This window comes from Rhineura floridana, chromosome 20 (assembly GCF_030035675.1).
Source record: "Rhineura floridana isolate rRhiFlo1 chromosome 20, rRhiFlo1.hap2, whole genome shotgun sequence".
NCBI lineage: Eukaryota > Metazoa > Chordata > Lepidosauria > Squamata > Rhineuridae > Rhineura > Rhineura floridana.
In genome coordinates, this window is record NC_084499.1 from 5009388 (window position 1) to 5257348 (window position 247961).

Sequence of the window (247961 nt, forward strand, 5' to 3'; positions counted from 1 at the left end):
ACAACTTCAACAATGATTTTCTTCCTTCATGAGGAATCTTTGACATACCTGCTTAAGGTACTTGAAAGTGTGGCAGAGAAAAATGTCAGTAAAAAGGCTGTAACCCACACCTGAAGAAAATGGCAGTTACAGAAAGTGTGAGAATGAATGAATTTACTCACAATATAACATCTTTTGTAGCAGAACCCAAGCTATCTGTTATGCACTTTGAAGACCAGGGCTGCTATTCAATGTCAGTCCTACTCAGAGTAGAGCCAATTAAACCAATATAGCTGTTACATTGGTTTCAGTGGGTCCACTCTGAGTAGGGCTTAATGGAATACCACCATTTTCATGACTAAAATTCATTTCAGCAGAGGTATCTAGTGAAGTGGGCTTTTAGTCCGCATAATCTTAGACCGTTATTTGTTGGTCTTCACAGTGGCACAAGACAGCTTCAGCATAACCACAGCTTGCTAAGAATGAACGCTAAGAGTAAGTGGTAATAAGCTAGGTGGACAATGGGCCTGATCCACCAAAGCAAAAGTTTATTTAGGCTGCAGGAGCAAGATCCCTTCCAATACTTAGAGGCAAAAATGATAAACACCCTCACAAAAGACACACAACTTGCCTGTTTGTAGAACTTCTCCCCCCCCCCCCATTATTACATGAATAATGTGGTCAATTTCCATTTTTATTTGTTCTGCATAGAGAACCTTCATCTCAGTATACAGAATGGCATTTTGATACAAAAGCAAAGCTCAATTCCGTTCTAGTGCCCTGAATGTTTTCAATCAAGACGTGTCCATTGTTTGCACTGTTTCATCTGTCACTTCAAGATCCAGGAGTGTCACCTTTTCAGAGAGTACACCTGTAGTTCCTCTCTCACACCTATACCGCCCGTGCCTGTTGGGGGGGGGGGGGAGAAACAGAAGCAATCAGAAAACAATGTTTGAAAAACATCACTAAAAGGGGGACATAAGGTAATAGGAGCTGTCCTTTTCCCAGATTGAAAACAGGAGGGCAGTCTACCAAGGCCTGATTCGCATGCAACATTAAACCCTGCAATGGTTTCATGAATTTGGTTGCTTTCTGCTTGTCCCCAACTTCTGACTGCCCACAGAGAAAACAAGGCAGAGTCAAGCAACAGCACAAACGTTTGTCTGGAGGAAACAAGCCAGATTCGAGCCGAACTTCTTCCTCCCCTGGAGAGTACAGTTAGGGATGGTGAGGGAGCAAGGCACTTGTTCACACAAAAACACATCCCAAGACAAAATTAATAGAAAAAGGCACAAATAAAGCCTCAATTTTGGATCAGAGCAAGTCTGAGCTTAACCCTATCACCACCAAGAGAGCTTCACTTTGTGTTAGGAATCACCATCCTCCTTGTATTATACAGCTTTGCAAAAAGCTATATAGTGCAGAGCCACCATTTAGCTCTGTGGAAAGTGATGGGTGGAAACCCCAGCTGACCTTTCCAGGAACAGTTGTACACGATGTTAGGACAGCAACCCAGAATGTTGACTGTAAATGGCCTTTTCTTTTTAGTCTCACTTTTTACAGAAGACTTCCACTGTGTTGCATTCAGAGGGAAGTGCATCCTGCAAGGACTGAGACCAGACCTTTCTTAGCAGTACAATCCCAAATGGTCTGTGTCTAGTTCTTGTAGAAATGGTAAATGTAAGATGATGCAATAGTGACTGTTCATCAATACAGCTTTTTATTAAATACCACTAGGACACACTCTTGTGGAATTCCAAGAACAAGCTGATGTCACAGAATGGTAACACACACATGAAAGTAGCCAATTTCCCTTGTCAACAAAAAATAAAAATTGTTGAGTCTTTGCTAAAGGAACGTGCAATTCCAACGCTGTTTCAGTTTGGGAGGGAATGCTGGCTTCTCCTAGAGGGGCACAACCATAGCCACTGCCTCCTCACACTGGACCACTGGCACCGGCACCCAGCTGTTCTCATCCAGTAAATGCTGGCTCTTTTGCTGAAGAGTTGCACCGTTTTGAATGTCTCTCTGAGAAGCCTTTAGTTCCCATCACAATAAACTCCACTCTTGAAACTAACGGGCCTCCCTTAGATTGACAACTGCTGCTGGACAATTCTTTTGTGCATTTGTTTCTCCAGAGTGCATTTTAATTATCTAAGCTAGAACAGTTTGTACCCTCAACAATTTGGATAGTATTGTGTTAAGTATTACCAATGACAAGTGTTTGCACTCTGCAGACAGGCCCTCGCTGTACCTGGTATGTGTTACCCCAATGAATATGAATGTTCAACACCACTGCCTACGAAAGTAGATCTGAATTGGGAAACACACTCACCTTTCCCCCTTTTTGTTGGGCATATCATAAGGACGGAGGAAGTCCAACTTGTTCTTACTGAGGACACAGAGATCAATGTTGCTGCCAGAGCCCAGATCATTGTATATGCCAGCTGCTATGGCATCTCTCACAAGCTGCTTGGCTTCTTCTTCCTAGGAGAAAAATTCCACGCAAGTATCAGATGTATGATTCCCCACCCCATTTTTCAAGCAACTGCACAGTGCTGGGCCATCAGCCTCAATGTAAGTAATCACCTCCTGAAACAAAGCACAAACAAAACAAATGCAGGAGATTGGGAGACACACAGCCCCTTTCTGCAGAACCTGGGAAACTGGAGATGTTACTCAGTTCAAACGAACAGATATGTATTCATTAATACTAAAACTACTCCAAGGAAGAGAAAACCCACCAGCACATAATCTACCTGGGAAAGGAAGCAACAGAAGGAGGGAATCTTGATAGGAGTCAAGGCTGAGTAATTTGTGGTCCTCCAGAAATTGCCAAGTACAACTCCCATCATCCTTAATTACTGGCTGATGGGAGTTTAGAGTCCAATATCATCTATCTATACATTGTGAAAGGGAATCTCTCTCCCTTTCTCTCCACACACCAAGAGCAAACTCTCCTCCCCTAAATCAATGACTTTCCAGTAGAGAACAGATGCTTTTGACACCAGACAGTACCACAAACCAAAAAAAGTGATTACCATTACATTAGCACCCTCTACAGGCCCACTGAGGGAAGGCTATTTTGATTTCAAAACCTCTGCACAAGGATCTCAAGCCAAAAAAGTGAGAATGCTTACAAATAATGATTTCAATATTTTGGGAGGGTGCCTCCAGGTGTAATAAACTACTATATTACCTAAACATCTCCCAGGATTGCTGAAAATTGACAAATTCTGCTCAATCAACTTCCTACACATACCACCACTTGCCTGGTCAGACAGAGTCAGGATACAGCTGCAGATACTCAGCTGAGGAGGGAAACAACTGCCCTGTCCCAACCAAGACTTTGGTGGTGGCAACTGCCCTTTCAGACAGAGCTGAAAAGGAGCAAGCCACCAGCACACTTTTCACCAAATCTCACTTTGGGGACACAACACACAGAGAGAAGCTTGCTTTGCATTCATGGCTGAATACTAAATTCAGATGGAAATGCATAGTATACGTGCAAGCTATTTCCCCCACTAGGGAAAACCCTTCTCCCTTCCAAGGCCCAACTCCAACAGTACTGTCTGCTAAGATCAATTCAGACTCCACCTCAGCCTTGTTCTGGCAAGCTCGCTCTTGCCTGGGTTTCTCAAGACTTGCAATCTCCCCCTCCTGGCGCGCAATCCACCTACAGACTGCCTAACCCAAGCCAAGGCACTTACAGTGTGATGCAAGCGGCAGCTCCTCCCACTTCCTCTGTCCTCCAGGCAAGGCTTCAGGAATGAAGATGTAGGATTGTGCTCCTTAAGCCCAAGGTGTCCTCAGATTTGAGCAGCAGCTGTGTAAGTATCACTGAAGAGGCCCCCAAAGTGCAACTGCTTGTTCCCAGCACATGTTCAGTACTCTCCAGAGATCTTCCGCTCAAGAGGTGCTTCCTACCAAGGCCCCCAGATTCTCACTGCTCAATTATAACACAGGCAGAGAGGTCTACACTCTGCTGAAGAGCTGGCCTTGCTTCTACTGAATGAAATCAGCTGTTGAAATACACTCATCCTAAGCTTTCTCCTCATTCAGAATGTAAAGCAGAACCCTCACCCTGTGAAAGATTCGCTTCTAGGGTTTTTGTCATCAAATACAAGTTGATGGGACACAGGACAAGCCAACGTTCATGTGAGCCTGTCAGACCAATGCTCAGTTAAATCCCTCAGTTTAGCGCAAAAAAAAAAGTATTGAAACAGGATTTGACAGCCGCATTATCGCTCTCTCTGCCCATTTCAACATTATTTTAGTACGTTTTCAAAGCCATGTTAAGAGTTTAAACTGACAAACCAAACTCCACTTTATCAAGTAAAGACTTGATATAATTCACGTAACTTTCAAAGTACCACCTGCCACGTTCAGGCCCATGTAACGCTTTGTAATATCAATTTTATTAAATCCTATTAATTAAAGGAGCAGTTGCATCTGAGCAGAATGTTACTTTTGTTCAAGATGATTGGAACGTCATTGTGAAACCTTGTTCAGTAAAAATTGGTGCACCATACAAGCCTCGTATGTCAACTACTACTGAATGAGTTTTTTTAAAGCTGCAAAATAAGAGATGTATCTTGAAAATGCTGACAGTCACAGTCTTAATAATGGTAGAACATACGACGCAGTGTAATAATTAATCTAAAAAAGTACCCTAAAAGTTCCGTGTACATAAAAGGAGCACTTCTTCGTTTATGGTTGCAAAGCCCAAGCTAACTGGGAATATCATCCTCTCGGGCCCGTGGCTACTCCTTAAATGAGATTACAGTAAGAGTGATGTACTGTAATACAAGTCAGCTATGACAAGCAGCCCTTTATAGGCCACTCTGCTTGCCTCCATCACTACATCACACAATGTGTCCCAGGGTGCCAATGTGCTCCTCCATTTACCGCCACATGACAAATGGGCAGCACTTGTAAAAGACAGAAAGAGGTCCGGACCGGCCATGTAATGGCCACCACAGATGTGCCAAACTGCTGAAGGGGGCCACAGTAGACCCCCAAGTTCATTAAACTGACCAGTAATGGATCTCTCAAAACGTGTCTGAGGAATTGAACAGTAAAGGCTAAAATAAATAACTCAGCATGGAAGACTCATCCGAAACAGTGTTTGATAAATTATTTATAACGGAGGAGATTGTCTGCATTTAATTTTGGAGCCACTGGTAGGATCTTTAAAAGATGATTTATGTGTTGTAATGCCATTAAACTCTATATTGGCCCACTGCTGGCTATAAAGTCTACTGAGATTTAGAGAATGAGTTTTAAACTTTCACTGCAACATCATAGTAGAGAGAGACGGTATTAAATCTTTACTTTTAACCCATTATCAGGAGAGTTGCATTTTGTAGTTGCTCCAAAACTGATAGATTACCTCTATCCAACTGCAGTGGAAGAGTCCCAAACAGTCAGGTCTGTGTCTCCCCTCACTCCACCCCCAGTACAAAACATTTCTACATTAGTCTTATAAGTGCCTTGGTCACTTCTCTGATTTACAGACTGGGTAGTACAAAGCAACCAAATCCACATTCAAAGGGGAAAAGCAGGCCAGGCGTGTGGCAAACAGGAATACACTTCACTGCATAAAAACTTCCAAGCCAGAACCATGCCACATAGATTTTGGAGTGTCTTATTCCTCAGACAATCTGTGGCTGTTTGGGGAATGCAACTGTGCTGAAATGGGGTGAGAGATTAACACATTTTTACATATTTAGAGACTGCATAAAGTTATTTTAAGCCTTTTATCAGAAGCAACTGCACACTAGTCAAAAGGAGCCTACAAATTCACTAGCTATATTCTGGATTGTCTGTAAACAGCCTCAGCTTGACAGTTTGAAACACATCACCACAGTGCCAGTGTGCAAGGATAGAATATATTCAATGCCCTTACTGTATATAAAAAAGATAAAATGTACAAATTACTTTAACTGAGAATCTGAGAGAGATAACTGGGTTGGGGGAGGGGGGCACTCAGGAGGTCAGAGCAGCAGTAAAAATCTATACAGAAGTGCTGGGAGTTTGGGATTTGGAAAACGATAGCTCTTGAAGGATACCAAGGCCTAGCGAAGGATCATTAGACCATGGAAGAGTAATCGGCAGCCTTGATTGTATAGAAATATGGATAGGCCTGTCTTCTGGGAGAAACTCTGTCAAGATCAATACGTAACTGGAAGCAAAGCTAAATCAGCCGGGAACCTCAGGAAAAGAACTGACCCAATGCAGGCGCACCAAATCAAAAAAAGTTTGATGACTTCATAAGTCCTGGACCCTCCCCTCTTTCTTTTCTTTTTTTTTTTTAAGGAAAAGAAAGGCTGAAAGTCTCTGGAACTGGCCGGGAAGCACAGGCTATGAAGGCTTGAGTTCTAATAGTCTGTACGGTGGGAATTCAGACGTAGCTTTGAAGCACAAGCTCCTAGTGGAGTAAGATGGCAAGACTTTTCCTTTTTTTCCCTCATTTTGTTTTCAAGTGATCACCCAGAAACTGCTGAAGGATTCGTTTTATTTGGGGCAGAGGGATTTCTGCCAGTTCTCTCCATCTATTCCTTTTAATAAAATTTCTAAGTCATCAAGAAACACAGTTTTATAACTAGAGAACCATGCTGGCTGCCACCACAAAGGCTGATGAGGAGGGGCAGAGGAAATCAACATCAGGTCAGTCCACATACCCTCCGCTAAAACAAAGCAGGACATTCGTTAGAACACGGATGGGGAACTTGTGGCCCTCGATGATACTGGGCGACAGCTTCCATCATCCACCACTGTTGCCCCATGCTATCTGTGGCTGGCAGGAGTTGGGAGTCCAACAATATCTGGAGGGCCCCTGGCAGCCCTCCACTCCTGCCCCACAAGAAACATTTGAGTCAGGTGAGATTAGAGAGGTCTGAAAGGTAACTATCATTTAAAGGAGGCAATCCCAAGAACTCCCTTCCCAATCAACATTCATAAGATTGCACTGAAGACTTATTTCGGTCACTCACAGTATTTATTTATTTAGTATCCTGCCCTTCCTCCAAGAAGCAGCCCAGCGCAGCCAGCCAGCAAATGATAAAACACAAAAAAATCTTTTTAATTTTTTGTAAAAAACATCTTGAAAACAACTTGTTGAAAAAAGAAGGTCTTCAGAATGCACCAAAAAGACAACAGAGACGGCACCTGTCTAATACTTAAGGGGAGAGAATTCCAAAGGGTAGGAGCCACACCACTTAAGGTCCAGTTCCTATGTTGTGTGGAACAAACCTCCTGATGAGATGGTATCTGCAGGAGGCCCTCACCTGCAGACTGCAGTGACCGACTAGGTATATAAGGGATAAATCTTTCAGGTAACCTGGTCCCATGGTGTATTCATATACCTTGAACCAACACCTTGAACTCAGCTCAGCAGCAGTTTTCGGATCAGCCCCACATAGACCACATTATTGTAATCCAGCCTGGAGGTTACCAGTGCGTGGACAACAGTGGTAAGGCTAACCTGGTTCGGAAATGGCTGCAGCGGTCTTTAAAAAAAGGCACTCCTAGCCACTGAGGTCACCTACGCCTCTAGTGACAAAGATGCATCCAGGAGCACCCCCGGACTACGAGCCTACTCTTTTAGAGAGTATGACCCCATCAAAAGCAGGCAATTGACCAATTATTTGGATTCGGGAACCACCTACCCACAGCAGAGTCAGTTTATTGGCCCTCATCCAGCCCACCACCAAGTCCAGGCACTGGTATAGGGCTTGCAGGCCTCTCACGATTGGACTACAACCTGGGAGACCAGGGTTCAAATCCCCACGCAGCCATGAAGCTCACTGGGTGACCTTGGGCCAGTCACTAACTCTCAGCCTCAGAGGAAGGCAATGGTAAACCTCCTCTGACTACCGCTTACCATGAAAACCCTCTTCATAGGGTCAACATAAGTTGGGATCGACTTGAAAGCAGTCCATTTCCATTTTTCATCATCAGAGTACTACTGGCACCTCACCCCAAATCTCCTAATGATCATTCCCAACAGCTTCATATAGATGTTAAACAGCATTGGGGACAACAGAGTACCCTGTGACACCCCATGGCACATTTGTTATTCACCCTGTGTGTTATTCTCTGAAACCAGCCCTGGTGATCGGATTGAAACCACTGTAGAACAGTGCCTCTGATGCCCATCTCACCAAGTCAGCTCAGAAGAATACCATTGTCAGTGGTATCAAAAACTGCTAGGAGATACCCTAAGAATAACACTCACACTCCCCTTGTCCTTCTCCCAATAAAGGTCATCCATCAGGGTGACCAGGGCCAATTCAGTCCCATAGCCAGGCCTGAACCCAGACTGGAATGGGTCAAGATAATCCAAGAGTACTTGCAATTGCTGCACCACAACCCTCTTGATCACCTTCCCTAAAAAGGGGGTATTTGCAACCGGGTGGTAGTGGTCGGTTCACTGCCTCTTCCAGGTCGGTTGGGACCACTCCCTTCCACAATGACGCACTGGCTACACCCTGGATCCACTCAGTCAAACCCTTTTGGCTAGCTTTAATAAGCCAAGAAGGGCAAGGCTAGAGAAGACACATCACTGGCCACATCGTCACAAGCACCTTGTCCGTGTCATCAGGCCACATCAACTGAAACCAATCCCAAGAAGTTGCAGCAGACATTGCACTGGACATCTCGCTGGAGACTACAGTAAATATGTCAAGATTGCTACTTTACCCTCAAAGTGCCTTGCAAACGATTCACATTGGGCTTCTGAAGGGTCTAAAATTCCCATGTACATTAACTTCACAGTAAGTAGTGTATGTTACACTTAGTTTTTAAAATATCAATAGAGAAGGAAGGGTTATGCTCTCATATTAGATTAGTGAATGCCAAAGTTGTTCATAAACAGATGTGGAAAAGCAGCCACAACAATTCATGTAGCAGGGACACTTACACTGCCATATAAGTAGATTTTCAAGATGGCCACTAGGTGGAATGACCCTAACCCACCCACCAGCATACAGTGCTACAGCCAGCTGTGTTAATTTGTGAAGCATTTCATCTCACTGGTTATAATGTTATCCACAAACAGCAGAACCAGGCTCTTCTAATTACTGAATTGCTCTCTCCCTCCCTCTTACGTCATCAGTAGCAGACAAAAGAAGCAGCATTGTGAACACAAACATTTCACAAGTTCCTAATTCCACATTAGAAAGTAAAGGGTGGTACACTGCATGTCATGGACTAAATGTCACAGGAGTGTTGCTTCCACAAGGCCGGAAATCAAACAGGTGCCCTGCTCACTCAGTCATCTTCAACACCTCAAGGCAAGAGACATTATAGGGTCATGGGTCCCCCACTCCATCTGAGAATGTAAGCCTTTGGGGGCAGGGGATCTGTCTAGGTTGCCTATATAGCTCTGCCATACATCAAGGACACAGAGGAGTCAGCAATAATAAAAAAACCAATAGAGACTGCCTCACCACACAAGGGTTAAAGTCAGAAAATTCACTGCAGTGAGAAGTCATCCTTCTAGACCTTGTATGTGCACTCATATTTAAAGCACATTTTGCACAGTAGTAAACTTTGCATGCATGGATGACTCTCATGGCAGTAATGTTGTGCCTTGACCTGCACACCTGAGCTTGTGCAACTCATCCTTGGCACATGTTCTGGCACAGCAAGCTTTCAGACTGGTCTGTTAACTGAATTTTACAAGAATGCAGTGCACTGCTGGCAGACATGCTCTACAACTTTTCAGAGACACAATTCAATGCATTTTAGACTCAAGCGCAACAGAAACAACTTAGCAGAAGCAAGGATGCCATCTTCAACCGGCTTCACAAGACCCACAGAGGTCTAAAGGAGCACGCTTTCACCCACATGAAAGCTGACTTGCGATTAAGAGTCTGGATCTGAAGCAGCCCCAGGTTCAGTATTAGAGTCCTTGCCTTTTAAGCATTTTGCAAAGATGCAGCACTGCATGATTTGTTTTGTGCACACTGTAAACAACTACACACAAAAATATTAAACATATTGGGCTTTGTTCTTCAGATCTTCCCTGAAACATTCATCTCCTAAAGCATTTAATTACAGTTGGCTGAACCTATCCTATGTTCACAACACAACAGTACATACACTTGCAAGCCAGGCCTCCCTTTTCTTATATCCTACATCACAAGTATAATAAACCATGTTAATATTTCATACCAGTGTGAAATATGCTGGAGTATCAATTCAACATCTGTTGTCTTTAGGGTTCTGGAGTCCCGCAGTGGCCCTTTCAAATTGTAATTGAGTTCTATACTGAATTAATCAGCAGTTTATCTTTTTTAGCAAAAAAAAACCTTCCCTACTAACCTGAATTTACATTAACAATTTATGTCGAATTACCTGCCAAGACAGAAACGCATGATTCTAGAACTACCATTCAGTATGGCTGGCTTATTTCTACCACCAGCAAAAGTGAAGCCATTCCCCTGGATAAAACCTCACAGTACAGTCAACCTCCTCCAGAATTTTCAAGGGCTCGAGCAGAGGCTGCACCAGGCTTTCAATCACTACACGTCAAACACAAATGCATGGTCATATTGAATTTGTTACTGGAACAAATTCTAGCAAGCTGAACCAGATTTGATTGGAAATGACATTCAGATAAGTGATTACTACAAGAGTAAAAGCCTCATTTATTAAAAACTGATGTTCTTAATCCATTCTCTCCCAGCTGCAAGTGAGGTGTTGGATCTCAGTGACAGCAGGAAGGGGAGAAGGGCAGAGAGCCAAGACAAAAACACAGCTTGCAGCACTGTGAACAGTGTTACGACAGAGGGGCAGCGTCCAACAGCAATCCTCTGCTGGATATTAAGGTGCATTTGTTCATGTTTTAGTGTCAACAGAAAAAAAATCAATTTTAGGGAAAGGCAGGGGAAGAGCCCAAAGACTACATCATTCAAGTATTCTGGGGAATTCCAATAAAACCTCTCTCCAAAGTTTTCAACAAATATTTCCCAACCCCTCCCATTCTTCACGCAGAGAAGCTCCTTGGCCACAGCCCAAGAAATGGACATATTTCTAGGCTGTTTTTTCAGCAAAATCCCACCATGTTCTTCAATTTGAGAAAACAGTAATACAATTTTGGTTTGAACACTTGTGCCTGAGAAATGCATTAGAAACAATTTACCTGGCCGGCATAAGTGCTCTGTGATAAGTGAAAGTAATCACCCGACTTCAACAGTCCATTATGAGTAACCCTGCCCCTATAATACAACACAAGTTTTTAACAGCACCAACTTATTTCTACCAAGCAAGGGGGCTGTCACTGCCCCTCTCTGTTCAAAGGTGTTCCAGTTCAGCCACACAATGAACTAAACTTTTAGCCAAAATATCCTGGTAGGTCATACATTTTCAAATTACACAGAATGACAAAAAGTAACTGCAGGCTTGCTAGAGTTAAAAGAAATCAAACCCTTAGGACAACTCTATGTATAATTTCCTTATGAGAGAACATTGTTGACAACAGCTCAAGACTGTCAATCTCTATAAAATCCATTAAAAAAAAAAAGCAAACCAGATCATTTCATCATTAATTCTACAGGATTTTTGTACAGTGTCTGGACATACAGGTAGAAGGGGTTTTAACTAATTCCACTGATGAAGATACCAAATAAGTATCTCTAATTATGTTTGTATTTAAGACAGAAAAATGGGGGGATGTGTTTGGTGAAATAAGAGTGCACTTGCACTAATCTTTGCAGTTCCCCAACAAAGCAAAGTGGAAGCATCAACACCAAATGCTCACTCACAGCCCAGATACAGAAAGCACTGGGATCTCTCTCTCACTCTCTTTGTGTGCATGTAAAGATGTCTAATTTTTTTTTTAGGCATTTTGCTTAAGCTGTGTGTGCTGCCAGTGGGGATGCAAGGTACTCAGGCAGCTCTCTCACTTAATGCAGACCATCTCCCTTGATCTCCATTGTCTGCTAGCAAACCTCCCAGCAAGCGGCCACCTTCCTATGGAGTCATTAAAACACCAAGTGTCAGCTGGGGGGATTAGCCAGAAGACACCCACACCTGAGCCCCGTAGCAGGGACATGGGCATTTTGATCAGCCCCACTAATGAAGCCAGCATTCATATGCTGTATGTCACCGCTCCTGTGCGTCAGCCACACCGGCAGTCTAAATGAGACTGATGAGGCAACTATGCCTGATCAAGATTAAAGTTTGGGCAGTTGTCAAAAAAGCAAATAAAAAAGTCCCACTCTCAGCACTGTTGTTGGCTATTAATGAGATGCCTGATCACAAAAAAAAAACCTGGCTGCCCATTAGCTACCGGGCCAAGTTCAAGGTTCTGGTGTACAAAGCCTTACACAGTTTGGGACCAGGATACCCAAAAGATTGTCTTATCCCTTATATACCCAATCGATCACTACGGTCTGCAGGTGATGGCCTCTTGCAGATACCATCTTATCAGGAGCTCTGTTCTGCACAACATAGGAAACGGACCTTTAGTGTCACAGCACCGACCCTCTGGAATTCCCTCCCCTTAAATATTAGACAGGCACTATCTCTGTTATCTTTTCAGCACCTACTGAAGACCTTCCTCTTTCAACAAGCCTTTTAAGCAGAGACCTTACGCCAGTCTGCCTCTGTGTTGGAATTGCTTTTTAAGATGTTTTAAAGCTTTTTTTAAAAAAAAGACATTTTGTTTTAATACATTTTTAAAGATGTTTTAATATATTTTAAATGTAAATGTACTGCCTTCAAGTCGATGCCGACTTATGGCAACCCTATGAATAGGGTTTTCATGAGGCTGAGAGGCAGTGACTGGCCCAAAGTCACCCAGTGAGCTTCATGGCTATGTGGGGATTTGAACCCTGGTCTCCCAGGTCATAGTCCAACACCTTAACCGCTACACCACACTGGCTCTCAATATATTTTAAAGTCTGGTTTTTTTGTTTTGTTTTAAAAAAGTCAGTTGAGCACCACTGTTTCACATCCACCCTGAAGTACAGCCACTGAACATGCCACCATGAAAGGCCAGAACAGCATCTCTTGGCCAGTCCATTCCTGCTCTCGAGAGCTGTGGTTTCACCATGCCCTAGGAGGCTGCACCTTCCAGCCCACTTCACAGCACAACACATAGGCCAGCACATAAAATGTGTAACCCACTAAAAGAGAAGACTTTCACATCCTACTGCAGTGGGAATGTGTACAGAATCACACACAATGTATTTATGCCGGTGCCTGTATCGTGGGATCAAACTTCTGGGAAGTAGCCATAGCTTAATGGCTTTGCATGCAGATGGTCCCAGGTTAAATGCCTGGCATCTGCAGCCAAAAAGTCTCTCAGGGGGCTGATAACGGCCATATTTTGCCTAACTACTGCCCATCAAAATAGACCATGTTGGACTACATGGATCAGTTGCCTATCCATCAATTCAACATCCGGTGCTGAATTTGGTGTTCTGGATGCTTTTTTAAAAAAAAAACTCCCACAGCTAAAAACAGGGCAGGCCAGTGCTTACTGCTTCTCACTCGTGGCTCTCATCCGCTCATGCACCAAGCACTTGCCAAGGGTTACAATCACTTTGAATGACAGCCTCTATTTGATGCAGTGATGTACAATAGTACCTCGCCTAAGAGCAGTATGTAGGCTTTCATGGCCCAGAAACCGGATTGCCTACAACCCAGACTTTTCCCATATAAATAATGTTTAAGAAGCACGGAGTCTTGTTAATACATTGCTAGGATAAACAGTTTGCCTGCACACAGGAACAAAGTACTGATTTGTACCCGTAATACACCCATAAACCAGTATAAAAGTACCCATAAACCAGACTGCAGAGTACTTTCCCCCCGTAACACTGCAGGCCAAACTGCCACACACAGAACACCAATGTGCTAGAAAAACTATTTCTAAAGGAAGGCTGGAAAAATATTTCAAACTGGTACAATGCCCACCAAAGGATGGCAAAATGCCTGTAAAGAAGGGCTGCAGCCCAGTGGGCAATTCAACCTCTTCTGAGCTGGCTTTCCCCTCACCTCCTTCCCTTGGCCCACATTCCCTCCTCCTTCCTGCCTCCTCCTTCCTGTCAATCATAAACAGCTGTAGTCCAGCTCTGTGGCCATGTTAGAAAGATGCCCAGCAAACTTCCCAGTGTTATCGAGAATGTGCCCCGTTTTCTTTCATAAGTCCCGCATGTTCACTCAGGGGAGTTTCCAGGCAGAAATGAGCAACAGCCAGCACAGTTTCTGTGGGCTGACATTCTCTGGTCTTTTTGTTTCCAGTACACTTAAGCATGACAATCTTTATTTAACCATTTTAAAAATAAACACTCCTTCTTGTCATGCAAGGTACATGGGCTGCAAGGCATGCAGACAGGTTCAAGATGACTGGGGAGATTGGTACAAGTGCTGCCCATGCCATAACGCCATCAAGCCCTGAAGCAACAGCAAGCAGCAGTATTTCCTCATGCAGCCAGTACGGGGAAGGGGCATTTGGCAGGCTCTCCCCTAGGTTGTCCAAACTAAATTTTATTTTATCCCAGTTAAAATGAATGAGATTCAAATACTTATATATTAGCTAGTGTGAGGGTGGAAAAGCCAAGTCCCTAAGGGCCTGGGATTTCTCCTACTCTAACGTGCTTCAGAAAGCAAAAAGTAGGATTTTGCTCCAAGAATTCAACCAATACCATCAATAGCTGCACCACTTTCACTTGTGTTATTTCTGGTAAATTCAGGCGCACGTGTGAGCAACTGTTCTTGCCCTACAGCAGTCAGATGCTCAACCTCCTGTCTGAACCATCCACAGAGCTTTAATGGTAAAGCAGTTGCCATATTTGGAAATCCACAACAGTTCCTCTCGAGGCCAGCATCCATCCACCCATCTAGCCTCAGGATGTTGGATAGAAGCAGACTCTCTGTGCTGCAGCCTCAGGAAGAGCTGTCACACTTGGCACCAACCATGCCACTTGCTACCTAAACTCAAGACATAGTCTAAGAGGGGGAAGAACAAGCCCTGCTGGTGTGAGGATGCCTGAGGCGGTGGTAGAAGCTTCAACAACTCATCTTCAAACGGCAGAGAGCCAGGGCTGGAGAAACCTACAAAAATTGGCTAAGCCTGCAGTCTTGGTTTTTTCAAGCTCAACATCTTCAAAGCCTGCTATTCTCACTGTAGGGCACAGCAGCTGCCAGAGCAGGTTTGATCCTCTCAGCTTTTGGCAGCTCTCAACTTGGAATTCCAGCAAAAGAAATTTTTCAAGTTGCTATTATTGCCTGTCACGGATTTATAAATATTGTGCACTATGTGTTGTGGCACGGCTCTCTAGGGACACTGGCGCATGCCAAAAGCGTAACAGAATGAAAAAACAGTTCCTCGCCTTCAAATAAATGCTAATTTCTTTAACTGTGCTCACACAATGCTTTTGGTGAACAGCTTCAGTAGTACAGAAAATATATCAGAGGGGGGAAAGGCTGATTGTCTTTTCCAGCAGTATTCAGCTGCTACTTTCATTAAGCTTGTTTAATTAGATTCCAGATGCTAATTTGCAAGTTGATACCAGAGGGTGCAGGACAGTTTGCCTTTGAATCATTTCTCTGTGATGTGATGGTCTTGCAGAACACCACTGCCCTTCCAGAGCTCTATCAAGATATTCTGACAATTAGCAGAGAAAGGAGCTGAATTAATCTTGACAGAAAAATAATAATTTTCTACCCATTTTAATGACAAGGGCCCCAGGAATTTTAAGTTCTTTCCACTGCTTGTGCACCGGCAGTTGAAAAATTCCACATAACATTTTGGTGGTACAGAGAGATTTACCAAACATTATTCAGTTCTTTCACAGAGAAACTGTTATTGTGCAACCTTTCATGCTTTTATGCCACTAAATCTTCCAAGAACCAGCACCAGAAAACACCCATCTAAAAACAGGCAATTTAACTCTGCCCATGATAGAGCCTCCCTTTATATTTAAAAACACACACCCAAATAGGATTCTAACATTTTTGCCCATCTAAAAAATATGCATTTTGTAGTCCATGCTATCCTATCTATAGTAGTTAAGGCAGGATACAATCCCCCCTACAGATTGACCAATAAAATATTTGTCTTTTAAATAGGGAAGGGGGACTGTTCCTTAGCTGAAGGACAAACAGAAGGAATGGAGCAAGGAAAAAGGGTTCCACATATTTTCTCATATAAATCCAAAATTTGGTTGGAAGATGGACACTTGCCTCTTTCTTCCAGTCAGGATTCATTGGGTTGCAAGCACCTGAGGACAGAGCAAGCTGCAAGTCCAAACTGTTGTTAACAAAACAATAAAAATGCCACAAGGGCAAGTACAGGCAGGTGTGATGAAACTGGGCGCCCCTTGCTACAATGATGGGAGTGGGATCAAGTGGGACAGCCCCCTTTTCTGATCCTTCTGCACCTCCATGGATGACGCCACAGGCACACACAGTCTTGCTCTTCTCCCTTGTCTTGACATACCCGTTCACAATCAAGAGTGAAAGTCAGGAACTGCTAGGTCAGCTGCAGTCTGCTAATATGGGCACTGTATCTCGCCGGGAGAGCAACATAGAAGCCTGGTCTATCTTTGGGATTCAAGTTGTCCGTTTCAACTGAGTGAGTTACATTTTGCTCCAAAGATAAAGGAGATTTCCAGAAACAGATGCATCCTTTGGCAAGGGACAGGTAGGGACTCTTCCTCCCACTACTTCGCACAAGGCTTCAGAGGCACTCAGACAGCAGCCACAAGGCTCACTGTTTTCAGGAGGTCAGAGGCAGTGGAATCCACAGATTCTGGCTAACTACCACAACCAGCCAAAATTTGTGGACTACTGGTTATGCTCAATACAATAGTCAATTAAACAGTGACAATCGCTTAATTCAGCTGACCTGTAAATAGAAACCTGCCATTTCTGTTCCCATTTTTAGCCACTCTGCTGTTTCAACGTAGAAACAAGTTTCAAATAAGAATAAGAAATAAGTTTCAAAAGCTCAAGGGCACAGATTTTAGCTTTGAGAATCAGCCATAACTTCCACTTTTGCACTTATTATTCACAAAACATCTGGAGACAAAAGCATTTGAATAAACATCAGGTACGGGTTCAGCACATCCTGCAATACCTGCACAAGGCACAAGTGTCAGACCTGCACTGATTTTTCCACGAGAACAGAGTTACGCATCTTTTACAGTTTTGCATCCAACTCAGTTTTGTGAGTGTTTATGAGGAAAGTACAAAAAGTAGCACTATAATGAACCCTTTAGGCAACAAAAAGCTCCAATATCTCAAGATACCTTCAAATTCTGGCCAGTCACAGACTATCAGGTCTCCAGAAAGCCAACGACTCTTCTGGCTGTCCCAGTTACGCCACCAGAGAAATAACAACAATCACGTATCACCCTGTGCTAGGTCAATCAGAGGTCTGACTACAGCTTAAATAGCTCAAATCACACATGGATGTCCAAATGTACTGTTGGAAAAATCAGCAGGAAAAATGAGTTTTCCTTGGGAAAACTCCAAATGTTACTTATAAAACAACTGATTAGTTACAGGAAGAGGGAGTTTATATATATATATTTAAAAATCACAGTACTGGAAAACACCCTAAGCTCTTTACTCCACCCTATCTCCCTACATTTTGTGACAAGACACTCCATGCATTAAATCATTCCCACCCTTCACCCAATTAAGCCTTGCCATCCAGAGCCTAAGGTGTTCCATAACATGAAGAAGTACGGTATAAAAGAACAGCACACATGAGCAAGGTGCCCTGTGCCAGATATGCCTGCTCGATTCAAACAATGGTTTGTTGATCATCAGTAAAACACACTGCATGCTATAGGAACTGTCAGAAATACAATACTTTGGATCGGGATCACCACCCCAGTGCCTGCAGGTGCCATGGTACCCTCGAAGATCTTCAGTGGCACCCCCAGGCAGCAGCCCCAGACACTGAACTTTCTTTTTTAAAAAGTTTTAGTTCTTCTAGAAAGAAATATGAAGCAAAATGTGCAGCTCCACTCCTAAGCGATGTGTGTGAAATGAGCTAGCCCAGCTTGCTCCCACTTGTGTTTTTAGCCAATGAGTGAAGTCAGAGCTGTGACTGACAAATGAGTTGTTTCAACACCAGGCAATAGAACTCCCTGGGGTTTGAAAGAGGTTGTTTCCTGTTCCCTTTAGTGCACTTTTCCTGTTTCTGCCTTATTTTCTAATCCTTGAAATCTCCATAGTTTTATCCTAGTAGCCAGAATGCAGGTTGTTGGGGAAAAAGCAGCAGCAATGACTCTACTTTCTCAATGTTGTGTTATGACACACCCCATGGCAGCCATTTTGTGATTGGTGCCCCCAGCACTCTCTCAAAATTTGAAATGTGCCCACTGGTTGACAACCCTTGCTTTGGATAGTCTCTACAGAAGGTAACTTTTCATATTGTAACATTGCTGTAACTAAAAACTGACTGTAAAAGACCAAGTAGCAACCCTACCCCATAAACCACACACCATACCATGCCATTATCACAATTATTCAAAGAAATAATGGAAGTGCAGGGAGTGGGGAGAATGTTTACCTCCATCTCAGGCTTGAATTTGTCTTCAAAAACTGCCATGGCTGCCAATGAACCTGAACCTGAAACCAGCAAAGAGAAGCTATCAGCCGTAGTTTTTACTACAATTGCATCTAACACATTTTTATTGTTTTAAAAGAAAGCAAAATGGCAACACTAACACAATAAAAATAATCATCTTTGTTTTGCTACAGACCATTTAAACATCCCTAGCATGACCAGCGTCTCTTCTTCCAACTAGAGTTTGCCAATACAGTCTTATTCTGAAGGGTGGCACAGAAAAAAGCAGCTTAAAAAGTTGTACCCGGTTCCCACTAGCATTTTCCAAGCTACTCTCCAACAGAATTCTTTATTTATTAGGTTTATATTCCGCCATTTCTCCCAGTAGCAGCCCAGGGTAGCAGCATAAGCAGAACTTGGGGGAGGAGGGGAATAGGTTAGGCTTTTGTTTCTTGAACCCCCAAACCTTGGCCACTCCTTCGGAACCTCCAGAACTACCTCTTTAAGCCTTGTGCAGACACAGCCAAAAAAAATCACACTGGCTGACTTTGGGATGTATTTGGACCTCAATGAGATTTCCAATGGAAGGATGGGATCACTCTCCCTGAGACGTACGCACACGCAACAACAAAAAACTTATTCAGAGGAAGTAGAATTTTTCTGAGCAGTATACACTGGCCCCTTCTCCATGCATGTTAACACCACTTCTGGAGGATTTTTTTTTTAGACTTTTAACTTGTTTTGCATACCACTATCTGTTTGGCTGAACCCAGTGGTTTTTTATTTCCGTAAGGAAAATGGTAGGTGGGAACTGGCTGAAGCTTAGCGATGCTGTACAGGTGACAGTTTGCGACAATGACATAGGACAACCGTGTAGGTCTACTCATGTGTAAATTACACAATAAAAAGCGCACTTGGGCCCAAAAAGTGCCTCGTAAGCCTTGTGAGGGTTACATCCTGGCCTGTGTATTTTTATTGGGGCATTTTTAGAATGCCCGTTTTATATATAATGATACTGAACCACTATGGCCCAGCCAGAAGCTTTGAGATGAGGCAGGCTAGAGCATTAAACACATTTACATCAGCTGAAAGAAAGATTGTTTCTATAAGTTTGTTTGGTACATCCCCAGGGAAAAAGATGTTGGAACATGGGTGGTCATTCCATCTCATCTACCCAGTTTATGTTGTATTTATTTATTTATTTTATTGCATTGCATTTCTAAACCACCCTATAGCTAACAGCTCCCAGGGCGGTGTACAACACGATAAAACCACAATATTTAAAATACAAGCAAGTGTGTATTGCGCATACAATTATAAAACATATTTAAAAACAGAGTAAAAGAAAATAAACATAAGATTAAATTTAAAAAAAACTTAAAATGCCTGGGTGAAGAGGTGGGTTTTTACCTGGCGCCGAAAAGATGACAGAGAAGGCGCCAGGCGTATCTCATCTGGGAGGGCATTCCATAATTCAGGGGCCACCACCGAAAAGGCCCTAGATCTAGTTTTGGATTGTTTCTTGTTTGCACGGTAAACAAGTAAGGCACAACAGACAAAAGTGACAAACGTGACTCACACACAAGGGTTTCAATGCACCGCATCTCTGACCATTTCGAGCACTGTTCCACAAAATTAGTAACAGAAACCCTCTTCCCCCAAAATGAGCTACAGGCATTACAAATCCACATGTACAGCCTACAAGTGGACTTTCTAAAGAGCAGCTATGAACCATCTGGCATTCTTGAACTAGTTTTGTTCAGAAAAGAACACAAATCTTCCTTGCATGGAGGCATCATCATCATCATCATGTTTCAGTGCAGCCCAGATGACATTTCAGGCTGCTCTACTTTTGGAGACTGTTGCTAACTTTGTTCAATTTTTTATGCCAATTAAGAGATTTTTTGGCATTTATTACTTTTTAACTTGTTTTGCATACCACTATCTGTTTAGCTGGGTCACCCAGAAAGCCATATCTTCCATTTAAAATGATTTGTGTACATCGCTTGACCACTTCAATGGTTTAGTAAAAGAAAAAGGCAGCGATTAAACAGTTTCAAATGAGGTGTCCTGCTGATTTTATCAAGTCTGCTGAATGTATAATGAAAAGGGAGAAGCTGACAGTGACACTGCTGAGAAAATACAGACTATCTTATCTGAACCATTTAAGGAGGTCCAATTATAGATCAAGTTTAAAGGGTAGAGGCAGCAGATTTACAGACACAAATCAATCAACATGGTAATCCCAGCGAATGTGACAAAGACTCCTCCTGTTATGGAATATTGCTGTGGTTGAGGATCATTACCTTTACAGTACCAAATACATCACATTTATAAGCAGCAGGGTGCGCAAAGCATACTCCAGGCAATGGCTATTCGTTTTAGCCTCGGAGCCACATAGGCTCCATTTTCAAAAAGTAAGGAATGGGAAATAAAAAGGATTTTTGTGTGTGTGTGAGGGGCTGTCAGGAGAAGAGAGCAATAAGCACAAAATATGCCAGTTGCCAAAAATAGCAAACAAGAGGAACTGTGCTGAACCACAAAGAGGTCAAAATGAAGTTGTGCTGCTCTGGATACAGTTTATCGGGCAAGCCCTACTGCAAGATCCCCTCAAACGGAATAAGCAGAATCAGGGGGAAGAGGTCAGGGTTCCTGAAGAGTCCTGAAATTGTCCTGGAGTTTTCACCGGCAAGGCAAGAGCCATAAAATAGCAGAAGAAATATTTTACAGCAATCTCTTTTCATTCACACTCTGGCAAAATTCCTATTATTTAGGGGGGGTGCGCGTGTGTGTACAAGAGAGAGAAAACGTAAGCGTCTGTGTGTGCATCCTTGCAGTACGTTACCACTAGCCCCAGTTACCCAAGCATCTGAGGTAGCTTCTGCTCTCCATCCAAGTCTTTACAACTGCAGAGCCTTTCATGTTTGGCAGCAGCTTGTACTGACTTCCACAGGAGAGCCTTAACGGGCAGAAATAAGGGGCTCTGGGGGCCATCTGATCTCTCACCCCAAACACTGGTGATCTCAACCTTGGAGCAGAGACCACACACGTCATTCACTTCCTGCACAAAATTCACTGGAAGACAGCCCCACCCTGGCTTAAGTTGCTCGGCCATGCTAGTGCATGACAGACACATGAAACTGGCATTCTGCATGGCAAACAGCTTTGCAAAAACACAGTCATGTTAATTATGTCAAAGGCGCTAAACCATAAGATTGTGAGACAATTTCAGCCCGGGCAACAGAACTCCCTCACTTTCCAAAAGCACTACAAATTACTGCTCAGAGAGTCAGGGCTGCTTCAGCAACTACCTCATTCTCTTTAGTGCTATGAAATCCTCAGTGAACAGAGCCCCGTTTGGAGACAGGAGCTGTGTAGAGCTCTTAGGATGCCAAGTAGTCTCCAACACTGCAGAGAATTGGACACAGCTGAATACAAGGCTGCTTGAGCCACAGTGCATGCTCTAAAACTACTAATACCTAACACAGTATCTTTCTCTATAACAGCCTGCCTGTGTCTTAACATCTGCTGGGGGCCAGACTCTTCTTAATGTATGTTGTACATGTTATGTGTCAAGAAGGGAAAGACCTCTTGCCACAGCACCTCAATTGTGGAACATCCACACAGAATTCGGTGGGCAACAACTTTTGTTATCTTTTTCAGCGCCAAGCCAAACATTTTCTGTTTGCCTGAGGCATTTTACTTGTGTAGTCTGCCCTATTGCATTTATTGCCTTGTAAAGCTGTTTTGACTGGATTTTATGTTTTTTATTTCATGGATATATGACCATTTTTGGTCTTATTATGTACACCATTCTGATAGCTGATAAAGGGTGGTTTTAAATTATTTTAAAATAAATAGATCAAGGTACACAAGTGTCTAAGTGCTAATTGTAACTCAATCAAAAACAGCTTAGAAGTAAACTCTGCCCAGATCTCAAATGTTTTCTTGATTAGGTCCAGAAAGAATAATGAGGGGGGATTTCTGAACTATGTTCTAATGACAGTTACATTCCAGAGTTACAGCATGCCTCTTTATATATCTGTTGACCTAGAGATACTTCTTTTATTTTAAAAGGATCTTGCTGTCCCATATTTAACAGATATAGGACTTGTCCCTTTACACACCACAATCAGCAAAACCTATATTTTAAGCATGAAACATTCAGTGAAGTGTGCTTTCTTTTACTAAATCATATCTCCCAATACACAAGAACCTGTTTGCTGCTGCCTCTGCCTGCCGCACTGGCAAATGTGTGCAGTGTGACGAGAGTAACATTTAGATTTCTCTAATCCATCAGTGTCAACAGTCCCTGACAGGGCACTTATTCACAAATGCTCATTGTTATTCAATTTGCTGTTCCTCCTAGGAAGAAATCCAGTGCTCTCCACAGACCCATCGATCGGCATCATTTTTCACTCTGGTTCCTGGCTGAGAGGCCTGGTCTCCTGGTGGCATTGCCTGCACTGCAGACAGACATGGCCAATGCATGAAGAGCTGATTTATGAATATGAAACAATACTGGTGCCAAGAGATCAGGCTCAGCCACAAGAGACCACCAGAATGTATCTTGCTGCTTCCCAAGTCTAAACTACAGACTTCAAGCCCTTTAATTTTATGCACGCATTTCATTATATAGCCATGGCCAGAAGCTTTTCTAGACAAGCCAGCAATCAGACAATCTTGCCTCGTTTGCTGAAATCCACATTTGTCCTTTGTCAGCATAAACACCTTAATTTGATGTTTTCACTCCTGAGTAAGCACTGAGTATATTTTAAACTCTTTCTGATTGTCTGTTTAGGCACAAAATGCTGGATTTCTGTTTCCTTTGCCTATTGTGAGCAATGGTAGATACAAGCAATATATTTTTTTAAAAACCCTACGCAAATCTTGTCTGTCTAGCAACAAAAGATAAGGTGGAGGAAATTAGCATTCAGTTTGTAGATGCATTAGGAAGTCATTAGTAGTAACGGTTTGCATGTGCCTAACATCTTTTCAGGTCTGAGTATTTACACTTCTGTGCTAATATTTTGGCACATAAGAGTTCACTCAGTCTTTGCAGGTCTGCATTCATGTTGCATCATAACTGTCCATCCAAAAGATAAGGCTTTACTGTGCTCCTTTCCGGAAGGGGCCAAAACCAGGTTATTTCAATTTAGAAGCACTGACATACATGCTTGTTTCTAGTTATTCCTGACAAGGACAGAGCTGATGTCTGATTTTATCATCATTTTAAGATTGGTATACTGCACTCTGGGATAAGAAATTCATATTCTTTCTTCAGAGCAACTTCAAACTCTCAGTCTGCCATATTACATTTAAACATGCACCCTATGAGCTTTCCACAAATTATTAAAAAGTACCTTGAAGTTGTCCATATTATATGAGGTTGACCAGATCTGGGATTTGCACAATATACCCTGTGTCATTCCTGTAATGAAGCACTGCTAGATATTTGATAGCCCAGTCCGAAGCACATTCGGTTGGAATTAAGTCCTATGGAGTTCAGTTGGACTTGCTTTCAAGCATGCTGCTGGAATTGCAGCCTTATTTTTATTTTCTTTTTAAAGAAAGAGTAGCATGGTGGATAAAAAAAGGCAGATTAATACCATTAGGCTTCTTAGGCTTAGATGCCTATCCTCATCTAATGAGAGCAGACCTCACCAGTCAGATCTCTTTCACTGTGTTCAGTGAACAATATTCACAAGATAGCCATGCTTTAGAGTATCAAACAAAAAAGAGTCAAATGATGCCTGGTGTAAGGCAGATACAAGCCTTGCAGTTTTGGTTCACTAATCACTAATACACATGCAGCAAGGTAATTTATGGTTCAGTAGTTTAATAATTTATAAGTTTCAGGGCACATTTATAAATATTAATCCAATTTCATATTTTATGTTAATTCATATAAGAGCCTGAATAGAATATTACATCATAAATCCTATAATAGCATTCTTTCAAAAATTGATTTTATGCACAGAATAAATAATTTACTGCTTTGTAGGATACCATGGCACCATCTATTGGTCTAAAAAAACTTCTCCCTGTTCTTCTAAGCATTTTGTACAAATCTGCTTGTATATACCCAGGACTCCTATTTTTCCTAGCACTCGTATGAAACAGCATCAAAACAAATCAAACTGATCTAGTAATCACTGACCACTCCTCTTCCAAAATCCAACTAGGGCTATTAATAAAAGAAATTTTTCTGCAACCAGATATATATTTTCTCTACTTGTCTTACTTGTTCCAAAGAAGAAACAATATTTGGGCCAATAAAAGTAAATGTATTATTTCTGCACATATACGAGACAAGAGTTTTGGAGCAAGCTGCTGTCAGATCAGAAAGCAAACTGCAACTTTGTGAACAATCTGTGCCAAACACAGTCCTCAGCAAATGTCCATACTATCATTTACCTACTAACTATGGCAGCAATTTCAAGAACAAATCGTTAAACGAAAAGCTCTCACTTGCATTCATCACTGACAAAAAAATTTAGTCAGCTGAATTTATTTTTTGTTGCTGTCAACCAGTGTACCTGCTATGTAAGAAATCTTAAATGATCCTTTCAGTGTTATTTCTCTAGAGGTTCCAATGGCATTTCAGATACACTCTCTCTCTCTCTCTCTCTCTCACACACACTCTCTCTCTCACACACACTCTCTCTCTCACACACACTCTCTGTCTCTCTCTCTCTCTGTCTCTCTCTCTCTCTGTCTCTCTCTCTCTCTGTCTCTCTCTCTCTCTGTCTCTCTCTCTCTCTGTCTCTCTCTCTCTCTGTCTCTCTCTCTCTCTGTCTCTCTCTCTCTCTGTCTCTCTCTCTCTGTCTGTGTGTGTTTTAATGTTTTGATGAAGAACCACTACCTTGGGATTTGATTCAGCAAAACATCTGTCATTCAGCATCAAAGCTATGCTCTGGGAGCCACTTCTCTGGCAAGTCCGGGCAAGCTGCATTTCCTACCTCCCCATCCCACAACTCGCCAATGATTTAAATTATTATTAAGAGTCAAGAGAGATGATCAAACAAAGAAACAAGATGCCTGTTTTACTTCCAGTTTCTACACTAGTAATTACATACCAGAATGAAGCACACAAAAAGAGTACCTGGTGACAAGGAAACAAACGCTAAATGCCATGGGTTCCCACTAGTGGGCAGTGCACTTACCTACGTTATAAAAGGAAAAGACTCACCCATAGTGACGTAAGGCAATTTGTCAGTAGATCCATGCGGATAGATGCTGTAGAGATGGGCCCCAGTGACATCTACGCCACCTAGAACTAAGGCAGCACCAATGTAACCTTGATACCTGGGGGCCATAAATGCGCGCATCATAAGAGTGTGCGAATGCATTCACAACACAAAAGTCTCCATTTTTAATGCTGCTTGTACAATTATTTTAACACATAGGTATTTTAGAACATACCACTCAACTGCTCAACCTGCCTAACTACATGTGTCTGTATGCTGTTTACTAAACAAGGAAAGTGGGGGAGGGGGAGAGAGAGAAGTGGCAGCAGCACTGACCAATCCACAGGCTGGTTACCTGAAAAGCATCTGCTTGAGCATCCGGTTGGCTGTGACCACCCTTGGAAGCCGTCCAGTTGAGAGTGAGTGGAGTTCCATGTTAGAAGAAATCAACTGAGTTGTCATTTCAGTATCTGCAGCCGTTCCAGCACCACAACAACTGCAAACATATTTGCTTCATTTAGTAAATATGCAGCTTCAAAACAATTATCTAGAAGCCATGGCTGCGCATGGAACTCATTTGCGACTCTATAGGAATCAAGAGCTAACTAGGCAGCATCAATTAAAGCAGGCAATAATTTTCAGGACACCATAGAGAAATCACTTTGTACAGCATGAACAATTAAACACCCATTCTTTCTCCTACTACTTTTAACTAGTTCCCTCCATTGGAAAGAAAACAGTATGCAACTTTCCATTCCCCAGAATGCTTCCAGAAAATTTGTGGATGTGAAGAGGCCTAGAAAAAAAGTAGAAACGTATCTACTTACTAAATGTTTGGAGAAATAAAGTGAATTTTTGAGCAGTTCTTGTCAGCAACAATCATCCCTTCAGTGGCTCTTGTGTCTGCTCCAAGTACAACCCCATCCTGAAGAAAGAAAGAAAGAAAGAAAGAAAGAAAGAAAGAAAGAAAGAAAGAAAGAAAGAAAGAAAGAAAGAAAGAAGATTGCAATCCTGTACCAATTTTCCTGGGAGCAAATTTCACTGAGCTCAATGGAATTTACGTTTATAGGATAAGCACTAAAAGAGCTAATGTTATGCAAAAAACATGAGGGGGGAAGGCAAGATCTCACCTTATACACTACCCCAGCGATGGTGGTGCCTGTCTTGCGGGCAGTAGGGAGGTGCAAACTCTTCTTGGCCCCTTCTGCTTCCAGCTGTGCATTCCTACAACAGGAAAGAACAGTGAAAATGAAATACCAGTGTTAAAAAACTAAAAACTTCTCCACAAAAAGTATAAGCAGATAGCGAATCCCCTAATCACTGCTGGAAGAGAAAAAACAGATGCAGCAACTTTGGGTGGAGTCGAAGTCGGTAGAAATGTACCGACTCTGACTTCAAAATAAATTTAATATTTTAATATTAATTTATTAATATTAATAAATTAATATACATTTGCCATTTATGAAGGAGTCGAACAGTAGAAAAATAGAGAAATAGGAGTTGAAGGTTTGACGTACCGACTTCACAGCCCTGCCCCTGACTAGTTCATATACCAGCTTTTGGACACATACACCGACCAGAAATTTAGGATTTTTTGTTGTTTGAAGTTGTAGGTTGCAAGCAGATCCAGCTGGATCCAAATCAAACCTGCTTACCTCCCAAGTAAGGCTGGCCAAGGGCTGGGGTACCCGTCAGTGCAACAATGGATTATTATGGGTACCCACGCAAGTCAGGGAGCAGACAGGTGTGTTGCCCTTGATGCCAGCAGGTATCCCCACACACAAGCAATCTCTAGACCACAAATCTTACTCCCCACTCCTCTTCCAGTTACAGAATTACTGGGGGGGCAGTGAGGGAAGGATCCTTGGCAACTACTTCTAGAACCATCATTTGCCTAATAAAGAGTAAATTGTGAATGGTACCCCACTATCGTACCATTTGAGCACTATTCCCACCCCCTTAGAGTCCTTCATCTCATTACGGAGAAGAAAGGAAAACAAATCCAGGTCTGGTTTAGAAAATCACAGATACTTTTAAGGTTACAAATAACAATAATAAAAAATATGCCCCCCACCGCAGTCGGCTCCTTCTCTTCCAAAGGAAAAAGCACCCACCCCAAGGGAAAGTGGGGGGCGGCTGTTGGAGGGAGTTTGCTATTTGGGGGCAGGAAAGGGCTGGTCTCAGACAGCAGCGGGGGTCGCATAGGGGTCTCGCTCGGGGCTGGAGCGGGGCCCCTGATAAGAGCCCCCTTGAGACTCCCTTCTCCTCCTCATCCCTGCAAAAGGTAGGGGTCCAGAGACGGGTTTCAAAGCTCTCCCACCCACCCCCCATTAAAAACACAAAAGTGTCTTGGAAACAACATATTGGCATTTCTCTACTGTTTCCATGGGCCGGGCCAGTCATAGCCGAGTCACACGGGGGGGGGAGGGGAATGAAAACACGAACTCAGCACGCGAAGAGGAATGAACGGGAAAACAGCCTGTTTTAAAAAGATTTCCACCGGAGGGTTTTCCGCCGGCTCTTCCCCGGTGGCCCGCAACGCCAACAGCGCCGCCGCCAGGGCCGGGCAGAGGTAGGCCTCGCCGCCTCCTGAGTCACGGCACGCCTTCCCCACGCGCCGCCGCGCTCTCCCTTCTCCTCGCCCCCTCAGCCCCTCACGCCGGCCGGCCAGTCGGCCGGCTTCCTCCCCTCCGACCCGCCACTGACCGGGCGCAGTTGTGGAAGCTGAATCCTCCCGCGGCGGCGGCGGCTTGCGGGGCCTGCAGCACGGAGAGCGTCGCCATCTTTGCTTTCGCTTTTCCCCTCAGAGGCAGGCGGCGTCGGAAGCGGAACCGGCCTTGGCTGAGGAGGCGGAGAGCGGCCGCGGCAGTCGCTGAATCACTGCTACTGCGCAGAAAGAGTGAGCATGACGCAGCTGGAAATTCTGCGATTGGCTAGAAGAGATCACGAGGGTGGGACGTTTGTCGGAGTACGTAACTTGCGGAAAGGCGGGCAGTGGGGGCGCGTGCTCCGCTCCGGCTTGGCTTTGCTGTGTCTTAAATAATGGAACCTTAAAGCTGTCCGGGCTTCGTTGTTGAGTCCTCCCCACATGAACCATTGGGAGGATTCCACGACCTTTCTTGGTACCGGAAGTGGGGTGCGGGGGGTCTCCCTCCAGGGCCGTGCCGGAGGCCCGGCGGACTGACAGCAGTTTCGAGCTCACTCCTCTAAGGAGGTAAGAGGTCCTCTTTTCCAAAACCTCCTGCTGTCCTCCGTGGGTCTGGGCTGCCTGTCCCGGAGTGGCGATAACGGACATCCCTAGCTCTGCGAAGGCCCGGCCTTGAGGTTGCCACTGCCAGGCCTCCATGATCCTGCTTTGGAAGCTGGTTTCAGGTGATTAGAAACTGTGGACTGCCTTCAAGTCGATCCCGACTTATGGCGACCCTACGAAGAGGGTTTTCGTGGTAAGCGGTGTTCAGAGGGGGTTTGCCATTGCCTCCTTCTGAGGCTGAGAGGCAGTGACTGGCCCAAGGTCTCCCAGTGAGCAACAATAACAACAGATCCTTTATTTGCATTAGCTACTTACCATTGAAACTGAAATGTATACAATAAAAAGCAAATATACAGCTCAGTCAGATTTTCTCCTAGGAGCCTAGCATTTCTATAAGATACCAATCAGTAAAACTGATAAATCCACAATCCAACATAAGACAGATGGATAAGTAGAACTAACAACTAATAAAAAAGGAATTGTAACGGATTAAAACTCAAAGTACCATTAAAGATCTTATTCTAATGGGACCTGCTAAAAATTTTGCAGACATTTCTGTCACCCTCTGTTCTTGGTCTGCAAGAAGAAAAATCACATAGAAGTTGGTTGGTTGCCCTGGAAAGGGTGGGAGCAGTGGGATAATTAGCTCATTCCTCAAATCTCTATGGAAAGAGCAGAATAGCAGTACATGGGCTACTGTTTCAGCACTGCCGTCTCCGCATGGGCATAGACAGTTTTGCAATGGAATTCTTTTGACCCAGTGAGCTTCGTGGCTGTGTGGGGATTCGAACCCTGGCCTCCCAGGTCATAGTCTAACACTCTAACCACTACGCCACAACTGTAACTGGAGGTTTTTTGTTGCCAGCAACTATGTTGTTCTGAGTGGTCCTGTTCTGACTTTCCTGTCTCTGGGGACACCCAGTTTTCTCTTCTCACATCTTCCACCTCTCCGTCTTGATCACTCAGGAAACCAACTATGGGTGGAGGAGCCTTTGGGGTTCATGTGCAAAACTTATGGTACTCTCCTTGATCCTAAGACTAGCGATAAATTGGTTCACTAGTGGAACGGGTATACTTGTGAAGACCCGTCTAGGGAATTTCCCGCCACAGGAACTTTGATTTGAACAAGTTGGCTTACCTCCGGGGGATTTTGGAAAGCTCCAAACCCCATGAAATGAAATACTGGTTTTTGTGGGAAGCAGAAGGAGAACATAGGAAACAACAGTATCATTGAGAGTCTCAGGGACCGTAATGAAAAGTTGAAACGAGAGAAGAGTGGAAAGAAAAACTGCAGACTACATCAGGTTGCAGCGCAAATGCATGCCAACGCCCCATGCAGAATCGGTATCCTTCCCTGCCGGCCAACGCCCCACTGCCGCCTTATCAGAGTCTGGATCCAGATGTGCTGGGTGACTGGATACTGCTATCCCCCACTGCTCCCCCTCCGGTCCAACACCTGCCCCAGCAACAAGACCAAGACACTGCATCTTTACTGGAGATGCCTCGATCCGCAAAGGAGGTGTCAGGACCCTTCCTGTCAGGATCCCACCTCAGGCGCCACCTGCTAGGATCCCGCCTGTGGTCACCGCCTTGTCACAGTCCCACCTCAGGGTCTTGGTCTTTAAACAGTTCTCTCACCAGCTGTAGCAAAGATCTCTCAAGATCCCACTGCTGGGCAGCACCACCAGATACTCCCTGTAAAACAATATTGCCTTGAGACTGTGCCTTAGTCTCCTCCTGGCTTGTTGCTACTTTGTTCACTTGCAGGCCACAACCCCCCTGTATCTTTGTGCCTATAAAGAATACAGCCCTGGGTTGCTCTGGATACCTGATGATGTTACACTATCTCTTCACCGCTGCCACCATTGATACTGTTTCCCAACCTTGGTATATGCCCTGACCACCCTTCTGGTCTGTGTAAACCCAGCCAACGATCAGGCGTTAGGTAAACCAAGAAATATTTATTTATATACACAATATTACTTAAAGGTATAGTCAACAAGCGTGTGGTTTCATAAGTTGCATTACTCTTTATTTATTTATTTTATTTACTTATTTCATTTCATTTATAAACCGCCCATAGCTAGTAGCTCTCTGGGCGGTGTACAACAAAGTTAAAATACAATGTTACAATAAAATCAATAACGAGTATCAGCAAAATTTAAGCTAAAACATTAAACATAAACATTAAAATGCCTGGGAGCATATCCAGGTCTTAACCTGGCGCCTAAAAGAAAGTACTGTAGGCGCCAGGCGGATCTCTTTAGGTAGGCTGTTCCACAATTCGGGGGCCACTACAGAAAAGGCCCTAGATCTAGTAACAGTCCTCCAGGTGTCTAGATGGGTTGGTACCCGGAGGAGGGCCTTAGATACTGAACGAAGCGCACGGGTAGGTTCATAGCGGGAGAGGCGTTCCACAAGATATTGTGGTCCCACGCCGTGTAAGGCTTTATAGGTCAACACCAGCACCTTGAATCTAGCTCGGAAACAAATAGGTAGCCAGTGCAAACGGGCCAGGACAGGTGTTATATGCGTGGACCAATCGGTCCTCGTCAACAACCTGGCTGCCGCGTTTTGCACTAGCTGAAGTTTCCGGACAGTCTTCAAGGGCAGCCCTACGTAGAGCGCATTACAGTAATTGGATTTATGTTTCTAGTCGTCAATAACCTGCCTCACTACCCACCTAATCCAATCCACCCTCCAAAACCCAGAACCAACCAACCAACGAACTCCTAAACCCACCAACTAAAAACCAACCAAAACCCTCTCTCAACTGTCATCCTCAATCTTCAGACCCTCAAGCTCTCCGCCAATCATAATACAACTCGCATCAACATTCCAACCCATGTACTCCCCCCTCTCACTCAGTCCACTTACCTCATTTACTCCAATAAACCCACACTTACCATATTTACAGTATTATAAATACAAAGGCATCACAGGAGGCTCCCAGGAGCTCAGATCTAAATAACCCAAGCCAATTAAAGGAAATTATGTCAAAATATACCCTGAGGCAATTAACTGAAGTAATAAGTCTGACCCTTCAGGATTATGTCGTACGTGAAAAAGGTCAGGATTCCAAGGGTCGGCCTAGGTGCAGTATAGCAACTGTGAGCAATGATGGCACACTGACAACAAACACGTACAGTTTAAATTTTTATTTGGCTAACTTTCCTGGTTGTTTCCAAACACTCATTGGACAGTCTCCCTTGCATCAGTACCTGCCCAGTGCTCCAGGAGCCCAGCCTACCTACGTTCATGTCCCTTGCACAACAACAGACTTTATTAATTGGTCCAACACATTTCTAAAACTCCGTGAGGCTCTGCAGGAATTTAGTGAAAAACTTGAACAGATTTTTAATGTATATAACCCAACTTGGGCAGATGTAAATCAGCTGCTCACTGGTCTCTTGACAGCGGAACAGCGCCAGGCCTTAATAGCTCAAACTGGCTTAGGTGCTCCTGGAAATGCCCAATTAGCCTGGCCAAATGCCGACCCTGGCCACGAAACCCAAGATCAGCGCACCAGACTATTTTGGAATAGGTTTTAATTCTTACGTATATGTTTAAGAAATATACCATGTCCAATTAGATCTTGACTGCACGTGCTCGTCTGTCATTTTTGCTCGGTCAGCACCAGGCTGACGTGAGCAGAGAGGGCCAAGTCTCAGGCCCCTCAGAGGACCCACAAGACTTTGGCTGCAGCAGATCAGAAGCTGCGAGCACTGTGTCCCAAGATGCCCCATTTGGGGGCTTTCCACTGGCTACTGCTGGTGGTAATTTTCCTGCCTGAAGTGCAGAGCTCGTGGCCTCCGCTGTGAGGGACCCAGCTGTGGTACTCTTCTCTGCAAGCTAGCAGAGAGCAACCTACACATCACCTTAACTGCCATCAGGATGGGGTTGGGGTGAGGTAGGATTGTACTTTTAAACCCGCAAACAGCAGGAATCCATTTACCTGAAAGACCACCTGTCTCTGTATAAGTATGCCCATGTCTTAAGAGATCCTCAGAGAAGGCTCTTTTTCTATAAAGCCGTCTCTGTGGAACGCCCTCCTGTAAGGGTATGACTGGTGCCAGTGTTACAATCGTTGCAGCGCTAGGTCAAAACTCATTTATTTGTCCAGGTATTTTAAAGTCCAGAGTTTTGAGTTTGTCAGTATCCAGCCTGTTCTGCTTGCTTTTTAAAAACCCTGTTGTTTTCATCTATGGTGAGACCTGGGAGACTGGGATTCAGATCCCCACTCAGCCATGAAGCTCACCTTGGTCTAGTCACTGCGTCTCAGCCTAACCTACCTCACAGGGTTGTTGTGAGAATAAAGTCAGGAGGGGGAGAACCATGTTTGTACACCATCTTGAGCTCCTTGGAGGAAAGATGGGATATAAATGCAATAATAAATAACTTTTTTTAAATCCTTAAATTGTATTCTGTTTGTTTGTTTGTTGTTTACCTTTGTATGCCACCCTCATATCTCTGGAATCTACAGTGTGGTTGAAGTACAGTCTGAAAGTATTTTGTGTTAAACAAAATATATATCAACCCATTGATAAATTTTCCCTGGACAGCTTCCAAACAAGATCATGTTAAAAATACAATATATAATCATTAAAATAAATAAGCAATAAAACAGCAGCGGCAACAAAAAAACCTCTCCTTGCAATGGGGCAGCATAAACCAGGGTTGGCCATGCTGGCTGGGGCTGATAAGAGCTGTAGTCGAAAACATGGAGGTCCACAGGATCCCCATCCGTTGAATTATTTACAGCCCAGGTTATACTTCATTGGGCCACAAGTGAACAGCTGAAGGTTAGTTTAAAATACGATTTAAAAGCCTAATTGAATAAATAATGCTGTCACAGTCCTTCCTCCTGCTCCTCAGAAGTAAGACCCCTTCAGCCCTCAGTGGAGCCTTACTGACTCCCTTTTGCAAAGGAGGATGACCTTTGCTTCATTCACCGAGGTTGGCTGTAGAAACCCTGTCCAAGTGCCTGGAGTCGGTGAGTGGCTGGATGGGAAGGAATAAGCTGAAGCTGAACCCGGACAAAACCGAGGTACTGTTTGTGGGAGACAAGGGAAGGCTGGGGGATGTGGACCTGGTGCTCAATGGGGTACGATTGCCCCTGAAAGACCAGGTCCACAGCCTGGGGGTCATTCTTGACTCCCAGCTGTCCATGGAGGCTCAGGTCTTGGCTGTGAGCCGGGCGGCGCTGTATCAACTCCATCTGATATGGAACCATCTGCTCCCATCTGTGGTATATGCCCTGGTCTCCTCTCGCCTAGACTACTGTAATGTGCTCTACATGGGGTTACCCTTGAAAATGGTCCGGAAGCTGCAACTGGTACAGAATGCAGCAGCTCACCTGATTAAAGGCAGCCGACGACGAGATCACATCACTCCAGTGCTGAAGGAGTTGCACTGGTTACTGGTTGTTTTCCAGGCCCAATTCAAGGTGTTGGTTCTGACCTTTAAAACCCTATACGGTTTCGGCCCAGTCTATCTGAAGGAGCGCCTCCAACATCATCAGGGATGCTGCTCAACAAGATCAGCCTCAAAAGGCCTTCTCTCTATCCCACCAGTTAAAACAGCTAGACTGGTGAGAACTAGGGAGAAGGCCTTTTTCAATTGTGGCCCCCACTTTGTGGAATTCCCTCCCAAATGATCTCCGCCATGCCCCCTCTATAATGAGCTTCCGCCGGGCCTTGAAGACCTGGCTCTTCAGGCAGGCTTTTGGGGTGGGTTAGGTTTATGGTTGGGATTTCTAATGTTTGAATGTATTTGTATGTTTTTATTTTGTACATCACCCAGAGTGGCTGGACAGCCAGCCAGATGGGTGACTAATAAATTTAATAAATAAATAAATAAAAATACAAGGGCAGTTTTCTTCAGAAGAGATCATGTGGTCAATCCCTGCCGGCGCACGATTCGCTCCTTTTCACTCAGGTTACAATTCTATACCACAGAGGTCACCAACCTGGCACTCACGAAGGCCATTATTGGTACCCGGAGGCCCAGGCTCTAAGCTTTCATTTAAAAAGATGTTGTCTCTAGCCCTCCTAGGAAAAAAAAGTTATGAAGCAAAATGTGTAGGTACCCTTTCAAGTGATTTCTCTGAAACAAGATAATCTGGCTGCTCCCACCTGTCAGTGTTTTTAGCCAATGAAGTCAGAGTTGTGTTTGATAAGTGAGTTATTTGGACACCAGGCAAAAGGAATCGCCAGAGTTCTAAAGACTGGCGGTTTCCCCCTCCCCTTTAGAGCACTTTTCCTGCTTCTGTTTGATATTATAGTAGACCTTGGAACCTTTTTCGTAGCAGCTAGGAGGCATCTTTCTTGTGGGTTTGTCTGAGATCAGGTACTCCCTAGAACAGGGGTCACCAACCTTTTCGGTGCTAGATGTGGCCAGAGTTTCTGTGGCCCCAGGACTTACTTTTGAGTAAACATTTATAGGATAGCACTGTCAGTCATGTGCAACCAACACATTTCATTTGATTTTATTTGTTACATTTACAAAGGAGCTTATGGTTCTCACTTGCCCACTCTCAGAATTAAGTCCCATTGAGCTTAGTAAATTTTCACCCAGTAAATGTGTATAGGAACCCAGCCTCATAGTTACCAAGTTTGGGGAGGAACTCCACAAACCACTACATTCCTACATTTTATTTTCTAAATTTTAGCACCCCCTGAGAAGATTTCGCTAATTTTCATCAAATAAATGACTCACCCTTAAAAAAAATTTTTTTTTAAATACACAAAGTTACACTCAGAGTAGTATACCCATGAAATGTAATGTACTTAAGTCATGTTGATTAATTTAATTGGGTCTATCTACTCTTTGATACAACCCACTATCCACTAGGATTCCTATTATTTGTATGCATGCACATGTAATTCATTTTTCAAAAATACGGCCCCTTCAGAGTTGGCTAAATGAAAAGAAAAACGGGATGTAATGCTACCAGAGCTTACTATTAACAGTTATGTGAAACATCCACTGCTGTACAGAGCAACAGCCCCATTAAATAAACATTGCAAGAATATTATTGTTGTTGTTGTTGTTGTTGTTGCTGCCCACCCTTTGCCATTTGTTTGGTCCCAGGGTGGGTTACAGACATTTAAAATACTGGTATTTGCATCAGTGACATGTTTCAATTCCCCTGCCCCCACCTCCTCCTTCAAGCCTCTGAATCTGCCTTGGAGTTCAGGTTCAAATGCCAGACTGCCTGCCCTGACCTTGCAACATCTGTCATGTGCTTGAATCAAGTCCTTACAAAACTTGTGAATTATTCCATGGAGTTCCCTGGAATCAGCCTTGAGGCTCAAATACATGTGTGCACATAGAGAAAGATCACGCTTTTCAAGTTTGCAGCCTTAAGTGCCAATTTGGTGGTCTGGCTACAATTCAGCAGCCTGATCCCGTGCATATTTATGAGGAAGTGAGGCCCGCTGTCTTCAGTGATGCTTACGCTCTGAGTCAATGTAAATAGGATGGCAGCCTTTGTAACCTGGAACTGGCTACAGAGTAGATTACAAGAAAGATGTAATTCTGGTTTCTGCAGAATGGGTTACTTTTTGCTCGTCATTGGGTGAGGGGATAATTCTATGGCTTCCCAAGCCATTTTCATGCTAGCCCATGCTGGCCTCCAAGAGGTCTTCTGTATCTTTAAAAGTTGTGCAGGGGGAAGGGAGAATTCCACCTTGTAGTTTTTCTCATTACAGTGTTGCAAGAACACCTGCACTTGGCTGACTTCCTCTTCTCCTAAAGATACAGGATCAGTCTCAGGCCAGGAACCTGGCAACCCTAGTCAAGATGCAGTTGCACAGAAGGGAGATTCTTCCAATACCAGATGCAGATTCTTCCAATACTGCCAGCATTATAAATCAAAGCATCATAGAAGAGTAGAGTTGGAAGGGGCCTATAAGACCATAGAGTCCGACCCCCTGCTCAGTGCAGGAATCCAATGAAGTTGTACAATCCTTTCCACAAAACTATCAAAGTGCCAGGGGTAACGGCCCGCTCTATTTCAATTGCTTGTGCATGCAGTTCACCAGAAGCTTTTGTTCTTACTTTGTTTTATTATTCATTCTGTCCTTTCTCTTGCAGGGGTTGCAGGCCTTTCAGAGGCATGCTGCGTCCATTTCTTAGGCTTAGCCAACACTGTTGTTATCATTTAAGTCAGTTCAACGGCACACATTTGCAGAAGCTACACAAGCGCAAAAGGTCTTTGCAGGACCCAGCCCTAGAGACTTTTAAGCAATTAACTTTGGCACATTCACAACTGTTCATCCAATCCACCATCTGCTGGATTTCTGATACTGTTGGTGGTCTAGGAGGGAAGAGCTAGATTCATTAATCCAGCTGGAATACAGGTGGTGAACAAGACCCTCCAGAGATTTTTTTATATATATAAAGGAGCAACTTGTGAATGAAGGCATTTGGGAAGGTTGTGTTGTGCAGATTGTTGAAGGGTATAGCTCTTTATTAAGTGTATATGTTTAACAGGATTAGCTGTCAGATCTTAACTTTTTCTGCCTAAAAACGTATTTCTCGTTTATCTGTTTTCACTTGCTATAAGGAAAGTAGTAGTGTGGTAGCAAATTCAGAAGTACAGGGTCCCTTCATAATAGTCATAGCCACACCCTCTCACAGCCACACCCCCTTCTAAAATGATACAACTTTCTAAGATTATAGAATAATCTGGCCAGGTTTGAATACTGCTTTCTGCTTCTCTATTACGGTCACCATGTGACTATCCTTTCTCACTGTCAGAGATAATGCTTGTAATACTGAATTCGGTGTCTACACATTTATTTCTTGCTGCTCCCAAACTGCCTGATGATGTAGATGGGATGCTATCATCAGGATTCCCTGTCTCTTCTTCTGCATTTACAGAATTCTCACTCTCCACAACTTGACTTTTTAAAGTAGGAACTAATAGGCACTCCTTTCACTCTGATTGGCTCCAATCAGCAGGACCCCTTGAGACCGTGGACAACTACACCCCTGGAGGAAAGTGACTAATTGTTGGAGGCATAGGTAGCCTTAAAATGAGGTCCAAGGTGCTTCATTCTTACACAGGTTATAGCATCTGAAAGTCCCAGGTTCAATCCCTGGCATATCCAGGTAAGGCTGGGAGAGACTCCTGCCTGAACCCCTGGACAGCTGCTGCCAGTCAGTGTAGACAATACTGAGCTAGATGGAAAGCAACTTCCTATGTTCCTCTCTAGAGCATATTGGGCGGGAAATCCTTTAGCTGTAAATCTATCTATCTATCTGAAGATCAGACATAGCCTTAGAGTTTTTGTAACACGCTGTTAATAAATCTTTCAAAAATAAAAATTACAGCATTGTAATCATTAATTGTTGATAAACACGCTTCCCTGATCGTTTCATTTCTCCTTTTTTAAAAAAATAACTACACCTTTAGTGAGGCCCAAATGCTTATAAGAGATCTGGGCCAAAAGAGCTACTATGGCCTCTTATTTGCTGTTCCTCCCTGGAAATGAAAATCATTTTCCTGAGGATTTCCTAATGTTGTGTTGTGTTCGTTTATTTTATTCATAGATTTATTTTCTACATTTGTATACTGCCACATAATATAAAGTTCTCTGGGCAGGTTTCAATAAATAAGTAAAAAAAAAATTAAAACACAAAACAGTAAAGTAAAAAAATACACAAATACAACACAAATCACAACACCACTGCAGATTTTCTGGACTCCCCCAGTGAGTGAGACTGGCTATACTTTTTCTTCTCCCTGTGTCCCCATCCTATCTTCAGTGTTCTTTACTGCACGGTACTGGTATGCAGTATTAATGAGAGACTTTTTTATATTGTTCACAGATGAGGCAGCTGAAGAGTCCCTAACCCTTTAAGGGGGAGAATTGCCAGAGTGGTGGTGTCCACAGAAATGGCCGGAATGCTTGCCTGTCCTAGCCACTGAATGTGGGGCAGAGACCCAGGCCCACCTCATTTCCATCTTGGCTTAACCCTGGATGCCTTCCAAAACATGGAAGGCCATGGGCAGCCAGGACCCACGGACACAGGCAGACACATTGCCTGAGTGAATTGGCAGGTTTGTGGCTGGTGCAGGTGTGTAACTGCTGCTTAATGAGATGTCTAAGTTGGACAAAACTACCTTGACTGTTACATCTCATCAAGTTATGCATAATCTTTAAAGATCTGGCGTGAGTGACAGTTGCTTCTGCAGGCAGAAAATTGAGTATGAATCTTGCATGTGGGCCCAGGCACATTGCTGAGCAGAGCACACTTGAAGTCTTGTCCTGAGGAAGGTCTACAAACAAATGGCCCTGAGCTGGAATGTGGCAAGCAGGGAGCCAGCCTCTAATTGGCTGAATTAGACCTCTAGCGTGTGGGATGTGAGTAACCTGAGCCTCATCTGGTGCTGGACTCTGAGCACCTCCACAGTGACCTCCCCCTCCTGTAGGGATTTGGCTCCTCATATGCAGCTAAAGTTGGGAACAATTTGCAGGCTCCCCTAGAAATCTATTAGAGGCAACCAAGGGAAGAAGGAGAGGGTTAGTCCATGTTGCAAAGCCAGAGGCATGTTGGATTCCTGAGGGAGCACCTGTTTACTAGGATCCAGCGTGGGACAAACAGCAGGGAAAGTTTGTCTGGCTTTTTTCTGGCTGTTATTGTTGTTGTTTTGTTGTTAACAACAACAACAACAATATCCCACCCTTCCTCCAAGAAAGAGCCCAGGACAGCAGAAGTTCTGGCTCGGTATAAGGTAGCTTCCTATATTCATAACTTGTGGCCCTCCAGATGTTGCTGAACTCCTGCATAACCAACAGTGAAGAATGATGGGAGTTGGAGCCTAGCAACATCTAGAGTGCCAAGGGTTCTGCATCCTTTACTAAAGAAAGCCTCTAAAAGAGGCTCTCCGGATGAGAACAGCAGCTTCACGGTGAGGATCTGGCCCTTGATCAAAGGCGAGTCTCATACTTGCTTAATCAGTGGTGGCTTTTGGCCATTGGGCAGAAAGCAGGGAGGCCAACAGTAGGTGGAGCCAGAGAGCCAACAACAAGCACAACCACAGCCAATATAGGCGGAGCTGGTTGATTCTAGTTTTGTCCCATCCTGCTGGAAGGGGTCACGCTGAGCAAAGGAGAAGGAAGCGGATAGGCAGCCCCCCCCCCACTGCTTGTAAGAAAGAAGATTAAGGTTGGGGGACACTGCCCCATTTGCCCTAATGGACCAGCCTCCAGTGTGCTTAATTTCAGCTGTCTCTTGGGAGTGACCAGTATTTCTGTGTCCGTGCTGACAGGTTTCCCTGCTCTCCATATTACAGGAGGAAAGATGGTGGAACATGTGAAACCTTTCCAAATAGGGTTGCCAGGTTCCTTGCCTGAGACTGATCTTGTATCTTTAGGAGAAGAGAAAGTCAGCCAAGTGCAGGTGTTCTTGCAACACTGTAATGGGAAAATCCACAAGGTGAAATTCTCCCTTCCCCCTGCACAACTTTTAAAGATACAGAAGACCTCTTGGAGGCTGGGCCTGGCAACCAAGAGGTCTTCTGTATCTTTAAAAGTTGGGAAGGGGGAAGGGAGAATTCCACGTAGTGGTTTTTCCCATTACAGTGTTGCAAGAACACCTGCACTTGGCTGAATTTTCTCTTCCCTTAAAGATACAGGATCAGTCTCAGGCCCTGAGCCTGGCAACCCTAATTAAAACAGAGGACCCACACTGGACCCAATGGTGTGTAACAACTAATGACCAGTCGGCCACACCCCTTTCTTGGCAATGGCTCTGATCATCCCCCGAGTTGGGAGGCTCATTCAACATCGACACGAAATCGAGCCTTCAGTGCCATCGGCCCAGTTCTCGGGAATGCTCTGCCAACAGAGACTCAGCAGGCGCCTGCTGGTTTATTTTAAGCACCTCCTGGAAACGTTCCTGTTCCGCCAGGCTTAGGCAGGCAATTAAGAAGATGCCTTCTTGACCTTTGTTTTTACTACATTTTTCATGCTTTACTTCACGTTTGTTTTGTTTTGAACTTGTTGTAACCCACTTTGATAGTTTTAAATGAAATAGGGATATACAAATAAAATCATTAAATAAATAAATAAAATTAATGGGCCTCAGTCATGCCCATTACTTTTAATGGGTCTGCTCTGAGTTGGACTAACGTTGGACACAACCCTAAATACTTCAAATGTTTCCTTTTCTTTTTTCTGTTTACTGTTTTTTTGTTACCCTCGGGAGGAAGGGCAGGGTAGAAATTTAATAAATAGCAATAATAGTACCTGGCTGCCAATTAGCTACCGGGCTAAGTTCAAGGTGCTGGTTTAGATGTATAAAGCCCTACGCAGGTTAGGACCAGGACACTTGAAAGATCATCTCACCTCTCTTTTATACGCAGTCGATCACTGCACTCTGCAGGTGAGGGCCTCCTGCAGATACCATCTTATCAGGAAGTCCGTTTCGCACACCGTAGGAAGCGGGCCTTTAGGGTGGTGGCACCAACCTTTGGAACTGTAGTTTGTTAAGGGTGCTGGGAATTGGAGCTCTGTGAGGGGTAGACAACAATTCCCAGGATTATTTGGGGGAAACCAAGAGCTTTAAATGTGCACTGAATGCGTTTTTTAAAATGTATGGCGCGTGTGCAGCCTGAGTCTGAGAGTAAGGAGAAGGAGACTGACCAGATGTGCTATCCCCTAGACTGGCTGAAATTTGAGAAGGCAGACAGGTTTGTGGGATGGTGGTGGCTAAGGGCAAACTGAGGTTAATGGAGCAGAACCCCCTTCAGCCTCATAGATTAGCGATACCACTAGCCATACTGGCTGGCCTGGGCCTGATACTTTCAGAAGAATCTGTTCCCAAGTAAATATGCCTAAAATTCTAGCCTTGAATCGGCTTGATGAAGCCTGCCAGGGATTTGCTGCCTACCTCTGATCTAGAACAGGGGTTGGAAACTTGTGGCCTTTTGGATGTTGTTGGACTCCAAGGATTGATGCAGTCATGGTCTGCTGAAATGGCAAGTTGCAATGTTGGCATTGTTGCCCGTCATATTGTATGAGATGCAGTCGGTGTATGTCAAGACTGCAGCTGACAATGTCCTGGAAGTGGTGAGCTGCAATAACAGAATCACACTCCACTTTCTTACACGAGATGACTGGACTGATCTAAGTGTTAACCTCGACTGCTTAGCAGGGATGGGCAAATCGGTCTGTGTTACTTTTGCATGTCTTCATTCCATCTCTTTTCCACACAAATCCATGCCTTTTTTTCTCAATCTGCACACACACACAAAAAGACTACTGTATTTAAAAATGGATTTCTTAATAATCTGTTGTCTCTCAAAATCAGAGCTTGGAAAAGTTACTTTTTTGAACTACAACTCCCATCAGCCCAATCCAGTGGTCATGCTGGCTGGGGCTGATTGGAGTTGTAGTTTAAAAATGTAACTTTTCCAAGCTCTGCTCAAAATACCCATACATGCCCACACTTTTAAAAACGTGTATTGATGTAGTTTGAGCCAAGACTGTGTCAGAACGTATAGCAAGCGTAAAAACCAGCGGATAGTTGCATTCTGGCAACTAGTCCAGGAGGTGCTTGATCAGATCACTTCAAACTGGAACTCACAAAGATCAAATTTCTCAGTCATCCCTACTATTTTATGCAGTCTTCCCCACCCTGGCATGCTTCAGATGTTTTGGACGCAACCAGCTTGGGCTGATGGGAGTTGTAGTCCAAAACATCTGGGGGATACCAGGGTAGGCAATGCTGGTGGGCAGAGCAATCCAACTCAGGGGAAGCCGCCATAAGTTGTTGCTAGAGCAACAGAAGCTGGCATAAAGTTCCGCCGCATCCAATTTTATTTATTTATTTATTTATTTATTTATTTATATTCCGCTCTTCCTCCCGGCAGGAGCCCAGGGCGGCAAACAAAAGCACTAAAATCTTTAAAACATCATAAACAAACTTCAAAACACATTAAAACAAAACATCTTTAAAAACATTTCTTAAAAAAAGCTTTCAAAACATCGTCTAAGATTAAAAAACATTTTTAAAAAGAAGGTTTAAGAACATATTAAAAAGCAATTCCAACACAGACGCAGACTGGGATAGGTCTCAACTTAAAAGGCTTGTTGAAAGAGGAAGAGGAAGGAAAGAGGAATTGCCATTGGCTGAATGCTGGCTCGGCCAGGAGCTGCACATGGGAACCAAAAAGTAAAAGCCTACTCTTCCAAATAACCCACCTGGGGAGTAAGTCCTCTCCGTTGACTTCATCCTTTGGACATATAATGAGAAGACATGATTCACTAGAAAAGACAATAATGCTGGGGAAAACAGAAGGGAGTAGAAAAAGAGGAAGGCCAAACAAGAGATGGATTGATTCCATAAAGGAAGCCACAAACCTGAACTTACAAGATCTGAACAGGGGGGTTCATGAATCATGACAAATGCTCTTGGAGGTCGCTGATTCATAGGGTCGCCATAAGTCATAGTCGACTTGAAGGCACATAACAACAACAACAACATTGACTTCTACTGCAATTATTTTCTCAGACTGACCTTTTTCCCAGCATAACTTTTGCCTGGATCGGAACCTGCAGAAGTGCTCCAAACACAAGTTGGATGTCTCCTAAGTCCGCTCACCTCAGCTCCTCCCCTGACACGCCTCTTTTTCAGGCCTTATGCGAGATTCCACCGGCTCCACTTGCGCCCGTCTCGGCTCAGCCAGGCTGAGCCCCGGCTGAGCAACTTATGCCAGCGTAGCCCTGCTGAGCCGCATTCATCTCCGTCAGTTGTAAATTGGATTGTGCCCTTGGGCTGAAATCCAGGACATCTCTACTCAGAAGTAATCTCAATTGGGTTCAGTGTGGGACTTATGCCCGTGTAAGTGTGTACTGGAATGCACCTTAGTGCATGTTGTCTGAGACATATGGCTTAGATCAGGAGTTCCCAGACTGTGGTCCGTGAGCTTCCTTCAGGTGGTCTGTGGCATGTCTGCAGATTTGTGATTGAACAGGAAACAGCGCATCCATCGGATTCAATATTCATATGGATGTTCAATTGTATTTTTTCCTGCTGCTTTTATTTCTTATATTGCATTTTATTGCATTACAGTTTAAACTCAAACTGTAGTACAGTAAACTATAATATATAAGAAAAAGAAGAAATACAGTTAAAAACCATACGGCATCTGGCTACAACGGACCGAAAAGTCTGCCAAGACCCTCAACAATTTTCAAGTGGTCCTTGGGGGGGGGGGGAAAGTTTGGGAACCACTGCTCAAAGATCCGCCAGCTCTCCGCTCTGCACGTGCTCCTAGGAAGTGCATGCTTGGGGTTGGCTGGGGCAACTCATGCAGTGGAGAGGAGCAGCCTCTGAACCAAGCCTTTTGTGATTACAGGTGGAAAAGTACAGCTGGAGCATAATGGCTCTAACAAGTGCCTTTCAGCTATTCAGCCCGGAAAAAAGCCGGCATTTTGGCAATAACAGCAGGCTGTCCACTAAATGAGCTGCTTAGCCCAAAGGCTGAGCGCTTTGGATGTGTGGGCCTGATTACAGAGGCCTGCGCCTCAGATGAGCATCGCCTTGGTACTACCAGGCGCCTTTAGGCACTGACCCTTAGCAATGTGCAGCAGTCCTTTGTGGATTCTGGCAAGCTGCTTCCCCCCCCCCCCCACCGCCCCACCGCAATGTGTGATGACTTTTCCAGTTGCGGAACAGGTGGGCCGGGGGTCACTTTTAGGGTCTTGGGCAGAAGCTCTGTTTCAGCTCGGCATGCCCTACCCTGAAGTGGGGTTGTGGGGGAGCCCCTGTGCCGGTGGGCTGCACAGTCAACGGGGGGCCTTTTTCCATTTACCAGTCTCCCTTGTTTCAAAGGGTTAGCAGGTGCAACTCCAGTTTTCTAACCCTTCTCCTTCTCCTCACTCTCAGCCAGGCCCTGATCCAGGCAAGGGCTTCCATGCGCTTCCCCCTCCTCCTGAGTAGACTTGCATGCAGCTAGCCCGACCCTTTGGCAGCGTCCCTGGAGCTCCACCTTGGCTCTCCGTCTCCTCTGCTGAAGAACGTAAGAAGAGTCCTGCTCCTGGATCAGGCCAGAGGTCCATCTAGTCCAGCTTCCTGTTCTCACAGTGGCCAACCAGATGCCGCTTCTGGGAAGCCCGAAATCAGGACCTGGGTGCAATAGCAACTCTCCCCTCCTGCACTTTCCAGCAACTGACATTCAGAGGCAAACTGCCTGCTGTAGCCCTTGAGATGATGTGGGGGCAGTCAGAGAGCCAGCCAGGAACCCTGACAGCTGGTGTGGGGGCTTTCAGTCCTGGGGGCAGGGAAATCAGGATCCATTCGCTCTTCAAGGTCATTGGCAGCGTGGCGATCTGCTGGGGTGGGGTGCTCCTTCTCCTCCTCTGAGGAAACCTCCAGTTCCAAGGCTGGATGAAGCAGAACCCTGTTACCAGGGCACCACTAGGTACAAGGTAGAAACTACCTGCTTTTGATAGACACTACTTAATCTTCATCTGAGAAGCTGAATGTGGTCCTGATGTGTATATGGAATTGCCTGACTACCAGGACTCAGGCAGAAGAGGTCTTTCCCCAAGATCCTTTGAAGTGGAGATGTCTGGGATCAAACCTGGGGTTCTCTGCACGGGGAGGGACTGTAACCCATTGGCGGGGCAGAGCCCCCACTTTGTAGGCAGAAAGCTCCAAGATGTCAAAAGCTCCTGAGGCTCAAATTAAGAGGACTTTTTAGGGTTTGTCTGTGGTTGCCTGATGTGGTGGTAAGCCAAAGCTTTCTTTTGTTGAAAGGGAAGAATAGCAATACAAAGTTACTGGGTGCATGGCGGCATTAATTCTAAATATCCTAACCCCGTTCATAATTCTAAAGAGATAAAAGGTCCTTACTGCTGTAAGAAACGACAAGTCGCAGAGACTTTCCTCTTCTCCCAGGCATTTTAGCATGTGTTTTTAAAATTATTTTAACTTTTTAAATTGTGTTTTAAATTGTGTTTAAAAGAAGTGTTTTTAAATGTGTACATTTGTTTTTAATGTTTTTCGTTTCTGTAAACCGCCCAGAGACCTTCGGCTATTGGGGCGGTATATAAAATAAATAAATAAATATTGCCTCTGCTACGCCCAAAGGAGTGGGCAGTGGGACACAGCTGAAGTGATGTGAAAGAACTCTGACCAAAAAGCAAAAAGGAGTCGCTTTGCCTCCAGGTCTACACGGCGGTTTACTGTGTGTTTAGTGCTACTCATATCTCTTTTTAATTCGCAGGGTTCACATGACATTACTGGCAAACAGAGGCTATCGAGCAGTTTTCCCTCTGTAACCCAATCTGCCAATAATACAAAAAGTTTAGAACAATATAGCTCCACTCCACATGTCTTAGCAGACGGTTTGCTTCTGTGTGGGCGGGTGAATTGTCACTTCCAGCTGTTCTTCTTTCTCCACCCACTAACTCCCATGAATTCCATGTTGTTTCCTGTGATTTATCTAGCAACTGCTCTGTCCTCCCCCCTTCACAGTTTGCTGCAGCCCTTCCTTCTTTCCTCTTTCTCCCTGAGTAAACTTCCTTCACTCCTTTTGTTTCCTAAAAAATCTAAAGTGGATTTTAAAAAAAGTTGCCTCAAAAATATCAATATCAATATTTTCAGAAAATATCAATATTGGTATTGATATTTTCAGAAAATATCAATATTGGTATTAATACTTTGAGAAAATCTTGATATGATGTATTTTTTAAAAATATCGATATTATGTTGATTTGTTTTTCCAGCGGGGAAAACTCAGAAAAAGGGGGCAGTGGAGAAAGGGGGGGCAGATGACCCCACTTCTTTTCAACTGCCAAACTTTAGGAAGCGGTGGGGCAGGAGGGAGTGGAAATACTGCTCGGGTCAAAAATATTTGCACATGCCCAGTAACTGAGCAACCGGTGGGAGTAAAAATATAAAATTAGAGGGCGGGGCTGCAAGAAAATGACACAAATCCTTCCCAGAGGAATGCCTACTTGTGTGAATGGAAAACAACGGATTTGCAGCTACCATTGAGCACCAAGTGTGGTAAAAGCAGTGTATTGGCTACAAAGAAATGCTCCCATGTGGATAAGCCCACAGACTGCCTTCCTTGAGAGCATAGTTATACATGTTGGCGCTCAGATTGCCGTCTTGGGTCTCCAACCCTGCCCTTCCAGTACACTTTCTCTCATACAAACCAACTTAAAAGGAGGGGTCAAGGGTACGAGGTGATCTCATGGTGCGTATGTATTGCTTGCTGACACTCCAAGGGGGGGGAAAAACTATTTTATTTATTTATTTATTATTGGAGTTATATCCCGCCCTTCCTCCCAGCAGGAGCCCAGGGCGGCAAACAGAAATGCTAAAAACACATCATAGAAAGGCCTTAAAATACATTAAAACAAAACAATGTTAAAAACATTTTAAAAAAAAGCTTTAAAAAAAGGGGTTAAAAACATATTATTAAAGAGAACATATTAAAAAGCAATTCCAACACAGACGCAGACTGGGATAGGTCTCAACTTAAAAGGCTTGTTGAAAGAGGAAAGTCTTCAAAAGGCGCTGGAAAGATAGCAGAGATGGCTAGTTCTTTCTCATGCTGTCTTGGAACAATGGGATTGTTCTGCTAGGCTAGGCATAAGGGAAATCTGCCAAACAATAAGAAAACATTTAATGGAGCGTCTGCACGTTCCTCCAAAAGTGCCAAAAGACGGCCCTTGCTGCTTATTCTCATCACGTAGTATTCAGGAAGGCACAACAAATCAGAAAAAGGGTGGGAGGGGGATACCCCACCTGTCTTTTTCATGATAGAAACCCAAGGCAACACATATTGGTCTCCCATCCAGGCACTGACCAAACCTGACCCTGCTTCGCTTCAGCAAGGCACTGGCCTCATCTACCTTCAGACCACAGCCTGGGACAACATAGCTTAGAATCGTCCAAGGCTTTGTCCCCCATTTCAACTCAATGAACCAAAGTAGGGCTTAGCCAGGTCACACCTAATAGCCACAAGCTCCCCATCGCTAATCTTGATCAATATGGTTTCCACTGTCTGGCCGTGGCTGTGCAATGTTTCAAACAGGGGATCTTTCCCGCCCTACCCAGAGATGCTTTGGGGACTGAACCTCAGATCTGCATGCAAAGGAGAGGCTCCCCTGCTGAGCTGTGGCCCTTCCCGAAATGGTTCCTGTATCCTTTGGTTGTCCTCCTGTCCGGACTTGCTTCTTCGTTCTGCCTGCTGCTTTGCTCTATGGTTGTGACTTGCTCTGTCGTCCCGACTCTCCCCTGGTCCGTGGCTCCCGGTGAAGGTGGCCCACCTACAGCTTAGCAAAAAAGAGGGCATACAACCCTAAAACAGAGGGCACCACGCTGCATACAATCTGATAATGTAGATGCAAATGCAGAAATAATTGGTATAATTTAAATGGAAATACAATACAAAGCGGAAGCACCTGCCTTGATCAGGCCCCGGCTAAGAGCCATTCGTAGAGGATAAGGCTATCCATGGCTACTACTAGCCATGAGGGCTATGTTCCCTTGCAGCTATCAGAGGCAGTATACCTATAAATGGCAGTTGCCGGGAATTGCAAGTGGAGAAAAGGCCATTAGACTCAGGTCCTATTTTTGGGCTTCCCACAGGCATCTGGTTGGCCATTATGAGAACAGGATGCTGGACTGGAGGAGCCTCTGGCCTGATTATTATTATTTATTGCATTTATATCCCATTTTTCCCTCCAAAGAGCTCAAGGTGGCATGCATGGTTCTCCCCCTTCTCATTTAATCCTCACAACAACCCCGTAAGGTAGGGTAGGCTGTGAGGCAATGACTGGCCCAAGGTCACTCAGTGAGCTTCATGGCTGGGTGTGGATTTGAACTCTAAGCCTGGAATATTGTGTGCTGGCAAAGACAGAGAGTGATCCATTTTAAATTCACTTGTTTAAAATTTTTCTTGGACATTTTTTCCCCTTAATAATGTTATTTATTTAGTTTAATTTTTGTAAATTGTATTGCTTTTATCGATGTATTTTATACTTGTGTTTATTTTTCTTTGTAAGCCGCTTTGAGGGCCTTTGGCCAAAAGGCGGGGTATAAATAAATTTAATAATAATAATAATAATAAATAACAGTGTTAAAAGTAGACTACAAAATGATGAAAAGCAGCACAAAATTGTGTTCATTTTGACAGACAGGCGATAAAACATGAATCATGATAATCCCTGTTTATAAAAAGGCAAGCTGTTTCAAAGGCCTGTGTGAACAAAAGATCTGCACCTGATGCTGAAAAGACTGTAAGGATGGTGCCAGGTGAACCTCTCTGGGGAGACCATTCCAGGGTGCCACCACCAATAAGGCCCTTTCCCAAGTAGCCCCTCACCTCGCTTCCTTTGGCGAGGGTACTTGGAGCAGGGCGTTCAATAAGGATCTTAAAGATCAAGGTAGGTATATACTATAGAAGGCAATCTTTCAAGAAACCTGGTCCCAATTAGGCCTGGAGCCAGACTGGGAGCCAGTGAAGCTGACAAAGCATTGGGATAATATGGTCAAAATGATTAGTCCCAGTTAATAATCTTGTAGCCCTACAACCGCAGACTAAATCAATGGTATGATTCAGTGTAAGACGGTGTGTGCATAGAGGATCTAGGCCACAGCCTGGGGAAAGAACACATGCTTTGCAAGTGAACGGCCCCACGCATCTCCAGTTTAAAAAAACAGGTAGCATGCAATGGGTGAAAGGCTGTCTCTGTGGAAGACTCTGTCAGTCAGAGTAGACAACACAGCCTCTTGCATTCTTTACACGTGCAAATATTGTGCGGTGGTACCACTCTAGCTAGGGCCCTCGCATAGGGCCCCATCAGTCGGGTTGCAGGCCCCATATATGATGTGGCAGCATGCAGCTACTTTTCCTCAAGTGGCAGATGCTGGAGGGGGGGAGGCAGGCAGGCAGAAGCAGTGAGGTGCTGCACAGATCTGTGTGTGCTAAACTGCCTGCTCTGCACCCCCTAACTAGGCAGCTGCCCTCAGGTGTGTGGTGAAGGATGTTGTCCCACCATCAGTGTAGAAAATTCAACTATATCCAATTTTGGTTTTGGTAAATGAAGGAGTTTGGTGGGTGGGCACTCAGGGATGTAGTTGTCCAGGGTCTCGGGAGGCCTTAGACCCCTTACATTTTTGGAAGCAGGGTCCCTATGTCTGCAGGATCCTGTGAGGCAATCAAATGAAGGGGAGTGTGTTAGCTACTGAGAAGTGTCCTCTACTATGCTTAGTTATCCTTTCCTGGTGACTGGAGCCAATCGGAGTGAAAGGAGGTGAGTCAGCCATCGAGAAGACTCTTCTCATTAGCTAACACTCTCTCCTTTCATGCTGGTTGGCTCCTAGGGACGTCTGTTGCTGAGGGAGAAGGCATTAACAAGAATCTCATTCTCAACCCGCAGTAAAAAGGGGGGGAAGGGGTGGCTGTGACTAACATGAAGGGACCCTGCACTTCTGAATTTGCCACTCCACTACTGGGAGATTTCCCTGCATCATCAACATTGTTATCATTACTTCATTACCAGCCCTTCACCAAAAGGTCCCAGGGTGGGCCGCAATAATATAAAATACAGTATTTAAAACAGATTAAAACAGTGTCGAAGGCCAGGGGGAAGAGGATTCCGTATACTGACTGTGCCCGACGCGCCTCTTCACCCTGGCCTTGGACCGTTGGCTCCCTTCCTCTTCCTTTGCTCACCTTGGCACCACAAACATGGATGACTCTACCAGGAAGTGAGGAAAACCAGTCCCCTTGCTGGTGTGCAAAGGCAGAAGGCTGTGATGTGAGCGGCAGATGCGCTTTTATTCTAATACAGTAGTATTGTTGCTGTTGTTGTTGTTAATTTCTGTGTCTTCCCCCCCCTCCCTTCACTTGATGAAGTTAAACTACAGTCTCTGGGGTGAATTACAGGCATCAGAATTGGATTGGCATCCAAACAAACAGAGCAGTTGCTCTTCAGGAGCCTAGGGAGAAAAAAACAGCAGGTTTTAGCTAGAAGGGACAACAGCTTTATTTCCCTCTTGGTCCTTGACAACGAAGCAGATGTCCTACAATTATTATTTTACCTTCTAGTAATGGTGTTGCCTCTCTTCCTATCCTCCCAGGTATGTGGCTGCCTCTTTTGCAGATGTGCAGGTAAATCTGGCTGAAGTTCAAAGCGGTTCTTGCTGTGGCTTTGGCGCCACCTGCCGCCGCCCTTGTTCATGCAGCTGAAACAGAGACATGTTTTCTTGGTGCGCTGAGAGTGGATTTGTGCAGCATGCACAGAAGCAAGGATGCAGTCATAGGCTGCGTCCGGATAGTCACTATACAAGCACACAGCGGAACAATTAAAGTGGATTAAAGTCCTCTGTTGCCCTGGTGCAACAAAGCCACTTTTAAAAAAGGAATAGTCTATTTGCAGTTAGGAAAGTAATGGGGAAATGCAAGGTGTGGAATTATTAACAGGAAGATGTGTAAACACTTCACAAGCACGTCAGGATGACTGTAAGGCAAACACTGCTTGTTGTATAGCCTCCCCATAAATAAATTAAAACAAATGCTTAATAAAGACCAGATACAATCTAACCTCCGCATAAGCTTCGTGCAAGCAAATCAAGACAAATGTTCAGGGAACAGGTCATCTGGAGGAGCCTGCTATTTTTTGCATTGCTGCAAAGCTGCCCAAAGTGATAGACAGTAATATGTATGTTTGCATCATAGAATCGTAGAGTTGGAAGGGGCCTATAAAGCCATCGAGTACACCCCCCTGCTCAATGCAGGAACCCAAATTAAAACATACCCGACAGGTGGCTGTCCAGCTGCCTCTTGAAGGCCTCCAGTGTTGGAGAGCCCATCACCTCCCTAGGTCATTGGTTCCATTATCATACCGCTCTAACAGTTAGGAAGTTTTTCCTGATGTTCATTCAAAATGTGGCTTCCTGTAACTTGAGCCCATTATTCCATGTCCTGCACTCTGAGATGATCGAGAACAGATCCCGGGCCTCCTCTGTGTGTCAATCTTTCAAGTACGTGAAGAGTGTGATCCTATCTCCCCTCAGTCTTCACAAGGCTGAACATGCCCAGTTCTTTCCATCTCTCCTCACAGGGCTTTTGTGTGAAATATGCAGCACTTGCTTAGCTACTGCATTGTTTATTAATTAGTTATTATTAATTGACAGCATTCTTATTTCATTTTTCAGACAATTATTGTCTCTCAAAATGGATCATATCACTAAAAAGAGAGAAGAAAGTGTTCCTGCTGTCAGAAGAGAAAAGAGAATCTACAGAACGGTGGTTCCCAAGCATTCTTCCCCATGGACCACTTGGAAATTGCTGGTGGTCTTGGCGGGCCATTTTTCTGCCTGTTGTAGCCATTGTGATGAGCTACAACTAGATGCTGTACAAGTTTTTATTATATTTTTATGGCTTCTTTCATTTCTTAGATACTGTGTTTTATTGTATTTCAAACTGTGTTCCACTGACATAATACAGTAAAATACAATATAAGAAATAAATGAATCAAAATACAATTAAAGATCAATATGAATATTTAATGTGGACTTTGCACAGACCACCTGAATGAAGCTTGCAGACCACGGGCGGTCCGCAGGCCACCGTTTGGGAACTCCTGATTGTCGTGAGCCCTGCTGGAGAGGGATGGACAGAACAGAACAAAGCAGAGGAGGACTTAGTGGGATGTTTGAGCTGGTGAAGGGCCGAGCGGGGAGTGGGACTCAGAAGGTGCCCCAGCTCTGGACTTGGACAGTTCAACACCAGCAGCTCCAGATACCCCTGCAGAGAGTTAACCTGACCAGCCATTGTTTCCCACCATGATGATTACCCTCTCCCTGCACCCGCATTGCCCGTAGGCAGCCCTCTTCCCTCGGAGGGGGAAGACAAGACAGTGACAGTGGCTCTGCTTTCACCTCGCACCAGGAGGCGAACGAGGCGGGAGATTCAACAGACACAGTTGCGGCGGAGTCTTTGCACACGCAAGCAGGGTGCCTGCCCAGCCTTCCTTAAGCTAAGTGGGGGGCAGGAGTAGTTCCTGAGTCAAAGTCTTAGTGCAGTGAAGTTGTGCCTAGTTAGACTGAAAGAACTGGGCATGTTTAGCCTGGAGAAGAGAAGACTGAGGGGAGATATGAGAGCACTCTTCAAGTACATGAAAGGTTGTCACATAGAGGAGGGCCAGGATCTCTTCTCAATCGTCCCAGAGTGCAGGACATGGAATAATGGGCTCAAGTTGCAGGAAACCAGATTTTGACTGGACATCAGGAAAAACTTCCTAACTGTTAGAGCCATACGACAATGGAACCAATGACCTAGAGAGGTAGTGGGTTCTCCAACACTGGAGGCCTTCAAGAGGCAGCTGGACAGCCATCTGTCGGGAATGCTTTGATTTGGATTCCTGCATTGAGCAGGGGGTTGGACTCAATGGCCTTGTAGGCCTCTTCCAACTCTACTATTATATGATTCTATGACCTAGAGAGATGCTGAGTAAGCTGTAAGTAGATTCATGAAGCACTCCTAATTGAAACCGTCTCACTTCAATGTCTGAGTCTGAGTTCTTTGAGGACACTGATCTAGATAATACTGAGCTAGATGGATTATTGGCCTGACTTGGGATGAGGCAGCTTCCTAGGGTCATGCTCTAAGGGTGTCCTTCAGAGGAGGCTGACCGTATGAGGACTGGCCTCAGCTTGCTCTTTCTGAGAAAAGAGCACTCCCACTCAGAGCTTGGAAGATTACTTTTAAAAAGTAATAAATTACAGTTACAGTTACATGGCCCAAAAAAGTAGCAATTACAGTTACAATTACAATTTCTCTGAAAGTAACTGATTACTTTACTTTTCCTCCAAAGTAATCACTACAATTACGTTTCAGTTACTTTAAAAATGCCTACAAGGTGCTGGCCTTTGCTGCTGCACATCTAAGTAGCCTAAAACAACATTAAAAATAAACACACACATACAGAGGTAGTAGAATAATTATTTTATTCATAAGATAGCAATGGTGATCTCTTTGCTGGTAAGGGTGGTGGGGAGGGAGGCTGAGGCCACTACTCAGATCACTGCACGTGAATCCAAGTGGAATCCCCCCGACTCAGCCAGCCAGCATAATCTCTCTCACTTAACCACCTCCCAGACCCTGCCTTGCCACCAACTAAGGGACACTCACTCAAGCAAACATTTTCCCCTGAGATGCAAAAAAGTTAAAATACTGCAAATGCAGCACAGTAGCCAGAGAGGGTGGTGGAGGCCACTTTGTGTGCCAAGTGCAAACACAGTATTCACACACACACACACACACACACACACAAGCTTTGTCATCTTTCACCTCCACAGTTCTTTATCTTTATTCTGCTGCTGCCTCCTTCACCTCCTTTATCCATGTTTTTGACCTCCGGCTCCTTTTTCCCTCCACTCCATTCTTCACCACCGCTATCCGTTTTTTTAAATAATTGTTTTCTCCACTCCACCCCATCTCACTCTCCGCCTCCTACCCATCCACAGAGCATGAGGGATGAGCGATGCTGCACAGAAGCCCAGTTTGAGGCACATGATTTTCATCCACAAATCCCCCCCCAAAGTAATGCCCAAAAGTAATGCTGGAAACATTACAATTACTCCACAAAAGTAGTAAAATTACTCCTAGTTCTATTACAATCAAAATGTAAAGGTATTACCCACTCGTTACTCAAAAAAGTAATGAATTACAAGTAATTCGTTACTTGTAACTAGTTACTTCCAAGCTCTGCTCCCACTGTTGCCATTTTTTAAAAAGGAGGTACGCACCATCCAATATTTGCATAATAATTGATAGATGCTTAATCGATCACTGCGCTCTGCAGGTGAGGGTCTCCTGTAGATACCATCTTATCAGGAAGTCTGTTCTGCACAACATAGTTTATGTTGTGGCACCTACCCTTTGGAATTCCCTCCCCTTAAATGTTAGACAGGTGCCATCTCCGTTATCTTTTTGGCACCTATCTCTTCCTCTTTCAAAAAGCCTTTTAAGTAGAGTCCTTATCCCAGTCTGCATCGGTGCTGGAATTGCTTTTTATGAAGTTTTTTTCCCCAAAGATGCTTTGTTTTAATGTGTTTTAAAGTCTTTTGTTCCTAAGATGTTTTAGTGTTTTTGTTTGCCGCCCTGGGCTCCTTCTCAGAGGAGGGGCAGGATATAAATTTAATAAATAAATAAAATAAAATAAACATAATTGAATAATGCTGAACATTAGAACTACTGGAGCAGCCTGGTGTGCTGGCTGGGGCTGATGGGAGTTGTCATCCAAACCATTTGGAGCACACCAGGTTGCCAAAGAAAAGCTGTATTAGAGCATAAGCTAACTCATGTGGGCAAGCTCAAGCAAAAGCACAACAAGCCCATGGTTTGCCCCAATATTTGCTGTGCCACCTCTTATCAACTACTAGCCATGGAGCTCCGATTGGCATAGCTGCAATTGCTGACTAGAGGCAAGGTGGCTAGTATGTCAGGGGTTATCTGTGTTCATTAGAAAAGGTGCTTGCTTTTAAGCTGGCTCCTTTGGTTTCTTCTGGACTCAGTGGCCTTGTTGGGGAGTGGTCACCGAGCCCCAGGTCTTCTGCACTGGGCCCCAAATCTTCTACTCCTTCCCTTTCTTTAACCCTTTGTGTTCAGAGTGGCCGGGCATGCTGCAAAGATCCCAGCCACCAGCCCTTTTAATTTGCCCAGAGGCAGATTTGTGTCCTGGGGAGTCTTTTACGTACCTACGGATGCTCTTTTTCCAGGTCAAAAAGTGGAGATGGAAAAAGTGCACTTCCCAGCGCTCCAGCTGTGGGCAAGTGCAGAAGATTGGATAAGCTGAAGGATTAAAGCCTCAAGAAATCAAGGATATGAAAGAACATCTTGCTAAGTAGGAATGGAGAGTTGATGGAATTGCAGACACGCCTGAAGGGTATATTGGAGTAGGTATTGAGCAAAATGCTAGTTTGGGTGTGTGATGTTATCGATAGCTGCAACGGATTTGGGGGGAAACAGCGACGCAAATTGGCTTGCAAAAATTAGAATGTTCTCCCATTTCAAGCTATGTGGGACGTTTCCAGTTTGGGATGCCTTGGGAATAAGAGCTCCTAAACAAACAGGGCACCAGTATGTCTTGATTAATGATAAACAAGCTCATAACCTGTTTGCCTTGCATTGATCAGCAAGACCTGGTTTTAAGTGCTCCTCAAAATCAAACCCGTAGCAAAGTATTGTGTTTCTGAAATTGCCAAGCTTCAATCTGAAGCAGAGGTTCCCAAACTTTTTTCCCCCTCATGGACCACTTGAAAATTGCTGAGGGTCTTGGCAGACCACTTAAAGATTTTTCTTCCTGTTGTAGCAAATATAATGACTGTGCTTGGTGCTGCATGCTTTTTAATTGAATTTTTACTACATACAATATAAGAAAAGAAAGGACAAAATAAAAATACATTAAAAACTAAGATGAATATTTAATGTGGACATACTATGGACCACCTGAATGAAGCTTGCAGACCACTGGTGGTCCGCGTGATGACTCAGAGCAAGCGTTTATGAGAAAAAACAAAAAAGAGAAACTGAATTTTACAAGGCCTGGAGAAGTCACATGCTTGCTGAAGCTTATCAGTAAAATACGTGCTTGGAAACTGCTGCTGTAATGGCTAACTTGGAATGCAGATAGGGGTGGAGAAATTAATGTGCCGTGTGCATAAGAAGTGGAGGGCATAGTTAGAAGATCAACCAATGGAAAGGTGACAGGTTGGCACTAAGAGGCCAATTAGAATGTGCCATGAATTTTTGCTTGCAATGTATAAAAGTGTAGCACCCTCATAAGGGGTGTGCTTGTTTTGCGAATTATCGCCTTGCACCTCTTTCTGGCCAGAACAAAATAAACTTGTTGGACCCTTTAACCTGGGTGTGGTCATTTGGCTGTACTGTGCACCGGACAACGAACCCATTTGGGAGATAACACACAGACCATGGTTATGATCTAAAGGAACAGCATGTGCATACATTGGAGGGGAAGCTAGGTGCGGCCGCAGTGTTCTCTGCAACTATTACTGCTGCAACTGTCACGGTCAATGAGGCAAGCCACTGTTCAGTTTTTTAAAAGAGGCTTGCCTCTTTGGTTGCAGGAGCTGCGGAAGTGAAATTTACAAGAAGAATCTGCACTGCATGTGCCTTACTCTTGCATGTGTATAAAAACAATTATTTTAAAAAATGTATGCCTTTTGTCGTTGTTTTTAGAATATTTATATATTGCCTTTCAACAGAAAGTTGTCTGCGTGGTTAACACAGTGAAATGGGTCAACAGTTAAATCTAAACCATCTTAATTCTAACGTTTCCACTGCAATTTCATCAATCACTCATGTTGAGTCTTGTAGGCCTCATTGGCCAGATAGTATCACCAGCAACTGGCTGCCAAAATTCACAGTAGAGGAAGCTGTTGGGAGTAGGGTTGCCAGGTTCAATCCCTGAGAATGATTCTGTATCTTTAAGAGAAGGGAAAATCCAGCCAAGTGCAGGTTTTCTTGCAACCCTGTAATGGGAAAAACCACAAGGTGGAATTCTCCCTTCCCCCTGCACAACTTTTAAAGATACAGAAGACCTCTTGGAGGCTGGGCCTGGCAACCAAGAGGTCTTCTGTATCTTTCAAGGTTGTGCAGACTTTTAAAGATACAGAAGACCTCTTGGAGGCTGGGCCTGGCAACCAAGAGGTCTTCTGTATCTTTCAAGGTTGTGCAGGGGGAAGGGAGAATTCCACCTTGTGGTTTTTCTCATTACAATGTTGCAAGAACACCTGCACTTGGCTGACTTTTTCTTCTCCTAAAGATACAGGATCAGTCTCAGGCCAGGAACCTGGCAACCCTAGTTGGGAGGTGCTGAAGGAACAGTGATGTTAAAAGTCCTCTAGTGGCTGCTTTTGCCTGGCTGGGCCTGTACTGGCCACAGGGGAATAGCCACACACACGCACCTTGGAAGTGGGTTACCAAGTTGAATTTTTGCCTCCTTGTGGGTTTGTACCTCTACCCTCTAAATCAATGTTTCCCCAGACATCTGCCAGCTGAAACAGGCTTTACTCAGAACACCTGAAAAAGACTTGCTTTCAGAGCCGGCAAATGCCCCCTTTGTGGAGGATGGATGAGCTTCAGATTCAGAGGGGTTGGTGCCACTGCTGAAAAAGCCCTGCACCACATAGCTACCCACCCTAAGTCTTAATGTACAGTTCTTAACCGGCAGCTCATGTAAAGATTTATTAGAGCCTCACCACACAGTTTAAGCATTGAACATTAAATCCACAGATGCATCAGGCTCCATGGCTGCCGGTTTAGAACAGGAATTCCAGAATTCCATTTGCTGTAAGAGAAAGGAAACGGCCAGCCTGCAGGCAAGATGTGTCTGGCTCCGTATAAGGGCTTCCGAGGGTCTAGATGGTCTGGACTACAACTCCCATAAATCCCAGCCAACACACCTTTCATGGGAGATGTAGCCCAGAACATGTGATATAGTTCTCCACCCAAGCAAAAATACATATATTAGGGGAAAGTGTGCATCAAAATAAAGATATCAGTGCAAATTACATACGGACAAACAAAAACGCATTACATGAGGAGAAATTGCGTGCAAAAACGTGTACGTTGGTCAAAACCAAAGACAAAAATGTATTTATTAGGAGGCATTCCCTCTAAAATGCTGAAGAACTTTCATGAGGATTTTTAAAAAAGCAAATTGCCGCAGAAATGTCGAAAACCGAATTTAAGACTGGAAAAAATGAGAAGCTGAGAGACCCGAAATGAACAGATCCATCGCTCCCTATCAGTATCTTCTGTGAGCTTCTGATCCTGCAAAGTTTGCAGTTCAAAATTGTTCAGTCAGGGGTGAACCTCTCCTTCCATTTCATTTATTGTGGCGTCTTGGCCGCTGCTTTTGTGTTTCTCAGCCTTTAGGAATGGGATGGGGTGGAAATAATCCAACAAACTTGCTTCCTATTCATTCTCTTGCATCTCCTTAAGCACAGAGAAAACCCTTGGGGGAGCAATTGCATTCATGCCAGAGCGTCCATTCCCCTCAGTGTGGACAATGCACAAAGGGTCCGACTTGGTACAAGTCAACGGTGTATGGAGAAGGAGAATGTGAAGCTAGTCCAGAAGGTGGCGCTGTTGCTGCAATTGTGTGTAGTGGGAGGACCAGCGGAAAGGTGGTTTCAGCAGAGAGTGATGTGGAGGGATTGCAAAGGGCGGAGTGGAGGCAAGGTTGAGGTGTAGAGTCATCTGTGTTCTTGGGGGGGCTTAGACCCCTTACTTTTTTGGGAGCAGGGTCCCTATATCTCTAGCATCCTATGAGCCAATCAGCATGAAAGGGGAGAGTGTTAGTCACTGAGAAGAGTCTTCTTATGTACTTCTTTGTCCTTTCCTGCTGATTGGAGCCAATCAGAGTGAAAGGAGGTGAGTCGGCCACTGAGAAGACACTTCTCAGTAGTAAACACTCTCACCTTTCATGGCTCATGTTGTTGTGGGAGGAGGCATTAACAAGGATTTCATTCTCAACCCAGCAGCAAAAAAGGGTGGTGGTGGCTGGGTCTATCATGAAGGGACCCTGCACTTCCGAATTTGCCACCACACTACTGGTGGCTAAGGTGGGGTGGGCACACCAGAGAGAAGGCCAGATTGTCTCTCTTTGTGTGCCCACATCTTCCCAATCTTGTCACTGCTCTGCCCCATAACTGTACTGTTCCAGAAAGCTCTTGGGAGGCTGGCCTTGCCCCACTGACTGCTCCTGTTGCAGTTACGGTTAATAATAATGTAGTTTATTTTTATTGACTATCATTTATTATATTCATTTCCCACTCTTCCTCCCAAAGGAGCCCAGGGCAGCGTACAACATGACAAAAATTACAACCAGCTATTCACAATAATGAAAACATCTGAAAAGCTACAAAACTAAAACAACAAAATACTTGGGATTATTAAGGTGCCTGCCCCACAGGGAAACTAAACTGAATCTACATTTCTGCACAGGGGAAGCAATGCAGGGAAATAGGGGCAGTGGAAAACAGAGAGACAACATGAGGTTGTTTGTTTCATGAATTTAGATTTAGTAAAAGGAGAGCATGGAAACTACTGGGGGGAGGGGATGTTCAGCTGAAGGCATCACGGAAAAGGTGGGATTTGAAGGAGGTAAGAGGTAGCATCAGGCCGGTGTTCTGGAGAGAATGGGAGACCTTGGAACATTATTATTATTGTTGTCGTTGTCATTATTATTATATTTGTATACTGCTTCATACAGAAGAAGCCTCTAAGCGGTTTACAGTGTTATAAAAAATCAAATAAAATCAAACATTTAAAACAATACAAAACGTTTGAAAAGATAGTCTTAATAATAATAATAATAATAATATTTAATTTGTTTGTCGCCTATCTGGCAGTTAGCCACTCTAGGCGACGTACATTAAAAGAGATAAAATACAATAATAACAGATGTAATCACATTAATCACAATAGGTAAAATACTGGACAGTCATCAATACATATAAAAGCAATTATATTAACAACATACGATAAATGACAGGGTCATGGTGATTTACCCAATGACCTTAAACATTACATTAACATTAAGTATCACAGAAACAAAATTGCACATTTAAAACAATACAAAACATTTGAAAAGATCGTCTCAAACATTACATTAACATTAAACATCATAAAAACAAAATTGCACATTTAAAACAATGCAAAACGTTTGAAAAGATCGTCTCAAACATTACATTAACATTAAACATCATAAAAACAAAATTGCACATTTAAAACAATGCAAAACGTTTGAAAAGATCGTCTCAAACATTACATTAACATTAAACATCATAAAAACAAAATTGCACATTTAAAACAATGCAAAACGTTTGAAAAGATCGTCTCAAACATTACATTAACATTAAGCATCACAAAAACAAAATTACACATTTAAAACAATACAAAACGTTTGAAAAGATAGTCTTAAACATTACATTAACATTAAACATCACAAAAACAAAATTGCACATTTAAAACAATACAAAACATTTGAAAAGATCGTCTCAAACATTACATTAACATTAAGCATCACAAAAACAAAATTACACATTTAAAACAATACAAAAAGTTTGAAAAGATAGTCTCAAACATTACATTAACATTAAGCATCACAAAAACAAAATTACACATTTAAAATAATACAAAAAGTTTGAAAAGATCGTCTCAAACATTACATTAACATTAGACATCACAAAAACAAAATTGCACATTTAAAACAATACAAAGCATCTGAGCACAGGGATGTCTTGGCATATATGAGTGGAGAGATAAGGGCAATAGAGATTGGCCCAGTAGGGCAAATGGGGCAGTGCCCCCCCAGCTCACAGCCAGCCACCACCTGCTTATCTTCTTCTGTATAAGAAGGGGTGGCATGGCTGCCAGTGTCCTCCTCCTGAGTCTCATTGTTGCCATTGGAGACCTCAGGAGGGAGGTGTGGCATCATTTGGCTCCACCTACTGTTGGCTTCTCTGACCTCTGCCCTACCAGTCTCCATGGGGACCAGCTACCAATGAATAAAGAAGGGGGGAGGAGCCTGTCCTGCAGGGATGGGGCTCTTTGGCCCTCCAAACATTATTGCGCTGTAACAAGGGGTGTGCTAGAATTCCACCCAGTTCGAATTTGGTACTGAATATTGTATTAAATTGCTTATTCTCTATATCTTTACAGATCACATTTTTGTGCAGTAAATTTTCCACAGCTATTTTCGAAAATTGATTTAAGGACAATAATTTTATTGATATTTCCTTTCAAAATACCCATATTTTTTGCAAGGAGGGAAAACAGATTGCTAAAAGCAATGGCTAGCGAAGAGCAACCTCGAATCCATCTAGGTCAGCAGAATGCTTTTGAACTGGCCAACGGATCCTATCCCTGACTTTAACCTCCATTGTTCTGGCTGGGACTTGTGGTAGTTGGAGTCCAACGACACCTGGATGGCCACAGGTTGTCCCCGTCCCTGTTGTGGTGGATCTAGGAGTGGACATGATTAGCTGGTTTTGCCCCCATCTCTCCTCTCTGCTGTTTTCCACGGACGACACTGAGACTCAGGCAGAGCTTGGAAATGTTACTTTTTTTGAATTACAACTCCCATCAGCCCCAGCCAGTATGACCACTGGATTGGGCTGATGGGAGTTGTAGTTCAAAAAAAGTAACTTTTCCAAGCTCTGGCAGCAAGGTGACAGGCAACCTCCCCTGCACTGGTTATAAGAAGGCAGGCAGGCAGGAAGGCAGGGCACACTGAGGTCGGTGAGCTTTGCTCTAATGGACCACCAGCTGCTTGCCCCAAGCAATCGTAGGGGTCAGGGCATTCCCATGTGGCAGTCTTTGGTAGACCTGGCACTGCTCAGGCATGCAAGTTTTGCACAGCATCCACACAACAGCATCTTCATCAAAAGGGCAGCCCGTATTCCTTCCCCATTTAATCCCGTTTTCTGTAGGAAACCCGCCATGTGAAACCCCGCACAGAAATTGCAAATCTGGATTAAAAGGGGAAGCATATCCACACCATACATTTAAAGCACATCCAGCATACATTCAAGGGACATGACGTCCCCCAAAGAATCCTGGGAATGGTGGTTTTCTCCTCCCAGAGCTACACATTCCCAGCACCTTTAACAAACTACAGTTCCCAGGATTCTGTGGGGACGTCATGTGCTTTAAATGTGCCTTGGATGTGCTTGAAATTATTTTGATTAGGATGATATTGTGTGGGCACTGTGAAAAACTTGCATGCCTAAGCATCACCAAGTCCACAATAAGCTGTTGTGTAGATGCACCTTCAGGTCAGACGTCTGTGGCCACCACTGCGCATGCTCAGTCCTCCTTGGGCTGTTTTGGGGTTTCCTCTCCCCAAGGTTATTGGTTTTCCCCTGAAGCAGGTGTGGGGAACCTTTGACTCCACCAGATGTTGCTGAACTACAACTCCCATCAGCCCCAGCAAGCATGACCAATGGCCAGGAATTATGGGAGTTGTAGTTGAGCAACATATTCGGGGCCAAAGGTTCCCCACACCGACCCCAAAGGCTTTTTGTAGCTCTCCATTCCAAACCTTTGGGTTCCCCAAGCCTGCTGACTCCTTTCTCTTGTGGCTTTTCGATCCACACTCGGAGAATGAGTTTGCTGTTAGTATCTAGGATTCTAGAATACAAACGGTTTTGGAGACCAGGGGAAACAAGTGACTAATCTTTCAGAGATGAAGACAAGATCACCGGCCCCTCTGGGCACAAAATGGAATAAAGATGAGAACTCAGTCCAAGTTTCCCGGCTCCCTGCTGGGGACCAGAAAGGTCTTTTCAGCAAGAGAGCAAGTGACTTTGCCCAGGCAGAAAGGGCAAAAAGCTGCACTTTTGAGGGCTGCCAAAGAACACAAACCCGCAACAACACAGAGGTATCCAAAAGGCCACTAAAAAAGCCACTTGCTGTCTTGCTTGGGATTTATCAAATGGATGGCGATGTGTCTATCCCTCCACGCAAAACAGTGGAGGCAGGGACAAAATTGGCAACCAGAATGTCTTATGCAAATTTGCATATATACGTTCTGCACCATTCATTCTACCTTGCTGCATATGAAGGAGAGGCAAAATGGAATATGGAAAGCTTGATGTCTTTGTGTTCTCCCTCCCTGTCTCTCCCCCTCCCCCCAATTCCATGGCATCTACCTGGTTTCTGGAATTTCACCAATGAGTACCCACAGAGCTGATCTCTACACCCCAAAGAGCCACAACATTTTTTTGGTTGCCATTAGGGATGGAAGGATCTGTCAGTTTGGGTGCTCTCAGTTTCTCATTTTTCCAGTCTTAAAATCAATTATCCACATTTCTGCATTAATTTGCAGGGTGTGTTTATTTAACAAAATCCTCATGGAAATCCTTCAACATTTTACTGGGAATTTCTCCTAACAAATACATTTTTGTATGCACTTTTGATTATACACAGTTTTGCAAACAATTTCTCCTACTATAACACATTTTTGTACGTTATTTTCCCTAATATATTTATTTTTACACACGCTTTCCCCTAATATATGCATTTTTGCAAACATTGATTTCACAACTACATTGTAACATTTGAAAAAGGGTGAATTTCAAAGGATGTTCTCATGTGGTTTTGGACAGTGCAAATTTGATCTATTTGGCTTTAAATCCAAACTGAACTGAATCTCTTCCCTATCCCTAGTTGCAATACTCAGGAAACTGAACTTGTGCACTGATTCTGCCTACAATCGCTATGCTTTGTTCATTCTCCCCTTTTTTAAAAAATGAAGAATCTAGATAGTGCTATTGCCAACCCATTCCATTTCAGTGAATTCTGTGTTATTTTAATTTTATTCTTTATTTCAGAGTTTAAAGACAGCTCTACATTCAGAGAATAGCCGTGGTGTATAGAAATAGAACATTAAGACATGATACAGATCATAGAACAGTTTTAAAATATATAAAAACACAAGAATTAAAAACTGCAGAAACAAAAGTGTTGCCCTTTTCTCATTTAAAATGAAATTGCAGCGCCAACCTGTCCATTGTGGACTGGCAGAACGCCACTGAGGTTTCCAGGACTGCTGTTCATTTAATTAGAAGTTTCCTCCTGTGGTTTCCACCCCTGTAATTGCTTCTGTTCAGAATGATTATAGCATTGCTGAAAGCTGTCCTGTAAAGCAATGTGTTCCTGTTTTCAGCAAGGGGGATGTAATTTGTGGTTTCCTTTCTTTAATTTTTCTTTTCTTTTTGAAAATTGTGAAATAGGAACAGGAAGGAATTAAACACTGCAAGGAAAAAGCTTCTTACTAAAGTTACAAGAGATCTTTGCTGAATGGGATTTACTTCTGAGTCAGCCCTATAGAAATATCTTGGCCATGGGGACAGGCATTGCCAGATACTATATTAAGTGCCACTTAAACCCACACTTTTAATACTGATTTTGGAATGCAATGCCTAAGCAGAGCTTGTACGTGGAAGCAACCCTCATGTAAGCATGCACAGTTGGAATGTCCCTCCTAATAGTGTCCTTTAAGGTGATGCACAGATTTTACATTCAAACAGAGAAAGGGTTTGCATGCACCTCTCCTTACTGCAATAAGACTTGGAAAGTATTGATTTCTTCCAGCTGTTTCTAGGGAAAGGCCATTGCACAAAAATTGCATGCAGAAGGCCTCAACATCAGTCCATGGGAACTGAAAAAAGGATCACAGTTAACAGGTGATGATGAGTAGGACTTCTGCCCTGAGACTCTTGGTGAGCCTGCCAAAGGAGTCTATACTGGGGGAAATGAGCAAATAGTCTGACCTTGTATTGGGCAGTTTCCTGAGTTTATTATTCCTCTCTATGGAGTTGATCCTCACTGTCATCACAAAACTCTCATGGGCTTCAAGTCCATAGAACTAGGCTTCTTTTACCGGCAAATTTTATTTATTTAACAAACTTTGTATACCACTCAAATGTACATGAAACCTCTAAGCGGTTTACAAAGAATATAAAATATACATTTAAAATGATATGCAATAAAAACCAGTGTTGAAAACAAGTCTATAAGAAAGCAAAATGAATAAAATCAGCAGTTAAAAGTGTACATTCTAAGCAGATTAAAGTACAATGCAACTTTACACATCTGGGTAGGCGCAAAAAAAAATGCAAGGAAGGCATCTGTCTCATGTCAATGGGCAGGGGGTTCAGAGTGTGGGAGCTGCTATCTTAAAAAATCAGTTCCTTACAAGGGCAGAACAAAGATTGTGGCATTTGGAAAAGTGCCAGTTCCACAGATCAAAGTGTTTGAGTGGGCATATATGGGGCAACGCAAACCTTCGAGTAATGTGGCCCGAGTTGTATTTGATGCCCTTTCAGCACAAGAATTCTCTTAAATGCTTTATCCGTCCTGTTATGACTCAAAGCAGCCTTTGGATATTGAGGAGCCGGGATTTGGGCTGAGATGGAACAAAGGATGGGGGAGAAATTCAGTTCACATTTCAATGTGTCATTCAGTTCACATTTCAAGCCAAATTTATCAAATTCGCACTTTCCAAAATAATACGACAATCGAAACACAGCCATCCTTCGAAATTTGCACTTATTGGAATATTGCCATGAAGTTCGCCAACCAAACAAAATGAATGTGTTAGGGGAAAGTGTGCATAAAAATGAATATATGAGTGAAAATAACATACACAAATGGATTACGTGATGAGCAATCGCTTGCAAAAATGTGTATATTAGAATTGCCTACAGTAATGTGTGCATTAGGAGAAAATTGCACGGAAATGCTAGAGAATTTTCATGAGGATTTTAAAAAGAATCGCAAGTTGCTGCAGAAATGTGGAGAACTGAATTTAAGACTGGAAAGATGAGAAACCGAGGGAACCAAAGCTGACAGATATTTCCATCCCTAGACAGAACGCACCTGAGCCTTCTGAAATTTGCCACAATGTTATTTGAATCCTGTGGCAGCAGGCTTGATGCCAGAACCAGAGGTCTCCCTTCTCTTCCTCTTGCCCTCCATGTGCAATATGGCCGCCTCCTGGAGCCTTTGCCTCAACTGCTGTCAGCCCTGGCCAGCATGCACAATGGTCAGAGATGATGTGAAATGTAGTCCAACAGCTGGGGATGGACAAATCTGTCAGATTCAGTTTCTCATTTTTCCAATTCTAAATTCAGTTCTTCATATCAGTTTGCAATTCTTTTTCCCCTTTTTTTTAGTCCTCGTGAAATTCAGCAGCATTTTAGTGTAAATTTCTCTTTATATAGACACTGGAGGCAATTTTTCCTAATATACACATTTTTGCAAAACAATTTCCCCCTAAGATAATGCATTTTTGTATGCTGTTTTCACAGATATATGCATTTTTATTCATATTTCACCCCAGCATCTGCATTTTTGTACACGTTACTCGGCTGGAAAACTGCATTGCAAAATTCACAGAAGTGCAAATGTTTAAAGAGTGGCTGTGTTTGGTTCTCATATTGTCCCAGAAAGTGAAAATTTGGTAGGTTTGCCTTTCAATGCAAACTGAATCTAATTTCTCCTCTACCACCATCAGCATTTGGAGGGCCATTTGGAGTGGCAGCCATACCGAAAAGTTAGTCCGTCCAGAGGAAAATGTGGGTGAAGCTATGTGAGCCCATCTCCTCCCCCCTTTTGAAATATTTCTAGGTTACTCTGGCTTGTTAAGGGAAGATGGCACCAAAGTATCCCGCCTTCCCAGCCCCCCCAGCCCCCGGAAGCCTCGGCCATATCAACAGCTGGTGTCCTGCTGCGTAAAGGCACAATGGAGTCTGTTCTCCCAGACAATATACCTGTCATGAGAAAACATAAAACTGGCAATTAATGGAAAGGCCTCAGAGCTGCGCTTTTCAGGCCAGACAATGAGAAGGGTCTGGAAAGGAAAGATTAAGCCCGGCACATCTATGGCAGCTTGTTATACAGCCCCCGGTGAGGTTTGTTTTTGGAAAAATAAAGCTCTCAATAAAACCTCATCCTCAGAGAGAGAAAGACCATGCCAATTCTTCGGAGGAAGCTCTGTGCTGGAAGAGAATATAAGCAGTCTCTGGTGCAGCAAGTGGTGTGTGTGTTCACACACACATGTACCCCACACACACACACACTAGATGTGTCCTAAACTGTCTGGGATGAATTGAGGAGCGGAAGATATCTGGGCTCTTCCCTTTTTTTGCTGCCTCGTTCACCGGCACGCCGAATTATCTATCAGCAAGTAGGGAGGGAAGGATCAGTCCCTTTCAGCTCTCTTCCTTCCTCATTTTTCCAGTCTTAAATTCAGTTCCCATTTTGGCACCTGTTTACCTTTATTTTAAGAAGAAAAGTCCTCATGAAGGTTCTTCAGTGGGAATTTCTCCTAATACATTTTTGCCTGCAGTTTTGACTAATGTAGACATTTTTGGAAGCCATTTATCCTAATAGAATGCATTTTTGTGTGTCATTTTCACTTATATTCATTGTTATGCACATTTCCCCCAATATATGCATTTTTGTAAGCATTGTTTGGTTGGAGAACTGCATTGCAAAGTTTGGACAAGTGCGAATTTTAAAGGACGGCTGTGTTTCAGTTCTCATGTCGTTTTGGAGAGTGCAAATTTGACAGATTTGGCTTTACAAGTGAGCTACCACTCACCACGGTATCCTTCTGCACCAACTCAGTGGGGTGGGTTTCAGAGGCACCATATTATGGGGATTCCAGTCTTACCTTCAGGGCCATGTTAGAGAGTACTACTGTATGCGTACTCTTCAGTCCCTTGGCACTTGTGCTACGGAGTTCCACAGGGCATTATGCTGTCTGCCACGATATTTAACACAAAGCCATTGGGAGTGGCCATTAGGAGTTTTGGAGCAAGGTATCACCAGTACGCTGATGACATTCAGCTGTTTCTCCATAACTTCTGAATCAGGAGTGGCTGTACAAGCTGTAGACCTGTGTTTGAATGCAGGTCAATGAACTGTGTCTGAATCCTGATTTGTTTACGATAGTCAGCATTCATCCTGTCTTCACCACATCTTCCCGTTAAGCGTTCATTCACCCCACACTGCTTTTCTCCATCACTTTCCTGATCAGAAGAGTCTGTTTTTTTTTTTTTTAAGTGGCTTTGTTGCAACAGGGCAACAGAGCACTTTTGTTCACTATTAAATGTGCAAACGCAAACTTCTGGTAGGCGCTTGAATCACTCCTGCAGATCGTGACACTGGGACTGCGCATTCCCAGTGCCTAAAAATCGATATAAAACTCTGCAGGCTTCCCAACTTTTTTTCCTCCATGGAAGTGAAAAACAGTCCATGAGAATCTACCCACAGCCATTAGGCAGGTTGGGAATGGCAGGGAACCTTCCACATCAGGGGGCCTGGAGCTGCTTACGACCCTTGGCTTGTGCAGGCTGCTGCTCTGGGATTTCATCCATACAATGCTCTGGCTTGTTGCTTGCGGCTATAATGGTGCCACAGAGTGATCCCTGGCTCCAATTATCTGCTTTTCCTCTCCAGCAATGAGGCTCAAACTGTGCCCTCTTCATGTGTTGCGGATGCAACACATTTGGGATCTGACTGTAGGGCTGTGTTTGCACTTTGCTTTTCCTTGGTTTTTGGTGCTCTGCTTAGCAGGAAAAAACATTTTCTTGTCCTGGAGGAAATTGTGTCTGTGTGTCTGTCACAGAAAACATCCACACCAAACATTTAAAGCACATTAACGTCATGGCTTCCCCCAAGGAATCCTGGGAACTGTAGTTTATCCCTCACAGAGCTATAATTCCCAGCGCCCTTAACAAATGACAGTTCCCAAGATTCTTTGGGTGATATCATGTGACCTCTCTTCCCCTCTGCAAGATCCACAAACACACCCAAGTTGTTGGCGCAAGAGATTTTCCATTGCACTCCCCAAAGCTACGCACTCAACTTTAAAGACCCATTTAATTTAGTCAGTCCCAGGGGACTTGCTAAACTTCAGATGCAGGCCCATTTTGGGGAGCAGGGTTTTTGCAGGATTCCTATGTCTCCAGCATCCTGCAAGCCAATCAGCATGAAAGGGGAGTGTGTTGGCCACCGAGAAGAGTCTTCTAATGTGCTTCCTTGTCCTTTCCTGCTGATTGGAGCCAACCTGAGTGAAAGGAGGTGGGCCAGCCTCTGCAAAGACTCTTCTCAGTAGCTAACACTCTCCCCTTTCATGCTGATTGGCTCCTAGGGACATCTGCTGTTGTGGAAGAGGGCATCAACAAGGATCTCATTCTCAGCCCAGCAGGAAAAAGGGGGGGGGAGGTGCTGTGGCTGTGATGATTGTGAAGGGACCCTGCACTTCTGCATTTGCCATGAAGGGCAGTAGCCCAGTGGCAGGGCAGATGCTTTGCATGCAGATGGTCCAAGTTTCACTTCCCAGCATCTGTAGGTAGGGTTGGGAGAGAGACTTCTATGTGAAATCCTGGGGAGCTGCTGCCAGTCAGTGTAGAGTCTACAGGTGGGGACACTGGATCTGGTGGATGGAGCATCTGAATTGGTCTGGTGTGGTAGAAGGCAGCTCCTTATGGAATGATCTCTCTGATGAGGCGCGCCTGGCACCAACACTGTCCTCTTTTGGGCGCCAGGTCAAGACTTTCCTCTTCTCCCAGGCATTGTAGCATGTGTTTTAATTGGCTTTTAAATATGTGTTTTTAAAATTTGTATATTTGTTTTTAATGTTTTTAATTGTTGTAAACCGCCCAGAGAGCTTCGGCTATGGGGCGGTATATAAATGCAATAAATAATAATAATAATTCTTATGTTGCACCCACACCTGGAAAACTAGACGAGACCCTGTTTCTAATTAGCAATCGCACGAACGGCTTTAAAAAGAGAAAGAGCAGGAGTGGACCCTCTGATCTGGATCATGGAACAGGGAGAGTTTAACCCTTTGCTCCTCTGCACGGTCCAGATCCAGATGGCACCCCAGACACCTACTCCTTGCATCGGAAGAAAGGCTTCTCCTGGTGTGATCAGCACACACCACTTACTGTCACTTGCTCCGGTGTTCTTGCCCAAACGCACCTGTTCACTTGCCTTCCAGCGCTATCTTAATCTTTGTTCCAAGCGTGCATAGAGAGCAAGAGCAATGGTGTCATCTGCCACAGCACCAGGGTAATTGATGGACTTCCTTAGTCTGGCAAATGAAGTGATTGTGAGGGTTTCAAGTTCGTTTGGGACAGGTTAGCACTGAGGAACTCAGCAAATGAGCAAAACAAAATGATCAAGCCAAAGCTGGATACTTCTTCCCCTTTCTTTGATGGGGTTCCTGCTTCACACTAGCAGTTTAAATAGTAACCCTTTTTTGCAAGATTGTTTGTATTTCTAATTAAAAGCTAATGGCTGGATTTCACTGGGCTGAAGATCTTTGGTAAGAGCCCTATGTATTTTACAGAAGTAGACATAAGTGGACTTCCCAGGAGGATCCCTACGCCTGTGCAGCCTCTGAGACTGGGCTCCCATCTTGGATGAAACTTTTTCAGTTCTAAATCCAGTCAGAAGGGTCTTTTTTGACTGGGGATAATTTCTTCCGGATAAGGAAGAAACGTGAGATTTCCCACACAGCTTTGTTGTGATTGTTGGAGACTGGAATTCGTCAGAATCTTCTGTGAAAAGAAGGTCTTCCAGCAGTTCGGACGGAGCGAGGATTTCTAGCCAAGCTCAGCTGAAAAAAGTGATTTGTTTTTTTTTTCTTTAAAGAAAAACAACCTAACAGGCAAGCATTCTTCTGTCTTATGCTTATTATTTTCTTATCTATACAGCTACAGAGATTTGTCAAAGATCCAGCAATTAAGAAAACCTGGGTGAGCCAAAATTTTCCTTTTTTTTTTATTTACGGAACTAAGGGGGAAGAAAATAAAAATAGCCTATCTTTTTTTTTATTATTGCAGAAAGCTGACATGGAAAATAGTGTTATAAAGATTACAACGGATGAGGGTTTTCTTTTTGATTTATAAGACTTTTGGGTAACATATGTCCAGGACTATTTTTTCTGATCTTTTTTTTTTTTTTTTTGACGAATCTGCTCATGCTTTTTGTTATTAGCTATTTGGACGCTGAGAACTAAGGTTGTTTTTGTACTTCTGGGCATATAAGAGATAAGGGCTGTCCAGAGTGTGACGCTAGCTGGTTTGAAAGATTAACTCATTTGTAACTGGATAAAGAAATAAACTGTTCTTTGCTTGGGACATTGAAGGAGTTTTGTTCCTTTGGCTTTGGGAATGACAATTAAGAAGATCATGGATGTACAAGAAGGGACTTTATCTATAGACATGTTTCAGAAAATAATGAATGGGATTAATTCAATAAAACAAGAACTGAGAAATAATAGTCAAGTGTTGAGAATTGAACTTGATGAAATGAGACAGGAGCTGAAAGAAATTCAGGATTCTATGAGAAAGGAGAATAAAGATAGATCTGGAAAACCAAAAAAGGATGAAAGAGAAACTAAAGGCAAGGTTCAAACTATGGAGATTGGATTAAATATGGACATGGAAAAAGATTTGGATTTTCTGGCGGTGATGGACCCTGGAGACAAATATTACAGTTTGGAACTCAGCGCTGTCCCTGAAGGAATTGAAGAGATTGGAGATAAAGATATTATCGGTTCAAAAAAATTCCTGGACTGGAAGGTCTTGATGGAACTTGAAATGGAGAAAGCTAACAGAATTAATCCCTGTTTTGTGTCAATGGAAAAATCTTTAAGAGATGTGCTAGTGTATCATGTAAAAAAGAGGAACAGAGATGCGGCTTTGCAACAATATTTCAGTGATACGTTTGGAACTGATGGCAAGAAAATATCTATGAAAAAGGAAATTCCTATCAGACTCTTATTATATGACTATGACAGCAAGACTATTGGGCGCGTAAAGATGGAAGATGGAAGATGGAACCAATACGGATAATGGAAGAAGAGCGATTTGAAATTACTGGATCTAGTAGACTTGATGAGTTGGACTAATTGACATGTTTATCTAGAAAAAAAAATTGATGGACATATATCTCAAGGATTGGAAACTTCTCTTTGACTTTTTGTGGAAGAATAAAATGATATGATGTTAATGAGATTTATTTATTTATTATTTTTATTTAGTTTAATTTATATACCGCCCTAAGCCCGAAGGCTCTCTGGGCGGTGTACAAAAAGATAAAAACAAGCACAATATATAAATACAATAAATACAATAAATAATAAAAAACAAACAAACAAACAATAACGAACCAAACAACATCCAAAATACGGAAATGCTGTTTAAAATACACTTTAAAATGCCTGGAAGTATAAAAAGGTTTTCACCTGGCGCCGAAAAGATAGTAGCGTCAGCGCCAGGCGCACCTCATCAGGGAGACTGTTCCACAGTTCGGGGGCCACTACTGAAAAGGCCCTGGTTCTAGTCATCACCCTCCGAGCCTCTCGATGGGATGGTACTCGGAGGAGGGCCTTAGATGTTGAGCGTAGTGTACGGGTAGGTTCATATTGGGAGAGGCGTTCCACCAGGTATTGCGGTCCCATGCCGTGTAGGGCTTTATAGGTCAAAACCAGCACTTTGAATCTAGCCCGGAAACAAATAGGAAGCCAGTGCAGATGGGCCAGAACAGGTGTTATATGAGCGGACCTTCTGGTCCGCGTCAACAATCTGGCCGCTGCATTCTGGACTAGCTGTAGTTTCTGAACAGTCTTCAAGGGCAGCCCCACGTAGAGCGCGTTGCAGTAGTCCAATCTAGAAGTTACCAGAGCATGAACAACTGAAGCGAGGTCGTCACTGTCCAGATAGGGACGTAGCTGGGCTACCAATCAAAGATGGTAAAAAGCATTCCGTGCCACCGAGGCCACCTGGGCCTCAAGAGACAGGGAAGGATCGAAAAGAACTCCCAAGCTACGAACCTGTTCCTTCAAGGGGAGTGTAACCCCATCAAGAACAGGATGAACATCCACCATCTGAGCAGAGAAGGCACTCACCAACAGCGTCTCAGTCTTGTCTGGATTGAGCTTCAGTCTGTTAGCTCCCATCCAGTCCATTATCGCGGTCAGGCAACGGTTTAGTACGTTAACAGCCTCACCTGAGGAGGATGAAAAGGAGAAATAGAGCTGTGTGTCATCAGCATACTGATGACAACGCAGCCCAAAACTCCTGATGACCGCACCCAGCGGCTTCATGTAGATGTTGAAAAGCATGGGGGACAGTACCGATCCCTGCGGGACTCCACAATGGAGAGTCCAGGGTATCGAGCAATGTTCCCCAAGCCCTACCTTCTGGTGGCGACCCACCAAGTAGGAGCAGAGCCACTGCCAAGCAGTACCCCCAACTCCCAACTCCGTGAGTCTTCCCAGAAGGATACCATGGTCGATGGTATCAAAAGCAGCTGAGAGATCAAGGAGAATCAACAGAGTCACACTCCCCCTGTCCCTCTCCCAACAAAGGTCATTGTACAGGGTGACCAAGGCTGTTTCGGTGCCAAAACCGGGCCTAAAACCAGATTGAAATGGATCAAGATAATCAGTGTCATCCAAGAGCCCCTGGAGCTGGCCGGCAACCACCCGTTCCAGTACCTTGCCCAAGAACGGAACATTCGCCACAGGTCTATAGTTGTTCAGGTTATCTGGGTCCAAAGAGGATTTCTTCAGGAGTGGTCTCACTACCGCCTCTTTTAGGCAGTCAGGGACCACTCCCTCTCTCAAAGAGGTGTTTATTATCTCCTTGGCCCAGCCGGCGGTTCCGGTCCTGCCAGCTTTCACCAGCCAAGAGGGGCAAGGGTCCAGAACAGATGTGGTCGCCCGCACCAGTCCAAGGATCTTGTCAACATCCTCAAGCTGTACAGACTGAAACTCATCCAATAAATAAGGACAAGACCGCGTTCTGGATGCTTCGTTGGAACTCACTGTCATAACATTGGAGTCTAAGTCCCGGTGAATGCATGCAATCTTATCCTGGAAGTGCCTCGCGAACTCATCACAGCGGGCTACAGATGAATCCATAATATCCCGAGGGCCAGAATGTAAAAGCCCTCGTACAATTTTAAAGAGCTCCGCCGGGCGGGAGAGAGATGCCTTAATTGTGGCAGCAAAATATCTCTTTTTTGCTGCCCTCACCGCTACTATATACCGCTTAGAAGAAGCACTTACCAAAGCATAATTGCATTCGTCAGGAGTTCGCCTCCATCTGCACTCAAGCCTCCTCCTCTCTTGCTTCATCACTCTCAGCTCCACGGTATACCATGGAGCTATATGAGCTCTACATAGGAGAGGGCACATGGGAGCGATCGTGTCAACTGCCCGGGTCAGCTCCGTATTCCACAATCCAACCAGGGCTTCGACAGGAGCGCCAGTCTTCTCAGTCGGAAAATCCCCCAGAGCCCTTTGGAAACCCTCAGGATCCATTAGTCTCCGGGGGCGGACCAATTTAATAGGTCCCCCACCCTTGCAGAGGGAAAGGGTCGCTGTGAGCCTAAACTTCAGCAAGCGGTGATCTGTCCATGACAATGGGGTAGATGACAAATCCCCAACCACCAGATCACCATCTCCATGCCCAGTGGCGAAGATCAAATCAAGAGTATGTCCCGACACATGCGTTGGGCCGGTAACAACCTGAGACAGCCCCATGGTTGTCATGGAGGCCATGAAGTCCTGAGCCGCCCCAGATAAAGCAATCTCGGCATGGACGTTGAAGTCCCCGAGTACCAAAAGTCTAGGGGACTGCAACAGTACCTCCGAGACTACCTCTGTCAGCTCAGTTAGGGAATTTGTTGGGCAGCAGGGCGGGCGGTACACCAACAAAATTCCCAGTCTGTCTCTCTGGCCCAACACAAGGTGGAGACACTCCAAACCAGTCGTCACCTGGACAGGGTGCTTGGTGAGTGAGAAAGAACTCCTATAGACCACAGCAACCCCACCTCCCCGTCCTTCGGTTCTACCATGATGCTGAACCGCATACCCAGGTGGGCAGAGCTGGGAAAGAGCAACGCCTCCCTGATCGCCCACCCAGGTCTCAGTTATACACGCCAGGTCGGCAGCCTCATCCACAATTAAATCATGAAGAAGGGAGATCTTATGGTGAACCGACCTGGCGTTTAACAACAGCACATGAAGATCTGAAGGCTGACTGATAGAACAACCATCAGTCCTGGGGATGTGAGGAGAACTGGAACAAGTCACAGACACTACTTGTCTGGGACGAGTTCCCCTTATCTGGCACGTTCTCCTCACAACGCCATACCTCCCATTACCCGTCACTACGCTAATTGGGGCCCCCGAAAGTCTCCCCGGTTAATTGTAACCAATTAAGATAATTGCTGGAGGAAGGTGATTTTATAAGCTATTAAGATACAGGCTTGTTATATATTATAGACATAGTTGAACTATGATAAATTGGTAGTCAATTTATATATATATATATATATATATATTTCTTTTTATTGTATTAGTTATGGATTTGTGTTTTTTCTTTTTGTATTGTTTTGGTTTTGAAAATCTGAATATGGATAAATTGACATGTTTACTTAGAGAAAAATTGATAGACACATTTCTTAAGGAATGGAAGCTTCTTTTAGATTTTTTGTTGACAGATCAAAATAAAATGATGATATTGGGATTTGACGATTAATTAAAATAGCCTATGGAGAAAAGTGATCCTGTATGTATATATTAAGGGACAGGTTTGATATATATTATATACTTATAGCTGATCTGCGACAAATCGGAAGTCAACTATTTTACTTTATTTTTTTTCTTTATTTGTTTGTTGTTGTATTTTGTTTTTTTTGTTTTTTTTGAAAAATTTGAATAAAAATTATTTAAAAAAAAAGAAAGAAGTAGACATAAGTAAGCATCATTGAGCAGTTGTTACCAATCCTAATAAATTAGCTTTTTTTGTGTGTTTATGTATATACAGCTACCTGGATTGTGGACAGTTCTTGTGGGGCACAGCTATGGGGGCTATCATGATGAGCTCCTTCAAAATTTACGACCATGCCACTGAAACCATTAACTGCAAGGGTGTAGTTGTCCAGGGTCTCAGGGGGTCTTAGACCCTTTACTTTTTGGGAGCCAGGTTCCAGCAGGGTCCCTATGTCTCCAGCATCCTATGAACCAATCAGCACAAAAGGGTTAGCCACTGAGAAGAGTCTTCCAAAGTGCTACTTTTGTCGTTTCCTGCCGATTAGAGCCAAAGTTAGAAGAGTTCCTATTAGTTTCTACTTCAAAAAGCCAAGTGTGGAGAGTGAGAATTCTGCAACTGCAGAAGAAGAGACAGTGAATCCTGATGATAGCATCCCATCTACCTCATCAAATAGTTTGGTAGCAGCAGGAAATAAATGTGTAGACATTGAATTCAGTAATTTGAGCAATTTCTCTGACAGTGAGAAAGGACAGTCAAATGGTGACAGCGATAGAAAGGCAGAAAGCAGTATTCAAGCCTAGCCAGATTATTCTATAATGTGGCATGGCTGTGACTGTTATGAAGGGACCCTGCACTTCTGAATTGCCACCAAACTGCTGAAAAAACTGTGAGAAAGTAGTTGCCTTCTTCCCATACTGGACTTGGTCAACAGCCTGGCTGTAGCATTCTGAACTAGCTGACGTTCCTGAACAGTCTTCAGGGGCTGCCCCGTGTACAGCCCTTTTCAATAATCCAGCCGAGATGTAACTGGTCATCTTTGACACATTTAGCATCAGCTGTGAAAAGCCATTCCTGGCCACTGTTGAAATCTGGATATGCAGCCTCCAAGATGGATCCCCCAGGGGTTCATCTACTGCATAGGTCAACTGTACAATTTGCTCCCCCAAGACGCAGTGATGGCCACCAACTTGGATGGCTTTAAAAGAAGATTAAATTTGTGGAGGATACAGCTGTCAGTGGCTACTAGCCATGCTGGCTATGCTCTGCCTCCACAGTTGGAGGCAACATGATTCTGAATACCAATTGCTGGGAATTGCAAGTAGGGGGCAGGCTGTTGCGCTCAGGTCCTGCTTGTGGGTTTCCCACAGGGGCATCTGGTGAGACAAGGATGCTAGACTAGATGGGCCCCTTTGGCCTGATCCAGCAGCCACTCTTGTTAGGCTCGTTTGGATCCAGGAGGCACTCAAACTCTGAACCTGAGCCTTCAAGTTGCCTTAATATCCCATGCAAGTAAAGTAATGCTCAAGATTCTACAATAAAGGCTCTTACCATATATGGAGTGAGAATGGATGTGAAAGTTGGACAGTGAAAAAAGTGGATAAGAGAAAAATCAACTCATTTGAACTGTGGTGTTGGAGGAGAGCTTTGTGGATACCATGGACTGCAAAAAAGACAAATAATTGGGTGTTAGAACAAATTAAAGCAGAACTATTGCCAGAAACTAAAATGATGAAACTGAGGTTATCATACTTTGGACACATCATGAGAAGACATGATTCACTAGAAAATACCATAATGCTGGGAAAAAAAGAAGGGAGTAGAAAAAGAGGAAGGCCAAACAAGAGATGGGTTGATTCTATAAAGGAAGCCACAGACCTGAATTTACAAGATCTGAACAGGGCGGTTCACGACAGATGCTCTTAGACGTCACTGATTCATAGGGTCGCCATAAGTTGTAATCAACTTGAAGGCACATAACAACAGATGCAGTAGGTGCTAAAGAGGCAGCATGCTGCCGGTTATCGGGCAAACCGCAGGGATACAACTTTCTCAATGCCGTGCAGTGTGACGTCTTCCAGAGGCCCGCGGATGGCCGTTGCTGAGTTAGAATGCTGGATCAGAGGGCCTGATTCAGTAAAGCAGCCTTCACCAGCTGGTGCCCTCCAGATCTTTGGGGCTGCAACTCCCATCGGCCTCAATCAGCACGGGAGTTGTAGTCCAAAACATCTGGAGGGCACCAGGTTGAAGGCTGCAGCAAGGCAATATTAGGTGGGGAACACTCTCGCTTTCTTTCCCAACGTAAACGAGGAGTTTTAAAAGGCCCCAGTGGGCTAGCTGACTGTGCATCTGCTGCGAGGCAATCCAGGCGCTTCCGCACTTTCCTCCCCACCAGGCTGTAAATTAGAGGTTGCATCCATGATCCAGGAATTCAAAGAGCAAACAGGGACATGACTGCTGACCACCTCCGGTTGGTTGGCTCAGAGGGTGGTTGTCATGGGACCGGAAGCCGGTCATCTGCGGGAGAAGCAGAAGCATCTTGTGTGTGGTAGCTTTAGACTCTCAATGAGCTTTAATTACCAGGAGTCGAGAAGGCAGGAGCTGACCTTACTGAAAAACAACCACCACCAAAAATATTAATTGCAGCAACCAGCTGACTAAACAAGGATTCTGGAGTCACCTATTTTTTAACTGACTAAAATTGAAATAAATTAGCATATTACCAAAGCCCCAGAAGAGTTTTTAGTAATATATGATAAAACAATTAAAACCAATCAACAAACAACAATTACAAAATCAATTAAAACAGTGGAGTGGAAACTTGATTCACTCAAAACACAGTGTCCCTTCAGTACTTAAAATGCAAAACATTAAAATGCCCGAGAGAATAAAAATCTCTAACCTGATTCCTAAAAGATAATAAATTGAGTACCTGGTGAACCTCCTTGGGGGACGCAGCTCCTTCTGAACAGTCTTCAAGGGCAGCCCCATGTACGCTGCATTACAGTAGTCTAACTGGGATGTTACCAGAGCATAGAAGATTGTTACCAGACTAGCTCCTCTGTCCAGGAGAAGTTGCAGCTGGTGTCAATTATTTTTTCAGACCACATATAATGTGATAAATGATTGCTACTACCCCTTATTGGAAAGTAAATCCATCTTAATAATTCATTTCCCAGTACTCTGAAACTCCCCAGTCATGGGGGCAACCTGGCTTTGCAATGCATTCCTGGCTAGCAGCAGAAAGAAGACAACAGGTGCCTTCACACCAGGGACTGAGCAACATGGACTCGTGTTTGAGCAGCTGTCTGACTACTGGACACTCTCTTTTCTTTCCTTTTTTTTTTAAACATGAGGCTTTATTTAGGAATATTGATTACATACTAATAAACGCATATTACCTTTACGCTGTATTTTTTTAAAAAAAAATAAACAGTGCACTTATCCAAGGATCTAGAAAAACAGTCATAATACAATCCTATTCCTTCAGCTGCATTCACAAAACAGACTCAATATTTGTGATAAATAAAGTTCAATGAAAAATCTGAAACCTCAGCTTCCCGTTTCATGTATCTTCTCAGTAGCATCTATAGAGCTATTTAGGGGTAGCCAATGTGATGACTTTCACTCCAATTCCCATCAGCCTCTGCAGTCAGTATTGCCAATGGTCAAGTATGATTGGAGTTGTAGTCCAGCATCAGTGGCCCACAGAATCTCTTTCCCTAAACCATTTTCGGCAAAGCACCGCAGCCTGACTCAGTCTCCCAAGCCAGTGTGCCATGCACGATATCATTCAGGTGGGATTGTTTCCTCATGAAACCATTCACCGACCATGACTAAGAACGCCAACCCAGCTGCCTGAAAAGGCCTTGGATGTTTTCTTTCTTTCGGAGATTTATTGCCTCTTGTGGAGGCCCTGGGATCCGGTAATTGCCTCACTCTGGGACCAAGGCCCAGCAGGACAAAAGGCAGTTGCCCACCAGTCCCAGGGGCAGCACAAGCATCCCGTCCTCAGGGAGGAGCCTCGCTGAATGGGACATTGCTCAAAAGGGGGCATCTCCCTCGAGAGGGGAAGAATGTGGCGTGGCCTTCTGGGAGAGGCGGTGGGGGGAGATGACATAGGTGCAGCATCCATCTTTTTTGAACTGCCTCCCTCCCCTTGGACTGCTCTTGAGGGAACTGCAAAAGAATCACTGGGGGAAAACACACAATGTTGGACTTTACACGTTCAGAGGCCTTTTTGTGTGTGGCCAACGTTTTCATCAGATCTCTCACTTGGCTCCGAAGCTCTCAAGGGATCCCATTTTCACACTTGAATTGAAGACTTGTTAAAATCTCAGCACCTCTCCTTTGTATGGCTGGCACTGAGAAGCTTTTATTACTCGGATATGGTGAAAAAGAATTTCTCTGCAAATGCAACCTTTTGCCTTTCTCTCTTCCTCTTTTTTTTTTGGGGGGGGGAGGTTCTCAAACTTGAGGATTAATCCCCCTGTGTGTTTTTTTCCAGTGTTCATTGATACCCAATAGTGGCACAAAGACTGGCATTTCTAAAGCAGAGCTAGGCCCTCCAGACTGGATCGTGCAAAGGTTTTGGAATCCATACTTTGCTGCAAAGTTGGCGCCTTTGGCAGACATTGTGATGGTTTGACATTTGCCGCCCTGGGCTCCTACTGGGGGGAGGGTGGGATATAAATCTAATAAATAAATAAATCTTCGCTCCACTGTGAATGACTCCAAATAAAAGTCTTTGCCCAAGGGCTGAGCCCACCTCTTGCACCCTGCATGCCATTGCCACTGGAAAGGAAGGGAGATTCCAATGCAGCCACCCCTCCTCCCCTGCAGGCCAGCAACTGCTAGACAGTACTTTCTTCTTTTGGAGAAGAGGTGCTGGTTTTAGAAGAACTCCACCACCCGCTCTGTCCCTGCCCTGCCCTTCTTTTTCTTCTCCATTTTTTATATTTTATTTGTTCAGTGGCGGCAATGCCTCTTGCTTCCCTGGAGTGTGCTTGTGCATGTGTGCATACAGACCTCTGACTTTTGTACCCCACTCTTCAGCCAAAAAGGCTCCCAGAGCAGTTTTGTACTATCAAAACAAGATAGTCCCTGCCTGCAGGCTTGCAATCCAAAGGACAGCGAGGAAGAGCAAAAAAGCAAACTCCGGCACCAGTTCTTAAATAGCAGTTCTAATCACGGAATCATAGAACCATAGAGTTGGAAGGGTCCTATAAGGTCATCCAGCCCAACCCCCTGCTCAACGCAGGCATGCACCTGAAAGCATCCCCGACAGGCGGTTGTCCAGCTGCCTCTTGGATGCCTCCAGGGTTGGACAGCCCACCACCTCCCTAGGTCATGGGCTCCATTGTCGTACTGCTCTAACAGTTAGGAAGTTTTTGTCATGGCCAACTGGCACAGAAAGAGCTAAAGGACAGGAAGTGCCTGATGGAGCTGGTCTTTCAGCAGAGGTGCTTCTCATCTCTCCAGCTGAGGCAGCCTGATGGCCTGGCTGCTGTCAGGTGTCAGCTGAGGGAGAGGGGGGTGTTGCCCCACCCACTTTTGTCTCTGGCCCCACCCACTTCTCCCTTTAGTGTCACTCATTCCTGGCATCCAGCCTCAAAAAGGTTGACCGTGAGGAAAAGGTTCCCACCTGGACATGAAATCTACACGTCACACAAAAGCCAGCCTGTCCTGGCGCATTTTGTGGCAATCGCTTTCTTAGGCCAACTAAAATGACACAAAATAGTGTGCAACACCTTAGTATCGCTCGTAAATGGCATACATTGGCTGGACTCTCCTTAGACTCATGGTACGGTTGAGTATGGACAGCGGCATAGCCTGAGAAGCAGACCACACAGATCAGAAAAGCACAAGGTGGAGCCAAGAAAGACAAATTTGAACTTGCACGCTTTCCCTTCATTCCATTTATGGATGCCCACACTTGAGCCATCTTCCCAGTACACATGGCCATGTGCAGAGGGCCGCTTTGGGACGATATTTCATCTTTTGTTTGCCAGTTTCCGAATGTCTAGTTCTTCTGTGACTGGTTTGGTCTCTTGCCATGTTTCCTGTAAGTTAGATGATGATGATGATGATGATGATGGAATGCCTTCAAGTCGATTCCGACTTATGGATGACCCTATGAATAGGGTTTTCATGGTAAATGGTATTCAGAGGGGGTTCACCATTGCCGTGCTCTGAGAATGAGAGGCGGTGACTGGCCCAAGGTCACCCAGTGAGCTTCACAGCTGTGTTGGGATTCGAACCCTGGTCTCTCAGGTCGTAGTCCAGCACCTTAACCACTACACCACACTGGCTCTCTGTAAGTTATATAAAATGGTAAGAAAAATATTTTTTAAAACATTCTGCTGGTTTCCCAGTATTCCAGAACTCTTCACCCAATGCTTCTTTCGTTTTCCATCAGGAGGGGGGCATTGTGGTGCCTTCTTGAGCACTGACCATGAGGCTGGGCTGTACACCCAACCCCCTCTCCATCACACCTGGCCAAATAGGTTCGGCGGGGTTATCTATCGGGAGCACAGCCACACACGAGAAAACCTAGGCGACCTGTTTGAGCAAACACAAGAGAAGGTGGCAGGCACCTCACAAGGAGGGAGCCCCCTCGCAAGCCCCTTTCACGTCTCTAAAAATATTGACTGTCTCCAGACTTTTTTTCGGGGGGGGGTCAAAAGCAACGCCAAGAAGGGCCCTGAGAACGGGCTGCTCTTCCACTCCCTCCCCCTTGTTGGTGAATCACACTGTTGATACTCCCTCCCCCCCCCGTCTTGGGCCCGTGCCCGGAGACTGGGGGGGGGGGAGCCTTTTGTGCCCTGGCTCGGAGCGTGCTACTATACTGGCCCCTCTTTGGGCAACCTGCCTGGGGAGGGGGCGGCGGCGTAGGAGACGAGATCCTCGCTGGCGCGATTTGCATCCCGGGCGCGGCGCCGTCGCCTTCACCTCCTGCTCGACGGCTGCGATGCGCTGAGCGGAGCCGGCCGTGAGAAGGGCACGGCCGCCGCCTCCCGCCCAGGATAGGTGAGTCGGCGGAGTGGACAGGCTCTTGCGTGCGCTCTGGGCGCGCGCCTCGCCTGGCGCCCTCTCCTTCCAGGCTGACCCGCGGAGTCCGCCGTTGCGCGACGAGGCGGGGCGGTCAGCGTCCAGCGAGAGCCTCTGCGCGTTCCGGAGAGCCGAGATCGCAGGGGAGAAGCCCTCTTTCGCGCCCCTTCCGACGGCCCTCGGGCTTTTGGAGGTTTGCGTAGCGCCTGGCGCCCAGGCCTCGAAGCAGTTGTCCAGGTGGAGGGTAGGGACTGGGACTGGTAGGTTATCTTCCCCCCAGCTACTCCACTCCCACCCCAGCGGCTCTAGAGTTGTGAGGAGGCGCGTGCGCGCTCCGGGACTCGGGAGTCGCAGGAAAGATGGACGGGAGACCGGTCAGTGGAGCAGCCCTTCACTGATTGAGGCAAGGGCTATCCCTGCCCCGGAGGTGCCACCCTGGGCCTAGGAAGAGCGGAGTAAACTAGCCCAGGTGGCTCAAGCAAGTGAGCCAAGCCACATCTAGAGGAAGCAGGATTTCAGCTCCAGGAAGACCTTGTGAAGGGCTTGCGGGGCTGTGTGGATTTTCAGTTGGGAGGGCAAAGCCAGCAGGCAGAAGGAGTTCAAAGCCCAGCTTCCAGATTCTCCTGGGAAACCTAGACACCTTCCAGGGTGCTCTGAAATTGAGCGACGTCTTGAAAACAGAGGAACAGACCCTACTTTGGCAAGAGTGGCAAACAGGTATGTTGCTCTCGGGGAATCTGCCAGATTGTGGGTTTGGGCTGGTTTCTCTTGCCCTTCGATTCCTGGGTTAACCAGCACAGCCCCTGCCTGCTTTCTTGTCTGGAGCCCAGCTCCACAATCACCCGTACAGCCCCAGGGTTTAACTGGGTTCCTCTCGCTCACACACAGAACGGAAGTTGGCAAGCTGGTGACCGGCATGGCCTGCGGACTCTGGGCGCGTGGCTGCTGGCTGTTCCTCGGACTGCTGGTAAATTTGCTGGATTTGGGCAAGGTGGAGTTGTCAGAATCTTTGGAATGAGTGCCTTCCGCTAAATTGTGGCATTATCTTAGGCTACTGTGGGTTGTAGAGGGTTTTTTTTTGGGGGGGGAGGGGGTAACAACAAACCTGAAAAACACTTGAACGGCCAACAAATGTGGGCCATCAGCTTTCGTGGACTTTAGTCTAGGGGTTCCCAAAGTGTGGTCTGTGGGCTTCATTTAGGTGGTCCATGGTGTGTCCATGTTAAACATTCATATTGATTTTTCACTGTATTTTTATTGCTGATTTGATGTTGTTGTAATGGATTTTATTGGGATACAATTTGAATTCTAGGGGATGTAAATTGCAATACAATAGAGGAACCAAAAGAAATAGTAAAAAAATACAATTAAAAACCATACACCATCTAGCACAGCGCGTGACAGTCGCTACAACAGGCAGAAAAATGCTTTTCAGGTGGTCCATGGGGGAAAAAAGTTTGGGAGCTTCTGGTCTAGTCCACAAGTAGTGCAGTTAAGGAATTGTAGACTCTGGACTTAATGGTCTTTTTTGGGGGGGGGGTCTTCTTAGGTGGTAATGTATATTACTTCACTTGCTTCAAAATGTGGTAAACTGCTCCATTGGGGGGGTCCCCATCATTTTAGTGAGTGGGGCCCTGGACTCCCACCCCGATGGTACCACTGGCCCACAAAAGCTGATGACATAATAAATTTGTTCTTCTTTAAGTTGCAACAAAGGACTCTTTGTTTTTGCTGCAGCGGATGGACATGGCTACCCACTTTGTAGGTTTGTGTGGATAGATAGATAGATAGATAGATAGATAGATAGATAGATAGATAGAATGGAAAGTACTGACTTTGATCTGTTAACAGAGCAGCCTGAGGTTTGTGCAGAGAAACATGAGACCGCAGAGTGGGTCAAATGAGGTGATGCTTCACCAACCTCAGTTTGCCCTCAGCCAGCTCCCACCTGCCTGCCTTACTCCTTACATCCAATCCAAGGGGTGGCCCTGCCAGTCAGCTTTCTCTTCTTTAGGCTCAGTAAGGCCCCTTGTAGAACTCAGCAGGGAGGAGGATGGGAACAGAATTAAAACCATTTGGCCCTGCCTGTCAGTGGCTCTGGCGCCACCTAGTGTTGGGCTCCCTGCCTTCCTCCTCACCCGTCCCAACGGGCACTAGACACCACTTGCTTGAGGGCTTAAGTGATGCACCTGAAGTGTGTTTTGTGTTTAATTGCTACAATTAAGCAAGAGAATGGGGGGGGGGACTTGTGAGGTTTTGATGTGGAAAAACAATCTGAGAGTCTTGTGGCACCTTAAAGACTAACGAATTTATTTTGGTTTAAGCTTTCGTGGACTCAAACAACATCAGATGCATGAAGCGAAATCTTAGTTGGCAGGTAGAAAAAGGAGAAGATTGTAAGGTGGAAGTTGACTGGCAATGAAATGCAAGAATTACAGAAAGTGATAATTAAGGCTTAAAATATGTTTTTATTGTTACTATTATTATTATTATTATTTCATTTATCAATCACGTCCCATAAGGCATCCCAAAGTGATTTACAATAAACACACCTCTAAACTTTTACAGTAGAGGATTGGTGATAATTGACTTGCAGGCCATCGAAGGACCCTTTGCATGGACTCAGAGGCACTTTCTTCCCCTCCTTACTGAGTATGACCTAGGGCTGATCTCCTAGTACTCTGCCCAATTAAGGCTGCAAATAATGTTTGAGGGGCTGCTATTCTCCTGCCCCTTTGTTATGCAGATTGCTGGCGAATGGCTGAAGGGAGAAACAGCCCCCCACCCCACCCACTTGTGAGCTAATAATAAAAGGCCTGGTTGGAAAGAGTCGTGGTTTTATTTGTGTGTGTGTGTATGTATGTGTTGTCGTTTGCATAATTGGGAGAATTGGTGATTTTGTCTGGGAGAGATATTCTGAAAACTGCAGTAGTCTGAGTTTCCTTTGCAGGCTTGCATTCCCTCGAAAAGCGCTTTGGGCTTCACCATACCTGCTGAAAACCACACAACAAGAGGTTAGTGCCTTAATCTGTGCTTCTGTGCATTTAATTGGGGGCAGGGAAGGGAGAAAAGGTGCAGGATGAAAAGCTAGAAGGGTGTGTGCAAAGACAGGCAATCCTGTCGTGGTGAAGAAGAAAACTCTGAAAGACTTGTTGCCCCATGGGAGCCCCATGGAAACCTGAGGGCAGGGCTCTGTCAAGGGTTGCATTCCCCTTGTGGGGTACCTAGGGAACCTGCCTTATACTGAGTCAGACCATTGCTCCATTTGGCTCAGTACTGTCGACATTGACTAGGGCTGTGAGCACACCCTTCGCCTACAGCAAAGCGTTTCCATTGGCCACACCTGGAGGGGGAACAGGTTGATCTGCCAATCAGTTAAGTCTGTCTGAAGCAATTTTTTTAAAAATGCACTCGAGTTGCTCCTACCAGGTTTTACAGTAAAAAGGGGCAGGGTTTGGCTAGCGTCAGAAGAGAGAGGTGGAGATGAACTGGAACTGGCAGAACAGTGAGAGTGTCTCTACCCTAAGAATGGGAGGATCTGTCAATTTCAGTTCTTTCAGTTTCTCATTTTTCCAATCTTAAATTCAGTTTTCCACATTTCTGCAGCAATCTGCAATTTTTTAAAAAGTCCTCATGAAAATTCTCCAGCATTTTAGTGAAAATTACTCCTAGTAAACACATTTTTCTATGCAGCTTTGACTAATGTACACATTTTTGCAAGCAATTTCTCCTAATATAATTGTATGTTATTTTATATTACGTTTTGTGCACACTTTCCCCTAATATGTGCATTTTTGCAAAACATTGCTTAGTTGGGAGAACTGCGTCGTAAAATGAGGGTAAGTGCGAATTTTGAAGGACGGCTGCGTTTTGATTCCTGTTTTGGAAAGTGTGAATTTGATACATTCAGCTTTAAATACAAACCGAATCGAATTTCTCCCTCATCCCTAACACTGACTGGCAGTGCCTCCCCAGGGTTTCTGACAGGGGACCTGGGGGCTGAACCTGGGACCTTCCTCATGCAACACAGTTGCTCTACCACTGAGTTATGGTCCTTCCCTGTAGTAACCTGTCAGAGGCCACCTACTGATGGAGGCTAGGCCAGAACCAAATGTGAGAGTGTCCACCGCCTTCTCTCTCTCTCTCTCTCTCTCTCAACACACACACACACACACACACACACACACACACACACAAAATTAAGGCCAACAACTGCTTGTGGCCCTTAAAATGTAAATGTACTGCCTTCAAGTCGATTCCGACTTATGGCGACCCTATGAAGAGGGTTTTCATGAGGCTGAGAGGCCGTGACTGGCCCAAGGTCACCCAGTGAGTCTCATGGCTGTGTGGGGATTTGAACCCTGGTCTCCCAGGTCGTAGTCCAACATCTTAGCTGAGTCAATATGTTGACCACCACTCCTAAATTTGGATGGCACATAGTACGCCCCAGGGGCAAGGTGTGGCTGTGTGAAGAAGCCGGAAACATGTGTTATTGCAAAAAAACACCCTGAAAAGAATGGTCCTGGCTGGCCTTTTCCTGAGGCCAATTTTTTTGCTCCCAAAAGACCAAAGGGTTGAAGATGCTGTGAAATACATGATAGGTGGTGCCACTGTTGGAACATGAAGGTGGAGGGAGAGAGGCCAAAAGGAGGGAGAGGCTCTCTTCCTCCTTCTCCATCAGCTCTGCTGAGAAGCCAGCACTCTTTGGTCCCTCCTCCTCCCCCATCATCTAGCAATGGCCATTGTATTGCATTGCACCAGAAGGAGAGAAGGACCATTTCATGGACTCTGCTGAATGACCAGCTCCTCCTCCTTTCGCTGACCTGTTTCCATCCCAGCTGATCCTTACAAGGGCTCTGTAACCATTAGTGTAGTGCCAAATGCAGACGTGCATGGTCCCTTCATGATAGCCACACCATGCCCCCTCACAGCCACGCCCCCTTCTAAAATTATACAATAAAATGAGCTTTCAGTCTTTTACTCCCTTGGTGATGCATTGCAACGATCAATGCAGATGTCCTTTCAGCTGGAGCCACTATTTTCTGTGCACAAACATGGGCAAATGTGCTAAGATGCTGAAAGGTAAAGAACTTCCTTTGCTGAGTTTCCCTTCTTGGTTAATAAAATAATAAATAATAATAAAATTTTATTTTTGAGTCGCCTATCTGGCCGAATGAACGGCCACTCTAGGCGACGTACATAATACAGTAAAATACAATATAAAAACCAAGAAAAGACCGTAATCAATGATTAATTAAACACCAGTTAATAACAACAGTTAAAAGACTAACCCACCCCAGAAGTCCCATAGGCCTGCCTGAACAGCCAGGTTTTCAAGGTCCGGTGGAAACTTGACAGGGAGGGGGCATGGCGAAGATCGAATGGGAGGGAATTCCAGAGGGTGGGGGCCACAATCGAAAATGCCCTCTCTCTGGTCCGCACCAGCCTAGCCACTTTAACTGGTGGGACCGAGAGAAGGTCTTGTGTGGCTGATCTTGTCAGGCGGCATGATTGGTGATGCTGGAGGTGTTCCTTCAGATAAACTGGGCCGAAACCGTATAGGGTTTTAAAGGTCAACCCAAACACCTTGAATTTGGCCCGGTAAACAACTGGTAGCCAGTGTAGATCTATTAACACCGGAGTAATATGATCACGGCAACGGCTGTTTTTACTCAAACGTGACGCCACATTCTGTACCAGCTGTAGTTTCCGGACCGTTTTCAAGGGTAACCCCACGTAAAGCACATTACAGTAGTCTAAGCAGGAGGAAACCAGGGCATGTATCACCCGTGGGAGCAAATGAGCAGGAAGGTAGGGTTGCAGCCTTCGTATCAGATGCAATTGATACCAAGCTGCCTGGCTCACTGCCGAAACCTGAGCCTCCATGGACAGCTGGGAGTCAAGGATGACCCCGAGGCTGCGGACCTGGTCTTTCAGGGGTAATCTTACTCCATTGAACACCAGGTCTATATCTCCCAACCTTCCCTTGTCTCCCACGAGCAACACCTCGGTCTTATCGGGGTTTAGTTTCAGCCTATTCCTTCCCATCCATCCACTTACGGATTCCAGGCACTTGGACATGGTCTCCACAGCCAACTCTGGTGAGGACTTAAACGAGAGATAGAGCTGAGTGTCATCCGCATATTGGTGACATTTCAGCCCAAATCTCCTGATGATGGCCCCCAGCGGCTTTACGTAGATGTTGAATAGCATGGGGGAGAGGATAGAACCCTGTGGCACTCCACAATTGAGAGGCCAAGGGTCTGACACCTCATCCCCCAATGCTACCCGTTGACGCCTGTCTGAGAGATAGGAACGGAGCCACTGTAAAACAGTGCCCCCTATTCCCAATCTCTCCAGGCGATTTAAAAGGATACCATGGTCGACGGTATCAAAAGCCGCTGAGAGATCCAGGAGGACGAGGAAGGTATATTCCCCCCTATCCAATGCCCTCCTCATATCATCTACCAGAGCGACCAAGGCCATTTCAGTTCCATGTCCCGTCCTGAAGCCCGATTGGAATGGATCTAAATAATCTGCTTCATCCAAGTGTGTCTGTAGCTGTTTGGCCACCACTCGCTCAATCACCTTGCCCAAGAATGGTAGGTTAGAGACTGGGCGGAAGTTATTCAGCTCTTGAGGATCCAAGGAGGACTTTTTCAAGATGGGCTTTATTATTGCCTCCTTAAGGGCTAATGGTTGTCACAGTAACAACTGTTTGGGCAGAACTTTTAGGAGTTTTAGGAGGAAACTTAGGCATGGGAATTCCTGATCCTAACCTCTGGCATTGGCTGCACCACACCCACACTGAGACTCACGCACACACTTACTGAAGCGTAATCATTTGCATTTCACCTTACCGTGCACAGCACATACATCATTAAAAGCTGAAGCACCATCATGCACACAAACACTTTCTCCCTTGGCCTTGAACTTATTTTTTCTCTCTTTCCTCCCCTACCACTCCTGGCTTTGGGCTGAAAAACCCCCATACACATCTTCCCCCTCTCCCCTTTTTTGCTGCTGGGTTGAGAATTGTAAACAAACAAACTGGAGGCCATGCAGCCAAGAGAGAGAGCCCCCCTTACTTCAGCCCAAGTTCTCCCCCCTCCTTTTCCACTGTCCCTTGCTTACTTGCTTGCTCTCCATCGTCATCTCCTCACTCCTTCCCGTATGTGCCTTCTCCCACAGCAACAATCAGCATGAATGGGGGGGAGTGTTAGCTACTGAGTAGAGTCTTCTCAGTGGCTGGCTCGCCTCCTTTCACTTTGATTGGCCCAAATCAACATGAAAGACACTGGAGACATTTGCACCCTGCTTCCCAAAAAGTAAGAGGTCTAAGACCCTCCAGGGCCCTGGATGACTACACCCCTGTCTGTAACTTTAAAAACTTGTGTCTGAGTTTGCATTTTCCCCTCTCCCTTTTTTCCTTTTGTGTTATCTTTTTTTATATATTTTGTAAAAGACAATCTAAAAGGATCTCACAGTCTCAAAAAGGATATGGTAGAGGTGGAAAGTTCAGAAAAGGGCACCCAAAGTAATTGAAGCTGCTGGAGCAACTCTGCAGTGAGGGAAGGTTGCAACATTTGAGGCTTATTTGTTTAGAGAAAAGGCATGTAAGTGCAGGGGGGGAATGTTGCAGACACATCATAGAGTTGAATAAAATTACGTTATATGGAGAAAGTGGATAGGGAGAGGTTTTTCTCATAACGCTAGCAACCAAATGCCGAATGTTGAAAAATTCAGAAAGACAAAACGAAGTTCTTCTTCATGCCGCTCACAGTTAAACTATGGAATTTCATTCCGAAAGAAGGAGCAATGATCACCAACTTGGATGGCTTAAAAAAAAAATATACAAATCCATGGAGGATCAGTGGCTACTAGCCTTGATGGCTGTGATTGCACTCTGCAGTCAGAGAGTTATGGAAATATGTATATATATATATGCAGAGATACTCAGCGGTGTGAACTGTGTGTGCGGTGTGTGCGTTTACCTTGGAAGCAGGCTTTTACCCTGCATTGAGATCACTGAGACTTAAGACTTAGTAAAATAAGAAAAGCTACTTGATTTGTAGAAATACATAGTAGATAGGAAAGGCCTACCTAGTTCTAACTAACTAGCTAAGTTGGAGGAGTGATGCCTAGACATGGGTCTTGCCCTCATGGCTGTGGAGAGAGAGCAAAGACAGAGATGTCTCCTCTCTCCTCGGACAGTCGAAGAAGACGACAAAGGAAGGAGGGGCAGGTCAGCTTCCCTGAGCATAGCAGTTTACAAGGGAAGGAAGTTAGGTAGGGAAGAGCACAGGTAAAGGTAGGCAAGTCTAGCCAGCTGGAGGACCCTTACTCTATCTTCCTTCTGGAATGCAAACACAAGTCCCCAAACAGGAGTTGCTCTTGCCCCACTTCCAACACAGAGCACCAGTTGCCGGGATCTGCAGATGTGGAGAGAGCTGTTGTTGTGCTCACCTCCCACTTGTAGGCTTCCTGGAAGAGGCATCTGGTCTGCGAGAAGAAGATGCCAGCCTATACAGGCCTCTGGCCTGATCCAGCATCCAGGCTTTTCTTATGCAAGCCTGCAGGCAGGGACTGTAAGCCACAAAGGAGGAAAGAGAGCTTTACCTAAAAATAAATAAAAATGTTTTCAGTAAAAACATTGGGAAGAAGGGCAACAGGCCCCATTTTCTAGCTCACTGCAGTGGTACATTTTCCACTTAACAACATTGGAAGAGCCTGCTGGATGAGGCCAGTGGCCCATCTAGTCCAGCATCCTGTTCTCCCAGCGGCCAACCAGAGGCCCCAGCGGGGAGCCTGCAGAGCGCAAAGTGCACTCTCCCCTCCTGTGCTTTCCAGCAACTGCTATAGGGAAACATTCTGACCTTGGAGACAGAGCGTAGCTTGTAATGGCTAGTAGCCACTGATTGCCTTCTCCTCCACATATTTCTCTAATCCTCTTCTAAAGCCATCCAAGTGGGTGGCCATCTCTGCCTCCTGTGGCAGCCAATTCCATCGTTTAATTCTGTGCCTCGTGAAGAAGTCCTTCCTTCTGTCTGTCCTGAATCTTCCAATATTCAGCTGCATTGGATGCCCACGAGTTCTAGTGTGATGAGAGATGGAGAAAGACTTTCCTCTATCTGCTTTCTCCATGCCAGGCATAATTTGATACACTTCTATCGTATCTCCTCTGACTCGCCTTTTCTCTAAACTGCAAAGCCCCAAATGCTGCAACCTTTCCTCTCCATCCCCTTGATCATTCCGGTTGCCCTTTTCTGAACCTGGGGGCTTTGTGTCTGGTACTGTTAGCAAAGGGAGGGGAGGCTTTTTTTGCCCGAGTGGGGCTGCTTGATGTCCAGGGCACTCTGTGTTCTTTCCTGGGCCACTCCATGGGGGCGCTCTGAGAGGCAAAACCAGACCCCAGTTCTAGGGAGGCGATCCTATTTTGGTGGGTGGCTAGCAGCAGCACTGCAATCTCCGTCAGGCATCTGAGAGCACCCGCCGCTGGATTTCCCAAAATGCCCCCTGGTGCTCTCTGTCACCAACCCTTGGACTACACCGCTCCTGTCAGCACCAGCTAGCATGGCCCCAGAATGTTGTGGGGGATTTGCCTTGGGGTACAGCTCCCACAGCCAGACTCCAGAGTGTGGAAGGCCCAGAGCAGGCATCATTGTTGCCCTCCTCCCCGCCAGGGTTTTGGTAGCTGCCCATGAATGCTGGGTGTTGATGCTGGCCCTACTGAGAGAGAGCCGAACAAAGAGGGCAGAGCATAGCCAAATGGGGGTGAAAAGGTGGCGTGGTTTACCCTGTCTTTTTCAAGGGCTTCGTGTGCCTCTCCTCTACCACTCCATGCTATCTCCTTTCTTTCTTTCTTTCTTTCTTTCTTTCTTTCTTTCTTTCTTTCTTTCTTTCTTTCTTTCTTTCTTTCTTTCTTTCTTTCTTCTTTCTTTCTTTCTTTCTTTCTTTCTTCTTTCTTTCTTTCTTTCTTTCTTCTTTCTTTCTTCTTTCTTTCTTTCTTTCTTTCTTCTTTCTTTCTTTCTTTCTTCTTTCTTTCTTTCTTCTTTCTTTCTTTCTTTCTTTCTTTCTTTCTTTCTTTCTTTCTTTCTTTCTTTCTTTCTTTCTTTCTTTCTTTCTTTCTTTCTTTCTTTCTTTCTTTCTTTCTTCTTTCTTTCTTTCTTTCTTTCTTTCTTTCTTTCTTTCTTTCTTTCTTTCTTTCTTTATTTATTTATTTATTTATCTATCTATTACATTTGTATACTGCCCCATAGCCGAAGCTCTCTGGGCAGTTTACAACTGCTAAAACTTTAAAAACAAATATACAAATTTAAAAACACATTTAAAAAAAACAAATTAAAAACACATGCGAAAATGCCTGGGAGAAGTGGAAAGTCTTATTTACCATGTAAACGTCACTTCCAAGACACTTCTCGGGCTGCCAAAGCCTGTTTTTTTTTTAACAAAACAAAACAGTGAGAAGCCTTCCATCCAAGGTAGCCATTATAACCTCCCTGCAACACCAAGGACCTGGTACCTGAGTTTTCCTCTTCCCTCTTCATCCCATTTTCCTTTTGCATCACGTCTTTTTAGATTGGAATCCTAAGAGCAGGGACTGTGTTATTTTTATTGATTTGTTAGCCACTTGGAAAGCTCTTCCAGCTGATGTGCTCCTGGTGAAATAAATAATAAGGTCAGCCAAAGAACATCTGGGCTGAGGAGGTGGAATCGCCGCAGGGGATGCCTCAACAACCACTTCAGCTTCTCTCCGCCTGGTTTCCCTTACAGGTTCTGGCACCGTCCCTCTGATCATTGAGATGCCTGGAGATGTGTACGAATATGTGCCCACCCCTCTGGACTGGTGGCACGCAGATGGGTACTGCCAACAACGTTTCGCTCAGTTGCCCTCTGAGGCCTGGGATGGTGAGCTGGCATCTCTCGGCAAAAAGCTGCAGCTCCACCGAGTCCAGAGCGCCATCTGGTTGAACGATGGGGAGGTGTTCCTGCGGAAGCAGAGGCAAAGGCGTGAGTAGAGGAACCGCATTACAAGAGACAGTTCGAGGCCTGCAAGCAGCATTATCCTGAGTCAGACCACTGGTCCATCTAGCTCAATATTGTCTACTCTGAGTGGCAGTGGCTCTCCGGGGGTTCAGGCAGCAGCTTTCCCCAGCCTTACCTGGAGACACCAGGGATTGAACCTGGGACCTTCTGTGTGCAAAGCAGATGATCTTCCACTGAGCCACTGTGATGCTGGAGTAACAGTGGGCTCCATATGTTGACTATCAGCTCCCTATCAGTTGCAGAATTTTTGCTCCCTGTCACTTGCAGACTATCAGCTGCAGATTTTAAAAAAATTATTAGCACATTTTAATTTTGCCTTTCTTCCAAGGAGCTCAAGGGGGCATACATGGTTGTCATCCTCCACTGTATACCCACAACAACCCTGTGAGGTAGGTTTGTCTGAATAATAGAATGCAAGAGAGTATGGTCCAAGATTGCCCAGTGACTTTTGTGGCTCAGATAGGACGGCATAGTTAGTCCTGGGTTGGCACACTAACCGCTCCACAACACTTGCACTGGGATCCCTTAAGATCTTTTGAATCTGGAGGCTGTTCCCTCATGGCAGGGAGTCACAGTCCTGTGCTAGGTGGCAGACAAACTTTAAAAGCCGGTGAAATGGTTGGCCTGGTGTGGAGCTAGCATCGAATCCTGCCCAATATCTGAGCTTATCAGAACTGGTTGAGGGCGTTCAAAGTCAGGTGGGAAAATAGCTCTAAGGCTGATTGAAAGAACTCAAGGGAGCGGAGATTCTGAACAAGGCAAAATGCTAGCAACATAGTACTTTAGTTTGGAAAAAAAAACACAGCAAAGTTTCCAGCAGAAATTCCAAGCAAGCCAAGTAAATGCATTTTGAAGTCAGACATCTGCAGAAACAGAGTTTAATATGCTTGCACTAGGGTAAGAAATTGAGAACGTGCCTCATCTGATTCCTCCTTCTTTTAAGTGAATTTATTTAAAATAAGTTTGCCGCCTTGGGCTCCTGCTGGGAGGAAGGGCAGGATATAAATAAAGTAATAAATAAATAAATATGTTTCCCATATTTCCTTTTCCTATATAACACCTACTTTTCAGGATAAGGCCAACAAAACAAATAAAATATTAAATGATTGAGTTTTGCTGAAATTTTCAAATACATACTTTGGCTATAGTTTGATCCCAGATTCACCTCCCAGCAACCCCAAGTAGGGCTGGGAAAAGCCCCCTGCCTGAAACCCTACAGAGCTGCTGCCAGTCAGTGAAAACAGTATGGAGCTAGATGGACCAATGGCTCGACTCTGTATTAGGGACCTTCCCATGTTTGTTAAGGAGGTTGCATTTTTTTATCCTTTAAAAAAAAAAATCCACACCCCTCTTCTTTCTTTATTAATATCAGACTCAGGGCAAATCACTCCTTCTCTCTCTAGGAGTCCACTCGGCGCTGATCCTGGTGTTCAAGAACAAAACGGACACAAAGTTTGTGAAGGTCCTCACTGACTTCCCAAAGATGGTGGCTGTGAGTGCCTGTGCCCACGTGCAGTGGGACCCAGGGGCCCTGGAAATCTCAACAGTCTTCTCCTACGCAGTCCCGGCCTTCATCAACGAGTTCCAGGTGCGCGGCTTTGTTGATGAGGATGGATTTGTCCGGTTTGCCATCATCCTCCACGGGCACCACTCCCCGTATCTGCCGGTCTTTCGCACCGACGGGCAGTGGCACCATTTCTGTGTCACGTGGCAACAGCAGAATGGGACGTGGGCCATCCACGCAGACGGGAAGGAGAAGGCATCTGCCACGGGGCTTTCGGCCTCCCAGGCCATTGACGGTCATGGGACCTTCATTATTGGCCAAGACCAGGACTCCCTGGGTGGGGCCTTCAAGGAGAAAGAGTCCTTTAGTGGGAACCTCACTGGCTTGCACGTTTGGTGGAAAGTCCTCAGCAGAGAGCAGATGGAGAAAGTGCGCTCCTGCATCACCATTGAAGAAGGGCTTGTGTTCCGCTGGAGCAGCGACATCCTTGAGGTAGAAGCAAGCGTTCAACAGGCCACGGTGCAGCTGATTTGCCCAGGTAAAGCTCTCCTGGGTTGTGCCTGTGCAAGCTGTTTAAATCTGATCCATGACGGGAGGGTTGATCTGCGTGCCCGTTTTCCCTTGGTGGGCTGGTCTAGTAATCACCTATATTGGGGGTGGCGGAAGGGTCTTGCCTCTGGGACAGAGGTGAGGCAGACCTTGATGGACTCTCCCATCAGCCCCAGCCAGCATGGCCAACACTTAGCAATGACGGGGATTGTCCAGGAACTACTGGAGGGCAACAGGTTCTCCTTCTCTGGTTTAGGAGACATCATGGACTGCAAGAGCTTTGGTGCCTCTTGGCTAACCAGTTCTAGAACTGTGATCTCCACTGGTATTTCCTGCACTCGTGGCTAGCTGTCATTGCTGCAAAATGGGCTTGTTGATACATACATATGCATGTATGTTGATACACATACATCCACACATTGCGCCTTCTTTCTCCATGGGTTGAAAATGACCAGGGCAAACAGGTTGCGTGAGCCGGCTGCCCAGAAGCACGGAAATGGCGGTGTATCTGGGGAATGGACTGTGAGAAGATCCACGGAGCAGTAGCAGGTGGCCTGGAGGGGGGGGCGGTGCTCCCTTGACCAGAGCTTGGAAAAGTTACTTTTTTGAACTACGACTCCCACCAGCCCATCTCTTCTCGATTGTCCCAGAGTGCAGGGCACGGAATAATGGGCTCAAGTTGCAGGAAGCCAGATTTCGACTGGACATCAGGAAAAACTTCCTAACTGTTAGAGCCATACGACAATGGAATCAATTAGCTAGAGAGGTAGTGGGCTCTCCGACACTGGAGGCATTCAAGAGGCAGCTGGACAGCCATCTGTCGGGAATGCTTTGATTTGGATTCCTGCATTGAGTAGGGGGTTAGACTCGATGGCCTTATAGGCCCCTTCCAACTCTACTGTTCTATGATTCTATGAGCCCCAGCCAGCATGGCCACTGGATTGGGCTGATGGAAGTTGTAGTTCAAAAAAGTAACTTTTCCAAGCTCTGCCCTTGACTTCCTCACAGCTGAGTTGCAGCCGCTTACTGGGAAGGAGAGGGGAAGGGGCGGGCTGGCAGGGAGGTTGGCGCGGTGCCAGCACACCAACAGGAATGCTGAAAAGAAGTAAAACTCCAGCATAGGCTCTTCCCTTCTGGTATAAGAAGGTATTGATTGTTGAAAAGTAATGAGTAAACAATTCTCCTTTTAATTTTAATATTTTAATTTTGTTTTAATATACAGTAAGATGGTATCTCACAAGAGTGATTATGTTTAATGCTTCTTTTAAATATTGTTGTGCATTTGTGTATTTGTATATGTTCAGTCTGGTCTATGACCGTAAATAAAAATCAATCAATCAATCAAGAACCTGTGGAAGGTGTTTTTGTGTGCTCCCTGCAGGGCCTGTGGAGGAATGCCGTATGCTTCAGGTCACCCATGGAAGCCTCACTTACGCACCCTGCCTGCAGTTGCTGCCTTTTGTCTGCCACTACAGGAAAGGTACAGCCATTCCAACTAGGACTTCGAACCGAAGGGTCCCCGTCTGGACCATCCCACCTCCAAGTGCAAGCTGTTACATCAAGGGTGGGGAACATTTTTCTGCCCAAGGGCCACATTTCCTTAGAGGCAACCCTTTGGGGACCAAATGTCAGCGGCTGGTGGGGCCAGAGGGAAGAGTGAGCAGAGTAACAGATAGCAGCTCTTACTCTGCACAGTAAGCGACATTTTCGCCACACAAAAGCCAGAGGTCTCTATGACCACACCCCGCATCTCTCTCCATCCTTCATCCTGGCAAGCAAGAGATTGCAATTCAAGAGACATTCCAGCCGGACGAAAGTACTTGAGGAGGCTGTTGAGGGGCATGGCCTGGGGAGAACCCAGCTAGATAGGTCTGCAATTTGGCCGCTGGGCCTCAGGTTCTCCAAACCTGCTTTACTCGTTTGGGAGGGGAGAAATCACATCTTTCCCTTTACCTCTCTTCCTGTACCCTCCTAGCAAAGAGAGACACCAAAACATAGGCTCTGAGTAGGGTTGCCAGGTTCAATCCCTGAGACTGATCTTGTATCTTTAGGAGAAGAGAAAGTCAGCCAAGCGCAGGTGTTCTTGCAACTCTGTAATGGGAAAAACCACAAGGTGGAATTATCCCTTTCCCTTTCACAACTTTTAAAGATACAAAAGACCTCTTGTTTGCCAGGCCCAGCCTCCAAGAGGTCTTCTGTATCTTTAAAAGTTGTGCGGTGGGGGGAGATAATTCCACCTTGTGGTTTTTCTCATTGCAGTGTTGCAAGAACACCTGCACTTGGCTGACTTTCTCTTCTCCTAAAGATACAGGATCAGTCTCAGGCCATGGACCTTGCAACCCTAGCTCTGAGGTACTTGGCAGTCTTGGTCCTTCCATCACCCCACTAGAAGGCCCCCACTAGAAGGTTGTTGACAACAGCGGCTGCTTCCAACTTTCCCTCGTGGTGTTTGAAGGTACCGCCCAGACTCTGCTGAACCAGCTGGTTCCTTCAGCCGAGTTCTTGTGGTTATTCTGTGTGTGGCGTTGTACCCCAGGGTGGTTGTCAGATGGAGGATGGCTACTATTACCATCCCGATTGTGCTTCCGGATGGCCTCAAGTGAATGGCCTCCAGCCCTGCTGGTGTGTAGGGGGTGACTAGGGCTTAATTTGGAGAGTGCCTACGTTGCCATGTATAACTCTCTTGGCTTCCTCCTCCTTCAGAGTAGGGAAGAGAGAGAATTTCGATTCAGTTTGCATGCAAAGCCAAATCTATCAAACATGCAATTTCCAGAACAATATTAGAACTGCAACATAGCCAGCTTTCCAACTTCACGCTGAGATGAATTTTACGATGTAGTTCTCCAACCAGACACTATTTACAAAAATGCATTGTATTGGGATAAAGTGCTTGCAAAAATGTGTTTATTAGGAGAAATTTGCACCAAAATGCTAGAGAATTTTCATGAGGATTTTTTTTTTTAAATGCCAATTGCTTCAGAAATGTGGAGGCCTGAATTTAAGAAAACAGAACCAGGGAGAAGCAAAACGGACAGATCCTTCCGTCCCTACTTCAGAGAAACCTTAAGCAGCATGAAACTGATTTTAAATTAATGTGGAGATAGCCCTGGATCTTTACTTTGGTTATTAATTCATTTTTGTTTAGAGCTCTTTTTCCTCTCTATTTTTTTCCATTTTAATTATTTACATTTAAAACAAAACCCACTTTTAATTATTTAAAATATTTATTAGATAATAGTAATAAAATATTTATTTATTAATTAAGATAGTTATATTCTCCTGTCTCGCCCCAAAGCACTGTGAGTTGACTTACACATGGTCAAAATGACAAAAAAACACAGAATCATAGAATCATAGAGTTGGAAGGGGCCTCTAAGGCCATCAAGTCAATGCAGGAATCCAACTTAAAGCATCCCCAACAGGTGGCTGTCCAGCTGCCTCTTGAATGCCTCCAGGGCTGGAAAACATATTCAAAACGTAATTAATTGGGCAACAACAAGCAAACAAAGACAGACCATTATGAAACAAACCAAAAACCTTCAGACCAGTAGCTCAGAGTGCCCCAGATGTTCTACGAAATAAACTCCCCCCCCCCGCCACTGGAAGGCTAGGATTGAGGGAACAGATTATGCATCCCCTGAATGGGAGTTCCAAAGATTTAGTGCCATCATGGGGAAGGCCCTATCATGCCTCATACAGTGAGGAAACTGGGCCTCTGAAGCAGATCTTAATTATTGGGTAGGTTCTTAAGGAAGAGGGTGGTTATTTAGGCATCCGGAGCACACTCGTCATTCTTGGGACTAGAGCAGGGGTGTAGTTGCCCAGGGTCTCAAGGGGTCTTAGACCCTTTACTTTTTTGGGAGCCAGGTCTCTGTAGGGTCCCTATGTCTCCAGCATCCTACAAGCCAATCAGCATGAAAGGGGAGTGTATTAGCTACTGAGAAGAGTCTTCTCACTTCTCCTTTCCTGCCGATGGGAGCAAATCAAAGGAGTTCCTCTTAGTTTCTACTTCAAAAAGGCAAGCTGTGGAGAGTGAGAATTCTGCAACTGCAGAAGAAGAGTCAGTGAATCCTGATGAGAGCATCCCATCTACATCATCAAGCAGTTTGGTAGCAGCAGGAGATAGACGTGTAGACATTGAATCCAGTAATTCAAGCAATATCTCTTGACAGCGAGAAAGGACAGTCAAACGGTGACAGTGATAGAGAGGAAGAAAGCAGTATTCAAGACTGGGCCGATTATTCTACGATCTTAGAAGGTTATAGCATATTAGAAGGGGCGTGGCTGTGACTCTCATGAAGGGACCTCACACTTCTAAATCTGCCACCACACTACTGGACTACAGAGACACCAGTTCAAATCTCCACTCAGTCACAAAGCTCTCTGGGTGGCTTTGAGTTGGTCACCCCCTTACAACCTCGTCTACTTCACACACAAGGCTGTTGTGAGAATTAAATGGGGAAGGCGATAACCTTGTATGCCACCTTGAGCTCCACGAAGGAAGGGCAGGATATAAATAAACACTTCAACAACCCCAAGTTCTTTGCTGGCGCACCCAAAGGCTTGTGTGAGTCATCATCTGGAGCTCATGGTGTCTGCCTTGCTCAGCGGCTGGTTCTCTCAGGCAAGCATGATATCCACAGTTGAGCCTTGAGAAAACATACGTTTCCGTGTCTGTTGTTTTCCTTCTCAGATCTTTATTTGCAGTTGAAGAAGACGCAATCAACATCCGTCCCGCCGCTTATAGCTCAGGTTAACGCACGAGCAAATACAACGGTGGTGAGTCTGAAATATGGGCCTCATGGCTCCCCTCTTCTGCCAACTCCTTGGGGCTTCCAAATATGGTCCAACACCATCCTGGCACCTTGTGTTCCTGGGCTGGCATCTTGGTGCATGGGCCCTGAAATTTCTTCTCAATGCTCTGAGTGTTCCTAGGTGAATTTTGGGGGAAATCTAACTTCTGGGTGAATATGGAGTGACCTAGGTTACATAGAAACATAGGAACCTGGGACCGTATGCGTACTGCTGCTGAGCCATACCCCTAACATAGCAGGACTATTGTCTAGCCTTCAGTGTGGGCCACACTTGTCTGGAAGACCTGGAGGGAAACTTGGCAAAACCTTCTTGAAGTCAGGCTATGGGACACAGATTTCTGCACATCTCCCTGTCTTGTCCTCCGCATTGCTTCTCTGGCTTGCCCCCTTGGATTTGTGGCTGACTTGGACATTTCCCCTAGATTGCAGGTCGCCTTCCGCTTCAGGGCTTCTACCAGCCAGAAGTTCCAAATTCTGGATTTTGTTGTTGTTATATGCCTTCAAGTCGATGATGACTTATGGCGACCCTAGGGATCTTTTTTTGGATGTATTCATAGGGTTTTCATGGTAAGAGGTATTCAGAGGTGGTTTCCCATTGCTTTCCTCTGAGCCTACAGCACCCGGTATTCCCAGGCGGTCTCCCATCCAAGTACTAACCAGGCCCGACCCTGCTTCGCTTCTGAGATCAGACGAGATTAGGGTAGTATGGCCATTGGCTTCTGGATTTTAGAAGCACTGTTTTATATATATATATATATTTAAAAGTGTGTGCAGATTACACACATCTGCACAGATTTTTCAGGAAGGACTGAACTCCCACCCCGCCATCCCCTGCACCCCCATTTCAATAACCTTGGAAAGGTTGTTTCCTGCTACAGATTCCTGAGAGTGTTTTCCAGGCGGACACCCGAGGAGTGGATGTTTCAGCAGCTGCAGATTACCTGGGAGTGGTGGAGACAGTCCTGACGGATGTCGGACCTCCTTCTCTGGACGCAGCATCTCTCCTGGGTGTCTTCCAGCTCTTGAGGGGAGTCTCGGACATGGAAGTCAACCAGCCGGAGCAACTGCAGGCGTTGGAGCAGCTGGGCCGGCACTACGTGGAGATTGCTGGGATAATTCTGGAGGAGCGAAACGCTGAGGAATGGTCCGAGATAAAGCCGGTAAACGCACAGCGTTGTAGGAGGGCTGGAAGGGGGTCTTCTAAGCCATCTCCTCCAACCTCCTGCATGATGCAGGGAAGCCAGAGAGCTGGGCAATCCCTAGCAGATGGCTGAGCAGCCTCTGCTTGAAAGCTCCCTGGAAGCTGGAGCCCACCACCCCTAGGGATGCGAGAAGGCATCCATTTCCGTTCTGGCCCATCCTCGTTGCCTGCGGCGCTGTTTCCATTTGGCTGCGCTTCGGCTTCTGACAAAAAACTACCTTCCTCGTCTCACTGTCGTCTGTGGAGGAATGTTACATAATGAATCACATAATTACTTAGCATTGTTAATATGTTATTCCACACCATTCATTTCAGTGCAAAAGGAGGGGGGGCGGTCTTCAGTGACATATGGTTTGCAGACTGAAACAGCAACGATGAATACTGGATTTGAACTTGCTGGATTGGTTCTGGTCCTGGACGAATCGGCAAACCCTGGCAATTTCTGCTTGCGTTTCTGTCAGAATTCTCTGATATCCCTCACCACCACTCAAAGTAATTGGTTCCATTGCTAAACTGTCCGTACCGTTAAGAAGCTTCTCCTCATGTTTGACAGAAATCCTCCCCTCCTGTAACTGAAACCCATTAGATCTGGTCCTGTCCTCTGGAGCAGCAAAGAGCATGTCTTTGCTGTCTTCTGTGGGGTAGCCCTTCAGGGCAGTGGTAGCTGGTGGTTCCCTGTCAGCAGGGCAGTGGAATCTGTTCCGGGTTGTAGTCTGAACTTTCAAGCACCTTGGACAGCTCCTTGAAAGTTTGGACTAAAACCTGGAGCGGATTCCACTGCCCTGCTGACATGAAGCCACCAGCTGCCACCACTTCAGGGATTTGAAGGATGCTGTCAGTCATGAGCTGCCTGTGGGAGGCCAGTGGGGCACGTGGGGGAAGGCAGATGCAAGAGCAGCTGCGGGATTTGCAGCTGCACCTGAGACCTCTTCCAAATGCTCCTGTGCTCCCCAGATTCTTGGTGGACCCATGAGAGTTGTGGAAAATGTGGACAAGATGGCCTCCAGCCTCCATCAGCTCCTGAGTGCAGACAGGCTGAAAGTCACCATCCAGAGCAAGAATGTTGGTGAGTCATGGCAAGGCTCTTAGGTGAGAGTGGGTGCCTCAGGTTCAAGCAGTGGTGTAGTCGTCTGAGGTCTCGGGACCTTAGACCCCTTACTTTTTGGGGAACAAGGTCCCAGCAGGGTCCCTATGTCTCCAGCATCCTATGAGCCAATCAGCATGAAAGGGGAGAGTGTTAGCCACTGTGAAGAGTCTTCTAAGGTGCTTCCTTGTCCTTTCCCGCTGATTGGAGCCAATCAGAGTGAAAGGAGGTGAGCCAGCCACTGAGAACACTCTTCTCAGCAGCTATCACTCTCCCCTTTCGTGCTTATTGGTTCCTAGGGACTTCTGCTGTTGTGGGAGAAGGCATTAACAAGGATCTCATTCTCAATCCCGCAGCAAAAAAAAAGGGAAGGGGCGTGGCTGTGACTATCATGAAGGGACTCTGCACTTCTGAATTTGCCACTACACTACTGGGTTCAAGGCAGGGAACCACATTGCCTTATTGCGGGAGTAGGGAAGATTTTTCAGCTCAAGGGCCACGTTCCCTCCTGAAAAACCTCCTGAGGGCCACATGCTTGTGGTGGGAGGGGCCAGAGGCAAAAGCAGGCAGAGGAACAAATGTAAATTCTACCTGTTGTCCAGTAAGCTAGTTTCTACACTCACTTGCAGATCCCCTCTCTGTCTTCCATCCCGGCAAGCAAGAGGCTGATCAGACTCCAAGGCCACCTTCTGTCCAGGCAGGAGCACTCCAGGAGGGTGCAAAGCAGAGGCAGGAGGGGGTGCGCCCTGAGGAGGGTCCCAAAGATTGGGGGGGCTTGGAGAGCTGCATTCAGCCGCTGGGCCTGGGGTTTCCCATGCTGGCTGCGTTGCCTTGGTCTTGTGAAAGAGGCCGTGCTTTTTCAAAGCTGCTGCTCTTTTCTCTATTGCTTTAAACTGCTTTTAGCTGTTTTTATTGCATTTTGTGGAGGAGAGTGAGAAATATATAAATAAATAAACAGATAGGACCTAGGACTGTGTGCAGCTCAAAGAGGCCGTTGAGCTTACCAGGTCAGAGCTGGCTGAGGGCAACATCTGGGAGTTGTAGTCCAGCAATATCTGGAGGGCACCAGGTTGGGAAAGGCTGATCCAGTGGCGGCTGAGCACGGTGACATTTCACACAAGTGCCACAAGAGGGCGCTCTGTGGAGTGCAGCTCCCAGTCTGAGGTTCAATCTCCAGCAACTTCAGGTGGGCCTGGGAGAGACTCTAGCCTCGGACCCTGGAAAGCCGCTGCCAGTCAGTGTAGACAATACTGCCTTTAGAAATTTCTCCTTCGGTGTTTGCATAGCAGTGAAAGGAATCCCACCACAAATCTGCTTCATGGGAATGTCCATCGTTCAGCGGGAGAGCACCTGCTTTGCATGAAGAAGGTCAAGGGTCAATCTCATCGCCCACCCCCAACATTTCCAGTCCCAGTTAAGACTGGGAAAGATCTCCTACTTTAAACACAGGAGAGCTGCTGCCGGTCAGTGTAATACTAGCTAGATGGACTAATGGCCTGACTTGGTATTAGGCAACGGCCTGCGTGGCGCTTCTTTTGGGTCCAAATGTCCATGGAATTCATTTGGGAGCAGATTTTCACGCAATCTCCCTGCCATATTTTTTCACGTGGGTCCAGAATGGTCTTTCATTTCTCATGTGCTTTGAATGAAGGCCTTACCATCTGGACGTAGCCTTTTTGTGTTTTAAGTAGTTTGGCTGTGAGCGTGCGTGTCTGTGATCTGTTTGGCCGCCCGACAGTTGTTGAGGTTAGACGTTTTCATGGGGTAGATCCGTGATTTCCTGAGATGACACTCTTCCCTGCTCTTTGCTAACCCAGGAGTCGAAGTGCGGCGCGTGGAGCTGGACATGCTGGCGTCCGGCAGCGCTGCGTACGTGATGCTGAACCAGCAACGAGACAAGCCTGACCAGATCGAGGTCCCGGCAGAAGAAATGGAGAGGCTGCGACTGAGAGGTGGGAAGGGCACAGGGGAAGCACTGCTGGCTTATGTCCTTTCTTCTCTTCAAATCTCAACACCAGGAAGTGTTGTGATCCCTTGTGAATCTTGGGTTGTGCTCATCACCTACAGTAAAGCTTTTCCATTGGCCACACCTGGAGGGGCAACGGGTTGATCTGCCAATCAGTTGCGAAATCTGACTGAAGCTGAATTAAAAAAAAACAGGAGCAGCTCCCATCAGGCTTTACAGGAAAAAGGGGCGGGGTTTGACATTGTGTGCCTGCTTTTTCAGAAGAAAGAGGTGGAGATGCACTGGAACAGGCAGAACTGGGAGTGTGCCTCTACTCTTGACTTCCTCTGTGTTGCTATGTTGGTGGGATCTGGTGGATAAAGTGGATATTGACAGAGGTTGAGGAGCAGCAGCATTTTGGGGGGTGGGAGCATTTGGCCCCTTCTCTGCCCATGTGAACTGCAGATCACTTGTTGAGGGCAAAGGTGACAACCCCTTTTTGTTGTTGTTTCTTTGTCTTTATGGGCATTGTTGGGAGAGGGGGAATAACTGTGGGTGCTCCCAAAGGTTGTTGTTGCTGTTATGTACCCTCAAGTCAATTATGAATTATGGTGACCCTATGAATCAGGGACCTCCAGTAGCATCTGTCATGAACCACCCTGTTCAGATCTTGTAAGTTCAGCTCTGGCTGCCTTTATGGAATAATTAATAATAATAATAATAATAATAATAATAATAATAATAATAATAATAATAATAATATTTAATTTGTTTGTCGCCTATCTGGCAATTAGCCACTCTAGGCGACGTACATTAAAAAAGATAAAATACAATATCAGATGCAATCACATTAATAACAATAGATAAAAATACAGGACAGTCATCAATACATATAAAAGCAAATTATATTAACAACATACGATAGATGACAGACTCATGACGATTCCCAAGGACCTCAAAGGCTTGCTGGAATAGCCACGTCTTTAGGGCCTTGCGGAATACATCTAGGGAAGGGGCATGTCGAAGATCACATGGGAGGGAGTTCCAGAGAGTGGGGGCCACCACGGAAAAGGCTCTCTCCCTAGTACCCACCAACCTAGCTGTTTTGGTTGGCGGGATTGAGAGAAGGCCTTGTGTGGCTGATCTAGTTGGGCGGCATAATTGGTGGCGGTGGAGGCGCTCTTTCAGGTAAGCTGGGCCGAAACCGTACAGGGTTTTAAAGGTTAAAACCAACACCTTGAATCGGGCCCGGAAAACAACCGGCAGCCAGTGTAGATCAAATAATACTGGCGTGATGTGGTCCCGTCGGCGGCTGTTGGTAAGTAAGCGTGCCGCTGCATTCTGTATAAGTTGTAATTTCCGGGTCGTTTTCAAGGGTAACCCCACGTAGAGCGCATTACAGTAGTCTAATCGAGAGGTGACCAGGGCATGCACCACGAGCGGGAGCTGTTGAACAGGGAGGTACGGTTGCAGCCTACGTATAAGGCGTAATTGATACCAAGCTGCCTGGCTCACAGCCGAAATCTGAGCCTCCATGGACAGCTTGGAATCAAGAACAACCCCGAGGCTGCGGACCTGGTCCTGTAGGGGCAACTTCACCCCACCAAACACCAGGTCAACATCTCCTAACCCTCCCTTGTCTCCCACAAGTAGTACCTCGGTCTTATCAGGGTTCAACCTCAACCTGTTCCTGCCCATCCATCCACTCACGGATTCCAGGCACTTGGACATGGTCTCCACAGCCCTCTCCGGTGAAGATTTGAATGAGAGATAGAGGTGAGTGTCATCCGCATATTGGTGACACTGCAGCCCAAATCTCCTGATGATCTCTCCCAGCGGCTTTACATAGATGTTAAATAGCATGGGAGAGAGGATAGAACCCTGTGGCACACCACAATTGAGAGGCCAAGGGTCTGAAACCTCATCACCCAATGCTACCTGTTGCCGCCTATCAGAGAGAAAGGATTGGAACCACAGTAAAACCGTGCCTCCCAATCCCAAACTCTCTAGGTGATCTAAAAGGATACCGTGGTCAACGGTATCAAAAGCCGCTGAGAGATCCAGGAGGACAAGGAAGGTGAATTCTCCCCTATCCAGTGCCCTCCTCATATCATCAACCAGAGCGACCAAGGCAGTTTCAGTTCCATGTCCAGTCCTGAAACCCGATTGGTATGGATCTAGATAATCCGTTTCATCCAAGTGTGTCTGCAACTGATTTGCCACCACTCTCAATGACCTTGCCCAAGAATGGTAAGTTCGAAATTGGGCAGAAGTTGTTTAAGATCTGGGGATCCAAGGAGGGCTTCTTTAAGATGGGTTTAATAATAGCCTCCTTGAGGGCTAGTGGCATAACACCCTCTTGCAAGGATGCATTAACCATTGCCTTGATCCCCTCACCCAATCTCTCTTTGCAGCTCATAAGGAGCCACGATGGGCAAGGGTCAATCCATCTCTTGCTTGGCCTTCCTCTTTTTCTACTCCCTTCCGTTTTTCCCAGAATTATGGTCTTTTCTAGTGAATCGTTATATGTCCAAAGTATGATAACCTCAGTTTCATAATTTTAGCTTCTAGTGACAGTTCTGGTTTACCTTGTTCACCCAATTATTTGTCTTTTTCGCAGTCCATGGTATGTGCAAAGCTCTCCTCCAACACCACATTTCCAATTGATTGATTTATCCTCTTTTTTCACTGTCTAACTTTCACCTCCATACACAGAGATCGGGAATACCATGGTCTGAATGATCCTGACTTTAGTGTTCAGTGATACATCTTTGCATTTGAGGACCTTTTCTAGTTCTCTAATAGTTGCCCTCCCCAGTCCTAGCCTTCTCCTGATTTCTTGACTATTGTCTCCATTTTGGTTAATGACTGTGGTGAGGTATGGATAATCTTCCATATCCTCCCAAGGATGTGGAAGTGGAAAGCGTCAGAGGAAAGTAGCGAGCTTTGAGTGTGAGCTGGGGAGATCGCGGCACAAGTGAGAGCCCTTTTGCTGTCCATAAAGACATGCTTGCGTTTTTGTTTGGTGGGTGCCGCTCTCTGTCTGTGCTACATTTCTGCATTTCATATGTGCTAGTAGCTGTTATAGTCCCCGTTTGTCGGATGCTTCAGTTTATATCTCTGGTGGCAGAGGGGCCAAATGTGGCCCTCCAGGCGCCTCTATCTGGCCCTTGGAATTCTCCCCAGGCCACACCCCTCAGTGGCCCTGCTTCACCCTCTACTTGAGTGTTTTTGCCTGGCTGACGTGTGTCCTTGAACTCTGATCATGCCTTTGGCTTGTTTGGATGGAGGATAAAGAGAGGGATGTGAGTGTGTGTAGAAACCAGCCAGCTGTACAAGGGTAAAATGTGCATTTGTTGCATTTGTTGCAAGTGGGTGGAGCACTTGTTGCTCCACCCACTTTTGCCTCTGCCCATCCCCCACTTAGCACAAACACGCGTGGCCCTTGGAAGGTTGCCTGGAAGTGGTTGCAGCCCTTGGGCTGAGCAATGTCCCCCATCTCTGATTGATGTTTTAAGAGGGTAAGTTATTTAAGGTCACATCCGCGTCATACATTTAATGCACTCTTTTGCCACTTTTAACAGTCATGGAGAAACCTGGGAACTGTAGTTTGTTCAGGATGCTGGTCATTGTCGATTTGCGAAGTCAGCACCGTTAACAAGTCACAGTTCTTAGGATTCTTTGGGGGAAGCCATGACCATGAAAGTGGCATAACAGTGGTTTCAATATATGGTGTGAATGTGACCTTTGTTCAGAGCTTGGAAAAGTTACTTTTTTTGAACTACAACTCCCGCCAGCCCAATCCAGTGGCCATGCTGTAAAAATGTTGGTTTCTTTACTGGGTTATGTGGGTGAGTGAGTGACCGAGCGTGTGCATGTGTGTGTGTGTATATCTGACATTTATTTGTGATAATCTTAGGATGTTGGAAACCACTTCGAGATTTCTTTTGAAACATGAAGCAGCATATAAAGCCTTTTAAGCAGAGACCTTATCCCAGCCTGCGTCTATATTGGAATTGTTTTTTAAGACGTTCTTGAAGCTTTTTTTAAAAGATGTTTTATAATATGTCTTGTTTCAATATGTTTTAAAAGTTGTTTTGTTTTAATATATTTTAAAGTCTGTTTTTCAGATGTTTTAGAGTGTTTTAGTGTTTTTGCTTGCCACTGGCTAGCATCCGTGAGGAACGGCCTCTGTTTTCCCCTGCCCAGGTCTGCACCAGATCACCATAACTAACACCTGGTACGGTTACAACTCCCTTCAGCGCCTTCTTGCTGGTGGCAATGCTGTGTTTGAGGATGCGGCTGTGTCGGACGGAGGCAGGAGGTGTGTGTCCTGGGCCCTTGCAAATTCCTTGCAGGGGCCACAGGCAAGTAGTGCCTTTCCTATCCGCCCAATCCACTGATTCAGTTTTCAGGGGGGTTTTTTGTGTCTGTGGGGAGGTCAAGGCAAAAGTCCTCATAAGCCTATAGTGGATGCGGGGAGGGTCACTGAAGCACAATGGGGATGCCTTTTGCGGGCTTGTGATCCCATGCAAAGAGACTGCCCAGGATCAGGCCCTTCTAGTGCAAGCTGAGACCTCAGAGGTGTCTGTTTGGCCCAGGCAGAGCTTGGAAAAGTTACTTTTTTGAAGTACAACTCCCATCAGCCCCAGCCAGCACATGCTGGCTGGGGCTGATGGGAGTTGTACTTCAAAAAAGTAACTTTTCCAAGCTCTGCGCCCAGGTCATTGGGTATAGTCTGAAGGCATTTGGGGGAAGGGTCGTAGCTCAGTGGCAGAGGATCTGCTGTGCACGCAGAAGGTCTGGAGTTCAGTCCCCAGCATCTGCAGGTTAGGAGCGGGTGAGGAATTATTTTCAGTTTGCATTTCAAGTCGAATCTATCAAGTTCACACTTTTGGAAACAATATGCAAAGCAAGGACACAGCCATCCTTGCAAAACTCACACTTATTCCAATTTTGCAGTGCAGTTCAACCACCAAACATTGTTTATAAGAAGGCATATGTTAGGGGAAAGTGTGCTTAAAAATGAATGTGTGAGTGGAAATAACATACAAAAATGCGTTATGTGATGGAAAATTGCTTTAAAAATGTGTGCATTAGTCACAATGCTTACAAAAATGTGTTTATTAGGAGAACGTCACACTAAAATGCTGGAGAATGTTCATGAGGATTTTTTTTTTTTACAAAAATTCACAAATTGCTGCAGAAATGTGGAGAACTGAATCTAAGATTGGGAAAATGAGAAATTGAGAGTGCCGAAATTGACAGATCTTTCCATCCCTGCTGCAGGTAGGGGTGGTAGTGGGAGAGTCTGCTGTCTGAAACCCTGGAGACCCATTGCTAGTTGGCATAGACCATAAGTGGGAGACCTTTGGCCCTCCAGATGTTGCTGAACTACAACTCCCATCATCCCTGGCCATTGGCTGAGACTGATGGGAGTTGTAGTCCATCAACGTCGGGAGGGCCACTAGATTCCCCACAGCTGGTGTAGACAGGCCAATGGTCTGACTTCAGTACAAGGCAGCTTCTTAAGATTCATGAGGACAGCATTGTTCTGAAGCTAAGCACTATGGTCTGTTCTAGCCAGTTCCTGGATGTGTATCTGCCTGGGAACCACATGTACGGTGCCCTGGGCTCCATGGTGGACAAAGGAAGGATATAAATGTGAGAAACCAAATAAAAGTGCCTTAAGATGAAAACTGCAGACTCTAATGTACTTTCTAGGATGGCAGCATTAAATAGCTCTAGTGTTTATGTGCAACAAGCCATAGGTTGCGGACCAGCCTTGCATGCTGTTTTTTGTTTGGACACAAGGTGGCGATGGTGCCTTTTATATTGTTGACATGTCCCAGGAAGAACCTTTTCAGGTGGGAGATTTTGTATCACGCAGGGCGGCTTCTGGTGGTGGACAGAAATGGGGGGGGGGGCTGATACACTCTTGATATTAAATAGAATTAGACAGGCTAAAGAAGGGGATCAGGTCTCCCCAAGCAAAAACATGTGCTTATATTAACAATTTCTAGAGGGTTAGTCTGTTGTAGCAAAAAACAGCAAAGAATCTTGTGGTAGGATTGTAGAAATATAGAATAGTAGAGTTGGAAGGGGCCTATAAGGCGATCAAGTCCGACCCTGCTCAATGCATGAATCAAAGTTAAAGCATCCCCGACAGGTGCCTGTCCAGCTGCCTCTTGAATGCCTCCAGTGTTGGAGAGCCCATCACCTCCCTAGGTCATTGGTCCCATTGGCGTGCTGCTCTAACGGTTAGGAGGTTTTTTCTGATGTTCAGCCGAAATCTGGCTTCCTGCAATTTGAGCCTATTATTCTGTGTCCTGCACTCTGGGATGATCGAGAAGAGATCCTGGCCCTCCTCTGTGTGACAACCTTTCAAGTACTTGAAGAATGCTATCATGTCTCCCCTCTTTTTTCTCTTCTCAATGCTAAACATGTCCAGTCTCTCCTCATAGGGCTTTGTTTCCAGTCCCCTGATCATCCTCGTTGCCCTCCTCTGAACCTGTTCCAGTTTATCTGCCTCTTTCTTAAAGTGTGGTTTCCAGAACTGGATGCAGTTCTCAAGATGAGGCCTAACTGGTGCCGAATAGAGGGGAAGTAGTACTTCACGCACTTTGCACTTCCATTAACGCAGCCTAAAATAGCATTTGCCTTTTTTGCAGCCACATTGCACTGTTGGCTTATATTCTGCTTGTGATCAACAACATGATCCCTGTGTGGGTTGCTGAGATTGGCTTGCAGTATTGCTAGTCCTCTCTAAACTCATGATGCTACCACAATGATTTCAGACCCTGAGAATCCCACCCTTGCACTCTGGTACATGCAAGGCTAACAAATTTTATCTTGTTTCTGATGAAGTGGAAACTTATATTAGGCTGCAATCCAATACATACTTACCTGGGAGTAAGAGCCATTGAACTCAATGGAGCTTACTTCTGAATAGACATGTGTTGGATTGCTGCTTTAGTCTTTAAAGGTGCCACAAGGCTCTTCACTAATCATTTTAAGAATGTGTATGCCATCTTCTTTACTTGGAAAAAAAAATATCCAGGGCAGTTTGCAAATTACATTTGAAAATCGCAGCAATACATGACAAAAATTAACCATAAAAATTAACCCCCAAACAGCAAAAATTAACCCAAAGCAGGGGCATAAACCAGCAATTAAGCAGGGTCATAAATACAGTAACCCTATACAAGCAAACTTGTGTGAGATCCAGCAGCCCCAACCTAGTCCAAGCTGTTTACATGGTGGTACCACCAGGCAGGACTTTGGGGCAGACATGCAGGGCCCCACTCAGCAGAATGAGCAGGAGGGTCCCCAAATACAGCAGGGCTGGTTTACTACACTTTGAAAAAAAATATGAATACGCAATACCTTCTTAAAGGTCCCTCCCCCCAGCCACATAATCATAGAATCATAGAATAGTAGAGTTGGAAGGGGCCTGTAAGGTCATCAAGTCCACCTCCCTGCTCAATGCAGGAATCCAAATCAAAGCATTCCCGACAGATGGCTGTCCAGCTGCCTCTTGAATGCCTCCAGTGTCGGAGAGCCCACTACCTCTCTAGGTAATCGGTTCCATTGTTGTATGGCTCTAACAGTCAGGAAGTTTTTCCTGATGTCCAGTCGAAATCTGGCTTCCTGCAACTTGAGCCCATTATTCCTGCACTCTGGGATGATTGAGAAGAGATCCCTCCTCTGTGTGACAACCTTTCATGTACCATTAAGTATAAGACCATTAAGTCCAGAGTGTGGGGGGCCTGTTAGGAGGTGGCCCAGGAGGCAGGACCCAAATCTCCTGCCTCTTCCCTCTCTTTCTTTTAATTAAACTTTCCAAAAAGTTTACCCTGGCCTTTGGCACCTGGTGTGTGTGTGTGTGTGTGTGTGTGTGTGTGTGTGTGTGTGTGTGTGGATACACATATACATACACATACATATATGCCTGGGGCCTCATGGCATCTCTTGGTTTGCTGCCTGCTCTGGCCACCCACCATCTTCATTTGCTTAAAGACCTACATTAGCATCTCTACATATAAATTAGCATTTGCACATTTGCGCCCTGAGCACCCAACGACGCCCCTGCTGGAGCCTCAGCATCCCCGAAGTACACCACTGTGTTTCTGGTAGTGCAAATGAAAGATCAGCCCTGTGTGGGAAGGATTCCTTTTGGGTCACGTGGCTTTGGCTAACGGACCAGTTGTTAGGAGCCAGCTCTGGGCCTCCCTTGATTTTCCAGGCGATGACGCTCTCAGCCCCCAACCCCCGGAGACTCCCTGCTAGGGATGGAAGGATCTGTCAGTTCTGGTTCTCTCAGTTTCTCATTTTTCCAATCTTAAATTCAGTTCTCCCCATTTCTGCAGCAATTTGCATTCTTTAAAAAAAAAATACTCATGAAAATTCTCCAACATTTTAGTGTGAATTTCTCCTAATAAACACATTTTTGTAAGCAGTTTTAACAAAGGCACACATTTTTTGCAAGCCATTTCTCGTTATCTAATGCATTTTGCATTAGATTCATTTTTATCCACGCTTTCCCCTCATATATGCATTTTTGTAAATAGTGTTCAGTTGGCGATCTCCATCACAAAATTCTAATAAATGCGAATTTCGAAGGATGGCTGTGTTTTGGTTCTCATACCGATTCAGAAAGTGCAAATTTGATAAATTCTGCTTAAAATGTGAACTGTATCGAAATTCTCACCCATCCCTAGTCCCTGATGTGGCAAAACTCTGTGCCACTGCATGCTGCAGGGAACAAACACTGTGTTGCTTTCTCCCCAGGTACCTGAGCACCCAGGTGAGCTCCTCTATTATCTCCTCCACTCTGGTCAGTGACTACGAGGAAATCAGCACCTCTGTGCATTACCGCCTCCGGCATCAGGTCCAGGTGAGGCGTTGCAATCCAGATCAGCCTGCTGGGAAGGGGTGTCTTTGTGGGTGGACACATGGGGCCAGCAGGGGACGGGCGGAATGAGAGTGGGACAATGGCCAGGGATAGACCAGTGGTATGAGGAGTGGGGAAGAATGTAGCTTAGGGGCAGAGCATTTGCCTTGTGTGCAGAAGGTCCCCAGATCAATCCCCGGGCTCTCCTGGGATGGGATCTGCCGGCCACTCCCAGTTCGAAAGCATTCCGTCGACCAAACAGGCTAGCATCAATTTGAGTTTGTTCTCTGTCCGCTAGCCACTGCTGTGACTGATCCGTTTATTTATTTATTACATTTATACCCCACCTTTCTTTCCATGATGGAAACCCAAGGCGGCTTACATATGGTTCCCAGGCGGTCTCCCATCCAGGCACTGACCACACCTGACCCTGCTTAGCTTCACCAATTTTTTTTTAAGGAAATATCAATATTTTGAAGGAAATATCGATAAATTATCATTCTTACAATCAATGCTTTAGAGACGGATTTTTGTTTTTTAAAAAGTCAGTTTTCAAAAATAGCCGCAGAATAAAATCCGATCCTCGGCGATTAAGAATACAGTAGGGCCCCGCTTATACGGCGGGTTAGGGACCAAGCCCCCGCTGTAAAGCGGAAATCACCATAAAGTGGAACCCATTGACTATAATGGGCTGCGTCGTGCAAAAATGACGCAAAAATGTCACAAAATGCCATAAAATCACAAAATCGGCTTTAAAATGGGGAATTTCCCCAAATTGAAAGCTGCCGCATCAGCGGAATGCCGCAAAACGGAACGCCGGTAAGCAGGGCCCTACTGTAAGCGAATTAATGGAAAACTTCGGGTACCAAATCCAAATTGGGCAGAATTCTAACACATCCCTACTCCCAAATAGGGCTGGGGAAAGAAACCCTGGAGAGATGCTGCCAGCCAGTGCAGACATTACTGAGCTAGATGAACCAGTTGCCGTGTGTGCGAGGCAGTTTCCTGTGTTATGGTCATATGATGAGACGCTGGTCCAGGGCAGGGCTGGCCCAAGACGTTTTGCTGCCCGAGGCAAAGGATGAGATAGTGCCCCCGCCATCGCCCAACTACAGGCACAGAAGCCAACAGGGCTGGCAGTTGAATCACAGCGTAATGTTGCCAATGGTTACAGAGTCCTCCACCCCATGCCAGAGAAGCAGGCTAGCTTGGGAGGGCCAGGGCTGGCTATGAGGCACCCATAGCTCTGTCCTCCAATGGAGGAGGATGGCCTGTGGGCTCAGGAGGAATAGCTAGCTCCCTCTGGCTAATGCTAGGGCCGGCCCCGGTGCAGATTGGCCGTGGCACGTCTTGCTTTAAGAAGAATGCACTTTCATGCAACTTATGCATGCCACAGAGTTGCCGTAGTGTTAGTCAGACACAAACCTGTAAGGGAAAGAGGAAACTCAGAGGGCTATAAGAAGAGGCTTGCTGGATCAGGCCAAAGACCTATCTAGCCCTGCGTCCTGTTTCCCGCAGTGGCCAACCAGATGCCCACCGTCAGGGCCTGAGGGCAATAGCCCTGTTCCACTGGTGGACCTCCGCAGCTGGCGTTCAGAGACGACTCACTTCTGATCCTGGTTTTCATATCACAGCAGGGGTGTGGAACTGGATCCAGCCCAGAGCTTGGAAAAGTTACTTTTTTGAACTACAACTCCCATCAGCCCAATCCAGTGGCCATGCTGGGTGGGGCTGATGGGAGTTGTAGTTCAAAAAAGTAACTTTTCCAAGCTCTGATCCAGCCAGTAGGCCGGATCCAGCTCTCAGTCTCCCTCCGTGGGCCACTTTGATAGGTGTGAGGGGTAGCCCACCTGCCAATCACCTGGTGTCACCTGATGTCGGGTGTTCCTAAATTTGAACCCATGGGGCTTGCAAAGGAAGAATCGGGAGTCTTCCTTTCCACCTTGGCAGCCCCAGCTTCAATGTGAGCCATAGCCATGGCTGCAAAGCCAGACTTGGTAGTACACCTGAAGCACATCCTTTTCCATTTGGCCCTGTAGGTTTACCTGTCCTGGGTGTGGTTTGTTGAGCAGGTGAGCATGGTGCAATGGGGAGGCCCGCGGGCCATAGGTTACCCCACCACTGGTATACAGCTAGCAGCCACGTGTAGCCTGGCTCCTCTACAAGTTTGTTTAATCTTCTTTTAAAGTTCGCCAGGTTGGTGGCCGTCGCTGCATCTCAAGACAGCCACTTCTCCAGTGTGATCCTTCCCTAAAGGGGTGGCGGCACTCTTGGACAGAGAGGGACACTGGCAGTTATGCTGGTTTCAGCACGTCTCCACCTCTGTGTTGTGAATCTGGGAACACGCAACATTAGTGAAACTCAACCCTTTTTTATCCAAAATCTGGGATTTTAGAGATCGGATGCTTCTTCCCTTTAAACCAGCTTCACACAGACTCCAAAACTGGAGGCGAGCAGCTTCCTCCGGGCGCCAAGGAAAGAACAAAGCGAGAGAAAAGAGGCCGGGCAGGAGACGCCTCACAGTTTCCCCACAACTCTTGCCAAGCAGGAAGGGGGCAGGGAGAGCCATGGGTGGGCACCTGGCTAGTGCACCGCAGGGAGTCTGGTGGCCTGTGTGGCATGGGGCGGGTGAATGACAGCTCCCTTCAGCTGCCTCCTGTCTTGGAAGCTCCTGATTCCCTCAGAGGCTCCAAAAGTGTCTCACCTCCTCAGCTGCCGCCTTTTTTTGCTGTCAAGCCTTTGGCAAAGAGAGCATCTAGTCACAAGGAGCTAGCAACAGCTAGCTCTTCTCCCGTCGCCTGAAAACCGAGAAGCCAGATTTCAGCTGAACATCAGGAAAAATGTCCTAGCTGTTAGAGCGGTATGACAATAGAACCGACAGCCTAGGGAGGTGGTGGGCTCTCCATCCCTGGAGGCATTCAAGAGGCAGCTGTACAGTGACCTGTTGGGGATGCTTTAACTGATTCCTGCACTGAGCAGGGGGTTGGACTGGATGGCCTTATAGGCCCCTTCCAACTCTACTGTTCTATGATTCTATGATTAAGCGACATCGACAAATGACACACGCGAGCAACTGCGAGGGAGCAGGCGAAAAGAGACAAGTTGGTTGCCTTGTTGATTTCAAAACTGTTTGGCCCTCACCGCCCTGTGTGTGCACAGAGTCAACACAATTTTTTAAACAAACCCACTCAAACAGTAAAGATGTGTACAGCCTGGTGCAGGTTCATTTCAAGCCACACCCAGACAAAACACACTTGCTGCTTTCTCAGGATACAAGCGTGCACATAGCCTACCCCAAAGCGGACCATGCAGGTTTTGGGAGCCACCACAGCTGGCTTTGGGTAACTGGCTGTGCTCCTGACGGTGCCGATCCTGCGGGTGCGTTTGAATCGGCAGGGATTGGCACAGGGACGGCCGCCCTTGTTTTGAATTGGCTTTCCTTTGGGCCTCAATCCAGAGCCTCTTCTCCGTGGGGCTCAAGCCCTCTGTGTGTCTCCCTCTCTTTGCAGGCTCAGCCAGACCAGTTCATCGAGCCAGTTTGTGCCTTCTGGAACTTCAGCAGAAGGTAGGCAGCTCTGCCTTGGCTACGTTTTGAAGGGAGTGATGAGAAGCACACAAACTTAGTGGGAAACAGAAGCCCAGGTTGCAGGTGGGAGCGCTGTGGGGTGGAGGGTGTCCGTCCATCTCTTCTCCTACAAATGCAGCAAGCTCTAATTTCTGGGGTCCCCAACGTGGCATCTCTGGGCATCTTGGCACCCTCAGACTAAGCCTGAGGGAAAGGTTTGATTCAGTGCGCAGTTATCCAATTTGCACTTTCCAAAACAGTATGTACTGCCTTCAAGTCGATCCCGACTTATGGCGACCCTACGAATCGGGTTTTCGTGGTAAGCGGTATTCAGAGGGGGTTTCCCATTGCCTCCCTCTGAGGCTGAGAGGCAGTGACTGGCCAAGCTCACCCAGTGAGCTTCATGGCTGTGTGGGGATTTGAACTCTGGTCTCCCAGGTCCTAGTCCAACACCTTAACCACTACACCACACTGTCTCCCAAAACAGTATGCAACCCGAACCGCAGCCATCCTGTGAAATTCGCACCTGTCTGAATGTTGCAATGCGGTTCTCTGGCAAAATAATGTGTGCAGAAATGCATATATGAGTGAATAGGGCTGGGTCATAGCATCTTCTTTGCAGAAGTCCCCACATTTGATCTCCAGCAGCATCTCCAGGTAGGGCTGGGAATGTTCCCGGCCGGAAACCCTGGAAACCTGCTACCAGTCAGTGCAGACAATACTAATCTAGATGGACCAATAGTCTGACAGTATAAGGCAGCTTCCTCTGTTCCTAAAGGAACATACATGAATGCATTATATCAAGGAAAATTGCTTTGCAAACATGTATATTAGGCAAAATTGCCTACAAACTTATTTGGATAAATTCACTCTAAAATGCTGATGAATTTTCATGAGGACTTTTTTTTTAAATGCAAACTGATGTGGAGAGCTGAATTTAAGAAAGAAAAAAATGAGAAACCAAACTGGAAAGATTTGACCATCATCCCTACCTTCGAGGCCCGTGATGCCCACCAACACTTCCTGCCTCTCCGAATTTATTATTTATTTTAAATTGAGTTTTTTTATTTGGGTAGGGTTGGGGTTACTTGTTCTTGGAGATGCCTGCTTTGTCTGTTTTTATTTGTTTTAAGGGGGGATACAGGTGTTTTGCCTGCTGTTTCGGGGTTATTGTGGTGGTTTCTGACCTTGCCAGTTTTTCTTCTGTGAAATGGGTATTTTGTATTTCTTAGATTTCCAAGTGTGCCTTCAGGCCCAAAAAAGTTGGGAACTCAAATGCCTGCTACGATCAGTCAGTCATTCCCTTGTCTGAGATTGATAAGCCTGTTATGTGTTTGTTCTTAACACCCCAACCTGTGAGGAGGAGCCTTCCCTGCTGGGGGAGGTTTCCTTTGGCAAAGTTATTTGCAAGTGAGTGACCTTTACTGGAGGCCCCACTGAATTATGCCTTTTGCCTGGGACAGAGTAGAGTCACTTGGAGAATTATGGCCAGTGAGGAATGCAGGATGCTCAGTCCACCGTAAATATAACCTGATGTGGGATGTTGTATGCTTGTCTGGGTCATCAAGGAGCAGATGATCAGGCTTTGCTGAACTCTGCGAAAGGCTCCTGCATGTGTGTGTCTGTGCATATACCAACCAACCTTCTTTCCGAACCAGAATCCTTTGCAGCTCCAGAACGTTGATGCTAATTTCATGGGATGGAGCATGAAAGCAGGAGAAGGCATATTTTGACTAAGAAATAATATCTATTGGGGGGGTCCAGCAGCAAATGTGATTTCAGGGGAAGATTCAGGAGATCTGAAAAGCTGCATTTTTCAGTGCTGATCATGGGCAGGCCACACGCCATCTTTGTGAGCCATCAGAAGCCGGGTGGGAGATGGGGCCACAAGCCAAACTGGAAGGCGCCAGAGGATGAGAGTGCTGTGGTTAGGTAATGTTGCTCTGGATTTAAGAACATAAGAAGAGCCTTCTGGATGAGGCCAGTGGCCCATCTAGTCCAGCATCCTATTCTCCCAGTGGCCAACTATGGGGAAGCTGGTAAGCAGGATCTGAGCGCAAGGCACTTTGAGGGTAAAGTTGCTCGCCTCCATAGCAGTCTTGATGCCCCATCTACATATACTGTAGTCCCCAATGAGGTGTCCAGTGCAATGTCCACTGCAACTTCTTGGGAACTGTTTCAGTTGATGCCGCCTGATGCCGTGGACAAGGTGCTTGCGATGATGCGGCCAGCAACCTGTCCTCTCGACCCTTGCCCTTCGTGGCTTATTAAAGCTTGCCGAGGGGGTTTGACCGAGTGAATCCAGAGTGTGGTCAACACATCATTGCGGGAGGGAGAGGTTCCAGGCACCTTGAAGGAGGCGGTGATCCGACCACTCCTGAAAAAGCCCACCCTGGACCCATTGGTTTATGACAACTACCGACCGGTTGCAAATACCCCCTTTTTAGGGAAGGTGATTGAGAGGGTTGTGGTGCATCAATTGCAAGTACTCTTGGATGAAACAGATTATCTTGACCCATCCCAGTCTGGGTTCAGGCCTGGTTATGGGACTGAATTGGCCTTGGTTGCCCTGATGAATGACCTTTATCGGGAGAAGGACAGGGGGAGTACGACCCTGGTATTCTTACTTGATCTCTCAGCAGCTTTTGATACCATTGACCATGGTATCCTTCTGGGTCGACTTGGTGAGATGGGTATTGGAGGAACTGTTTTACAGTGGTTCCAATCCTATCTCCAGGGTCGCTCTCAGAGAATAGCATTGGGATGACTGTCTTTCGGCCCCCTGGCAGTTGTGCTGTGGGGTGCCGCAGGGTACCATCTTGTCCCCCATGCTGTTTAACATCTATATGAAACCCTTGGGAGCAGTCATCAGGAGATTTGGGGTGAGGTGTCAGCAGTATGCTGACAACACCCACCTCTATTTCTCCATAACATCTGAATCAGGAGAGGCCGTGCAAGCCCTGGACCTGTGCCTGGACTTGGTGGTGGGCTGGATGAGGGCCAATAAACTGAGTCTGAATCCTAGCAAGACGGAGGCACTGTGGTTGGTGGTTCCCAAGTTTATTTATTTGTTTGTTTGTTTGTTTATTTATATACCGCCCCATAGCCGAAGCTCTTTGGGTGGTTTACAGTAACTAAAAACATTAAAAACAAATATACAAATTTAAAACATATCTTCTCACAGATAATTGGTCAGTTGCCTGCTTTGGATGGGGTTGTACTCCCTCTGAAAGAGCAGGTCCATAGTCTGGAGGTGCTCCTGGATCCATCTTTGTCGCTAGAGGCCTGGGTGACCTCCATGGCTAGGAGTGCCTTTTACTGGCTTTGGCTTGTAAGACAGCTGCGGCCGTTTCTGGACCGGGATAGCCAGACCACTGTTGTCTATGCACTGGTAACCTCTAGGCTGGATTACTGTAATGCGCCCTATGTGGAGCTGCCCTTGAGGTTGGTCCAGAAGCTGCAGCTAGTGCAAAATGCAGCGGCAAGACTGCTCACTGGAGCATGGTATTGCCAACATGTCACCCCGCTGCTGAAAGAACTGCACTGGCTGCCCATTTGCTACCGGGCCATGTCCAAGGTTCTAGTTTTGGTGTACAAAGCCCTATACAGCTCGGAACCAGGATACTTGAAAGACCATCTTACCCCTTATATACCCAGCCAATCACTGCGCTCTGCAGGTGAGGGCCTCCTGCAGATACCATCTTATCAGGAGGTTCGTTCTGTACAATATAGGAAACAGACCTTTAGTGTGGCGGCACCTACCCTGCGGAATTCCCTCCCTTTGAATATTGGGCAGGCGCCATCTCTGTTATCTTTTTGGCGCCTTTTGAAGAATTTCCCAACAAGCCTTTTAAGCTGAGACCTATCCCAGTCTGTGTCTGTGTTAGAATTGCTTTTTAATATGTATTTTAATATCTTTAACCCTTTTTTTAAAAAAAGATGTTTTTAAAGTTTTTTTAAATGTTTTTAACGTTGTTTTGTTTTAATGTATTTTAAGGTCTTTTTATGATGTTTTAAAGTGTTTTTAGTGTTTCTGTTTGCTGCCCTGGGCTCCTGCTGGAAGGAAGGGCAGGATATAAATTAATTAAATAAATAATAAATAAATAAGGGCACTGTCCCTTCCTGTAGTTTCCAGCGAATGGTATTCTGAAGCATAGTGCCTCTGACTGTGGAGGCAGAGTGTAGCCATCGTGGCTAATAGCCATTGATATCCTTCTCCTCCATGGATTTGTCTAATCCTCTTTCAAAGGCATCCAAGATGGTGGCCATCACTGCCTCCTGTGGGTGTGGATCTATAGTTTCTCTGCGCTGCATGAAGAAATTCTCTTGTTTTGTCTGTAGAAGGGGTTAACCCTGCCAAATTTCAATTGGGTAACTCCAGGGGATTTCATGCTAACCGTATTTTAAAACTTTTTCCAAAAAATTAACAAAAAAGACTGCAAGTGCTCAGTCATGCCATACTCCTGTAGTTCTTTTGTTCCTTCCTTCAAGATTTTGAAAAAAGCAAAAAAAGTAGCTTTGCAATACTAAATGTAAATGTGCTGCCTTCAAGCCGATTCCGACTTATGGCGACCCTATGAAGAGGGTTTTCATGAGGCTGAGAGGCAGTGACTGGCCCAAGGTCACCCAGTGAGCTTCATGGCTATTCAAACCCTGGTCTCCCAGGTCGTAGTCCAACGCACATGTAATCTTTTTTCCAAGAAAGATTGTGGTGGGTTTTTTTAAAAAAAAAAGATGCTGTGGTGTAGTGGGTAGATTGCCAACAGCAGTAGTGAGTGAGGGAAAAATAAAAATACTATTTAGTATTAATAATGTTCACTGTGGTTAGCAATTGGAAATGATAATAATCTCAGAATGCTGGCTAGTATGTCCACAAGGTTTGGCTGGCTACCTAATAATAATAATAAGTGTAACCACACAAGCTGGTTACTTCTTATTGTTTGTAGATAGCAACTGGAAAATGCTACTACTACTACTATTAAATAATAGTAATAATACTGAATTCAGAAAGATGTGGATTAATAATAATAAGATGTGGTTTAATAATAATTCTTAGCAATGAGAATAGAATAAAAAAACCACAAACATTAATTTAAATGTAAATAAGGATGAGACTGGGATTGATTGGGAAAGAATAGAAAACATACACAAGCTGAACAAATGCCACCCAACCCACCACCAAACATTTCTAACAGACAGAACTTACAAAAGATTTCTGCATATTAAAACTTCACCCCTTCCAAGCACTGTGATCAGAGAGTGTTGGAGAGTGTTGGGTGGGGTGATAGCATTCCAGCCTTCCTCCTTCTCTCCCCATCCTGGTGTTCTCCTTATATGGTGTTGTAATTGCTCCATTTCAGAGACACCCTGTCTGGGTTCATTATAGACTGTTCTGAGCTACAGATCTGTACAAATCTCTACAAATTGATTCAGGACTAGCCAATCTGCTGTGCAGAGATTTGTAACTGTTTCAGCCTGTTCTGGACAGGATACAAATCAGTCCGGTTCAGCCCTATTTGGTTTGTGATTTGCACAAATCTGGTGCACAGCCCTAGCAAATGCTTGGATAAGGCCTCAAAATTTGTTTTGTTCAGGGCAGAGAGAGAATCTTTATTGTTCAGAGCCATAGTTTGTTTGAAAATGGAAATGGACTGCCTTCAAGTTGATTCCGACTTATGGCGACCCTATGAATAGGGTTTTCATGGTAAGCGGTATTCAGAGGGGGTTTACCATTGCCTTCCTCTGAGAATGAAAGGCAGTGACTGGCCCAAGGTCATCCAGTGAGCTTCATGGCTATGTGGGGATTCGAACTCTGGTCTCCCAGATCAAGTCCAACACCTTAACCGCTACACCACATTGGTTTGTTTAGGGCAGAGTAAATAATAGTCCTCAGCACAGGCGTCACAGGTTTGGGAAATGCATGGTCCCAGTCCTGTGCAGATGTTCCTCCAAATGGTGATTATTGTGTGCTAGGTCGTGGCTCCTGATTCTAGCTCTTGATTGCAAAAGAAGCCTCAGAAATTTATTCACAGTTCCTCCCTGGTTTTCTCTGTCTGGTGGTTTTTCACAGGTGTATTCTGCAACATCATTGATGCAATAATAGTGCATTAGTGGTGGATTTATACTGGGCTGTCCAGACCTCGTTCTGCTTTATTTGTTGTTCTGTGCCGCTTCCCCAGTGTTACCACATTATTGCCATCTGGAAGGGCACTTCATGTGTTACAGCACAACAAAAGCAGAGCAAAAACCAACCAACCAACCTTGGAACATTTTTGGTAAGAATAGTTACACCATTTCTGCAAGAAAATCTGTGCCGTGGAATACTCTTCCAGCAGAGATTTGGCAGGCACCCTTTTGACTTTCATGTGTCTCTTGAAGACCCTTTTATGTCGTCAGGCCCTTGTAGTGGTTTAATTCTCCATTTTTTGATTAGCCATTCACTGTAATGATGATCTGTATTGTTTTGAATGATATTTTATGTTCTAATGTTGTACACCACCCTGATATTTTACGATATGGCGGTATAGAAATACTTTTATAAATAAATAAGTTACTGGTTATGCAAGGTTTGGAAAATAAGCCGTATGCCTGCCTGGAAACCTTTGCAGGAACAAACAGTGTTGAAAGCAGAATCACATATAACTTCAGTAGTGTCATGAGCACAATCATGAATGCAGCATAAGAAGGGCATCTGGAGGGCTCTTGTGTTCTTCCTGTTCTTTATATTCTACTGCCTGATCCTTAGCAAAGAGATTCCAAACATCATCATCGTCATCATCATAATTAATAATACCTGAAGGTCCCAAACTACCTGAAACCTGGAGGTCCAACAAACATGTCTTATCTTGTCTTATGTCATATTCCTAATGGTTGAGGATTTTTCAGTGATGACAGTACTCAGCTGGCCAGCCTGATCCAGAGCGACCCTACTCACTTGAAATCCTGGCAGTCCAAAGATCTGGAAAATCTTTGTCTATATGGGTGGCAGAGCACGTGCGTTGCATACAGAATATCCCAGGTTCAATCTCTGGCATCTTCAGTCTGGGCTGATAAAGACTCCTGAGTAAAATCCTAGAGAGCTGCTGCCAGTTAATGTAGACAGTACTGAGCTAGATGAACCAATGTTCTGACTCAGTATAAGGAAGCTTCCTCTGTTCCTATTTAAATCAACCTGTTCTTCCAAACCATGAGGACTGGAATCTTACTATTATTTTTAAGGGAGGGGCCATAGCTCAGTGATGGAGCGCTTGCTTCACGTGCAAAAAATTCCAGGTTCAGGTGAGCCTCCCATCTGAAATGCTGGAGAGCATGGACAATACTGGGGTAGATGGTCCAATAATTTGACTCAGTATAAGGCAGCTCTCTTGGCGCCTGCTTTTGAGGTGGCTGATGGTCATTGTATTTTCGTTCGTTCTGCAAATCATTGTAGCTGGGTATGGACTTAATGGATTCCATCCCTGTGATTCTTTAGCCCTTGGAGGTTGGAGGGGGGCAGTGTTCCTTTTTGGGTAACTGAACTTCTGTGGTCCACCTTGATTTCAACAGCTGTGGTGGCCAACCTTGTTTTTATTTTATTTATATATTTATTATTTATTAACTGACCTTTAGTGTGGCGGCACCTACCTACCCTGTGGAATTCCCTCCCCTTAAATATTAGACAGGCACCATCTCTGTTATCTTTTCGGCACCTCCTGAAGACCTTCCTCTTTCAACAAGCCTTTTAAGTAGAGACCTTATCCCAGTCTGCCTCTGTGTTGGAATTGCTTTTTAATATGTTCTTAAACTTTCTTTTTTTAAAATGTTTTTAATCTTAGAAGATGTTTTCATAGCTTATTTAAGTAACAATTCTGAAGATGTTTTGTTTTATTGTGTTTTAAAGTTTGTTTTTATGATGTTTTAATGTTTTTAGTGCTTTTGTTTGCTGCCCTGGGCTCCTGCTGGGAGGAAGAGCAGGATATAAATCTTTGATCTACTTTGCCTCTGCTCAGGAGGCACTGGTTAACTTGGAGAGTTGAGTTTTGGTGCCCATCTGTTCTCTTTCTCTCTCTTTCATGCCACACTAGTCCCGAAGGAGGCGGAGGGTGGTCCACCACAGGCTGCTCTGTGGTCACCTCCCATGTGGAGTTCACCGCCTGCTCGTGCAACCACACCACCAACTTTGCGGTGCTGCTGCAGGTCTACGACGTGCAGGTAAGAAAAGCAGAGCCCCAGGCTGAGGGAGGAGGGGATGGGGAGTTTCAGGGTTCAGGGTAGCCACAGGCCTTAGCAGCAGGGCTGGCCCCCAACAAGATGGCACTCCTTCCCCTCCCACCACACCAAAGCCACAGGTCTGGACTAGCAGCTGAAGCTTCAGTCAGTGCTGACGACGGGACAGTGTCCTCCACCACACCTGAGGCTAATTTGGGAAGGACACATGTGTATTGCAGGACATCCTATGCGGCGGCCCCAGCTTTGTCCACCAATAGAAGGGAATGGCTGGGGCAGGGGGAGGCTTGGGGGGAACAGTTGGGGGCTGCCGCTACTGCCCCCCCAGCTTCTGCCGCCTGAGGCAGTCGCCTCGCTTTGCCTAATGTTAGAGCCGGCCCTGCTCAGAGGGTTGTTCCTGTGTTGGAGCAGAGGAGTGCTGAGGAGGAATCGACCCTGAAGACCTTGACCTTCGTTGGCTGTGGCGTCTCGTTCTGTGCCCTGATCGTCACCTTTGTCCTCTTCCTGGCGGTCGGGTAAGGCTGGATGGGGGGCAGAGTCCTCAGTGAGATGGGGAGAGAGGCCGGCGGGGGCAGCCTGATTATTTCATTTTATTGTCTTATTCACTTGGCATTGTTTCATTTTATTGTCTTGTTTATTTGGTGAGAGGGTGTACACTGGCCTTTGCCAACCTGGTGCCCTCCAGATGGTATTTTGGACTACAGCTTCCATCGTGGCCAGCCCATCTGAGGGCACCAGGTTGGCAAAGGCTGATGTAAGACCATTGAGCCACACAAGGTGGCTTATGCAGCAGGCTGAAAACCACGACTGTGACAACAGTTAGTGTGAAACCAAGCAAGTAAGAAAAGGAGACATGGAGGTAGAGTTATTTTTCTTTTTTAAATTTGCAAATTAAAAAGTACATAAAAGGAAACAGAACCAAGCATAACCAAGCAATGGTCAGGCACAGTCCTCATGTATGCAAGTGGCAACGCGAATCTTGTGGCAGAGAGTTCCACAGCAGGGAGTTGCACGATGAAGGCCCTTTCCCTTGGCATTCCAGGCAACTGTGCCTCTCCCGAGGGCAGGACATACCAAAGGGCTATTCTAGATTACCTCACTGGTCATTGTTGATATCCCTTGTGCCAAGCTTAGTGGTAAGAGGCCATAGCTTAGTGGTAGAGCCTCTGCTTTGTGTACAGAAGGTCCCCGGTTCAATCTCCGGCATCTCCAGATAGGCTGGGAGGGAACCCTGCCTAAAACCCTCGAAGGCTGCTGCTGGTCAGGGTACACAACACTGGGCTGGATGGTCCAATGGTCTGACTCAGTATAAGGCCGCTTCCTCTGTCCCAAGCTATTTAGGGACAAAGTGTGTCATTTGACACCTCTGGCATTTGGGGCCTTAATTTAGTAATACTGTATCATTTTTTGGGATGAATTCTGTTTAGTGCTCAGGGAGAACTGGAGATAACCTTGCATGAGTAGCGCAACTGGGCACCCATTTGGTCAGGGCGACCTTTCCAAACATGTCCTTCCATTATGGCATGAGTGGGGTTTTTTTCCTGTTGAGGGCTGCATTCTTTCAGGGGAAATTTGTTGGGTGCCACATGTTGGTAGCGGGCAAGACCACAGCTCAAAGTGGGTGGTGCACCCCTTTTATCGCTCTCGATTTCTGCCATCCTCTCTTCTTCTCTCTCTTTCTCTCTCTGTCCACCACCTTCCCTCTCATTTGTACCCCTCCTGGACACCTTCATGAAATGAGGCTGGGGTCCACAAGTGGTGCTCATGACGCAGGTTGCCCATCCCCACATCACTGAATCAGTTGCACGGTTACAGAGCCAGTCTTGGCAAAAAGGCTGCGCGGTTCAACCCCTCTCTGGAACTCCCCTCTTAATGGGACTCCTCTCTTGAAATGCACTCCAAAAGCAGCCCTCTCTGGGCCTCGCCTGGACGGATGGCTGTTCTTTCTGCAAGAGCTCAGCAGATCCACCTTGCAAAATGCAGGCTTCCACTGCCTGCCACGAGGAAAGGGAGCACTCTGGCCAGCTCAAGCCAAGCGAGAGCACCACAGAATCGTAGAGTTGGAAGGGGCCTATAAGGCCACCTTGCTTCTGTCAGTAGACAGTATGGCCAATGAGTCAGGGATGAAGATAAGAGTTGCGGTCCAGCAACTTCTGGAGGGCTGCAGGTTCCCCATCCCCTCACCTAAGCATGCAACAGGGCTTGGCTGGCTGGGGTTGAAGACCAGGATTTGCAGCCCCAGTTCTGTGTCTTGCCACTTGTCTGTCTGTCTGGTCTTCCTTCTTGCAGCGTCCCCAAGAGCGAGCGGACCACCGTGCACAAGAACCTGATCTTTGCGCTGGCGGCTGCAGAAGCATTGCTCATGTTCAGTGAATTGGCCAAAACGAACCAGGTGGGTGGCTGGAGAGACCTCGTGGGCCCACCTTGCCTTTGCTAGTCAGACAGAGACCAGAAGGGAACAGGCTGGGAAGCCCAACCCTTCTGGTCCTGCTTCCTGCCAGAGGACCTCTGGCACTGACACACACACATGTACACACATGCACACAGTCCTTTCTTCCTTCCTTTGTCGCCTGCAGGGAGTGTGTTTTGCCGTCACGGCCTTCCTGCACCTCTTCTTCATGGCCGCGTTTGCCTGGATGCTGGTGGAGGGTCTCCTCTTGTGGAGCAAAGTGGTGGCTGTAAACATGAGCGAGGATCGGCGGATGCGATTTTACTACGTGACTGGATGGGGTCTGTAGCGAAGCAGGGAGCGGAAGGCTAGAAAGCCACGCTGGCTTTTTTCTTTTTGTGAAGTCCATGTTCAGGCAGATGGCTTGATCCAGTTTAAGAAGCCCTGTTCACACCTTAACCCCTCTATAGTGGGGTGTATCTACTACCATGTGCACTTGGGGATTAGGTGACCGCAGAGCCAGCCATACCATTAGGCAGACCAACCTTTTTGGACCAGTGAGCACGTTTCAAATATTGAGAGTGTGTTGTGGGTGCCATTCAACTGAATGGCTGCTATGAGAGCATGTCATAAGACAACATGGCTGCCTTTGGGGGACATGACATAACACAAAATTAGAAAGTGTACTCGTGGTGAAGCTTTTCCCATAATAATATTTCTGTACAGGGAAAGGCTTAGCCTGTTGAATTTCTGTCTGCCATATAGCAGACCTTATCCCAGTCTGCGTCTGTGTTAGAATTGCTTTTTAAAAGATGTTTTTAAAACTTTTTTTAAAAAAGAGGTTTTTAAAGTTGTTTTGTTGTAATATGTTTTTAAAGAAGTTTTGTTTTAATATATTTAATGTCTGTTTTATGATGTTTTATAGTGTTTTTAGTGTTTTGTTTGCCACCTCGGCTCCTACTGGGAGGAAGAGCAGGATATAAATTTAATAGTAGTAGTAGTAATAATAATTTTAGAAACTGTGAAAGGCACAAGAACTCTGTTTTTCCCAAAGCCTAGGCTGCCATCCCGTATCCACTTACCGGGGAGTAAGTCCTATTAAACACGAAGAGATTTACTTCTGAACAAATATGTATATCATTGTACTGTTAGTTAATTATACAGTAAATTCTTAATGAGTGCCTGGTCTTCAGCTCCTCTGCCGCAGGACACATGCCTCGGCCTCTTTGCAAAGTTTTCACATTGGCTTGTTGTGGGGAGGGGGAATTCTTTAACATCTACCTATCTATTGTGTAGCAGCATTTGTAGAAAATAACTTCTAGGCAGTACCAGATCTCAGGCAAACCCACCACAGGAAAAATGCATCCTGGTTGCCAGGGAAAAGGAAGGGCAAACTATGGTGATTCCAAGGATTAGAAGATAAGACAGGAAAAGTGCACTGAAGGGGAGGAGAAATCAGCCACTCATTAGGACCCCAGGAATTCCTATTGGCGGGTGTCCAAACCGTTCTTACCAGTCACAGGTCTGACTTCCCTCACTGGCTGAAAACACTGACAGGCGGAAGCAGGCTGACCCATCTCACAAAAACCAGCTAGAAGAGTAGCTTCAGATTTTGCTTCATAACTTTCTTTCCAGGAGTGCTAGAGGCTTTGTTTTTAAAAAAAATTAAGCTTAGACTCTGGGACCCCTGCCCCAGGCTTTCATGGGCACCATGGCACCTGCGGGCACCAGGTTGGTGACCCCTCTGAGCCAAAGTGAGGCCACCTCCTCAGGCAGCAGTAGCTAGGAAGGAGGCAGCAGTGGCAGCCCATAGCCAATCCTCCAGAGCCCCCCAGTCTGTTGGAGGTCAGAACTGTGTGCCTAGACAGCCTAGTTCTCTGAGTAGTGCTGTATGACCCTCTCTCATTTCCAGTGTTAAAGTAAGATTGAACTGCCAATATGTCCAAGCTTCTCTATGTGGAGTGTGTGCGTGCCATCTTGTGATTAGCCCCAGGCAGCAAAATGTTTGGGCCAGCCCTGGATGACTATGTGTTTGATAGCCAAGGGCCCAAGTCAGAGAAGCAGGAGTGGGCTGATGACGGCGAGACAAGAAGGTCTCATTGCCTCTGTCTGCCCGCAGGATGTTCAGGTTGCCCTGGAAACAGTTTTATTCGGCTCCCAGCCAGCTGAAACTCTCAGGACCCCTCCAAGCTGGTGGGTTTTGTTTTATTTTGCGGCCGCATTCTGCCGCATGTCACTGATGCAATAATCATGCATTAGTGGTGGATTTGCACTGGAGCATCCACACATCTTTCCGCTTTTTTAGTTGTCCTGCGATACTTCCCCAGTGTTGTTGCATTGTTGCCGCCTGGAGGGGCACTTTTTGCGCTATAGTACAACAAAAGGCAGGACCGAGAATGAACAACACTGCAACATTTGTGGTATGAAAAGTTACAGGATTTCAGCAGGCAACTACAGGGCGTGCACTGATTGGAAACGAAGCAGCGCGTCTGCTCCAAAACATTTGCAGCTACAAACAATATTCAAAGTGGGATTGCGTATAACTGCCCCGATAACATCATGAGCTCAAAGCTTCATGAATGCACAATAAGAAGCACGTGTGGAGGGGCCCTCAGCCGCCTGAAAAAAAAAGAGAAAGAAAAGTGGGCTCTTAGGAGGTCTTTGAGACTGGCCAACTGGGTGTGGCCTCTGCCTCTGGTTCCCCCTCCCCCCGCACCTCCCATTCTCCCCCCGCCCTGTGCCTGACAGCTTAAGTGCCCTTGAGCCGCCCTGGGTCAGATTATACGCTGAAGCACACCTGTTAGTCCATTTGCCTTTGCTGCTTGCCTTTGCAGGGCTCCCTGTGGTTATCGTTGGCGTGACCTTGGCCACATCGTTCAACAAATACGTGGCAGACAATCACTGCTGGCTGAACGTGCAGACGGACATCATCTGGGCTTTCGTTGGGCCTGTCCTCTTTGTCCTGACGGTAAGAGCTAGAGTCCTCAGCCAAACCCCTTGGCCAGTCCCAGGGGGCTTGAAGAAAGGGGAGCAGTCAAAGCAGGAATGGAGCAGGTGTGGCCCTCCAGACCTCTCTGCCTGGCCCTCGGGATTGTTCCTGGGCCACAAGCTCTCAAGTCCCACCCGTCAAAGCCCCTGCTTTGCATTCTCCTGGCTGGGATGCGGCCTTGCATTCTGCTACTGTTTGCGTGCCTGGACGGAGGACGGAGAGGGCTGTGCGCGCTTAAAAAACAAAACAGAAAAGGTAAAATTCATGTTCAGTGCTCCACACACTTTTGCCTCTGGCCTCACCCAGCATTGGCATGTGGCGCCTAGAAGGTTGCCTAGCAGGGAATGTGGCCCTCGGGTTGCAAAAATGACCTGAGTTGGGATGGAAGCATCTGTCAGTTCCGCTACTCTCAGTTTCTCAATTTCTCTTCGCATTGCTGCAGCAGGTTGCAAATTTCTTGGTATAAAAATCCTCATGAAAATTCTTTTTAGTGTGAATTTTTCCTGATAAACGCATTTTATGCAGTTTTGACTAATATACACATTTTTTTGCAAGCAATTTCTCCCAATCTAATGCTTTTGTGTGTGTCACTTTAACTAATAGATTTATTTTTACGCACACTTCCCCCAAACATAACGCATTTTGGTAAACATTGCCTGGTTGGAGAACGGCATCGCGAAATTCGGGTAAGTGTGAATTTTGGGCGACGGCTGTGTTTCGGTTCTCATGTTGTTTCAGAAAGTGCAAACTTGAGAGATTTGGCTTTAAACGCAAATTGAATTGAATTTCTTCCCCATCCGTCGCCCTGAGCTATAGTGATGGGTGGAAGCTTACGCCAGTAAAGAAGGTGTAAGAGGCTTTTTGTGTGAGAAGGAGGCAACCACTTGGAAGAGCTTTCTTGGATCCTTGGGACAGTAACACAGTGGCAAATTCAGAAGTGCAGTGTCCCTTTGAGATAGTCACAGCCACTCCCTCCCCTTTTTTTGCTGCGGGATTGAGAATGAGATCCTTGTTAATGCTTTCTCTGGTAACAACAGACATCCCTAGGAGCCAATAAGCATGAAAGAGGAGCGTGTTAGCTACGGAGAAGAGTCTTCTCAGAGGCTGACTCACCTCTTTTCACTCTGATTTGCTCCAATCAGCAGGAAAGGACAAGGAAGCATGTTAGAAGACTCTTCTCAGTGGCTAACACTCTCTTTCATGCTAATTTGCTTGTAGGATGCTGGAGACAAAAGGAACCCTGTTGGACCCTACTCCCCAAAATGTAAGGGGTCTAAGACCTCCCCAAGACCCCAGATGAATACACCCCTGCCTGGGAAAGGCCATCTTGCCAGCTCTAATGTCCAGCACTTCACCCCTAAGAGTGGGATCAAACTTGTCTGGAGTCTGTGCTACCAATGCCCTAGCAACTTTTCCTCTTAATCTCAGAGATGTGGAACTGGCTGTGTAGCCATGGAAAGGTGCTTTCCACATGCTCAGAGGCACTGTTGCCTTTATTATTATCTGTCACTACTGAATGAAAATTATGTGACATGCTTAAAGCATCATATAAATGCAATATGGAACACAGGAAGGTGCCTTACACCAAGGTGAGGCTTTGGCCCATTTCAGCTCTGTATTTTCCATGCCGGGGTGGAAACCAATGGCCCTCCAGGTAGGTATTGGACTACAGTTGCCATCATCCCTGACCATTGGTCATGCTGGCTAGAGTTGATGGGAGTTGGAGTCCAACACTGACTGAGAGCAGCTCTTCAAGGTTTCAAGCAGGGAGTCTTTCCTAGTGCTGCCTGAAGATGCTGTGGATTGAATTGAGTTTTTGTGGGGGTTCCATACTCCCTGGAGAGGAGGATTCTGGGACACACACCCCACACATACACATCATCTGACACTGAAGGCACATCATCTGACACTTGATGGCCTTATAGGCCCCTTCCAACACTATTATTCTATGATTCTATGATCCTCTGAAAGCCCCTGGATGTTTCAGATCCAGCACTGGTGGAGAGAGCTCTTGCTGACTCCTAGCTTCAATTCCTTTCAGGTGAACACCTTTGTGCTTTTCCGGGTGGTGATGGTGACTGTTTCGAGTGCACGGCGGCGGTCGAGGATGCTAACTCCCAACAGCAGCTTGGAAAAGCAGATCGGCATCCAGATCTGGTTAGTCATAGTAGATGGTGATAACTATTATTATATTACATTTATATCCCACCTTTCCTCCAAGGAGGTCAAAGTTGCAAACAAACATGGTTCTTCACCTCACAACAACCCTGTGATTAGGCTCACACTGACAGACAGCGGACTGGCCCAAGATCACCCAGTGAGCTTCCTGGCTGAGCGGGGTTTGAACCCTGGTCTCCCAGGTCCCAGTACAACACGCAATCCACTACACCACATTTTTGGCTTTCCCTGTGTGACTGGCACAGAAGAATCGAAAGGGCAGATCTCTGAATACCACTTGCTGGGAACCACAAGTGGAAGAGAGTGCTGTTGTGCTCAGGTTGTGCTTGCTGGCTTCCCATAGGCAACTCATTAGCCATTGCGTGAGAACAGGATGCTGGACTCAGGCCTAGCGCCAGTGGGTATCCAGGTTGGGCCCTGGCTGAGGAGCCCTGCAGCAGAGGGGGCCCTCCTTAGGTTGGGAGAGTGGTGCTCCTGCTCAGCGATCTGTGGCAGCTTCAGGAGCTCTGAGGCATACATGCACACTCCAACATAGGCAGCGCGGGCTTCAGAAGGAGCGCCCACCACACCTACCTGTCACATTAGCACGTCAGTGTGGATGCCTCACACACTTCGTGTGCATGCCTGCATCAACCAAGATGGTGGCGGGGGCATCCCTAAGGGGTTGACACTCCCACTGCCACCTTGGCTGATGACAGGTGTGGTGCACAGCACGCACCCTGATGCAAGAGGTAGGTGGGGCAGGTGGGCCTATTTAAGCCCCGCACTTCCTGTATTGGAAGGGGATGTGGATGGTATGGCGCTGTGGTCCTTGGGCAGGCTGGTGCCAAAGGCCCAGTCATGTCTGACACTGGCTGGTCTAGATGGGCCTTTGGCCGATCCAGCAGGACTCTTCTTCAGAACGTAAGAAGAATAACCATTGCTCTCTCTGTCCACTCCACCCGCCCCCAGTCACTTTTCAGAGGAGGGCAACAAGGCTAGTCAGGGGACTGGAAACAAAGTCCTATGAGGAGAGACTGAAAGAACTGGGCATGTTTAGCCCGGAGAAGAGAAGAAAGAGGGGAGATATGGTAGCACTCTTCAAGCACTTGAAAGGTTGCCACAGAGAGGAGGGCCAGGATCTCTTCTCGATCGTCCCAGAGTGCAGGACATAGAATAATGGACTCAAGTTGCAGGAAGCCAGATTTCAACAGAACATCAGAAAAAACATCCTAACTGTTAGAGTGGTACAACAATGGAACCAATGACCTAGGGAGGTGGTGGGCTCTCCAACACTGGAGGCCTTCAAGAGGCAGCTGGACAACCACCTGTCAGGGATGCTTTAAGTTGGATTCCTGCATTGAGCAGGGGGGTGGACTCGATGGCCTTATAGGCCCCTTCCAACTCTACGATTCTGTGATTCCACTTTGATTTGCCCTCTGGGGTGTATAGGGTCTCTTATAGTCCCTATGAGATGATACCCCTCTCCATCCCTGAGTTTTCAGGGGAGGGGTCCCCTGCAGCCATCAAAGTTAGAATGGTAGAAGTCAGCCGTGGCTGGTGCCCATTGAGACTGTTAGGAGAGAAGGCAGGCTGAAGGGGCCAGCTGACTGGAGATAAGTAAGAAGTCAGGCGGGTGGCTGCTGGCTGAGAGTAATCTAAGTTCTGTGGGGCAGGGCCCCATTTGCCCTGAGGGACCCACTTCCATTGATACCGGGCTCCTGGAATGACTTGACCTTTGGAAACTTCAGCAGCAGGAATGCCGTTGCCGTGCAAACCATGGACCATTTCCACAGCTGACTTGGAAAGTTAAAATTGCACACACCCCTCACTTAGCTTTTTGCATTCCAATTCGTACACCTTTTTGAAACATTTACCAAGGGTGTCATATGCTAGAAGATGTCCCACTCCCTGGGAATCTGCCTCTACCACCCCCTGAAGCAAATGCTTCTTGTCACTCCGTGGTAAGGCCGGCCCTGCCTCCCAACTCCTCCTATATTTGGACTCCTTTTGCTCATCTCTGCCCTGTTCAGGCTCACGGGACCTTTCCCCAAACTCTGATAAGGCTGTGGGCTCAGAATCTCTTGTTGCTGTTAAACTGGCGCCAGTTTGCCACCGCCAGATGCACACTGTTCCTCTGGTTTCATAAATAACTGTGGCTAAATTTGCAGACCTGAAGACGTCAGCTGGCACTGGAGGGCAGGGTGACATCTGGGGGGAGGTGGGTATGCGGCATCTTCCCTTGCCTGGTGATGTCACTGACTTTCCTCTGGATCTTACTCCTGTTTGTAAATAGGAAACGGGGGCCCCTTCTGCAGTATACAGCAGCATCATGCCACTTTAAACAGTCAGGACTTCCCCCATAGAATCCTGGGAACTGTAAGGGGTGCTGAGAGTTGTTTGGAGACAACCCCCCCCCCAAATTCTCTCACAGGGCTACACCAGAGTGGTTGCACAATCAATCCCTTTTCCCAGGGAACTCTGGATATTGTAGCTCTATGAGAGGAAGTGGGGTCTCCTAGCAACTCTCAGCCCCCTTAACAAACTACATTTCTCAAGATTCTTTGGGGAAAGCCATGACTGTTGAAAGTGGTATGATATTGCTTCAAATGTATAATGCAGGAATGGTAGAAGCTGCCTTATTTTACTACTGGCCCGTCTAACTACGCTGTCTACACTGGTTGGCAGGGTTTCAGGCAGGAGACATTCCCAGCCCTAGCTGGAGATGTTGGGAATTGAACATGGGATGTTCTACCTTCCTGGCCTAATCTGCAACTGTGTGGTTTATTTCCAGAAAAAGGTAAAGGTGTCCCCGCACTTATAGTGCGAGTCATTTCCGACTCTTTGGGTGACGTCTTGCGACGTTTGCTAGGCAGACCATATATATGGGGTGGGATTGCCAGTTCCTTCCCTGGCCTTTCTTTACCCCCCAGCATATGCCGGGTACTCATTTTACCGACCACGGATGGATGGAAGGCTGAGTGGACCTCGACGCCTTTTACCGGAGATTCGACTTCCGGCCGTGAGCAGAGCTTCGGCTGCGTTACCGCCGCTTACCACTCTGCGCCACGGAGGATCTTTTATTTCCAGAAGGAGCCCCTTATGTGTTAACTTCTCTCTCGTTGCAAAGTCTATGATTTAAATGATGATGATGATGATAGATAGACAGATAGACAGATAGACAGATAGATAGACAGATAGATAGATAGATAGATAGATAGATAGATAGATAGATAGATAGATAGATAGATAGATAGATAGATAGATAGATAGATAGATAGATAGATTTCAGCATGCAAAGCTTTCATTCCCATGGGCTGTACTGCTGGGATAGAGGAGTTGTTCTTGACACCCTGACCAGGCATTCCAGTCTTGGAGCAGAGCAGAATAGGGAGCCGTTGCATGCAAGTCAGCCTGCTTCTGAAGAGGGGTGGCTTTTGGGCAAGGCTGGGTTTGTTTCTATTCAGCCCTGCAAACGTGGCCTTCTGTGCCTGCCCCGCAAAACTTCAGCTTTCACAAAAGAAAGCCTGGCCTCTGAATCCCACATTTTGAGATGAAAGCCGAAGGATATCAGCCTCGGAAGGGAGGATTGCAAGACGAGTGTCTTTGTGCAAGACGAGTAGCTGTGCTTAATTTAGACACAGTGCAAAAACGCACCAAGTGGCAAACAAAACGTTGACCCACGCATTTTGAGCAATGATGTAGGCATTTTAGAGGTCCAAAGACATGTGCCCTGGATATTGGTTTTGGCTAGAGATTTCTCCATTGACCTTTGCCAGGGCGACTGCCAAGCCGGTCCTGGTGCTGTTGCCTGTTCTCGGTCTCACGTGGGTGTGTGGCGTTCTTGTGCACCTCAGCATTACCTGGGCCTACATCTTCATTGTGCTGAACTCCCTTCAGGTGAGTTGGGTTTGATGGAGGCCGTTTCCCCAACACTTAACACTCGCTCTCTCACTCTCTCTCTCTCTCAACCAGAATCCGATGTTAACGCTGGAGGTTCCAAAGTTGTCATTGCCTCTGAACACATGTAGAGTGCTTTTCCCCTTCACCACATTCACTCCCGAAATGCCTGGGAGTTGCTGGGTGGAGAAGAACATCAAAAGGGCAGCTTGAGTGCCCCAGCAGTTCTCTCTTTGGATATGGGCCCCGGAAACATTTGGCCAGGGATTAACCCTTTGCAACACACAGTGCAGCACAGCAGGGGAGCCCTCACATTGTCAGGTGCAGGCTGTTTGACCACCGCTGAGATCACCCCTCTTGCTTGACATCCATTTATTTATGTATTTATTTATTTATTTATTTATTGTACTTGTCTACCGCCCCATAGCCGAAGCTCTCTGGGCTATTTCTCCCCCACTGAGATTGTCCTCAGGTTGGAACATCACAGCAAGAGCTTCTTTTATCAGTGGTTCAATTTCTACTGCCTTGAGAAAATGATGTGTTATGAAAATAATATTTAATGAAAAGGAATAATAATAATTACAATAATAATAATAATAATAATTACAATAATAATAATAATAATAAATGTGTCCAACCTTCCACAATCTCTCTCTCCCTTTTGCCCTATATCCCATAGTTTCCAGAAAAGATAATGTGTAGATAAGATTCAAAAAAGTAATTTGGGCATCCCATAAAGGGCCAGGAACAGGGTGTTCGGAACAGAAATTGAGCTTTATCCAGAGAAGAAATTGCTCCCAGAAAATAGGCAGGCCAATATTGAGATGTCTAAAGGAGCAAACCTCCCCCCACAATAAACTGTCTCTGTCCCATAACAAGATCCAGGTGCACGCATACATGGGTGCCAATAGGAGGGAGGGAGGGGGAGTGTTTGTTCTGACCCACGTTCCCCCCCATCCCTCCCCGCCAATCTGCAGCAAGCGTGATGTCATCACCAGAGTGTGCAGCCCCCTTCCCCCACCTGTGTAGGAGTCTGGCTTGTTTCATGGATGCCAGCCGCAATTAGTGCATCAGCAGCAAAGGTTCGTGATAGCAAAAAGAACGCAGGAAGTGATTCTCTCATGATAAATAACCCAGAGCAAAGTGTAAGAGGAGTACATGAGGAGGGTGTAAATTTGGAGCTGTCACTCCAGCACTGTGATTTACGGTTGGGAAATGTAATTGTGAGGGGCAAGTCTTCAGCCCCCCTCCCCTAGCAAAGCTCAGGGACTCGAGGGCAGTGTGTTGTGTGTGTATATGTGTGTGGGGAGGTGCACTAGAAAAACCCTTGGTCTGCAGTTGTGCTTCTAATTGCTGTGCAGTACATGGCAAAGGTTCATCAAGTGTGGCTGCAGAGGAGTGGGAGATTTATCTCTCTCTCTCAAAGCACAAGAAAAAGAAGCGAATAGGCAGGGGGTTTAGAATGCCCAAAAGGAAGTGTTGATTCACACAACTTGTTTTCTTATTTTTATTTAATTTCTTTAAAACATTTCTTACCTACTCTGTGTTGTGAGTACAATTCTAGAGCAGGTTTAATTTCAAATACTTAGGGAATTAATTGCCAAAGGATATGGCAGGGCTGATTAGATTAGATAGCAATTGAAAACGTTTAGACAAATAAGTGAACGACAGGACTATAATCAGAGAGCTAGAACCTCCAGGTTTAGGGGTGGTTTACCTCAAAATGCCAGTAGGCAAGGAGTTAAAGAGCAAGGAGGGGCTGTTGCCTTTGCGTCCCACTTGTGATCTCCCTGGAGATATCCAGCTCACCATGTCTGGAAAGAGGATGCTAGACTAGGTAGAGGTCTGTGTTGAAAATGAGCCATCATAATAAGTTGTGAGGCTAGAGATTAGTTATAGGACATATGGGGGGGGGTTTACTGTGGGGTGTGTGCACACGTCCTATTTTAGTTATTTTTAATTACTAACAATGCTGTTCTGTGCAGTTTGCTGTATTTTTGTATTTGATTTTTATTCATAATGTTAATTATGCAGTTTTGCAGTTTCTGAATATGCCTCCTATGTTTGACCTGTAGCTGTAATATTTTCTTTTAATATTTTGTGGTGTTTTGTTTGAAGCTTTAATCTAGGTTGTAAACCGCTTTGAGATCTTCCCCCCCCCAAAATAAAGCAGTATAGAAATGACTTAAATAAATAAATATACCCAGTCAATCACTGCACTGTGCAGGTGAGGGCCTCCTGCAGATACCATCTTACCAGGAGGTCCGTTCCGCATAACATCGGAAGGGGATCTTTAGTGTGATGGCACCTACACTTTGAAATTCCCTCCCCTTAAATATTAAACAGGCACCATTTATGTTGATTTTTCTGCACCTTCCTCTTTCAACAAGCCTTTTAAGTAGAGACCTTGTCGCAGTCTGCTTCTGTCCTGGAGATTTCTACGCTCTGCAGATCAGGTGAGGGCCTCCTACAGATACCATCTCATCAGGAGGTCCGTTCCGCATAACATCGGAAGTGGATCTTTAGTGTGATGGCACCTACACTTTGAAATTCCCTCCCCTTAAATATTAAACAGGCACCATTTATGTTGATTTTTCTGCACCTTCCTCTTTCAACAAGCCTTTTAAGTAGAGACCTTGTCGCAGTCTGCTTCTGTCCTGGAGATTTCTACGCTCTGCAGATCAGGTGAGGGCCTCCTACAGATACCATCTCATCAGGAGGTCCGTTCCACACAACATAAGAAATGGACCTTTAGTGTGGCGGCACCTACCCTTTGGAATTCTCTCCCCTTAAATATTAGGCAGGCACCATCTCTGTTGTCTTTTCGGGGCCTGCTGAAGACCTTCCTCTTTCAACAAGTTTTTTAAGTAGAGACCTAGTCCCAGTCTGCATTTGTATTGTAATTGTTTTAAGATAGTTTTTAAGAGGTTTTTAGTATTTTATCATTTGTTGTTTGCCGCTCAGGGCTTCCTTTGGGAGAAAGAGCAGGAAATAAATAAATAAATAAATAAATAAATAAATAAATAAATAAAAATAAGTTTTTATCAGAGAAAACTCCCAAATTAGCTAAGTGGAGGATGAGGTAGGTTATACATTAGCATGCATGGCTAAGAAGGGTTAAAGCTGCCACTTTTATTTTTGAAAAATCATCACTGTTTATTTGTATGCTGCCTTTCCATACCAATCTATGCTCAAGGTGGCTCACAACATGAAAAAAGTTACACAATTCACTGTTAGAAAATAAATTCAAATTGTCAATAAGTTAACAAAAACATCTTAAGAAACGTACAATAAATTATTATTTCCTAATAAGATCCAACAATAAAATACAGAAGCATTATCCCAATAACAGCAAAACAAAAATGCCATAGTCCCTTTATTATGACCAATCAAAATGTAGCAAAATAGTGAGCAAGCTTCTGAGTCCACCAGAACTCTTCATCAGGCTGGATATTAAGCAAAGCGGAAGGTGGGGGTGAGGGGAAAAAAGAGCTATCTTGATATTGATCATAAGTTCATTTTTGTTGTAGGCTATCTTAGAAGGGGTGTGATAATGAGGGTTGTCATGAAGAACACCTGCACTTCAGAACAGACCAGTGCACAGAACCCTCCACTGTTGAAGGCAATATGTTTCTGAATACCAGTTTCTGGAAATCATAGCACTCTTGTGCTTAGGCCTTGCCTGCAAGCTTCCCATGGGAAACTGTCAGAAGAAGATGCTGAACTAAATGGGCCATTGGCCTGATCCAGCAGGCTCTTCTTATGGTCCCATGCTCATGCGCTCGCACACACACACACACACTCTTTACATGTAGTTTTGCCTGAGGAGGGCTTCCCTTGGCCGTGACAAGGATGGGGAACATCTGTGGCCCTCCAGATGTTGTCGGACTCCAACTCCCATCATGCCTGACTGTCGGCCCTGCTGGCTGGGGCTGATGAGTATTGGAGTCCAACAACATCTGGAGGACCACAGATGTTCCCTGCCCCTGGCCTGCAAGAGTCAAGATTGCAGTTGAACAACCAAGGGGAAGGCGATAACCATGACTGCTACTTTGGGGCTAGGCTGGGATTGGCTGCGGCCTTTGCTTTCCCTTGGTTGAGTTGTCTCCCCAGGATAACGAGTGCTCCTCAGATCTGACACCAACTTTGTCAGGATCAGGAAACAGCCCTGTGTTTGCCTGCAAGTGAACTTTGGGCGGCATTGCCCGCTTTAGGCCATTAGATGGCAGCCTTCCAAACCCCATCCTCTCGAGTCCAGATTGTGGGCTGCTTGAGTGTTCGAGTTTGTTGCCTGCTGGTGAGTGGGGTCTGGAGGAGCAGAGATTCCTCATACTTTTGCATCCAGCCAAATGCTTCTCTTTTTGGGATTGCATTTTTTCGCCTGCTCTTCTTGTCTCATGGGCTTAGGTTGGATGGTGAGGCTTCTGAAAGCATAGTTGCATATAAAGTGACCTTCTCAAGTGGCTTAAACTAGCTCTCCTCTGGTTGACTCTTAGTTCAGAACCAGAAACATTTTCCAGCCTGTCCAAAGGGTAGTCACTGTGTTTCCATAGTCAGGGCACTTTGGCCCACATTCTCTCAATCCGTAGTCCTAGAACAATAAAAGAGTATTCTGCAGTAGTGTAGTGGCAAATTCAGAAGTGCAGGGCCTCTTCATAACAGTCACGCCCACCCACCCCTTTGTGCTTCTGGGTTGAGAATGAAATCCTTGTTAATGCCTTCTCCCACAACAACAGAAATCCCTAGCAGCCAAAAAGCATGAAAGAGGAGACTGTTTGTTGGCTGCTGAGACGAGTCTTCTCAGTGGCTGACTCACCTCCTTTGATTGACTCCAATCAGCAGGAAAGGACAAGGAAGCATGTTAGAAGACTCTTCTCAGTGACTAACATACTCCCATTTCATGCTGATTGTCTTGTAGGATGCTGGAGACATAGGGACCCTGCTCCCCAAAAAGTAAAGGGTTTAAGACCCCCTGAGCCCCCATACGACTACACCCCTTCTGTTAAAGCAGAGGGCATTTTTTTCTTTCTGTTGAGGGCTACATTCCCTCAGGAGTAAACTGTTGGGGACCAAATATGGACAGTAGTCAAGTCCAGAGTCAAAAGTAGGTAGATCCAGCCTTTTCCTCTCACTCTGCCATTCCCCCTCCTTTTTGCTTTATCCTTCCTCCATTTTCCCCCTTCTTGCCACCTGGATGAAATTAGGCCAAGGGCTTCAGATTGCCCATCCCTGTGTTAAAAAGTCAGCTCTGCCCCCTTGGTGGGGAAATAGGCCTGCATGAAAGAAGAGAAGTCTTGCCTTCCTTTGTGTCCTGTTTGGCCCTGAGTTGCATCCGCTTTCATTGCCCCAAGCAGCTGTTTCCAAGTCACTGGCCTGTGGTTATGTTTTTGTTATGTTTTTATAGGGTCTCTATATTTTCCTGGTCTATGCCATCTACAACAGCGAGGTAAGTGCAGCCAGAGCAGGGAATGTCTTCTGCTCCTGCAATCGCATCGTGCAAGGCTAGAATTGGCACTGTGCAGAATTCGGCACCGCAGCTTTCCTTTTAACAGACCGCCTTCAGGCTTTGAAAATCACCTTGGGAGAGTGTGTGGGGAGTGGCTGGTGAAACCAGCTAGAGGAGGGGGCTCTGAGGGCAGACCTCCCATGGTCAGGGTTTGAGGGCACCCATGCACTGTTTAGATCTTAAAGCAGAAACAGAATAAGAAATGTCAAAACAAGCATGTAGAGGATAGACGTGGAGAAATCAACAAGATGTTGGAGTGCGGTGAGGATGCCAGCCAGTCAGCCGTGCCCTTTTTGAGGATGCTCCATTTCATACCGCCTCCCCCAAAAAACTGGTTTTCCCCTCTCCCCCTCCACAAAAAAATCAGTCAGCTTTCCATGCCCACTGAATTGTTTTGGGGGTCCTCCCTCCCCTTTTAGGGGGTTTCCCTAATTTTTTTTTGTACTTCTGCAAACCTTGAGGAGGTTCCCAAAGCCTGCTGAATCCTTCCTCTTGTGTGTGTATATATATAGTGGCGTTCTGGCTATGTAAACATCCATATTCCTGCGTAAGGAATAAGTTCACTATCGATATATCATACTATATAGGAACGATCCCTAAATATGTTTGTTGTTCACAATGTAGTCACACGCTTTGGGTTTTCTTAAGACAGGATGTGTGTACTTTAAGAGCAGAGGCTATATAAAGCCATCAGACCCCTCTCTGTAGAGCAGGGGTGGGAAATCTCCAGCCTGCAAGGCAATTTTGGCCCACCAGAGGGTCCAGTTTGGCCACCAAGGCAATGTATCCACCGATGGGTGGGTGACATCACTTGATGGGCGGAGGGGTGGGGTTCAATTCTGTGTTGGTTGTGTCTGACAGTTCCTCACAGGAAGCCATGTGTGCAGCCAAAGCTGCAGGATTTAACCCTGCTGATGAGTGGAGGGGGGTGGAATCCTGCTCAGACCTCTGCAGAGAGCAGGACTGAAGTCTCCACTCATCAGCTGATAAGTAAGGAGTTCAATCCTGCTCGGTGCTGTGGGGAACACACTGGTAATGCCTCCCCCCTTCCCCATGGGTCAAGTCACTACCTTTTAATCACCTGACATCATTGTTATGTCAGATATTTGACTATGTGGGTGTCCCACCCAACTGCTGTAGCCTCTACCAAAAACTGAATTCTGAACTGTGGAGGAAATCCAGCATGTAACGATAGAGTGATTCTTCCCTCCCACTCCAGCACCAACCCTATAGGGTAGGCTAGTAGACGTGAGGGAACTTGTTCTAGTCCTTTCTCTCTGTTGACACCACCCACTTAAGGGGCACCTAGGGCAAGCACAGGATTCCTACTGCCTTTCTGGGCTCGTTCACACAACAACTTACTGTGAGATTGGTGCTACTTGCACCCCTGTTTAATTTGCATGGTTCACATGATGTTGCAGGCAATCAAGCAGCTATCACACATTTTCCCGTATCAACCCAATCCAATTATAATGCAAAAAGGAAAGGAAAAACCGTATCAGCTTTGCTGCACTTCTCCATATAGGCACTTTGCCTCGATGTTTTTTTAGTGAGCAGGCTCTCTTATGCCCCATCGCCAACTCCCTCTCTCTCTACTTCCCACAAAAGCTGTGGCAGCTGCTGCCTACTTTGCCTTTCACTCCATCCCTGCCCTATTCAGTTTCATACAGTTTTGTGTCAATTGCACCCTGAGAGAGGTGTGCAATTGACAAGAAACAATGAAACTGAGGAAAAAACCCTCCCCTTCTCCATTAGCAATATCAATACTCCTGAGGAAGGAAACAGTAAAATTAGGGGTGGGGCCACAAGGAAACAGCTATACTAAACCTTTCCAGAGGAATGCCTATTTGTGTGAAAGGAAAACAGCAGATTTGAAGGTAGGAAGTGTGAACCTTGCAAATCTATCAGGACGGCAAAAGCTGCATCTTTACAGAGAAGTTCAGCTCCCATGTGAATGAGCCCTCAGTGTCTCCTCAAGAGTAGGGGAACGGCCAGCTGAATTCCAGTCTCTTGCTTGGCAACTTCAGCCCAGCTGCCCTCAGCTCTCCCGGGCACTTTAATAACCAGCAGCATAGCCCTCACAACCTAAGCCATGTGGGAGGACAACCAGCCTTTCGGTATAGTCAGAAACCAGCACAGCCCACAAATCCAATTAAGCAGTTTAGTCAGAAGGAGCATAAGTCAAAAAGGGGGAGAGGGGAGACATTGCAAGTATGCAGCTCAAAATGAAGAGGAAAAACCCCACCATACCAGAATATTGGTCTAACTCCTTGTACCCTTAATCCAAATTAGTGTTGCAGAACTTCCTCTCAATGGGCACCTCTGACGTTGGCAGCTTCAGGCATTAGTTGCCACTTGAGGGGGGGGTCAAGAGTGAGAAAGGACCTTTTTCCCCCCAATGGACCACTTTTAAGGGTTTTGGACCCACATTGCCTTGACTGACTGCTGGCCAGGTCATGTTTGCCAGGTAGAAGGAGGTTGACACCTTTTGGGGATCTGGGAAGTGGCTAGCTCAGCATTGTCACTAAGATTTCTGGTGACAGACAGGATTTCATCAGGAACTTTGTGTATTAGGAGGGCCGTGCCTTATTCCCTAGGCATGAAGTTATGGGGGGGGGGGGGATAGACCAGACTTTGCCACGCAGCTCACATGCCTAATTACGCCCTCTGAATTTTAGCCTGCAAGGCCATTTTGCGCAAGCCACGCCCACCTGTCAGTCACCTGATACCATATGACATCGGGTGCAGAGATCTGATCTCCAGCCAAAGCACGAAGCGCTAAGATAAGAGATAAGGGATCTCTTATCTGCAGTCTTTGCTCTAAGCACCACAACGCTAAGATGGGGATAGTAAAAAGCTGTGTTGTTTGGTGCTAAGATCAGGGATAAGCCTGTACCTGGAGCATTTCTACCACCACCACCACCCCAAATTCTTCCGTAGCTTGAACTTTAAGTTCTCTGGTGTCACACAATGTCAGGAGAGTGATAGGTGGCTGGCCCTACCCACCTGTCAAAATGGCCTGTGAAGAATGGGCCAGTTCTGGATCTGGTCCTCTGGGCAGCCCAGTCTGCCACTCCTGACCTAAGATCTAAAGGCTTTCCCTGCCTGAGTGCTCAATGGCCTCTGTAGCTGTTGGACGGTTGTCTGATACCACTCCCAGTGAATCTTGTGCTTCAGGCAACCTGCAAAGCCAGCAGAGTCTGTTGTGTATCAGGCGGTCCTGCTCCCCATCTGTACGGCAAAACGGGACCAAATGGACAGTGACGGCTGTTGCTGTTTTGCCCAAGTTTTCACTTACAACTGAGGGACTAGCTACATGTAACAGTAATGACGTGCTTAGCAAACACATTTTTAAAAGAAATTAAATGCCAGGAATCCCCCCACCCATTGCACTGGGGGCAGCAATGGGAGATTATTTTCCAAACGTTATTTGCTATGCTGGGGCATTTTTACTGTGATCCTGGGAGGGGAAAGTATTTCCCTGTGCCCCTGCAGTGACTATGCACCCCCCCCAACTTGGCATTAAAACAACAACGGATATGATGGCTAATCATGCTGTTATCATCATGTATAGTTCGGCCCTAAGGCATCTTGGTTTGGGAATTCTGTGGCCAAGGAGGGTAGTTTCATGTCTGTACTCAAACTTCTAGGTGCGAAACGCCATCCAGCGTATGAAGGAGAAGAAGAAAGCACTCTCTTTCACGGTAGGTATGAAGGTTTGGCCTTGGGTTTTCCCCAACCTGACCTTGCTTTTCTCTCCAGAAGGCCCCTCTACCCACCCATCCCTCCAGCTCACTGCCTTGAGTCAACCAGGGTTGGAGACCTTGTGGCCATCCACATGTCACTAGACTATAACTCCCATTTTAACTGTAACGGTTTTTAGGATGTTTTTATCTGCAATCGTTTTTAGAATGCTTACTTCTTGTTGTGGTTAAATTGTTTTGTTGGTGTGTTTGCTGCCCTGGGCTCCTATAAAGTCAATAAATGAACAAATAATCATCCCTGACCACTGGCCATGGCCCATGAAAGCTTGTGCCATAGTAAACATCAACCACCATTTCCTCAGTTGGGCAATATCTCATAGAATCATAGAATCGTAGAGTTGGAAGAAGCCTATAAGGCCAGCGAGTCCAACCCTCTGCTCAATGCAAGAATCCAAATTAATTGATGCCTGAAGGGGTCTCAGTTCAACCACCTCCTGCTCCACCGAGTCCCTTATCTGGTGATGCTTGAAATTGATGCGCTTCATCCATGGTTTCAGCTTATTTATTTATTTATTTATTTATTTATTTATTTTGTTCAATTTTTATACCGCCCAAAGCCCGAAGGCTCTCTGGGCGGTGCACAGCATAAAGTTATTACAACTATAAAGTACAATAAAATCACAATAAAAACATCAAAACATACATTTCAAACATTCAACATCCTAAGACATTATTAGCTACAAGTGAAATATGTTAAAATAAGTTCAAGTATTAAAAATATTAAGAATATTAAAATGCCTGGGAGAATAAAAAAGTTTTGACCTGGCGCCGGAAAGATAAAAGAGTGGGCGCCAGGCGCACCTCGTCAGGGAGACTGTTCCATAATTCGGGGGCCACCACTGAAAAGGCCCTAGATCTCGTTGCAACCCTCCGAGCTTCTCGCTGTGCACCAGCTTTATGCACTCCTGATTATCGTTGTCTAGCACTGTGGCTTCAGAGGACTCCAGGCACCTGTCAGCGAACAGCTGTTTAGGTCAGATCACCTGACATGCAATGGCTGCTGCCACATATTGTGCTTCTGTGGATGATGCAGCCACAATGTCCTGTTTCTTGTTGGCCCAGCTAATGCCCCCTCCCGCCACCATACATAAACAGGCTTGCTGATGTGGACTTGTGATCTGACTCATCGCCTGCACAATCTGTGTCCACAAAACCAGTCAGTTAGGCATGTGTGCTGCCTGGCAGCTTGAGTTTTGTGTGTGCAGCACCTTTCAAATTGTGCATGACACACTTCACTCCATTCTAGTCACGGTGGGAAGAATTAACCACCTTCCTGCTCAGGATGCCCACAGCTGCAGCGGTGTCTGGTCTGGTGACTGTTGTCATGAACAGCAGCTTTACCAATCGTCCTTCAATACTGGTGGTTGCTTCGGCTGGTCTATGACTAAAATAAATTTTATTCATTCATTCATTCACTGGTGGTTGCCTGGCAATGGGAAGTTGTCATCCCGCCCCTTCTGGTGGTCCGTAGCCATAGTCGTCTTGATGCCTTTCTCCTCTGCCATCCCAAACTCCAACAGCATCTCCTTGATCCTGAGGAAACTCCCCATCTTCCACCTTCTCCCCCCATATTTATTTTTATTTTATTTATTTGTTTCATTTATAGACCGCCCATAGCGAGTGGCTCTCTGGGCGGTGTACAAAAAGGTTAAAATACAAAATATCAACAATAAAATCAGACAACAAACAATAAACACAAGCAGCAACTAAAGAAAAAAATAAAAAATAAAAAAATTAAATTATAACATATACAAAATATCATAATAAAATCAGCCAAACAATAATAAACACAAACAAGGAACAACAGAAATCTAAAAGTTAAACACATTAAAATGCCTGGGAGCATAGCCAGGTCTTAACCTGGCGCCGAAAAGATAGAAGCGTAGGCGCCAGGCGTACTTCTTCGGGGAGGCTGTTCCACAGTTCGGGGGCCACTACAGAAAAGGCCCTAGATCGAGTAACTGTCCTCCGGGCTTCTCGATGGGTTGGTACCCGGAGGAGGGCCTTAGATACTGAGCGAAGTGACCGGGTAGGTTCATAGCAGGAGAGGCGTTCCACAAGATATTGCGGTCCCACGCCGTGTAAGGCTTTATAGGTCAAAACCAGCACCTTGAATCTGGCTCGGAAACAAATAGGTAGCCAGTGCAAACGGGCCAGAACAAGTGTTATATGTGCTGACCGGCTGGTCCTCGTCAGCAGTCTGGCTGCTGCGTTTTGCACTAGCTGAAGCTTCCGAACTGTCTTCAAGGGCAGCCCTACATAGAGCGCATTACAGTAATCCAGCCCAGAAGTTACCAGAGCATGAACAACTGAGGCGAGGTCATCCCTGTCCAGATAGGGGCGTAGCTGGGCTACCAACCGAAGGTGGTAGAACGCATTCCTTGCCACCGAGGCCACTTGCGCCTCAAGAGACAAGGAAGGATCGAAAAGAACTCCCAGACTACGAACCTGTTCCTTCAAGGGGAGTGTGACCCCATCTAGAACAGGGTGAACATCCACCATCTGGGCAGGGGAGGCACTCACCAACAGTGTCTCAGTCTTGTCTGGATTGAGTCTCAGTTTATTAGCTCTCATCCAGTCCATTATTGCGGTCAGGCAATGATTCAGCACATCCACAGACTCACCTGTAGAAGATGAAAAGGAGAAATAGAGCTGCGTGTCATCAGCGTACTGGTGGCAACGCACTCCAAAACTCCTGATGACGGCACCCAGAGGCTGCATGTAGATGTTAAAAAGCATGGGGGACAAAATTGACCCCTGAGGGACTCCACAATGGAGAGTCCAAGGTGTTGAGCAATGTTCCCCAAGTACTACCTTCTGGCGACGATCCGCCAAGTAGGAGCGGAACCACTGCCAAGCAGTGCCTCCAACTCCCAACTCCGCGAGTCTCCCCAGAAGGATACCATGGTCGATGGTATCAAACGCCGCTGAGAGATCAAGGAGAATCAACAGAGTCACACTCCCTCTGTCCCTCTCCCGACAAAGGTCATCATACAGGGCGACCAAGGCTGTTTCAGTGCCAAAGCCAGGCCTAAAACCGGATTGAAACGGATCCAGATAATCGGTCTCATCCAAGAGCACCTGGAGCTGATTGGCAACCACCCGCTCCAGAACCTTGCCCAAAAAGAGGATATTTGCCACCGGTCTATAATTGTTCAAGTTATCTGGGTCTAAGGAAGGTTTCTTCAAAAGAGGTCTCACTACTGCCTCCTTGAGGCTACTAGGGACTACTCCCTCACTCAAGGAGGCATTTATCACTTCCTTGGCCCAGCCGGTGGTACCAGTCCTGCTAGCCTTGACCAGCCAAGATGGACAAGGATCTAGAGCAGACGTGGTCGCCCGCACCATTCCAAGCACGTTGTCCACTTCCTCAAGCTGCACCAACTGAAACTCATCCAATAATGAAAGACAAGACCGTGTTCTGGACACTTCAATGGATTCATCTGTCGTAACATCAGAGTCTAGGTCCCTACGGATACATGCGATTTTATTTTGGAAGTGCCCTGCAATGTCGTTACAGCGAGCTTCAGATGTTTCAATGGTATCTTGAGGACCAGAATGTAAGAGTCCTCGTACAACCCTAAAAAGCTCTGCTGGGCGGCAGAGAGATGTCTTGATAGAGGCAGTGAAGTAGGACTTCTTCGCCGCCCTTACCGCTTTTATGTACGACTTAGTAGAGGCACTTACCAAAGCATAATTGCATCCGTCTGGAGTTCGTCTCCATCTGCACTCCAGCCTCCTTCTCTCTTGCTTCATCACTCTCAGCTCCGGGGTATACCACGGAGCTGTATGAGCTCTGCATCGAAGAGGGCGCGCGGGAGCGATCGTGTCGATAGCCCGGGCCATCTCTGTATTCCACAGTTCGACCAAGGCCTCGACAGGAGCGCCAGTACTATCAGCTGGAAAAACTCCCAGAACCCTCTGAAAACCCATAGGATCCATAAGCCTCCGGGAGCGGACCAACTTAATAGGTCCCCCACCTTTGCAGAGGGAAAGAGTCGTCGTAAGTCTAAAACTCAGCAGGCGGTGATCTGTCCATGACAATGGAGTAGATGAAAAATACCCCACCTCCAGATCACCATCTCCATGACCAGTGGCGAAGATCAAATCAAGAGTGTGACCCGACACATGCGTTGGGCCAGTAACAAATTGAGACAGCCCCATGGTTGTCATGGAGGCCATGAAGTCCTGAGCCGCTCCAGATAAGACAGTCTCAGCATGAACGTTGATATCCCCCAACACCACAAGTTTGGGGGACCTCAACAACACCTCCGAGACTATCTCTGTCAGCTCAGCTAGGGAAGCTGTTGGGCAGCAAGGTGGGCGGTACACCAACAAGATTCCCAGTCTGTCTCCTTGGCCCAGTACAAGGTGGAGGCACTCTAGACCAGTCATCATCTGGACAGGATGCCTGGTGAGAGAGAAAATACTCCTATAGACCATATGCCCAAATAGTGTCTTATGGGGGCTAGGTTGTGAATTTCAGAGTTCTGCCTCAGTCTGAGCATGACTTCTGTGCTGTCACTTTCCTGCTCGTAGCATGTATCAAGTCATCCACATGCACCTGGATGTATGCCCATTGGTCCCTCTTCTGCCTGATGTCTGGTGAAACCCAGATTTACAAGAACGCCATTAGTTTTCTCATTCCATGCCCTAGCTGCCTGCTCCAGTGTATAAATGCTTTTGTGCAGTTTACATATCTTGTCCACTCCTCCTGGATCAGTAAACCCTGGTGGCTGCACCATGCCCATGTTCTCCTCTATTTTGCTAGGCAGATACACCATTTTAACTTCAGGATCCCTGACTTGTATCCCCCTTCCGGCCGCCGCAGTCAGCACCACCCTGATGGTGGCATGCTTTACAACTGAGGCAAAGGTTCCATCATAATCCTCCCCATATTTGGGGGGATAATCCTTCGCTACCAACCTGGCTTTGTAGCATTCAGGAAGGAATCGAAGAGCTTTCCCCAGTATCCCCTCCCATCTCAATGAGGTATAGGTTAACTCTTTAAATTCAGATTCTCAGTGACTCGCGGACTGAGTCCTCCAAAAATAGCCACCCATTGGCTCCAGTCCTACCCGCTTGAGTAACGGTGAACAAGTCTACTCCATCCTTCAGAATTCAGATAATTTGAAGACTGCTACCCTGTGACCAAAAATGGTGTCTGGGTGACAACTATGACCATGTTAGTCTTTTTAAGGAGTTCTGAGGTAGCTTCCCAGCTGGCTGTTTCTACTCTGAAACCTGAGCAGAGGCAGCTGGCTGGTGTGTGTGTGTGTGTGTCTGTGCTGTTCAAGTGCTTTTTGTCATTTCAGAATTGCTCTCACCCCATCAATTATCTGTCAAGTCCAAGAAACACATCCTGGGAGGTGGGTAAGTTCAACCCTTCCACTCCAGAGAATACGGCCTCTCCCTCCATAGAGAAGGACTCTTCAACAAAGAACAGCAGTGGCAAGGGTATGGAAGTGGCATTTGTCCTATCTGCAATAAAGTAAGATTTCTTTTTTTAAAAAAAATCTTGTCTGCATCCCAACTGATGCTTGTTTCTTCCTCATATAGGGAACTTCAGTGCCAAAATTCCAATGGGACTTTCCTCAATTATGTCACCAGAGAGACCGGTATGTAACTAATTCCCACCTACCCGGATTACGTAAGGAAACTGTCTTATCCCCAGTCAGATCCTTGCTCCATCTTGCTCCGTATTGTCTCATAGGAGTCTTTTTCCCAGCTGTATGTAGTCATGCTCCCTGCGAATTGAACCTGGGATCTTCTGCATCTCCTTGTTCTCTCCCTTCCTTCTCTATAAGAAGCAGAGCGCCACCTGCTGGTTAAAAGCAGGCTGTGGGGTGTGGTGGGGGCTGTTGATCCACACATTCCCAGGTTGCATTCTCACTACAGCTGTGCCGAAATCAGTCCGCCAGCTTTTCCAAAGTTTTCTTCCCCTGGAAAGAGGCATCCATTTTTCTGCCTCATTAAGAGGGCACTTTAGTATTTCTTTAGAATTCCTGTGGAATTTGTAGCCAATACACTGCTTTTACCTTTGTAATTGATTTGCACCATCCGCAGTTCCTGCTCAATGTTAGCTGCCAACCAGTTTTTCCCATTCACACAAGTAGGCGTTCCTCTGGGAAGGATTATTCTCACTGTTTCCTTGTAGCCCCACCTTCTAATTATGCATTTGCACTCCCTGTGGTTGCTAGGTGACCAGGCATGCTCAGTCTGTTCTACCAGCTAACTTTAAAAAAGCCAGAAGTGTGAATATCTGTGTTTTTCCTGCCTATGGTTGGTAGGATACCGCTGAAATACAAATCTTTGTTTGAGCGGTGTTATGCTTTTGTGCCCAAGTTAGGGGGAAAATAAAAGAAAGGCATTGTTTGCAGCAACATAAAAAAGGGCAGCAGAATGGAGTAGAGCAGCTGGAGTTTGCTTATCAGCCCACAGGAAACAAAATGAAAAAAGGGAGGAGGAGATAGTGGACATGGAGAGAGGAGCGATTGACATGCCCACCTGAAAACAGTGAAACAAAGCACTTACATGGTGGAGGGAAGCAAAGCTGCCATGTATTTTCATATTATCAGTGGATTGGGTTAGTACAGATTTACAGGGGGGAAACTACATGATAGCTTCTGTTTGCTGGTAACATCATGTGAACCATGCAGATTTAAAGGAGAAGCAAGTAGCACCAAACACACAGTAAACCACCATGTAGATGAGCCCTGTATTGTCTAATCCATTGTTCTTCAACCTTGGGTCCCCAGATGTTGTCGGACTACAACTCTTATCAACCCCAGCCAGTTTAGTCAATGGTTAGGGATGATGGAAGTTATAGTCCAACAACATCTGGGGGCCCAAAGTTGAAGAACACTGGTCTACACTGACAGGCAGCAGCTCTCTAGGGTTTCAGGCAGGAATCTGTCCCTGCCCTACCTGGTCGGGGCTGGACCTTTTGCATGCAAAGCATGTGCTCTGCTACTGAATTACAACCTGTTACCTAAAACTAAAGATCCCAGCCCGCATGGTTCTGAATATAGTAAGATCCCAGTCCTCATGGTTCAGAATTTGATAGGAATATAGGAAACTGCCTTATACGGAGTCAAATCATTGGTCCATCTAGGCGAGTGTTGTCTACACTGACTTGTCAGTGACTGTCCAAGGTTTCATGCAGGAGTCTCTCCCAGCCTTACCTAGAGATGTAGCCGGGGACTGAAGCTGAGGCATTTTGCATGCAAAGCAGATGTTCTATGACCGAGCCATGACCCTTCCTTAAAGCAAGACAAGAATTAAGTTAATTTTCCCCCTGCTAACTGCTTTGCCTAGGAGTAGTCCTGCCAATTTGGTGTCATTTTGTTTAAGCGATGTGTCATCTCATGTCACCACTAATGTTGCAAGGTTTCTCTTCACTACTATGCAAATTAGGAAAAAATGTTGTCAGTCCACTTTTTAAAGAATTATTCATGGATTGTAGGAATTTTGGTAGTATTGTTTTTTAAATGTTTTAATCTTTCCTGCTGTTTTTCTTTTTTAATATCTGGTCTGTGACCGTAATAAAACCATTCATTCATTCAAGATAAGGCAAAAAACCCTGCACTCCACCCATGAGAATTTCACCAACATTTTGTCAATCCTTTGATAATCTTTGAATGCAATTTCTTTTCTCTTTAACTGAGGGAGGAAAATGGTTGAAGGGGGGGGAGGAAACGATTTAAAAAGCCCAGAATTGTGTGGCCCATTAAACTGGAGCCGAATCTAGCCCTCTGCCATTTCCCCCACTTTATGGCATGGGCCCGGAATACATTAACTCAGATTAGTTACCTTAACCCCATTTAACTTCCTTGTACTTATTTCACAGTCCCGGAGAAGCAGACTTTTCCCTCTGTCCTTAAGCATTCCACCTTGCACCTGGCATCTATCCCCATTGTCTTCCCAGGGAGGAACAGCGTTATTATTTTAGAATCATACCAAAGGTACTAGAATATAGAAACAAAAAATCAGAACAAACCCTCATTCTCTCCAAGAGCTTGGGCAACTAAAACAACAAGCCAGCTAGCAGCGGGAAAGGTCAGGGCTACTGAACCATCCCCAAAGCAAGCAAGCGTGTTGTTGAAAGGTTCCCATTCCTTTCTGAAGCCAGGGTTGACTCCAAGGAGAGCCACTTGCTGATTGTTCCAGCAACCCTGCCGTTAGCGGCAGCAGACTCCGAGCCGGGAGTCTGAACAAGGCGTTCTGAGAAGTAGGAAATATTTTTAATTTGATTACATTTCTGCCCTGTTTGTCCCTTGCTATCGACAAGGATTATGCTGTGTTCCATGTAGTTGACATCCAAGGGCGCCAGTTGCCTCGCAGCCAAATAAACAGCTTTTTTTTTTCCAATCTGAGGAACAGGCTAGGGAATTTGCTGGCCAGGATGCATGTGCCTTCAGCTCGTGGTGGTTGTTTTTTAACCAAGTTTGCTGCCAATCAGGTAATGAAATGAAAGCCTAGCATCAGTCATCTTCTCCCCAAGGAGCCCAGGTGTTGGACGAAGGGGATGACGCGCCTTCGCTAAGCTCCTGGACACCCAATCTTAGGGGCAGGCTAAAGAGATTAAGTTTTCCAGGGTAGTCCACAGTAAGCACAGATTTCCGAAATGCCAAGGTCGACGCCATCCCTACTGTTCGACTTAAAAGAGGCAGATAGGATCAGCTGCGCTCTGAGTTTGGGGAGGTTTTCTTTCTGTCCGTTGTGTCAAAGAAGTACAAGCCGGGCTGTGTGCAGATTATGCACAAGGGACAGCAGAATGATGTCACCTGTGTGCATGGTTCAGAAGCGGCTAATTGGCTTTTTTTAGTAAGCTTTTTCAAAATTCAGGGAAGAGGAAAGAGATAGGAAGAGCATGGAGAGTCCCCTGACTGCTGCCAGGGTGGAGGATGGGGACCCTCTGGCTCACAGGCACTGCTCACACACTTTCAAGGCCCTACTTAGTCCTAGGGGCTATAAATTTGTCTTTAAAAAGGAAAGCTAAGCTTTGCAACATGCAGCATTCTGAGATAAAGGCCAACATCTGCACAGTGCAGCTTCGTCCCCTGATCACTAAGGTCACGTCACCAATTAAAAGGAAGACAATTTTCTAAAAAAAATAGTAGGGGGGATGAAGTACAGTTCTAGGGGGTAGTTCCCCCATTTGTGTGTCCCCCCCCCAGCTACAGGCCTGGTTTCCTTCAAAGCAATTTCTGCAAAATGAGCCGACCTAGCTGCTCCCACATGTTTTTCTTTTTAGTCAATGACTGAAGTCAGAGCTGTGACTGATAAATGAGTTGTTTGGACAACAGCCAATAGGAATCTCTGGGGTCCTAAAAAGCTACTGTTTTCTCCTCCCCTTTAATGCACTTTTCCTGCTTTTGTCTTTTTTTTCCTGGTCCTTGGAATCCCCGTAGATTGCCCTTCCTTTTTCCCTAGCAGCCGGGATGCTTTTTTCCTTAGGTAGGTTCATCTGAGATCAGGTAGTCCTTAGAATTTTTTTTTCTGTAAATACTACTACAAAATAAGTGTGACGGAATGTTAAAGAATCCCTCCTCGCAAAAAGGCAGTTGTGAAATAGACTTAGGCATATCTCTTGCTTTGCAGCAACTAAAGACCAGGGACTCATTAGAAATTAATTGTATTGTTAACTTACAGTACAATGGTATACATGTCTACTCAGAAGTAAATCTCTCTGTGTTTAGTGGTGCTTACTTCCAGGTAAGTGAGTATAGGATGGCAGCCTAGGCTTTGGTTTAGGGTTCATATTGGGAAAAATTGGTCAACCCTTGTGTAGTATGGAAATACAATTATGTGGAAAACTGCACTGTAACTACTCTCTAATCTTATGTTACGCTATGCCCTTCATGGCAGCCATTAAAAAAAAACCTTATGAAAATTCTTCAGCATTGTAGTGCAAACCTCTCCTAATAAACACATTTTGTATGCAGGTTTGACTAGATGTTTTGAGAGCAGGGTGGTGTAGTGGTTAGTATGTCAGACTGGGATCTGGGAGACCAGGATTCAAATCCACACTCAGCCATGAAGCCCACTGGGTGACCTTGGGCTAGTCACTGTCTCACCCTAACCTACCTCACAGGGTTGTTGTGAGGGGGAGAACCATTTGGATGCCACCTTGACCTCCTTGGAGGATAGGTGGGATATAAATGTAATAATAAATAAATAAAATAATGTACACATTTTTGCAGACAGTTTCTCTTAACATAATGCTTTTTTGTATGTCATTTTCACTAATCTGTTTTTAAGCACACTTTCCCCTAATATATGTATTTTTGTAAACGTTGTTTGGTTGGAAAACTGTACCATGAAATTCAGATAGGTATGAATTTTGAAGGATGGCTTTGTTTTGCTTCTCATATTGTTTTGGAAAGTGCAGATTTGATAGATTCACCTTTAAATGTGAACTGAATCGGATTTCTCCCTCATTCCAAGTTACACAAAGGACCTTGGAAAAATGAAATGCCAGCATTGGCATGGGAATATTGAAGGTGTGTCTATGGATGCCTCCAGGCTGTTGCTGTCTTGTGGGAAGGATTCAGTTGCATATTGTAAAAAGAGGGAAGGACTTTTTACGGTTAGGAAAGTAAATGTGGAATGCTCTAAAAAGTGTGGGATAGCAATCAATTAATAGGAAGATTTATAAACCTCCATGCAAACAAATCGGAATGGATGCTCCACATAGAGTGGGTATCGTATAACCTCCTGCACAAGGTTTTTGCAAGCAGATCTGGATGAATGTTCAGCAAATGGAAGCCCTATAACTCTTGAGTTATTTTCAACTTTACAGGTGTAGAACAGCGAGGGAATCAAATATTCTTTTAGCAAAGATGGATTGGGCAACTATTAAGTAGACCTGAGAGTAGAGAGAGACACTCCCAGTTCCACCTGTTCTAGGACGTCTCCACCTCTCTCTTCTGAAAACACGGGCACAGGATGCTAGCCAAACCCCGCCCCTTTTTACTGTAAAACCCAGTGGGAGTAGCTTGAGTGCAGTTTTTTTAAATTGAGCTTCAAAGAGATTTTGCAACTGATGGGCAGATCAACCCGTTCTTCCTCCAGGTGTGGACAATGGAAACGCTTTGCTGTTGGCAACTAGTGTGCTCACAGTCTGAGAAATAAGTAGTCTACTTATTTCTTGCATGCCAGAGGTGGGTGTTCTTGGGGTTTGTAAGCCTTTACCTGTCCATTGATATTTTATCCTCTTTCTCTCTTTCCAGGCTGTACAACTGACTGCATTCAAATCATCAGGTAACATGTTTTCTCCATGTACAGTGTTGCCAGATTTTCCTGGATTTTTTTTTTGTAATGGGAAGCTTTGCGACTGAAGAAGACTATAGTTTTTTTTTGTTTTTAAAGTCTGTGCTTAGGATTCCTTCCAGCTTTACATATTTTCACTTGCTTGGAGTGCAGGAGGAGTGGACTGAAAGGGGCACAGAGGTTGTTTTTGTTTTGTTGGGTTTTTTTTAAAACCCTTGTATAGGATTGATTCAGACAAACAGTTTTCCCAGTCTTTCATACACTGAGGAATCAAGTGGACCCAGTCCTTTGAAAGGGTTCCGTGCTCCTGTGAAGGAGATTGCATAAATTTCCATGAAGGTCCAGCTAGTGTGCTGTCTCCAGCAGTGGCCCAGCCTGAGAGCCGAAGAAGACTTGTAAGTTGGGACATGTCACAACAAGATGGGGCAAGGCACCTTGTGTACTGTCTCCAAACACGGACATTCCAGCCACAGCCATAGTCGCTGACAGCACTGTCCTTATTTTCTTTGAGGATCCACTCATGTTGGTGGCCATCTTGTGGCAGTCAGTTCCACGGCTTCATCATGCGCAGCTGGACAATGATTAAGTACATCCCAGAATTGCTGCCGTTCAAGTCCTCCTAAACCACCGGAGGACTCTTGCGTGAGGGACTCTTGTGTGCTCCCACAAGATGGAGTGATGGCTATAACTTGTACCACATTCACACCATACATTTATTCCACTGTTACTCCAATTTAAGTAGTCATGGCTTCCTGCAAAGAATCCTGGGAATGTTATGCATGCTGAGAGTTGTTAGGAGACCTCCTCATAGAGCTACAATTCCCAGAGTTCCCTGGGAATAAGGACCGTCGGTTAAACCACTCTGGAAATTGTATTTCTGAGAAGAGAATAGGGATCTCCTAACAACTCTCAGCACCCTTCACAAACTGCGCTCCCCAGAATTCTTTGGAGAAGCTATGACTGTTTAAAGTGGAATAATAGTGAAGTAAATGTCTGGTGTGAATGTGACTCGGATGACTTTGAAAGAGCTTTAGACAAATTCGTGGCAGATGAGGCTGTCACTGGCTACCACTAGTCATGATGGCTACGCTCTGCCTCCACTGTTGTAGGCAGCATGCCCCTGAATGGCAGTTTCCGGGAATCTCAAGGGGGGGAGCACTGTTGGGCTCATGTCTTGCTTGTGGGCTTCCCATTGAGGCATCTGGTTGGCCACTGTGAGAAGGGGATGCTGGATTAGATAGGCCTTCTTTGCCCTGATCCAGCAGCCAGGCTCTTACCACAGAATCATAGAATAGTAGAGTTGGAAGGGGCCTATAAGGCCATTGAGTCCAACCCCCTGCTCAATGCAGGAATCCAAATCAAAGCATTCCTGACAGATGGCTGTCCAGCTGCCTCTTGAATGCCTCCAGAGAGCCCACTACCTCTCTAGGTCATTGGTTCCATTGCTGTATGGCTCTAACAGTTAGGAAGTTTTTCTTGATGTTCAGTCGAAATCCGGCTTCCTGCAACTTGAGCCCATTATTCCGTGTCCTGCACTCTGGGACGATCGAGAAGAAATCCTGGCCCTCCTCTGTGTGACAACCTTTCATGTACTTGAAGAGTGCTATCCTATCTCCCCTCAGTCTTCTCTTCTCCAGGCTAAGCATGCCCAGTTCTTTCAGTCTCTTCGCATAGGGCTTGGTTTCCAGTCCCCTGATCATCCTTGTTGCCCTCCTCTGAACCTATTCCATCTTCTGATGTTCTTACATGCTTTCCAGACCATGGAAATAGCCTCTTTCCCTCCATGCCCTTTGTGGTCTTGCATTGGTCTTCTCTAGCCTCTCCTGCCTTGGGCTTCTGAAAGGAAGGACAGGATATAAATTAAATAAGCTAATAAATAATATAGCCGCAGTGCTGTAACTAACCATAATTTCACCTGGTGCAAACCACTGCTACCCTGGGCTCCTCCTGGGAGGAAGGGTGGAATAGAAATCTAATAAATAAATAAATGGTGTATCCCCCCATTCCCCATATTGCTAACAGTATTTATTTAAATTAGAACCACAGATTTAGAATTAGAATTAAATAGGAAAAGTTACAATATTCAACTCTTGCTTGATGATGGCGAGTTAGTTCAGTCTGATTAAACTGAGGTCCCAACTCACAAAATCACCTCAATGCAATGTATTAATCCGTGGTAAATTTGAGCTAAAATTAATTATAATTGAACAAACTGTATACATTTAACAATGATTTTCATATTTATTTAGTTATCAAAAATCAAAATTATCTGTGTATTATTCACTGTTTATGGTGTTTTTATTAATTACACATGGGTAATTTTGATTTTTTATAACAAAATGTGAAAATCATGCTGTCATAATATCTTGTACCCCATCTATCTTGTGCCAGATGTTACGCTACTATACATTGGCTCGTGTCTGCAGCTTTTGCCTTGGAAGGGCCTGCTAAGCAGACATGTTGCTAGGTGTGCACCTAGGGCTTTTGTGCCAGGCCTCAGATATCCTGCCCCTTCCCCTGTTTATAAAAACTTGAGAGAGTGTGTATTCTGGAAATTCATCCTTATCTCCCACTCCCCGGGCCTAAATTATATTGCTGAAGTGAAGACATATCGGGGTAACCGGGAGTTGATACTTTGTGTGATATGCTCCATTCAGTTCTCGTGCTCAAAACAAATATCTGGGGCTCTAAATTCTGTAAATTTAAGTCTGTGTTTTGAATTCTTAGGTGAGCCAGGTGGGAAGTCTCACCCTTGGCCTCAGAAATCAAAAAGGAAGAGGAAGTTCATTGCAGACATTCAGTGGTACAGATCATGTGCTCAGAGGCCCTGTTGTGTTTCTTAGTTCTTCCCACCTCCCAGCCTGGTGTCCTCCTCTGACCCAGTCTTTGGGATGGCTTGTAAACTTCACCTCCTGGAAATACTTTAAAAGGTGCTTTTGAAGTTGGAAGGGTCCAGACCCCATTCTCAATACGCACCAGATGCGTTTCCATGCAAGTATTGCCACATGGCTGTGCAGTTCATCCCGTGGGGCTTCTACGAGCGAGTCCTGAAGTAAGTCTTGGTCCCTGGAGGTAGGGTTGCATATAGTGTTGGAAGTGGGGCAAGAGCAACTCCTGTTTTGAAGATAGAGCTAGGATCCTCCAGATGGATAGGCTTGTTTACCTTTACCTGTGATGCTCTGACTGACTTCCTTCTGTCACTAGACTGTGACGCCTTTAGGGAAGCTTACCTGCCCCTCCTCCTTCCGCCCTTTCCACTCCTTTGTCCTCCGGCTGTCCCGGAGAGAGGAGACATCCCTTTGTCTCTGCTCTCTCCAAGCATGAGGCTAACTCCCGCACCTGGGTGTTACGCCTCCAACTTAGCTAGTTAGTTAGCTAGTTAGTTAGAACTAGGTATGCCTTTTCTATCTACTATGTCTATAAATAACGTAGCTTTTCTTATTCTACAGAGGGCTTATCCAAACGGAGCGGGATAATCTACGGTTTCCATATTCGGTTTGTCATCTGATAGTCCTCACTTTGCCCTTTAGTTCGCTCTTTCCCAATTAAAAGAAAACACTTTTTTGCACCTGCACATGCAGCGGTAAGACCCCTACATTCTTTTCGCTTTTTCCAAGCTCCGCCTCTAAAACCTCCCCCTGTCAACCAATTGGTCAGCAAAAAAATTACGTATGCTCCTCTCCCCCTTTGCAACAAAGTACAGGAGTTCTCGCCTCGGAAGGGAAGGCTGCTGGTCGGTTTCACGCCTGCCTTGTTTGTATTTGCAATATTATGCTTAAATGAATGTATGCTTTTCTGCCTTTATTGATATTTAAGGAGATACACAGGCTGGCAATTGCGCTTATTTCTCCAAAAAAGCAAGAAACTGTCACACACACCCCTCCTTCTCCCTTTCCTTCCCACTGAGAATGAAATTGACAAAGCTTTCTGGAGCAGGCTTAAAACTGACCAGAAGCCTTTTTCTTGTTTGTATTTGCCATATTACACTTAAACAAATGTATGCTTTTCTGATTTGAAGCAAAAAACCCAGCAAGTAGAATGAAATTGACAAAGCTTTCAGAGGCAGGCTGAAACCGCCCCCCCTTTCTCGCTTGCTGTGCATTGCAGATCTCACCCAGAGTGGCCACCCAGTTTGCAGGCTGGCAAAAAATTAAATGCATCTGCGCAGTAGTTGCAGACCCCCCCCAACACCCCACCATTGCGATGATTGGTTCAATTTTCCCGGGCTTATTCTCGCACATGCACTAAAGTGCAGATACGTGATTGGCTGGAATGAGGAGAAGGGGCAAGGGGAAACGCCCAAGAACCGCCCATCAGCTGTAAAGTCTGCGGTATTGCATCCTAACTCCTGAAGGCACAGCGGATGATTCCCGATTTTAAACAGCAAATCACATTTTTGCCGGTATGGCAAGGAGCGGATTTAACCCGCGAAAATGCGTAACAGCGCGAGACGTCATTTGGACGACCGAAAAATAATGAACACACATAGCGGGCGTGTCACACATTTTGCAGTCATCTGGATGAGCCCAGAGTCTCAAGTCTCAGTGATGCTGATGCAGGGTAAAAGCCTGCTTTCTTAGGTAAATGCACACACACAGTGGCACACTCGCATTTCAACATCTGCTGTTACTCTCTGCTGCTGTGGTGCTGCTTTTAAACGAAATTAAGCACACAAACTACACACAGTGCAACATATAGCAGCAAATCCCCCTTTCGCATTTTCTTTTCTTTTGTGCTCAGATGGGGGGAAATATAACAACTAACTCAGCAGGAACAGGAAAACTGAGCCACAGGTGTTGTGAGCACTCAGAGGTCTCTGACCCCCCATCAACAAAGCCCCCATCTTCCCACAAATTGTTGTAAGCTTGCTAAATAGGGACATATTTCTTTCTTTAGTTGTAGGTCTGAACAAAACCTAGACATCTTGAGGTGAGAGACTTTGTCCTATTCTTCTGTTGGAAAAGAGGTCTTGCTTGTGGGTGCACATCCTTCACGCATGTGTGTTTACACACACGCTCGCATGAAGTGTACAGTCTGTACACAAGCATTTCTGTCTCTGTTTACATCCTCTTACCCCACTCTCTCTTTCTGACTAGCTCTCATGTTTAAAATATACTGCAAAGTATCTATCACCCACAAGGAACCCACAAAATCAGGAGCAGACAGACTTTAGATAAGGACCTGTTGGGAGATCTTGTGGATGATTTTGCAGTAGGTTGCCATTGTTGCCTGACTTCCACTTGTTTATCAGTGCAACACCAAAATTTCTCTTTTCCTCGCATGCCTCCCTAAATTATGCTACTGAAATGAAAGGTTGGAGTAACGAAGTGGAAGGACTGTGAGTTCTCATTTCTGGTATTCAAATTCCTGGGCTCAGAATTCTTTAATTCAAAGTCCATGTCTTTTGCACTAGACCGTGGTTGGTGGATCTCAGGGTTCTAGTAAAAAACAAACAAACCCAAACTAGATCCTGCAAGCCTTTTGTCTGTCCACTTTGCATTAGATTAAGTTCACTAGTAATATTATGAATATAATGCTTTGTACGGACTTCATGCTAGCCATTGCTCTTTCATTCCTCTCTAGTTTATAATATGCATGTGAACAAGCTACATCAGCCCATTTGTCTTAGAGGGGCAGAGACTGAACTACCAGTATCGTTCAATTAGACCTGCCTTTGCCAACCAGGTGCCCTCCAGATGTTTTGGACTACAACTCCCATCAGCCCCAGCCAGCACAGCCATCCTAATGGGAGTTATAGTCTAAAACTTCTAGCAACATCAGGAGGGCCAAAGGTTCCCCACACTGTTTTAGACCCTGGACTTCATGTTTTTACAGGGGGCCTTCTTCAGACAGCCATTTATTCATTTACTTTTCCCCACAACCTGCCACCATTCCATGCTTTACACCTGCTTCTGTATTCCTGAGATATTAGGAGCAAAGAACCAATAATACTAATGATAGCAACAATCCGGCGTGCCAACCCTGGAGTAAAAAGAAAAGAAATACTTTAAGCACACACAGTTTCTCATTTTAATCTCAATGAACTCATAGCACTGTCATGACTACGGGAATCAAATGGGGCTTGCTTTTACCGCCCTGATGCTAAACACCTTTACTTGGGAAGAAGCACCATTTCGTTGTAGAAAAAGATATTATACTTTTAGAGTAAAAATAATTTTAAAAGCATTGGTGACCACATACATTCCTGGCCAGCCACTCACTGGCTATAAAATGTTTTTTAAACAAAAAAAAATGTAAGAAAGGTTGGATGCTGTGGTGGCTCGCTTCAGCTCCAGTTGGCCCAGCATTCTCAAGGTGCTGATGTCAGGACTATTCCCCACTGACTCCATCATCTGCTCCATCTCTGGGTGGTCATTTGGGAGGTCCTTGGGTTATAGCCCGCAAAGTCCAGCCTTAGCTACAAGCATGGCTAGGGGAGCAATTCAAATTAGTTCATTTAAAGCTGAATTTATCAAATTTGCACTTTTTAAAACAATATGAGAACCAAACCACAGCCTTCCTTCAAAATTCACACTTTTTATAGGGGGGGAAATAATCACAAACTGATGTGGAAATGTGGAGACCTGACTGAGAGAGATGAAACTGACAGATCTTTCCATCCCTAGCTGCAGCCATTGCTGACAAGATCCCTGATCCAGTAGAACTTATATACTGACTGATAATATTCTCCATCCATTTCAGTGGCCCTTTCTGATAATGCAAAGTGTGGCGTGTTTTGATTTTAGTTCTGCTGTATTTATTCCGCAAAACTGCTTTGAGTTTCTTGTTTGGAAGAAGAGGCTGGACATAAAATTTATTTCTCTGCATGACCAGTTGTGGGGTTTGCGCTAGCTATGTTGACAGTTGATTTACACAATATATTCGCTGTCTTTCTAATAAGTGGCCCAAGGTGGCGTCCAAGAACAGACATAACATTTGCCTTCAAAACATTTCCAGTGATTTTTTTAAAAAAATCAACACCATAAGAATCATTCAGAGCCAGGACAGGCCAAGAAGGAAATCAATGACTGATTTGTAACCAATTTTCCTATTAATTATTTGCAAACTGTGACTTACCCAATAGTATTTCTTTAAAAACACAATTTGTGCTTTAATTCCTGAGTATCTGCTATGGTGATTTAAAGAGAGGAATATTATTAAAGCAAGATGGACATAATTTGTTTTCATTGCGAGGGCTCTAATCCGTCTCCCCCTCCCCCTCCCCTTCAAAACTCCTGGACCCCAATCAGAGCACAAGAGGACACATATTCCCCCACAACAAACACACACATACACACCTCCTAATGAGTTCCTGGCTGCTTTATGAAGACATGATCTTCTGTCAATTTCCATTACACCCCATTATGTGAGCCAGCGAGGCCCCTGGAAAGTGGGGTGGGGGATGTTGTCACATATTTGCACAGACAATAAAGAGTGTCTTTTTCATCTTGGTGAAGAAGGCAATCACCTCAGCCCCCGTCTCCTCGAGTGTTGCTCCATTGTTTCCCCCGTGATAATTTCATTATCCACTTTGAATGCATCTTGTATGTTGCTAAGTTGCGCATAGCAACATGTGCCTTGCCGTCTCTGCAGCTGGGCACCCACTGAAGGGATGGAGAGGAAGCCATTCCAACGGGCCTCAGCACGCTGCCAGTTGAAATGTTTAAAAATCGGTTGCCTTGATGGCCTATTGCTTGCCGGGGGGGGGGGAAGTGCATGGCCACTGTCAGCATCTGGGCCTTCTTCTGTGGTCCTTCTGGCCTGATGTGATAGCAGATTCTTTTTGTGTACGGGGGAGAAGATATTCTCTCCCCTTTTGCTGTAGGGACTGAGAGAAAATTGCCAATGTTGGGAGAGATCTGCGCAGCTCCTATCACGGTGCAAGGCTCCGCAAGGTTCCATCATGTCCCCCCCCCCCGGCTGCCATGCCTCCTTTTCCACTTTCCTCATCTCCCTTGCTCTCCACACTCCTCTGCAACAGATGTCCCTTGAAGCCAGTCAGCATGAAAGGGGAGGCTGTGGGTTAGCTGCTGAGAAGAGTCTTCTCAGTGGCAGGCTCACCTCCTTTCGCTCTGATTGGCTCCAACCAGCACAAAAAGACAAGGACTCTTCTCAGTGGCTAACACGCTCCCCTTTCATGATGATTGGCCCACACATAGCAACCTGGCTGGGACCCTGCTCCCAAAAAAAGTAATGGGTCTACAACCCCAGATGACTACACCCCTGCCTTCTGCATGCAAGGCAGACGCTCTGCCACTCGGCTATGGCTTTTCCACAAAGAGACCGTTCTAATAGACCTAATAAACCATTGGCTATGCTCGGTGCGCCCTGATGGGAGTTGGAGTCCACCAACACCTGGGAGGGCCACAGCTTGCCCGTTCCTGGTTTATGGGATGCAGAGCAAGAGAGACAGCACACACCATTCCTTCCTTCATTCACGTCCCTCAGCATCTGCCCCTAGAGTGGGCTGCCTCACGTTAGGGCTGGCCCTGTTGACCATCTGCATGAAGCCATTGAGTGAGAGCCTCTGGAGGTTTGGAGCGAGGTGTCGTCTGTACACAGATGACACCCACCTCATTTGTTCTTTTTCCTTTAAAAAAAATTCAAATTCAGGTTTAAGGGCTAAATCCGTGTGCGACCACAACAGTGGCTTGGATGAGGGCCAGTAAGCTGAAGCTCAATCCAGGGAAGTCAGAGATAAAAAGGAGTGCTATGCATCCTCTGTTAGTTGGGGCTGTGCTCCTCTGAAGGGGCAGGTCCACAGCATGGAAGTGCTCCTGGGTCCGTTTTTCTCACGGGAGGAACAGGTTGCTTCTGTGGCACAGAATCAGGGGTGTAGTCCTCCAGGGTTGTGGGGGGGGGAGTCGTAGTCATGTTACTTTTTTGGGAGCAGGGTCCCAGCCAGGTCCCTATGTATGAGCCAGTCGGCATGAAAGGGGAGCATGTTAGCCACTGAGAAGAGTCCTTGTCTTTTTGTGCAGATTGGAGCCAATCAGTGTGAAAGGAGGCGAGTCAGCTCCTGAGCAGACTCTTCTCAGTAGCAGACTCTTCTCAGTAGCTAACACACAGCCTCCCGTTTCGTGCTGACTGGCTCTTAGGGATGTCTGTTCTAGTGGAGTGTGGACTCAGAGATGACATGGAGAGCAAGGGAAATGAGGAGAAATGAGCAAGGCTGTGAGGGGGCATGGTGAAGACTGTCCGAAAACTGCAGATAATGCAGAATGAGGTTGCTAGGTTATGAATTGGGACTGGCTATAATTACTGTACTATGTCAACTGCACTGGATCCCAGGGCCTGGATTCCAGGCCCAGTTATGAAGTACTAGTTGTGACCTTTAAAGCCCTTCATGACTTAGGGCTAGGTTACTTGAAGGGCCCCCTCTGTCTTGATAAGTTCTGCCTGTACATTTAGATATCCTGTTGACATGCCTCCACCACTTAAGGTGAGGCAGGTGGATACCGGAGCGGGGGGGGGGCTTCTTAGTGTTAATGCTCCAGTAATGGAATACTTATGAGAGGGTTGTCTAAAGTCTATTCGCTTGCATTTTTTACACCAGGCAAAGACCCTTTTTTGTTTTCTCAAGTTAAGTCTTTATTTTTTATTCTGCTGACTATTTTTATTTTGAAGATTGTTCATCTCACTGTTCCAAAACATTCAAAGGTGGTTTTTTTTATGCTTTATGAGATCTGTTGCCTTGTTAGTTTTTATGTTTTGTTTTGCTGTCTACATTTTGAAAAAATATATATAAACCATTCCTGAAGCATCTTAGAATGATTATGGTGGTGGTGGTAATGGTATTAGCAGTAATTTCATTTTATTTGTTTAAAAGATTTTTGGACCATTTTGCAAACACTTCACAAAGTAGTGGTAAGTGGCAGTAACGCAGCCGAAGCTCTGCTCACAGCCGGAGTTCGATTCCAACGGAAGGAGGAAGTCGAATCTCCGGCAAAAGGGGTTGAGGTCCACTCAGCCTTCCATCCATCCGTGGTCGGTAAAATGAGTAGCCGGCATATGCTGGGGTAAAGAAAGGCCGGGGAAGGAACTGGCAATCCCACCCCATATATACAGTCTGCGTAGCAAACGTCTCAAGACTTCACCCTAAGAGTCAGAAACGACTCGCACTATAAGTGCGGGGACACCTGTACCTTTTTATCACAACAGTTTAAATCATAATACAATTTTAAAAACCAATAAAAAGACCATCAAAACTATTTGAACACACAAAATATTGCTAAAACCAAGAAAAGCTAAAACAAAAAATATTTATTATTGAAAGTATTTATAATCTGGCCTTCACCTGTAGGTCCCAGGGTGGAAATATACAACTCCAATCCAAAAATTAAACAAGAAGATTAAAGCAGAATAAAACAAAATGTGAATTTAAGTTAGCAGCAGCAGAAATTCAAATACCAGAATACCCAGCATTGCACAGCCATACTAAAACCAAGGACCAGCCATTAAAAGCAACAATTAAAAGGTGGGCCTTTAAATCCTGCTTAAAATAATCAAGGGAAAGACGGTGCCTGTCTAACTTCATATGGAATAGAGTTTCACTGCTTAAAAGGCCTTGTTCTGTGTGCTTGCCAGCCTTATTATCTCTGAGGTAGATTTTAATATTTCATTTCTGCCCAAATACTTGTAGCAGGTTGAGCCAAGCACTTTTATTTATTGTGCACAAAATGCAAAAATGTGAAGATTTTGCAAATTTCTCCAGTAAAATTCTAACTGGAGGAATTCTTAAAACACCACTTAATCCTAATTCTTAACTGAATTTTAGGTATCGTATGGACAATAGTTATTCATTAAACTAATTGTTTCCCACAAGGTGTAGTGAAAGTGGCCAGCTTGGATGACTTTAAAAGGGGGTTAGACAATTCATGCAAGGATAAGGCTATAACTGGCTACCAGCCTTGATGGCTGGGTACTATCTCCAGCGTTGGCGTTACTGGGAATCACAAGTGCTGTTGTACTCATCTCCTGCTTGTAGGCAACTGGTTGGCCACTGTCAAAACAGAATGCTGGACTGGATGTACTTTTGACCAGATCCAACAGGCAGGCTGTTATGTTCTTTACATCCCGTTTTTCTTAAAGATGCACATGCAAAAGCCTAAACCTTTCAGCATTCTGAGAGTTGAGAAAGCAAATCAAGTTTTTTTAAAATTGCTTGCAAGTGCGAGTTAGAAATAAAAATGATATTAAAACAATTTTTAAAAATGTGTACTCTTAGGCAATCACTGGCTGCACAACAGGCAGAAATTTGAATCCAGGACTATCATTAGACACTAAAATGATGAAACTGAGGTTATCATACTTTGGACACATCATGAGAAGACATGATTCACTAGAAAAGACAATAATGCTGAGAAAAACAGAAGGGAGTAGAAAAAGAGGAAGGTCAAACAAGAAATGGATTGACTCCATAAAGAAAGCCACAGACCTGAACTTACAAGATCTGAACAGCGTGGTTCATAACAGATGCAGTTGGAGGTCGCTGATTCACAGGGTCGCAATAAGTTGTAGTCAACTTGAAGGCACATAACAGCATTCCATATATAAACCCTCTCAATCTTTCCCTGCACCACAATTGCTTTGTGCTGATAAATTTTAGAAAGGAAGAAAGCAAGGTTGAACTTGCCTGTAGCTGCTATTCTCCAAGTGTCCTCTGGGTAGTCGCAATTATGGATCAGTCATGATGATATGGTGTGACCTTGCAGCATCCCTGCAGAGCGTTTATGCCCATTTACCAGTTGGGAGCACTACTGCCAAGAGGCAGTGGCTTGTATATTGTTATTTAAATGTATGTTCTATTTATTTATAACAGGGAATGGGGAACCTGTGGGCTTCCAGATGTTCTTGGACTCTGACCCCCGTCCTCCTCAGCCAGCCTGGCCAATGGTCGGGGTGATGGGATTTGTAGTCCAGAATCTCGGGGGTCACAGGCTCCCCACCCCTCATTTATAGCAAACATCAGGAAGTATCAAAATGTATTGAGTTCTTGCAATAAAAAGGATCCCTATCTTATCAGGAGGTCCGTTCTGCACAACATAGGAAACGGACCTTTAGTGTGGCGGCATCTATCCTGTGGAATTCCCTCCCCTTAAATATTAGGCAGGTGCCATCTCTGTTATCTTTTTGGCGCCTATTGAAGACTTTCCTTGTCCAACAAACGTTTTAAGTTGAGACCTATCCCAGTCTGTGTCTGTGTTGGAATTGCTTTTTAATATGTTTTTAAACGTTTAAAAAATGTTTTTTAATCTTTTTTTTTAAGATGTCTTCAAAGCTTTTTTAAAAAAAGTTTTTAAAGTTGTTTGTTTTCATGGATTTTAAGGTCTGTTTTTATGATGTTTTAAAGTGTTTTTAGTGCTTTTGTTTGCCGCCCTGGGCTCCTGCTGGGAGGAAGGGCGGGATAGAAATCACATAATAAATAAATTAATAAATAAATAAAAAGGATCCCATCTGCCTGTGTGATGGCTTCCTGTTGTGCTATCCTGTCTGGGGAATGTTTGAGTGCCCAGGTCTGACTCCAGAAACAAATACAGCCTCCAGGATTTGTGAGCCCTGGCACAATTTAAGTCCTGCTGTGCTGATGTGTGTTCTCTTATGATCCCTTAGGTTTGTGAGAAGAACTGCTCTAGGTGACCTGTTCTTCCACCAGCAACCCTGCTATCACCCCAGTTTGGCGCAAATGTTAGACAAATCACATCAGGAAGACCAGAAGTTGAAGAAAGCACCCCCAAGATCTGGGACTGAACAGGCAGGGCTATTCGCTGATGGTTTATTGGACAGGTGGTCTTCACCACTTTTCATTTTTCCCCTACCCGTTTATTCTAGTTTGCTTAAACCCGCTGGTGTTCTGCTGCCATGGACTATGACTCTTGCTGGCTTTTGATTGGTGCTGGGGTGGTGTTGATCACCAGCTATGCATGGTGGTGGAATAGGAAACTTGGAGGGGGCACAGCCACAATTTACCCCCCCCCAACTTGCTTATCATGTATAGGCCATGTGCTTGGAGGACAACTGGAAAGCATGCTGTGTACCTGGGCAAGGAGGGTTGCATCTTGTCCATGTATCTAAGAAATGTGCAGCTGGTTTCTCTCCTTTTTGTAAACAACTGAATGAACACAACACATATGCATTAGGCTTAATCCACAGTAGGGACGGGGCAGAAATTCGACCCAGTTCACATTTAAAGCCAAATCTATCAAATTTGTACTTTGTGAAACAATATGAAAACCAAAACTTCACACATCTAAAAGTTGCAATGCAGTTCTCCACACAACCAATGCTTACAAAAATGCATATATTAGGGGGAAATGTGCAGGAAAATGAATATATTAGTGAAAATAACATACAAAATGCACGAAATTAGAAGACATTTATGTGTTCGTTAGTCAAAACTACATACCAAAAATGTGCTTAGTAGGAGAAATTTGCACTAAAATTCTGAATAATTTTCATGAGCAGTTCTTTTTAAAAAAATCACACGTTGCTACAGAAGTCTGGAGAACTGAATTTAAGATTGGAAAAATGAGGAACAGAGAGAACCGAAATTGATCAATGCTTTCATCCCTAATCCACTGTGAAGTTCTCTTCCACAAGCCCCAAGGGAACAGAATGGAAGATGCCCAAGAGAGTAGTACTTGTGGTGGGGAACGGTCTGGCGGTGGCTTGTGTCCATTGTTTATGGCACTTGGAACCCTATTAAATTTTCCCATAAGTGGTCCATAGAAATTTCCTAGTGAGTCAGTCATACTGAACAGGATCACACCTTCATTTCCTCTTGCTTCAGCTCTGGTAGCCTAAACAGTGTGTCCTCTCTAGAGCCTTTCATCTGTCAGTCAAAGCATCTTGGTGTCTCTGCTGCTTTCTCTCTGTGTTTCTCTCCATCCAAGGCTTCCTTGCCCCAAGCTCTGTGAGGTCCAGACCACACTGACTATATCCATGACACTGTGGGATTAAAGCCTATTTATAATCTCTCACTCTCTCTCTTTTAGTCACCCTTTCTCTCTGCAAAATTATCTCTGTTTTTTAAATGACTCAGTGCCCCTTGAATGTCCAGAGTCTGATGTTAGAAATCTTTAGAAAGACTTTTTTTTTAAATTGCAACACAATTTTAAAAATTGTTTAGCTATGCTTTATGAGCTAACCTGTCTCCTGTTGTGGTTAATGCTTTTTTGGGGGAAATGTGTCCTGTTTTATTCCTGTGTGTTTGTTGTTTTAACAAACTGAGTTTATGAATTAGAATCTGGCTGCCTGGGGCCTCCTTTGGTGGGAAAGTGGGGTTTATTAAACTTTTGAAATAACAAACTAGGGTTTCTGTTTTGGTTGGGTTTTTTTCTAATATGCTCAGAATCACATTAGATAGAGTCAGGCTGTTTCCACATCACCAAAGTCTTCATGAGTTAGCAGGAGCCATCAATTATCCAAATCACTCAGAGCATGATAAAAATGAAATGGCACATCTGACCCACCACAGCACAGCAGCACATCCTACAAAAAAGTGAAATGATACATATATTTATATATAATTTATCCAGCTGGCAGTTGTGACAAAGAAGGGGCTGGCTTGTGCAAGCTGAGCAGGCCTAGCCAGCTGGGGAGGACTAGCGTGGAGGGAGGCAATGGTAAACCCCCTCTGAATACCGCTTACCATGAAAACCCTATTCATAGGGCAGCCATAAGCCGGGATCAACTTGAAGGCAGTCCATTTCCATTTTATCTTGGTACTTTAAACCAAAGTTAGCAACCACCTGTCATCTGGCTTCCTCCCCCTTCCCTGACACTCCTTTCTTCCTCACTTTTATTGTTCTGAATCATACTGGCATCAACCATATGGGATTTGGCCTGCTCCTTTTTCATAGCCAGAAATGCATCTAGGAAGCTGGTTAGATCAAAAATGATCCTGTGGGTCTGGCTTGTCAGCAGACAGACCAGTATATCCTCTAGGTTGCTCATTACATTAAAGCAAACTAGCTCATAGTTTGCTGTTTGTAGCTTGTCTGAAGGAGGCAAACCATGAGCGCTGGTTCAGATGACATACTAAATTATAGCTTTGCTGGTAGCAGCAAAGCAGCAGGACCAAGGAGGAGCAAAGTGGCTGTCATCTTCTCTCTGAGACCCCGCACAGTTGTGCATTCACGTTAAGCCATGGTCTGGCTTAGCAAGGTGTCCAAATGAAGTCACAGATGAGCACTTACTTGCATCAGCAACCAGCCTAAAATGGCCCAATTAAAAATTACACAGATCATGACTCAAAGCATCAGAGCAGCCCTTATTTTAATGGCAGCCAGCCGCTACAAAAAACGGTCGACTTTTCGATCACCAGATTGTTTCAGTCTGCAAGGAAGAAAAGTCACATTACAAAAGTAATGGCAACTCTTCAACTTCCTGCACTGAAATTTGGCAAGAGACAAAGGAAAGAAGAAGAAACTCAGAACAGTGAGATGGCGTACTTCAAGGATTTTTTAAATGAAAGTTTAAATTCTGCTTTGCCTCCTGCTTTTCAATAAGACTTTAAAACAGTGGAGGGGAACCTTTGGTCCTCCGGATGTTGCTTATTTATTATTATTATTATTATTATTATTATTATTATTATTATTATTATTATTATTATTATTATTATTATTATTATCTCTATTTATACCCCGCCCTTTTTCCAAACTGGAACTCAAGGCAGCTTCCAGATAAAAATAAGTACATATCGTTAAGGACCTATAAAAATATAAAACATAAACATAAAAAATCAGCATTAAAACAGGATTAAACTGTTAAGATGTTAAAACCAATTAGACATACTCTTAAAATACTGCAACCCAGTTTAGGAGCATACAAGTAAAACAATAACATACAGCATCCTCTTCAATCACTACCCTTAAAGCCTTCAGTTCCAAAGGCCTGCCGGAAGCAAAAAGTCTTTAGCTGTCGGCGGAAGGACTGCACAGAGGAGGCCATTCTTGCCTCCCTAGGGAGGGAGTTCCAGAGCCTAGGGGCAGCCACCGAAAAGGCCCTATCTCGTGTCCCCACCAGTCACACTTGTGAAGGTGTTGGGATCGTGAGAAGGGTCTCTCCTGAAGATCTCAGGGCCCAGGCAGGTTCATATAGGGAGATACGGTCTGACAAATAGCCTGGACCTAAGCCATATGAACTATGGCTGAACTACAACTCCCATCAGCCCCAGCATGCATGGTGCATGCCAAATATTATGGGACTAGTTCAGCCATATCTGGAAAGCCAAAGGTTCCCCACACCTGCTTTAAAACATAGCCCAGATTTAACACCTGCCATAATTAAAAATGTGGTGGAAACTTTGAATTGGAAAAGGCATAGAAGGTGCTGTGGCCCTCTAGATGTTGTTGGACTCCAACTCCCATCATCCTCAGCCAGCATGGGCAAACAGCTAGGAGGATGGGAACTGGAGTCCAGGGGAGGCTAGCCTGTGGCCCTTCAGGTGTTACTGGACTCCAGCTCGCATCACTCTGACTATTGGCATACTGACTGCTGGTGAGACTACACCCAGTGGACCACACCTTCTCCAACTGATAGGGGTTTAGTCTCTAAATTGTGTAACTTCCTGTTGGAAAAAGATATGGTACCATAATGAATCTAAAGAAACACTGGGAAACTGAATTAGGAATTGGGATTGAGGATGATAAATGGAGGATATGTGTGATAAATTCCTATATAAATCAGTGGCTACCTCCTTTAGGGAAATGGCCCTCAAAATTGCACAAAGATGGCATATGACTCCTCTTAGATTGACACATGTCACTAAAACGGTCCCCACTGTCTGTTGGAGGGGTTGTGGCAAATTAGGCTCATACAAACATACATGGTGGGACTGCAAGAAAGTGAAGACATTTTGGACTTTGATAAAAGAAGACATTCAAACGATTACAGGACAGACAATATATCTCATTCCAGAATTGGCTTTATTGACCTGATATGCAGGTGAAAATATATAGACTCTTGAGGGTTTGAAAGTTTGACCCTGGACTACTAGTACAAAAAACTGTGGGAAATTGCACATAAATTGCAATTAACTAAAGGAAAATAGAAAAGTCATAATTTTACTGAAAATTGGTGGCCATTTATGTCATTGGCAACCTCCGAAGACAATGCTCACCGGAATGGTTAACTACATATGCGATTGTATTCCTTCCCTGATGGGAAGGAGCTGTCAAATTGTAGAAATACAATAATGTTTCTATAACTGGGGGGAGGGGGGATAGCTTGATTGTTGGGGGGTTAAAATGTGAGGATGTTCTCTCTTAATTGTTACATTATTTGAAAACTGAATAAAAATGAAAAAATGCATGAAGTATCTTGCAAGCAAATCTTATTTGGCGAGCTGGGCCTGAGCTTTTTCCTCACCCCAATGATGCATGGTGTGGAGGAAGTGGGCGGAGAAAGGTTTTTCTCCCTCTCTCAAAATGCTCGACTTCCAGAGGCATCAGTCAACCACGCTGAATGCTGGGAGATTCAGGCCAGACCAAAGAAAGCGTGTCTTCACACAGCGCGTAGCTAAGTTACGGGATTCGCTCCCACAAGAGGCAGCGATTGTCACCGATGTGGATGGCTTTGCAAGAGGATTAGGCAAGGCTTATCAACGGCTGTTAGGCACGATGATGGCTGTATACAGAGGCAACTTCAGTTCTTTCTCTCTCTACCCCCCCCCTCAGTGCAGAGGTCATTGCTCCTTGAGAATTGGGGAACAACCATTTGCACTACAGGGTTGGTCATATTTGTCTCTTGCCTAACCATCAAAGACCTTAACAGAGGTCTTCATTGGACCTAGAGCAGAGACATTTCTCAAAAGACAATTTTCTTCTGAGAAAATCTATCTGATGTTTTTCATTTTCTCACCTCCGTCCTCCAAAAGAGAAGCCCATTTTGCAGAATTTTCTCTGAATACTCCCTCCTCATTTGTGCGTATGTGGCTGCCGGTGGTGGCTATCGCCCTGCCATCCCTACCTCAACCATGCCTTGTAATGATGATGCTACATTAGAAATAGGCAAGAAATTCGATTCAGTTCACATTTCAAGCTAGATCTATCAAATTCGCACTTTACGAAACAACATGAGAACCGAAACACAGCTACCCTTCAAAATTCACACTTAATCAAATTTTGCAAAGCAGATCACCAACCAACGTTTACAAAAATGCACATGTAAGGGGGAAATGTGCATAAAAATGAATATATGAATGAAAATAAGATATAAAAATGCATTATATTTTGCAAAATTACATTAGTCAGCACTGCCTACAAAAATAAGTTTATTAGGAGAAATTTGCATTAAAATACTGGAGAATTTTAATGAGGATTTTAAAAAAATAGCAAATGGCTGCAGAACTGAATTTAGAACTGGAAAAATAACTAGAGAGAAACGAACTGTCAGATCTTTCCATCCCTATGCTACATCCAGGTTATTGTGGAGAAAGCCAAATAATTGGGTGCTAGAACAAATTAAACCAGAACTGTCACTAGAAACTAAAATGATGAAACTGAGGTTATCATACTTTGGACACATCATGAGAAGACGTGATTCACTAGAAAAGACCATAATGCTGGGAAAAACAGAAGGGAGTAGAAAAAGAGGAAGGCCAAGCAAGAGATGGATTGATTCCATAAAGGAAGCCACAAACCTGAACTTACAAGATCTGTACAGGGTGGCTCACGACAGATGCAATTGGAGGTCGCTGATTCATAGGGTCGCCATAGGTTGTAATCGACTTGAAGGCACATAACAACAACAAATGCTAATGACATTGCTTATGGTGAGCTCTGCCCCCCAGAAACTACTGGAGAAATTCAGGGCAATGTGCTTTCCATTTTCTCTGCTCTCAAATAAGGTGGAGCATTTGAGAGTCTATTTGCTTACAGCAGGGGTGGTGGAAGTTGAGGCCCTCTTCCCGATGTTGCTTAACTGCAGCTTCCGTCATCCCTGGCCATTGGCCATGCTTGCTAGGACAGATGGGAGTTGCAGGTGAGCAACATCTGGAGGAGGGCCACAGGCTCCCCATGACTGATGCAGACTGACTGACAAGGAGCAGAAGAGGAGATCGCGGAGATTGATCGGAAGGGGAGTTGGAGTGATGGGCAGTGCTGGAGAAGGGTGGGCGAAAATTATGGCAAAACAGGAAAGGGGACACTGAGGCCTTCCAGAAGTTGTTGGACTCCAGATCCCATCAGTCCCAGCCTGCATGGTTAATGGTCAGGGGTAACGGAGTCCAACAACATTGTGGGGGGGGAGGGGGGAAGGGAGACATGGCTCAAGTGACAGGAAGGCAGATGTCGACTGAACATCAGGAAATAAACCTCTTAACTGTTAGAGCGGTACGACAATGGAACCCATGACCTAGGGAGGTGGTGGGCTCTCCAACCCTGGAGGCATTCAAGAGGCAGCTGGACAGGCACCTGTTGGGGATGCTTTAACTTGGAATCCTGCATTGAGCAGGGGGGTGGACTGGATGGCCTTATAGACCCCTTCCAACTCTATTATTCTATGATTCTCATCCCTGCTCTTCATTCTCTACTGCATGCGAGAGATGAAGGAATGTCTCTATGTAGAAGAGGCATTCCCTCCTGAGAGAGCAGGGATGGGGGACTTGGCACTCTCCAGGTGTTATTGGACTCCAGCAGCCAGCAGGACCAATGGTCAGGGATGCTGAGAACAAAAGCCCAGTAACATCTGAAGGCCTGCAGGTTTCTATCATCCTTGACCACTGGCTGGCAGCCAGGCCTGATGAGAGTTGGGAGTCCACAAGCACAGACAGCATCCTCATCCTTCGGGTACAGCTGTAGTTTAAACCCAGAACCCTCCGTGGGAGTAGCTGTGCCCACTGCCTCTTTGTGTTGCTTTGCCTTCTCCTCAGGCGCCTTGTTTTGCCTAGAGAGAGGCTCCTCGCTTTCGCTCTCACTCTCCCCCGCCCCCTCCCACCCGGCCATACCAACCTCGCAGCACAGATTTTTGTCCCATGACTTTCCGCAGCAAGGAATGTGGCGCCCCCCACACACCCCAGCTGGAGTTGGGCCTGGAGCCTTATCATGGCCTGCAGCCCCCAGAAGCATTTGCTGGCATGGAGAGCTTCCCGCTTCTGCAGTTGATGCAGGCACTTTGCCTGCAACGAGTAAAAAATAAACAGAAGCCAGTTTAAATTTACTTTATTTTATTTTTGGTACTCTAGGAAACTTTTAAAAAGCATAGCAAGCACGCACTTCACAACTGAAAGTGCCCAGAGAACCACAACTGCAAAAGGGCCAGAGTTGGCAAAGCCTCTCGCACTGCGGCTCGTAAGTGGATGGTTAATCTGTTCCTCTCTTAGGTGAATTAGTGCAGGAGACTAAGAGCCCTTAGCTGGGATTTGGAAAAAGTGAGTGAGTGAGTGAGGGAGAGAGAGAGAGAGAGAGGGAGAGAGAGAGGGAGAGAGAGAGAGAGAAAGTCGGTCGCTCTCATTCCCTAAGCAGGAACATCACAGCCTGGCAACTGTAACTGCAGAAAAATTCTCTCAAGTGTTTAGTGACTGAGCAAACTCTCCTAGAAATTCTGCTCTTCTCACACTCACTTGCGAGGTCACTGTTCAAACTGCTTCAGTTGTGGGAGACCTATAAATAGCACCCCGGGGAGCAAATCTGCCGCTTGATCTAACAAGATGTCCTTCAGAGAGAGAGAGAGAGAGAGAGAGTTGGAGGCACAGAAGCAGGTGCATGGCCTTGGAGCTGGAAACACCTTGTGCCTCGATACCAACCACGCCCATCACACTCTTGTGGTAGGGCCCCAGCCCTAAACCTGTGATGCAGTCATAAACAAAACAGTGCCTCTGTGCAAGTGCAGAGTGCCTTTCCCCGACATCGCCCTGAGCGCTCACAGTCACCTCCACCTCACCAAATTTAAAGAACAAGAAACATCCAGGGGAATGGGGGTGTTTGCGAGGAGCACAGGCAGACACTTTGTATGCAGACGGTCCCAGCAGGTAGGGCTGGAAAGGACCTGCCTGCCTGTACTGCCTTCAAGTCGATTCCGACTTGCGGTGACCCTGTGAATAGGGTTTTCATGAGGCTGAGAGGCAGTGACTGGTCCAAGGTCACCCAGTGAGTTTCATGGCTGTGTGGGGATTCGAACCCTGGTCTCCCTGCCTGAAAACTTGGACAGCCTCTGCCAGTGGCTGATCAGGGTTGATAGCCCTGTGGCCCTCCAGATGTTGCTGGACTCCAGCTCCCATGAGCCCCAGTCAGCATGGCCAGTAGTCAGGCATGATGGAAGCTGCAGTCAAGCAACATACGAAGGCGATGGGCTCCCCAGTCTTGCCCTAGACACGTTGTCAGCCCCCACTCTGTTTGGCTGCCACAGCTCTTCATTGGGACCTGCCCTTGCAGCCCCCATGCCAGGTGCTGGGGTGGGGAATGCACTCAGTACATGCTCAGAGATGAGTGTGCCACCGGCTAGGCTTGTCCTTTCTAGACTCAACACCCACTTTAAAAGCAGCTGAAACTGAGAGACCATCTGAAGCTATAAGGCATTCATTGAATCTCCAACAGTGTCGCAGTGGTCTTCTTCGTTCTATTTTTTTTGCCACCTGCAATCAGTGTGATGAATGTCAGCCGTCAGAGGATGAAGGTGCTCATGTGACAAGCTGGTAAATGGCGAAGCAAACGGCAGAACTGGGTTGGTGACAGGAATCAATAAAGAGGCTGTGTGGAGGGGCGAGCCCAGTGCTCTCCAAAGAGCCTCTTTTGGACCTTATAAAAACCGAGAGTGGATTGTGCTTGCATGTGATCCTCAACTGTGGTTGGAAACTCAACAGCAACTGTAGCAAAGGCCAACCAACACCCTCTTAGCCCAGTGGCCATCCAGCTGCCAATGAAGAATCCACAATCAGGACATGAGGGCAATCAGCCTCACCCACAGTTGGTCCCCAGAGACTCGTATTCAGAAGTTGCATCATGACTAGCAGCCACTGATAACCTCCTCCCCACCAAATTTATCATACCCCTTTTAAAAGTTAGTAGCCATCACCATGTCCTGTGGTAATGAGTTCCACAGTTTCTTTTTCTTTAAGGTTGGGGTTTTTCATGATACCAAACCGGCAACCTCCCCCCTCCCCCAATTCAAAATCAGGCAGTTTGGAGATGGATTATTTTATTTTATTTTATCTTGGGTGTTCCTTACTTATTAGTGTTACATTTACATCCACTCCACCTTTCCTCCAAGGAACTCAGTATTTCTCCATGTTAAGCTGTGAGCACACTCGCTGCCTACAGCAAATCATTTTCATTGGCCACACCTGGAGGGGGAATGGGCTGATCTGCCAATCAGTTGCAAAATCTTTTTGAAGCTGAATTAAAAAAAAAAAAAAGTACTCAAGCTGCTCCCACTGGGTTTTACAGTAAAAAGTGGTTTGTGTGCCCCCATTTTCAGAAAAGAGAGGTGGAGATGCACTGGAACAGCAGAACAACGTGTGCATTTCTACCCTTAGCCTCACAACAACTCTGTGAGGTAGGTTAGCCTGAGAGAGTGTCTGCCCAAGGGCACACAGCTACCTTCACACCCTACATTTTCCCACTATTATTCTACTTTAAGAAAGTCATAGCTTTCCCCAAAGCATCCTGGGAAGCGTAGTTTGTGAAGAGTGCTGAGAATTCTTGGGCAACCCATATTCCCCTCACAGAGCTACAATTCCCAGAGTTCACTGGGAAGAGGGAGTGACTGTTAAACCACTTTAGAAATTGTAGCTCTGTGAGGGGAATATGAGTCTCCAAACAACTCTCAGCACCCTTCACAAACTACACTTCCCAGGCTTCTTTGGGGGAAGCCATGACTGTTTAAAGTGGAATAATAGTGGAATAAATGTATGGTGTAAAAGTGGCCACAGTCAGTTTTCTGGATGAATGTTGATTTTAATTGTGGTCTCCCAGGTCCTAGGCCACCTAATTTCCCTGCCTTTTATTCCACATTCTGGGGGGGAAAGTTGTGGAAATGAATAAACTTTGGGAGAAGAGGAATAATATTTTCCCATAGAACTGGAAGTGCATATATTGTTAACAGTCCTGTGTGGCACCTTTAAGACTAACCAGTTCAGGTTGTAATCCCATGCAATCCTCGTGGAATTCAGTGGGGGCTTATCTCTGATAAATGTATGGTTATTCTGGCTAGAACTGTGACAGCAATTTTGAAGCTGGTTCCCTTCTGAACTGATACTTAGATGCTGAATATTAATAAAGCCACAATGTTTAAGTGTCCACTGTTTCTCTGCAAAGCAGGAGGAAGAGATCCAGAACAAATGGAGGCCACACAAAGTTTATCCCAGCAGAGAAGCATCTGTGACCCTGGGGATGGGTGAGAATTTCGATTCAGTTCGCATTTCAAGCAGAATTTATCAAATTTGTGATTTCCAAAACAATATCAGAACCGAATCAGAGCCATCCTTCGAAATTCGGGATGCAGTTCGCCAACAAAACTTTAGAAAAATGCACATATTAGGGGAAAGTGTGCATAATAATACATGCATGAGTGGTGAGAAATGGCTTCCAGAAATGCGTACCTTTGTCAAAACCACCTACAAAAATGTGTTTATTTGGGGAAATTCGTACTAAAATGGTGGAGAATTTTCATGAGGATTTTTTTTTTAATCGCAGATCGCTGTGAGAGTGTAGAGAACTAAATTTAACAATGGGAAAATGAGAAACTGAGAGAACCGAAACAGCCAGATCTTTCCATCCCTACCAGGGACGCCTTCTGAACCAAAGCAAGACGTGTTTCAGTTTAGTTAGGTGCTAACAAATTGTAAAAAAGCAATGCTTAAATGTCTACAGTGTCTTTGCAAAGGAGGAGGATGGGGAGCAACCCAGAACGTTGCCACACCCCTGTGACCTCGTAGCAGCCCCACCAGGTCTGGCAGAAACCAGCCACGATTGGCGAATTCATTATGTGTAGAGGCAAATTTAGAACTGAAATGTCAAAGCAGGCATCAACTAATTTCCCATCCAAATGCAAAATAAATTCTTCATTTACACCTCCTGTCAGATCACCCTAAATCAGTTCTTGATTAACCAGTTAATTTCCCAACAGATGCTACTTAAAATCTACTCACCACTGTTGTCCATGCACTGCTAACCTCCAGGCTGGATTACTGAAATGTGCTCTATGTGGGGCTGCCCTTGAGGTTGGTCCAGAAGTTGCAGCCGGTGCAAAATGCAGCAGCAAGACTGCTCACTGGGGCAAGGTATCGCCAACATGTCACCCAGCTGCTGAAAGAACTGCAGTGGCTGCCCATTTGCTACCGGGCCAAATTCAAGGTTCCAGTTTTGGTGTACAAAGCCCTATACAGCTTGGGACCAGGATACCTGAAAGACTGACTTATCACTTATATGCCCAGTTGATCACTGCGCTCTGCAAGTGAGGGCCTCCTGCAGATACCATCTTACCAGGAGGTTCATTCTGCACAATATAGGAAATGGACCTTTAGTGTGGCAGCACCTACCCTGTGGAATTCCCTCCCCTTAAACATTAGGCAGGCACCATCTGTTATATTGTTGGTGCCTATTGAAGACTTTCCTCTTTCAACAAGTTGAGACCTACCCGTCTGCGTCTCTGGTGGAATTGTTTTAATATTTCATTTATTTATTGCATTTATATACCACCCCATAGCTGAAGCTCTCTGGGCGGTTTTCAACATCTTTTTAACCTTTTTTAAAAAAACAATGTTTTTTAACCCTTTTAAAAAGATGCCTTCAAAGCTTTTAAAAAAACGTTTTAAGTGGTTTTTTAAAATGTATTTTAAAGTCTGTTTTTATGTTTTAGTGTTTTTAGTGCTTTTGTTTGCCGCCCTGGGCTCCTGTTGGGAGGAAGGGTGGGATATAAATCAAATAATAAATAAATAAATCTATTCAATATCTTCCCCATTCATTAACCCCAAATTATCTCATCATGTTAAATTAATTTATTCTCCCCAGTTAATATTCTGCTTGCTAAACCAGATCATCCCGGCTCCCTATGCTGAAGTTAATTTCTCCTGAATTCATTATCCACTCAGAAACACTCTGGACACTTAAGAAAATCTGGGTTCCATGGCCCTTATACCCACCCCTAGCAACAGCCCTGCACAGAAATGTCTTCTGATGCTAGTAATAGGGTCGTAGCTCAGAGGTAGAGCCTGTGGTTTGCATACAGGTCCAAGGTTTGATCCCTGGCATCTTCAGGTAGGTCTAGGAGTTCCCCCTTACCTGAAACCTTGGAGAGCCACTGCCAGTCAGTGTAGACAGTACTAAGCTATACAGACCAATGGATATCCCTTGGTGTAAGACCTTTCCCTATGTTCTTGTTTTTTAAAAAATTGGAGAGCCCACTCTTGTTGAGTGTTGCCACTTCAGAAAAGGGGCTAAGAACATTTCCAAGTAGGGTAAACCTGAGGCCCTTCCACATTTTATTTATTTATTTATTTATTTGTTTAAGCTTATATACCGCCCGACTAGCAACAGCTCTCTGGGCGGTGAACATTAAAAATACAACAAAAATAACACAAAACTGTACACAAAACTGTACAGTCTAAAATCAAAATATAATAATTTAGAATTAACAGGAATTAAAATGCCTCAGAGAAGAGAAAGGTTTTAACCTGGCGCCGAAAAGATGATAGTGTCGGCGCCAGGCGCACCTCCTCGGGGAAACCATTCCATAGTTCGGGGGCCACCACTGAGAAGGCCCTAGATCTTGTCACCACTCTCCGGGCTTCCCTATGAGTCGGAACCCGGTGGAGGGCCTTCGTAGTAGACCGTAGTGTACGGGCCGGTTCATATCGGGAGAGGCGTTCCGACAGATATCGTGGTCCCGCGCCGTATAAGGCTTTATAGGTAAGTACCAACACTTTGAATCTGGCCCGGAAGCATATTGGAAGCCAGTGCAAACGGGCTAGCACAGGTGTTATATGCTCAGACCGCTTAGTTCTTGTTAGCAGTCTGGCTGCCGCATTTTGCACTAGTTGTAGCTTCCGAACTGTCTTCAAAGGTATCCCTACGTAAAGCGCATTGCAGTAGTCCAGACGCAAGGTTACCATAGCATGTACCACTGATGAGAGGTCCTCCTTACTCAGATAGGGACGTAGCTGGGCTACCAACCGAAGTTGGTAGAACGCATTCCGGGCCACCGAGGCTACATGAGCCTCAAGTGTGAGGGAAGAGTCTAAGATGACTCCCAGACTACGCACCTGTTCCTTTAGGGGGAGTGTAACCCCATCCAGGACAGGGTATATATCCACCATCCGATCAGAGAAACCATCCACCAACAGCATCTCAGTCTTGTCAGGATTGAGTCTCAGTTTGTTAGTTCTCATCCAGTCCATTGTCGCAGCCAGGCAACGGTTCAGCACGTCGACTGCCTCACCTGAAGAAGATGTAAAGGAGAAGTAGAGCTGCGTGTCATCAGCATACTGATGACAACGCACTCCAGTTGATGGACTCACAGCTGCCATCAGCATGGCGTACAGGGATGATGGGAGTTGTAGTCCAACAGCATGTGGAAGGCCACAGCTCTGATTTGCAAGTTTACGTGACATCAGGTTGTGTGGATCTTCAAGTTTTCTGGATTGCTACAACTCATCAACTGCAAACACAGGCAGTTTCGTCCTTTGTATTGCCTGCCCTGAAAGGACTAATGCTGAACTGTGTAACCAACCAAAGGGGTAACCCAATATGGCATCATCTAGCTCTTGTTGGACTCGCACTCCCAGCAGCCCCAATCAACATGGCCAATGGCAAGGCATGATGGGAACAGTAGTCCAGAAACATGTAGAGGAGCACCACGCTGGCTATCTCTAATTATTTACACTGTTTTTATATCTTTTTATTTAATTCCATGTTGCAATATATATTTTTGTTTCCACTTATGTGGTGACCAATCATCATCATGGCATTTTGCATGATCTTGTTGTCAAGTGACAATTTCTGCTCCCATCTATCCATCCATCACTGTTCTTTGTTCATTTGCTAAGTTCTGTGGTACCCAACCAAAGATAAGGACTTGCATAAAAATTAAAAGAAAGGAAACACACACACACACACAAACAGCTATAAGCGAATTGCAAAATTTATTGGAATGTTTTATTTGGCAAGATAGTTCATCCTAATTCTCCTTCCTCAGAAGGACTTCTGATAATGGAAAGCAAAAAAATTGTGAGGAGGGAGAAAGAGGGACACACTTAAGAGCACTTTTCATTTCAGAATGGGGGACACACACACAGCTTGTCACTTCCAAACTATATTCCCCAACTCTTTCAAACCACAACATACACAAAAAGGTAGCCCAAACATTACATCTGGAGCAGAAAATGCAGCAAAATTTCATCAATAAACACAGAAAAATGAAGCAATCACAGCAGCATAGTCAAAGCATCCAAAGGCTTCATCAAGGCTTTGCAAAGGTCTGGTAGGAAGGCACACGGCAGCCTGATGCTTGGCTCTGATGGACCACCTCCAAATCCAGGTCAGATTGCAGGGGAAAGGTTGTCGGTACGCTTTGCAGGGTGGGGAGTACTTTCGTGGAGACAGGGAAACAATCGAAGACAGAACTCCCACCTCCATTTGGGTGCAGCCTTCACAACAAACCCAAAGCCTGCTTATTTGACTAGTGACAGCCATATTTCACTACCAATTTTCACTCCTGTTTTGTGCTTAGGGGTTCAGACATGTCCAGTAAGGCCCTTACCAAATTACAGCAACAGGAACAAACACGGCTGATCCCTGCCCGGGCAAAGCACTGTCCATCTTTCCTGAACATCCAGACAAGTACTTTTTAACTCTCAAAATTGCATGCATTTCAGTCACTAGCTAGTCCCAAGAAAAACATGCTCAAACTCGTGCTTGGGGGGGGGGTTTGGGGGGGAAAGGGGTGCTGCAGCAATATGGCAACCAGGATTCCCAGATTCTAGATCATCCTTCTCCAAGCTGGTGCCCTCCAGATGATGCTAGACTAAAACTCCCATCAGCCTCAGCTACAGCACGGCCAATGGCCAGAGATGATGGGAGTTGCCTGGAGGGCACCACCTTGGGGAAAAGCTGGTCTAGTTCCCCCCTCCTTCCCATCCAAGAGAGCAAGAAAGCAACCTCTTCAAGCAATCAAGTAGCACAGCACAGAGCAAGGTGTCCCAGGTAGGGCCAGCCGGAAGGACCATTTTGGAACAGGAAAACTGAAAGGCAGGGTGTTAAAAGTGCACTTTTAGCAAACGCATCTGCTCTTGGGGTGATGGCTGGCAGCAACTGCCAGGAAAGGTAACCTGGAGGATACAGGACCTGAAATGCATTTATGGACATAGAGAGTTATTTGGAAAGAATGCCACCTCCCCCCCCCCCAAAAGGACAATATGCCTATAGGAAGCTTGGTTTTTGGGGGGGGAGCAGAAGCCAAAATACTTTTTTTTTAAGTACTTCTACTCATACACACGCCTTTCACAACAAGGATTAATGTGGAACAGGTGCTGTTTGGTGCTATGACACATTTGCAATGCTGAATATTTTGCTGTAGGAATACCTTGGTGCCCTCTGTATGCGTTGGACCATAACGCCTACCGACTGAAGCGCATGAGGTTGGGGAAGGCTGCTCTAGAGTAAGCCCCCCCCCACTGTGCACGGAGGATCTTGCAATGGAGGACTGCAGCCCCCTGCCTTAAGCCAGAGCCCAACAAGCACACCAGTGTCTGTGGGTCTCCCCCAGGAATGAATGACAGCAGCCCTGCAGGCATGAGTGTCTGCATCATAGGAATTCACAAAGTTACTGACAGAGCAAGCAATGCCTGTCCGTCAAAAACTACAGAAATAGTTGTGTCTAGAGAGCCAGATCGGGGTCAGAGACTTGCTGCAGGAGAGCAGCAACCTGCCCAGGTAAGGCCCTCTAGGGAGTAAAAAAAAAATACAGGCAGAGTTTTCTTTTCTTGGACAGTGGATCTGAGCACCTGTTTATAAGGGTGCACAGACCGAAAACACATTTAAGGTACAATCATAAGCTACTGAAGTTATAGTACCCTCCCAACGCAGACCCGGCAGTTCAGAGAATGTAATGTGCTTGAAATGAGGATTTCAAATACAAGAGAGGTTAAAATTAACAGATAACTGAAGTAAATAAAAAAACATTAACTGGCTCAACTCGCAGCCACATAGACCAGAGAGAGAAAGATTTGCATCATCTCCCAAACTGCTGAAGCCCCAAGAGGGAAAGGGGGTGCCACGTTTCTGAGGCGCCCACAACAAAACCCTCTCTCTCTCTCTGCAAACCCTCATTGTAGCACACGCCCCACAGACATCCTCGTGGCCACCTCCATCAACTGTAGAGGGACACATGGAATGGGGTAGCTGTACCCTGGCTTTCCCCATCTTTCCCAGTCAGAGGCAACATAGCTAGAACCATGCACGGACAGCAGGGGGGAGAGCTGGCATAGATCCTCCTCCTCCTCCTCACACAAGGACTGGGTTACCCCTCTCCCACCCAGTTAGGAAGCCCGCCCTCACCCAGCTGTGATCTCCAAACAGTCTTCAAGGGCAGCCCTACGGAGTTGAGCCTTGCTGTTTTCAGATGCAAGAGAACCAAGCCTTGAACCAAACACATGTGGGCGACCCTCGGCAGACTTGTGCACATCCACGGCTGCCGGATGAGGGAAATGACCAGCCTGGAGCTTCTCAAGGGCACAGATTAGAAACAGAACTGCTGGGCGAGCCCGCCCGTGGGGGAGGAGGCCACGAGACGCTCACCCTGCCGTGCTGCCCTCCCCCCCCGGCCTGACCTCTCTCCCACCACCCCTGCATCTCGGGCATCAGAGTCTCTTCCCCAGGAGGGGGAAAACAAGGGGTCTCCTTTACGCCCTCAAGTCCGCTTGGCATGAAGCATTTCGATCAGCAGATTGTTGCAAGGCACCTCTCCGCTCAGGTGTTTGTGGTACAGGTACTCTTCTGCCTGCATGCTGAGCGATCGGATGTCGGCCAGCCGGATCAGCAGTTGCCGGAATTTGTCTGTGGCGTGGGGGTAGTTGCAGAGGGTGTACTCCAGCAGGGCTGCATTGGCTTTCTCCTGGGCGTCCTTCACTACACTCGAATTCTCCACGTATTTCACATCTGCAGCAGAAACAAGAAATGGAGATTGTGTTGAGCCAGGAGAACGTCTCTTGAGACGACTGCTAAGTGCAGGAAGTTCCTTCTCAAGCACACGGACTGCGAATGTGGAAACTGGAACAGAATTCCAAGTGCTGAAAGGCAAAAGAGCCCCACTGATGCCCCGTGACGACTGTTGCCTGCAAAGCTCCCACAGACATTGCCTGATCTGCAGGTGACACCATGGAATGTTCATAAACATTCTAACTTCAAACTGCTTGAGACAGGAAGGTGGGGGGAAACCCATCAATGAACAGCGGCACTTCTTTGGTGGAAATAAGAAGGGCAAAGTCCCACAGAGTTTAAGGTGAAGAGGGGAAGTTTGCTATTGGGCGATTAAAGGGAGGCAAGGTGGGCAGCAGGCTGAGAAGCAGGGAAAGTGGGAAGAAAGCAAAATGCCTGAGGAGCACCTAAAGAAGGTTTTGAAACCTAAGGGATCAAAGGCAAGAGAACCCACATCATCTGAAACAGGCATCCAAAAAGCAGTCTCTATTCCCTCTTAGGCCTAGCTGTGATGGATTTCCCTGATTTCATAAATAGTAGTAACAAAATAAAAACCTAGGAAGCTGTCTTATACAGTTAATACCTCAGTTAAGAAATCCTCCAGAAAAGAAGCTCCATTTAACCAAGTCGTTTTTGAGCGCAAGGGGCATGGGGGCTCACACTCTGACACAATCAGAACATGTCTCCTTGTCTACTGGCTTGCGGCTGCTGCAGACAGCTCTCTCACGTGTGGCTGGAATGATGCTCTGCCAGGTGACGCAGGCGCCTCCATAGTAAACAGCGCTTTGGGTGCCCTGGAAGCACTGTTTACTGCAGATGTGTCTGTTTGGGTATAGGGGAAGGTGGCAGAGAGAGAGAGCACAAGGTGCTGGTGGTGGCATGCCTGCTTGAGCATACAGACAGGATGAACTGTGCTCAAAGCTTTGGATTCCTATAGCAAGATGCTACATGATAAAAGGAAAAAAAGCAAGGCAGCCCCCCCCCGATGCATTTTGGAAGAAGCCTTCAAAGGGTCTGTATGCAAGGCTGACCTGACCTGTTGTTGTTTTTTTCATTTCAGAGATGCGTATTGTTAGTTTTTAATAAAAGGTTTGCTGAAATATGCTGATCTGCTCTTCTTTTTTGTGGTGTGGGAACCTATCCCCATACTTTATTTATTTATTTATTTAAAATATTTCTATCCCGCCCTTCTACCCTGTAATAGGGCACTCAGGGCAGCTTACAAAAATAAAATCAAACATGTACATAATAAAATTGTAAGCAGTAAAATCACAAAAACATTAAAACAGATTAAAATACAATTAGAATACATAAAATACAATACACACGCACATATATACATATATAGAGAGATTGGTACTAAAGGGACTACAAAGGTAAAATTTAACGTAGAAGGCATAGAATCAGTGTCAAGCTCTACCTTCAGTCCCTCCCAAAGGCTTTCCGGAACAAGATCATTTTCAGAAGTCTCCGGAAAACCAACAGGGAGGGAGCAGAGCAGACTTCTTGGGATAGGGTATTCCAAAGCTTGGGGGCCACAGCTGAAAAGGCTCTCTCCTGTGTGCCTGTCAGTCTAACATCTTTCACTCCAGGCACGCAGAGGAGACCAGAGACAGATGATCTTAAATCCCGGGCAGGTACATATGGGCGTAAGCGGTCCCTCAGGTACATTGGTCCAAGGCCGTTTAGGGCTTTAAAGGTCAGAACCAGCACTTTGAATTGGGCCCAGAAACAAATTGGGAGCCAGTGGAGTCAATAAAGCACAGAGGTGATATGCTCCCTGCGCCGTGCTCCAGTTTTTCCTACCTCTGGTACCAAAGTCTCTGTTAAAGAAGAAATGTCCAGGAACACATCTACTTCATTATCTGAGATACTACTGTACTGAGTCAAGCCATGGGTCCATGTGTATCTACACTGGCTGGCAGTAGCTCTCCAGGGTTTCAGACAGAGAGTCTCTCCCATCTCTCCGGAGATGCTGCTGGGGGCTGAGCCTGGGACTTTGTGCACAGTTCCTAATACAGTAATGCACACATTTTCAAATTTTACTAAAGTACAAAATACATTAAGAAAACACACCAAAAATGCCTATCTCCAGTCTGATCCGTGTGTGAACAGAAGGAAAAACGGGGACCCAAAAATTAATTAGCAACCAGCAATAGACTATATCAGCAAGGCGTGTGACCCTCCTTCCGTTGTCACTAACCAGAGAAGGGCGCGCAATTTTAGGGCAGGAGGAGGGAGAGGAGGAACCCCCTTGGGGTGGTGGGGAATTCTTCACGCCGCAGACCTCTCCTCAAGATGCGACGCGCAAAGATCAACCTCCCTGTCTCCCTGTGGCACTTGCCGAACCCAGAAGGGTGTCTCACCTTCCCTAAATAAACCTTTAAAACCACCAGATTGTGTTTCCCTCTAAATGCCCGATGGAGAGATTGGCTTAATCTGTCTGGCCTCTCCGAAATGGCAACACGGCTCAGCCGGCATGGAAACCCTTTATCCCAAGTGCCTACAGCCGCTCAGCAGCAGCGCATCTCTTGCTGGCAAAGGGCTTTGTGAAGACAAGGGAGGCGGAAAGAGGGCAAGAGAGCAGGTGCCAAGGCGCAGCGATAACCAGAGCCCCCTTAAGCTGCCAGCCTGCCAGAGGATGTGGCCGCTTTCCCATCACTTTTGGAAGATGTGCAAGCACGGCCACCGGCCCTTGCGTCATCCTCTTGGGGTAGAGAGAGGGCGTTTGGGGTGCCAGAGGGCCAAGCAACAGCAGAGAAGCAACTAAATGGTGGGGTGTAGCTACCTCTCACATGGCAGCAAGGATGGGACTTGTCAAGGCTAACTAGGAAGACTCAGTGGCCTGCATGGACCAACCGGTCAGGCGTCGAGGGCCAACATTTTTTAATTGATTGAACGATTGTTTTATGATGATTTTAAGTCTTATAATCTTCATGTAATCAAACTGAGTTGTTTCTTGGATTGTTATGTTTTGAAATGATTTAGTATTTGATGGCTGCTGATGTAGTGCATTGGATGACTGTTTTGCTGTGAGCTGCTTTGAGCATGTTTATATGGAAAAGTGGCATACAAATTTAATCAATCTCAATAAACAACAGCTGTCCTCCTTCCCTCTCACTTCCAACTCTCAGTTTACTTTGTTCCCCACTCAATCCAAAAGGGTCCCTTCCATGCACAAAGGAGATCTTCTGCACTCACAAAGGGGACCTTTTGCTTCCTAAAGATTTGTTTCCTAAATCTCCCTTTTTTAAGGCTTTGTAAACCCTGCTATCGAGAGCCAGTGTGGTGTAGTGGTTAAGGTGCAGGATTACGGCCCAGGAGACCCGGATTCGAATCCCAACACAGCCATGAAGCTCTCTGGGTAACCTTGGGCCAGTCACTGCCTCTCAGCCTCAAAGGAAGGCAACGGTAAACCCCCTCTGAATACCACTTACCACGAAAACCTTATTCGTAGGGTCGTCTTAAGTCGGGATCAACTTGAAGACAGTCCATCATCAAACCCTGCTATCAGCCACTGTGCTTAACAAGGTAAACTACACAAGAACTCAGATGCTAGGTCACAACTGAACACTTTGCAACACCACTGCTTCTGTGCACATGATTTAACTTAATTGATGCTAACGCAAGAAACAGCAGCTTTGCAAACTTATCAAAGCTCAGAACACGAGAGTAAAAAAAGGAGTAGCAGTCTATCACGATACCCTCTGCCAAGTCATGCCCTTTTCTGGACACCATCCGCTACAGATGGAAGGATCTGTTAATATCGATTCTCTCAGTTTCTCATTTTTCCAATCTAAGATTCAATTCTCCACATTTCTGCAGCGATTTGCTATTTATTTATTTTTTTTAAAAAATCCTCATCTTCAGCATTTTAATATGAATTTCTCTTAATAAATCCATTTTTGGATGCAGTTTTCACTAATGGTTAGTGAGCAATTTTGCCAAATATAATGCCTTTTCTGTATGTTATTTTCATTAAAATATCCATTTTTATGCACACACCTCTAATATATGCATTCTTGTAAATATTGTTTGTTTGGGGAACTTCACTGCAATATTTGGACAGGTGTGAATTTTGCAGGATGGCTGCGTTTTGGCTCTCGTACTGTTTTGGAGAGTGCGAATTTGATAAATCTGGCTTGCAATGAGAGCTGGATCAAATTTCTCCTCCCAGTCCTACCATCCACACACCAGCTGCACAGTCCTCCCCCCTGCTCATCTCATTGTCATCAAGCTATCCCTGCAGCCCATAATAACCCTTTAAACAGAGGGAGAACATGTGAATCTGCGAAGCTGCCTTATTCAGAGGCCAATCATTGGTCCATCTTTTCCAGGGGTGAGGATCCTCCTGCAGCCGAAGGGGTGCGTTCCTTCATAGGCAACTCTTGAGCAGCTGCGCCCCAGAGAGTGGATGGGGCCACAGGCAAAACCTGGTCGGGCAATGGATGAGCGATGGCCTTTGTCAAGCAGGCTACATTCCAGCCATGCAAATGCCAGAAGTTTGTACACACACACACCTCTCTCTCTCCATCCTGGCACGCATGAGACGTTATCACAGTGCAAGGACATATTCCATGCAGGCAAAAGCACTCGAGAGGACCTGGACTAGGGCTGGATAAAAAGGGCTGTGCTGGGCCCACGGGCCAGAGGTACCCCACACCCAATCTAGTCTAAGACACAGTGGCTCCCCCAGGCTCTTCGGCATAGGAAGCCGCCTGATGGTGACTCAGACCATTGGTCCATCTAGCTCAGTAGGGTCTACCCTGACTGGCAGCCAGACCTCCAGGGTTTCAGACCGAACTTGGGACCTTCTGCATGCAAAGGAGAAGCTCTGGCCCTTCCCGTGAAGAGAGGAGCAGGCCTTTCAGAGCCTTACTTTGCCTCAAGATCCCTTCAATGGGACTGAACTGAGGACCTTCTCCACGGCAGTGGCGAGCTCCCCAGCCCTTCATGTTACAGCATCTGAAGACGTCCAGCCGTGACTAATCAGGCAACAGAAGTGTACAGCCGCCCATGGGGGGGCAAACAAGAACCCAGGAGCAGAGCCCAGGAGCATCAGCTTCCCTCAGGGTTTGCTCTTCAAAGGACGTCAAACATCAGCCAACGTCTCAAGAGGCCCCAAGAAGGCTAGCTTCAGGAGTGGCCGAGACCAGCTGACGCTTGCATCCAGTTCACAGGCTCTTGGGCCTATAAGTGAGCCTAACCACGTGTAATTTCAGACTACAGAAGGCTTCCCTGCTTTATCCATCCTTTCATCCATCGTTTCCCCTGGGCAGAAGTTTAGGTTGCAGGCTCCTCGAGCAGGGACCTGCCTTCCTGTACTCTGCAAAGCAGGTCTGGAGGAACCTGGTACCCTCCAGACATTGCTGGACTCAACTCTCATTATCCTTGACCGTTGGCCATGCTGACTGGGCCTGATGGGAGCTAGAGTCCAACGACTGCTGGAGGTCCACAGACACTCCCTGTCTTTGCTATAAAGCACCATGCATACGAAACAGCAATAAGTGATCCTCCCAGCTGAGTGCCAAGTTCTAAAGTCCAGCCTTACAAAAGGTGACCAAGCTCTGGACGGACGTATGGACAGACAGACAAGGCAGCCTAACAAGACCTTTAGCTAGAGGGCGTGCAAAAGGGAGCACAGCTCATGCCCAATACCTGAGGTGCTGAACGCCCCCTTTCATTTCCAGGTTGCTATAGTCATTTGGCTGGGCTGAGGAGAAGAGGGTGCCTCCCCCCCCCAATCTAGTAAACAGGCATGTCTTTATCTGCATATTATTATTGTGATTTTCATATTCTGAAGAGAGGAAAAGGAAAGCATAAGCTCACACCTCCCCTAGAACTTACGTTGCTTAAATGCCAAATCCTTCTCCCCCGCCCTGAGTTGGCTCAACAACAGAGGGTTCGTCTTGATCAACTCACCTGGTTTGCAGAAGAAACCCTATTCACAGTTTAATTGAATATTTGAATAATCTTTTCATTCTTGCAAGGCATAAAGAATGTTGTCCAAATAACATCGACTCGCTTCATTGAGAGACGCAGCAGCGGCTGCAAAGACTCCGTCCTATGACAAAGCAGGCCCCACGACAAAGCAGGCCCCGCGCACAGGCAGAGCTACTGGGACGATTTCTATGCCCTCAAGTGTTCTTTCCATTCAGAGCTGCTTTTGTCTGCTGGAGGCTTCTGATAAATTGCAATCGCTTAAGGGAATGCAGGCGCATAAAAGCCGCTCTTGCCCCCCTCCTCTGGAGTGGCTGCCTGGAGAATGGAAGTCAGGCAGGCGCATGGGGGGTCAATCCATTAAGCTTCTATTAAGCCGTTCTGGAGAACAAAGCTAACCTGCGCCGTCCTCATAAATATTGCTATTTGGAGAAGCCCTAATTTTAATTAAACCTCTTTTACCTGCTCAGGAGAGAAATCTATTTAGACTCAAATGGCGGCCCTCTTCGCCCTGCCTGCATGTGTGTCTGCACACGGATGCCACACACGGATTGTGCTGCAGCTGAGAGGAGGGGGAGAAAGACACAAAACATTCTCTTCTTAAGGGCAATTACAGCCCGCACATAGTAATAAGCGAGCAAGGAGGTGGCTCCTGTACAGCTGAGCCTGTGAAGGGCAAATGGCTCCTGGCGCAATCTGCGGTGCCGCTGAAAGTTCGGCATGGGGCACTGATGGGGGCAACCAGCAACCTTTTGTTCCCCGTTTTCCCTGGCAAAGGGGAAAGCAAGCGGAGGCTTTAACGCAATGCGGAAAAAGGAATCGGAGGCGTTTTGGGGAGGGTGGGTCCTCTGCTGCAAAGCCAGAGCCAGGAAGAAACGCATTTGGTGGGTCGGTTTTGCTTCTTGCAGAACGCTCCCCACCAAGGTAACTGAGGCTCAACCCAGTTACGTGTTAAGTAAGAACAGTGATAGGAGAGCCGCTGAGCATGCGCAGCATGCGTCTTTTCCCCCTCCAACACCAATACCATGCGCTGTCGGCTCAACAAACTCTCAAGGCGAGGCTGGGTGATTTGTGCCCCTCCAGGCGTTGCTGGACTACAACTCCCATAATCTCTGAGAAGAGCCTGCAGGATGAGGCCACCGGCCCATGTAGCTCAGCATCCTGTTCTCAACGGCCCAACCAGGTGTCCATGATGGGAAGCCCGCATGAGGACCTGAGTGTAAACAGCACTCTCCTCTCTTGCGGTTTCCAGCAACTGGTATTCAGAAGCAGGCTGCCTCCAACCAATGGCCATGCTAGCTGGGGATTGTAGGAGTTGGAGTCCAACAACATCCATGCCCTTACACGGCTTGGAACCACAATACCTGATGGAATGCCTCTCCCGATACGAACCTACCCGCACACTACGCTCAACATCAAAGATCCTCTTCCGGGTGCCTACTCCGAGGGAAGCTCAGAGGATGACAATAAGGGAGAGGGCCTTCTCAGTGGTGGCCCCCAAATTATGGAATGATCTGTTTGATGAGCGGCACCTGGCACCACCACTGTTATCTTTTCGGCACCAGGTCAAGACTTTCCTCTTCTCCCAGGCATTTTTTAAACAGCATTTGAATAGCATGTGTTTTAACTTGCCTATCGGTTTTTATGGTTTTAATTTGGTATGGTTTAAATTTGTATACTTGTTTTTAATGTTTTTAATTGTTGTAAACCGCCCAGAGAGCTTCGGCTATGAGGCGGTATACAAATGCAATAAATAAATAAATAAATTCCCATCCTAAAGGATTGCTAAGAACGTAGGCAGAGTCCTGCTAGGTCAGATCAAAGGCCCATCTAAGCCAACATCCAGCATCTCAGCATTCTCAACCAGTTGCCTCTGAGAAGCCAGCAAACAGGACCTGAGTGCAACAGCATTCTCCCCACCCGCATTCCCCTGCCACCAATAGCGAAGGTAATATCTGAGCGAGTAATGATGTTTTAAAATGTAGAAGTTCCCATTAGAATGATACTGGATATCAAACAGCTAGACACATGACATTAACCCTCTAACACAGAGCAGAAAGCGGCCCACAGTGGTGTGCAAGGGCAGAAAACATTTAGAATTTGAATTAAATTAAAATCTTGGTTTTTTTTAAAAAAAACAAGACACAGGTTTCTAGTCCTCATGATTAAGAAATCATGTTAGAAAGTGTGTGAAGGGCAATAAATGCCTGCTGAAATCTGAGAATCTAAATAAGATATCCCAGTGTGGAGGGGAGTGCAGCCTCAGTGCCTTGCAAGACTCCTTGCAATGGGTAAAAGTGGAACAAACTATGCAACGGGAGGGGGAGGGGGGATTGCACCATAAGTGGCCTTCTCACCAGTGGCTCCCCATTTGTGGAATGCTCTCCCCAGGAAGGCACGCCTGGCACCCTCACTGTCTGTCTTTAAGTGCCAGGTAAAAACATTTTTTATTCATCCAGGCATTTGGAGTTTAATTGTAAGTTTGTTTTTAAGTCAGGTGGGGAGAAAATGGAGATTGTTTTTAGTTGGTTTAAGTATTTTAGGATGCTTTTATTCTTGTTTTTATATTTGTTTTCAATGTAAGTTGCTTTGAGGTTTCAATTTGGAAAAAGCAACCAATAGTAATATTATTGATGATAAAAAATATAAATGTACTGCCTTCAAGACGATTCCGACTTGTGGCGACTCTATGAAGAGGGTTTTCGTGAGGCTGAGAGGCAGCGACTGGCCCAAGGTCACCCAGTGAGCTTCATGGCTATGTGGGGATTTGAACCCTGGTCTCCCAAGTCATAGTCCAACACCTTAACCACTACGCCACACCGGCTCTCCATTATTGATGATAAATAGGTTTAATATGCATTCAGAATGCCTTGCTGTAGAATCAGGGCTGCTTTCAGACACATAAGAAGAGCCTGCTGGATCAGGCCAGTAGCCCATCTAAGTCCAGCATCCTGTTCTCAACCAGATGCCTCAGGGGAGCCCACAAGCAGGACCTGACTGCAAGATCAGTCTCCCCTCCTGCGGTTTCCAGCAACTGGTAGTCAGAAGCATACTTCCTCCGACTATGGAGGCAGAGTATAGCCATTGTGGCTAGTAGCCGCCAATAGCTTGATCATGAATTTGTCTAATTCTCTTTTAAAACCATCCAAGTTGGGGGCCATCGCTGCCTCTTGAGCGAGCGAATCCCATTGTGCTGCATGAAAAAGGTACTTTATTTTCTCTGTCCTGAATCTCCCAACGTTCAACTTCATTGAACTTCATTAGTCCAGGAGTTCTAGTTTGATGAGAGCGGGAGAAAAACTTATCTGTCCACTTTCTCCACGCCATGCCTAATTTTATATGCTTCTACCATGTCGCCTCTGACTCACCTTTTCTCTAAACTAAAAAAGCCCCAAATGCTGCAACCTTTCCTCACAGGGGAGTCGCTCCATCCCAATGATCATTTCGGTTGCGCTTTTGACAAAAAGGACACAGGGCACCCACCCCAAAGAGAAAACTCTCTTACAATGTAGAGGAGCTCAAACCAGAGCTTTGGCAAACCTCCAGGCAGGATCCTATTCTCCCACCATTTTCCTCGGGGACGTGCAATGCTGAAAATCTCCACAGAACAGCAGGAACTCAGGAGGAGAGTATCCGCTTTGGATGCAGAAGCTCCCGGGTTCAACCCCTGGCACCCCCAGGCAGGGTCTGGGAGAGACCCCTGTCTGAAATCCAGAGAACCCAAGGCCAGTCAAGGCCAGACAATGCTAAGCTAGATGGACCAATGGTCTGACTTCACCACACAGCAACTTGCTATATCCCTACGCAGAAGGTCACTGTTGAACCCTTGCTCTCGGGCTGGGTCCCCAACAAAGGCCTAACAGCAGCACACGAGACCACCCTTGCCCATTGTTGAGGGGTAGGCTCCGGGGAGCCGCGTCCACCCGAAGAGGTGGCCCAGTTCCACGGTCACCAACAGGAGAGGAAGCAAGCTATGTCAGTGGGGACTGGGCATTGCTGTGGATCAGAAGGGCAGAAGGGGCGGGGGGAGGTGCCAGCCCAGCCCAGCTTGCTCCTTTGCAGATTGTTTCTCATTCCCCTGCTGATATTATGTCTAGGCCAGAAGTGAATGTGTGAGTTTCTCTGTGCCACAGACATGGCTGTAATCTGCAGCTGCCAGCCACATCTGAGGCTGCCCCTGAATTCCTCTTGACGCAAATCCTGGCCCCCTTGTCAACTATCAACACCCCCCAGAGACTGTCAACACCTGAGTTTTGCAAAAGCCACATCAAGCACTTTGGGCGGCAACAACCCGGGTGGCAAAGCAGATGCTCATTTTGGTGCTGGCTGGCAGGCTGGTCCGGGCCAAACGGCAAGGAACTCTCTGCCACTGTCTTTCCCTTCGCACCTCTAAATAACCCGAACCTGTGCTCTGTTTTAAAAAAGGGAGACTTTTGGAGACGATGCTGGACTGCAGAGGTGGAGCTGTTCTACGAAGGCGGAAATCTTTTTCAAAAAAAGGAATCCAAGGTCACGGGGTGTTAAAAGAAGCAGAAATTTAAAATGAATGCATGTAACGGTCAAGAAAAGGAACAAGCCATCCATTGGAAAGGGGATGCCAATGTTCAAAGAAAGCAGTATTTGGAGTGCAAAACAAGGTATGGACAGTATGGTAGGGGAAAAGCCCACCCAGGGATGGAAGATCTGCAGACACGTTTGGCCTAAGTGGGATTTGCTGGCACACAGTTGCATTTCCCAGATAATCTTCCAAAGGGGGCCATTTCTGCAGCCCCCAGCCACGGCTTCTGCTTCCACTTCAACAGTGCAAGAGCAAAGAGAGGCCTCCTGATGCAAGGTGCAAATCTCCACAGCCATTCTGGGCCCTGCACAAGCCAGCTGGGAATGGTTTGTACCCCAAGACCACAGCCAAGCTGCAACATGGTGAAAACAACCCGGGGGGGGGGAGAATTGTGCCCAGCTATAATTGTAGCAGGGATATTCCCCACTCCCCCTTTCTGTTCTGAGAATCACATCGGAGGGAGAGAACAAAGGGGCACACTCCACAACTCCACGGCAGGGCTCTTCACCCACCACCCTGCCCCACGCAGATCTCCTCCAGATGACTCATGTGATCAAGTCCTCAGTAGGGTTGCCAGGTTCAGGGCCTGAGACTGGTCCTGCATCTTTAGGAGAAGAGAAAGTCACCCAAGTGCAGGTGTTCTTGCAACTCTGTCATGGGAAAAACCACAAGGTGGAATTCTCCCTTCCCCCTGCACAACTTTTAAAGATACAGAAGACCTCTTGGAGGCTGGGCATGGCAACCAAGAGGTATTCTGTATCTTTAAAAGTTGTGCAGGGGGAAGAGAGAATTCCACCTTGTGGTTTTTCCCATTACAGTGTTGCAAGAACACCTGCACTTGGCTGACTTTCTCTTCTAAAGATACAGGATCAGTCTCAGGGATTGAACCTGGCAACCCCAGTCCTCGGAGGTCCCCGAAGCACACAGCTCTCCATCTTCATTGTGGGTCGCATTGACTCCCTCCCCTTCCCAGATCACTAGCTGGCCCACGCCCACATCCCCCCTCCACCCCCCCCCACTTACCAAGACTGAAGAGAATTAGGAACTTCAAGCAGACAAACTCCTGCCTGTCTACCTGCAGGGAATGCAAGTGAAGCACAAGCTCCTGTGCTCTCAGCACCAAGTTGTTCAGGATGGATCCTGCCTGTGTGGCAAGGGTTGACATGTCCACCTAAAAGAAAGGGAGAGAGGCAAGACTCAGCACTGCCAAAGCTTTCACCAGGGTAACAAGGCAGGTCAATTGCTCAGGAGATCTCCTTCAGAAACACTTTTAAGCAATCAACTGTAATGGCTTCTAACCTATGAATGGAAGCGGTTATCATCTAAATTAAAAAAGGGGTATGATTATATCTAGAAGCAGGCAGTACATGGTGGATATGCAACCCAAACAAAAGCATAACTGAGCTGCACAATCCAATGCCTTGTTTACATAAGTCCCTTTGTGTCCAATAGGATTGGCTCACAAGCAAGTGCTCACAGGATTGCAACCCAAAGAGTAGAAACACACTCCCTGTTCTGTGGGTTCTCCACCTCTCTCTTCTGAAAACGGGGTCACACAATGCTAGCCAAACCCTGCCCCTTTTCACTGCAAAACCTGGTGAGAGCAGGTCCAGTACATTTTTTTTAACCAATTTCAAAGAGATTTCGCAACTGATTAGCAGATCAACCCATTTCCCCTCCAGGTGTGGCCAATGGAAATGCTTTGATCTGGCAACTGGTGTGCTCACAGCCTAAGTCTGTGTAACTGGAATAGTTGTATATTTCCCCCCTTGTTTACTTTGGCCTCTAGCTCTTTCTCCCATGTCGAATTGTAGGTTGGAAGTCCCTCAGGATAGGGATCTGTCCTCTTTGTACAGCACCATGCACATTCATGGCACAATAATCATTCTATATATACCAAGAGCAACCTGCACTCTCCATGTGTCATTGTTTATGTAGCCAAAACAGCCCCATCCATGCATAGGAGGAAGGAATCAGCAAAATTGGGGGAAGTATGAAAAGGTTTTGGGGGGCAGTTGGAGGGAAAGCCCCCCCGAGTCCCCCAAAAAACATGCTCAGTGGACACAGAATGCTTACCAACGTTTGGGGTTGTGGATGAGAAAGGGAGGAGCAAGGAAGAATAACATGGAGCAGCTGGAATCCTGAGCAGGAGACACTCCACAACTGCAACATTTTGTTGCAGGTCCCACTTTGTCATTGATGAAAATTCACATTACACCGCTGCCCCCCCCCAACCGCTATTCCTGCTCTGTCCCCACTCTGACTGTACCTCCTGGCCCGTCACCAGCAGCAGGCTGTGCTCTTTCCCATACTGCACTTGACGGAAGATGTGGTCGAAGACCAGCAGCTCACTCCAGCAGTTCTGCAGCAGCTTCATCTGGTCTCCCACCTGGGAGGAAGAGGGGGGAAAAGGAACAGCTGAGACGCTTCCCCTGGGGAGGAACAACAGTAATGCTGGGCAAGCCACAGAGCAGCACACAGACCTTTCCTGCTTGTTCAGCCAAAGGACTGTTTTGAAAAGCTTTCAGAGGCTGAACAGGAGCGGTGAATGGGGCCAGAGCCCCAAAGCGGGCAGAGCTACACACACCCTGAGCCATCACACACACACCCCGACCCTAGAGAAAAGCCCCCACCCCACGTAACAAGTTTGGAGCAGCCCCCAGGATTTAAATTTTAAAATGTTATCAAATTGTTGTTGTTGTTATTATAATCATCATCATTTCATTTATGAACCTCTCCTATGAAGCATCTCACAGTGCTTCCACAATGCAATGAAAACATACATAACAATTGCATACATAAAACACATTTAGAACAACTGCCTATATAAAAACAATCTCAAATCCAATACAGATGCACAGCATGGGATTGAAAATCTCCATTTAAAGGGTTTGTTGGAATAGGAAGTTCTTCCAAGAGGCACTGAAAAGGCAACAAGAGATCACACCTGTTTGATATGCAGTGGGAGAGAGTTCCAAAGGGCAGGTGCTGCCACACCAAAGGTCCGACTCTGACATCACACAGACAGGACGTCCTGATAAGACGGTATCTGCCGGACGCTCTCTCCCGCAGAGCACAGTGGGTGTGGAAGGAGCAAGACAAAACGTGAAAGAAAAGCCCCTGCAGGATAATTTTGGATCAGGAGCAGCAAGCTTTCTACACCCAAGGGAGACCAGGGGGGAAAGAGAAGCGTCTAAATGACACACAGGGACCCATCCTCCACACCATCAGAGCCATGCAAGATCATCAGCCCAACACCCACGTCCCGGATGGGGAAGATCTGTGGCTATCTAGATGCTCCTGGACTCCGGCTCCCCATCAGCCTCAACCAGCACGGCCAACAGCCATCAGTTCCCCAAAGATCCACACTGAAGCGATGGCCCCTGCTGTCACACTGGTGGCATGGAAGGAGGTGGCGGCTCCTTTGCGACCTGCCACAGGGTACGGCCTACCAACAGCTGAGGTGCCCCTTTAGGCTGCGTGCAAAGATAATGTGATAAAGTATTGAATTACTCTCTCCTGCTCCCCCCCCCAAAAAAAGGACCTCCGTGCAGTGTACATGGGCGTGCTGCATTTTGGACCAGCTGAAGTAGCCGAGTGAGGGATAACAGGAGTTGCAGTAATCCAGCAAATATCTGGAAGACCACAGAGATTCCCCATCTTGGACCTACAAGAACCGGGCAGAACTTGGCCTCTTGACCAGGAGAAGGGGCTGTTTTCCTTTGCTCCACAACAACCAACACTGCAAGGTGAATCCCACCCCTGGGCCACCACCCACCCACACCGCTGCCAAGCTGCGCCAGTCCAGATCCTACTAGATGTCACAGACCAGTCAAACAAGAGGCATCAGCAAGAGGCAAGGTTGGGAGTGTTGGATGTAAAGACTCCCTTAGGAACTGCTGCTTCTCGCTTTACAAACTGCATGATATTCTGAGGTTCCAAGCATAAACCACACACACACACTCTGCAGGGCTTTAAACACTAATGTAAGCACCACAAATTGAGCGCGGAAGTGAACTGGCAACCAGCGCAGCTGTTTTAAAGCCAAGCGTCTGTGAGGACGGGACTCCAACCGTCAATCTGGCTGCTGCGCTTTGGGCCACTTGAAGTTTCTGAGCCATCTTCAAGGGCAGCCCCACGTACAACGCATTGCAATAATACAAAGCATGGAGGACAGCAGCCAAGGGCTGTAGCAGGTGAATTAGCCAGAGCTGGAAATTGACACTCCTAGCCACTAAGGCCATCTGAGCCCCCAATGACAATGCTGGATCCAGGTGCAGCTCCAAGCTACGGACCTGCTCATTTCGGGGAGTACAGTCCCATCCAGAACAGGCCACCTTCCCACCCCAAGAACTTGAAACACGGAACACCTCTTGTATTTTCAGCATTCAGCTTCAACGTGCAGCCCACCACTGCCTCCAAGCACCAGTCCAGCACCTTAATCACCTCTTGTGATTCAGATGGAACAGAGAGACACAGCTGGGTGCCACCTGCATACTGACGACAGCTCACTCCAAATTTCCTGAAGACAGCACCCAGCGGCTTCAGATGGATATTAAATAGCAAGGGGGGCCACAAAATGGAATCCTGTGGGACCCCAAAGTGCCCCCCTCAGTAACAGTCCTGAAGGTAGGAGCAGAACTGCTGCAATACAGTAGGCCAGTCACGTTGGGCCAGTCACTGCCTCTCAGCCTAGCCCACCTCACAGGGTTGCTGGGAGGATAAGGTGGGGGAAGGCACACACGTTATACAACTCTTGGAGCTCCTTGGAAAAAAGGCAAGAGAGAAACACAATAAATTATAACATCATCTCTGCACGCTTGAGCTCCGGGGACAGATGCTAAAAGGGCATCTCAGCTCTGCTGTTGCAAGTCAGCAGCTGGGAAGTCATGTCACAAGCGGGACGTGCCAGGAAGACCTCCAGCATGGATATTTGGGGGATGGATGTTGCCACTGAGCCCCACAGCCTGCTCCAGGCCTTGGGTTCCAATTCTTATTTCAAACAGAGTGAATTTTCTACAGCCCTTGTAAACGTGCCCAGGGACCCCACAGCCCCTATACACAGGGCTGGGCTCCAGGGAATGCAGCTGTGTGGCTGGCTTTGAAGACCCCCTAGCTCTTTGTGAGGGGTGCATGATTAGTTACACATCAAGCACCCCTCACACAGAGACTGCTTGGCACGGCACAAGAACACAGGACAGCAAAGTCCAGCTGCTCTCTTATCTGCGCTGGGTCCCCTTCTCAGGCCAAGAATCTCGCCAAATTCTTAACACAGTGTCTGCAGGGCGCATCCCCCGTCCAGCAGCCCAAAGGGAGGGAGAACACCCCGTTGTTTGCACACAAAAAGGCCAGTGTCTCCCAGGATGCCGCTATGGATACATTTTGCAGCCTGGAAGAGAGTGTCCATTCCTCCAGCCTGCAGGAATACGGAGCAGAAGAAGCCAAATGTATGTTGGTATGTGGGGAGCCTCCATTAACTTCCCAGTGCCAAGAAAGGCCCCCTCCTCACTTGTCTGCTTGATGTGAAGGACAGAAGCAAGGACAGGTTGGGGAGTGATGCCCCTGCTGCGAAAGGCAGCATTACTAAATTAATAGCAATCTGGTGGAGCGTTCAAGACCTCTCCTAATATCACCACCAGGTGGCCTCTGGCAAGATATTCTCTCCCTTACCCACAGCAATCCAGCAACGATAACAAAACTGTCCTTAGTGGTCTGTACAGAGCTTTTGTACAAGATACGCTCTGAATATATGAAACACCGCAAAAAAACACCTTGGGCCCCTCCAGAACAATGTTTTGTTTGCAGACGTATTCTGCAACACGCTGTTGGCGCAATAATAGTGAATTAGTGGTGGATTCATACTGGACCGTTCACATATCATTCCACGTTATCAGTTTTGCGATGGTTGAAAAATGGAAATGGACTGCCTTCAAGTCGATCCCGATTTATGGTTACCCTATGAATAGGGTTTTCATGGTAAGCAGTATTCAGAAGGGGTTTACCTTTGCCTCCCTGAGACTAGCCCTCCCCAGCTGGCTAGGGCCTGCTCAGCTTGCCACAGCTGCACAAGCCAGCCCCTTCCTTGTCCACAACTGTCAGCTGGGGGGCAACTGGGCTCCTTGGGACTATGCAGCTTGCCCACAGTTGCACAAGTGACAGGGTGTGTAACCCCTGTGTTATTGTCGTCTGGAGGAGCACTCTTGCACAAAAAATAAACCAGGACATTTGGGGTATAAAAAGCTATCAAATTTCAGCAGGAAGTTATGGACATGGAAACAAAGCAGTACGTTAACCTCGAAACTTTTGTAGGCGGATATAGAATTGAAAGGAGAATTGCATATAACCACCCCAATACCATCGTGGGCAGAAAGCATCATGAATTCACAATTAAAAAGGCATCTGGAAGGGTCCCTTAAGAGGGTAAGTTCTCTCCAACTACTTGGTAAGAGTAGACAAATTAGCTACAACTGACTCTACAAACAAAACGAAACCTAAAACACAACCCAAAGTTAATCCCCGGCTTTGTTAATATAGAGACTGTTTTGCTTCTGTTTATAACCTCTTTTCTGCCTAACCAGGAACCTGCATGTTTTGTACAAGAGCATGAGAAAGATCTGGGTAATAGCTGGGCTTTATGTTTTCAGACGGGGGGAGGGGCAGGAGAGTTGTCAGCCACTGTTTCTTTGTCCCAGAACCCTAGGTGTCACCCGAAACCTGCAGGACCTAGCACAGACTGTCAATCAGTCTGCAAATCTCCAGCTTAAGAACAAGGTTAACAGCAGATCTTCTGGGATGTAACATTGAGTCTTAGGGAAGCTTATCTGGCCCTCCTCCTTCCACCCTTTCATCTCTTCTGCAACTATCTGAGAGAGAGGAGACATTTTTGTCTCTGCTCTCTCTCTCTTAAGCCATGGCGGCAACTCCCAAGCCTGGGCATTGCGCCTCCAGCTTAGCTAGTTAGTTAGAACTAGGTATGCCTTTTCTATCTGCTATGTATTTCTATAAATAAAGTAGCTTTTCTTATTTTACTAAGTCTTAAGTCTCAGTGATCTCAATGCAGGGTAAAAGTCTGCTTTCTTAGGTAAACGCACACACTGGCACACACGCATTTCAGACCGCTGACATTCTCTGCTAACAAATATACAAATTCACACAATACCACCATTGGCTTCACGATACCGCGGGCTGGGCCAGCAAATCCTGGCATCGTTAATGCTCAAGGTGGCTGCCACGCCACCAGGGCCAGAACCACAAATTGTCCAAGGACACCCACAGAGAGCGGCATTCAGTCTAAGGCACTGTTCTTCAGCCTTCGGTCCCCAGATGTTGCTGGACCACATCTCCCATCAGCCCCAGCCAGCTTAGTCAATGGTTAGGAATGATGGGAGTTGTAGTCCAGCAACATCTGGGAACCCAAGGTTGAAGAACAGTGGTTTAAAGATGGGGGGTACTGATATGGTCTGGGGGTGGGCACCAAAAGATGAACCACTCCATGCACAGAACAGTTTTAGTATCAGTCCATTTATTTATATCTGTTAGCTGTACCATAACCTAGTTCTCTGGGCTATCTACAATAAAAAGCTTATTCTTAGGACAGTGTTTCTGAAACATTTTTTTCCCCACGGACCACTTGGAAATTGCTGAGAGTTTACATGGACCACTTCATGATTTCTGTGCCTCTTGTAGCAATTGCAAGGTGTGCTAGATGCTGTATTGAGTTTTATTTGTATCGCTTATCTCACTTCTTTTATCGCACTTTATTGTGTTACAATTTGAATTCCCTAGAATCCTACCGCATTCAAATTGCAAGTGTTATTCAAGATACGCCGCAGACTACCTGAAGCCTGTGAACCGCTGGTGGCCCACTACAGCTTGGAAAATCCTTTTCTACATCTTTTCCTTCCCCCAAAATTGTTCTACTTATATGTATAGGACAGCCAAAACACAACAGTAAAGTCCAAAAACCAGAATGGAGAGTAAAACCTAATCCATGCCAAACAAATTTGCCTCGTCACACAGAGAGCACCAAAAACCGTCTTGCTCTGTAAGGCAGCATTTGCCAATTTGGTCCCCAGTCTTTTGGACTACAACTCCCATCAGCCCCAGCCATCATGTGCAGCTGATGCAAGTTGCAGTCCAAAAGATATGGAAGGTGCCACTTTGGCCACTGCTGCATTACGCCACTCTGCAACAGGACTGAGAGCTGTAACTGCCGTCCCCTGCCCCCAACTTGGAGGAATCAGCTCCCCTTACTCCACCAGCCTCCAAAGCATTGTTGTCTCCTCTCTCGTTTTGCATCTTTGTGCAGAAACAGACGCCACAACAGCACAACAAAGGGAGCTAAGTATTCTATGGATAATGAAGATTCATGCATGCACAGGCACAAACACACAGAACCCTCCACGTTCAGAGAGTCCAGGCTTCCATGGCCATTGTACGAGCCACTTGTAGGAGGGGAAAAAAAGACAGATGTGAAACCTGGGAGGCACAGAATGCCACGATTCCCCAGCAAAGAGTGGCAATAAAGCGATGCTTATGCGCTGGAAGAAAACAAAAGCTAAGGGAGTTAGGCCGCATGCAGAGAGAGAGAGAGAGAGAGAGAGAGAGAGAGAGAGAGAGAGAGAGCGCGCTCAGGGAAGAGGACGTGGCCTTTCAAGAGACTCCCAAGCCTCGCGTTCCTGCCTCAGCCGATGAATACTCCAGGGAACCGCCTCCACTAAAGCAGCGCCCACTCCTAACCATGTCCACAGGCTTCTTATTTGCAAAGCCTTAATTGTGACTGCCCACGTAACAAACCCAGGTGGGAGGTAATCCACGGCTGTTGCCGTTTTACAGATAAGCCACTGAGGTACAGCTAAAACAGACCAGCACCCAGGGCAGAGGTGGAACCTGCATTCAGGCTTCCCAGGCCTCAGAGACCACTTCTCTCAACCTGGTGCCTGGTGGGGTGGGGTGGGGCTCCCCTTCCTTCCCTGTCAGAGCCAAGCCGTCCCCCATCTCCAGATGTTGTTGGACTCCAACTTCCACCAGCCCCAGCCAGACTGCTCAATGCTCAGTGATGCTGGGGGTTGTTGACATCTGGAAGGAACCATGTTCAGAAGTCTGTCCTGGCCAACAATGGTAAGATCATTTGGGCTGCCACGTTTTGGCTTTAAATCTCAAGAGAAGTTTAGGAGGACATTCTGTCGCATGCATCCTGCAACAGTACGGGGCAGAGAGAGACCCTCCATTGTTCCAGTCTTGCAGGCTAGAAACTGAGGCTGAGAAACTGTGACTGCCCAGTGAATGAAATCATGCCTAAGCTGGAAGCATGCTCAGCTCTTCCAGGCCTAATTTAATATGTAAATAAAATGTATAAGTTTATGTACATTTAATAACTACTAATAATAATGTGTACCTTTTAATTGTCTGCATCCAAGAAAATGTTCTCTGTTAAGCAGCATTAAGCACACAGTTGAATTCACATGGATATTTATATATTTATTACATTAATATCCCGCCTTTCCTGCAAGGAGCTCAAGGTGGCATACATGGTTCTCTTCCCTCTCCATTTTATCCCCACAACCACCCTGTGAGGTAGGTTAAACACATGATTCTCTTCCCTCTCCATTTATCATCATAACAACCTTGTGAGATAGGTTATGCTGAGCGATTGTGACTGGTCCAAGGTCACCCAGCAAGCTTCAAGGCTGAGTGGGGATTTGAACCCTGGTCTCCCAGCTCCTAGTCCAACACTCTAACCACCACATCACACTAGCTATGGAAAAGGTCCATGTTTGACCCTTTCCACCTAATGCGCAGAGAGTGCCCTACTCTAACCAGAGGCCAAAAATGTTGCTGTGGGTACGGAGGGGGAGAAAGGTCAGCCATGTTGAGCCTGCCTACATACATTTTATGCCCCTCTCCCCGGAAGAAAATTTGATAGTTTGATAGTATGATAGTTTGTTGGTGGGGCCAACAAAGCACTATCTCCTTCATCCCACAGGGTGCAAACAAAGTAACGCCTGTTTCAATGTGTGTGCAGGATGCAGACATGCCACCACCAATACCGTGAAGGAACCAAGGTAACAAGAACATGTGTACAAACGAAGCATGATTTCCACAGCTGACTTTGGTCTTGGGATTGCCTCTTTGAGCTTGCTACTAAAAAACCTGCTTTATGGACCTTTATAATAATGGCCAAGGCACAGGCCTAGTCCAGAAGATCTCAGAAGAGACAGTTCATACCTAGCCACACCTCTGGTACTGGAGCGTGCTGCTCTAGGACTTTTAAGTAGTGAACCTCAATCCATGGAGGGTCGGTTTTAACAGCAAGGAAAAGCAGCTTCCCTCCACACCTGCATCACCAAAAATCAACTGCAGCCAAAAAGAGGTGTAATCGAGGCTTGCCTTTTAGAAGTGCTTTTTATCTAAAGGCTGGGAGGGAGAGAGAGGAAGCTTTAATTGTCTTCACAAACCTGATAACAGCAGGATGCAATGACCACACGTGGGCTCCAGGCGTCTGACTGCTTGGTAATTACAAAAAGTGTCTTTCTGGCTTTAAAGCTTTCCAAGAGGAGTGGGGTGGGAACCCAGGTATCTCTGACCAGTGACCTTTGGGACATAATGGTCCATCAGAAAGTGCAGAAGCTCATTCCACCCAACAGTCTCAGAGTAGCTATTTATAGAGGTGTAAATTGTTTCAAGGCCTGGGCAATGCGGCCAGTTCAGGTTGGGACTCCTGGCCCTTGCAACAGGGGTGCCGCAGAGTTTCGGCAGTGCAGAGGAAGGGGTGCCTTGAACAGTGAGTGGAACAGATCCAAAAGTCCACAAGGTTTGAAGACCTCAAGAACTCTGGCACCCAAGTCACTTGGAAAGATTTTTGCACACGCCAGTTTGGGTTGGGGAATAAAATGGAAACAGGCAGCCTCCACTTCCAAACGAAGGAAAGCCCCTGTGATCTTGGGTAAGGAAATGAGGTTGCTGGCTGTTTTTACTGGCCTTGTTCCTGCACCACTAAGAGCAGCCCAAAAAAGGCAGAAAGACACAGGAGCAAGGGTGAGACTTCTCCATCAGCTAATCTCTGAGCCACTAAAATATCTTGTGGGTCAAGCTGTTATTTGCCCAGAGTACGTTTGTGTACATATATACACAAGAGTGCTGCATGATCACTCAAGATGCATTTTGCCGACAAGACCCTTTGAGAGGCTGCTACAAATGCAACAACTGCATGGGGGGGGAGAGGAAGAGTGCACAATTATTTGGTGAAGATTGGAGGTGTCACCTTGAGAATTGAGAAAGGACACAGCCCGGCCAAGAGATGACAAAATCTTTCACAAATTGGAGGTGTTAATAATAGGCTAACACCCTTCGGATGTCACAGTGACTGACTTATCCCCCCCCAACAATCAGGAAAACAATATATTGCTTAATTGGCTGCCTAGATGTCAGTTCAGCACAACAGCCCCTGACTCTCTCGTGTTCTCTCTCTGTTTCAAACACTGCAGATGTAGATCATTTAACCCTAACCCTAAAGTAAGTAAAAATGCAAATAATTTACTTTGCTCTCTAAGTTCCTTCTCTAAGAGATGTTATTGGACTACAATTCCCATCATCCCTGACCACAGGCCATGCTGGCTGGGGCTGATGAGGGTTAGGGATAGATAATCTGTCTATTTCGGTTTCTTGTTTTTCCAGTCTTAAATTCAGTTTTCCCTATTTCCGCAGCAAAACAAAAAACTCATGGAAAATTCATCAGCATTTTAGTGCAACCTTCACCTAAGATAAGAAATATTTGTAGGCAGTTTTGACTAATAGGAACATTTTTCCAATCCATTTTCCTCAACCTATTGCATTTCTATACGTTGTTTCCACAAATGTATGCATTTTAATTCACACTTAACTCTAATATATGCATGTTTGCAGACACTGTTTGGATAGAGAACTGCTCTGCAAAATTTGGGGAAGTACGAATTTTGAAAGTGAACTGTGTTTTGGTTTGGTTGTGTATTGGTTCAAACAGCGTGAATTTCATTAAAATGCAAACAAAAACAAATTTCTCCCTCATCCTTAATGGGAGGGAAAGTTTCCGTGTTCCTAAGCATTCCAAGGGAAGACACCCCATCTGGGTTTAGCTCAGCTGGATGCAACAGCAATTCCTTCCCTCCCAAAGCCAAACACAATTTCTACAGTGGAAAGAACACCCCCATCCACCCCCATTCCTGGCCAGCAGTCTAGCACAAAACTAGAAGCAAACCAACAGGGCACCCCCCCCTGCAAAACAACTGCAGCTGTGCCAAACAGCAGCAGAACCCTCTCTTGTGGATTATCGCACCACAACCATGTGCAAGGAAGATTGCCTTCCATCAGGCAACCAAGCCACTGACCTTGGAAGTAGCCATTCCCTAAACTGAGGAGGGACCCTCATACTGCCTGGGAAGCCACCGTTCCTGGAAAAGCTCAAGTCTTCAGAGGGCTCTCCTTGCAAGCTCTGGCATGCCTAGACAGACACAGGAGGAGGAAAAAGGAAGCAGGCAGAGGATGGCCCAGCCAGAAGCCATTTCCACAGAGCCTCCTCCTGCGAAGCAGCCGCTGGCTTCCCGGCAGCCAAAAAATGCTCTGGCGCAGAGTCAGAAGTGGTGGGTCATGATGACCCAGATCAAAACCTAACCTAACTACAGGCCGGTGACGTCAGGAGCTTCAGGGGAAAGGAACCACAGAGATCCCAGAACTGAGCGGCCCAAGTGAGGGAAACAAGGGCATGCTGGGAAACGCTGGGAAGTTTGCCTCTTCCCCTCAGGGCTTCTGAGCAGATCCAGAGTCAACTTTGAACCCTACATGGTCTAAGCAGTTTTGAGCATTTGCCACCACCTGGAGCTGGGCCAGGCCAGGTGGACACTGCCCTATAGCCTTGACCAGGGGGACATGCCAATGGCTCCAACACAAACCAGAGACACAGAGGGACCCTCCAGACGCCCTTTTTGTTGTGCATTCACAACGATTTGTGCTCATGATGGTATCAGGGTGGTTAGACGCAATCCGACTTTCAATACTGTTTGTGCTTGCAAAGTTTTCGGCCAGACCAACTGCTTTGTTTCCAATTGGTGCATGTCCTGTAAAGTCCTGCTGAAATCCTATTTTTCATACTGCAAATGTTCTGGGCAGTGTGTTTTGGGTGTCTCTCGTTTCTGTTGCCCTATAGGGCAAGAGCGCCCCTCCAGATGGTAATAATGCAATAACATTGGGAAGGCGTCACAGAGCAACTAAAAAAGCAAAATGATGTGCGGATGGTCCAGCATAAATCCATCTCTAATGCGCTATTACTGCATCAGTGACATGTTGCAGAATCCACCTGCAAACAAATCACCAGCCTGTAAGGGTCTAGGCACTGTGATTGTCACACCTGTCCGCAAAAGGTGCTCTGCTTCTACCACCAACGCACTTTTCTCCCCTCTCCAGTTATTCTGGAGTCATCTCTGCTAAACATTCTCTCTTCTCTGAAGATTTCGTCTGATCGCCCTACTCCTCACCTTCGCCGCACAGTGCCACACCTGCAAACGTTCTTGCAGTCAACCCCAAATTTCTCCACCCATACCTGGCCGGCCCTTCCAATCAGAGCTTAGAAAAGTTACTTTTTTGAACTACAACTCCCATCAGTCCAATCCAGTGGCCATGCTGGCTGGGGCTGATGGGAGTTGTAGTTTAAAAAAAGCAACTTTTCCAAGCTCTGCTTCCAATGCAAATCACGAGGCCTAGGACACTGCCTTCTCCCAAGACAAGCCATTTGCATTGCCTACATCAGCCTTCCCCAACCTGGTGCCCTCCAGATATTCTTACACCACAACTCCCATCAGCCCCAATCAGCACAGCACGCTGACTAGAGCAGATGGGAGCTGTCGTGGACCAATATCTGGAAAGAGCCAAGCAGGCAAAGCCTGACTGTCAGCTGTTTGGCATTCTCTAGCCCCACCTGGAGATGTCGGGGCCTGAATAGGGGACCTTTTTCACACAAGGCACACGCAGGATTGTCTACACCAGGAGTGGAGGACTTGTGACTCCAGCAACGCTTGGGAAGCCAGCTCCTGTCTGCTCCAGTCAGCGTGGCCAGTGATCAGGTCTGATGGGAGTTGTAGGCTAGAAGCATCTGGGGGGCCTCTGGTTCCCCACCCCTAGTCTACAGAGAGGCAGCGGCTCTCCTGGGTCTTTCCCACCCTTACCGAGAAATGTCGGGGATTGAACCTGGGAGCTTTTGGTACAAGACATGTGCTCTGTCACCAGGCTATAGACCGGCTTTCCCTAACCTGGTGCCCCAGATGTTTTGGACTACAACTCCCTTCCGGGGCGAAACCAAAACACCTGGAAAAATGCCCAGGGGTCCCAATGCAAGTTATGTACACTACTTGCTGACAGATCAGAATCCTCAGGTTACAACCAAGGTGGCCAGTTTCTGTGCAGCCGCTACTGTCTGTAGGAGGAGGACACTGCGAGTATTTTAATGTTGTTTTATGATTTTATCATGATGTGTATATACCGATATTAGTGACACAGTTTTAGAATGCTGCTGCCTTTTTTGCTATTGTGTACTATTGGTGCTATATATTTTATATCTGCTGGTCTATGACCGAAATAAATAAATAAATACATACATACAAAACACCTGGGGCTCATGAAAGGCTGGCTTATAAAGAGATGTGGCCCTCCAAGACTTTTTATCTGGCCCTTCAGACGCTGCCCAGGCCACACCCTCTCCCCAGCCTTGCCTCATAACCTCCCCAAGTGTTTCTGCCTTGCCGGAGTGGGCCCTTCAACTCTGATAATGGTTCTTGCTTCTCTGGGAGGAGAGAGAGGTGTGCAGGAACTAGCAGACTATAAACATAAAATTTGCAATCATTGCCCATCCTCCTTTGTCTTCCTGCCCGCTATAGGCATGTGGCCCCAAGAAGGTTATCCAGCAGGGAATGTGGAATGTTTCCCCTCCCTTGAAGTAACCGATTCTGGCCCGCTTGCGTTGGCTGCCTGTATGTTTCCGAGCTCGATTCAAGGTGCTGGTCTTAACCTGTAAAGCCTTACACACCTTGGGACCACAATACCTGATGGAACGCCTCTCCCGACACGAACCCACCCATACACTACGCTCAACATCAAAGGCCCTCTGCCGGGTGCCTACTCCAAGGGAAGCTTGGAGAATGGCAACAAGGGAGAGGGCCTTCTCAGTGGTGGCCCCCAAATTATGGAATCTCTTTGACGAGATGCGCCTGGCGCCAACGCTGTTATCTTTTCAGCGCCAGGTTAAGACTTTCCTCTTCTCCCAGGCATTTTAGCATGTGTTTTTAAACTGTTTTTAAAAAATGTGTTTTTAAATTTGTATATTTGTTTTTAATGTTTTAATTGTTGTAAACCGCCCAGAGAGCTTTGGCTATGGGGAGGTATACAAATGTAATAAATAAGGCAATCAGGAGGTAGAGCCCGAAAGCTTCAGATCCCCAGATTTCTGAGGGGCAGATTGCTGGGAGGCCCCACGCAACCCTTCCCGCATCTTCCAGAGCAATCCATCTTTATATAATTTTTTAAAATTATCTATTACACATTGTCACTGAAAGAGGACAGAGCAGCCCAACGCCAGGACGACCCCCCAGCACAATCTATTCCACCTCCCGGCTCAGACTCTCCCTCCCCGCAAATCTTCCTTCAAGCCTTGACACATCTCATCTCGGCTCACTTAGGGAGGGTATTTATGGACATCAGCTCTGACCTCTTTTCCCAACCCCCCCAACCCCTCCTGCCCTCACCACCCACCTCTCTCCATAAACAAGCAGGCCCCCCAAATCCCCCTCTGGCCTGGCTACATTATTAGTCCTGCCTCTGAAGGCCAGCAGAGCCTGTAACTCTCAGGCGGCTGACACCGCAGGAGCAGCGGCACATCACTCTTGCCGGCAGATTGGCAGGCGAGGCTCTCGTTTGTCAGCGCCGGACTGACAGAATTACTAGCCCTTAAATGAAACAATATATCTGGGAAGTTAAATCTGTTTCCAATCCGGCTGCCCTGGGAGGGGGGGTTGGGGTGGGCAGAATATTGCACACGAACCGGTGTCAAGAGGCCAATTAGCCCAGCGGCAATGTAGGCCACCCCCTCACCCTTCTTCACAATTACGTGCCAAAAGGTGAAACCCCCCCCCAGGAGGTGTTGATGCCATTGCTGAGTTTAGGGGTGGGGGAGATGCTGTTGCCAGCACACCCAAGGAACTCTGCAGTTGGCTAGAGAAAGGGAGGCGCGGATGCCCCCGTGAAGGGCATCTTGGCTTCAAACTTGGGCTTCAGAAGCACCCTGGATTGGGCTAGGAGGGCACTCAGAGAGGAACAGCCGCTTTGTCTGTGGCTGTGAGAATAACAGGACACAGCTAGAGAACAGGTTTGTTCCTAAGAGCCCCACAGGATCAGGCCAGTGGCCCATCTATGCTAGCATCCTGTTCTCACTGCGGCCAACCAAATGCCCGCAAGCAGAACCTGAGCCCAACAGCAACTCTCCCCTCCTTCGGCTTCCAGCAACTGGTATTCAGCAGCATTACTGCCTCTGAGCATGGAGGCAGAACATAGCCATCCTGGCTCGTAGCCACACTAGCCTTATCCTCCATGAGTTATTCAAAACAACTCCCCGGCAGAGTTGCAGTCATCCAGGGTCTCTTTTGGGAGCAAGGTCACAGCAGGGCCCCTATGTCTCCAGGATCCTATGAACCAATCAGCATGAAAGGGGAGTGTGATAGCCACTGAGAAGAGTCTTCTAACCTGCTTTCTTGTCCTTTCCTGCTGACTGGAGCCAATCAGAGTGAAAGGAGTTGAGTCAGTAGTTAACATTCTCCTTTTCAATGCTTACTGGCTCCTAGAGACGTCTCTTTTTGTGGAAGAAGGCATTAACAAGGATCCGATTCTTAACCCAGCGGCAAAAAAAAGAGGGAGGGGCGTTTTCATGAAGGGACCCTGCATGTTGGATTTGCTGCTACACTCCTCCTCCTCCTCGGCCCTTCCTGCCTCTTCGGCCTGGCGGCTGCAGCACTTCGCACTTCAAAAGCCCTGGGCGAATCTGTTGGAAGTGGGGCAAGAGCAACTCCTGTTTTGTTTATGTTCCAGAAGGCAGATAGAGTTAGGGTCCTCCAGATGGATAGGCTTGACCACCTTTACCTGTGATGCTCTGACTTCCTTCCTTCCTTTGAAGCTCATCTGCCCCTCCTCCTTGTCCAGGAGAGAGGAGACACCTTTTGTCTCTGCTCTCTCTATCCTAGCCATGGGGGCAACTCCCAAGCCTGGGCATTGCGCCTCCAACTTAGTTAGTTAGAACGAGGTATGCCTTTCTATCTACTATGTATTTCTATAAATAAAGTAGCTTTTCTTATTTTACTAAGTCTCAAGTCTGAGTTATCTCAATGCAGGGTAAAAGCCTGCCACTTAGGTAAACGCACACACTGGCACACACGCATTTCAGACCGCTGTTACTCTCTGCTTAACAAATATACAAATTTACACAACAGAATCTTCTTACTTACACTCCCCTTCCATCCTTTTCTCAGTTCTACACCTTACCCCACCCTCTCCCACCCTTTGGGTCCCCAGATGTTGCTGGCCTACAGTTCCCATCATTCCTGAGCATAAAGTCAGGATCGTTCAGACCATGTGGTATTCCCGATCTCTATGTATGGATGTGAAAGTTGCACAGTGAAAAAAGCAGGTAAGAGAAAAATCAACTCATTTGAAATGTGGTGCTGGAGGAGAGCTTTGCGCATACCATGGACTGTGAAAAAGACAAATAATTGGGTGTCAGAACAAATTAAACCAGAACTATCACTAGAAGCTAAAATGATGACACTGAGGTTATCATACTTTGGACACATAATGAGAAGACGCGATTCATTAGAAAAGATAATGCTGGGAAAAACAGAAGGGAGTAGAAAAAGAGGAAGGCCAAACAAGAGATGGATTGATTCCATAAAGGAAGCCACAGACCTGAACTTACAAGATCTGAACAGGGTGGTTCCTGACAGATGCTCTTGGAGGTTGCTGATTCATAGGATCACAATAACTCGCAGTCGACTTGGAAGCACGTAACAACAACAAACTACGTCCTGTCTCTGCTCAACGCCTTCCCCCGGCCCTTGCTCTTCAGATTACCTCCCGCTCCACCCTGACTCCTCAATGGAACCTGCAATGCTTTGTCAACATCCCAGGGCTGACCCAAGTGGTGAGCAAATTCAGGCCCGTGGGCCAAAGGTGGCCCTCCAGGCCTATCTGGCTCTTGGAACTCTCCCAGGCCACCCACCTCTCACCACCCCTTCTTCCCATCCCGAGCATTTTGGCCTCCAGGGCTGGAACTCCAATAACGCCTTTTGCTTGCCGGATAGAAGATAGAAACTAGCTTACGGATCGCTCCTTAGTCCTCCCCAGCGTGCAAAAGCGGCTTCACTTTCGTTCGCTGGTTGTGGATTCAAGAGCAAAGCAGACCGCAATCCTGGATTGGACAGCACCCTAATGCTATTTCCCCCCCCCCGTTTCCTGGTTTGCTTAGCCTGGCCTTTGACCGCTGGCTGGCTGGAGCTGATGAGAGCGGTAGTGCAAAACATCTGGAGGGCACCAGGCTGGCAAAGGCTGGTTTGCCCGCTCTTGTCAGGGGAAGCACAAGACTGGCGTGATGGCTGATTAAGCCAAGAGCTTTGGCTTGCTGCTATGTGCAAACGCAACCGTCAGTATGGGGCAATTCATGCTACTAGATATTATTTGCCAAGTTCACTTTTCTATTTTCTGGGAAATGGAGAGCGCCCTTGCCCTACCTCAAGCCCCCCAATTTTTTTTGTGGAGGGGGAGGGGATCCCTTTTAAGTAGGAAATCAGGGTGATTCATGTATATCTTACTTGAGTGAGATTAGTAGAGCTTGGGAAGTGAATGATGTTCTATAATTAGAACAGCCCCGGCCCAAGGCCTTAATATCCAGTCCAAGAGCTCTAGAGCTTACAAACTTCAGAAGAGCCCTGCAGCTAGATGAGGCCAAAGGGGCCCCCTCTAGTCCAGCACCCTGTTTTCCAAAAATGGCCATCCAGATGCCTTGGGGATGCCCGCAAGCTGGATATGGATACCCCAGGCAACTGCAGGTGGCATATAGCCAGCATGGCTAATAGTTGCTGGTAGCCTTATTCTCCAGGCATGCCTAAACCCCTTTTATTTATTATTAAATCTACACCCCAACCTTTCCTCCAAGGACCTCAAGGGAGTGTACATAGTTCTCCCCCTAACCTGCTTTATCCTCGCAACAACCCTATGAGGTAGGTTAGGCAGAGCGACAGTGACTGGCCCAAGGGGTCTCTCACGGCTGAGTGGGGATGTGAACCTTGGTCTCCCAGGTCCTACTCTGACACTGTACCCACTACACCACAGTACCCTACACACTGAAGAGACAGTGTGGTAAAGCAGTTAGAGTGCCGGACTGGGACCTGGGAGACCAGGGTTCAATCCCCCACTTGGTCATGATGCTCACTGGGTGACCTTGGGCCGCTCACTGCCTCTCAGCCGAACCTACCTCACAGGGTTGTTGTGAGGATAACATGGAGACTGGGGAACCACGTTTTGTACACCACCTTGAGTTCCTTGGAGGAAAGGTGGGAGATAAGACACAATAATTAAATAAATGAATACATTACTACCACACTGTCCAAGTTGAAGGTAGAAACACACACACACGCAAGGCAACAACTCTGAATTATCTCATTTGCTCACACTGCATAGAACACAGAAGGCCAAAGCAATGGTCTTCCAATTGTAGACCAGTGCAGAAGATCTTAAATCTAGATCTACAAAGTGAGGTGACGGAGGTGGGACGAGGGGCCTTCCGCCTGGAACAAGAAGCCAGGTCAACCAGCCTTGCCTGAAGCTGGGCTGCAGTTTGCTGATGGACTCTGCCGGCGGCCCATTTGCCACCTGAGCCTCCCTCCCAGCCGGAACTCAGATGAGTTACGCCCATCGATTGCTGTGGCAGTTTTAGCAGGACACTATAAAAGCCACTCTGGCGAGAGTTCATTTAACTCATTTAATGTGCAAGCCTGCCATTGCCTTTTACAGTGCAGGGAGGGAGGGATGAACGGAGAACTGAAGAGATGAATGAATATGAGAGAGAGAGAGAACTCAGGTGTTCTCCTTGTTATGGACTGTCTTCAAGTCGATTCCGACTTATCGCGACCCTATGAACAGGGTTTGCATGGTAAGCGGTATTCAGAGGGGGTTTACCATTGCCTTCCTCTGAGGCTGAGAGGCCCACAGTCACTCAGTGAGCTTTGTGGCTGTGTGGGGACTCGAACCCTGGTCCCCCAGGTCATAGTCCAACACTTAACTACTACACCGCACTGGCTCTCTGGTGTTCTGCTAATCTAGCCAAAAGCTGCTGTCTGCTAATGGAAATACCTGCCCTTCACACAATGTCAAAAATGACTTAAGGAATTTCATTTAATTTCATGTATTTACATATAAAATACAATTCTAAACCACTTAATATTTTAAAAATCTCTAAGTAGTATACCCTACGTACCATATAAAAACAAGGAGACAGGCCATAGCTCAGTGGCAGAACATCTGCTGTGGATGCAGAAGGTCCTGGCTTCAATCTCTGGCTGCAGGCAGAGCTGGGAGAGACTCCTGTCTGAAACTTTGGAGAGCCGCTGCCAGTCAGTGTAGGCAATACTGAGCTAGATGGACCAATGGTCTGACTCAATATAAGGCACCTTCCTAGGTTCCTATTATCCATTAAAACACAAACGCAGAATCTAATTTGCTGCCACAAGAGGTGGTGACAGCCCCACTAGTTTAGGAGGCTTTAAACAATGGGGGGGGAAGACAGGCCCAAATTAGGGGAGCTGAAGACACTGGTAGGCAGCTGCTTAGCCTTGGAACCTCTATGTTTAGAAGCAGTCTATCTGCGAGGACTGGATGCCGAGGACAAAAATGAGAGAGGAGGGCCATTGCCTTCACGCCCAAGTTTGTGAGCTTCCCAGATGCATCTGCTGGGAACAGAACCCTAGATGAGATGGACTTATGGGCCGGCCCAACACCTCTGTCCTCGTGGCTCTTTCCTCAGGGGCCAGCATGGTGCAGAGGGAGTGGATCTGTGGAAGCGTCCTGGGTGCAAATCTCACACTGCCATGGATTCACTCTGGGGGGTGCGGCCTTTCAAAAGGCGTTTTTCCAAGTGGTGCATTAAGCCCAGCATTTTGGGCTTGCCCAGAACGCCTCAATGGGGAAGGACTTCCTAAACCCAACTCCAGATCTGCTCTCAGACGGGGACTGGAGACCTCAGTAAGGCTCGTGTGGCTCTAATGCCATTCTTTGGCCCCCAAAGCCATGGAAGAAGCAGGCTGCCTTGGCTCGCATCTGCATATTTATTTTCATATCCCGCCTTTCCTCCCAGTAGGAGCAAACTGGATGAATGCAGGCCCCTCCCCCTTGCCTCAACATGCACCACCCTTTCAGAGCAGCGGGGAAAACAGGAAGCCGCCTTGTAAAGAGTCAGACCATTGGTCCATCTAGTTTGGTATTGTCTACACTGACTGGCAGCCGATCGCCAGGGCTTCAAGCCGCGTGTCTCCCACCCAGCCCTGCCTGGAGATGCCATTGGGGATTGAACCTGAGACCTTCTGCATGCAAAGCAGATGCATGAGCTACGTGTTGGAATATGTGGTTCAACTCCAACTTGTGGGTTGAGGCTGCCTGGGGTTAAAAAGGGTAGCTAGGGAGGAGACCTCCTTGGTTGCTAGGCTATACCTGTCCTTTGATCTCCTGCTGTCTCTTCCTTCCTGCTAGACTGATATGCAAAGGATGTTGACCACAGTTCCCTCCCTCCTCCTTCCTTTCTCTTGAGAGGGGAGCAGACATATTCCTTTGTCTCTCCCTCTCCTCCAAAGCATGAGGGCAAGCACTGGGCTCAGTGTTTGCAGCTCCAACTTAGCTAGTTAGTTAGATATAGGACTCTTTCCTATCAAGCATGTACTTCCAGAATAAAGTAGTTATTTCTTATTTTAAAGCTTAAAGTCTCTGTCTGACTAATTTGCAGGGAAGGTAGAATCTTTAGCAAGGATTCAAACACACACACATAAGCTCGCTCAGTAATCTCCGTTCCCAGCATTGCGACTCTCCGACACTATGCCCCCCCCCCAAAGACAGCCATGGCTGAAATCCCACACACACTTACCTAAGGATAAGTCCCACTGGACTTGATAGGGCTTGCTTCTGAGTGTACAGCATGTGCAGGATTGCTGTTTACACCTCGCTAAAGCCAGCAGAGGCTGGTCCACAGCAGCATAGTGGCAGATTCAGAAGTGTAGAGTCCCTTAGCCACACCCCTCCCCCTTTTTTTTTGCTGTGGGGTTAAGAATGAGATCCTTGTGAATGCCTTTTCCCACAACAGCAGACACTCCTAGAAGCCAATAAGCGGGAGAGTATTAGCTACTGAGAAGAGTCTTCTCAGTGGCTGACTCACCTCTTTTCACTCTAATTGGCTCCAATCAGCAGGAAAAATAAGGAAGCATGTTAGAAGACTCTTCTCAGTGGCTAAACACACGCCTTTCATGCTTGATTGGCTCATAGCATGCTGGAGATAGAGGGACCTGCTGGGCCCCTGCTCCTAAAAAAGTAAAGGGTCTAAGACCCTCCAATCCCCCGGACAACTACACCCTGCTGGTCCATCAGGGGGGGATGGGGCACAGTCCCACCAGCCTCTGTTGGCCCTCAGCCAGCCCCCACTGGTCTCCCATCTCACTTACACAACCACAGCAGTGGAGTGTCCCCGGCTGGCAGCTTCCTCCTTCTCAGTGTTGCCCTTGCAGAACTCAGTAGGGAGGCAGTTGGGGGCAACAGCTGGATTAGTTGGCTCTGCCGGCCATTGGCACTAGCTGCCACCTGCTAAGGGCTCCCTGCCTTCTGCCCCACTAGTCTCAGCAGGCAACAGGCACCACTGGCTGGCGCACCTGGACCTTTGCCCAGTCTTTCCTGAGCAACCCAAGACTGGGACCTCTGGCACTCAGTGAGACTTTTATTTCCAAGGGGAGGGCTGCCAGGATGGCCCAGATCACCACTCTCCCTTTGGCCACCACCCACCACCTTGTTCATGTGACGCGGGAAGGCAGCCTAGACCTTGGCTTGGCAGACCGCTGCCATTTCAACTGTGCCAGATGGGCACCTTAAAGCGGGTTTCCAACAGTGGTGGCCGGTGCCCATCGGGACTGGCGGGCCAGAAATCAGGGAGCCCAGCGGTAGGAGGGCCTGGCGCCAATGAAATCTACTTTTTGTTGGAAGTGGGGCAAGCGCCACTCCTGTTTGGGTTCTTTTGTTTGCATTCCAGAAGGAAGATAGAGTGAGGGTCCTCCAGCTGGCTAGACTTGCCTACCTTTACCTGTGCTCTTCCCTACCTAACTTCCTTCCCTGGTAAACTGCTATGCTCAGGGAAGCTGACCTGCCCCTCCTTCCTTTGTTGTCTTCTTCAACTGTCCGAGGAGAGAGGAGGCATCTCTGTCTTTGTTCTCTCTCCTGAGCCATGAGGGCAAGACCCATGTCTAGGCATCACTCCTCCAACTTAGCTAGTTAGTAGGTAGGCCTTTCCTATCTACCATGTATTTCTATAAATAAAGTAGCTTTCCTTATTTTACTAAGTCTTAAGTCTCAGTGATCTCAACGCAGGGTAAAAGCCTATACACGCACTGGCACACACGCAGCTCAGGCCACTGCAGTACTCTGCTCACATCCATAATAGTTTTGGCCCCATCCGCCCTGCAGCGTTTGTAGAACGCAGGCAAAACTACGTAAGAAAGAAGCCAGGCGGGTGGAGGTTGCCGGCTGAGGTTGCTGGGGCTCTGGTTCATGTTCCCAAATAGACCAGTCTTCACTGGTTTCCAAGATAAACAAAGAGGCACAGATGAGCCTGGTGGACACCAGCAATCTCAAGAGCCAGAGGGCTCCTGGCCAGCCACCCCACCAAACCAGCCACAGAGGAAGCTTCCTTTGAAAGAAGAGGCCCTAGATTTGGAAACTTCTAGGGCGAAAACCGACAGATGCCTTACCGGCTACTTTGGAGTGATAAGAACATAAGAAGAGGCTGCTGGATCAGGCCTGTGGCCCATTTAGTCCAGCATCCTGTTCTCACAGTGGCCAACCAGGTGCCTGGGGGAAGCCCGCAAGCAGGACCCGAGTGCAAGGACACTCTCCCCTCCTGAGGCTTCCGGCAACTGGTTTTCAGAAGCATGCTGCCTCTGACTAGGGTGGCAGAGCACAGCCATCACGCCTAGTAGCCATTGATAGCCCTGTCCTCCATGAATTTGTCTAATCTTCTTTTAAAGCCATCCAAGCTGGTGGCCATTACTGCGTCTTGTGGGAGCAAATTCCATAGTTTAACTATGCGCTGAGTAAAGAAGTCCTTCCTTTTGTCTGTCCTGAATCTTCCAACATTCAGCTTCTTTGAATGTCCACAAATTCTAGTATCATGAGAGAGGGAGAAAAACTTTTCTCTATCCACTATCTCAATGCCATGCGTAATTTTATACCCTTCTATCATGGGAATTTTATACACTTCTATCATTGGGAGCTAGCTCCTGGCATTCTGCACAAGCTCAGAGAGCAATAGCATGCCTTTTTTCCCAGCCAGCTCTAGCCCCAGGTTATCCCCCCCCCAAGACCAATAGCAGGGCGAGTCTAGGCGGGGCATTTTTCTGCCCCCTCTTTTTTTACCAAAAGACAAATAAATTAATAAATCTATTGCAGAAAAAAAATACCCCCCAGACTTTTTTGAGTGCCCTAACTTTTAGGTCGGCTATAGGCCTGCCCCATCATGGACTCCTACTAGGAGGAAGGGTGGGATACAATAATAATAATAATAATAATAATAATAATAATAATAATAATGGAACAAAGCAACCAGTTCCCTTCAGCCAAAAGCATGCCCACCAGGTGCGCGCCCATTTCTTGCCACACGCATATTGGGGTGATGCCAGTCGTGGGGAGACGCTCCCTTGTGGGATTCGCCCCCCCAAAACAAACCATAGCGCCCCGCGCTCACCTCCAACTCCTTGAAGAAGATGCAGCTCCGTGCCCACTCCACGATGGCAAAGAGCGTCTGGTCTGCCATCTTGCACATGAGGCCGAAGGCGCTGAGCTTCTCGTGGCGGCTCTTGCTCTGCTCCTCCTGCAGGCAGGCCAGGATGCGGCCCTTGACTTGCGCCTCGTCGGGCTCCAGCTGCAGCAGCTTCAGGATCACGTCGGGGATGTCGGGCGCCATCACCGGGGAGCCGCCACCGGGGTAGGCCTCGGGATAGGGGTAGGCCGGAGCGGCCTCGTGAGGGTGGGCCCCATACGGGTCCGGGAACTCGGACTTGATGGCCCGGCTGGCGAAGGGCTGGTAGTGGTAGCCGGAGAGCGCCACGTGGCCGGCGGGCACCGGCACGGCCAGGGCGGGCGTCCCGTAGGGGCTGCGCTCGTAATCGACGGGCGTCATGGCGGTGGCGCTGGGCGGGGGCAGCCCCTTGGCCACCCCGGGGTGGTGGGCGAGGCCGTGCAGCGAGGCGGGCAGGCCGCCGTAGTCCGCCGCCTGCACTGGGGACACGATGGGCGGAGGCGCCGTCTCCACCTTGAAGCCGTTGGCGCGGATCAGCGCTTTCTTCTGCTGCTTCATAGCCCGGTCCCGCTTGTACATCGGCCCGAACTTGTTCCGGCCCCCTCGCATGCGGTCGGCACGCACAGCTGGAGGGAGAAGGGGAGACACGCACAGGCGTCAGTTAGAAGGAGCTGTCGAGAACGTCCAGGCTGCGTTCACACGACGGCACGAGCGCTCCTCGGATTTGGCCCCAATGACACGCGCTTTGGCGGCACCAGCCCCTCACTTATCCGGGCGCTTCGGACGGTTCTCCACATGAGCGGGGAAGGGAAGCCCAGCTCTCGGCGGCTGCTAAGCAACCCCTTCCGACGACGGGGCCGGAAATCTTCCCTGCTCAGCAACCGCCGATGGCTTCTCTCCCCACGTAGCAGCCTCCGCGCTGGGAAAACGAAAACGAGTTTGGGGGGGGGGGTCAGGCAAGGGCAACATCCTGCAGGGTGGCTCCAGTGGGGACGGAGCGGGTGGCCTTGTGCATAGCCGCCCCGCGCCCCACTCGTGGCTGCTCCCCGCCGCCCCTCACGTGGCCTGCCGCCGCCCCCCACGTGGCCTGCTCCCGCCTACGAACTCGGAGCGGAGCGCAAGAATGTGTCAAGAGCGCGCGAGGCTGCGCAGGTGCTTCGCTGCAGCCCTCTCCGCCGGCGCGGCCCCCTGTCGCCCCCTCCCCGTCTATGTTCCTTGGAACGGAGCAGCCTTGGAAGCGCCTCAAACAGCTGAGCGCTCGCAGCGGCCCCCCCTCACAAAAGTACATTCGCCGCCAACACTACATCCTACATCCTCTCCTTTTGGCTCCCCCCCCTTAAGCAGTCCCTGGAAGCTCACTCGAGGGAGCCAGGAAATGGGCCCAGCCGCGAAGAGCGGCTCCCACGCACCCGGGGGGGGAGAGAGAGCGAGACGAGCCAAGCCAGCCCGCGGGGTCTATTTAAAAAGGCCGCGGCTTCGCCTCCCACCTTCCTCCGGAGCGGGGAAGGGAAGAGAGACGGCTTCTGACCTCGGAAGCGCCTCCGACAAAGCGGCCCCTCACCCCCAAGAATCTCAGGTGAAGGGCCAAGCCGGGCTGAACCCGGTCGCTCCGCACGCCTTGTCCAAGCAGCCGTGCCCTGCGTCCGGATCGCTTATTAGAGTTGCAACACACATTGGGGAAAAGGGGGGGGGGAGGTGGCGTGGATTTTTTTAGCAAAAAAAGTACAACCCCCCCCCCCCAAATTTCAAAAGAGCTTTGGAGCGAGCACGCCAGCCACCAGAAAAGATACGAAAACCAGAGGCAAGGGCTATCTGGTGCGCTGCGCTTTCCCCACAGTGTCCGACTAGATGCCTCTTAGAAGCCCACGAGCCGGGCTCCGGCGCCACGGCCCTCGCAAGCCCGACGACAGGGCAAACTGTCACTCGTCAGAGTTTGCTGGACCCCACCTTCTATCATCCCTGGCCACCAACTGGATTAGCTGGGGCTGATGGGAGATGGAGTCCCAGGGCCAAATATTCCCCACCCCCGCTGGAGCGAAAGGGAAGTCCCAAACGCAGTTCTTCCCTCTGCTTCAGCAAGATCTTTCCCTTTCACATAATATCTATTCTATAGCTATATTGGTTTTTAAGTATCTTAAACATTGTAAACCGCCTTGGGTGCCTGGGCAGAAAGGCGGAGTACAAATAAAATGATTAGAAGGCTGGGAAAGGAATCTCCTGTGGGTTTTTGATTGCCATGGGCAGTTCGAGACGGGGGGGATCTGTGGCCCTCCAGATATGGTGGGACTCCACCTCCCATCAGCCTCAGCCAGCCCGGGCCAGGGAAACGGGAGCTGGGGGTCCAGGAGAGGTTAACCTGCTGCTCCTCTGCTCGCATTCCCAACAGGCCCAGCCGGCATCCCCAGGGACGATGGGAGTTGCCGGGCTCCTCCGCGCGCCGCCCACTGTCCACGCCAGAGGAACCTGGGAAAGCTGCCATGCACCGAGTCAGACCGTGTACGTCCATCTAGCTTCGTACTGACTGGCAGCGGCTCCAGGGTTTCGGGCAGGCGGGCGTCGTCTCTCCGAGCCCTGTTTTGGGGATGCGGGGCACGGAACTGGAGGCCTTCTGCGCGCAAGGGTGGCGCGCTACCTACCCTTCCTCGAAAGGAGGAGGAGGTCGGCCCGCCCTGACGCCGTTATTATGGCACAGAATGGCGCTGGGCCGCTGCCCCCCCCCCCGCCCAGGAGAATGAGAAGAGCCCCCCCCGCCAAGAATCGCTCCCGATGGGCCGCAGGAGCCTCAGCCATGACACCCTGTTGCGCCATGAAAGGCGCGCCTCGCTTCCCCGCCGCTAAAGTGCCCTCCAGGGCCCTGGGCAGAAGCTGCCTTCGCCCGGCTGCGCGCACTCCCCTGGCCGAGGCCGCCTTTGGGATCAGCTTGAGGTCAGCCCTTCTTCCCCCGTCCCTCCTGTTCTCCCAATTCGATACTTTCAGGTTGCCTTTTGTCCTCTCTTTGGGGGAGGCGTGTCTGATCGGGGGTTGCGCTGGGGGGTGCGCGCGCGGCCGGGCGTTCCTTCCTTTCCCTGCCCGGTGCGGACACATCGCCGGGAAGTGTTCGCCACGGAAAAGGCCCCGCAGCGCGGGAGGCGGTATCCGCCCCTCCCGGAGATCCTCGGGGGCTAAAACAACGCGAGGCTTGATGCAGTCGGGGCTAATGCCAACCCCCGGGCCAGGGGCAAAGGCCTTTCTGCCCCCCTCAGGATGATGACGATTTTATCGCTGCTGTTGCTGCTGATCAGGATTGCAAAAGGGAAGGCGCTCTGCATACGCTCAGAAGCTGTACTGGCAGTGTCACTGCAGCCTTTGCCAAGCCGGTGCCCTCCGGATATTTTGTACTACCGTCACCTTCCATTTTAAGTGGAGGGGTCGGGGCCTTCTGCATGCGTAGCAGGCGCTCTCCCTACCTGACGCCATTCGGGGGGGGGATTGTCTGCAACTACTTCACAACGCCAAGGCCCGCCCTAGGGAGGCGGAAGCCGCCTTCTACCTCCCTGCCACTGAAGCGCCGCTGAGACGGACTGCAGCATCCCGGGAAGCCAAGACTGCCCCCTCCAGAGTCTGCTGGCAGAGCGGGCTGCTCTATGACCGGCATCCCAGCCGACCGCGTGGCCCCCGGGGGCGCTCAGCACCTCGCAGGATGGAGGGTCGGCTCGTTGCACGCGGGGGAGGGGGACGGAGAGGCCTGTGGCGCCTCCTCTCCGCAATCTTTGGGATAACCGGAAGTGAAGGGTCCACATATAGGCACACGACGCACTCCAGTTGCACCGCCTGCGGTGACCCCAGGTTCTAGCCTTGGAGCACGTGTGAAGAGTGCTTCTGAGCATGTACAGATTGCCTTCCTCCTCTATCCCCCCTCCTTACAGCTCACTGAGAAGCAGGCCTGGGGAAATAATATAGTGGCAAATTCAGAATTGCAAGGTCCCTTCATGTGTGTCACGACCATGCCTCCCCCCTTTTTGCTGCGGGGTTGAAAATTAGATCCTTGTTAATGCCTTCTCCCACAGCAACAGACGTCCCTAGGGGCTAATAAGCGTGAAAGGGCAGAGTGTTAGCAACTGAGAAGAGTCTTCTCAGTGGTTGACTCACTTCTTTTCACTCTGATTGGCTCCCGTCAGCAGGAAAGAACAAGGAAGCACTTAGAAGTCTCTTCTCAGTGGCTAACGCACTCCCCTTTGGTGCTGATTGGCTTGGAGGATACTGAAGACATTGGGACCCTGCTCTCAAAAAAGTAAGGGGGTCTAAGACCCTTTGAGACCCTGCGGACTTCCTCTCCTGTGCAGGAAGCTTCTGGTTTCCAGTGTGTAACTGGAAACTATTATTATTGTTATTATTGTTGTTATTAAATCCCAGTTGTTTGTTTCCGAAGATCCGTGACATTCAGGCGGCCTCCGCAAAGGCTCCCGTCCAGCCTGGCTGCCTCCTCGCTTTTCCTTTCTGCAAAGGAATTTGCTTTCACTTTGTCTTTCCCGGCGGCGGCGGCGGAGCCGACCCTCGCCCTCCGGGCCGCCGCTGTGCCCAGGCCGCTCCTCGCCTCTCTCTCCGAGACAGGGAGGTCCCAGAGCAGCGGCTGCAGGAGTTTCTCCCCCCCCCCACCCCGCAGCCACAGGGCTTTCTGGCAAGGGCTTATTCTAACGTGCAGCTGGCCTGGACTCATTTTGTGCAGCCTCAAAAATATCTTCGGTGCAGGGCGAAATAAGTTTTTTGCGCAGCTGAGCATATGAGACTGAATAAGGAGCTAGGTAGTTTCTTAACAAACTAGAAAAGCTAAAAAGAAATAGCAAATGGAGATAAATATTGGTTCCTTTAAAATCTTCATAAACTTATAGCCAGCGCTTTTTTTTTGCTGGTACACAAACCTTGATAAAAGTGCCGTGGGTGCCGGCGCAAAATGGCTGGCATGGACAGCCACCATAGAGGTGCCGGTACTCTGTACCGATGAGCTCTCTGTCTCTGTCTCTCTCTCACACACACACAATCTGCCAATAATATATTTTGGGACAAATTACTAGCTCGGGAGCGGGCAGCGCGCTGGCTGCATGTGTTATGGGGAAAAACCCCTTAGATTAAATCCTGCTTTCAAGCAGATTTTTAATGTGGGCTGTCCAAAACCTCTTCTGCAAAATGAAGCTGAGCATCACGGAGGGAAGCCAGAGTTAAAGAACTGATATAACTGAGATCAAGAGAGGGGACAGCCCGCCGTCGAAGTTACTCCTTGCCCTGAAAGCTGTTGCCCCCCCCCCCATTCAAAGATGAGACATTCCAACTGTGGTGACTTAGCAGTGGGGACTTTGCACTCTGCACATGCTCGAGAAGGTTGGCATTATTATTCGGCCATGCCAATAATGGTGGCCCTCGAAATAAAAGAACCAGCCTTTTAAACTTTTTCTCATGCCCCTTTCAAACTCTGGCCAGGGAAGGTGTTGCATTCGCACAATCTAGGCGGAAAATGTATGTATCTCCGCCCACCTCTGGTGGAGAAGCAAAGAGTCGACGGAGGGGCGTGGGGGGGGAAAGAGAAAATGGGCTGAAGAGCGTAAAGGGCTAAGCAGCCCACTCACCCGGCCCCCTGTTAAGCTCGCAGACCCTCCCGCCAGATTTTCGCGCCGCCAAAAGCAGGCCACGTCTAGTCTGGCCCTCTTTGCCGCGGTCAGCTCCGACGGGAAAGCGCAGAGGCTCCAAAAGCAGCAGGCTGGGATGCAAAGACTTCTCCCCCCCTCCCACGCGACCCCTGGCCCCCTCAGGACCGGTCTTCTGACGTGCAAGGGCGCCCCACTTCCGCCCTGCCCAGGACTGTGCCCGCCGGAGTCACCTTCGAGTTTCATGCCCACCACGAGGCACTTCTGGAACCGACAATAGGGGCACCTCTTGCGCTGCGTCTTGTCGATCTTGCAGTTCTGGCTCTCGGTACACGTGTAGTGTTTGTTGTTCTGCACCGTCCTCTTGAAGAAGCCCTGCAGAAGCGGGGGGGCGAGAGAGACGGAATCTGAGAGGGGCAGGCAGGGAGGGAGGGAGCGGGCGTATCCCCCGCAAGCCGGGTTCCCCAACGGGACCATAGTCTTTGGGTTAATTTCTAGCACGTTGGTGCGGGGCTCAAGGGCGTCTGGAAGCCACACCCTCCACCTTCCACCTGGAAGCCCCGTTCAAGACAGCTGTCTCGTGGGAGAAGTGCACTCTGAGTATGCTCAGTGACACTCTCGCCTTCGTTATTAGGCCAGGCGTTCCAGAACAGACAGCTCCCATTGAACCTCAGCACAGATTAAGCCCCAGAGCAGGAGCCGGAAGAAAGGATGCTGAAGGGTTTAAACTTCTGGCTCTGGTCCTGGGTTTAAATTCCAGTTCAATCTTGTGGCCAGGGAATGACATTGGCTGGGAGGCCTGTCCTTTCACTCCCACTACACGGGTACCAATCTTTGTGTTTTCATCAACACTATTTGTGAATGGCCACAATAATGACTTCTTTGTTGTTATATATTTAAATTTTAATAGGGTTATCCCAAGCACCACTCCCAGAAATAACATCCCTGCAAAGGGGAGACAAACCATCCGTGGGCCAGTGAAGGAGCAGGCTGCTTCAACTATTACGTTCCTCTGCCCTCTCCTCTCTTTTTTCCTTTTGTGCCATGTCTCTTAGAGTGTGAAGGTGTGGGCACGGACTGTTTTATCTTCATTATATGTACAGTGCTTGTTGCTGTTGGTGCTAAATTAGTTTAAGCAGCACAGCAGAGAGCAACAGCGGTCTGAAATGCGAGTGTGCCAGCGTGTGTGCGCGTTTGCCTAAGAAAGCAGGCTTTTACCCTGCATCAGCATCACTGAGACTTGAGTCTTAGTAAAATAAGAAAAGCTACTTTATTTATAGAAATACATAGTAGATACAAAGGCATACCTCGTTCTAACTAACTAAGTTGGAGGCGCAATGCCCAGGCTTGGGAGTTGCCCCCATGGCTAGGAGAGAGAAAGCAGAGACAAAAGGTGTCTCCTCTCTCCTGGACAAGGAGGAGGGGCAGATGAGCTTCAAAGGAAGGAAGGAAGTCAGAGCATCACAGGTAAAGGTGGTCAAGCCTATCCATCTGGAGGACCCTAACTCTATCTCCCTTCTAGAACATAAGCAAAAGAGCAAAACAGGAGTTGCTCTTGCTCCACTTCCAACAGTGCTTAGAAGCTTTTAGGCCCTTTATAAGTTAATAATAATAATAATTCAATTTCATTTCCCTTTGATTTCACAGCTTTCTCTGCACCTTTAAGTGTATACTGTACATGCATGTAAGTACATATAATAATGAATAATATAATAATATATTCAAATATCTAATTTGAATAATCTCCAGGGTTCAGAGGCAGGAGGAGCCTTAATATCTGATTCGATGTTAATATGACTCAAGTGAAAATCCGAGTAAGAGGGCAATTAATGTATAATCCGCAGGCCTTAATATTAAATTCAGTTATTTGAATTCGATAATATAATAATCAAATAATAATAATCTGCACCTGAAGTGGATTCTAATCCACTTGTGCCATAAGGTGTTTGTGGGTCTTGAAGGTATCACAACACACTTGGTTGCCTCTACAGCTGGGGCTCAACTCCTCGCCAAGTCCTGCCCTCTGACTCCCCTTCCGGAGTTCACTGTGTGCTATGAACAACACAACAAACAACCGCATCATGTGCACATTGATGGAGCCAGGAAGCATGCACACACACACATGCACACCAGTTCTAACCTCAGCTTAGCTGTAATTCATATTTATTTAGTACACTCAGTTTATCCTCACTACAACTCTGTGAAGTAGGTTAGACTCAGAGGGACAGAGAATTAATGTCCCAAGGTCAACCAGGAAGAGTTTCAGGGCTGAATGGAGCTTATAACTGACTGGGTCTCCCCAGTCCTGCAACAGGCTATGCCAGGGGACGGGGAATTGGTAATTCTGGAGAGGGCATGGACTACAACTCCCATCATCCCTGTCCATTGGCCATGCTGGCTGAGGCTGATGGGAGCTGCAAGTCCAATGACAACTGCAGGGCCACAGGCTCCCCAGTCCTGATTTAGGATATAATCCCTATGGATTTAGGAAGGTTTAGCTGAACACCACACAATATATTGCACTGGCTTCACACAGGTGCTGTTCTGGTATCTGGGTGCCTGCTGTCTGCCACCCATAAACCAAAAGAGTGCAGGATCCTGTACCATCAAGAGGTGTGACAATTGCCAGAAACTCTGATTCCATCATATAAAGAGGATTCCATTATTATTATTATTATTATTATTATTATTATTATTATTATTATTATTATTATTATTATTATTATTATTATTGTTGTTGTTGTTGTTGTTGTTGTTGTTGTTATTGTTATTGTTATAAAAAGCACGTTTCAAGGTAGGTTTTTAATTACTTTTTTGTCTTTTTAACATCATCTGCAAACCACTGACATCATAATGACAACGGTGGCGGTGGCGTTATAATTGATGCGACTCGGTCCTGGAGCTGCTTTTCCATATCAGGGAATGAGTCCCTAGAATATGTGACCTCATCATGGGGAAAGGTGCCTCTGAGCATATGCAGAGCGTGCCTCTTCTCATCACTGTGCCGCCATGTCCTGCAGGCCCAGAGCGAGGCATCTGAAATACGACTCTGTGCAAAGTGCACAACTCTATCCACGACCCCACAAATCGCCCCCCCCATACCATCACGGAGATTAGGGGCTGAGCCGTCCAGGCAAGCGCGTCAGCCCCAGCCCGTCCGAACCCCTCTCCCTCCTCTTTCGCATCGAAACCAACATTCAGACGAGGTATCAAAGGCAAACTGCGGGGAGGGCTTTTGCCAGAAAAGGGCAGCGGCGCCGTCGAAGGACTCTGAGGCGCAAGCCCAACGCCCCACTTAGCAAATTGAGCCCGAAGGAACCCCCCCCCAGCCCTCCACCTATTGAAGCCATATACTTTTGGGGGCGGGGGAGTGTTTCTTAAGAACCCGAAGTCCAGAGTCTCTACAAATTGCAACTGGGGAAAGCGCTCAGGGCGTCATCCCACTCGGGAAGGCGCGGCGCCCTTTTAGGAGTGCAGCTGGTGCTGGGGGGATTTCTTCAAGCTGGAGCTGCTGGGGGCCCCAGGGCATGAGGAGGGGTCTGCCTCTGGAAGTTTGGGGAGTTCAGCCCGATCCCAGCAGCCGAAATCTGCCCTTCATCGGCGACTGATGGGAGCCCCCCCCCCAGCCTCTACACGAGCCGATCCATTGAGACTCCCTCCTCCTGGGCTCTCCTCCCTCCCCCCCGACTCCGCGCCCGTCGCAAAGGATGCCGTTAACGGCGGGCAAAGCAGGCTGAGGAAAGAAACTAAACCGAACCGAAGGCAGAGAAGCAGAAGACCCCCTCCCCATAAAGAAATCCACAGCGGCGAAGAAGAGCCAAGAGTCGTGACATTTTGGGAGGGGCGGGCGTTATTCCCGGGGTGTCCCGGAAAGAGAGGGAAAGAATATCTAAGAATAATTATCTCCTGGTGTGGGGAGTCTCATAGTCACGATTCCTCGCCCCCCCCGCGCTAGTTTAAGTTCCTCCTCCCTCCTCCCACCCCCGCTTGCAAAGCGACCCATCTCCCTCAGGACGCGGCTGAGCAGCGCCTCCGCCCGACGGGGCGTCCCGCGCCACTTGCACCCCGCTTAGCGCGAGCCCTTTCCCCTGGGGGGACGGAACAGGCGAGCCGGGGGACAACCAGGCCCTTCACCTGTTGGTGGGGGAGGGGCCAGGAAATGGGGACCAGCCCTCCCCAACTCATCCAGGCTCCTTTCGTTTTGCCCCGTCGGCTCAAAGGGGAGAGGACCGCGGGGCCTGCGGTGGGGGAGCCTTCCACGCTGCCTTTTATTTATCGAACGTGAAAAATATACAGGGCGCTTTCTTTGCAAATAATTGCCAACACACCAACCCCCCCACACACCGCACCAGAAAATACCTCCTTGCATCACACACGATCTTACATTAAACGAACAGAATTTGGGGGGTCAGTGTAAAAATATTAATTCTAATAATTGTTCCCTGAAATACACATTTTCTCCATCCCTGAGAGATTTTCCCTTCCAGAAGCTTGGGGAACTCCGGAGTGGCTCAGATTTGTCCGTCCATATTTTCTGCTTGATTTATCCCTAAGTCGTTCTGTTTAATTTCTTCCTAAAGCATTTGATATATTTTCAAATAATATTGCCAAATGAGCCCTATCGCGCATTTTCGAGGACTGGAGGGCGAAAAGGCAGCAAGGAAAAGGCATTGGGGAGGGAGCAGCCTTTGCAAATCTCCGGGCAGTTCTGAATCGGAGTGACATCGAATCGGCGTTCAATGGTGTTTTAATCGTGAGCCAATCCTGAAATTTGGATTCGAAGGGAAGCGGCTGTCGTTCACCGTCTCCTTGGGGCCTTTCAAATAAAATAAATATTTTTAAAACAAAAACACCCAAAACGATTTGAGGCCGGATTGTACATTCAGGGTGAATCTGTGGGGCCAGAGTAGGAAGCCAGGGGCTTAGAGTCATAGAAGGCTTCTCCAGGCTCGCTAGGTCCCGGGGCCTTCCCGAAGCCACAGAACATGGGGAGGGATTCTAGGGGAGAAAGTCTGTTCTGAAGCTGGGAAGCCCAGAAATAAAATTCCAGTGGATTTGGGGATTATTATTTGTGTGGATGTTGCTAATTTTATTTTAATATTACTAACATGGTTTCGTTTTAGTGACTATTATTATAATGCAACAACAACAACAACAATAATAATAATGCATTAGGTGTCTGTATTCCAATGTTTTGTTTTGTTTTCCATTCTCACCATTTCGTTCTGCAACACTTCCAACTTTATCCCTTGCCGAAAACGGAACCTCCTCGGGTTCTCACCTCCAGCGTCAGACATGAAATGCGCCGTCACAATTTTATGCCCGACGTTTGGGACGCTGGAATTAAGGCCGGCGTCGGCATTTCCCCTTTAACGCTGCATTTATTATGATAATTCCAGCCGGGATCCCGATTCAGGAGGTGGGGCCGTGCCAATCCTGGGGGCTGCATTTCTGAGGTGTCCTCTGTGCGCGAAGGACGTCCCCGCGAAAACAAGCAAACCAAAAAGCCAAAAGCGCTGCTACCTTGAAGCAAAATTTTTTTGGGGGGGGCGGGAGGTGTTGATGTTTGGAGAGGTTTCTGGTGCCTGATAACAATCCTCTTCTCTCGCCCCCCCCCTCCAACATAGTCCCTTCTCATCTCAACTCATCTCATCTCCCGGGCTGGTTGGCGCTTTAGGGGATGGGGGAACGGCCCGGTGGAATAGGAGTTCCCTCTCTCCCCCCCCCACCTTGCCCGGGCCAGTGCCGCGCTGCCTGGTCTGATCTTCCCTTCCTTCGCCCGGTCCCGCCTGGCCAGCCCGACCGTCAGAGCGCCGTCGCTGCGGCCGCCTTACCTTGCAGCTCTCGCAGGTGAGGAGCCCGTAATGGTAGCCGGAGACTTTGTCCCCGCAGACGGGGCACAGCTCGTCCAGGTCCTCGTCGTAGGAATAATCCATCGCCGCTGCCGCCGCCGCAGGGCCTGCGGGAAGGAAAGAAGCCGGGCAGCGCCTGAGCCTTCACCGGAGGGGGGGAGGGACGGAGGGGGGAAGGGAAGGAAGGAGGGAGGGAGGGGGTGGCCGGCCCGGAACCCAAGGACGGACTGGCAGCCTGACCGACCGACGGACGCGGCCGGGAGGCGGCAGCCTTTTATAGCGCGGTGGGGAGGCTGTGCCCGTTGAGTGGTGGGGGGCGGGAGAAAAGCAAGCCCCCAGTCAGGGAAGGAGGGCCCTGGAGAGTGGAGCTAGGTCTCCATTATGTCCGCGGGGTGGGGCGTCGGGAGTCAGCCCCCCACCCACCCACCCACCCAATGGGGCAGCGCTCCTCCCCAATGCTGGAGGGCCTCGCTCTCCCCCCGCCGCCCCATAGGCAGAAAATAAAACGTCCCGTCCTCATCAGTCTCAGTTGGGCCTGACTGCAAAGCATTTTTGGCCCCGACGGGGCGCACCGGCTCCTCAGTGGAGCCAGGAAGAGGGTAGGAGGCGAAAGGGTCTACGCGGGGTGGTGGTGGTAGTTGAAAATGACTGGCCTTGGCGGAAGCCGGGGCCCTTGGAGGGGGGGCGATGCTACCTTCCTCTGGTCTGGTCTTCCCGCGCACGCGAGTAGTTACTGCAGGGCTCTTCCCAGCGCCAGTCCCTCTCTTCCCCCGCACAGCATGGCTGCTCCGGAGGGGGGGTAGCTTCACCCCCGCATTGGCGCCCCCGAAACTATGTTCGTCGCGGAAAAGCAATGGGGGGTGCGGAGAAATAAACGCTCCCTCAAATATTACCAGCAGGTTTTCAGAGCCTTCCAATGACAGGCAGGAAACCGCCGAGGAGAGGTGAGGCAGCCCTGCCCGTCCTCGCCCCCCAGCCCCGGGTGGGTATGGCTTTCTACACGGCCGGCTCGGGGATCTGGAGATCGAAGGCCAGGACGGCAAGCGAGGGTCCGGAGAGGGCGAGCTGTTTCGGTCGCCCTTCCGCCCACCGATGTCTAAACTTCTTAGGAGTGAGTCAGACACACCAAGCCGGTCCCCGCTGTCCAGTTTGGGAGCGAGAAGAAAGGCCGTTTCGGGGGGCAAAGGGAAAGAAACCAGAGGGGGGGGGAATTCATGTTTCTTTTTCTTTTGACGGGCCCCTACAAAAATGCCTGGGCATGTTTCGCTTCCTGTTTCCTTCTCTCTCAAGCAGGCGAAATAAAACGTGGGGGACACCTTTTAATTGTACGGGTTGAAAGGAAACGCAAATCAGCCGGGGATTTTTTTAAATAATCGGGGGAGATAAAAGGGGGATCGGTTATATTTCCCCCCAAATTTTATTCCACCCCCACCCGCAAACAAATGACGAGATCTGGGTATTTTGAGGAAGAAATGTACGATTATTATATTATTTGATAACAGTTTAACATATGACATAATTTATCATATTTTATAATATACTCTATAATTATGTTATACATTATAATATTATACTAGATTATTAATAATAGACTATTAGATTATTATTACATGAGTATTTTATAATATTACAATCAATCTTGTAATATTACAATCATGACAGTATTAATAATAATAATATTGCAAGCCGCCAGATCTCCCTGCTAAGGGGCGGCGAGCACAGATCCCAGCGTCAACGCATTCCAACGCATGAATGAAACGACGTGGAAAGAGGAGGCCAGCGCGGGCCGGGCCCAAGAAATGCCCCCCACCGGATTTTCAAACGGCCCTTTGCTCTTGCAGGCCAGACGGGGAAACCTGGGGGCCGCATTTGGCGGCAGGGCTTGTGCGGAAAGGTCTCCGCGCGATCCCAAATCCCGCTTGCCCCCCTTCCGAGCTCCAAAGGGGCGGCGGAGGAGGGCCCTTCTTGCTTCAAGGAGAGATCCTGCGCGGGCGGGGTGTGTGTGTTTGTATGAGAGAGAGAGAGAGAGAGAGAGAGAGAGAGACGAGCAGCCCCCCCCATCCGGCCCTTGGGTCGTCCCCGCCTGGCCAAGACGCGGCCCGCACTGAAACCCGCTTGCACAGACCTCCAGCGAGCCTAGCTCACTCCGAAGCAGGTTACGGAGGAGCCCTTCCCTCGCACCCGACGGCAGACAGCCTGCCTAGATTGCGGTGGCCCCAACGGGCCAGAGGCCACGAAGACGGGGGCGGCTGCAGCGGAGAAGCCGGGACTTTGGCTGGGAGGGGGGCCAGCCTTGTCCGCTGCAATGTCCATCTCTGCCCTCCCCGCAGCATCCCAAGCCCAGCGGTTGACCGGCGCCTCCCTTCCCTCTCGACCATCTCTGAAGTCTCCATTCCAATATAGCAATATAGGAGAGGAAGCCCCTGAGCGTGTGCAGAGTAACTTCCTTTTGCCACAGGGGTCCCTGGGACTAGGCGGGACAAAGCATTCTGGGGGACGAGCTTCCACTCCCCCACCGGCCATTTTAGAAACTGAGCCTGACCTCTTGTTTCCGTCCGCGCTTCGTGAGGACTTTTATTTCTATGTGCTTTCCATTTTTATTGTTGGTTGCATTGTGCTTTTATGGCCTGGGCGGGCTGGGGTAGCATTATGGAGGGGTTGTCAGCCGTCTTGGGTTTCTGTGCATGGAAAGGCGGAATACCAACTACAGAAACAGGAAGGTCCGCTCTTGGCCGCTGCGGTTGCACGTGGGTTGCAGCAGGAGCGGAAGGAAGCGATTGGCTGGATTTACCCACTTCGGATGGTAGGTGGGAGGGGTTAGGGTTAATATATTTATTATTTTTATTTTTAATGGTTCCCCAGATTTTTTTTAAAGAGAGGATAATCCCCCTGCAATTAAAATGCCCAACCCAGCCCCTCCTTCCATGTCAATATAACACCAAAGTATTGTAAAAACAGCTCCCCCCTCAATTGGTCCCGGTGGAGGACCAGAAGGCAGCCTAGGCCTTGAGAACAGCCCGACCACGAGGCCCTCCAGGCCCATTGGCCGACGTGGCTGCCAGCCTTTTCTCTGTAGTAAATGTAATCATTTATTTGGGGGGGATGGGGAATTAGGGGGAAGAAAAACAGTCGCCCTCCCCCAGCTAGGGACCTGCGTTGGAGCCCAGGAAGGGCCACAGGTTCCCCCACTCCTAGTTTTATTGGGGGGTCACTCCAGGCTACGGCCTCCTTTACCAGCAGAGCAGCAGCAGAGGGTCCAAGGGCCAATCCCCTGCATCGGTAACGAGGCCTGGAAAAGATTCTCTGCCCAAAGCTCTGGACAGCCACTGCCAGTCAGTGTTGGCAGCACTAGCCTTGATGACCCTATAAGGTAGCTTCATATGCTTCTGTTGTAGCAGCTGGTAACTAAGCCAACCAAAGGGGAAATCTTTTTACTGGACTCCAACTCTCCAGGTGGCAGCATGTGTTCATCCAGGGTGTGTGTGTGTGTGTTGCACCTCTGGCCTTCCTAATGTTGGACTCTAGCGCACATCAACCCCAGGCACCATGGCCAATGGTCAGGGATGATGGGTGTTGGAGTCTGACACTGTATCTGGAACACCATCCCTGCATGGAATTATTCACAACTGGGCGAGAGGAATCCTGCATGCTAAAAACTAGCCTATCAGGGTAAAGGCTCAGCTGACTTTTTCTGCCTGGCAGCTTAATGTTGTACATGCACATGTTAATATTTTGCATGTACCGCCCGTCATCGCACACACACACACGAAGAGCATTTAGCGACCCATGCACGGCCACTGCTAGCAGTTCTCTGCTCCAAGTGAAGAGGTCTATCGCATGTGTGCCTTTGTTCTGAGTGTCCAAAGCTGCGGGGGGGGGGAGGCATTTTCCACCCTCATCTTCCTCCAGTGGCAGCTGGAAGGAAGCTGCCTCCTGCTTGGACTGAAGGGAGGGATCTTTCTGGCTGGCCAGCTGTGACTAAGAATAGAAGCCAGAGGGATGGCTTGGTCAGTGCTGCTTGAGGGCTGGGCAGGGGACACAAATGGCTGCCCAGGCACAATCTATGGGGCACGAGGCAAAGAGGCCTCCTGGGTCCCAGGAGGCTACCTAGGTCTCTGCACAGAGCTTTACAGATCCTCCGTGGAAGGGATTTAGGGCATTGCAGAGGTAAATGTTTGCAGGGGAGCTCCTGGGAGAGCAGAAGGCCTCCGTCTGGGGACTGGGTTGCAGTGGAGTGCCGGCAAAACAAAGCACTGCTGCTGGCCGTAATAAGAGCGCCTCTGAGCATGCACAGAGTGTCACGACCAGTTCTCCCAGACTGGGGAAAAGGGAGCCAACCTGAAAAGATAAGTCTAGGAGGAAAAGGCTCGTAGTGTTCTCATTTTGGCAGCTGCTACCTGCCCGCCCCAGCTACCACTTTGGAACTGGCTCAGCTTGGGAGTCCTGGAGCATGTGAAAGAATCAAAAGGCTCCTCTCTGAGCCTGTGCAGATGGCCCTTTCTATTACATCCCTTCAGATGTTGCTGGACTCGAACTCCCACCATCCCTGGCCATGTGAGCTGCTGTGGCCTCTGGGAGTTGGAGACCAGCAATCCCTGGAGTGCCCCCACAGGTTCCCCATTCCACAGGTTCCCCACCACTGGCATGCCCGCCAGCTTCTGGGTCTGTTTGGAGATGGGGCATCTGGCTTAGAAGGGATGACTTCTATGCCCTCTTGCTCCATTTAACAAAACAAATTGAATGACTGCAGTCCATCATCACACACTTTGCTTTTTGTTTTGTTTTAAGTGCATGTGTGTAATCTGAAGTTTGCTGACCCGGCAGCTGTGCCCCTTCCCTACCACATCCCACTCCACTGAGTCGGAAGCCTTATTTCCTCATCCCAGATCATCTGTGAGGAGCTACTTTGTGATAAGGGGGGGATGCCATCTAGGGGAGTGAGGCCTTGGGTGGTAGAGTGGTGAGGACCATGCCCAGTCTGCTCTGCAACCCTTAAGCTAGGTTGCTGCCCAGATACCGTGGAAGATGCTGGGTGGTATTGCTAGTTCTATTCAGAGGAGATGCATTGAAGCTAATAGGCGGGATTACCTTAAGGTCATTAATTTCCATGTGTCTGCCCTGAGTAGGACACTTGAATGCAACCAGCTGTCCTGTTGGCAGTGTTGAACTAAGATACAGCTGCCAGTCTGGCAGGCTCTTGTAGGTAGAATTAGGAGGGGGCACCATATTGCCTGCTTCCAGCAGCAGATTGCCTTGGGAGGAGACCCAGGACTGGACTTGGTTCCTGATATTAACTGGGTCAACAGAGGTTAAGTTTGATGCCAGTATCCCACCATCGGTGGATCACCTTTGAGCACACACTCCCTAAAATGAGACATGGCAGGTTTTAGCTTGCTTGGGCCCAGTTATAGGAAGACTGTGGTCAGGCAAAGGCACTCTGCTTAGACACAAAGGAATTCTCTTTTTTCATTTGCAAGTTCCAGAACTGAGCCGTCACCCTTTTAAAAGAAAAATGAAACAGGTCCTGGCTCAGAGCATAGTCTCAGGTTAAGCCCTAGTTGAAACTGACACGGGTCTTGCAGAAGCTGTCCCAAATTGTCGCCTCGCCCCTGCCGTTTGGAGAAGGGCGTACCATGGCCTACTGGCGTGGGAGAGCACGCAAGCCAGCGAGGAGCGCATCCTTCCACTGCCCTCACCCCCACGCCTAACAGAGACTGGAGTTGCAAAGGCATCGCCAAGAAGAAACCTCTGCAGGAAACAAGAATCAAATGTAGAAACACAAGGAAACAACCCTTAAATATCTCCTCCCAGCCCAGCTCAGTACATTACTGGCTTTCCATCTTCCACCCAACGGCGCTTAGATAACATGGAATGGAGAGTGCCACAGACTGTCGGCCCAGCTCGCCCCACGACAGAGACGAGAGATCATCTCGGGGGTGGAGAACGGTCTGACTGTTGGAAGGACCTTGGGGTTGCCCGCTATCAGTCACTTACTTGGGAAAGGCCTCTTGCTGTTTGTCCGTGGAGCTGAAGAAGCCAGAAACTCTCGCTTGGGTCTCCAGGAGTGGAAATAGCCCGATCCTTGGACTCTGATTTTAATCCAGGTGGACCCACATGGAAAGGATTGATTGAGGGGGCCTTGCATGTGGGTCTCTTTCTCTCGCGTGCACAAGGGTATAAAAGTGGGCGCACTCGCTCCGGGCGTCCCAGCCTCTGCTAGACTTTCAACCACTCCCCACCTCCAAACAGTGGCTAAAATGGGTTCGGATTACTTGCCTCATTGGCTTTTTCTGCGGCCACGTGACGGCATTAAAAAAAATAATTAAGATACAGTGCACTGCTCATAAACCAGCGTTAGAATGTGGCAGCAAGGAAGATGGACTGGGACCTTTGCCATAGATAAAGCAAGAGGAGAAGGAAACTTGCTAAAGGGTTACTGGGGAGGGGGCCTTGCATGGCCAGAGAAGAGGCTCATTAAAAAAAATAAGGGAGGGAGAGGAACCAGGCCTGATTTATGGCCCAGCCCCCCCCCCCGGACCTTAACGGATTCCCCGAAGGGAGAGGGAGGCTCCGCCCAGCGCTGCACTCTTGTGAGATGGAGGCTGGTCCCAGACTGATTTCCTCTGGATTGGTTAAACCAGAGCAACTGCCCATGAAGTTGTCACACTTCCATTTTTGACAGCCGTTAACTGCTTCCCCCCTCAATGTGGGCTCTTAAAAAAAGGGGGGGATGTCAAAGGCACTTTGCATTCTAGGTTGATCTGCAGGGGCCAGTTTGAATGTGGTGAAGCCCTCACTAGATGGGGATCAGTGGCATGGCGGTGGCCAGATGAAGACAAGCTGAGGCCCTAAGTTACATCAAGTTTCAGAGGTCCTATAATGCTACCAACACCACCCGTGTATTCTAACAGGGCAATGAAAATATATATACCTTTCTGCTTGCATACATCCTGGTACGTAGGTGAGGCTGCAACTAAAAACTAACATTCTAACTAAAGCATCTCTCTTGCAATGAGCATTTTGGCATACGAAATAACTTTACATGTAGTGTTTTGGGTTGTTTTTTTTTATTTATTTAGAGGCCCCTCATGCTCTGAGGCCCTAAGCTGTAGGTTACTTAATTTGTGCATAAATCCAGCACGGATGCTCTATCATGGGAGCCGACTGCCTCCTGGAGAACTTGAGAAGGAACAGCGAAGCAGAGTTTGCAGCCAGATGAGTTTGTGACGTGTTGGGAGCAGGCTCCAGGATTGGTGGTTGAGCCAGAACAAACATAGCCATCCCTGGTGACTTTGCTAGCCACCGTCCCCTCCACATCAAAACAAGTTGTGGGAAGGAGGCCTGTCTTTCTGTTCACGTTCCCAAAGCACCTCTCCAGAGCTGCTGCAGTTAAGGGAGGGCATCCCGTGTGTGCTTAATTATTTATTTTGAAAATGTATGTTTTTATTTTTTTTTATTTGATATATAGCTAGCCCTTCAAAAGACAGCTTACAAAAAATTGAAATTATAACATTTAAAAACACAAACATTAAAATACTACAGTATGACATTGCACAGTTAAAAGATGGAATTCGCTACCCCAAGGTGTGGTGACAGCCATCAGCTTGGTTGGCTTCTTGGATGAGACCGATTATCTGGATCCATTTCAGTCGGGTTTCAGGCCTGGTTTTGGCACGGAAACAGCCTTAGTTGCCCAGTACGATGACCTCTGTCGGGAGAGAGACAGGGAGAGTGTGACTGTGTTGATTCTCCTTGATCTCTCAGCAGCTTTCGATACCCTCGACCATGGTGTCCTTCTGGGAAGACTGGCTGAGTTGGGAGTGGGAGGGACTGCATGGCGGTGGTTCCGCTCCTACTTGGCGGGTCACCTCCAGAAGGTGGTGCTTGGGGAACACTGCCTGGCACCCTGGACTCTCCAGTATGGGGTTCTGCAGGGGTCAGTTCTGTCCCCCATGCTGTTCAACATCTACATGAAACCATTGGGTGCGGTCATCCGGAGCTTTGGAGGGCGTTGCCATCAGTATGCTGATGACACGCAGCTCTATTTCTCCTTTTCATCTTCTTCAGGTGAGGCTGTCAATGTGCTGAACCGGTGCCTGGCTACGACAATGGACTGGATGAGGGCTAATAAACTGAGGCTCAATCCAGACACGACTGAGATGCTGTTAGTGAGTGGTTCTTCTGACCGGACGGTGGATGTCCAACCTGTCCTGGATGGGGTTGCACTCCCCCTGAAGGAGCAGGTTCATAGCTTGGGGGTTCTCCTAGAACCGTCTCTGTCACTTGAGGCTCAGGCTCAAGTTTGGTTGGTGGCCCAGCTACGCCCCTATCTGGACAGGGATAACCTGGCTTCAGTTGTCCATGCTCTGGTAACCTCCAAGTTAGATTACTGCAATGCACTTTACATTGGGCTGCCTTTGAAGACAGTTCGGAAACTGCAGCTTGTGCAAAATGCAGCAGCCAGATTGGTAACAGGGACCAGACAGTCCAAACATATAAAACCAATTCTGGCCCGCTTGCATTGGCTGCCTGTATGTTTCCGAGCTTGATTCAAGGTGCTGGTTTTAACCTATAAAGCTTTACATGGCTTGGGACCACAATACCTGATGGAACGCCTCTCCCGACACGAACCCACCCATACACTACGCTCAACATCAAAGGCTCTCCTCCGGGTGCCTACTATGAGGGAAGCTCGGAGGGTGGCAACAAGGGAGAGGGTCTTCTCAGTGGTGGCCCCCAAATAATGGAATGATCTCCTTGATGAGGTGTGCCTGGCGCCAACACTGTTCTCTTTTTGATGCCAGGTCAAGACTTTCCTCTCCCAGGCATTTTAGCATGTGTTTTTAAATTTGTCTATTTGTTTTTAATGTTTTTAATTGTTGTAAACCATCCAGCGAGCTTTGGCTATGGGGCGGCATACAAATGCAATAAATAAATAAATAAAATGGGATCAAGCAAATCTGTGGAGGAGGAGAAGCCTATGAACGGCTACTAGCCACAGTGGGTGGCACAGTGGGGAGGAAAGCCTGGCTGGGAGCCCAGTGTCTGTGAGTTCAAATCCCCGCTTGTGTCTCCTGGGTGTCAAGGGCCGGCTAAAGATCACCCCACAGGGAGTGGCTGAGGGGTTACGAGCCCTGCCACCTGTGCAGCCGTGGGCAAGCTGCATAGTCCCAAGGAGCCCAGTTGCCCCCCAGCTGGCAGTTGCGGACAAGGAAGGGGCTGGCTTGTGTAGCTGTGGCAAGCTGAGCAGGCCCCAGCCAGCTGGGGAGGACTAGCCTCAGAGGGAGGCAATGGGAAACCCCCTCTGAATACCACTTACCATAGGGTCGCCATAAGTCGGGATCGACTTGAAGGCAGTCCATTTCCATTTCAGCCACAATGGATATCTTATACCTCCACTGTCGGAGGCAACAGGGCTCTGAACACTAGTTGCTGGAGAGTGCTGTGTGCTCATGGCATGCTTGTGGGCTTCCCAGAGGCATCTGGCTGGCCACTGTGAGACAGCTAGGGCCAATCTGACCATTAGGCAGAGTGGTTGGCCTATCTAACTCACTGTTGCCTAAACAGCCTTCCTTAACATGGTGCCCTCGAGATGTTTTGTGGTTTTGTACTACGGTTCCCAACAGTTTTCTTAGGGGCAGAAGTTTAATCTGCACTAGGTTTCCCCAACCTGGTGCCTTCCAAACAATTCCAGTTGTCCCTGGCCATGCAGGCTGCTGCTGATGGGAGTTGTAGTCCAAAACGTCTGGAGGGCATTTTGGACTACATCAATGAGGTCATCAAGGAGGGTGATTAACAGCTGGCTGGGGAGGCTGCCTTAACGCGATTCAGTATCCATTGTTGTATCCCTGATCCTATGGCCGTAGGAACATGGGAAGTCAGACGATGGGCCCATCTCACTTAGGATTGTTGACACTGACGGGCAGTGGCTCTTCAGGGCTTCAGGCAGAAGTCTCTTCCAGTCCGGCCTGGAGATGCCAGGGAGTGAACCTGGAACCTTCTGCATGCAAAGCAAGAGCTCTGTCACTGAGCTATGGCCCTTCCATGAAAAATAAAGTCAGATTCCTGTCCTGACGGTTCTGAATAAAGGGCTGAATTAAAATGGAACGTAGGAAGGCGTCCTCTACCAAGTCACCCCATTGGTGCACCTTGGTCGGTGTTTTCACGATGTTGTTGCTGAGTTTTGTCAAGGGGCAGAATATTCATTGTACTTCCACAGCAGCCCCAAGGAGGAGTCCAAGACACTGCAGCTATCAGTTAGATGCCAAACTGTGGCAGAAAGCCTTACTCTTTGTGCCCATTAAAAGGAAACAGTGTAAACTGGCTTCTCCCTCCTGCTGCCCACCGCCATTGGCTGTGGACTGTTTGCAGCTCTCCAATCCACCGGCAAGGAAGAATGGTAACGGAATGTTAACAAGAAGAAATGCTTCTGTGAGGGAACAGAAAGGTATGTTTGGCGGGGGGGGGGGTTAGAAGGAAGGGAAGGGAAGGATCTGTGTGGGACTCATGGGTCAGCATCAGTGTGCCCTGAGCAAACAAGCGTAGGGAAGGAAAGGCACGGAATCAGGAACGGGATACCTGGTTTGTTGGACTCCCATCAGCCCCAGCCAGCATGACCAACGGTTAGGGATGATGGGAGATGGAGTCCAACAACATCTGGAGGGCCACAGGTTCCCCAGCCCTGCTCTAGATGGAGAAGCAGAGCTTTGCCGGGGTGTGTGTAGAGTTGGGAGCTTCAGGAGGGGTATCTGCTGAAACGTGAGCCAGGGAAGGGAGCTGTGAATGATGCTGTGAGTGGGCAAGGAGGATGCAGCACACTGGCTAGCCAGACCTTCACCTCCAGGACAGTATTGATGGGCTCTGAGCAGCACAGCCTTTGAGACACACACAGGCCTTCCCCCTATCCCCTCCCCACCAGCCAAAGAAATGGATTCATTGCTAAGCAACCGATACCTAGCATCCATGTTCCCGGGTAACAGTTCAAGGTTCAGGCAGCAGCACCATCTGCGGAAAGAGTTTCTCTGCCATGAGGCTATAGACATGAGAGAAGGCAGGACCATTATTGTCCTTCTATGCAAAATTTAGAGGAGCTCCCTCCCCTCCACTGCCCTTGGCAACCCTTTTGGAACTACTGCCATCACGGTCAGTTCTTTGCTGCATCCGTGGGACCTCCATCTCTGTGGGCTACTTGGTGGCCCCAACAGGAGTGGGCCATGTTGCCAAGATTTCTGAGCTTTTCTCTTGCAGGATTTCCTTTGGGAATTGTGGGCCTGCAACTCCTGTTTCAGAGGAATCAAGAATATCGGCTGTTGGCTGGAGTTTTTATTTATTTCTTTGCTTTGCCTCTCCAGACTGTCTAGGGTGCCCCTGAGGGTGTGCAGAGCACTGCAGCCAGCTCCCAAAGAGCAGAATTGGAAGGACCTTACTGCATCCGAGTCAGAAAGGGAGTCCTGAGGCCTCTCGCTTGCGGCCCAGCTGAGAGAAGCAGAGAAAAGGGAGAGCTTGCTTCTAGCTGTGCTGCAGGCAATTATCAGCTGAATGCCAGATGTTCAGAGTCGGTGCCAATGTCATGGGAAATAAATCTCGGCAGGTTCAAGGCCTCGGCCGGGTGGGCAGGGCTGCCTCTGCCGCTCGCCAGAGAGCACAAGAAGAGGGACGGCTCCTGGGCAAAGTGGCTACTTCCTTGTGCAGGCCATGAGCTGCCTGCTATTTTGGGGAACGAGGGGCTTTGAGGGGCACTAACGTCCTTGCTGACCTTGGGCTCTCTTCCCAAGGACTCGGCCGGCTGTGCAGATGTCAAAAAAGCCCCCTCTGCCAGCCAGGGTTGGCTCAGTTCATGGCTACTGGAGCTTAGTGAATGAATGGGGGAAATACTAGGTGCAGGGGCTCAAGCCTGCCTCTGGAAGCCTCATCCTCCAACTGGGGAGGGCCTCTCAATGTGTGGGGGCTGCTTGTGGTTGGTTGTTCAGTGTCGAGAGGATGACATTCTGCACATGCTCAGAGACTAGGCTCCATATGTTCCAGTTCTGAATGCCATAGTTTCTGGGATTGTTTTGTTGATGCCTCAGCAGAGGAGTCTTGCTCCTCCTGCTTGAGACCTGCTGGATGGACTGTGACGGCCTCATCTCTAGGACTGGCTTGCATCCCAGGTGTGCATGATGCCGGACTGGCTTGCTTGAATCCCAGGGGCAATTTGGCAAACCTCGCCTCTGCTCTGCTTGGGTGGGCTGCAGAAGGGGTGGAGGTGTAGAGTCAGGCCCGAGAATGCTGCTGTCGGTACAAATGCCACTCCGTGGCTGGTGCAGTTTTAGGTGCCCGAGATTCCAAATGGGGGCGCTAAGCAGCTGGAGAGGTTCCAGAGGGAACCGTACATAAGTCCAGGAAGGAAAGCCACTGCAGCCACCAATGCCCCCTCCCAGGTTTGGAGTCAAGAATTATTTGTTTTATTATGAACAAAATGTCTATACTGCTTACTCAACAGAAGGCTTCTGAGTGGTTTACAAAGGACAAAAGTGGCCCTTCAAGCTGTGTCGAAGGGGCTAAAAGGACTCCTTGCGGGGTGGGGAGGGCAAGAGGACTTCAAGGCTAGAGGTGGGGGGCTGGGGCTGTTTGTGGTGAGCCTATCTGGGGCAAAGGAAAGCTGCAGAACAGAGATGGGTCTTCAATATCCAGGACAGGGGCAGTCTAATGGGACAAGCTGAGGAAGAGCAGGGCAGAAGATGGGAATCCCTTTGGAGCTCTGCGTATATATTGTTCTTACAGTCTGTTTTTATTGCTTTTTAAAGGAATATTTTATACAATTGTA

At 46.9% G+C, this 247961-nt stretch overlaps 3 protein-coding genes and 1 pseudogene across 3 annotated transcripts; 1 reads left to right on the forward strand and 3 right to left on the reverse strand.

Moving 5' to 3' along the window:
• Positions 1–660: 660 nt before the first annotated feature.
• Positions 661–28662, reverse strand: PSMB7 (proteasome 20S subunit beta 7). Its single transcript, XM_061604267.1, has 8 exons — positions 28414–28662; positions 26838–26931; positions 26535–26632; positions 26063–26203; positions 25710–25825; positions 18521–18579; positions 2315–2466; positions 661–885 (listed from the first exon to the last, which is right to left on the reverse strand). The coding sequence occupies exons 1-8, from the start codon at positions 28488–28490 to the stop codon at positions 774–776; spliced, it is 849 nt and encodes a 282-aa protein (XP_061460251.1). The 5' UTR covers positions 28491–28662; the 3' UTR covers positions 661–773.
• Positions 28663–41958: 13296 nt separating this feature from the next.
• On the forward strand, positions 41959–170611 carry ADGRD2 (adhesion G protein-coupled receptor D2). The gene is made up of 26 exons (XM_061604469.1): positions 41959–42039; positions 83220–83411; positions 84056–84134; positions 93941–94177; positions 95617–96255; positions 97648–97746; positions 100960–101045; positions 101959–102240; positions 103236–103347; positions 105183–105317; positions 109520–109634; positions 114101–114206; positions 117713–117768; positions 125832–125958; positions 126385–126488; positions 128263–128365; positions 128550–128703; positions 131197–131330; positions 133393–133508; positions 137288–137408; positions 142813–142854; positions 146565–146618; positions 151994–152135; positions 152238–152296; positions 157913–157943; positions 170565–170611. The coding sequence occupies exons 1-26, from the start codon at positions 41959–41961 to the stop codon at positions 170570–170572; spliced, it is 3414 nt and encodes a 1137-aa protein (XP_061460453.1). The 3' UTR covers positions 170573–170611.
• On the reverse strand, positions 101689–101797 carry LOC133374026 (5S ribosomal RNA; annotated as a pseudogene).
• A 14416-nt stretch (positions 170612–185027) lies between the features above and the next one.
• On the reverse strand, positions 185028–241369 carry NR5A1 (nuclear receptor subfamily 5 group A member 1). Its single transcript, XM_061604119.1, has 7 exons — positions 241151–241369; positions 235139–235263; positions 229538–229679; positions 223633–224312; positions 200851–200970; positions 199605–199752; positions 185028–188044 (listed from the first exon to the last, which is right to left on the reverse strand). Exons 1-7 carry the CDS (start codon positions 241299–241301, stop codon positions 187797–187799), a joined length of 1614 nt encoding a protein of 537 aa, XP_061460103.1. The 5' UTR covers positions 241302–241369; the 3' UTR covers positions 185028–187796.
• Between the last annotated feature and the right edge of the window lie 6592 nt (positions 241370–247961).

Bases quoted from the DNA above. Each gene is read 5' to 3' on its own strand.
- PSMB7 (XM_061604267.1), bottom strand. From the start codon at position 28,490: ATGGCGACGCTCTCCGTGCTGCAGGCCCCGCAAGCCGCCGCCGCCGCG. The intron at 26,633-26,837 runs GTGAGATCTTGC...TTCTTTCTTCAG, and splicing joins TCGCTGGGGTAGTGTATAAG to GATGGGGTTGTACTTGGAGC. The intron at 25,826-26,062 runs GTAACCAGCCTG...TATGGCCCCCAG, and splicing joins CTCAAGCAGATGCTTTTCAG to GTATCAAGGTTACATTGGTG.
- NR5A1 (XM_061604119.1), bottom strand. From the start codon at position 241,301: ATGCAAGGCCCCCTCAATCAATCCTTTCCATGTGGGTCCACCTGGATT. The intron at 229,680-235,138 runs GTAAGGCGGCCG...CCGCTTCTGCAG, and splicing joins TCACCTGCGAGAGCTGCAAG to GGCTTCTTCAAGAGGACGGT. The intron at 224,313-229,537 runs GTGACTCCGGCG...TTCTCCCTCCAG, and splicing joins GGTGGGCATGAAACTCGAAG to CTGTGCGTGCCGACCGCATG.
- ADGRD2 (XM_061604469.1), top strand. From the start codon at position 41,959: ATGTTGGCATTGTTGCCCGTCATATTGTATGAGATGCAGTCGGTGTAT. The intron at 128,366-128,549 runs GTGGGTGGCTGG...TGTCGCCTGCAG, and splicing joins AATTGGCCAAAACGAACCAG to GGAGTGTGTTTTGCCGTCAC. The intron at 133,509-137,287 runs GTTAGTCATAGT...GACCTTTGCCAG, and splicing joins CAGATCGGCATCCAGATCTG to GGCGACTGCCAAGCCGGTCC.